This window comes from Pseudopodoces humilis, chromosome 7 (assembly GCF_049639895.1).
Source record: "Pseudopodoces humilis isolate 2021_Gansu_Grassland_sample_001 chromosome 7, ASM4963989v1, whole genome shotgun sequence".
In the NCBI taxonomy this organism is placed as follows: domain Eukaryota; kingdom Metazoa; phylum Chordata; class Aves; order Passeriformes; family Paridae; genus Pseudopodoces; species Pseudopodoces humilis.
Genome location: NC_142206.1, coordinates 56,742,325 through 57,030,682, shown reverse-complemented (window position 1 = coordinate 57,030,682; position 288,358 = coordinate 56,742,325). Strand labels below are relative to the sequence as shown.

Genomic DNA, 288,358 nt, shown 5'->3' with positions numbered 1-288,358 from the left:
TCAGACCATCTCCATGGTTCCTCATTCCTCTGAGGAATGAGGCCAGAGATGGTGGCTGCCTGTGTCCATCTGCTCTCTGAAGAAGCTGTTCACTAAGAATTAGCCACAGGTCACCCATTTGGGTCATTTCTCTGATGTTTTTCCCTCTTTCCATGTCATTGTCCAACAGATCCAAAATTACCATGTCAGGCAGCAATGGCAGACACCAGAACCAAGGAAGGGAGTCCCAATCAACCCAGGAAAACAGAGGCCAGGGGAATGTAAGGTGTGTGGTGAGTGCATCCCATTCCATCAGCAGTTCCTGTCTGCTTGCAAGGCAACCTGTGAACTTGCTGTCCCACTAGGAAACTTACCGAGCGCTTGTAAATTTGAAAAGTTTCCTTCTTATCTTCTTTATTTCCTACAAAATTTTCCACTTTTTTTTTTTTTTTTTTTTTTTTTCTGATTACAATGCAAGTGTAGCTTGAATTTCCCATAGAGGGAAAATGCTTCTGTTGGTCAAACACATCTTAAAAAGACTTTCAATCTGACCCACTGCTCACATGTACTTATTGCTGGGCACTAGGGAAAATCTATCCAGATGTTTCCTGCATATGAGAATTAATACAGCACAGGGTTCATTGTTTTTGCTGGTACAGGATAATAAACCTGTGAAACAGAGCTAATAAAAAGCAGCTTGGGGGTGTTCCTATTTTGAAAGACATTTTAATTAGTGAATGAAAATGTCAAAATGCTGAGTAGAATCTAGAGAGGAAACAAGGCAGAAGAACACCAAAAGCAGCTCCCTCTCAGTGCATTCCTTGTAGGTGAATACTCATGGAAAGTCAGTGTTATCTGTAGTATGTGCCTTAAAACTCTGCATGAATGACAACATATACTGGTTGATAAAGGTAAATATATCAACCCTGCAGGGGCTCAGGGATGGAGGCTGCTGGGGCTGACTGCAGGGAGGGAAGGGACATCAGAGTGAACATCTGAGCTGTGCTTTGGTCATCAGAATAGCCTCACCCTGGAGTGAGCTCTGAGTTAAAATGTTCATTGAGATCCCTGAATGAAGACATGAAAAGGCAGTTTGGTTTTGAGGTCAGGTTTGTAGGTGAAGTGAGTCAGTTCTGCAGCTGACATGAAGTGACAATCCCCAAGGCATTTAAGGGACATTTACCAAACTGAGGTGATGTTTCTGTGCCTTTAAAGGGTGTCTGAATTTTACCTGGGAGGTGAAATTTTGTTTTTAAACCTCTGAGTAGAGCAAGTTGGACTGATCAAAATTTTGTGGAAGAATAAATACAGGTTCCTAAAAATCTTACTGTCAATGAATAGCAGTCTTGGAAAAGAAAGAAAGAGAGACACAAGGGACAAAAAAAAAGATTGTTGAAGCTGGCTTTTCACTATTGAGGAATAATGTCTTTTTTTAAAAAAAGGAAGATGATCTGATCAGGCAAGAGAAAGAAACATCCATCAACTGGGGTGAAAATTTGTTGGTAGTGTGCCTGTGTTTTGATACATCAGTGAAAAGACACCAAATAAACCGAGTATTCTGACACTGAGCTGCTGAACATTGTAAACTCACTAGGCTGAAAACCACTTGAAATCAAGAATTAATGGGGTTGGCAGGAGCCTGTGTCCCCCTTCAGAATGTCTTCCATCAGGCTGCAGCAGAACTGTTCTCCCTGCCACAGCACTGAGGTGGAATGTGAGGTGGAATGTGAGGTGCTGGGTGGGGCAGGAACAATCAGGTATTGCTTTTGCTGACAAAATAACATTGTGGCTTAAATGCCATGAGTAAGGGCCTACCAAGCTTTTGTTCCAAATTCCCCCCAAATACCCACAGCATAACTGATAAAAGGTTTTCCCCATGAAAATAATGGGAAAGTTTGTATTGGTGCTGTCTTGATGTGGGGGAGAAAAGCTGCCACTCCCACTAATGATGGTGGAAATTGTTAGAGGTCATAGTAGTCACTATCACTGTGTTAAATATGAGCATTGATGCTGCTTTTACAGCAATAAATATTAATGTTTGCAATGCCACAGGTTGTGTGGTTAGTGAAATTTAATGTTTAGCATTACCCAAAGGTGAATGAACCCACAGAATCCATAACAATCTAAAGCTTTCTCTTTCTGGTAATTTAGAAAACCAGTCTTGCTCTGCTGCTGTAGCTGTTGGTTTTCAAGGCTTTCATTACCTACAGAGAAATCATGTTTGACACAATGCTGTAGTTATTGAGAACAATAGTTATATCACACAGTGCACCTAATACATCAAACTCCACATTCCCTTGGATGCAGACAAGATAATTTTTTAATCTTTTTCTGAGTCATGCAGGACAGCTACACCATTGTTAGGGACCACCAGAATTACAGCAGACATGACAAAAATAAGAGAATAGCACTTGTTTACATATCAAACAGTATATTTTTTTTTTTTTTTGCAGTAGGTAGGCTATTCTATGACTTTGGCACTGTTGTATCATCTGTTGAAACAGCTGGTACCTACTGTTGGTAGTGACAGGATGCTGTAAAAATAATCCTCTAGTTTTGATCCAATTTTCTCTCATTCCTAAAAGCACTCTCTGTTCTGGAATAAATGTGCTCTGTTTTTGCCATTATTCTCTTGTATGAACCTTGCATAGCAGTAGCTCTGTTTTTAGGAGAGAAGCCCATTTCAAGTTAGATGAGAATATATAAGCCAAACATGATGAGCCTTATTGATGGTGACTTAATTTATGCTGTCATCTCCATAATTCTAATTTCTCTGACTGTCCCTCTCCACCTCTTAGGTGATGGGGGAAGACTGTGAAACACAGCAAAGTATCCTCATCCACGAGGAAATTGCTTTCATCAAAGTGTTAGAGTAAAGCAAGTGAGTCTGCTGCTGGAACTAAAGAAATTCTGTTACCTGTGCCCCAGACTGGAATTCACTCATGGATTAATTGGGGTGAGGGTGGTCACTGGTGGGGTTGGCACACAATCTCAATCAGGTTTAAAGGAGAGTAGGACCATCACTTTTTTCCTTAAAAGATTTGAGTTTCTCATCAAGAAATGCAGTGTGTGTCTAATAAATTACAGATTTATTAAGAATTCCCCTAAGAATACTCAGAATGAGACGAGAATGAATTCATTATTCATTAGCAAAACTGATTGGGTCCGGGAAGTGTTTGCGGCCTGGATTAATGTGCGAGGTGATGGCAGGGTTAATCAGAGCTGCCAAATCACTGCCATGGGGACATCCTCACCTGTCTGCCTGCACCTTTCTGCACTCATCTGGAGGTGCATCCCAGCTGCTCCAGGCTCTTTGCTGATAACTTGTGTTTTAAATGGCCTGCGAGGTGGTTTTCTGCAAAGAGCAAAGCCTCCTTTCTGCTCGGCCGGCCCTGTGCTCCCACAGCCAGAGCCGCCTGACTCTGGGTAATATTCGACAGCTCAGGGCTTTGCTTCGTGTGGCATTTGTAGCAACTCCTCCTTGCTGAAACTTTTGTGCTGCATAAGGCATCTCCCACGGTGCTGGAAGCATCTGTTGTCTGGTTTTAATGATATTTTTCGTTAACACCCCTGTATGCAGCCTTATGCCTGGAGCCCTTCTCTCTGGTCCCTGCTTTCACCATGGCCTGCCTCTTGCTAAAGTGGAATCATCTGCTTGTCAAAGCCACACTGAACACTCTCAGACAGTTTCTGTGAGTTTGCAGCCCCCTTTCAGGTGCCTAGATGGTTACTTCTTGTGACCATATATATCTAGATCTATGTATACATATATATACATTCCACTATAGGTCCAGGGTCCCCTCTCTTTCCTTTTCTGAGTGGAACATTTCTGAGGTATCACCATCTCTATTATATCTTTAATTTGCCACTGCTGGAGGTTTGCCACTTCTATAGAAATGTCCCATTTTCCCCATATAGCAAAAAGTTGTTGTTTTTTTCTTTTTTTTTCAAAAGAAAAGGAGAAAAAGGTTTCAGTTTTCAGGAAGCTTTGAACACTGTCCCCTTGCCCTTTGTTATTTGCCAGTGGAGAGAGATTGTTAGATCATTTTAGCCCAACACTCACTCATTTGGATTTCCAGCCCCTCCATTTCTAGGAATTTGCCATTGCCTTTGGGCAATTTTTCTGTCTTTTTCTGATGTCCTGACTTTCTCCAGGGTTTAATAAAACTTAATATTTTCTCAACTTCTTGGATGCTCTCAACAATCATTTTTACACCACAGGGGTATAATAATAAATTTCAATTCTATTCCAATCATTTAATATCTTTCCAGCAGAAAATGGTTACAGCCTTGTGAGAATGTTTATATGGAGTTGTTAAGTTTATTGAAATCTAATTTGATTCAAAAGTAGAATATCCTTTTGCTGGATATGATTTTCCCATATCCACCCATGTGAACACATAGTGTCTCTCAGGTCTAAATTCTTGACCATTTTTGCATGTGTTTAATTTCACAAATTAATTTCACTGGGACTGTCCCTGTGTAACTTTTGATGAATCAAAGCCTTTCTGATGTTGTGTCCTTCCTTTCATGCAAATCCTCTCTACTACGGGGTCATCCAGAAATGTCTTTAAGGAGAGTCTCTGTTCAAGGTGTGCTGCAGGATGGACACCTGAAGAGAGTCTGTCCTGTGTTCCCTGAGGAGCAGGGGTGGATCTGTTGGTTCTGTGGGGTTCTGTGCTCCTCTGTTAATGCCCAATAATTTGTATGTGTGAGGAGTTCTGCTGCAGGGAACTCCTGCTCAGGGCAGGAAGCTTGAGAGATCAGAGAATCACAGAATGGCACAATGCTTTAGGTTGGGAAGGACCCAGCAGTGCCGACCCCTGCTGAAAAGTTACAATTTCCCATTTTACATGGAAGGGAGATCCCTGCTGTTTTGTGCTTTACTACAGGAGTGACAAGCAAGTTCCCTGAGCACTTGGAGGAAGCTGGTTAAACCCTCCATCCTTGGGAGATGGGAGCATTGTGTGAAAAATCTGACCCATGAGTCTTTGTCATCTTCTGACCTTGGGATAGCTTGATGTAGATTATTTAGGTTGGCTTTCTTCTTTTTTTTTTTTTTTCCTTTTATGAGGGGCGCGCATGATAAGGCAAAGCAGAAGGAAAATGCAAATCCAAACGCAGACCTCCACAATGGGTTTGGAACAAGTGCTGTCTTTGAATTAAAACCAGTGGATTTCTCCTCCTCATGCCTTTGTAAGCTGTGGCTGTGTACACATGCACAGCTACTGCAGCCTCAGAATCAGTTTAGTGAATAGTTTAAAGTGATCCTAAAGTGGATCACTTTAAACTATTATTTTCTGAATTAAATCTGTCATGAATATATGGCATCTTCTGGGGCTGCTTTCAGGCATCCTTCAGCATTAAAACCTTGAAGTTAGCAAGTTTTTTCAAGTGTGCAAGCAATTATCTTTCTTCTTTGGATGCTGTTTAAAGTGGGTGCTTAACTTCTGCAGCATGGGAAGAGTCACATCTCATTAATTTTTAGCCCACTTCTACATTACACACAAAGTAAAAAAAAAAAAGGCCACAGAAAACTGATGAATAACTTATTTTCTCTGAATCCATCCCTTGAGTTTCTGGAGCTGCTCATTTCTGCACCAATGGTAGATATTGAGCTCCTGCTTTCTCTGTAAAAGCAGGATTATGATTATTATGGGGAAATGACAGTTAGCTGATGAATGGGTAACTTTATCAAGATTGTTTTCATCATGCTGCTATGATGAGGACTAATCTGTAATTAGAAAGCTGTGTTGAAGTTTTTAGCCTGGAATCATTCCACATCTTCTTTGACAGGCAGGTTTATTAATGTCTTAATCTGAGTTTTGCATTTGCCCCTTACTAAATCTATACCTTGCTATACTGTACTGAGTATGATCATTTGTCATGTTCTCCTTGTCAGTTAGGAGATGGCTAAATACAGGAGTGTGAATTCAGTAAACTTCAGAACCATGAAAAGGTTAAAATCCTTTATCTCCAATTAGATAGGCTTTGGAATCCCTTCAGAACTTTAGTAACAGGAGATTTATTTATTTGTTTGTTTGTTTGTTTCTTTAAAATTTTAAAAATATCTGAATCTTGATGAATATTATGAAAAAAAAAAAGAAAAAAGGGTTAAAATTTATTTGCTATTGCATATTTTATGTCCTCACCAGCAGTGAAAGATTAAAATGCATTTTTGCATCTAAACTGTCACCATCCCACTAGGACACTTCAAATTTCCTTAGGCAATCGTTTGAGATTCTTTGCAAGATTAGGAAACCAATGCTTTTTCTTGGCTCACATACAAATTTGTTCCTAAAACTTTTCTTTTTTAAAACTATGGCATCTAGAAACTTGTTTTCATAACAGATACTGGACTAGAGCTCCCGTGAAGGCCACAGCAGAATGGGAACCCAAAATTTCTCTCCAATTGCTCTCCACCTTTGGACAGGGGCTCCTGACAATCCTGCTGGGTGGCAGATCCCTCTCCTGCACCTTGCTGCCTTCTAGGGGCTGTGCTGCTCCCTTTCCACTCTCCAACAGTAGATGGGGATGCTCCATTGACAGAACAGATCCTCCCTGCCGCCTCAAAATGTGATGAAGAATTAATTAGACTTCAGACAGAAATGCAAGTCTCCATCCCAAGGACTCTGATGCTTATCAAGCAACATCCCAGATTATCTGAGCTCTGCTCTGTGTGTACTGTGAGGCAGAAACAAGACAATTTAGAAACTGCAGTCTGAAGAATCCCTTGCCTTTTTTTTGTGTGTTTGTTTTTGACTCCTGTTATTGTGCCTGAAGGAATTGTGGTGGATTGTGGCCTCGGCAGCTGACTGCAGGAGCTGGGACGCTGCGCTTTTCCCAGGGAGTGTCACCATACATTTCTCAGTGCCACCTGTCTCACTTGTAGCAGTGATTTCTGCCTTCTTGCTGGATATCCTGGAGGAGGGAGTGACTGGCATCACAGCCCTTTTCCCACTTTAGGCACAATGAACTCCCACTCAGTGTGACAGGCAGAGCTGAGATCGAGATCGCGGGGAGGGGCAGAGTTTAAATGGTCCAAAGTGGTTGGGAATGAGGATGTGGATGTGACTGTGGAGGGTTTTCAGGTTTGTAACTGATGTTCACAGACTAAGCTGAAAAATTTCTTGGGCATGTTTCTGGTGAAGTTGGTGTTGATGCTGACAGGAACCTCTGTGGCTCTGAGGAACACCTTGGGCTTGCAGTAACCAACCTGTTCATCAAGCAGCAATGGGGTCTGATAGACCAGAAATTGTCTTCTGTGTTTGGGTTTGCCCCAGCCCCTGAGCCCTGAATTGCTCTCTTGCTTTTCCCATCCCTGGATCCTGAGCCTCTGCACCAGAACAGCAGCATTTGGACTTTGCTGATACAGAAAGTCATTTATCTTCTTGCGTCTTGCTGTGCAGAGCAATAAGGGTTTCAAGCAGGCAGGGCTTCTGGTTTCTGGAAAATAAGCTAACAAACTCCACTTTGCAAGATTACCATTTCCTCTTACTATTTTTGGAAGTGTTTATTTTAAAACCCCAAAATTAATCTCGGGAATGCCAAGCAGCACTTAAAAAGAGGAGGGGTGATGGGGCCTGGGGAGGAGGGAACTAGAGGCAAGCTTATGTCACTGAGTTTTCTTCATGTAATTGAGTGTGTTCTTTAATCACAAAAAACAGTCATTTGGTTCTGAAATAACTGTCATTGCAGTACACCCTTCTCTCTTCTGATTCCTGCCATTTTTGGCAAACGCTGCATACAGTACAAAGGTCTTTGCAGAGTTATTAATCATGTTTGGCAGCCAGGCTGCACTAATCTACTGTCTGGAAGCAGGGAAAGTACTAACTTGTGTGTTTTGAGATGTAGTGATTAAAGCTCTTTATACCTTTGTTGCTGCAATGAGAACTGCAGGAAAAAAACTGGATGGCCAGGGGAAGAGCAGAGCTGCTCAGCCCTTTCCTCCATCCTGTTAATCTGTGTTGTGCTGGAACCAGAGATGGGTCAAAATGGACACTTTTTCTTGGGATGCAGTTGGTGCAAAGCACTGGGGAAGTGGTGGCTGTGGTGATGTAACACAAATTTCACAGCAGGTGGATGGGAAGGGCAAGATTTTGTACGCCTTGCCTAAGGGACGTGGTGATTTAGGAACTGGGAAGGCGTAGGAACTTTCCTGGCCTGATTCCCATCAGGAATTTTGAAACAAGGTTCCCTGTGGAAGGCAAATAACTTGGTGGTAAAGGGATCAAAGCCTCTTTCTTTCACTCCAGCCCAGTGGCCACATCCTTCATGTCTACATTTGGAATGTGTTGGGCATGGAAAAGTGGGGCCAGTAATTCAGAACTTGGAGCCAGCAGAAGGACACTGAATGTTTGTGCTGTACTCCATCAATCAGGACTCTACAGATTGCAGTTCACGTGCAAATAAAGTCATTCCTTGGCTCTGAATACCTGCAAGTTTCAGCTGTACCTGAAGCTAAAGCACAGACATACATTAACTATTCTGTGTCTGACAAATGGCTCCTTCCTTTGCAGAAGGAGAAGCTAAATGCCAGCTCTGAACAGCCTTGCAGTGTCTCAATTCTGGGTGTAGATTGTTGGTCTAATTCTATGACCAGCATGCAGGGAATAGAAGCCAGATGTGTGTTTGCAAATGGATTGTTAATGGCAGACAGACCTGTGGTGATTTTTCCCTTCATTGATGGCCAGCACATGGATCCTGTGTAGGTGACATAGTGGTACAGGATACCCTTGGACAGGAATAGTATGATCCATCCTTCAGTTTTTTTTATTTTCCTTCACTCCTTTTTTATTCCTATACAGTGCCATACTTCTGTTAGGCACCTCCTGAGCAGGTAGATGTTAAATGAAGTTTTCCTATTGCCAAATAATTGAATTGAAAACTAATGGGGTGTATCCCTTCTCATTCAGTGGGAAAAGTGGTCTAGGTAAAGGTGCTTCTGACTGTTTGGCTTCTTACCAATGGCAAAGAACTTCTGAAGGAGTGTTAGAAGTTACCTTTTGAGACTTTTTAGTACAGTAAGAAATGGAATAGCCAGGAGATTGGATTTCATGGACTTTATATACAATGCCTTTAAACTGTATTAATTTACTGTCCTGAAAGCAAAGCGGAACAGTAACGACTCAGTGATCTGCAGTGGAATCTCAAAAGAGATTAAATTCCCTGTTCTGCTGTACATGATGGCATTGCTTCTTGCATCACACAACACAAAAATTGGTCTGAGGTACCTCTAGAACTTGGTGTAGAACACAGTGAAATTAGTGTGTAAGAGAGGTATAGAGAGGTCCAGTTGTAATCTCAGGAACTGAAAAACCTCTGTAACAGACAATTTTTTTAATGAAAAAGTTTTCAAGTATAAAAAATACTTAATGAAAACAAAAAAATATTTATCAAATCACATTGATTTCCTTTTCCTGCTCAAGATTTCTAAAAGTTTTGGAATCTATTTTGTTGGTATTTCAGATTTTTCTGGGATAGATTTATTATTTCCTTTAGTTTTCTCTATTTTCTGTCCTATGCCTTTGTTCTCCAAGTACTTTTTTTGTTTGTATGTTCCTATACCATTAAACCTGATGGAAAGATCCCATTTTGAGGCAAAACCACATTATTTGCAACTTCTGTATCTCCCTCCCTCTTTCTTTAGAAGCAGTCTAGACTCCACAGATCAGGATGGGAAGACATTCTCTAGTTTTGATAATTTTATTTTATTTTATTTTATTTTATTTTATTTTATTTTATTTTATTTATTTTATTTTATTTTATTTTATTTTATTTATTTTATTTATTTTATTTTACTTTATTTTATTTTATTTTATTTATTTTATTTTATTTATTTTATTTATTTTATTTTACTTTATTTTATTTTATTTTACTTTTATTATTAGTTAATAAAACTTAATTTAATTTAATTTAATTTAATTTACTTTTATTTTATTTTATTTTATTTTATTTTATTTTATTTTATTTTATTTTATTTTACTTCATTTCATTTCATTTCATTTCATTTATTTATTTATTTATTTTTAGCAATAAATTTGTTTTTTCATCTGTGCCTCCCTGTTATCCAGAGTACCATGAGGTGTCACTGGGGATTTTCATGCCAGCCACTAGATTCAGATTTTCAGTTGGCCTTGGATTTATTGCTCTTATTGCCCAGACTGGACACTACCCCAGGGGAAATGATCTCGTGCACCACTGAAAATGCTGAACACACCCAGAGCACCAAGGAGGGCTTGAAGGGCTGCTCGTGGATGCCATCCCACCCTCCATTCCCCAGCACCCCTGGGACACTGGTGTCTCTGTTGGACACAAAATGAGTCACACGGACGCATGTTGAGGTGTGGTGAAAGAAAAAGAGCTCTTTATTTTCTCTTTCAGTATTTATAGGTTTTTGACCACCACCAGGGATTGGATAGTCAGGTTAACACCTTCCCAACCACACTGGCAGTGAGAGATGTCCATCAAAAGGCACATCTTTAATGGAATGTATAAACACCTATGTTTATAGTTACTTTCCTGGGAAAGTGTCTAGAACTTGTAGACAAACAATATTGAGGGCCTGATTCTCAGGGTGACACACTGGGATGCATCAGCAGGGCCACAGTGGTGCTGGCAGCCTGCAGGAGCTGATTCCCAAAGTTTCATTTCTTGGATGGGATAATGCCAGCAGTGCTTTTCCTGTGCTCCTGCAGCTCTGTCTGGGGTCAGCTGTCTCCACAGTCCTGACAGCTTGCTCTGAATTTTAAGATTAAATTGAGGGGGTCATCTCTAAATGCTGAAGTCTGTGTTTCTGTGAATTTTGGTGAAGGAAATATGAGTGTTCACCAATTCTGTTATCATGGAATAGAGGGGAAAGTGAGAGGGATTAAAATGGCTTTCCTATGCCTGACTCTGCACCTTTTCTGGTGATGATCTGCACAACTTTCCAGAAGATTTAGGAATAAAATTATTCTTTGGTTCCCCAAAGTTTGGATGTTTTCCCAGTGGAGTAAATGCTTGTGTCTGAGAGTGAGGAAAAGGGGAAGCAAATTGTTCACAAAGTCCTCAGTAAAGCTCGACCAGCTGAACCTGGAGAGTTCAAGAAAGTATAAGGACCATCTTAACAAGCATCCAAAGTTAAATTTTGTCTTTGTTTCCTTAAACAAACCAGAGGAATTCCAGTGTATTGACAGAAAGCATAGCTAATGCAGACATCTCTCCCTCTTAAGAGAGGGTAAGTTTCATACTAAATTCTGTTTTTTACGGTCCTGAAGTTGTGCTACTAATTCAATATTTTTCACTGCTGCTGCACTTTTGTGACAGTATGTCTTAAACTGCAGTCCTGAGCTGCTAAATTCTTTTAGCCAATATATTTATATTTTCATTTTATAGAGTACTTTTATAACACGCTGAAGCAGCAGTAGCTTCACCTGCCTGAAACTTCTAAACTCAAAAAGATGAAGGTCGTAGCTGGCATTCCCTGATGAGGAGCCTGCTTTGAAGAGAGGTGAAGTGAGATGGGGAGGATTCTTCTCATCATGAATTTCCAAGCCAGGTAGAAGGTACTCAACAGTGAGCTCTTCAGCAGGGAGCTCCACATGGACAAAATTACATGGCTAAAATAACACCATGGAGCCTACTTTCTATCTGGCTTCTTGCTCTGGTAAAAAATCCTACATTTAAGAGGGCAGTAAGTATTTCAGAAGGTCCCTCTGCCAATTTTTTTTCCATGAACACCATCTGAGCCACAGACACATGAGTTTGGAGAGGAGAAAATGGATTTACAAACTGTTGACTGCATGTGCTAAGGGTTTGTGGTGATTAGTTACATCCCCATTTCTGGGAATTGTCTTGTTGCATCCATAACTCGCAGTGGGGTGTGGCTGGGATCTGGATGCTTTGATACCATGGTACTTTGATTAATCAGGAGTGTATCTATTCACACAAAAAGCTGCCACTGTGGCTCTTCTCTTGCTTCCCAGATGTGATGCAGAGGTATTTCATGTCCCTCTCAACCAATTTAGTTGTTGAAATAATAGAATTTACAACTGCTTTTGGTTATTTGAGGTCTACAACTATCTTTGGTCCTAATCCTTTATCTACAAACATTGGCTTTTACATGAAAATCAGATCATTGCCTGAGCAAATAGTGACTGAGAGTCCAAATTCTATTGTTTGCACAAACACCACTTGACATGGAAAGTTTAGAACTGTATAATGTACAAATGAACCTTGTCTCCTTGACTTGAGCAGAAGAAATCAGATTCTGAGAGGCACCACCACGTAGAAAGAGATTTTTAGTTTCTAGTATGACTCACTTTGGTATCCTCCATGATAATCTTTCCTGTCTGCTAAATTAGCACATGGGTGATGTTCATTAAGTCATGGTGTCTCAAAGAATCTGGTACTGGTTTCCAAGAAAAAACTAATTTTAGCTCAGACATTTCTGAACACTTGGAAGAGGTCTCCTGGTTCATCAGGTCTTTCTTACTGTCAGCAGGCAACCAAAATCTGTCTTGGATGAAACTAGAATTTTCCTGCACCTCTGTTCTTACTGGAAGATTTTCCATAAGATCTCTGCTCTTTTTTCCCCCCCCCCCACATTGAATATATCTTTATTGTAATGCAATCACAGAAAAGTATAGCTTCAAGGTGTTGCATCTAATTGTCAGTTTATTTTTCATGTAAATTCCCAGTATTTCAAAGAGTGCAATTAAATATTCTGAGTATCATTTAAAATATTTACAATTCTCTTAGCCAGATAAGACACAATATTTTTAGTTGAAGATATTCCCCAGACATCTGCTTTTTTCTAGCCCATATGGTGGAATGTGTGCCACATCTCATCTGTACGTTATGCCTCACAATTGCTGCCAAAAAGGATTCTAAGTTACTATCTAAAGCAAAGATACTCAGTAATCTGGCAAAAACCCTTTCCAGAGCTCTGTCTTGTGTAATCTCTGAGCAACCAGACACCAGTGTCATATTCTGCCCTTTTTCTGGAATAGTATTGGAATGTGATGGAATCATTAGTGGTCTGCTGGCTTAGTCCAAGTCCAACAAGAGGTTATTCACAGTGCTCCAACTGATCTGTATCAGTTCCACCCAGGACCCTTCATCAATGGATTTTTTTTCCTCTGGTCATGTTAGCATAATCCAAAGGCTGCAGTGAAACTCTCTAAAGAATAAAAACCAGCAAGAAATGTTTACTGTGCCTGTTTTGTTGTTAGAGCTGCAGTCTTCATACTGGATTCAGACTTTCACTGCAATGTTTTGGGGAAGTGAAGTTTGGTTTAGGTTATTCTCCAGTTAAACTGTAATTTATAAACTATATTAAATGTGATTTATAAACTCTATTCTGGTATTTCAGCTAGATTTAAATGGCAGAGAAAAAGAATCTTAAAGGGTAGAAATGGACCTTAAAAACCATCTAGTCCCAACACCCCAGCCATGGGCAGGGGCACCTTTCACCACACCAGTCTGCTCCAAGCCCCATCCAACCCTGGCTTTGGACACTCCCAGGAATGGGGCATCCACAGCTTCTCTGGGCAAGATGTGCCAGGGCCTCATCCCCCTCATGGTAAAAAAATTCTTCCTAATGCTTAACCTAAACTTCTCCTCTTTCATTTTGTGCCCAATACTCCTTATCCTATCACTACAGTTCCTGACAAGAGTCCCTCTCTGGCTTCCCTGCCATCCCCTCAGATACTGGAAGGTGCTGTGAGGTCTCCACACAACCTTCTCTTCTCCAGGCTGAACAGCCCCAGCTTTCTCAGGGAGGGATTTCATAGGGGAGTTGCTCCAAACATCTTATCAAATTTGTGGCCTCCTCTGGACTTGCTCCAACAGTTCCATGTCCTCACGTTGGGGACACCAGAATGTCCCAGCCAGTTCTTTATCCACAATGTAGTCCATCCATCAAATCCATGTCTCTATATATGTATAAATTTGAAATCCTTGTATATGGATTTGACACCAAGAATTAACATGATTAAGATTCTGAAATTTGATTAGAGCCTAATGACATCCCAGGTTCATATCCCAAGTGTTGCTGGGGTTTTGCTCATGCCAGAGGTGGAAGTGTGTAAGAGTGAATGTACATTTCAGCAGGAGCCTAAATTGCTCAAGGCATTGTGCTTTAAGACTTCTGTACTACAAAGTCTGCTCTGCAACAACAGGAGTTCCTGAGACTCTTGTTTGAGCTGTGTCACCTCTCTGTGCTCTCTGAAACGTTTTGAGCAGCTGTGTGGTGTGTGCATCAAATGAGGGGGTTTGACTCTCTATGTTATTATTGCGTTAATCACCCAATACAGGCATCTCGTCGAGTTTAAAATCACTGCTGAAAAAGTTTCTGTACCTGGTGCTCAAAAAGATATCTTCTTATAAGCCTTTTCTTTCTCCTTTCTTAATGATGTCAGCTTCTTCACCACCCCTATGGAGTTAGCTGCAGTTCCTGGACAATTAATGTAGAAAGACACATAGGATATTAGCTCAATAAACCTATTTTTACTGCATTGCTTATCAGCTAGGGCCTACTTAGTTTCATGCATTTATTCTGGAGGCAGAAAATGTTTGCATGCAGTCTTCTTACTGCAAATGATATTTTCCTGATCTGTTGTCTAATCCAAACACGATGTTTGCAGCAGAATTATTGCAGGGAAGAGGAACTTTTAATTTTTAACAAGGTGGGGAATGTATAAGATTCTCTCTATTTTCATGTCCTAATCTTGAAAGAGGTGAAAGGAAAACACCATCAGCCTGCTAAAACCCCTCAAGTTTTTTGCTCACCTTGCCCCTTTCCATTTGAAGAGTTGCTTGTTCCTTTCCCACCACAGGTGTGAAATGATCTTTAACTTTGTCTGAGTCCTGCAAGTAAATCTTGTTGCTGGATCCCCTCAGTTGTTGTCCCTATTACCCATCTGTGACATTTACTTTCTCTTGCTATGATTCTTGTCCCTTCCCACTCTCAGCAGAGGTGGGTGGTGGGGAATAATTGCACCCCTTTTTATTTAGGTTTTGGTGCCTTTCACCAGAATTTTTATAGACCTCTTGATATTCTGAGGACCTGTCTTTGCCTTTCCCAAGTGTATAATTATTCTTGTTATCTTTAATTAATATGTGCACGTAGGTATATCAAATTAATTCCTTCTCTTTCCTCGCCTTATTATAGCTCTGCAATAGGGACAATTTTATTATTCTTTCTCCGATGAAGTTCCTGGGAGTAGTGGTGTATCTCTTACAGGCCAAGAACCATCAACATAAATCTAATTCTGCATCCAAAACTGAGGTCCTTTAGAAGCAGCACATCATCCATCCATCCATCCATCCATCCATCCATCCATCCATCCATCCATCCATCCATCATCCATCATCCATCCATCCATCATCCATCCATCCATCATCCATCCATCCATCCATCATCCATCCATCCATCCATCCATCCATCCATCCATCCATCCATCCATCATCCATCCATCATCCATCCATCCATCCATCATCTATCCATCCATCCATCCATCCATCCATCCATCCATCCATCATCCATCCATCCATCCATCATCCATCATCCATCCATCCATCCATCCATCATCCATCCATCCATCCATCATCCATCCATCCATCCATCATCCATCATCCATCCATCCATCCATCCATCCATCATCCATCATCCATCCATCCATCATCCATCCATCCCTCCATCCATCCATCATCCATCATCCATCCATCCATCATCCATCCATCCCTCCATCCATCCATCCATCCATCATCCATCCATCCATCCATCCATCCATCATCCATCCATCATCCATCCATCCATCCATCCATCCATCATCCATCCATCCATCCATCCATCCATCCATCCATCCATCCATCATCCATCCATCCATCCATCCATCATCCATCCATCCATCCATCATCCATCCATCCATCATCCATCCATCCATCCATCCATCCATCCATCCATCCATCCATCATCCATCCATCCATCCATCTATCCATGCATCATCCATCCCACTCCTTGTTTTCCCATTGGGACATGGTGGAGTGAGGCCCCAATGTGTTTGGGACCTCTCCAATATTGCTTAAGAGAGAGCTTGTGCTGTGAGGAGGGTTTGCTGCTTTTTGGCAGGGTCACCACCCCAGTCAGACTGCCCTGGTCAGCAGGGCTGGATGGCAGGTTGCAATGAGATGCTGTTCCACCAAATGCTGGCAAAGTGAATCAAAGGGAAATATTAACTTTTCAACTCTGTTTTTCTTGCTATGTAAGTTATGCTCACTTAATGTATTCAGAGTATGATTAACCCTATGGTTTTAGAGAACAAACCAGATAAATATGTATCATAAAAGGATGGAATGGCTTGGGTTGAAAGGGACCTCAAAGGCCACTTAATTCCAACTCCTCTGTCTTGGGCAGGGACACCTCCCCCTAGACCAGGCTGTGTATAAATGTATATTAGGCCCTCAAGTCAAGGAGGCATCTGCAGTGCTGTGCTTTAAGGGACAGCCCATGGGATATGGGATGAACTGGAGCATTCTGAGCAGGTCAAACACAACAATAAATTGAAGAAATCAGCGCCCATTAAGAAGCACAAAACAATGCAGACTTAGGGAACGCATGTGTTCGCATTTTTGTGTCCTACTGGCAGACAAAGGAGCTGGACTGCAAAATGTTTCTGTTGTATCTACTTTGTTCCCCTTTACAGTTCTCCACAGGGTGTCAGGGAAGCTGCTGGTGAGAGAGCTCCAGGTGCTGCTGTTGCTGGGAGGGGATTTGTGCTGCAGAGATGCAGGCAGCACTCGCTGGTGGGCACAGGACTGGCCAGAGAGGAGCATCCACAGCTTGGCTAACGAGCACCAACTAAAACATTAAAAACCTGACCCAATGTAACCCAGCATGGGCACAAGGGGTAGAAACCACAGGTGAGGAGCAAAAGGACAAAAGATTTTGAAGTAGCCTCTTATGCAAATAAAGCAAAAGCCTTTCACTTGCCTATGTTAACCTTGAAGAAATTAGCATTTAATTTCTATAATTAGCCTTCCACGTGCTCCAAGGAAGCGAGCTTACACTTACACGCTCATTCCTGTTTCTTTTAAATCTTGAAGGCTTTGCCACTCGGTTGCTAAGGGGAAGCAAAGATTGGAGTCGGAGAGGAACAAAAAGCAGAACTTGCTCCCAGGTGTTGGTGAATCATCAGGGAATGGTGGTTTTTAATAATGTCTAAAGGAAGGCATAGGGGAAGTGTGTGGGCGTAAATTTAGTTTTCCTGAAAGGTGCAGAGCTGACAGAGCAGGGACTGCTGTCCAGTGAGTGCAGAGGACCAGAGGGGACAGGGATGGTGCCATGTACGTGTCCTCCCTGCTGGTCCTGAGCATCAGACCAGCACTTGGTGTTCCTTTGGCAAGTGATGGCCTGAAGGGAGCCGGTTCAGCACAGAGAAGAGAGGTTTTTTTAAGAAAAGAGGTCATGCCATGGAAGCATGAAGTCATAAATCTTAAGAAAATTGATCAAGGGTTTCCATTTCCTTTATTTCAAAACCAGGAAGATACTAGGTGGAGCAGTAAGCTAATGAATAAAAAGATGAGGATTGGAAGGAATTCTCCCACATATGTTGATGATAACTGGGTCTGTGGAATAAACCTAGGGACTTTTTTGCCATGAATTTCCAAAGTTAGTACTGTTTCTTAAGTGTATATTTCAATATTTGCACCATAAATCTGATCCTGAGAGTTGCATTTTTAGTCCTGTGGCTGAAATTCCCCTGTCAGCAATTGATTCAGATGAAATGTTGAATTTCAAATATGTGCAGCAATCCACAGATCAAAGATTGTGCATGAAAACCTTAGCAAACAGCTAAGAAAAAAAATCCTGTACTCTGCTAGTAGGTAGCTGGCAAACAAGAAGAGCTGGGGGGTGGAGAATGTCTGGAGCAGTTTACTATGAAATATCTACTGGGATGTAGTTTGTCATCTGTGGCTGAACATTATAAAGTGCTGCTGCAGCTCTGCCAATAAAATACTGATAGTGGAATTGCTGCCCAGCTGGAGCTCTCTCAGAAAACAGATATAATTATTTAGATTCTGTAGTCTTTGGACATTGTTCATGTCAACAAAGACATCCCACAATTATTAGGTGCCAGGTGATGTATGTAACAGTTCTGTAAGGGGTTCACACCTTCCTGATGTTCCCTCAGCAGTGTCTGCCATGAGCTTGGAATGATTTTATTCCAGATCAGAAGAGCTGAGCTGACTTGAGCCCTTGCCAGGGGTTGGGTGCACCACCTTCCAAGCTGTGTTCAGCCACCATTGCAGCCTCCTGCTCCATGCACTGTGCCACGCAGGCTCTTTTCCTCAGGAAGAGGTTTTCCTTCCATCCACTCAGTCCTTTTTTTGTGGATGCTGGGGCTTGATCCAGCTGGTGGTAGCACCCAACACACATATATTCCTGGGATCCTTCTCTGCACCAGCTTCCCCACAGAAAGGACTGAAGGAAGATGAGAATGGTTAATTAGGAAAATTGGACCTCAGGTGCTACACAAAATCAAATAATCAAGCAAGATAAAGGACAATAGGCAAGTGAGAAGTTTTCAGCATGGTCCTCTCTTTTTAAACATCCCCCCCCAAAAAATTGATATTCTACATTCTACTGACTGTGCCAAACCATCACTTTGAGACAGAAGTGGTATCCTTTCATCTAGAAGGAACTAAAAGAATTAAACAGTAGCCAAATGTCAGCTTGGTTAGTCAATAATATTGCCTCTAACTTTCTCCTGATACTCAAATACTGCAAAACTTTGCAGAGGAGATTATTTTCTGCCCTGTTTGTCTGGGGATTTTGGAGCCTTGTTCCTTCACTTGCACACAGTGGATGACCTTGTCTTTGTCCTTCTGTTCTGCAGCAGATAAACTTCACAGCTTTTAATACCTGTTAGGGTTTTAGTGTGGTGTGCAAGCTTTCCTCTTGTGGTATGACTGCTATAAAAAGTGTCTTCCATTTTGAAATATTCTGTTAGATTAAGGATTTAAAAACAGAAAATCACTTTCTTCTCTTTTTAATGTTTTTTTGGTATGATTTCCTCACACCACCCCTCCTCTCCACTGAGTCAAGACTCCACTGAATATGTTACTAGTATTTCATCTTGGTTCCCTGAACGTTATAACTGAGTGTGATGAAGCTCCAGAAGGTTGTTGATTATTTTTGTTAGTGTCTTGAAGCTCATCAGTGAGCTGCCTGGCTCAGAGCTGGAAATGGAGCCATTCCTTATGAAAACCTTTTAGGAGGGAGAGGTGTAAGAGCAGAGTCATTCCTCCACATTCTAATATCAGAGATGAGAAGCTGTTTGTCTCCCTTGCTCCTGCTTCTAACAGTCCTGCATATTTCAGATAAGTAAGTAATTTAGGACTAGAAATGTTACCTGTTAATTCCATCTGAAGTCAATGAGGTTGACTGAAACTGTATAATCCAGAAAAGCAGGAAGTTACTGGTGTTTGATTATTTTTTTTTTGTTATCCCCTGCAAACAAACACAAAGCTTGATGATTCAGTGCATCTGCAGTTTCAGAGAAATGTATTGGAGATTAGAAAGGGAAAACAACATTATACTGCTATGCAAAGCCTGCAGCGGGCAGGAATATATTCTCACACTTTGTCTGGGACATAAAGAGGTAAAAACTAAGCAATACCTCACCTTGTCACCTTGGATAAATTTGATCTGTTCAAAAACATGGGTAAATTTAACAACAGGAAGGGCTATTTGAAGTTCATTATAATAAAGCTCTCAAAAAAGAAAGAGTTCATAATTAGACATTTTATTCACTTCTGCTTGTGAAGAAATTTTCCTTGAAAATTTAGGAATAGATTATCTAGAGAATGTGACTGGTATTTTCTTGCTTCTTTCTTCCTTTGCCTTTTAAAAGCAGAGCATGTGGGAGTGTAGGAAAAAATACCTTCCAGTTTCTCAGGCATTATTTCCCTCAAGATTATTATGACAATATCCTGGCAGTATTTTTGTATATGTGTATATATGCACCTTGAATTGAAAACACCAACAAAACCAAAACTAAAAACAGAATCTAAAACTCCAGGCACTTGTTAAATCTAAGCTAAATTCCCTGTTGGGCCAGTGTTGGGAAGAGAAACAGTGGAGCACTGCTTGGAGGGCAGCGTGACAGCGAAGTCACTTGGAGCTGTCACCTCCACCTGGGCAGGGCTGAAGAAGGTGTCAGGAATGGGGAGACCAGGGTGCAATGAGTATCTGCCTCTGCTTCATGCTGGGGGAGGGATCTGCCACTAGGAATATTTCCAACATGCCTCTGACAGAACTCTGTGCTTTTAAAAGCTCTGAGAAAGCAGCAGTAACGTGTAGCACAAGCAAGTTGCTGTACACTTGCTGGTTGTGTTCATGCTGTTCTGTCAAAAGGGCCCATCTGTGTCCTAAAAACCAAGATCTCTGGCTGTCTCCTTCATGAATCCTTTGGCATACCCTCCTAGCTGCTTCCCCTGGGAAGTTCAAGATATTCTCAAGACATTCAGAGCATCTAGAAAAGGACACACATGTTTATCTTGGGTTGCAATGCAAGATGGAGCCAAAAGTATGTATATTCTATTACCAGTTGTTAAAACCAGGTGGGGCAGTGTTCTTTATCTCTTTCATGACCCATCCCTCATAACTGGGGGATCTCTTCTGTTAATGGGCCAGCTGTTAAAACCAGGTGGGGCAGTGTTCTTTATCTCTTCCCCACCCATCCTCCCTCCAGGGGGATCTCTCCTGTTCATGGGCCATTGAGTCTCAGTGCAGGACTGATAAAATGACATCATCCCTTTGGGAGATGCTCCACCCAGGGGGAGGAGCCCAGCATTCCTACCTGGATATAATCTGAGACTGGGAACACCACAGGAGCCTTTCTCCACTGGATTCCCAGAGGAAATACCGGACCCATCTACACCACTGGACCTTCAGAGGAAAACTACACCCTTCCACAGGATCACTGCTTCAAGAGAACCACATCTGTCACTGCAGGGGGACTGCAGCCACCTTTGAATGGACAGCTACCAACACCCTGACCAACAGGGTGTCAGGTTGTATCCCAGCTCTGTCAGTGGTGTCTTTTGTACTACTGCATTTTTATTTTAATTTTCCTAGTAAAGAACTGTTATTCCCATTCCCATATCCTTGCCTGAGAGCCCCTCAATTTCAAGATTATAACAACTGTGGGGTGGGGGGTTACATTTTCCATTTCAAGGGAGGTTCCTGCCTTCCTTATAAGGAAGACGGTTTTTCAAACCAAAACAATATTCTATAGCATTTTCTTTCCTTCAGTCTTGTTCTGGTCACAGGCATTGTACCAAACCATGTGTCTTGACCCTTGCTGCCACTGAGTATCACTCTTGCAGGTCTTTTATAAGAACAGCTTCTGACCTCTAAATCACAGCTACAGGCATCACTATTACTATTATTGTGATTATTGTTATTGTTATTATTATTATTATTTTATTGTTGTTATTGTTACTATTTTGTTGTTGTTATTATTTTATTGATATTATTATTATTTTATTTTTGTTGTTGCTATTAATATGGCGACACCACATGCTGAGGCCCCAAGCTGCTTACCTGCAGTGTGGGCACAGGACCTGCTCTTGACTCCTCCATTTTTCATCCCTACTTTTGGAGCTGTGATCTGGGAAGAAGTTCCTGGCAGCCACAAGTCCTGGGCTGAGGGAGTGCAGGGACATTTTGCTGTTGCAGAGCTGCTTCAAGATAGAGGAGAGGGTCCAATTTGTGACCTCCCCAGCCACCATTTTGGGGGATTAGAGTTATTTTTTATTTGGCAGTGCCCAGCTACTGACTGTGAACAAGGAGAATCTTCTTTAAAGGTGTCCTCAGGCAGAAGAGCTCCATAAGGAGGCAGCAGCTGTGAGATTTTGCTGTGGTCTGTAGTGGTCCTGGAGCTAGATTGCGTTAATATGGGTGAATTTACAGTCCTGGACTCCTGTGCAAGGGAGCTGATTGTCTTCCTTAGCTGTGAAAGAGCCCAGAGTAAAGACTTCTGGCAGGGCAGCTCTGAGAAGGAAATATGTAACAGAGAAATGAAAATATTGAGTAGGTGGCTGTTGGGTTGATTGCTAAAAGCTCTGATTTACAGGCTCAGGTGCTTGGCTACAAAAGAGCCTTGGCTCTTTGCCCGTCCCAAGGATAAAAGTGTGGGGTCAGTTTCGCTCGAGCTAAGCTTTTTTAGCCATCTAAGCTATTGCATCTGGCATTAGTGCACTGGCCCATACAGAAAAAGAACTGATTCTCATCCTGCTTTAAAATTCAGATCAATAAAAATTAAACCCCTGCAGTAGTCTTCTTTTTGTTTTCTTTTTACTTAGCTCTACTGGAAGGACTTGAAGGATTAATTTCTCATATGGCTTCTTTCTATTCAGGTGCAAATGAGCAGAACCAGTGACTGCATGTGTTGAGTTCTCTATCTTTTGAAGCTGAAGCAGCAGGATTGGAACTTTTTCTGGAAGCTCTGTGTTGGGACAGTCAGAAGCCTTGTGGTTATCATATGAATGATGAGGAAACTGCTATGTCACCCATGTGGTTACAAGTTTAGGCCAGGCCAAATGCCCAAAATTTGCTCTATTTTGGGCTCCCTCCAAGGTGCAATGAGAAATTTTTTTCGTCCTATCTCCCTGCTTTGATTTCAGTGGTGGATTTGTAAATCTGCAGGACCAGAAGGAGAATTACTGGCTGGCTGTTCTGACCTCCTCCTCAATAAAATTAATAATGTCTCCCAATCAAAACACTTACAAGAACTAAAGTAAACCATTATTTTAAAAAGTAAAACTAAATAATCCCGTCTTCAATTAAAAATTACCTAAAATGGTGAATCCACTGGTTTAAAGCTTGGGAAATGAGTAGTCAGTCCAAAATTTTAATATCCTTGGGATTTAACCAGGTTTTTAAAGCTAGTTTTTACAAGCCTACTTTCAAGGTTTGATAAAAAAAGCCTCACAACTCCCACCACAAAGTTCTGCTAGACTTACTATCTACTTTCAGTCTTCAAAGCGTGCGTGGGTGGTGATTGATGTAGATGTATTGCAGAGTGAATATAATTGTCAAAAATGTTAAAGCTCTTCGAATTCTCTCTTTCTATAGAAAAATGAATCTACTCATTTTCTTTGCCATGAAATGCCGAAGTTGGTATTCAGTTGTCTTGTTTATGGAGACTGAGAATCAACACATGTTGTTTTGTTAAGTTTGGGTCTGATTCCCACAGTAAATGTGTTGTGGTTTGTCCAGAACTGGAATAGTCTTCCTTGCTGAAAACAAATACAGATTCATATCTTGTTCATATATGTAAGATGATTTGTAGGTGCATTACTCACACCTTTTTTAATTTGTATTTTAAATGTAATATCTAGTGCACACTTAAAATATGTAACTGCTAATTCTCCAGGAGAAATCTTTACCCCATTTTTTTTTTTTTCTGTAAGGCTGAAATTTATTGTCATTATTTTCCCTTACACTAAGCAGTTTTTATTCTCTACAAAGCAGTGCTATATGACACATCATTGAGGCATTGCACCGTTTTGTCACCTACTTTTATGGATACTGAGACTTACAGCCCTGTTTGTGGCAGGCACCCACAGACACCTCCCAGGGACATGGTCCATGCCCTGATTGCAAACAGAGCAGACAGAACCAGTGCAGAGTGGAGCAGCTTGTCTGGGATCACAGAGGAGATCAAGAGGAGAGCTGGGAACAGAAGACAGTCATCCTGCCATGCCAGGCCAGGCTGTGTGACTTCTTGTGATCTATAAATCTGAGCCTTTCCAAAAAGTTGAAGAGCACTCTATTAGGAACAAAACTTTGCTAGCAAAGCAGTGAATCAGGTGGTCTCTGACAGTGGCAGCTAAGCAGCACTGTTATGATAGCTAATTATTATCAAAGTGAACAAAACCCCAGTGTAAATTAATATTGTCTTAACTGTTTAAATGCTGACCTTGCAGCAGTGGCCTTGGCAGTTCAGGGTCTGAAAGTATCATTTCCAGAGTTACCTGTAGAGCTGTCTGGCTGCCAGCTGATGATTGTTTTTCTTGCAAACTCTTTTGTGCGCATATACGAAAACATTGTTTGAGAAAATTTGGAACAACACTTTACCAATTTCTCCGTGTATCATAGGAAATATGTCAAGGCACGAAAATAGCTGCTACCAGAGCACTGCACTCATCCCTCCCTGCTTAGCTCAGGCTTGTGTGGGAAGTTAAGCTACAATAACAACAGGCTCCACCTGTGGGTATCACTGCAGCTCCTTTACCTGCAGGGAGGCTGGTGAACTTGGAAGAGCAGCATCTTTTTTGTGCTCTTTGTCTTGACCTGAAGGAATCTGTACAATAAATTAACAAATTGCCACAGCTTCAAAGAGAGAATTTTACCTACCCTGAAATATACCCTTTTTGAGCAAGGTATTTAAATATATACTTTGCTTGAAGCAGGGAGTAACTGAGAGAACCAGTATTTTGTTTTAACACATTATAACTGGATAGAAAATGAAAGATTTTGGTAAATTTGGGGTTCTAGAATCTGAATGGACATTACAAGAGAAAAAACTGGATGTGAGGCAATCCTGTAGATTGCAAATACTGGGAAAAAGAAGTAGCAAAGGCCATAGACTTTTGGGAACAGAAATCACGTAATTGTTAGGTTTGACCTTGTATATTAAGTTGTGAAGGTGAAGGCAAGAGCTAGGCTTCTGAATTTAAATAGACACAATTTCCCCAGAATGAGGGAATTGATGGGCATATATAATTGGATGATGCCACTGCAGGGTCACAGTGGAGGCGGGGAGGTCAGCTTGAAGGTAAGACTGCAGCAGCTAATGGCTCAGCAGAACCTGTTATTTCTGGAAATAAATATTTAGAGGGGCTGGAATGACTCTGTATAATAAAGAAATTATGCATGTAAGCTATGAAAGAAAGCAATGCTTATAAAGATTTTGGGAGGGCTACGTGGAGAGCGGTTAGAGACAGAAAGTGACTTAAAAGAGGGAGGAAAAGAGAAAATTTTACATACAGTCCATAAAATCAGTTAAAAAAAAATAATTTTGTACTCTGGAAATACTGGTCAGAAGGGGTGGTATGTAGATTGGTTACTGCATATTTAAATATTGATTGAAATGTGTTTGTTACAACCATATTTGCTAAGGAGTCTTTGAAACAAAGGGACAGGGAAATCCTGATTTATTTTTTTTCTCACTTATTTGGAGTAGACTGCAAGGATCCTGGGAAAATGATTGTACATTCACATCATGCCATCATCTAAGTACATGGAAAATGCTTTTATAGGATGCTGAAGATTTGCCACCAAACTACAAGGGCTTTACATCACATCTCCAACAATCTCTGTCACTAACAAGGTGCAGTTAAACTTTGGGTTTCTCTGAAGCATCTTGTCTCCTTCTCTTTTCCTTTGTGATTATTTTTTCTTGTGTTTCCTCCTTGATTTTGGTGTTTGCTGCAATGTGGTGTCGTTGGGGGTGCTTCAATTTTAGTTTTGATCAACAAGCTTATGACAATGTCTTTTCCAAAGGAGGGTGTGTCCTCCATGAATATTGTAGTGTTTTGTTGTTTTACTGTACCAAACATTATTTGGGGGTTGTGGGGTGGATTTCAGAAGAACCTTAGATGAGATTTTAATGGTCACCAGAACTTACAGGTTCTTCATGAAATATTTTGTGATGTGATTGTGATTTATTCTTGGAAGGACCTCTGGAAATTCAACTCCCTCCTCTAATTGAGGATGGATTACTTCAGGTTGCTCAGGGCCTTGTCAAATACGGTTCCAAACATCTCCAAGTGTAGAGACTCCAGTTTGGGCAGCTCATTTCAGAGTTTCACTAAACTCACAGAGAAAAGATGTTTTTCTTTTCTTTATCTTCCTTTTTCTTTGTCTTTTTTTTTTTAGGTCTTTTTTTAGGGGTTTTTTTTTAGTTTTTTTTTAGTTTTTTTTAAGAGGTGGTTGTAGTTTATGCACCCAGTCTCTGGCTGGAATTACCATCCTATCCATTTTTTCTTGTCCTATATGCAGCATCAAAAAATATCTGGCATTAAATGCTGCTAGTAACTGAACAAGATGTTTGTGTTTCTGAATATTTTTACAGTGAGTAAAGAGTCCCCCTTGAGGTCACCTGCAATTTCAAGAGTGGAAACACCAAGAAATCTGGTCATGACCAGGCAGTTGTGGCAGTGACAACTTCTCCCTGGTTTATTTCTGTTTCACAGTATTTGGTATCACAGGTAAATTGTGTTATATCTCAAGAACTCTGTCTAGAGAAATGCCAAAACAAAGCAAAGGTAAATTGTATATGGAAACAGGGCCTTCCAAATGCATTTTTACTTCTCCCAGTGGTGGCAGCTGAGACATCAGGAATTTTTTCTATTTCAAGTCCCTCTTAGGCTTGTCAAATAATCCAGTATTTTCTAGATTTAAAGCATTTCAGTTTTAAATCCAAAGTCCTTTTGAGTAAGAGGGTACCTGTGTACAATATCCAGTAGACATTGGTATGTAATTTCAGTGTGCTCTTAAGAGTAAGTTATCAATTAGGCTACCATAATATTCATAACTGCATAATTTAGACCTGTTAAACTCTAAACGCAGAGATTTTTTTTCTTAAAATTGTATTCTAGCTTGTAATTAGTGTCTTGCAACAATGGAAAGATTTTTTTCTTTTCTCACCCTAAAATAAATTTTTTCTTCCAGTCTACTTATAAATAAGTGAAGTTTGATAAAAATGTGGCATTTGCACCCAGTTTCTGGGGAAGACGTGGGACATGAGATACACATTTGGAAAAGTCTCAAGATTGCAGGTGAACAATTACACACAGGGAGATGTTGGAGGGATCTCAAGGCAGAGAAATGGCAGCTGTGTGGGAAATTGTATATATCTGGATGCATTCACTGTGGAATTGACTGCAAAGATAAGAAATTAAGGCAGTCACTCTGTGTTCCTGATGACAGCCATTATCAGCACCCTTCTTTCTCAAGTTGCTGAAGCATTGTATTAGCAAAGCTTTTTTTATTAATTTATTTTCACCATCATTTATTTGATCTGTTCTGGTTTTATTCTTAAGAGGAAACAAAGGAGATGGAATTTCAAAGATTCTTCTGTGGTAAGTGAGGGATGAGGCTGGGATTAAGGAAAGAAACTAGTCAGGACAGTGTCAGGTTTCTCCACTGCTGGTGTGTTTTCCTACTGCCTTCCCCTTGCTTTGCACAGTAGCTCAAGGGAATGCTGGTTTGTTGACTCTGGCTGGTAGGATCCATGTTCAGCTTCAAGTCTTCACTGAGGTTCAGTTATTCTTTTAATGCTCTATAAGCAGAATCTTGAAGCTGAATTTCTTGAGTTTGTTCAGTGTGTTGCACCTGGCAGAAACATCCAAACATAGTCCACTTCAAATAGATTTATCTTCTTGTTGGTTAAAGCCGTACTAATCACAAGATGAGTGTGCCCAGGTGGGTTCAATGCTTTTTGAACCAGTGTGAAATCGGATTTAGAGTCAACAGTTTGCTCTTTAGCCCTTCCACAGCCCTCCTCAGTCACCTGGCTGACAACAAATTTTGTCCTCAAGTTTGCTGTGGGGGAATGACTCCTTCACTGGTGCCCGTGACAGGAATCTTCCAGCTTGTAAAACATTGTGTTTTGCCTCCAGGTGCAGCACTGCACACATCCTCAGGCCTTGAGAGGGGACACTGTTCCTCTCTCAAAGCCTTTCTCTGTGCTGTCCCTTGTGGGGGAGGTTTTAGGGGTTTTAAGCCCCTGAAGGTGAGCAGCACAGCCAGCTGGGGTGGTCTCATCCCGCAGAGCTGTGTTGGGAAGCAGCACTGACCTGCACCAGCTGAGGATGTGACCAAGCTTTTCCAAAGCCTAACCTCGTTAACACAGCAGCAAATGCACTCATTGTGACTAAATCTCCTTCTTCTCAAGTAAACATATGCTGAGGTTTGTGCATTATCACTTTGAAATAAGATTTTCCCAACTTTGCTAATTAGCAGTGTTGCCCAAACAGAGAGAAACATATGGCTCGTGCCATGCTGACTTGAAGCCTTTGGAGTTCCACTGGAGAATAATTAAAGTGATTTTGATTTACTGGCATGATGAAGTACGAGCCACTCTCATTTGGCCTTGTGTCTAGAAGCTCTGAGACAATCAGGCACCTTAGCAGGAGAGCTGTAATAATTAACACGAGCCAGATTGTTATTATTGAGGTAGCTTTGTTGCTGTTAACAATCATTTGTAATTATAAAGAGGCTTTACATAATTCCTGCTAAAATCTCATGTTTACCTGTGGCTGGAACCTCATGGTTAGTTCAACTTATTTTAGACTGAATGCTTGAGAGATTGCAATGTTTTAATTTTACATGAAATCATTATAATGAAAACACTCTCCTGTCAAATGAAATCCTTTCTGGTTTTTTCCTGATAACACCAAGGAACATGCTGTCCAGTGCAGGTTTTGGGAGGTATATATTTATCTCCATGTTTTCTTGCTGTGCATGGAAAGTGCATATTTCTTCACTGAACAAGTGAAAAATTTTAAAACTAAAATTTTGACTAAAATATTCAAAACCAGGTCAACATCTCCCGTGGAAATCAGACAAGAGGAGATGCTGACATACATAAAAACTCAGCTCCTTCCTAGGAAAAAATTAAGGCAGAATTTTTACCAGAATGGATGATTCACTCTGTGCTTCTGATGCTCACCAAGAACTGGAAATAAGTGATCTTATTTGCACATCATTGTAAATTTTACTTCTCAGATGGCTGCTTAACAAAAGGTGTGTCATCTCCTGCAGGTTACTTAATATAAAGACAAATTCCTCTGAATAATTTGAAATTAAACTGTGCAATGTGAGCAGTGGATGTCATAAATGCACACTGCTTATAAATATACACCTCTTAGAAAATGCAGAATAAATAATTGATGCCAAAACCTTTGTTCAGAGGCAAAGGCTGTGAAAACCAAGAAATGGGAAGAGCTTGAGCTTCTTGGCTGGGAGTCTTGCCAGTTAATTTTCCAAATGGGGTTCTCTGGACTCTGTTTAATGCAAGCTTCTAGAGATGCATCTGAAATCTGCATCCGAAATCTGCATCTGAATCTGCACAAGCTGAAACTAAAGGCAAGCCATGGTTTGGCTTGCATTCAGGATGAAATCTCAGGTGCTTGTCAGGCTCTGGTGAAGCTGAACGAGTGAAAGGAGCCAGGTATGTTCATGAACACTTGGTCAGGTACAGTCTGATGGGGACAGCTCCTCTTGAACGCTTCATCCTGCCCTGCAACTGAAATTGCTTTTTTAAAGTTTTGAAATTAAAATAGTTTGACTTTTTCTCCCAGGAAGTGCGTCCAAATTGTGTCATCTGAGCTACAGAACTCGCTTGATGCTATAAATGGGACTTTAGGAGGCTTTTGAAAGTTTGAAAAAACTGACTCTTTAAACTTGATTTCTCTTAATTAATAGTAGAAGGTTTCTTGGCTTTAGATACTGAAACTTCTAAACTGGTGTAAAAATCTTACCTCATAAGTGGAAAACTGATTTTATTTCTGTAAATTACTGAATGTTTAATGTGTCCCTTTTAGAAAACAGATGGAAATATGCACTTTGGGAATGTTCCTCTCTAATGCAGATGAGTGACTTTAATGTAGAACTGTCCTTTTATTTTTGGTGGTAGAGGAAGTATACTCATATCTAAGGTTTTCTTGTTTTATCTTACCAGGGCCAAATTCTGTGTCGGAAAGAGCTCCTTCTGTTTTTCTTGGCCTAACCCACTATGCACAGATGTCACCTCCCTGCTTTTGACCAGACCACAGAAGTCAGGAAAGCAATTTCTTCCCCATCCTTGCTGGCATCCTCAGGAGGCAGGTTCCTTAGGACTCTGATGTAAGACAGAAATGGAAACAGGATTTTGCTGGAGTGGGATGCTTCGTGTTTGAGGAAGTCAAAGTTAATCTGTGCCTGAAGAATCAGGAAAATTTGTATTTTGTATGGGCAGGTGCCAACGCAGCTCCCTGCTCTGGTGGAGGGCACAAAAGAGACTTTGGTGCCTAAGTAATTTATGATTAGTTGAAAACTGTTGTGTTTCATTGCTCACACGTGTTCTCCTCAAGAAGAGACTGTAAAATTGATCTGAGGCCCAAACTAAGAGTGAATCTTTGTCTCTCTCAAAGAGCAAAGCTCTCTTTCAAAAATGTAACACTGTGTGTGACGCAGGAGTTGCCATGGAAAAATACATTGAGCCAATCATTCATGATTTATTTATAGCAATTAGAATGCTCATCCCAAGATCCAATAGTAACTTTGATTTAAAAAAAAAATAAAAATCATCCAGACAAAAGATCGAAGCACGTAAATTGTTGGGAACACTTGTGAGTCTGTATGGTTAATATATTATTTAAAAAATTGACTATGTATGTTCCTGGACAGGGCTTTGAAGTGGAAGTGCTGCTGATATTTGCTTCTATATTTCTGCTGCTAATAATGTTATTGCTGTTGTCCTATACTTACCATCTGTTCAGTGCCTATTTAATGGGAATAGTAAATAGCAGTTCAAAGTGAGATTTTTCTTCTAATCATCTCTTTTGGAAAACATTTGTGTAAAATTGAATGCTTTGGAGAAATCTGTACACCTGTATCTTGCTGGAAACATGGTGCTCAAGATCCTTAGAACTGGATAAACTTGTCTGTGGTGCATTGAATACTACAGGCAGTGAATGCCTCTCTTCTGATTGTTTTAAATTGCATTTAGTGAGAAACCTTTTTTTTTTTTTTTGGATGAACATTAGCTTTACAGTTCATTATTGACTTTTTTTAAGGCAACTGTTGAAGTATTGAAAATTCTGATCTCCCACATGTGGGGGGATCTCAACATCCAAAGCTGTGGGTGCCCCATCCCTGAAAGTGCTCAAGGCCAGCTTGGATGAGGCCCTGAGCAATGTGGTCTATTGGGAGGTGTCCCTGAACCAGGGGTGATCTTTATGGTCCCTTTCAACCAAACCATTTTATGATATCTGCTTTATTTTGGAATAATTATAAAAACCAAACAACCAAAATCACAAGTTTTCAGGTTAAAATATTTCTATTTCTCTAATGACTGTGGACTCTTCAGGGTTTTCTTTTCCTTTTTTCTTTTTCTCCTCCAGGGATATGTCTTATGGATACTTTGACTCTGTTAACAGCCAAGGAACTTCTCTGGTGTTTATTGCCCTTGTCCTTCTATGATTATGTGGCTTGCTGAGTTTCATTTCAATTTGGCAGTTTGTGGGACTGTCAGCTCTCTTTGATGTATGTCTCCCTCAGAGGTTAAATCAATAGTGTTTTTAGCATATCTCTTGCTTTCCATGAGGCCAATGCTGGAGGAATTGTGATTTTTAAGCTCTCGTATTTTGCACTGAAAATGTAACGTTGAGGAGCAAAATCTACCTTAACAAGAATCTGAAAGCAACTATTGCATAGCTGGTTTTAATTGACCTGGAGTCGATACGAGGAGTAAAAAGCCTGAGTTTTCACTGCTGTGGTGCTGGGTGAGGCTTTTCTGATGATACTTGTGGCTGTCTCATTCTTCACCAGTTCCATGAATCAGTGGACCCCTGATGGGAAAGGCTGCCAAGCAGCTGCTGGAGCTCTTGGGCTTGTGCTCCTCATCATCAGTCAGGATTCCTGAGAGGCTCCTTCCCAGGGAACATGCCTTCATCTGCTCCCAGCTGCATCCCTCACGTGTCCTGCTCCTCCTTCCACAGGGCTCCACTGCAGAGGTGTAAGGGAGGAGAGAGTGTGTGGATAAAGGTGTGTGAGGGATGAGAGAAGGGTCAGAAGACAGGCTTGGGCAGGCCTGAGGCTGTCAGGAAGCCCTTCCACAAAAGAGAGGCTGTCAGAACCACGCTGGCCACACCAGCAGAGCAAGACATTGGCTTTGAGGGTCTGATCTGAGCTGCTTGGGGCCACACGATGCACTCAGCTGGGTGAGAATCTCATCCCTCAGCTGCCTCCATGTCCTTCCTTCATCTGGCAAGAGGCCAAATCAGCTGCTCCTGAAGGGGTTTTGCTGTGTCACCTTGCATGCCACAGACTGTCTGGGGGTTTCTCTGGCGTGAGCAATCATTTTGCAGCCTCAGAGAGATTTAAAATAATCTTGGGGTTCTTCTGGAAGCAGCAATAGAGCGCTTTGTTTGCTGAGAGAGCTAAACATCAACAATGCCAAAGCTGAGTAGAAGTTATACCCTGTATCCTGTCTGCAAAACCAAACTCTGAACCTTCACAGAGAAAGAAGCTGATGACCAAGAGATTGCTTTTCCTGCTTTGCTACTGGGAATTACAACTACAGCTGACTGGGAGCTGCCTTTGTCTGCAGGCTGAAAGTGTGGCAAACGCTCTCCCATCTTTATTAGTACAGCTTTCACCTCCAGTACTGTAGAGGAGCACCTGGGGTTGGGATGACATTTTGAGCTGGGATTCATCAGCTTCAGCTGGTAGACATCTGCACTTCAAACTGACTGGTTGTCGAGGCTCCCTTCAAAGCTGATGGAGAGAAATGGATATATTTAAGAAGTGATTTGTTTCATACCATGACTGCCATCCAAAATCAGTCAGACGTATTGAACCTCAGAAATTTCTCCTCCTTCACTGGTGAGAAAGGAGTCTGTACAAATAAATTTGTTTATATTTTGCTCAGTTAAGTCCAAACCTTGCAAGTTGTATTATTTATATACAATATTTCAGTCAAAGCAGGCTAACATCTGACAGTGGATAAGCTGTTCTCTGCTTGTTTCTTTTGTGACAAAATTTGCTGGGCACAGATTCTTGCCCTGAGTGATTTGCCCTTATCCTTTCTAGTGATACAGACACGTGGACATGTGAATATTTGCATGGATCAGCTGGATCACTGCTCAACTCTATTTTCCTGGACAAAAGCTGACAGGTTTTTGTTTCATTTTTTTGCCCTAGAGTGAATATTTTCCAAGGTGTAGCTGTCAGCTTCCTGCTAAAGCTGAAGAAACAAGAAATGTGTTGACCCAGCCATAGGACAGGGCTCACTTGCATGCCCAAAGGCTCTGTCTCCAAATCAGCTCTGAGACTATCTGCAATTCCCATCTCTCCCATTTTTTTTAAGCTCTGGCTTTTTTTTTTTTTTTTTTAATGTGTCTTTCTAGTCATGCATTTTATGTTTAGGTTTAAAACTTCTACAACCAAACATAAATAGCTGGGCTGTGTGTGCCCTCCTGTGAGAGGATGTTCTTGTGCTGTGGGCAGCTGAGGCACATGGACTTTGCAGTGTCACTTTCTTGTCCTGGGGTGGGCACAGCACAGTGCTGCAGCCACCATCTCAGGGGTGGTTGTGCTTCTCTGCTGGTCATGGGCAGAGGAAGAAAAATACAAACTTAAATGATGTTCTTACACTGGTGAAATCAAGAGAGCTCAGATGTTTACTCTGGTGTAAATGGCAGGTTAAACTGACCTGCAGCCACATGGAGCTGGGAGGTGTGTGATGGAGAGGGATTGTTAATGTCCTGGCTGGTTCAGAAAATGCTGCTCAGCACTAGGGATGTACCCAGCCCAAGGGATGCTCTAGTGTCCAGTGAGTGATGGCTGAAGAGCCCTTCTTTCCCTATGTGATAGCAGTCAGACTTGTGCCCTCTGAATCTCCCCTTAACTCATTTCTTCCTTGACTTCAAGGCTTTCCTTAAGGAGGTGATGTAATTCTGTCTGTCCCAAATCAGTTTTTACTGATGGGACCTGGAAAAGGAAAGGAGTTTCTGCCAGTGAAGCCAAATGTCTGCTCAGTAGTGCCCCACTATGTTTTTTTTTCCCACCCCAAATGTGTTCTTTGAAAATTACCGGGCTATGAATGGTGAAAGCACTCTTACTTTTCGTGGGAGGACTGTGCATGTGAAAAGCAAACATTAATATTTTATGAAGGGTTCATCTCCTAATGGCAGGAGGATTTCCAAACCTGAGGCTATCACAGGGGTGCCAGTGTTGATGAGAACTAGCAGATTTATGATCTTCCTCCCCTCACTGGCAAACAGCGAATCATCAGAAATGAAGGCACAAGTCCTGCAAAAGCTGATGTTGGAGGCAGAAATAAAGCTGTTGAGGAGCTGAGCTTTGTATCTGCTGGGAGGTCCCTCTTGAGCTGTGGCTAAACAGGGATGGGCAGATACCAACCTCAGATCCTCCACATGGATCCTGCACATGGAACATGCTCCACAGGATCCCCACATCCTGCACATGGAACACCTCCACAGAATCCTCACATCCTGCACATGGAACACCTCCACAGAATCCTCACATCCTGCACATGGAACACCTCCACAGGATCCTCACATCCTGCACATGGAACACCTCCACAGGATCCTCACATCCTGCACATGGAACACGCTCTTGCTGGCACGCACACCAACAGTTTATGCCCAAATAAACAACGTGATTCTATCTATAATTCTGATATTCTCATAGCAGTTAGGAGACAGTCAGGATAGGCCTAATTTGATACGTTCTTGGAAGTATTACAGCCCCCAGTATTCACCTCTCCTGGCAGAAGTGCAGTGTCTGGCCACTCGCACATTCCTGAGCAGCTGCCAGGAGCTTTGGCAGGGTTCAGCCACCCATTGTGGATGGAGTGATTCATGGCCTCGTGTTGTGAAGTGCTGCTGACTCTGTGCCTGCTGTCTGTCCCGGCTGTGCCAGTCTGCAGACATGGGCACATTTGCTTAGTTCATAATTCTTTGTTACTGAATTTTTTTGCCCAGTGCTGGAGTGACTTTTGACTTTTATTGATGGCACTGTAATCTTTGCTCAGTTACCAGTGTGCAGATTTGGAAACATGCTCTGTTAGATAATTCTCTTCTCACTTGCTTCTCATTGCCTAAAACCATCCCAAATCCTCCTTGGTGTCTGTTCTTAAACATTTCTCCATCAGCAAGTGCCTGATTCCTCCTCTTCTCTTTCTTCAGCTGGAGGCATCTGACTTCATCTCATTCCTCCATCTTTCCAGATTGTAACAAGCCTTGGGTTGAAAGCAAATTTGGGGAAATTTTAGCTGAGCCTGGCCCAAGGTAGAATTAACTTTGGAACATGCAGTGCTGAGGAACCTAGAACAACAGCAATGAATGCCACTTGCCACGTGTCCAGGAGAAGAAACTAAAAGGCTCCAACAAAAGAGCTGTTGCCACAATGTGTGCAATCCTCAAAATCACTGAGGGCAGACCAGTGCACCGCTCAGCTTGATGTTTTCTCAAATTGGCAACTTCTTGCTATTTTTAAACAGTACAAGCATTTCAGGATGGTGTGACCAGTGAGGTTGTCTGTATAAATTAAGATATCAAACAGCTCAAATATTTCTTCTAAGCTCACCTAGGTTTGAGCTAAAGACAAAAAGCTAGAAATAAACCCAGAGGCTTATTTTGTTTATTCAACAGTAGCCCTTGGATCTTGGTTTATGACTCAGATTTCTATTCCATTCCATACAAATCCTCAAGGTTGGCAGGAGTGTTGATCTGCTGGAGGGAGGAAGGCTCTACAAAGGGATCTGGACAGGCTGGATTAATGTAGCAAGGCTGATTGTATGAGACTCAACAAGACCAAGTGCCAGGTCCTGCTTTTGGATCACAACAACCCCAGGTATCACTACAGGCTGCTGGAAGAGTGCTCAGTTTGTGCCAGGAGAGGTTCAGATTGGATATTAGGAAGAATTTCTTCACTGAAAGTGTGTCAAGCACTGGCACAGTCTGCCCAGGGCAGTGGGGGAGTCACCACCCCTGCAAGTATTTAAAATAGTGTAGATGTGGCACTTGGGGACCTGGTTAAACGATGGGCTTGGCAGTGCTGATTCAACTGCTGATGATCTTAAAGTCCTTTTCCTACCTAAATGATTCCAAGATTTTGTGAGAAGATAATCTCCTTTAAAAGAAGAGCCTGTCTCTTTTTAAAACTGTCTGCTGTGTAGGTTATGTATTAAACTTCCTTCTGAGACAGGAGAATAAATATTCCCATGTGCTATTAAAAAAACTCTCAGCATCTGTAGGTCACCCCAAAATCTATCCCAACTCTGGATGTAAAACTGTGCAAGTTTCACTCTTAGAACCTGATGTTTTAAGTAATCTCTAGGCTTGTGAAGAATGCAGAGGAGTAAGTGAAGCTAGTGCAATCTCCATGAGCCACTTCATTTTTTGGTTGGTGAGACAATATCTCTGTTAGGAACCAATATTGACTGGTGGGAATGTGGATGTACACCTGGAGAATCCCTGAGAGCCAAAACTGCAGCAAGTTCACATCACAAACTGTAAATGGCAAGCCTGAGCACAGCTCTCTGCTGGAGCATTAACTCTTCCCCCCAGATGTTTTTTGTGGGGCTGCCAGGCTGTGTCACCAGCTGACGTGTGGAGCAGAAAGGAACAATGCACATCAAACCTCTCCTGCTGCAAACTGGAGAAGGAAATGTGTCTGAAAGTGTAAATTCCTTTGTGTTGCTTTGCTGTGCAGGGAGTGGGGGCAAAGGCTCATTGCCAGCCATGGGCAGGAGCTAAACTCGATGAAGTGGATCCCCTACAGCTGTGACACGACACAAAAAAGAGCATTTCTGCCTCAGATCCTCTGTGGGCTAAGCAAAAATTTGTAAATGTTTGTAAATTCTTGTGGCTGCTTCCTGTAAGCCTCACCAGGTGATGCAGCACAGGGAAAGGAGGGAGAGGCACAAAGTTGTTCTCTGGAAGGCCTTAGGGAGCTTCTCTTTGTGGGAAGGAGTGTGGTGGAGGAGGTGCTGGGGTTTGAAATCATAACCTGACTTCTGTGTAGTTCAGGGCTTTTGATTAATCTGAGAGATAAAAAGGAGAGCAATAATGTGAGTGGTATTGAAACTGAGGATAGATGATTTGGATTTGGTGAGATTGAGAAATTGACCTGCACAAAAACTTTTTGTTTCAGGTTTTTCCTCAAAAAACAGGTATAATAACACTTTTTTTTTTTTTTCCTCGTTCTTGCCCACCTTTCACTTATATTTATTTTAAAAGTTTTAAGTCAAAAATACTTCAAGTATAAAGTTCCACTTAGCATAATGGAACATGCATAGCAGTTGCATTTAATATTGATGCTGCATGTACCAGGACTTCGTTGCTCACTAAACCATTTTATGTTATGTCTCTATAACAGTATAGAAAAATCAATGAACTTCTAATTAAGACTTAAAAAGAAATGTAGGCTAGTATCTTAATCCTAGATCAATTTGCTTTTATTTCATAACAGCATAAAAATTTATCTGCTGGGGCCATTATTAACTACTTCAGCTTTTGGATACCCAGGCACAACATTTTGGAAGAAGAGCAATTAAATGATTTATTTCACATCCATCCTATAAATTCGTAAATAATAATAATATTAAGGGAGAGGACTTAAAATAGTGGGTTTATACTGAAGGAGGGAAAAAAGGCCCTGGATACAAAAGGTGCTTCTTGCATGAAGTTGTATTCTCTGTGGAAATGTAAGTACCACATACTGTTGGCGTGAGGTTTTGCTCAGAAATGTTGTGAATATTTGTGCAGGAACAAACAAACAGCAAAAGAGCACTTTTTTGGACATTTAATTTTCAGAAGAAAAAACCCAGACATATTTAGTGAATATGGACTGGTGACTGACAAAGCTCAGGGCTGGTGTTATTTAGTCTGGGATGTTCTGTTACAGAAACCAAACTACTGCCTCTCCTCCACTGTACCAAGTTCAGCTCTCAAAAACGCAATTAGAAACAATTGCAAAGTGTGGAAATGACACCAATTGTAGAGATGCAAATAACCTTATCAGGCTTAAAAATAGGACACCTAAAACTCCAATCAAAACCTTTACATCCCATTCCTGCCAAGTGTTCCCATGTCTGATTGTTGGACAGAGCTCACCTTGCATAAGGACCTAGAAGTCACAGCCTCTGGTTTCCACCTCTTGCAGATGCTCATTTCTTCCCCAGTCAGAAGAGAGGATATGGGAGGGCATCTAGAGGGAAAACACTATTCAATAAGTTTCTGTACTCAAAGGCATGGTTTTGGAATCCTTCCTCTCTGCTAGTGAAACCTGTGTAATTATTAAAACTGTGGGACTCAAAGTGGTTTGAGATCCTGTACGCCCGTGGCAAATTGACTGAGGGGCTCAAAACTTTTGGAGAGGTGATGTGTGTACACACACTGCCAAGTGGCATCTATTGTGCAAGCTTAATTCTGTTTGGAAATGAGGGCAAGAATGGCAATGGTGACAGAAAGATGTTTTTGCTTCCAAAAGAGATTGAATGAGGTTTAAATTTGAAATAGGAAAATCAAATCACTGCTGGACTAAAGAAGACATTGCTGTCAAAAGCATAAGCTTTGGGACCATATCTAGAGAAAAATTGGCAGTTTTTGTGAATCCCTGGTTTGTGTTAACAAAGCCAGTCTATTACAGCTGGATTGAACTACTTTACAAGATGTGCTTTGTGGATGATAAAAAACTCCTTGAGATCAGAGGAGGAACAGCACAGGATCCTGGTACACTCACAAGGAGACAATGTAAGTGCTGCTGTATTCTCAAATTGGTTTTCTGGCAAGCAAAAAGTAAAATTATTTATTTTATTTTATTAGAATCCTACTGAATTATAAAAATAGTTGTGTGCTGAGTTTAGAGATATAATAGGTTTAAATTTTGCAGGTGAGAAATTTCCTCCCCTCTTGTTATCTGACGCATCTGGTGATAACCTCCAGTTCTGTGCAGTCTGTGTCAGGATGATGAAATCAGATATTGAACTGCCTGGATCTGCTGTTATTGGAACTGACACAATACAGACTCTGAGTAACACAGAGCTCCCATTTGACCTCCAAAGGCAGAGGATCAGATTTAGGAAGGAATACAATGCTCTGCAAAGAGGTCCCTTGAGGGCTTGGGGAGGGGGTGGGATGGATTCACCTATTATGTTTCCATGTTTGAGCATGGGAGGATCTGGCCTTAAGTTCAGCTTTCAAAATCAAAGATTAGAGTTTTAGCAGAAAGCTGCTCAGGATCTGATGTGAACTCACAACAGGCTCTTCGGTTCAGTCATTGCCTTAATGCAGGAATTGTGTAATATTTAAGCCACTTTATATGGTTCACATAATAGCAGCCACCATGTCAATAATGAAGTCCCTCTGGAATCTGCCAGACAAAAATGCTATACTTTTTCTGTAGGCACTTTCTGTGTTATAAATGATGGTTTGTACATCTGAAAAGTAGTTTGAGAGGACTGCTGTCTCCAGCTCTGCTTTAGAGTGCTGGATCCAGAGCTTTTAAAAAAATTATAGCCCACTTTGACCTGACTACACTTCTGGAATGGCCTTTCTGGCGTGCCTCAGCATGGGATTGACAGAAATAAAAATATCCTTTCCACCCTCCCCCTCCCCAGATTTCCAATGCCTCAGACCTGCTGATTGCAGCACAGACTGGACAGCAGACATTTTTAATGTGTTGCTTCTGTGCAAGGTTTTTATTTGAAGTGCAAAGAGCAGACAGCAGCTTACACAGGTACAAAGAGCAGAAGTCTGGCCCAGTTTCTCTACTGTGGTGGGCAGTCACATTTGTGGTTTTTTAACTGGTTCCCAGTGCCAGTCCTGACAGAGCCAGAGGTGTAAAAAGGGTGATTCAGCAAGTGCAGCGAGCTTTGCTTTGCTGTGTGCCCAGAGGGTCCCCTGAGAGTCAGCAGAGGTGGCACCAAGGACATGCCAGGTGTGGCTGGGAGGAGCTGCAGCTCCTGGAGAAAGGCAGAGTTACTCATGGAGAGACAATGCATGGGTGGCTTCAGGACAAGGGAAAGAGCAATGAACCTGGGCACTCCTTGGGGCACCCAGGGATGTGTCAGGCCACAAACCTTGCTCCAGAGTCCTTGGGATACTCTGCATTTCCTTGTTAGCTTTGTGTCTGGAATTGCAGCTTGTCTCCCGTTGGCAGTCGTGTGATCATCACCCCTCGGGCTGCTCGGAGCGCTTTGAAGAGCAGGAGTGGTGCTGCCAGCAGAGGTGCACCACAGACCCTGGGGTTAACACAGCATGACTCCAAGATTTTTCTCCTGCAAGATGGCTCAGTCCTGCCAACCACTCCACTGGAGTGCTGCCTCGTCTCTGTGCACATTACCTGCCCCAGCAGGCAGAGGGGACCGCAGCTTCTTTAGGAGTGTCCCTGGTGGAAGCTCTCCAGCAAACCCTGGGGATGTACGTGCTGCTATCCCAGGAGACCGGGCTGCCCCATTTCTGTAAGCCTCATATAAAAAGCAGATTGCTGAAGGACGTTCCCTCCTCTCGCCACTCTCTGATGCAGAAAAGGGTGGTTTTGTTGAGACTTGAGTATTTCTGAAGGAAGGGGGTGCGTGTGTGTGTGTGGGGAATAAAAAAAGAAACATTAGCGCGTTCTGACGGAGTCGAGTCCCCACTTAACTCAATGGCAGACACCCACCCATTTCACAGGGGTCAAGATTTCAGTATCCTGCATGCGGGGAATCTGTCAGTAATGCTGTCCTTGTTACAGCAGTAGCTGAACTCCTGTTAGCATAGCAGGCTATGGAGAACTGCCAGTTAGCAGCTCTGTCACTTACGCTCCCTTCATGTGAGTGTTTGATTGCTATCTTGGTTAGCCAAGAAGGCTTCGTGTTCCTGGAATGTCCCTGGAGTTATCTTAGTGCTAAAAGAGAATGAGGGAAGAGTCTTTCAAACTGGACAGTTAAAGTCTCACGTCCTTGTCTTGAGTCTCCTTTTACATGAAGATCACCCTTACCTCTGTCACCTCTCCTCTTCCCTCTCCTCTTCAACCCTGTAGGCACAGAGCTGCCCCTGACTCTCATACTGGAATTCAACCCTTTCCAGGCTTGTCTCTGTATTAGGCAGAAATCTTCTGGGCTGTAGTACAGCAGAGGAAAATAAGCATGGGCTGAGAAATTGTTATTGTGACCACTGGGGAAGAAAGAACAAGATGGCAACAACCATTTAACGCTGACTTCATACCCAATGAATTGAAATTCTAGAGCTGTTAAGACTCTCTGTGCACTAAACTTTGCTCAAATAATTTTCTGAATGTGTTTGTTCAAACAAACCTCTACAGAGGATGGTTTTCCCTGTGCACATGTGCTCTTTTATCACTCCACTCTTCAGGGCTTAGTTGGGTTTATTCTTTCTGGGACCTTCTCTTGCTTGGTGCTATACAGACAAAATTCCCCCTCTCAGAATTATCAGTAGGAACTGGATCTAGCTCAAGAACAGTTCATCCTCCAAAAAATCAGAAACTAAAACATTTTTGAAGCACTGCATCCATTGTGGAAGCATTAATTCCTTCAGCAGTGGCTCTCTAACTAATGTCTGCATCCCTGTTGTGGTGGGCTGAGGTTCAGAGCTCTCACTAAAAACAAGATCTCTCACGTTTCTCAAATACCTGATCCTTCCTTCACAGCCTATTTTAAATACAATGCTGATTTCCTTAGACAATTTCCATCTATTTTTCTTACTTTCTGGTCAAGGTCTTGATAAACTTCCAGATAAAGTGATGCATGTTGGGACTCAAAGCTATTTCTTTCCTGCTTACAGGGGTCTCTTAACTAAACTCTTGTGACACTGCAAGCTTGACATGGACTTTATCTTTTCATTCTTCACACCTGTGCAACTTCTGACATGGGTAAAATGTTCCCTACTTTACAGCTTCAGAGTGTTGCCAATAAAAAGGTTGTGATTCAAGCTAGAAATAGCACTTTGAAAACTTGCATTTCTTCAGTTGAAAAGTAATGCTGATTTTGTTTCAAATGCTCTTCTGCTCTATAAATCTGTTTTAAAACCTGGAAAAATGGGAAAAACTTTTCAGACAGTGCTTTTTTAGGTCCTGCATAGGTTGCATTTGTCTTCCATGTTCTTACTTCTGCATTTCCTGTGGTTTTTTTTAATCAACTTTGTATACATAGCAATGCCCCATTGTCACTCAATTTGCCAAATGTGATGTGCAAGTGCTGCAAAGGTTCCTCTCCTCCTCTTGAAGCTCTATCTGGGCTCTAAAGTCACCCTTTCTAGACTCATACAGGCCATTTCCAGTTAAAATCCCTTCCATGTTCCTGCCATTGGGCATCTCTGGCTGTGCCTTGGATCAGGGGAACACTTCAGATTTCCCACATCCTGCCGATGTCTCCACTGTCTGTGTGCATTTGTTGAGGGTTCTCCCTGCTCCTCCTTTGTGATATGCAAATGATGCACAAATGATGGGTGCTGATATCAATGTTTTAACCACAATAGTGTTGAAACTTGGGACCAGGTAGCTTCTCTTCTTATGAAGAAGACACCAATATACACTGATATTTCAGTGGTTGGCTTAATGTGGGGAAGTATGTGAAGAAGAGGTTGTTTCTTGAAATTTCATAACCTTAATCTTACTCACTGGAGGTTAAAATTTGTAACTTAAAACTGGAAAAATATTAGATGAACAAGCTGTTTCTCTCAGGAAAGAGAAGGATTTACAGGGAGAAACAATGAGTTGTTCATAGCCCATTACTTTGCCCCAAAATCTTTAAGAGATAAAGAAAAGCAGAGGCTTAACATTGGTATGACATGGAATACATGGCAAAAGTAAGTCCCTCTTGATGGGCTAATGTCTGGTAAATTAATTAATGTTAGATTGAGTAATTAGAGAACACAATAAGAGAGAATATGAAGTGACAGGTCTGGAATTCAGGCTTTTTTTTCCAAAGGACTAGCTTGTTTAGTGTGGGATCTTTTTAGACTAAATGAAGGATCTAAATGAAGATAATAGACAAGGTATTGTGCAATATTTTTTCATTATAGAATATTGCTGCAATTAAGTAAACATTTTAATATTACTGTGACAGAAACTAATGCACTTATCCTAACCAATTGACTACTCCATATCTGCCTGATTATATGCAAAATACATAGCTAGTAAGTAAACATGAAGATAAAAAGGGGGTTTTAGAGCTGTTTCTGAAGATGATGTAGCATCTTGCCTGCTGCTAATCATGTTTCTAATACAATGGGGTTTAGGCTGGAGTTAGTTTAAACAAATTCTTGTGAGGCTGATTAACTCCGTTTGGTTTATGTGAGCACACTTCTGTAACAGCTTTGGTACTATTTAACAGGCTAGGGGTTATCAGCCTGAGAAATAAGCTAATAGACTGAAGAAATAATTAGATCTTTCTAAGCAGACAGATGGCAGGGTCGTGTCCTTTAATACCAAGAATGCCAACAAGCTTCTCTATTTTTACAATTAGATTGTTTCATCTCATAATTAAAAAAATTTACAAAAACAGACCTAAAACCAATAACTAAAAAACCCTAAACAAAACAGATCCTGGTATAAATCTTGGGTTTTTTCCTCTATAGACAATCTTTACTGCAGCAACATTTTTACCATGATATAAAGCCCAATAAAGCTATTAGCAGCATCCTAAGTACCAAGCCAGGCAGAATACTGGCATGCTGTTAAAAAAAATAAAAATAAAAAAGAAAAAAAAAAAAGAAGAAAATACTTCAGGGTTGTGAAAGCTTCCTTTGAAAGCTAAGCTGTTTAAGCTCGTCACTTTTAGGAACTAGGTCTGGCGTTGGAAGGCAAGGAGGAGAATATGGACTGGTTGAGAAAACGTGCAAACCACTAGAATAGCAGCAGAAAGACATTTGCATTTGTGCTGGATTTGGGTGTGCTGAGTTCATAAGAGGGCATTGGCCGGGAGGAGGCCACAGGAAAGTCCAGGGCATCGCTGCCTGTAGAGGAGGGGACAGGAAGGGTCCTGGACACCTTGATGTAATCAGAGTTGAGTACAAAGTGGGTCAGCATGGCCTAAGCAGTACCAAAGAAGTGTTACCAATTTGTTTATTGGTAATATCTTATCCTTTTAAATAGGATATTGGCCATTTTCTTGCAAGTCACAGAACCACAGAACAGTTTGTGTCAGAAGGGACACCTTAAAGACCTTCTCGTTCCACCCCCCCACCATGGGCAGGGACACTTTTCACTACTCCAGGTTGCTCCAAGCCCCATCCAAGCTGAGATGGGGCATTCATAGCTGCTCTGGGCAACCTCTTCCAGCATCTCACCACCCCCACAGTAAAGAATTTCTTCCTAATCTCTAATCTAAACCTGCCCTCTTTCAGTCTGAAGCCATTCCCCCTCATCCTGTCACTGCTGCCCTTGCCAAAAGTCCCTCTCCAGCTCTCATATTCCCTTTAGGTACTGACAAATGCTCTAGGGTCTCCCCAGAGTCTTCTTTTATCCAGGAAAAAAGATTAAAAAGGGTTCAAAAGTGCTGCATCCCAAAAAGGAGGTTAAAACAGTGTCACTTAATTCACAGAGACTCTTGGTCATTGGATGAAGTTTAGAAGAGAGTAAAAGGCTGCCAATGAGAAAGAAATACGGGAATGTTTAATTCTTCATAGCTGCCATTTATAGCCATAAGAAACAATATTTAGGAGACTTCAAGTTCTTACAGACATGCAATAATGTGATTTGAGATCTTTATGTACCAAACTGCACCTATTTACAGTCTTTGCCATGCTTTGTTCCCTACATAGTAGCAAATTTCTGTTTGTAGAACAGTTTATAAAACCTTTCAATCATTAAAATAATACCCTATGCACCTCAGAAATGTTCTATAATGATTATAAAGAAGAAAAAAAATCTTTACTTTCTTAAAATAACTTGGAGTGTAGAAGAAGGTTTTGAGTTCAGTACTGCAGTCCCTGCTCACTGCCTTACTTTTACAGATTCTGGTATTGACTGGGTATAATGGATTCACTTGGTAATTTATCCAGATAGATTCAAACAGCAGACTGGCTCAAGACTCAGTCTTTTGTTTTACCAGGAATTACACAATTGGATCTCTCAGACTACTTATGAAAGTTATCTTTTTAGTTGCTTTGGTCACTACTGTTTTGTGAAAACATGAGTATACCAATGGATTTAATCTAGTTTATCACAATGCCTTTTTACATACCAGATTTTGGAGTGGAGATCCTAAAATAGAAGTAGCTTTTATTATTAAAGGGCTGTGGGTGACCACAAAGCCTATTCCCTTTCTGGAAAGGTAGCCTTTTTAAGCTTAATTCAGAGTTAATGTAAGGGATGTGATCCTCTGAGGCTGCATCAGGACATCTGAACTAGGTCTGTCTCTCTCTCTACAGGAATCTGCTTTTCTTCACTGACTATGGATGAAGCTTGGGAACCTTCTCCTTGTGCTGACATGAGCCTTTGAATAACTGCTGAAGACTTCATAACTTTTTTCCTCCTAATGAGCTCCATTAGTGCAATTTAAATCTCATTAAGCTAATTGTAGTCTGGTAGAATACACATCTCTGAAAATATGTTTAAAAAACATGAGGGATGTTTAACTCATCATATACGAAGTACTCAATTAATATTTGAGTAAATTTCCCTTGCATTTATGCTTGTATCTGGAGCAGTTGGGCTGAGGGGATTTTCCTCATAAAACATCAGTAAAGTACTGTGAAGTGATTGTCCTTTTCTATCAAATATAGCAGTGTTCTTTCTAGAAAATTAATGCCTTAAAGTGATGGAAAGATGAAACAATGTTCTTGGAATATATTCATTCAGGGGATGGGTCTATATATCCAAGTTTAGCCTTCTGCCAAAATACAAACCAAAGTGTCCTGGCTTCTGGGATCCCTCCCAGATGCATTGACATGAATGTTGCTGCCTACCTGTGAAAGGAGTGCTTTTCATTTCCATAAGATTGAATTTCTTTAAGAGGTATCCCAAAGCAGAGGCACCCCAAATCCCTGCTCAGCCTAGGAAAACCTTGGCTACTGTCTAAGGCTATAAGGCAGAAATAGAAGCGTTGGCTTTCCCATGTTAGAAGCTCTTTGACACATTTGTGTTACTGCAGAAACTTCTCAGATCTTTGTTTCCCCAAAGACACGTCAGGCTCGAGCCTTGAATGAATTCCTGCTGGGAAAGGCTGGATTTGCTCCCTGCAGGCAGCCAGACATGGTGCAGGACCTGTTCCTCACAGCGGGAAGGAAGTGGGGCCCTTGCAGAAATTTTTGCCAGCAATGTGCTGGGTTTGGCAGGGCAGCCCCAGCCAGCCCTGTTGTTCTTGGGGAATGAAGCAAGCTCTCAGGCACTCAGATCTTATTTCATGCAGGTTTTTGTAGGTCAGAGCTCACATGGTTCTGACTGGGAGTGTACTGGGGATGGGTGTTCACAGCCTTCACCTGGTGAGGAACTGGCTTCTTCCTTCACTGCCTTTTTCTTCTGGTGTGTGTCTGTGCTCTGGCCCACAAACAAAAAACCAATGTCCTCTAGACATGGCAGCAGGTGGAGATGAGGTTAACAAAAGACACAGATAAGAATTGGTGGGATTTTTTTCTCATATAAAACCAGAAAGTCTTCAGTTTTTCATGTTGAAGTTATCGCTTCCCCATCCCAGATGACCTGCATTGACACTAAAACCTCTGCAAACACTTATGGGGAACTCAGAAATTAGAAACTTAAGTTCTGTCTTCCTTTCTTTCCTCCGTGTTTTGTAGTCACTTGAATTCCCAGATCTGAATCTTGGTCAATGGTACAAATCCTCCTTGGCCTTGTACTCTGCTGGGTGAGTGAAGTCTGTAATGAATGGAAGTGGCGAGTTATGGGGAAGGTTTTTTGACATCTGAGAAAGAACTGTGAGAGAAGGCTGTACTAATTAGAAAAACTTGTGATTAAAGTAAGTATGGGGTAGGGAATGAGAGAGGAGAGGTTGCTGCAGCAACAAAACCTGTGCTGGTGCTAAATGTGCTGATTATAAGCTTGAACTCTTTGGAGAAAATGGATCCTAACAGCTTATTGCCGACAAAAGGTGGTTCAGATGGAAAATTGAAGTGTAACGTGTTTGGGTATGTGGAAGTGTTGTTAGTTGTGGCTTTCAAAGTGGGAGAGTCACTCTCCATTCTGCTTAGCAATGGGGGAAATTAATGTTAAATTTAGGGGTTGTAATAGGAGTAGAAATTGGAGAGCAATGAAGCTTCCAAAATCAGGATGATAGATTAGTGCAGAGCTTGGTATCAGTTCTTGTAATGGTTGGTAAATTGCCTATGGAAAAGTAGCTGTAAGAGTTGTGTGTTTCCTGTAATGACACAAGAAATGTGCAGCTGCTCTCTGGGTTGTGGGAACACTGGGAAATAGGGGTGGGAGGTGACCCCCACCACCACTGATGTGGCTGGAGACCAGAGAGCAGTAACAGGAAGGTTACTGTCAGCCAAAGCTGTTTTCATTTTTAACACTCCCTCTATTTCAAGAGCAAGGGTTTTGTTGTTGTGATTGTTTATTTAAATCATAAGATGCTTCTTGCATCATATCTTTCCTGAGAGGAAGAGTGAGAATAAACTATTGACAAATTTGGTCAGGTTCTTTGGTGTGGTGCCAGAAAGCATCACAAATGAGCTCCAATAAATTAAAAAAGCAGTGAGGGGAAATATGGAGGGCAAGGAGAAGAAACACTCTGAAAAGAGGGAGGAGAAACATCAAAGCAGTTCTAATCTGGGCAGACTGCAGGGTAACATGACTTTAAGAACTAGTAAAGAGATTAGGCAAATGTTAGGGGATCTTTTTTTGCTCTTTGAGTTTGTTTGCTTTTTTCTTTTCTTCCTATGAGAAGATGTTTCATCTGGAGAAAAATGGTATATTGACAACAGCGAGGCTGGACTTAAGCTCACGAGGTCAGGTCCTCATCAGATTTTCATCTTTCAGTCATAATTCAGAGGAGAAATGAATACAAAAGGAATCTTTGTGAAATGTGTTTGAGAACACACTGAGAAAAACATTGAACTGTGTCTCTTACGATCCAGTCAGGCATATTTTTGAAGCAAGAACATTTCCCCAAGGAGGTAGGAATTGGTATGCAGATCTGCCTGTTGTCTCTTGACTTCCTGGCACTGAACAGATGAGCCTCTGTCCTCATTGCTCTTCCTCTGACCTTACAACTCCTGGGTCATTGGCTAGAAAAGGGATTTTAATTTGTGCGCTCATGTTAAAAGGCAGAAATCAGGATAGACATGTGAGCTGCTAAGAGCAGAAGGCTTCACCCTGAATTTTGATTTCCCTGATGCTCTTTCCTGCAATCCCAGGATACAGATCTGTGTCCAAGAGTGTGGCAGTTTGATCCGTGTCCTCTTGACTTTGGCGATGGTTGGCTTGAAGCATCGCTTATTCAGCGCATCGAAGTGCGAACCCTTGCGCAATGTGTAACTAAGCAGTGTGAATTTTGTATTTTGAACAGTGTTTTTATGCACTTGCAGATCTTGCCATCACGTTCCTGCCCTTTTAGCTTCTGGCCTCAAAATGCTAGGGCTCTGTCTGGTGCAATGTTTGAGTTCAGCTGGAGCATTTCTGAGGCTTTGAAAAATGTGATTTGAGTTCTCTCTCAAATATCTTTAGTCTTTTACTGGTAGAGCTCTAAAGAAAAACATCTTCTGTAAAAGATACCCCACCTTGATTGAAAGAACTCAAATGTAAGAGTGAGTTCTGGCATATTTTACCTTGGACTGTGGTTAAATTTACCATATGTTTTGGTAATTCTTTTAGAAATTCAGCTTCCAGTCTTTGCATCGCATTTTCATCCACTATCAGGCACTCAGCTGTATCTGAAATCTTGCCCCCAGAAGCATAAGAATAGGTGCAGAGTGCCAGTCTCTAAAGCAGACACTACGTAATGTGATAAAACACAATGAACAACCATTTATTAAAAAAAAAAAAGATATGTACATGTGCATCTCACTGCCTTGATTTGAAACTTCCAGGTGATAAAAGGACCTGGCACAATGAGGATGTCATTTTGTTCCTCCATTCCTGGTCTTTATTAATATGAGAATTTGAAAGGCATAAATATGCAATGATTTTTTTTTTCCCCCAGTTATTTTTATATCACAAGGCACGATAAGAAAAGATACTTTAGGTGAGGTATTTTAATAATGGCCCTTTTTCAGTTGTTGATGATTGAAAAACAGCAGCAATAGGTACAAAACCTGTCCATGAGGCAGCTTGTAAATAATTTCTAGGCACAAGCTTGTCAATGCTATATTAAAACATTATTAAAGTTAGGGGAATAAAATCAGCAAGAGTTGTTTATCAGCTTGCTTATGTATCTGGAACAAGTTGAAACAGACTGTTAAAGGGTTTTCACAGCATGTGGGAAAAGGCTACACTTCTTTCTCTGGGTGGATTGTCCTTAGTAGAATTGCTTCAGCAGAGTTGTGCCCCTCTTTTCCTTCTCCTCTTCTTATGTGTCCTTGTCCCAAAAATCACAAGCAGAATGGGGCAGGCTTTCACAAAAAGGAGAAGGCTTTCTGGTGGGACCAGCTTTAAAGCACCATTTTTCTGCAAAGGTTGCTTCTCATCCAAGTAAATATATAAATAAATTTGTTTAGTCATTTGACTGCAATAATCCAGACCATAATGGATGTGAAAAAGAGAAAGCTCAGCTGGAGAGTGAGGAAATATTGGGAAACACAGTTCCATGGTGGTTTGATGAATTTCCTATCCCATGAACAATATTTATTTAGGTTTATAAAGCTATAGCACATTTAATATACCTGAATATGTAAGTCAAGCAATCCAAAGCTGAAGTATGGGAGACAGAAATAATGTGTGATAGAAATTAAATATTTTGATGTTTTCAATATTTTGTTCCCATAAATTGTGCTAAATAATGCTTAAACTGATAGAAAACATAGTTTTCTGTTCACATACGTGTTGTAGTTAGCAAAATCCTGTTTCCCATTATCTTCCTCCCTTTTCCTTTGGAAATCTGGACAGTCAAAAGAATCTGGGAATGCTGCTATAATTAAATAGGGGGTATGTAGAGCCTGGCCTTATCCCCTTGGTCTCTCCCACAAGGAAGGCTCTGGGATGGGATGTGTTTTTATAGAAAAGACAATAGTTATCACCCTGATGACAGAAGATGAGGCACAGTTAGTTGCTCAGAGATGGCTGTAGACAGCTGATGCTCCCTCAGGAGAGATGGACTGATGTCTCTTATGTTATTTGCAAAATCAACAGTGTAATTTATTCTTAATGAGGTTTTTCTGATTGCTTAGCTGAGAACTAAGCCTTTCCTAGTGGGAGGACATAGAATTGATTTGATCAACAGTTTCTTCTGAATCCTGAGGAGAGGAAGAGGGTCAGTGCAGCACAGGCCAAGATGGGCCAGCCTTATGTGAATGAGTGCTTAGACCTTGCACTAAGGGCACAAATGGGAAGGAAATTCTGTTTAAACATATGAAAATACTTTTACTGCAAATATGGTCAAAGAGTGAAACAGATTGCCCACAGGGGTTGTGAAATCTCCATCCTTGGAGCTATACAAAACCTGACTGGGCACAGTCTGTGCAACCTGCTCTCCTTGGCTGTGTTTTGAGCAGGGGGTTTCAACTAGAAACTTCCAGCCCCTGCCATGCTGTGATCAGAAACTCTCCCAGACCAGGAATGGCCAATCTGCTCTGTGTGCTGTTTCCAGTCTAATGCCCTGTGGATAAAGAAAGGTGGAGTGAGCCAAACACAGCATGCACAGATAACCTGCAAAATCATATGTATTAAACAGTTCTTCCTGCTGAATACTCCTTTGTCTGTCCTTTAACTATCACTATTCAACCTTGAGTCCTACTTCCCAGCATCCCAGTGGGCTCCATCCTTTACAATGGCCCACTCCAAAGCCAGGTGAAGTTTCTACATTGTTACCTTCTCATTTTGGCAAACAGGGATTCAGTTCCTAATCTAGCTTTGTTCTCTGCTGGTGGCAAATCTGGATTGTAAAGACGAGGTATTTTCCTCATTAATGACTGAGTCTCATGCTGCTGCCTGGCTATTCTAAGACAGGATCTGATGGAAACTGCTGTTCTGGGTCTCTCTAAAGGAAAAACCTGGGGAAAAACCTCAATTTTGAGGCAGTTGATGGTACTGCTTGGGATACACAAATTAATCACCCTGCAAAGTGATTTGTCTGCAGAAAATACTGCTGTGCTGTGACTCCATGGAGTCTCACTGAGTGTGTGTGTGCACACACTTCCCTGCCAGTCCATCCTCTCTGACTGGCAGCTATTTTTGCAAAGCTGCCTTCTGTTTTGTCTCCTGCTTTCCTGCCTTTGCTCACACACGTCTCTCGCTGATGCCACCCCTCCCTTTCATGGGCAGGGAGCTCTTCCTCCACTTAAAGCTGCTTTGCTTTTCATCCCACTCCACCATCTTCACCATCATGGGCAGTGCCCTGAGAACTTGCCTTTTCATTTTGAAGGACGAATTACCAGTTTATTATTGCCAGACTATTTCTTTTAGTGCATAACCACGTGCCATACATTTTTTTCTTTCCCACAGAAACTTCCCTTGCTGCAGCCTTTGTCTTACAGGCACCTGCAAGCTCTGTATTGATTTGTCTTGCCAGCTCTCCCTGCTCAGTCTGCACGCTGTCAGCTCTCTGGCTCTGTTTACTTCCTGCAGCTTTTCTCTCCTCACATAAAGGTGAAGGCAGATATACCTGTGAGGCCTCTATTGTCAGCAAAAAATGGACTTCCACTGTGGCCAAAAGTATAAATATCTTTCTTGTGATCTCATACAAAGAAATAAATTTAAACAAAGCCCTTTTATCTGTCTGCACCCACAAAAAGTGCGAAAATACTCCGCTAGTGTATTTTCTATAGCTTTATAAATAGACTGTTCCTTTCCTTTCCCTGCTTGCTCAGGGCAGCTGAATGAATACTGTCCAGGGACATTTAGTGCCCTCCACCCCCTCAGTAGACATGGCATTAAAAAGAAAACAAAAAAGATATAAGGGTTTGATGTAAAATGACCATTTGCTTCAAAAGAGCATTGACTGAATAATAGATCAAGCTTCACTTTGGTGCAGTGTTTTTAATAAAGGATGTGCCTTTGCCCACATGTTTCTGCTCTGCATTAACTTGAGAGACTGAAATGTTTGAGTATTCTCTAATTTAATAATCAGTGGTTAATTCTCCTCTGGCCTCTTCTGATCCTTTTACTGGCATGTATTGGCCACTCAGAACATGAAGCTGAGATTTAAATTGAGCTCAATCCTCCAAAGCTTTGATCAGCAGACAAGCTTGGGTTTCTTTGGCAGAAACAGAAAGGTGTTGGCATTCCAATTCCCAGCTAGAGCAAAAGCAGGAGGTGCTCCTGCAATCCCTGCAGTGACACTGTTTTTGGTGACACAGCTGAACTCTGGGGTAGGGCTGACTCAGCCACACTGACGTTTTAACTCCTAGAATGTTTCATACTTTCCAGGGAGTTTGCCAGTGGTTTAAAATAGAGAATTTGGGGTTGTGCATCTTGGATCCCAGTCCCATGCCATCACAGGTGAAGTGGGACTTGTGCCCAGAACTCCTTGCTCTGTGGAGTGCTACTCCTCCTGTCAGTGCACACAGTGCCACTTCATCTTTTTCTCCTGGTTCCTGTCCCATGGAAAACTCCTTCTTCCACCCTCCATGTGAGGCTTGGTGAAATTCTCATGCCTTCATTGCATCCTGACCTCTTCTACTGCCTGACACCATGAGTTGTGCTGCTCCAGGTGCTGTCCCAGCTGAGTTGGATCAATGGCAGCTGACCTCCTCAGGCTGAATGCTGGCACTGGTGGCTGCTCTGAACTGAAATTGTATTTCCATGGGATAATTTCATGCTAAACCTCACTCTGGCCTTGCTGAAAGGGGAAAATAAGACCATTTGTAACCCATCTTGTGTTGATTTGCTGTGTGTTAGCCTTTATCAATATTACCTCAAAGACATTGAGGACATTTGTTTGAACCTCTGTGAGATGGGAAAGGATAATTCCAGATTTCCATCTGGTTAATTAAAATCAATCCCTGCTCTTCTCAGGGAAAAAAAAAAACCAAAACAACAAAACACAAAACACCAAAACCAACTTTTATATTTTTATAGTTTCCTGGTGGCAATCTTCTGTACTTGGTGAGACACAGGTTATTTAGAACCTAAGGTCAGATTTATTTAAGCTCCCAGTTGCTCTCTATGAAAATGCTACAATTTACATGAAGGACAATAAATTCAGGTCCTCACCATCAGCAGAAATAGTTAAACCCCTTTTGCATTCATCCAAATTCAAATTGCTTGCTGATAATCTGAGCAGTAAACTGGGTTTGATAAATTCCCTTCCCCACATTATTTTATCATCGTAATTATTTGCTGTTCTGCTTTGAATCTGAAAATTATCTCATACAGTTATATTTACATATGCAATAAGACTGGGCACATGATTTATTGTCTTGTCAGCAGCAAAATAAAGAAAACAGTTTGTCAGAGATTATCCCTGAATTTTGGGCAGAGCTATAATAAATAAATAAATACCAAGATGATAGATTTTTAGAAGGGATAAATATGAAACAAGTTTGAGGTGCAACACTTTGGCAAGTACACAGCCGTGTCTGAAGGCTGACTCTAAAGTCCTATTCAGATTAGAAATGGAATTCCAATAGGTTTTTCATTTTGAAACATGTGCTGATAAAATATTCCTCTGCAAAAGGAGCACAGCCTTTGAGTCGGAGCATTTGTAACTTAGTCAATAAACCTGTCTAAAAGACACAGTGGATGAAGGTCCATCAATCACATTTTATGATTATGATAGCAATGTGGCAAAAAAGTAATGTACCAAATAAGTGTTGAAATTGATGGCTGTAGCTTTTATAGGTTATAAAGAATAAAAGCTTGGGAGATGTATTTTTAGTATTGTTGGTAAATTACTTTGGGTATTTTGATTGCAAATATTATAAAATTAGATCTAGAGTTATTACCATGCATTTTTATTTCCAAGAATGTGTAAAATATGCTGATTGAGAAGACCACCAACCACATGCAGAATAAAAATCCACACAAGGGCACATTTCTACAAAATTGCCTTAGAGTCTTCTCTTATGGTTTCTACATTTTAAAAATTATTTTTCTACATTTACTGATAACCCAAACTTTTGGTTAAAAATATTTTTAATTAAATCAGTTAAGTATCTGAGAGTCTCATCTGAAATTACCAAGGTAAAAATTAACAAAACAAATTTTACTTGCTTTTCATTTTGAAGCTGACCCATGAACCTCCACAGCACCTTCAAGATTTGGTGACAAATCAGTACACTCTATTTGCTGAACAATAAATAATGCATGAGCAGTCAGCACCCTGACAGAAGTTGAGAAAGACTGTTGCAGAAATGTAACTGTAAAAAAAAGTAAATTAAAACATGGTGGTGGAAAGTGATTTGTGAAATGGAAATGGGTCAACAATGTCAAGTTACCAATTTCTTCTGAATGACTCACCCAGCCATAGTACTTATAGTAGTGTGCAGTCAGCAAGGATTTGGGACAATAACTGTGGATTTCCTTTCTCGCTCACTTTGACCTAAAATTCAAACTATCCCAAGTACTGTTCGGACAGGGTGTATCTTAATACCTCTCCTAAATTTGTCCATCCTCTCTTCAGTCCCCCAAAACCTAGTGGCAGCTCTTCAGGTCAGCACCACCTTTTCTGTTACCTCATGTCCTCAGTTTTCCCTGCCTGAGCAGAACCAGGTTTGATCTGCAGTGGTGCAAGTCTGGTGTGAGGAATTGTGGTTCCCTGCCCCATGAAACAGGCAGTGCCTCTCCTTGCTGGGTTAGAGCTCTGGGTGTGCTCACCCCATGGCCAGCATGTTTCTGAAAATGCCATCAAGCATCAAGTAGGTTGGAAAAGACCTCTGGGATCGTGGAGTCCAAGCTTTGACTGATCAGCAGAGAACAGCACTGAGTGCCACATCCAACACCTGTGGGGATGGGGACCTTGGGCCATGGACCAAAGGAGGTGGTAAAACCACGATGGCAAAAAATCCTCCTCTAGACATGTCTCAAACTGACTTTAGATGGCCTGCTCTGGATAAGCAACAGCCTGGGGATACACCCAGATGCAATCAAATCTCACCTCACCTTTAGGACTGGCAGGAGCCTGGTGCCTGCACAGAGGAAGTTGGAGTTTGGGGTTGGAAGCTGGACTCTGAGGACTCCTGCCTGGAACAGGAAGAACAGACAACACACACAAATCATTAGTGCCCCTGAAGTCATCTGCTGGAGCCTGTACACTGCTCCCAGCCCAGAGCTGCCTGGTGGCTGAGAGGATGAGGAGATCCTGCTGGTGCCACGCTGTGTTCTGCTGAATCAATGTGCCTTCAGCCTTCTGTGGAATACAAACATCCCTGTCTCTCCCAGACCTGTGGGGTGCTGCCCATGGGGGTCTTGGCAGGTCCTGAGGGCCTCTGCCTTTCAGCATGAATGGATGATTCTCAGGTACCTGAAATATGAGATTTTTCTCTCTGCTCCTTCTTCTGCTTAAGGGTCCTTTGATCTTTCAGGCTAGGAAGTCTTACTCTAATAAGCCGAGTTTTCTTTGTTTTGCTGAGGAAACATCAAAGAAGGTAAAGACCTCTTGGACTGTATAAAAAATAACTAGACATGATCCTAACCTGGTATATATGCAATGGCTGATCAGTTTGTCTGGAAGGAATCAACACAGACTCATCACACTTAGAAAAGAGAACAAAAGCAGAGCAGAATTATTGAAAGCAGCAAACCCCAAGCTGTGTATCAGGTGAATCAATTCAAGGGGAGCTGCAGTGAGAAGTTCAGCATGGGGTTTTTTCAAGTCTATCTTTGTGTGCAGGTCGCTGCATTGTAATGTTTTCTCCCAACCTGCAATACTTAAAAAATTACTATAGATTTCTTGTAAATCAGCACTAATAACAGCCCTTGTACTCTTTGCCAGCCTTTTTGCACGGTGCTGGAAGTAATCAACTCTGTGTAAAGGTAATGTTCATGGAATGCAACGTTCCCCTGGGGAATGATTTGTCTTGCCACATTGCCTTGCCCAAACCCTTCAGGTGTATTTTCCTTAGCTCTGATTGCTTTGCAAATAAGGGTATTTGCTTTCACATAGCTAAGTAAATGCTGCTGGGAGTATGAGCCTGGGGTGGTGGTTCATTCAGCTTTTAGTCTGAAAGAGTATTACAGCACCAAGTGAGCTGTTGGAATAAGTCCTTCTGGCCCTTACCTGCTCTGGCAGATGTGGAAAAGGATCAGGGAATATGAACTGTTTGCTCTTTTAGCTTGCTCATGAGGGGAGAGAGGACATGTGTTTAGTTTTGAAATGCCTTTGCTATTGGGCAGAGATATTTGCACCCTGATTCTCTTTAGTGTGCTTCTGGAAGGTATCCTTGGGAGTCATATACCTTCCCTCAGATACATGGACACCTTTCCAGACACAGGAATGGGCAGCAGTGAACTGAACCGAGTACCTGGCAAACATTGCTGTGTAAGGTGTTAATGCTCCGTGGTCTTTGTTTGAGTGGCAGCACCTTGCAGTCATCACTGGAGTTGAGCTTTGCTAAATTCTGCAAAGGAGCAATAGTGGAGTGCTAATTTCCATTTACAGCTGACAAAGCTGAGATCTCTGTCAGATCCAGGTAATTTCTGTGAGGTTGTGAAGCCCATACACAGCTGAACTGTGACTTAGAGATTCCAGAGATTCTACTTCTCTGGACACGAATGAAGGTCTCTCACCATTCTTGTCAGGAGACTTCTAATGCACAGAGCAGAGCTACCACGCTGAAGACTTTCTCCTGGACTACCCACACCTTTTTCCAGGTGTGCATGGTCTTTTTCTGAGGAATATGGAGCACAGGTTTTGTCTGCCACCTCTGTGCTCTGCTCTCCCTGCTTGTGAGCCTAAAGCAGAGCCAAGTCAGTTCCTGGCTGCTCTTCCTCAGTGTGGCCATCAGTGATGCTTGGTGCATGAACAAGGGGAAAACTTGGAGTCTGGTGCTGACTCCCAGAAAAAAAAGTGTTTTCTGTCCCATTTCTGAAGGGATGAAACCTGAGGTCAGTCCTTATACAGGCTTGTGCCCGAATTGAGGATACCCCAGAGCCACTCCCCTCCCCAAACTGTGTGTAATAACAAGTCCTGATAACAGCTTCACTTAGCAAAACTGCAGCTTGTGTTAGCCTGTGTATAACAACCCTTGTCATTACTGGCAATTAATTAAGTCCTGGAGTCTTGCTGTGTATCCTGTGTTTACCAGAATCCCTTACAAATATCCCTCACCTACCTTTTGTCAACGCATGCATTGTGCTCTGAAAGCCCTGTGTAAACTGAGTAAGTTCTGAGGAGATTGGCTCACATTTCAAGGTAAAGAAATATGGGCTCTGCTCTTTAGAGTTAAAGCCTCCAGGGATCTGAAAACTCTTCCCTAGAGTTTACAGAACTTTATTGTTCTATATCCTCAGCATCCATCCTGCACATACAACATTCAGAGACCTGCAAGAATGCCCAGCTCTGCCAGAATATTTGGGCATTGCCTTTCTCTTGGGAAGCTCTGCTTTGCATGACAAAATTAAATGCACCTGGAAACATAAAATGAGAGCCTTGGAAATGGACAACGTGAGTAACAGTTTTGTATTTTTTATATTATCATATTTATATTCATATGTATTTGTATATTCACATATATATATATATGAAAATATATTTTCATTGATATCCAGAAAAGAAAAGGCACTCATTCCCAAAAGCCATTTAAATGCTGCCTGTCAGAAGCTGGAAAAACACCCCTATGCTAATTTAGCAGAGATGAGATGGCTGCCTCCCAAATGCTAAAGGAAAGGACTTTATAAAGTGGAAAAGTTGGGTCCTTAGTAGGAGACACAACTTTCCAGGACTTCTGCTTTGGACATGGTTATAGGTTTTCAGTGAAATGTCTTTGTTTCTCCTCGATACAGGAACTCCACTTGTGGTTTTACCTGGTGTGGGGCTGTACCAGAGAAGGGCAGAGTGGGATTTTCAGCATGGAAATTTGGGGCATCTGTCACCTGAGTAGCAGACACCCTCCACCAAACCAAAACATCACAGCAGACTATTGTTAAAAAGTTCCAGCCCCTGGCAAACTCTTCACAGCAGTGCTGAGGTGTACACCCTGTGTATCTGTCATGTATCTCCTCAGCTGTATCAAAAATTGAGCTGCACCAGCCTCTCTTAGCAGGCATCTGACTCGGTGCACTCTAAAACCAAAACAAGCCTGTAAACCTATTTAACCTTCCCATCTGGGAATGCATTTCATTGAAGATGGCAACTTGATGCTCATTAAAATTAAAGACAGAAAATAATATTAGATAATGCAGTGCTTTTCCCTTGGCAACATAGGGCTGGCACCTCCTTGATGTTCCAGTTTGACCCTTGCTGTGACCCTGTGTTGTTTTGAGAAGATTTAATTTATTTTTACGTTATTTGGGATATTTTCTCTCATTGCATGGCCTTTACCCAGTTTATCTTTCCCCATTCAGATTTTTTTGGGAGGATAGAATATCTAAATAGAAGAGTTCTACAGCTATTTGCCTCTCTTTTAGAGTATAACAATTGTCAGTAGAGAATACTGGACTTGCTGTAAGAAAAAGAAAAAGGAGATGCATCTGTCAAGTTACGAAAAAAATGTTTCTCTCCTGATGAGCATCACTGTGGCTGTTGGGGTCTAAAATAACAACAATAATGCTGATTTTGTAGATATTATATGCTGGTTACAGCTACAGAGGTATCTTCCCTGTGTTGTGTGTGTGAACTTGTTGGATCAGTAGCTACAGGATTTTTCAACCCAGCACAAGTCTGGCTTACCCCAAGTTCTGGAATTGGGCTGATTTCTCTTGAAAACAAAGAACTGGAAATGAAAGGCAGCTTTTAAAATGTTGAATGTGGAAGATAGTGCTTATAAAACTGTAGCCCCAGGACAGGAGCAGTTACAGATTCAGAAAGGCAATATTTCAATATTAATATGTATAGACCTTCTACAGAACATCAGGATTATGATAATGGAGCAAGTGTGTGCTGGGTGTTCAGCTGTCTGAGGTCACTGCTGTTCCAGCAACGCTGCTAATGTACAACATAAAAGAAAGAGGGCTCTGGGTTTTTTTTTTTCTTTGTGGAGAATTGTTGCTAAGCAATTGGGAAAACAGTAAGGCAAAAGATATGAAAGCATAATTCACTTTGTAAACAATAAAGATCTTCACAATTTTGGAAGAAACTGCAGCAATAATGCATAACATCAGAAAGGAGAAGCTCTACACAGCATCAATAGAATATTATTCAGGCTCTTTTTTTTTAAGAGTGCCAGAAGATTGATGTAGAATTGAGTTACCTTCACTGATATCAATCATTTCCCTACCATGGTTCACAGAACCTAAAACCACAATGAAGTTAGAGGGGAATGCACATTCTCACAGTGCAGATATATTTCACCAGTACAACTTTATCATATCAAAACTCACGACAAATTTGCAGGTGGGGAAATTTTCTTCACATTAATATGACTTTGTACAGTTATTGCTTTACAGATGGTGTTGCATAGTTTTGTTTTGTTTTTCAAGAGTGCCAACAAACATCTGTATTGCAGTGGCTTTTGCATATGAATAAGTACAGGAGTCACTGATTTCTCAAAGACAACTGAAAATTTCCTGATCCTGGCAAAGGCAATTCCTTGTTTATCACTTTTCCAAAAGGTGTTGACTCCCTGGTCAGGCATTTCCAGCTCAGCACCTACCTGGGTGTTCTGCAGCATTATTCCCTGTATCAATCCTTGTCTGATCAAACTGATGCCCTTTTGAAATCGATGGAATTAAGTCATTTCACATTGCCCAAGGATCTGCTCTAATGTGGAAATACTTCCTTTTCTGTCAGCTGGTGTTTTCATCTGGCTTGGAGGTGAGTTTGAAGGCTGCAATATACTTTTATCTTTTAAATCAGCTGCTGATGCATTAAGAAAGGGTGGCATAATCTCTTCTCTTATCATCTTTATAAAAAAGATCCAGTCTTTTCTTTGAAACTCCCCAAAACTGGGAGTCCACAACTTCTCAGTGCTCCTGGGTACTTTCTGAGAGATTACTCAAGCCAACTTCATGTGTTTAGCACAGAGATGTGGGAAGATCACACATCTTTCATCTGGGCCTGTGAAATTTTGCACAGAAACTTTATTTCTGCCTGTGGTCACTGTATTTCACTAAAAATTATTCTCCTTCAGAAAATGTAGGGGAAGAAAACCCAACATTCCTTTTTAAGTGTGGATTCTGGCATCCTCACCTGAGCCAGCCCATGCTGTGCTGCTGCCTTTTCTTTTGTCCTGGTTCCTCTGCTGGTTTGCTCAAGCCATGGGGATGGGATGGGATGGGATGGGATGGGATGGGATGGGATGGGATCCATGGGATGGGATCCATGGGATGGGATGGGATGGGATCCATGGGATGGGATGGGATGGGATGGGATGGGATGGGATGGGATCTATGGGATGGGATGGGATGGGATGGGATCTATGGGATGGGATGGGATGGGATGGGATGGGATGGGATGGGATGGGATGGGATGGGATGGGATGGGATGGGATGGGATGGGATGGGATGGGATGGGATGGGATGGGATGGGATGGGATGGGATGGGATCTATGGGATGGGATGGGATGGGATGGGATCTATGGGATGGGATGGGATGGGATGGGATGGGATGGGATGGGATGGGATGGGATGGGATGGGATGGGATGGGATGGGATGGGATGGGATGGGATGGGATGGGATGGGATGGGATGGGATGGGATGGGAAGGGATGGGATGGGATGGGATGGGATCTATGGGATGGGATGGGATGGGATCTATGGGATGGGATGGGATGGGAGGGGATGGGATGGGATGGGATGGGATGGGATGGGATGGGATGGGATGGGATGGGATGGGATGGGATCCATGGGATGGGATGGGATGGGATCCATGGGATGGGATGGGATGGGATGGGATGGGATGGGATGGGATGGGATGGGATGGGATGGGATCCATGGGATGGGATGGGATGGGATGGGATTTTCCAAGCTATGTCCCCTTTGCCTTCACCAGAAGGGAAACCTACAAACATGATTGTAAATCCCAGATGAGCAACAACATTTAATGCTGCCAGGAAAGCAGCATAAATGGGACCTCTGGTGCTAAACCTTTAATTAAAGGTCTGAAATTAAATTCTAACAAGTTGCCTTATGATCCTTTGAAACCAATGGCCCAAATCCAGTTGATTAGAGTGGATCCAGGCTTTCTCCTAAGGTGTTCCTGCTGCACTCACAGCCTCAGAAATGCTCAGGATGTCACAGTGTCTGTTCATTTGGTGAAGAGCCTTCCAACTTCACAAGGAGACAGAACAAAAAAATACTGTGGGGTTTGGCCATCTACAGACAATGTGAATGTTTGTTTTTTTAAGTTTTGGTTTGGGTTTTATATTTTCATTAAACAGCAGCAATTCAGATTTTATTTTCCACACAATTCAGGTAATATAAAGAGTTTGTTTGGTACATAGGTGAACTCATCCATGACAAATTACATGGCAACTATGGAAACACTCTGCTTTAATGGAGTACAAGGTCAGACTGTCTCATACTAAAAATTTAATCATTCCTCTGCTTTTTTTTCACAGGATTTCTTGGGAGGTGGGAAAAAGAGGTTCAGATCAGTAGGACGTGGGAAGACTAAATAGTGGAATTGATTAGACCTAGCTGAATTAATCATTGAGAACAAGTCGCCTCACAAATTTAATTTTTTCTTGTTTTTTGATTGCTTCCTCTTGTGTGAGAGGAAGTGTTCATTTCTGCAAGTATTGATCAAATTATTTACCTGAACATATTCTGGAGCACTCATGTCACTCACAGATGTGTCCTTATGTCCCCTGGGGTCCTTTTATTCCTCTTCAGTGGCTTTGCTGGTGGTGGTTCAAACAGGCCACTCTGCTACAGAATGCCAAAATATTTTCAGGACATGAGACATGGATTCTTCCAGTTTCCACTCAGTCTGACTGCAGGAAGGTTGGATCTGCACTGGGTGTTTGGATTAACCCCCAAATGAAATTTTATATTTGCCTTTGTGGCAACAATTATCTATTTTTTTTTCTACATAAATCTCCTATCCAAGACAGGTTAATCCAGCACTATGAGTGCTCAGAAGAACAAAGATAACTCTTCATGGAATTTATCTTAGATCTATTTGGGGTTTGAGAATTTGATAAGATTTCCAGTTATCTCCCCCCCACCCCCCTTCAGTGTTTTCAGATTGTGAGAAAAGTAGAACCATTCTTTTAAAATTGAGATAATTCATATTCTCTTTTCTTGTGGCTACATTTCCATTCAGAAAATTTCCCTGAAAACCTGTCTTCTACCTTTCTAGCTTTCTTGGTGATTTTCAGCTATTCTTCCTGTAAGATTTGAAGTATTCTGATTCAAGTTCTTCTAAAACTTGACATTTTAAAAGTTTTTTGTTTGTTTTCTGTGGGTTTTTTTTTGTTTTGTTTTGTTTTTTCCTTTTATCAGGTAGGAAAGACTCACACAAACCCAGATGGGACCTCTGGGCTCATCTCACACCACCACAAATCTGCTGACCAAGGCCTGTCATTTTTGGTAGTGCTGAGTGTCCTGCAGCTCTGGGATGTTTTATTGCTTTGCCTGACACTGAATTCTCAGTTTTGTATTAGAACACTTGTGTACAGCTCAGTATTTTGAACAGTCACAGAAAATTCCACTTTCCTTATCAATTATTGCTTGAATTCACTTTCCTCTTCAAGCTGCTCTTGTTCCCACATGGTCCATAGCTCTGCTTTCCTCAAGTTTATGTTATAGTTGTTATTTCTGAGTGCTGCCTGGCTGAAGGTCCTCCCCTGTCATTTATCCAGGCTGGTTTGAACTAGGAATGCACATCCATTTTCATGAGCATCCCCACCTCTCTGTAAGGCCAGAAAACTTGCAAGGATTTGGTTTCTGTTGACTTTTCCATTCAGGGTTGTAGACACAGGCACACCTGAAGCTTTTCTCTCTAAAGCTTCTTTTGCGGGGATGAATGATGCATGCAGGAAAAGGATAACTTAAACCTGGGAAGGAATCTTGGGTTGCCATTCAGATTCCTGTGATTAGACCCTCTGGCCTGTATACTTAGAAGGAGCATGAATCACCCACTTCAAACTTTTCTGTAGCTGAAATCCACTTCCCTGCAGGTTGATTCAATATTGCCACAGCCTTGTCAGCTTCCCCAGGGTGAGATCACCCACCCTTTCTTCAAGGAAAATAAGCTCATATCAAGCACCATTAATAACCTCCCTGTGTGGGGATGCATCCACATCTGCTCCAGTCCCAAACCCAAACCAAAAGTATTTCTGAAGCGCAGTGCAGGCTTGTTCTCCTTCTGCCACCGCCTTTACCTCCATCTCAGCAACCTTCTTCTCCAGGCAGATGGCTCCCACCCCCTCCCAGCTCCCCCTGACACCCTGCCAACACCATGCCCAACACCCCTGTCATCTGCCTCTTGTCTCTAACCCAGATCCCTCAGATATGACAGACTACAGTCTCCTCTTTCTCTCTAAAAAGAAACACTGCACCAGCACGCCAGCACCCAGGAAACCTGGTCAAACAAATGGGGATGGGGATCAGAGAGGGGGTGCAAGGTTTCCCTGTGGAAGTTTTTTGACTTTTCAGCCAATAGAACTGACTTTTTAAGGGTATATCTTTCTTCCTGTTAAAAAAAAAAGAGAAAAGAAAAAAGAAAAGATAAGCAAAAAAAGCAAACACGCCCTCACTTCCTCCTCCCAGTCTGGTTGAAATGCTGCTGAAGCACAACGTGGGGGCTGTAGCTCAACACTTGGTGCAGCCCTTCTCTCACGAGGCTTCCTGACCACCCCCCCAAAGAGCACCTCACCAAGCCTCCTGAATCCCATCTCCATGCTTTCCATAGGAAACCCAGACTGGAGAGATGGAAAGAGCAAGTGCCATTTCAACATCAAGCCACGTGGCATTTTTTTGGCTTAAATCTGATTAATTTTCAGAATACAAATGCTTTGGTTTTCCATTTTCTCTAGTTACTATTACACTGAAATTTCTTTATAAAGCAGAATCCCTCTTTTTGTGGGAAAAAAAGACCCTAACAATAACAAGGTATTTTCATTCCCTCAATTTCTCTTCAAAATGTTTTTATCCACTTTAGTTACAAACTGATTTCTGCAACATGTAAGGTAGCTTTTAAAGTGACTTTTTTTGAGACATCTCTCTACAATCTGCTGGCTCCAAGCTCAATAGGGTTTTTTTTGTCTTTGGTACTCCTGAAGTCCCCTGATCACAGCACCTTGGTTCAGTTTTCCTTGTGTGTTAAACAACGTGGTGTTCTCATCTCCCAGCACTAGACTTGCACACAAACTTTTGCAAATTGTCCCCAGGAGAACTTGGGGAATTTATAATCAGGATCACAATATGATCTTCAATAAAGTGTCCTCATATAAGATTTCACATTTGAAGTTAGACACATCCCTTTCTAGTTCACGGAGCAATTTGTGACTGCTTCTGTCTTTAAACTCATGGCTATAAACCACACTTAATCCATTGCCTCCCACTGGCACATTGGGCTTCCAGTGATCTGTTAGGCAACATTTCATCCCTTCTCTTCATTGATCTCTTGTTTGTTTAATGTGTTTTCCATCCCTCAGTCCTGCAGCAATGTGATTTCTCAATTGTGTTTGGCTTAGTGATACTGCAGAAGTCAGGTTTAAGAAACAATCCTTGTTTTCCTTACTTTTTTAATACCTCAATGCAGAAGCTCTGTCAAGAAAATAGTGCTAGTGCTGCAGAGGCTTCTAAAGTACTTTTAGGGAGCCTCTTCCAGATTTCTCAGTGCTTGATGTATATTTCAGAAGACACAATCCCAAGTAAGGGAGCTAAGAAATCAAGGAAAGGACTGCTATAATTTGTCACCGTGCAATATGCATACATATTGTCACATGATAATATGTGATATTTAATAGATATTTAATACAGATAATAGATATTTATCTCTACCTTGAGAGCATGCCAGTGGATGTAGAGAGCTGTACTCATGCTGCATTCCTTGGTGTTGTGGCATCTGGGGCAGGGGACAGGTGTTCTTTGAGTTTTCATTTTGCCTTCAATTGATGTCCACAGAGTTACCAACAAGAAATGTCAGCTTAGCTTTTCATGGTTGAAACTGTGTTAACAATTGAAAACATCACCAATTCCATTTATAAACTAAACAGAGGCCAGGTTGGACAGGGCTTGGAGGAACATGGTGTGGTTGAAGGTGTCCCTGCCCAGCAGGGTTGGAATTGGTGGTTTTTAAGGTCCCTTCCAACCCAGGCTGTTCTGTGACTCTGGGATTTGAGGTGGCAGACTGGATGAGCTGCTTTCCTCTGAGACACTGAGCTGTTATCAAAGACTCTATAGGGCTGAGAATCCCATCATAAAACTATAAACTTTTATGTTTAAAGGACTTTATGACTGTCAAAAGCAGCTTGGTGTCTTGGGTGACTGTTTATACACTGAAAATTAGTGAGACTTTTGTTCTTTAGAAATTTAGGTAAAAAATCCCCTCCTTTACTACATTTGATGCTAAAGCTGAGATAGACAATATCCCAAAAGTGAGAGGTGAGTCAGGAAGACAACATCATTGTTTCCCCAAAACCAAAATGGTCATCCAGGTTGTGGTTCCCACTTTCTCTAAAAATTACTGAAGCTCTTGTGGAAAGAATTGCATGAAAGGCCTTGATATTTTTGCTTTTTCCTAATTCGCCCAGGAAGCCTTTATAATATGTTACTGATTTTCTGTGTTTTTTACCATCAGTTCTGCTTTTGGTTTCAGCTTGGATAATGTAAATGTCATTGACCTATTTTTAGCCACACAATATTTTTGTTGTTATTATGCAGCAGCCTAGAAATAGCGGTGGGAATTGAGAAGAAATTTTAATTTACAGGACTCTATAAACCTTACCAAGCACAACTGTTTGTATTTTGTATTTCAATTTACTGAAGGCACACAAAGCTGTCCCCTGTAGCTTTTATACAAAAAAAAAATGTCACATTCTTAACATAGATGTAAAATGCAGAAGAAAATACAGAATAATAAATTTGGACCTGTGATCAAGGTCTTTCTTTCCTAAAACTCCTTGTAAAGAGTTAAGTGCTAATGCTATTAGAAAGTGAATAACTAAACACTATCTTCCAGAAACAGCTTTTTCTGGGGTTCTATTTAACCAGCTTTGTTTAGAAAGCTTCAGACTCCATGATGCAGTTTTAATGACATTAAATTTAGCATTCATTTTGCAGGACAAGGAGAGAGCTGCCCCTGTGCAGCAGGGCCCCCAGTTTCCATACAGGCGTGAAACCAATAAAGATTCTGCTCGTGGTACCATGGGTGGTAACCATGGCAGGAAAGGAAAGCAACACCCTGCTTGCCCCCTCGCTGCTAAATAAGTGTTTGGTGGATTAATAACTGCTCCTTTTTTTAAGCAGTTAGGTTAGCATAAAAAAGGAGAAAAATAATCACTTTGTGCTGGCTGGGGCAGCAACCCTGCTGGCTGCCTGGCTGTGACAAACAGCAAGGGTGGGAGAGGGAGCAGACAGAATATTCATTGTTTTCCCATTGAGAAGGAAGAAGGGCAGTCTGAGAGCCAAAATTTGGAATCCATGTAAGCCATGATTGCTGCCTATGATCCCCTTCAGCCCCACCCAAAGGGCCACCCAGCAGCTCTCTGGGGAATTGGTGTATGCAGTTACCCAGCCCAGGTCACTCATTGCAAGAGGGAGCTCTGCCTGCTCTGCTCACCAGCTGGCACATTCCCATGGCCCAAATGTCACCCTCCCTTCACCTGATTTCAAGATGTGACCCTTGGGCATCAAAGACCAGGTGCTGTTGGTTAGGAGGAGAGGAGAGGTGGCATTAGCCAGCCCACTGCTGGAACGTGTTGAGTTCTGGGAGCCATCCTGAAAACAGAAATTTGAAAACTTAGGAAAGAGCTACAGAAATGTCTCTAGCCATGGCACTGTGCCCTGCAGAGACTGAGCTTGAGGGTGAGTTAGATTTCCATCTCTGCAGATGGATGGCCTCTGAGACTGGGGAATGGTCTTCAAACTAATGAAGACAAAATGTGGTCAAAGAAGTGGAACAGGGAACTCAGATGAATTAGCTCTGAAAACAGAGAGCGTGATTTTGATAATAAGGATTATTGAGTACTGAAACTGCTTATAAGGAAATACATAGGAACATCATCATCCTAGACCTGATTAATCAGCCTTCTAAAACATGGGCTAGAACTTCAAAGAAACTGAGTTTGGTGGTGGTTTTGGGGTGGAGGATCTTTGGTCAAGCTGTAAGGTGGTACAAGGCTCTAAGCAATTCTGTGCATTTCCTGACAGGAAACACTTTTTAGGCCACAACATTTTTTTCTTTATGCACTTGGGGTATTTCTCTCTGTCCTGGAATGAATAAAATGCTAGTTTTAATGTTCTGTTGTTTTTCATTTAAAATTGCAACATTTGAGATAGTTTTTTTGTTTTTTTTTCCCTTAGAAAGTTATCCCTTTTCTCTGTTTTTATGGCCTGAAGCTTTTCTCTCCCTTTTTTATTTATCATCTCATATTGCTGTGGTTTGAAGATATACAGCAGTGACACAGGCTGCTGTAGGGTTTTGGTTCTTTGACTGGTTTCTATTTTTAGAGTATTCTTAGTTGCATTGAAAACAGGCAGCAACAACTCTATTGGCCCCAGTATCTGGCACAGTTTTTGTCAGAAGATGCACTGTGAAAAACACATCTTGCCCTATATTTAGGGACTGTGAGGACCACAATCCTCTTGAGGAACATACTCTACCTGCATAAGTAACAGGTCTTGTGGCTGCCCTGATCTGCCCCTGGACAAAGGAGACCAGAATTAACTTGGCTCAGCCTCTCCCCCGAGGCACAGCGCTGTGACCAGCTGCCTTAGCTCACCATGCAGAAAGCCAGGTGAGCTCTGCTGCTGCCCAGCTGGCCACCAGCCACCAGGCACTGGAGCACAGGAGTTCTGCTTGGCAGCCCAGAGCAGCAGCCTGCCTGTTCCTTCTGCCCAAAGTCTGATTAAGGAGTGGAATGTCTCCTCCAAGCGCTGGAACAGCTCCTCATCTCAATGCTCAGAGCAATTAGAGATGACAGAAGAGCCAGGATTAGCTCTTGCTGGCAGAGCAGGGCCTGTCCTTCAGCCTGCCAGAGTCCAGCTGAGCATCCTTCATGCAATCAGCCATGGATTTTTGCCTTCTCTTGGATTCTTCTCTTTGCCAAAGCAAAAAATAAAATGGAGGCCTAATGTTATGCCAAGGTATGGTGGGATCACCTGGGCATTCCCAAAATTCTCACTGGTCAGAATAATTTTTATTATTTTTTTTTTTCTAATCCCTGCTCAGTACCTGGTATAGTGTTTTTTATCAGTTTGTGCCTTAGAGGAATCAGAAATTCCCAGTTCTACCCTTTCCTGCAGCCACCTTCTGTCTAATTCAAACACCCCATAAGAGAAACCTACACTTGGGATAAATAAAAGGAAGTAATTTTGTTAGCAGTTTCCTAAAGAATAAGCTTTGCCTGTGAAAGATTTCTTGAAATTGATTTTCCTGGTATGTGGTTTCCTTTTTTTAACTTGAATTTCCTCTGAGGTTTTGTCTGTATATTTTCCCCTGGATTACCTGAAGTAAGAAACTTTTATCTGAGCTGCATTTGAAGAAGAAACACCAGTATTGAGAAATAAAGATTCTGTCTGAGATTGTAATTTCTACCATTTAAAAAAAATATTACTAATGTTTATTACTAATGTTTGTATCAATGCCCCCCCCAATCTAATAAGAGTGAACAGGGCTAAGTGAAAGAAAACACAGGCTGAGTGGTGGGGTGGGTTTTGAGTAGATTAAAAAGGGTTCTTTTTCCCATTATATGGAAAATATTATCCATGCCAGGCCTTATTTAATGCTGTATAAAACTGCCCTGGGTGAGGGAAGAGTCTGGTACAGGCTGTATCATTTCTCACATTTTCCTGTGACTGCACTTCCCAGTTGTGTTCCCAGGTGTTGCCCAGATCCTGTGGATATTTTGAGCAGTGATTGGCACTGAGCAGATCATGTCCATGCTGCAAGTGCAGGTCCAGGCCCTTTCCTGGTGGCCCTGGACACCCTTGCAGGCAGCAGTCAGGCAGATGAGGTTTTTCTGAGTGAAAAGCCCCAGCCTGCACTCAGACTCTTTCATGCCACGTGGAGACATCAGACACAGCCCAGACAGTGAACTGACAGCTCTGTCCCAAGCAATGTCTGTCTAAAGTCAAATCCACTTAAGTCTGCCAAGAGCCAGCGATGTGCTCAGAATCTGCTCCCAGTGTGTTGTATCCCACTTTATATCCTGGTTTTATCAGCCTTTCCCCACCACAGACCAAGCCCAAGGGTTGAGAAGTACAAGAGTGAACCTCACTGTCTTATTTCCCATCTTGGATCAGGTCTCATGGACCTTTGCCTTGTGACTACCCTTAAATAACTCTGTCTAGCATCTGATTTAAAAATATCTCAAAGTCAAGCTTTGTGCAATATCATCTGTTCAAGGCAACACCCAAACTGAACTGCAACTGTACACTCAGTGCCCCTGTGTTTCTGAGGAGGAGTGAATTTAGTCAGGAATGGAAGGGTTTCTGCAGCTTCTGTAGCTCCTCTATGATAAATGTTTAGCCTGGGATGTGTTCTGAACTTGCAAAAGGCATGAGGCTTCTTTACTTTTGCATCTATTTGCAGTTGTCCTTATTAATTGCTACTTCTGCTTGACCCATGTTAAAATCTAAATGTCTCATGGCAGTGTATTTTTCCCTAACTAAAGGCATAAAAGGAAGTAATTGAAAATAGTTTTGTTGTGATTTTTTAGATTAATTAGAGTGTCCTCTATATATAATATATATAATATATATTATATATATAATATATAATATAATATAATATATAATATAATATATTATATTAGATTTATTATTTATACATTATATAAATATATAAATATATTATATATTTATATATTTATAATATAAATTATATTTATATTTTATATTTATTGTTATATGATATGATGTGATATGATATGATATGATATGATATGATATTATATTATGTTATATTAGATTATATTAGACATTTTTTATATATATAATATATAATATATATAATATATATAATATACATAATATATAATATATAATATATAATATATAATATATAATATATAATATATAATATATAATATATAATATATAATATATAATATATAATATACCCTTCTCTGTATCAGTCCTACATCAGGCCTTAAAATTTTTCCCACTAACCAGTATTTTCCATCTTCACATTCACCTGAATTGCTGTTTTTACCCCTTCTGTTCCTCTCTGTGCATCCCTGGTGACTGAACACAATCCTAATGTCAGTTCCAGGACAGGTTCCACTCTCTCCTGCCTGGCATCCCCTTCCACGTTGAAATACATCACAAAACTCCAGGAGAGACCACTGCTGCTGTGTGTGATGAAACTGGCAGCACCTGGGGTTAGGTATGGCAGTACCTTGGTGATAAATGAATAACTGAGTCAGAAGGGATGTCTGGAGGTCTTCTGGTCCAAAGCAGGCACAGCACCCCAGATGTGCTCTCACAGAATAGAGGGGAAGGATGGCTTCCCTTAACTCAGTGACTACACTTGGCTGTTCTTTTTAAAGATTAACTATAGCCAAGTTTGGCCTTGAGGGAGGCTGCAGTGGAAAGAAACACCAACACTTCTCTCTTCTCCAGAAATCTTCTGTTGCACAGAGCCCCAAGTGGGAGTGATAGCCAGGATGGGGTGTGGGAGCAGCAGCACTGAGGAAGTTTATTTAATGCTTCCTTTGTGTGGGCTGGAGCTGTGGATGCAGCAGAACACCACACAGCAGGGTACAGGTCACATCCTGTGTGTCCTCCCCACGGGCTGCAGCCCTTGGGAGCCCTCACATCCTCGGGGAGATGAGTTTTATACTTCTCTGTGCCAGAAACCCAGAATTTAAATCCAAAAGAGGCTGTCTAATACTTCATTCTAAACCTCTGCCTAACACAGGCCAGAGAATTCCTCCCAGAAATTTCTGCCCTGTGAATTGCATCCCAGCCTCTGTTTCAGCTAGAGCAAACCTCTCAGATACAGAGATTTACTCATGTTTTAACAACACTGTGAGGTGCAGAATTTGCTGCTTCCCTTGATAATATTTTTAATATAAACAAGCCCCTGAGTGGGAGAATAGGCTTGATGCTATTACAGAATAAACTGGAATTTTAAAATATTCTATGAAATATTTCAAAATAGATTTGATAACTATTTGGAGTTTAATCTTACAATTCTCCATCTGGAAAAAGGCATCTTGACATCAGCAGCAGACCTGGCAGGCACTGTAAGGCCATTTCAATTCACTAAGAAATGAACTGCTCCACTATCTTAAGGTTGTTCTGATAGACATTAGCCTTTAAAGTAATGCAAATATATTACTGGAATAAATGCTATTAATTAATAATATTTAATAATTTGATCTCATTTGGTAACATACTGACCCAGCATGCAGATGCCAGTCAGGCAAAAAAAAATAAAAATCAAAACCCAAACCCAAATGACAAAATCTTGATGGATGGTGCTTTTGTCATGAGCACTCATTGCCAGTGCAATTGTTGATAAATCCAAAGCTTTTCTTGTATCATTGACTATCAGCATGAGAGTCCTGCTCTTTCGTGTCAGTAGTTTGTAAAGTGTCATTTGAACATTCCTTTTTTTCCTAAATGCAGCCTGAGATCTGGGTGAGAGCCAGATGAGGGCTGGGCTTGGGGAATACCTGAGCAACCTGATCTAGTGTAAGGCTGGAATGAGGTGTTCTTTAAGGTCCCTTCCAACCCACACCTTTCTGTGATATTTGTGCACCTGGCAGCCATTTGAAGATCGGATGTTCAGCAAACAGTGGTTGCCTCAAAAATTTGAGGAAAACTATGCCCTGGGCAATTTTCTTAAAATTGTTGTTGGTAGACATAATAGGGGTGTCCTGTATTCCTCAGGGTATCCAGCAATCCAATCAATCTTGGATCTCTTTCTGACTCAGGGCTGAAGTTCTGGGCTCTGTGGGGCTGTGGCACAGGGCAGGTGCAAAATCTCAGAAGTGTTTGGACTGTGTAAGCAAACAGAAGAAAAGGGGTAGAAGGAAATGAGGAAATGTCTGTACAAATATGTCACTCAGAGCCAGGGAAACCAGGATAATTGTTCTTGTTGAGAGATTATTAAGATCTCTGTAGTGGAGTCACTGTTGTATTTCATTCCCATGACTGGAGCTTCACCAAAAACTCCTCTGTGTGGTGACTCCAAGCTGTTCCAAGGGAGCAGGGCCAGAGCTGTGTTCCCCTGACAGCAGGGGACTGGCTGCAGCACAGGCAGGATTCCATCCAGGAATGTGATGTTGGTACCTGCAAGGATCTTTCCACTTGAGTTAATTTAATTGTTATAAACTCCTGACCTTTACTTCTGGGAGTTGCTCACACAATTAAGATGTGCCCTACAAGATTGTTAGTGTGATTACAGCTGGAAAGGTTTTGGGTAAAAGAATAGGGTCTGAGATTAAACCAGAAACTCTGCGTTATTTCCTTACAGTTTAAATTGGGGTAATGATGGTGAGTGCACCCCCTCTCCCTTTATTTTTTTGTTCACCATTTTTCAGAAAGTGAAATATTTAAGTGCTTTTCCAGCACAGATAGGTGTAATACCTGGTTACAAAGCACACCCCTGGCAAACCCTCTGTGGAAACACATTTCTGCTCAGTCCCAAGGACAGCACAATCTCTGTTTCACAGTTAAGAGTCTCTAGTGATGGAGATACCAGGGCAAAAGGGTTTTTTATTATGATAGTCCAAAACTGGAATATAGTACCAGAAATAGTTAAAAGCCAAGCCACAAGAGTTTCCCAGAGCCTCTGTGACTCCTGTGAGCCAGCTTTTTTCTCCAGGTTTTCACAGTGTAGTAACCCTCCCCAAAAAATGCTTCTTATGAATGCATTGAAACTATTTTAGGGGGAAACAGATTGATCAAATAAGTGCATTCAAACTTGCCCTTTGCAGTGCCCACTGAGCTGGGGTGACACACAGCTGGCACATCTGCATGGTGAGAGAGGAAAGGCACCAGCTGCAAAACCACTGTAGCTGGATTTGTAAGCTGCAGTGATCTTTGTTCTGATCTTTGCAGCGAGTCTGGTTCAAAGCAAATTTTCCAAAACTTTTTTGTACCCACTCATTTGTGAACCCAGAAGCAATTTTCCACACACAGTAAGAAATTCAATCCCTTCTTCACCCAGGTGAAAGTTGCATCCTCTCCAGCAAAGAGATGCTACCACCAACAGGTATCACCCTGCTACAACATTCCATTGAGTTCAAGCCATTGGAATTATCTGGTTTTACTCCTGCACTGAAAAGTTTATTTTTCTTGGAGCCAGCTCCTTCATGGTTGAAATGGAGCATATTTTTTTTCAAAATATCTTATCTTCATTTACAAATTATAATCTTCACTTACAGATGATATTATACTATACTATAGTGAACCATTCTGCTCCAATGCTGTTATTGCCACCATTCAAAATGTCTTATTCTATATTTGGATTTTGCAGATTTAATCTCCAAGGATTGCTGCATTTGCTGGTTTGAAGCATCCTTTACATGAGGCCTCTGTCCACTCTTCCTGACTCTTTACTTCATTGAAATCACACCTTAATTTTCTCTCTGATAAATAAAATAGCATAAGTGGAAATCAAAAGTTCTATTCCATGAAGGATTATGGCTTGGGATATTTACATTAATTGGGTCAGAGCACAGCTTCAATTAAACCACTGCAAAATGCAGGTAACCTGTTGGAGAAACATTAAACTGCAATGTTTTAATGTGACTCAAACATTTCAGTTGGTGTATTTCTGAGGGAAATTTCATTTAAACATGATTTTTGTATTGAAAATTTCTCTTATGAAAAGATAGCTTCAGATGTGAGATCACGCTGTTGGAAAATTACTGCTTTGCTCGGGCTTCTTCTCTCTTCTTTCAAGATGTATCTTTAAGACAATGCAGTTTCCCAACATCCTTTTAGAAGATTTTCCCTCAATGGCTTTATTATTCCATATGTGAAGACATAAACAGAGTCAATGACAGCCCTTTATAAAAACAAAGACCTTGTAGTAGGTCCTTACATTTTGTTCCACTTAGTTAATTTTCTTGCAACAGCTTCTTTTCCAATAGTTTTCTGTATTTTCTTGGTCAATTACACAAATGAATTGCTGGGGAAGTAATTTGCTGTCTGCTCGTGTCATTGCTATGCATAGTTTGACTTGATTAGACTTGCCATGCCACCTTGCTTCGAGTCTTTCTGCCACTTACTCTGCCAAATGTGATGTTAATCCATCTTTCATAAATGCAGCTCAGTGGTTTCATTGTCAGTGATTTTATTAGCCAACAAACCACCTCACAGCTACTTGTTGCCCTCAGCTTCATCACACAACCCTCTTGGGATCCAAATAACTGCTGCTTCGTGAACAATTCTCATTTCTTTTACAAATTGTAGACATCTGTGTATCCTTGGTCTCTGCATGTTTTCACAAGTGCTTTTCCACCCTTATTGGCACACAGCTGATTGTCAGCACTCCTATAAATCCACAGAAGCTGTTGTGGGTGAGATCCACCCAGCAGGGAACTGCTGAGAATTTGGCCCCAGACAACTTCTCCTCCAAATTTCGTACACCTTCGTTTCTATTAATCTGGCTTTAGGAGTGACTCCATCCTAAAAATGCCCAGGAATGAGCTTATTTTGTGCCTACCTCACTGAAAAGCCTCTCATGCGGATGGAAGAGCCCAGTGGGAATGGGATCCCTTTCGAGGTGTGGATATGAGGGAAGATGGGGCCAATGCACAATTTTGGGAAGCTGAGGTGCAGATCAAGTCACTGGGATCTTCCTGCCAAAGTCCCACTGCCACGTTTGCCTTATACACAGGTGCTTCTCTGGCGTCTTTGGTGGGGAAACTAACATTTCTTTTGATTGTCATGTTTCATTTTTGTATTTGTAACTCAGGACCAGGGTCTGAAGGCTGGGACTGTGCTGCCCTACTTAGTCTGTGATCCTTGTTCCCTGGTGGTTTTCATCCCAGACAGGATTGATGTGTATCTTGTGGGGAAACTCCATCCTTGGGAGATCAGAAGCTTTTGATCTGTAGATGGGAACTGTGAAATGTCTGATCAAAGGGGAAAGTACCTGAGATACTCCAGGTAAAGCCATGTCCATGAGATGAGCTTCAGCCCAAGTGTGTTTTCAGCTCCAGAATATATTTATCTCTCTATTTTTATCCCTAGGGTGAATTTGGCCAGTTTCTAAGTGACAAAAGGCTCCTTCAGCACCATTTCTGGTTTCTTTTGTATGTCTGCTGTTCTGCTGACACATAAAACTCCTCCCTCTTCTTGGGGAGAGCGTCCTAGATTTGAGTCCCCAGAACTGCTGCATTCCCACTGTGTTTTATGTACAATACAGAGGGGAAAAGCTCCAACAGGAGAATTGTGGAAAGGAGTCACAACCAGCCCAGTGCTTGGATGTAAGGACCTTTGCCTAGATTGCAGGTTCTGAGTCTTTACTGATACCTTATGCATGTTAAACTGGCACACTCATATTGAGGAAGAACAATTTTGTGTTTGGGTTGAGCAAAACTTTGAATTCTTCACTAACGTTAATAAATCTTCCATCAAAGTAAGTATACTTCCCTGAGAGGGTTTGGTTTCAGTCAGACAGCAGTTTTTGACAATCATAGTAATTTTATTTCCCTTCCTCAAAAAATCCAGATAAGTTTCCTAATTACATGCCCAACAAAAGATTGCAAAATATGGTTTAAACCCAGTTGTAGCAGTTGTGGTGTGAATCTTCCAAAGATCATCTGTTCATCCAGGTATCAGGATGCATAACCCAGGATATTGCATAAGTATGTAGGCTATTGATGACAAAGAGAGCACAAGATGGTGCCTAAAATAAACAGAAAAATATAGAAAATTATCTGTCAGCGAAATCACCTCCAAGCATGTTTCAGAATTTTCCATGAGGCATCAGGGGGGATCTTTGACCCAAGCTCAAAAAAAATTAGTCTTCCTTTCGTTATGTATCCCAGTCACAGACTGACGCTTTAGGTTCATTTCAGCAGTGTCTGTGCCATCAGAATCCGGTGTGAATTCTCCTGTGACAGCATTAGATCAATCATGTTTTAAAGAATGCAAGTAATTGCATCTACTCCATCTTCTGAGGCAGTCCAAAACTGACACTTTTGGTTCACTGCAACCTGAGTTGCTAACACGGGTTGGAAGGTGAGAGAAAAGTATCACAAAGCTGTATTTTTAATATTCTTATGTAAAACAAGTCCACTTCAAGTAAAAAAAAAAAAAAATCTCAACAAAACTAATATGAGCAAAATGCCTAAAATCAGTTTTTGAAAAATGGGATAAAATGATAAAAGTTGGGCACTTCACTGAACTCAAAGCACTGCTAACACTTATTGAACATACACAGGTTATCATTTTAATGGGTAGGTCAGGGTATTTGAAATACTGGTGTCTGCAATAACCTCTGTGATCAAGGTTTTATGAGGGAATCTTTGCTACAGAGATAGACCTAAATGGAAAGTAGAAAATGCCACTTAGGTCTAATATCTTGGTAAAGGGCTGCTATTTGTGGTCTTTGAGAAAAATTGGTTACAAGCCCAGCAAAAGAGCTTTTACTCATGCTGTAGATGTTCTAAATGGCTATCACATTTTCTGCATCTTTGCTAGACCTGCTTTTCCTTTTCAGAGCCCTCTGTGCAGGCACTGGGATTTCCAGACAAACCAAAGCTAGCCTAGGACCAAAGTGTGCTTTTCATGGCAGTGGCAGACAATCAGTGGAGCACATGTGGAGTATTCTTGTCAGCTGTCTGCTGCTGGCATGTCTTAAAATGAGATTAGGTGTTTTTCAAGATGGAGCTCAACTTCAAATGGGGAAAAGTCCCAGGAAGTTCTCAGGTGCAGGTTAGACAGAAAGTCTGTCTAGATAATTGCAGTATTTTCTCCTGATCTTGCAATCTCAAGATATATTCTACAGCACCTGGCAAGGCTGTGCCACCAGAGAGGAAGGGCAGTGGGAGTTCAGAGATTTTCACTGTGATGAATTTGCATTCAGAGAGATTCCCTCTGGCTTTACTGCTGCTGTCCTGCTGAGAGAAAAGCCCTACACGTTTCTCCCGCTCTTCCCATGTGCCTCAAGGGGCCACCCCTGGCTGGGGAGATTCTCTGAGTGCATCCTGAAGGCTGATGAGGGGGATGTGATGAGAGTCTCTCATCCCCCTCATCCTGAGGGGGATGAGAGACTCTGGAAAAGCTATTCTCTTCCACTCCCTTTCCTTGTATCCAGATGGAGCTTAGACCTGGCATTTTGTTCAGGTGGAAGGAGGGTAAGCATTGAAAGCTGGGATTACATCTCTCCCATTTCTAGTCAGGATGGACCAGTAATATTCTTCCAGATAGAAATGGAGAAACAAAGGGCAGGGAAATGGCACAGGCATTGCACAGGTATTAAACTTATTCCTTCCCACTTTAATGTTTTCGTGAGTCCTTCCCAGGTTTCATCCACAGGTAAAAAAATGAGTATTTGATAGTCACTGGTTGTGTCTGGGCCATGAGTGTAAGCTCTGTGATGAGGCTTGAGGTAATGAGGACACATCAGGACAGTTTTGTCTCTTCTTGTTGCCTTAAGCTATTCAGTCTTCTACAAAGAAATGGGAATCAAAAGGTTTCATTGATTAACTTAATCATCTGGATCTGTTTTTCATGTTCCCTTGATGCTGTGAAATCAAAGCACTGCACCCCTGCCAGGCACTAAAAGGTCAGATTCGAGGGTCATTAAAAGCAGCAGCGTGCTTAATCAGGAGCCCTTGCAGAGCAGCACAAAGACACCCCTCCCTTTCTGTGCACGATTTATTTTTTAATAAAAATGCCCAAGATGGCAGCCTGTGTGACACACTGTGCTGTGCTGGCTGCTCTGCAGCAGGGCCTGGTGCTTTGCATCTCTCTCTGCAGCGTTAATGTCTGTGTGAGCAACCTGGAGCAAGCTCTGCTGCCTTATTGCTCTGAAAGCCCTCCCCAGCCCTGTGGGTCTGACCCACTCTGGGCACAGGGAGCAGTTGCAGGACTCACTATGCAGATAGGAATTTTTAAATGGTGTGTTTTTACTGCCTTCTGGTTTCCTGCACAGACTTCACTGTTGGGTAGCCCAAGGTACAGGAGCTCACTCCCTGGGTCTTTTATGGGCTATCCAGCCTTCATCAGAAGATGCTGCCTGGCTGTTTTGGTTGAGTTGGCTTACTAGCTTCAGACAGCAAGGAGGATGGATGTGGGACTAGATGAACCTTCAGCTGAGTTTCTGTGAGTGCAGAACGCAACAGGGGGAGTTGAAAGCTAAGCTTTTGTCCTGGTTTTTTTCACCCCCAGGAATACCCTTGTGTGAAATTCATCACTCGAGTTAAGCACATTGATAAATGACATGGACCTCACAGCAGCATCTTCTTCAGAGCAGTTTAGAAGGCAGAGTGCCTGCACCAGCTACCCACACATTTTATACAGAAAGGATGTGGCCTTGTGTGTTCACACCCCAAAGAGGAACAACCACCCCGCCCTGCATGGCCTGCTTCCTCTCCTTCATCCTCCCAGATGAGATTCAGTGCCATCTTCAGTCCCCACAGCCACAGTGGCTCAGGGGCTGTGTGCACCTCTCCCTCTCCTCTCTGCAGCTCTGCCAGCTCCCCCTGGAGCTGGAGCTATGAATCCCAGCAGCAGATGTTGGCTTGGCTGCAGCAAGCAGAGTCTCAGTGCTGAGGGACCAGTGTTTTTCAGTCACAGCCCTGACAATACAGGTGTGTACCCAGCTTGATTCCTTCTACTGTGGCAGAAGAGTTGTAATTAGGCAGAGCACCTCAGAGCACAGAGATCAGGCTGTAAAACAGGCAGCGTGCACCAGAGGACAGCGCCTCCTCTGTCTTCCCACCTTTCCCCCTTTGGGATACATGACTATTATGCTAATTATCATAAAAAGGAGAGGCTTTAAAGTGGGAGAGGGGAGGCAGAGGGTGATGACATGTGAACAATACACGAGTGACAGAGGCACCTGCTGTCCTAAAGCATTTTCAAATGTTAAAAACATATAATTGGGGGCAGCTGAAAGTTGAAAGAGGGCATGGGGAGCTTTTAAAACAGAGGGCTGGTGCTTACATGAAGGATTGCCCTTTCATCTCTGTGATCCAGGCAGCCTCCAGGAGCAGTCATATTCAAATGGTGAAGGATTAGGAAAAGAAGTTCCATGTGGTGGACAAAATAAGAATCACATTTGCCCTTTCCTTTCAAGTCGTCCTTTTTCATTCTGAGACTTCACTAAATAAATAAATCTTCACGCTGAGAGCTACCATTTATTGTCTGCATTTCTGACATAAACCTGCCTCTTTCATGCTCTGTTTTCTGAGCCACGGAGACCATTCCAAAACCCTGGGGAAATGCAATTGTGCATCTCATTTCCTACTGGTGAAGGCAAAGGTTTTCAAGCAGATCTGATGACTGTGGGCAACCACTTTGTGAAAAATCCAAAGGGAACCTGCAACTCGGAAAATGCTGAGCCTTCTGAAAGCTGTCTGCTCAGGCAGAATTTGATGGGGGGAGAAAAAAAAAAGTTTGCTTGGTTTTTTTTTCCATTTTTAAGTTTGCAGATGGAGCTCAGCTCTTTGGGAGCAAGGGATGAGTAGCATAGAGATGAGCCAGACATAGGACTGTGGGCTGTGTTGCGACTGTCCCAGATAGATGTGTTGATCCCTTGGCGTGAAGCCTCCTCTGCTGTTCCCATCCCAAACAGCTCTTGATCACAGACTAACAGCTGAGCTGTGGTGCTGGTTATCAAAACACTCAGGCAAGGTTATAGAGGAGCCTGCTTTTTAGCAAAGACTGAATCAGGAGAGTTCATCTCCCTCTAATTAAACCAAAGTTTTCAGATCAGTTGGGTATATTTTACTGATCTTGTTGCACAAACTTATCCCACTTTTGTGGCCCTGAGATAGAAATATTTGAAGATTACTCTGTGTTTGCTATGTGTGCACAAGCTGGTTCAAAGAGCAGTGAAGGCAGAAGCCTCAGATTCCTCTGTCTTTCATTATAAATACCCTACACCAATGAAGTGTCACTGTTTTTAGTGGTGACACATGAAGTGTAGCTGTGGGTACATGGATAAGTATCACAAAATCATAGAATGGTCTGGGTTGGAAGGGGCCTTAAAGATCATCTCATTCCACTCCCCCTGCCATGGGCAGGGACACCTTCCACCACAGCAAGCTGCTCAAAAATCCCTCCAACCTGGCCTTGAACACTTTCTGAGATGGGGCATCCACAGCTTCTCTGGGCATCCTGTGCCAGGGCCCACCACCCTCACAGGGAAGAATTTCTTCCTAAAATCTAATATAATGTCTAAATCTACTCTCTTTGAGTTTGAGGCCATTCCTCTTTGTCCAGTCACTCTGTGCCCTTGTCAAAAGTCCCTCTCCAGTTCTTCTGCAGCCCTTCAGGTGCTGGAAGGTGTTCTAAGGTTTCCCCAGGCTGAACTGCGCCAGGCCCCTGTGTCTTTGTAGGAGAGGTTCCAAATCATGAATGAAATCACATCCTGAGGACACGATGTTCTGTGAGCTTCTGAATGCAGCACAAGAAGGATCTTGCTCTCATCTGAAGGACCAAGGCTGGTTAAACACTTCTGCATTCAAGAATCCTGAAGTGCTGAATGGACTGTGCCAGGATTTGAACTTCTTCTAAAAGTCACTTCACTTCAGGCAAAGTGTTATAACAACACCAGGTGTTTTGCTGTGTGTATCCTGATGTAACTGAAAGAAGGATCTCAGGTTTGCAAACCATAGTAGTTCTGTACCTGCCTCTTGCTTTTTGAGAAGAAACCTATCCTGCCCTGAAATCAACTCCTTGGCACTACTGCTCACAGCATATGAAAATCCTGCAAGGGAAATATTTTGAAAATTTTGCAGCTTGTTGTTGCTAAAATGCTACTCACCATGCTTCTGCCAAGAGTTTGGCTTGGCTTGGCTGTACTTCTCCTTTGTGTGCTGGTCCAGAGCCTGAAAAAGAAATGGGCACCAGGCAACCCAAGTCATCACTTCCCCATGGTCCCAGGGCAGGACAGTCTGGGGACACAGGCCCCTGAAGGCTGGTGGGAGCACAGGCTTGCAGGCTTGTGTGTCATTCTCCAGCCCCATCACCAACTTATCACATTACTGCTGTCATGGAGCCCTCCCTCTCTGCCTGTATTGCCCCATCACAGCAGTGCAGGCAATACAGATTGCATGTGCAGTGGTCTGGACTCAGAATATTTCACTTCAATTGTGGAAAGTGTAACTATTTTCTCCTATTTGAGACATGAAGCTCAAGGCTGCAGAGAGATAACGAGGAGATAACACAAGCTATGTCTGGCTCTAGCAGCCTCTCCTTGGGGAGTGTGTGAGGAGGGTAGCCATGTTCATCTGTCAAGAGAAAGTGATTTTGGAAGGTTTGAAGCCCTTTGGAAATTTTGAAGCCATTAATTTATCTGTGTTTTTCTATATTTTTATTATTATACTGCATTGTTAATATTTCCAATGCGTGGGGTTATTTTCTTGTAAGCCATATTGGTAACGTTTGACAAAATCATTTCAACTGAAGGTGTCTCAGGTGGAAAATTAAAATTTTCTTTGGAATGATATTTTCATTTTGTGAATTGGACCACCCATCCTCGGAACAGGAATGCACATAAAAGCCAGCAGAGCTGTGATGTGACCACAGAAAAGATTTCTTTTAAATCAGCCCTGTTCCATGGCCCAAAGCAACACAAGCTTTATGTGTGCCTGCATGCTTCAGACATGAAGCATCAGCAGGGAACACAAACAGAGCGCTTTGACCTAATGGACATGGAAGATACACATATTCCCTGCAAAAAAAAATCTCCCAGCAGGCTGTGAGATTATAAATTCTGGCCTTTTGAACAACTGTTCATTTGCCCTAGAAACCCTACCCCCCAAAATTAATGCTGCTTTTTAAAGAGCCTTCTTCATGCTGCTGAGACCCTTCCAAAAAGGTGCACACTGGCACTAGCTGGCCCACTTAATGAATATTCATCGTTAATGCATAAACCATAATCTGTATTCAGGCAGCTATTGCTTCCCCCTCTATGGTGGCATCCAAGTAGTTACAGTTAGAGTTTTAAATGTGAAGGTCTGATTAAGAGGGGAGGGGAAGGCAAATTTCACACTTCAATTAACGCTTTTGACTCAGTCCCTCTGGCTGCAGATTGCCACAGCTGCTGATGAGGATGAGAAGCAATCCAGCTTGCCCTGAAGTCTCTGGCTAACAGGAAAGGTCATGGGAAAGCAGCGTTGAGGCATTTGACAAGTTAACACTGCAATTAAAGAGAGTCTAGGAAACAAAACCCTGCTGATGGCTGGCTAGTCAGCGTCATATCTCTGCATGCCGGCTGATACTCAGGACAGCTGCCTATGAAAAGCAAATGAAATCCATCCCTACTGCACAGCCTGCAGCTGGAGTGTGTCTTTCACACCAGGAAGGGCACAGACAGGACTCAGAGCTGCTCAGATGTGTCTGCCCTGACCACGTCCTGGAAATACACCCCTCTACTGAGGGTGGTGTTTGGTGCAGTGCAGCCAGCTCTGCAAGCTCTCCATGAAGGCATTGGGCTGTGTGTTGGTTTCTGCTATCCCCAGGCTCTTTCAGACCCTTTACCTTTACACCCCCTTCTATTTCTACCTATTTTAGCTGTGGTGGCTCAGGGAGGAGATGGAAAGCACAGGAAAGAGGGGATGCTTTAGACACCCCACAGAACTTGCTCCCAGTGCAAGGATCGCCAGAAGATCAGGCTGAAGGACCTGGCTCCTTGCTGGATGGAAGGGAGGGTTGGATATGGAGGCAGAGCGCAGACAGAAGGATGTGTGTGCTGGTAAAGGTCCCATTACCAGCCTCTTGCTTGTTAACCACATCTCTGGTCTCCCCCAAACTTAGTGCTCTGATTTCATGGCATACAGCCCACTTGAGGGGCCAGGCAGCAGGTTGAGCGGTCTCTCTGGACTGGCAAAAGTGACCCCACAGTACTTTTTGACCTTTATACCATGGGGAAGCAGAAAAAGAGGAGGAGCAGCCTGGACATCCTTTCTGTACCTCTCTCCCTTCTCAGGGCTATGTGGGACATGGAGAGCACCCATTTGAGTCCCAGCCCAAATGAATCCAAGCTGGTTTCTCCATGATTCCAGGTGGATGGGATGGAACAACATGCTGTGCTCCTGCCCCAGTGCAGAGTTGTGCATCACAGCCCCTGCATCTTCCTGCTGCCTTCTCCCCTTTCTCTTGGGCAAATGTGTTCGAGACTTCTGTAGAATGCAATGCTCATTTCTGTAACCCTCCTTAGCTAAGGAAACACTATTTTAAGATGTGAAATATATCAGTAAATAAAAAAGAAAAAACAACCTAGAACATCTAAATGTCTTCAAACTGTGCAAAACCTTGAGCACACTGGATGGGAAGTCTTCAATTAAATTCCTCTGTGTGGTTCCTCCAGGGTGCTTCATCTCCACTGCCCCTTCCCTGTCCAGGCATGGGGAATGAGCATGTGCAGGACAGAAGGAACCACAGAAATACCTGTCTGGTCTGCTCTCCACAGTAAAAAAAAGCCTTTCCAAAGGACCTTTTCATAAGGCATTTACCCTCCTAGAAAAGCAGAGAGCTGCACTACAAGTACATAAAGGAAATGCAAACAAACTAAAATTCCTTAGGGGTGTCTCCCTTCACTCTTTCTCAGATACAAATAACTGTAAAAAAATAAAATATTGGAAGGTCTGAGTCTGAGTTATTTATCAAACCTAGAGACCAAACATTTGCACCCCATTCTATCTCTGCAAATTATGTGAGACACCCACTGTCAATCCTGTGATGGGTAAATGGCTTATTTTAACTCTATTTCCTCTCCTTTTCTTCCCTTCTAGTGCTCTCTGAAATGGGTTCCCATTCCCTTGGTTTATTAGATTTGTCTGAATTTGGCTTTGTAACATTTTAAAGTGATGAAGACCCCTCCTGGCTAGTTTTGCAGGCTGATGGACTGTGTGCAGCTCACTGCTGCTGTCCATGAAATATTATTTGATGCCCTGTGAGAAGAGGAGGAGGTTCTTGGCAGACCAAGAGACAACTGGAACAGTGTCCCATAGCAGTGTCTGGAAATAGACCCATTTTATTCCTCTGAATTACATTTGAAATATCTTTACTGAACGTGACAGGTCAGAAAATGAAATATTCATTCTGCAGGAAACTTACAATTTTATTTTCAAACAAGCACTAGAAGTCAAAATTAAATACCAAGTGAAGTTGGGGAATTTTTTTGTTCCTGAAATGTTTAAATGTCTTGATTGAAATGCTTCGTAATGGTAATTTAGAACATTTTGCTCTTATTTCTGCTTGTCACAATGGTAGCTGAAATTATTCTATTGAAACAAAATGATTGAATCTATCATAGTGAAATGTAATTTCTGGTGAAAGAACTGATGAAACTTGATACCTTCCTGCAGCATTTCCCAATTTTGTCAAAAAACCACTTATTGTTGTAAAACTTGACATTTTATTCCACTGTCACCTCTGATGTTTTGTGTAAAAACAGTGCCAATGGACAGAAAGGCAGATTTTGATAACCAGCATGGAGAAACACACCACGAAGATTTAGGTCTCTTTTCCATCTGATTTTCTGTTCAGTTGACCTAAATATTTAATCTCAGAGTTCCCTTGGTCCCTTCATGTGTTTGTTTTAGCATGGGGATGAATGTCTAGCCCATGATGACGGGAAAACCCATCAAGGCTTTGTGATCATCATCTTCCTTCTAACATGAAGTTTCTGCAGCACCTGGCAGGCACCAGACCTGTGATTTTCTCTCTCCATCCTGAGAGATGATGCCCCACTGGGAACCATGTCTGCTAAACTCAACATTTTTTGGCAGTCCCTTGGAGTCTGCCTTTGCACAGCATGTACCTCCTGTCCCACTCAGGATGTGCTCCACTTTTCCTGATGGAGGCTGTGGCTTTGTTTCTCATGGAGCTGAGCTCAGGGGGCTGTAACAGCCAGACAGGGTCGTGTGTAGGGGTGCAGGAGGTGAGAGCTATTAGATGCTGCTTCAAAAAGTGCTCCTCTTGCTTAACCTCCTTCTCATCCGTGCTTTTCCAAGAGCAGCCAATCCTTTGAACCACTTGGGAACCATAAATGTTGGGTTTTTGCATCAGGTAGGCAGAGGGGCACCCTGAGTGCTCACGGGGGCTCTTGGGGAGGAGGATCCTTCCCACAGGGAGCCGTTCACCCGCCCTTGGAGATGTGACAGCTCTCTAACACTAATACTCCTATTACCTCTGACATCTCAGCTTTGCTAGGCAGGAGCATAAAGCCCACAATATTAGCATCCAAGATACGTGTCTATTAATAGCTGCTCACCAGTTCTTAATTATTTTGGCTTATATTGAAGATATGTAGCTGAATTAAAGCAGAGCTACTATCAGAATTTCCAGACTTTTAACCAGGTTTTCCATTGTTGCCTTGTCTTTTTGAGCACAGTGAAATTTTCCTTAGGATGCTGCCTGGACAAAATGCAGGGCACCTAGAGAGAGATAATAAATAACCTGCTAGTCATGCCCCCCCACCCCACTCCCTTCTGCATGATTGAATTTTTCAACACCTAATAACTGTTCCTGCCAGCACAGCATCAACTCTAAATTTCAACACACAGGGGAAAAAAAAAGTAAGTTTAGACAATACTGAAGTGAAGCAACTAAAAGTTGGAATTGAAATCTTTGCACTGAGTACAAAGTCTGACATTTATTCTACTTCTGAAACATCCCAGGCTTCACTTTGGAAGAGCCTATTGTGGATATCTTAATTCAACGTCTGAGGACTTCATGACTTCATTCAGGGCTTTTAAAAAGTCTATTAAATGTTCCAATTGCTTTCTCAGAATTCACAATTGTCCTCTGTGACTGACTGGTTTTTTGTTATTGGGTTTGTTTGGGGTTTTTTTTGCCTCCAGCCTCAGTAATTCAGACATGCTAAGTGCTGGCTGATTTTTTTCAATGCCTTAAAGAGCACTAAAATTTCAGCCAGGTGCTGTAGCTAACTGGCTCAGGCTATGAAAATTCATAGGATTTCCAAAGGACCTGGCTTGTTCCCACTCACGATGCAGCTGTGCCAACAGATTCTAACATTTTTGACAGACATGCAGTGACTGGGGAAGGCAGGTGAGGGAGAGTCACATATCACCAGGGTACAGGATCAGTCAGCTATAGCAACAAAACCAAAAATCAGCAACACTCCATCCAAACTGAAATAGAAAGTAATGTCTTCAAACGTAGACACACTCCTCCAGTGGGAGTCACTTGCCCAGGTTGTCAGGCACCCACGCTTTATGTACCCTACAGGGATATTGTAAAATAACTCCACAGTCATCAAGTATTTGTGCTTTTATAACACTTAATGTTATGCAAACTCTCTGTCAGACCATGCCTCAGAAATGCCTGTACGGCCTCCAACTCTGCTTGTGGCAAAGGAGTATTTTTGCTTTTGTTACACAAGACAGTAGTTAAATTCACCTAAATGTGTCAAATCAGAAATTCTGGATTGAGTTTTCTGCGAGAACTTCTGATCTCTTCGAGAGGTGGTGCAGCAAGTTGGGCTTAGCATGGAGGTTTGATGCGTCATCTACATTAGTGAGGAGGGAAGTGAATAATAAAATGAAATTACTCAGTGAATTTACTGATGGATTTAAACACTGTGGTCAGAAATTGAAAGTGCTGGAAGTGGAAAGGAAGCTCAGGAAATGAGAAAAAGCGTGAAAGGAAAATTTGTCATTTGACCATAGGCATTAACTTTGGGAGAGCCTGGCTAAGGGGCGGCAAGGCAGGCATTCTAATGATGGATTATCAGACACCTCAGGAGAAGTTCATCTCATACACAGCCTCTTCACTCAAGTCTTCAGTGAAATGCATTTCAATTCCTGTCGTTTATCCTTAATAATGCAGCCTTACAGTACCTGAAGTCAGCCTACAAGGAAAATGGAGCTGGCTACAAAAGCATGTAGTGTCAGGACAAGGCTTTGAACTGAGAATCGATTTAGATTAGATATCAAGAAAAGATTCTTTACTGTGAGGGTGGTGAGGCCCTGGCACAGGTTGCTCAGAGGAGCTGTGGCTGCCCTGGAAAAGTTCCAGGCCAGGCTGGATGGACCTTGGAGCAACCTGGTCTGGTGGGAGGTGTCCCTGCCGATGACAAGGGATTGAGAGCAGATGATCTTCGTGTGCCTTCCAGCCCAAACTATTCTGTGATCTGTGTTTGTCTGATAATACAGATGGGTGGGTTCCACAGTGCTGAGCAGGGGAGGCTTGGCTGTCCTTGTGCAGCTGGCAAACATAAAGGAGAGGCACAACTTGTATTGTTCTGAAACCAGAGCACAGATCTTCTGTTTGTGTCTCTGACCATTAGGAACTGATGTTTTCTTTCTCTATTCATGTCTTGGGTGATTGCAAATGAAAACACTAAGAAATAATACCACAACAAATTTACACATTGCTATTACATGGAATTACACAATGAGTCTTTTAAGACAACAAAGATGATCAAAATTAAAGTAGCATTATAAAGTCATCCCATGGCTTTTGGGCTTCCAGTTGCTTTTGTGTATGTCTGGGTTAACTGACCATATGAGAGAATTGGCCTCCAATTTATACTGTTTCAATCAAGATTGAGAACTATTGCAGTAATGCTGCATCCTTGCCTGAGTCTGTAGTGTTTAAAATACAGAGTTTTACTCTGAAATGGACAGCTGTGTTCTGGTGGAGATTTAGCAATTTAACAAAAAAATCTGCACACTTTTGGTTGGTACGTGCTATCTTTGAACAAGAAGATACAAATCCAGGAGCTTTGATCTAGTTTTTATTTGTTGTTAGTCATGCCTTGTTTCATACCCCGATGAAGATAAAATAGGTGGTGTTGACTGCCCACTCTGGCTGTCTCTGTGGACAGTGAACAAATACTCTTCTTCAGTTATCTTTTCCTCAAAATCACAGACATGCAATGGTGGAAAAGCACTTTTTTGGGGGAAAGGGCATCTGTGCTTCTATTGCAAGAATAGAGTTTGCTCAGAAACTGCATTACCTTTGTCTAACAGGACCCTCTCTGCTAGGCTACATTTTGGTGATCTTTCAGAAGGATCTAAATATTAATCACAGACATCATATCAGGGTCCTTGGTTTGGTTGGGCCTCAACCACTTGTTGTGATAGGACATTTGTATTGAGGTAGTGATCAATTCCAGGAATGTACAAAACAGTGACGTGAGTGTAGAGGTGTTCATTCAGACTATAAACTTTGCAGTCCAAATAAATTAGTGACTGTTTAAAGTGGGCTCAGTTTTAGAAAGGTTTTGTGCTACACTATGCAGACATTAAAATGCCTGGATGTAGAGCATAATGATTTAATCACTAAGCTTTAAGATTCTTAGATCCTGGGAATTCATAGCCCTGGGATACACTGATGGAAACTAGGGGTTTTCTAGAGGAAACCATGTGGTGCTGAGGCTCTCACTGATTTTATGCTTGTGGCAAAATAAAAAAAATCTGCAGATATTATTTCACAAGCAACAAGCTCACCCCAACACACACAGAGGTCAGAATCTGCTGGTGAGGGCTGCTGAAGCTTCTTAATTTCTTTTCTCCTGGCCTTTGATTAACAGGCTGTCAAGGCAGCTCTCTGCTTGCAGCCCTGCAGCTCTGGCAGGTGTAAGTGAGACAAATGTTGCTTTGAACGAACTTGACTGGGCCAGTGCAGTCAGTGGTGACCCCAAGGACAGAGTGGATGTGTCACTGTCAGTGTAGGTGCTCAGAGCACTTCAATCCATCAGGCTGGTAGCCTGTATCTAAAGGAAGCAGAAGGCCAAGTAGTGCCTTGCCACAGGATATTTCCCTAGACTGGTGCTCAAATACTGTGTTTCTTGCTCACTCTGTCTTTGAGACTGGCAATCCTTGAAAACACCTGGGATTTGTCACCTAGAATGAGGCAAGCAAGCTCCTTGCTGGCCACAGGGCCAGATGGTTGCAGTGATTTCTGGAGTGCTTTGCAGCTTCTCAGCTTTGGTCGAAATTCTGTGTCATTTTTTTTAAAGAAACAAATAATGGAGTCTGGTCAAACTGGATGTTCTGCTTGCAGGGCACAGCCTGTGCATGCTGCTGTGACTATTTTCCCTTGCATTATTTGGTTTGTCCTTTCCACAGAGCATGGTACCACAGATGAGAAAGGTAGAGGCTGGGGAAAACAAAGGCAGGGAGAGCCCAGCTGGAACAGTGGCTGGTGAGAATGGCCCAGGTGAAAGGAGAGGAAGAAATGGCCTTCAGGATTGCCCAGGGGAAGTTCAGATTAGATATTGGGAAAAAAAATAAAATAAATTCACTGAAAGACTGGTTAGGAATTGGAATAAGTTGCCATGGTGGTGAAGTCACCACCTCTGGAAGTGTTCAAGAGCAATCCAGAGGTTCTTTGGGATATGGTTTAGGGGTGATTAGGCTGACAGCTGGACTAGATGATCTTGAAGGTCTCTTCCAACCTTTACTCTGTGAATCTGTGAATATTCATGTCCTGCCCTTGTGGGTGCTGTGTCATTCAAATATGAAACACAAGCAAATAAAAATGATCAGAATAGAAAGGCAGCACCCTCACTGCCGTGTCTCTTAGGGAAAAAACAAGCAAGGTATTTTTCCATGCAATTTTTATTTTCAGAGACTGAAACTGAATTGCCTGTAAAGTATGTTATATAAACTGGCACTGTAACATTAGCCATTGCTCTAGAGAATCTGCAAGGTGGGAGGTGGTAATCAGGATGAGTGGCAAATAAAATCCTCATAAAAGACTGGGGCTCCTGGAAGACTGGACTTTTTAACTGAGTGGTTAAAATGCTGCTTGAAAGTGCTCTTGTACTAAGGGAAACCTGATGTTGCTAGCATAGCCTGAAGCAACCAATATCTTGATATTTTTTGTCCCTCCTCCTCTTTTTTCAAGCCTTTGTGTTCGTGACACTGTCAGAATAGAATGATTGCAGGAAAGAATAGATATTATGGCACATTTTTTTAACCCTTAGAATCCAGCTTTTAGGATGGTTCAGGTGATCTTCTGGAACTTATAGGTTTATGTATAGCTGTAGTACAATTTCAGCAGCCTGGTAATTTTTCATTTCATTGATGTGACTTGTATGTTTTGCATTCAATGGAAGGTAAATGAAATATAAAAGCACAGGCTTGGAAGAGAGACCCCAGGGCCTTTCCAAGAGCAGGATAGCAAGAACTACTCAAAAAAACCCACAGGCTTATCCTCACACCAAGAAGAATTGAAACCACGTCCCATTTGGGCCTGTTGGAAGTAAGCAAATGCTTTAAATGTATGATAGAACAGAAGAGATTGAGGGAATCACCAATGTTTTTACACTCCTTTGATACCAGAGAACTCGATAAACAGATTTTCCTTGAGATTATGGAAGAGAGAAAAGGCATATGAAGGGGGAAAACCAGAAATGCCTCAAATTCCTGCTTATCTTACCTAGGGGGAAAATTCCCTCCTAGGCCCAAACCTCTTAGAGTGTAAGCCCTGCACACTTCAGAGAATAGAATTTCATTGAGAGCCCCAGAAAATCAGCCTCTCTCTCATGTTGAAATTTGACTGCTCTTTGCTGTCCAGAGAAAGTGGGAAAAAAATACCCACCAACCAGAAATTAAATTATGCAGCAAGATAAGAGAGAAATGTGAAATTTCTTACTGTCTGCTGCATGTACCAGCAGCAGCCCTGAAGTCTGAGGCTTGTATCATGTGGCTAAAAAAAGAAGTCACTGGCTACTGTCTTCCCTTACAAACCTGCCTGGGTGTATAACAGATCATAAAAAATGTTTTATTCTCAGGGAAAATCTAGGATGATGAAAATAGAGCATTAGAGGGGGTGTAAGGCAGAGACATTCTGGTCAGGGTTTCTACAGTGACTCTGAAAATGAGTGCTGGTTTTGCTCTCTAAGACAATCAGGTAATTGTCTTAATTGCTTTTAATTTTGCCAAGACCTTGCCTCCCTCAGTGCATCTGTAGTTATGAAGTTGTTATGCTGCCTGACCGGGCGTGTCTGTCATTTTTAGGCTGTTTTGTGTATTCTTTGTTGAAGAGGAATGGGTCTAGGTAATTTTTCACTTTTTCTACATACCCAAGCAAATTCTCTGCTATTCTTTTTAAAAATAATTAATATAATGCTGGTGATGGTCAATCAGAAGTTCTGAACAAAATCTCTCAAATGGAGTGGAAGCCTTCAAGAAACTGCTTAGAGTCGATTTTAAGTCAAGTATGGGGTTTAAAACATATACTGGCAGCTTTGGCCAACAAATGCTGTTAAAATCCAGTCAGACTCCCTGGAGAGGATGCCTTTCTTTAGCTGCACTGCAAGAAGTGCTTCTTCTTTGTCTCTCATAAACAAAAGAGTGAGGTTAATGTGGAAAACAGCACTGCAGCATGTGTTCCCTGGACGTAGAATTTCACTTTCACACCAGAGCAATAAAACTGCCACAGGGCTTCTCTTTGAGCCAGGTTCTCCCACTCCTCCAGCAGCCACTCCACAGGGAATGGCTTTGTTTTCTCACTGCTGTCCTCTTTTCACCCCTTTGACCAAAAAGCTCCTGCTCCTTTAGCAGCTTCAGGCAGACCAGAGGCTGCACCTGCCCAGCTTCCAGATCCTCAGGCAGCTTGGCAGGTGCTGTATCAGCTGATCCTTGGATCTGGGGACAGGTACCAACAGCCCTCACACTCTTCTGGTCTTCCCATCTGTAACAAACGTGGTTGAAGCCATTTTTGGTGGGCAGCTGTGGCTAAGGGGTCTGTTTTGGGCATCTGAAGTCACAAATGTTTCCTTCCAGTAGGGCGTGTTTTGGGGAAAATGGGGCAAGAAGGGATCAGAGGGCATCCTGTAGAGCCAAGGAACGTGGCAGAGCCTGTGTCTGCAGTATTTCAGTTCTTTCTGTGGCCTCTCCACAGCCCCACAGGTGATTTCTCAGGGCTAAGAGCTCCCTTAACCCCTCTCCCTCCTTGTTTCCCCACAGGAGCCCCTGGTGCTGAGCCCTGTGAAGGGTATCATCCCTTCTGTCAGCTTTGCCTGTAAGAATGGAGGAAAAATGGGAACAAATTTGTGTAGCCCCAGCTGTTCCCATGTCAGAGACTGCAGCTGGCTGAGGACATTCAGTCATTCAGAGCAGCAACTGAACTCATGGAGGGTTAAAAACCTTCAGGACTCTCTTTCCTGCCACCTCCTCACCAGGAGGGTTGTGCAGTTATTCACTTTGTTTAGCAGAGTGAAGCAGCTCCCCACCAAACAGGCTTGTCCTCTGCCCTCCAGCCCTGGGGAGCCTGGATTGTGCTCTGGAGGAGTGTTCAGCTGAGGAGACAGCCCATGGATACTGGGGTGTCCCAGGAAAAAAACCTGCCTTTTGGACATCCCAAGTGTGTATCTGTACACACACCCCAAGTGTGGCTGTAGGGCATGGCCCAAGGAGATGCACTGGATGGTGACCTTAACACACACTGATTTCAAAAATTCAATATCTTATTCTTATTTTTTTTTCCTTCCAGTCCAGAATTAATCCCTGTTAAAATAGTCTGCTTGTTTTAAAAAGAAAAATGCATTTTGTCACCTTATAGAAATTGCTTTGGAAAAGGTCTGAATTAAATTTGGAGGCCTCTGGCCAAATTTGTCGGTGTGTGCCCACCACTGGCAGAGAGCCAAGGCAATATAAAATTCCTGTCCTCCTCATTTTGTGCAAGAGGGCTCAAAAAAGGGCTGATGCTGTACCAGGGACATTCAAACTGCTTTCATCTGAGGAGATCCAGCCTGTCAGTGGTGCTCCTAATCCACTGCTTTTCCTTCTTTCTCCCCTCCTCTCCCTGTACCTTGCTCTGAGCTCTCACCTCCTCCCACTGTCTCACTGGTGTCATAATGCACACTTGGCACCAGGCTGAGTCTCCAAAAGTGGCTGCAAGGCAGCAGGGTGCTGCTGGAGCAGACATTTGCTTGCAAGGTGGATCCATGGAAGGGAAGAGAGCAAATGAATGGTGCAGGAATCAGCCCCATCTCTCCCTCACTTGGAGGTGGATTTCCCTTAACGAAAGATCCAAGTTCTCGGCTAAGATTTTTAAATGTTTTTTTTCCCATTTACATAAGCAGTGGATTAAGTCTCGCCAGTCAATGAATGATTTTGCTGAAGGAAAAAAAGAAGCAGCAGCCAAAATTTGGAAATCATGCTTGGTTACTGGGAAAGGGGTGGCTGGTGAGTGGTTGGAAGGAAAATGAGGGCTCAGGCCTCAGAGGTTCCATACCCAGCTCTGATCAGTTGCTAATGCACGAAAAGTTTCTTACCCTCTTTATGCCTTGGGTTATCATAGTGGTACACAGTGGCACTTGGTTATCTCCAGGGCATTTAGGAGATTTATGAATATGAGGCTTGAAAAGTACATTGCCATCAGACTATGAGGGATATTACTGTCTACAGATGCCAAAAAGCATTTGTAGCCTCAGAACTCCTGGTGAAGGCTGAACACAGAAAATGTTTAGAAATAATAATAATAATGAAAAAGGGAGCTGTTAGATTTTCCCAAACCTGCAAAAAGATATGGTGCAGTTGTTTTTGAAGGCTTTAGCCATAGTTTGGAACAATTTAACCACTGCTAATCTTATCCTTGGAGGATAATTTTTCTGCTGCTGGGGAAAAACAACCATATGCTATTCATTGCTTCTTACATGGCATTTACAACAGAGTCACTGTACACAGAAAAGCAGTGCAAGGTGAGGTGTCAGGAAAACCCAGTTTTCAGCCCTCAGAAGGAGAAGCAGGGGAGCAGCATAAGAGTCTAACATAAGCATTTCTTCATAAGACAAGCTGCTCCCTCAGCAAGCTGGGAGAAAAGTGCTCAAGTCTAAAAAATCTTCAAGTGGAAAATCATCCCTTTAAATACTAGAATTGTAGGCTCTAATTTTAGGATTTTTAGGTTTAAGTGACTGACTGTAGTCATTACAATACTCCATTTTTAGGCACTGCAGGTATTGTGAGTCTGATCCTCTTCTAACACCCTGTTGCTAGGAAAGGCTGCGTTTGATTCCTTTTCAGGCAGTTCAGATGGCAGTGAACAAAGTCAAGCAGGCTTACAAAGCAGAACTTATCTGTGAAACATTCCCCAAGTTGAACTTGTGCTCTCTGTCCCTTTTTTGACTCACAGGAGTGGAGAACAAGCCTGGCTGGGGCTGTGATGGAGGAGTGAAGTGGCAAAGAATAACGTGTGGCTTTGATTGCCGCTGGCTGAGTGCTACAGATGTTGGGGTCTGAGTGTCTGTAGAGTGGCAGGCTGAAAACTGGGAAGAGTTTTTCCTCCAAAGAGAGCAGCAGGATTTACTCACAGGCTTGGGGGCGGGTAGAGGTGTACAGACAAATTCACTGCTGTAGTGGCCCTGCAGTTTGGGAGGACAGGACTGCCCATCCTGTTGGCATCAGTGACACAAGGTTCATGGCATGGGGAAATGCCACAGCACAGTCTGCAAGTCTTCCCACCCTTCCTGATTATTCTTCATTTCTGGAAGACCATCTGAGCTAATGATTCTCTTAGTTTAGATGGACTGCCCAGTGAAAATTTGATGCAGTGTGATGGGAGCAGGCCGAATGAGGGAGCAGGAGATACAGGAGATGGGAGACTTGGTGGTGTGGCCTCAGAAGGCACTGCAGCTGGAAGGTTTTTATTTTGAGACACAACTGAGGTCAGATCCCTTCATGCTGCTGAGGACTCCAATTCCCACGGGGTCCTCCTGAGGGAAGATTCTCCTGTCCAGGTTCAGACAGGCATCCCAGGAAGCCTGGCAGGTAGGATGCATGCTGCATGAGTTAAATAAGCATGGTGGAGCATCTGCTGGCACTAATAACATAAATCAGACTTGAAATTCAGAGTAAAGGGAAAATTTTGACATATTCCTCCTTGTAGGTAGCCACCAGAGACATGGAAATAAAAACACACATGGAAAAGTCAGAAATTTCTTGTTGCTTTAGGCTTATTTTAATTTGTCACTCAGTAGGGAATGTATCAGCCCTTCACTTATCTGATGTAACTATAATTACTACTTCTTCAACTCTGAGTTTTGGGGTTTTTTGTGGTGGCTCTGGAGCTAAGAAACCCAAAAGAATTAATGCACCACCTTCCAGCAAGTTTAGCTATTATTGCTTGATTATGTTATTATTATTAGATATAATATATATTATATTATTATATATAATAAATAATATTATTATTTGCAAGAAGTCCATGTGAAAAAAGGGATCAATCTTCCTAAGAAAGGAGGAAAGAGAGAATTTGAGCAGTTTAGCCAAAGGAAATGGGACACAGAAGTTGAGGATCCTCTGAGCATGGGGAGATGCTGAAGGTTTCAAACAAATGCAGTTGTTTGTTTTCTTCATTGATCATGGTGTGAGGAGCTTGTCCCTGCCCTGTGTGATGGTTGCCTGCAGCTCCTTGTGTGTTGTAGCTCGATCAAGATCCCCTTGTGTTTCAATTTCAGGGGAAATCATTTCTTCCTTGTGTCATGGGAGTGGGGGTTGCTTTGTGCTCTGCAGTTGCAGAACATTTCTGTCTAAGTTACAAAACACTGAGGTTGGCTTTCTACAGAGCAAGGTTCAGGCTTTGTCCCAAACTTTAGAATCAAAGATTACTTGGTGATCATGCAGCCTCCTGCCCTCCTGTGTGTCCCATCACGTTCAGGACAAGCAAGACCTAGTGACACTGATGGAAAGACCTGGATCAAAGTGTCCCTTAGCATCTTGGTCCTCAGATTCATTCATGAGAAAAATTTTGGTGGGAAGCAGTGGTTTGGTGGGCTGGTGCCCAAATCACTGGATTGGGACCACCTGTCCGTGGGTTTTTCCAACAGTAACATCAGAGTCTCAACCCTCACAGCATCTTTACAATAGGAAAGGGTGACTTGGCCTTGATGCAATTCCATTTTCACTGATGATGTTTCACTTTCTGTAATCCTGGAGTGAGAAATGTCTGGTCTGGCTGCTGTGTCCTGCTCTTAAATGTCTCCCTGAGAAGCCTCATCCCTGAGGTGGCAATGTGAGTCTGGAATCAGAAATCAAACAAATCCTTGGCCTACTTTGGGCCTCCAGCTCACTCAAAACCAGGCCTAGGCTTGTAATCTCTCCTGCTGTATCTTCTTGATTTGTAGAAGGATAAACCAGGGAAATGTTTTGTGTGCACTTTCTGTTTATTCCTTGCTAAAGCCTTCCCCAAGTGACCATTCATTTTGAATTTGATGTGTTTGGGCATTTCCAGCACACTCACCATGGTTTCTCTTGTCTGAAACAGGATTTTCAAATTCTTCTACTTCTGCAATGATCTTGTAGAGTAAACACAGGTTTTGTGTCAATTTGGTGCATTAGGCAAAGGGTGCATGATATCCACACTCCTTTCCTTCCTCCAGCAGTGGTCATTCTCTCTTTATCTTAATGTGCTCCCTTCCCAGGCTGCTGGGGGTCTGCAGTTTTGTATCCGGTAATGGATTTGTGCTGTCACTTCAACATGCAGATTTTTCTCTTTTTTATTTCCCTCCACTCATCTACTGATTTTAGTAGTGCTGGGAATCCATCAAAGGAAATTAATTCAGTTTAATACATTCAATGTGTTTGTTAGAAGACCCTTTGTTGAGGTTGAATAATTGGAAATAGCTCATTTTATCACCACTCTCAGGTCCTGGCTCCATCATTTTGAGTCAGATTTGGAGATCTAAAGGTAAGTTGAAGCCAGTAGCTTACTGGACTATATTCCTAATGGAGACAAAGTGTGGTGATAAATTGTGCATAAACCACATCTCAGAATGCTCCTTATTTTGTCTTTGAATTACATAGCTGTCTCCCTAATTGGCTTTGATATTGCTGTGCTCATTTTAGGACTCTTCTGATGAGTGAAAAATTTTCTTTCTTCCACTTCAATATAAATGTACTATCTGTAGTTCTGTTGTTCAAATTTTATTCTGATGCTGTGCAGGACATTAAACCAATTTCATTGCATTAGTTTCTGCCTGTCTGATTTCAGCCCAAATTCTGGGGGCACGAAGCAAATCATTAGTCAGAAGTAAACTGAAGAAATATAAAATATCTATTAAAACACTTTCTGAAAAGTAAATGTCAGGTCCATGAGAGTGTTTTGCCCTCAGCAGGTTCATTGGGCTCATCTCTACTGAGCAGTGGTGAAGTTTGTCCTCACACCAACCACAGATGTAGCTCAGCTGTCAGCATCTGACATGAGGTCCTCACATCCAGGAGAAAACTCAGCTGGATCAGCTCCAGGCCACACACACAGGCATCTGAGCGTCCAAACTTTCTCTCCAAGTTGTTCTTCCACTGCCCTGTTATTCCTGTGCTGCTGGCAACTCCACATCCCAGGAAAGGCAGCAAGTGTTGCCATCCTCACCCCTCCAGCAGCCCCATCCCACAGGAGCCAGCTGGCTCTGGTGCTCTTACAGAGCAAGCTGAGAGGGAATGGAACCCCTTCGAGCAAAGACCTGCAGCTCAGGTTATTTCATCCTTCGACTGTTGGTTGAGGCAACTGCCTTGCTGAGTGGGTCTTTCACCAAACATAAAATTTTGAGGTGCTGGAGGCCCAAACAAAATAGTTCAGTCAAAGAGGTGTTGCCTTTTCTTGTGGACACACAAGGAACCTTCTGGCCACCTCAGAGCACACTCTGATTCAAGGGTTAAGCAGTTCTCAAAAGCAGACAGGCTTGAGCAGAATTTTGCAGTAGTTCTGGGACTCGGGCAGAATTTAGGCTGCCTGGATGTCACCTGCAGGATCTGATCAAGGAGACAAAAGAAGTGTGTTCCCCATCCATCCTCACCGCTTTCAGGATCAAGGGCCTTCTGTTTGGTCTGGGAAGAGTTTGTCTGAAGTCTCACTCCATTTCTGCACACCTAAGGATGGACTCATCATGTGGCAAAAAGATGAAGTATTCAGAAACTAATGTACCAAGTCATAGCAAAACATAGTAATGAAATTATTGTGGTCAAAGAGAGACAGCTGCAGCCAACAACTGCTTAGAAAGTTGTGGTAAAGTCAGAAAATTCCCTTTGTGTCTGGCTGAAAATGGCTATACTGTGGGCTGACCTCATCCTGCTGAGCTCTGCTGACCAGCAGAGAGCAAGGAGTCAGGAAGCCACTGATCTCCTTAGTTTGTTAGGCATCTCTCCTCTCTCATTGCTTTCATCCCCACTTTCTGTGACTTCTATGAAGGGCAGGATGCCTGACTTTTAGTCTGTGGTGTCCACTGCCCTCACTCTTCCCTCTTCTGATTCACTGCAGGATTTAACATTTGCTTTATGCCTTTTAAGGCAACTTGAGTTCCTCATATGGGGAGCAGCCCTATTCTGAACATGAGACTTCCTTGGCTCAGATGTTTTGTGGAAGGAGAGGAGCAGATTTTTGCATGGTTTCTCATTACCTTTACTGTTCTTGCACTGCAGATGTCGTGGCTCATGAAAGGCCTGAAGAAATGATCAGTTGAGTGTTTTTTAGGGACAAATATAGGGACAAACACGTGGTCTTGTGGGTATTAAACGAGGTTAAGGAAACCTGAGATGTGTTTGGAATCCAAGAAGAGGAGCACTGGAAAGCTGAGGAGCAAAGCAGGTACAAAGCAGATTGTCTCCAGAGGAACCAGGAAGAATATGTAATCCTTTTACAAAATAGCAGGTCTGCTACTTTCAAAGTGCTTCACTTTAGAGTGGTGTCCTGGCTTTCAAAAATCCTTTGTAAATTGAATCTGTGCAGATGTGTGCCCTAGGAAAACTCTCAGGAAAACAAACAAATGGCCTTCTGTGCTTTCTGTCCTGTAAATACAGTCAGCCTGCATTTTCCTTCTGAAAATGATGCAGAGTTCGATAGTTCAAATGAATCAGAGTGGCACTCACATTATTTATTTCAGCCCTGTAAGATGAGCTTGACACAAGATATTAATTACTGACATCTGTCTCTGTGTCAAACACATAATCGACACAGAAATCTGATTCTGACAAGTGAAAAGGGAAACCACTATTTGCAAATTTCTCTCAAAAGCTACCTCCTTTCAGGGGTGACTTCTGGATGTCACTTCCAGCTTGTGCTAGTCACAGAATGCAGGGATCTATGGTCCAAAATTCTTGATTATAAGGAGATTTTAGTAAAGGTGTACCTCAGCCCAGAACAATTTGTGGGGAGCAGTATCACCCTGAGGATGGAAGGACTCTTGGCCCACACAGAAGCATGGTGAGAGCCATGGGGCATTTCTGGGAAGGACAAGGATGACAGACACCCCACTGCACTGTCAGGTGTGACAGAACATCACAGCACCCTCTGGTCAATCCATTCTTTCCCAGACCTAATACATGACTCCTTGACATGTCCAATATGATGAATATTGTGCAGGTCACCTCTTGAGCTACAGAGGTGGGAGGCACTTGAGTTAGCTATTTGTTTTAGTTTTCATTTTTGAGCTCCCACGTCAATGTAGAGACAGCCAAGAGATCCTCTGAGTAGCCCCTCACGAGGCACTGCCTTCAGCACACTGGAGCTGTGTGCTGTGCCATCCCAGGCTGATTAATGTGGCTCTTGGGCACACCCAATTCTGAAATTCTAGCAGAGTTTTGCTTGCAGAGGGGGAATTGTGTGGAGCAACACTCGGTTGAGTTTGACCAATGCAGGGAGAACTCTGGGTGTCATTTCCTGCTCTTGGCCTCCAGGAATTGACTGTTTGTGTTGATAGGAAGTTTTGGCAAGAGTTTGATGCAAGAAGTTTTAAGGTTAATGTCTGCAACTGAGTTGCCATATATCCTGAACCCTAATGAACTACCTGTGTGCCTTCCTGATGCCTTTGGGTGGAAAGCCAGAGTACATCTAGTAAATAAATTGCCTTCCACCACTGCCTTCAAGTCTGCTTCCTTGAAATGAGCACAGACATGAAACACAGCTGTGAACCTATGCCACAATCTTTCATTTTAATTTGTGATTTTAACCAAAGAAATAGTCTTCCCAGGGCTTGCTTCATCACAGTTCAAATAGAATAGAATATAGAATATAGAATATTATTCTATATAGACTATAGAATGTAGAATATTAACTATTGCTAGTGCAGTTCCTCAGATTTTTGGCTTGCTGGGAGAGCTGCTTGTAGCTGCTTTGCATTCAGAGCTTGCTCTGTGTTGCTTGGGCTCATTCCACCTCCTCACAGATTCATATTTAAGTGTGGTCATCTCTCAGAAGGAAGGCTAAGTTAACTTGCTGAAAAAGCAAAGAGCTTTCTCTCCACAGAGCGAAATTGCAAGTCTCTTCCAATCTCATTTATGTGGCTGTTACACCAGCGTGGACTCCTGATTTAGGATGCTGGCCTGATTTACAACTCCCCGAGACCAGATTTAGCCCTAAGAGTTTTTCAAATTAATGCAAGTGGAAACATAGCTGGGGACAAAAAAAAAAAAAAAGAAAAAAAAGTAAAGGAAAATGCACTGTAATGGTTGCTAATGAGAGGAATAATTATGGGTAACTGGTGATCCAATACACAACATCACTGAGCTGAAGTAGTGACATTTGGATTTATGTTCAGGCCATTGGGGCACTGCAGCACTTCTCTCATGGGGAAAGGCTGAGGGAGCTGAAAAACTCATCAGGAAAGTGCCAACCCCCTCCTTTTTGGGTTGCCAGCCGGGTGGGAGGAAAGAGAACATGGCACACTCTGGTTCTGAAGATGTTGGCTCCAGCAATACACTGCCTGGCTGACTCTTGCTTTTCATTTTTTATCAAGATCACAGTGCATTGTCACCCAACCCATGAAGTCAGGAGTCCCAAGTTAAGTAAATAAATACATTTTCACGTCTACTTTTAACAAAAAATATCGGCAAATATGCTTTTTTATGGGAACAGATGGTTAGCTCATTTCTGTGTCTGCAGAATGTCTTGTTTTGGTAGGATATGGTCATTATCTCTGTTGTTTTTGTTAAGCTTTTGCTTTCTGTCAGTTTTCACCATTCTCACATCTCGAGTTGCATTGGAACCCAACTGTCTGACTGCAACAAAGTGGCTTCACCAATTATTTTCATAATTTCTTAAAATACTTGAAGCTTTCATTCCAATTTTCAATGAAATAGTGAAACTTCCTGGGCCTGGAAATTGTCATAAGCTTTCATTTTAAAGCAATGGGCCAAGGGACACAATTTGAAGCACAAGATAAATAACTTTCACGCACTGCCTGAGCTGGAAGAAGATAGATTGTGTGTGTTTCCTTCTCTCATCTTTGTCTTGTAGACCATCTTGCTTGATGGACTGCCAAGCAAGGGCTGAAATGTGCTTTAGACATCCTTCAGTGGCCTTGCTTTTCTCCTTCCTGACTGGTGGGATTTAACTCACAATGTTTAGCACACAACTGCACACTCCATTTGGTACAGCTTCAAGAGCACAATAATTAGAGGAATAAATCACCAATATCTGCACAGTGTTTGTGGAAACTAAGATTATAAAGCACTAGAGAACTGCAAACACTGGCAGCTAGAGAGGATGGTGATGGAAGGCAGGCTGTCTCTAAAGTTACCTCCCTAAGGAAGAGAGTTAATTATGATAATTATATCATTATTCTTTCATTTCTTTGGGGACCAAAACTTTGGAAATGGGTCCAAGCTGGGGTATAGGCAGAAAAATCTAGAAATGACCCCAAACTGACAGCTGTGGTGTTCAAGACACCACTTTTCAGAGATGAGAGCATGAAGGATACTTTTCCTAACTCTCTCAAACATAATTATGTCTTGATCTTGAAAATACTCCAGCTTATTTTTCCTGTAGAAAGTAAAGGAGTTTAAAATGTCCAAAAAGTGCTTATGTCTGCAATGTAGAGTTCATTTTTATAATCTTGATGCTCTTGAAGGAGTCACAGCCAGGCCAAATTCAGAGACAGATTCAATATACAACAAACTTGATTTTGATTGCTTGAAAACCTGCAAGCTTGGCTCTCTTGCTGACCATCCTCCCCTTGTCCCAACCATGGCAATACTCAGTATTGGAGAAATTCATATTTGTGGAGGGTGCCTCCAAACAGTTGCTCCACTCAGTGCCACCAAAGAGCTCTCCAGAATGGTATGTGTACAGACACCCAGCTTTGGGGATTTTTTTGGCTTGACATGCATTAAAGAAAAGACAACCTCAGCTACTGAGTAGAGGTAAATTCATTATGGACTGTTGTGGACATTACATATATAACCTTGTTTATGGAAAGGTTCTGCATCTCACTCGTGTTTCTTGAAGGACTTACAGAATCATAGAAACTGAGGATGCTTTAGGTTGGGAGGGGTTTTAAAAGTCATACAGTTCCACTCCCCGTGTCTTGGAGAAGGACATCTACTAGACCAGGTTTCTCAAAGCCCCATCCAACCTGGACTGGAACACTCTCAGGGATGGGGCAGCCACAGCTTTTCTGGACACCCTGTGCCAGGGCCTCACCACCCTCACAGTAAAGATTTTTTCCTAATATCTAATCTAAACCTATTCTCTTTCAGTTTGAAGCCATTCCCCCTTATCCTGTCTCTCCATGTCTCTCTTATAGGCTCCTTTCAGAATATGGAAGACTGTATTTGAGCCTTCTCTTATATCTTCTGCCATGTCTTCTCTTGTATCTTCTTCTGATATCTTCCCTTTTCCAGGCTGAACAATTCCCTCATAGGAGAGCTGCTGCATTCCACTCATCATCTTGATGGCCTCCTCTGGACTTGCTCCAGCATTCTGAAAACCTTCCTGTGCTGGGGATCCCAGAGCTGGATGCAGCACTGCAGGTGCTGAAAACCTTCCTGTGCTGGGGATCCCAGAGCTGGATGCAGCACTGCAGGTGCTGAAAACCTTCCTGTGCTGGGGATCCCAGAGCTGGATGCAGCACTGCAGGTGGGTTCTCAGCAGAGGGTCAGAGGGGCAGAATGCCCTTCCTGGCCCTGCTGCCCACACTGCTGGGGATGCAGCCCAGGATGGGATTTGTGTTCTGGGCTGCAAGGGCACATTGCCAGCCCATCCCCAGCCTCTCCCCCACCACACCTCACAGGAGGACCTGCCTCGGCTCCTTCTGGTTCCAGCCGAGAATGGGAGGTCAGAGCAGGAAGAGTGATAGCTGATAATGCACAACAAATCATAAATGTGATACCTGCAGGGCCTTAGGCAGCCCTCAAGCATGAGGAGTGAATTTCTGCTGGTTTTGGTTGATTACAGTGAATGAGGAGCGTCACTGGCCTGTTGGTACAGATTTAGACTGCCTTGCCAAGGAAAAGCTTGTGTGAAACTGTGTAGTCTCCAAATAAAACACCTCATAAATGAGAACAAGTGTCCAACATTTATATGACCAGGCTGGCTGTTTTCTTTCTGTGACAAATACCAATGCTGAAAGGCAAACAAGAAGCAGAATATATTCGGCTCTCCAAAATTTAGGATAACAGAGTTTCCAAAATATTTAAATTTGGAACCACTCAAATGCTAAAAAGACATCAAAACCAATATAAAATATTTTATAAATATAGTTCAATATGGCTTATTCATTTCACTTTGATTAAAGTGAGAACAAATTTCTTGTGACATTTGCAAAACAAAATGGGACAACCTCAATAAGTCACTTACTTTTATTTTCCTATCTAATAATAGTTCGAAAACAGCATCCAGAGAAGCATTTCACTTGCAGTGAAACTTGCAGAGAAAATTTCTTCTGGCTAAAATATTTCAACCAGCTCTGGGATTGAAAAAATTCTGGATTAACATTTATTTTACAGACAGATCTATTTTCGTGCAGGACCACCTGGCTGGTGGATACCAGGAGACAAAACCAACATATACAAGTCTCAGGGCAAAGGTTTCTGTCACAAAAAAATCAATGTCCCACCAGTACATAAATGGAAAGTGGAAGAGGAGAGATCTTAAGGCCCTGATCATGTGACTATTAGGATTCAGGTCAGGAAAAATGTTGTCAGGGAACAATAATTCACTTTACTTTGGACTAGATAAATGAGGAAATATGGAATCTTGTGTTAGTTTTTAGAGCTGGTATTTCACATGCATGGGAAATGTGAAATTCCCAGTGTCAATCAGGAATGAAGCCGTAGGGCAGAGAAAATCTAAGGCTTAGCCAAAATTTTAAAGGGACTGGTGAAACTGGATTGCTAATGGAATCTCATTTGTGCAAGGGTAATCCAGAAATATCTGTGCCTCTGGTGCCTCTTCAGAACTGGGCATCCAAAAAGTGAGGAACACATCCCCGCTCAGTAAAACTTTGTGTTAGTGATTAATTCCAAACTATTTCTGGAGGAGAAAGTGGGCACCAATACCAAGGTGGAGGCTGACCCCTTCTCTCAGGCAGCCACCAACAGGATGAGAAGAAATGGCCTCAAGCTGTGCAGGGGAGGTTCAGCTTGGACATCAGGAAAAATTTGTTCATGGAAAAGGTTGTTGAGCATTGGAATGGGCTCTGGTGGAGCCACCATCCCTGGAGCTGGTCAAGAAACAGCTGGATGTGGTACCTGGAGTCATGGTTTAGTTGACAAGGTGGTGATCAGTCAAATGTTGGACTCAATGATCTTGGAGGTCTTTTCCAACCTAAATGATTTTATGATCCTGGGGTTCTCTGGGCAAAAGAAATTGTGGATTTGTAAGTAATTTGGCAAGTGTCAACATTGGTTTACAAGAACAAGTAAGCAAAAAAAATATGACCTTTTTATAAGACCTTTTTAGCACTTTCCCATTTTGAGACACCTTTTTCTGAGAACCTTTAATTATTGCCCAGAAATGGACTCTAACAAGATTATTAGCATGGTGTCAAGTGACATCAAGTGGCCATTTGAAGAAATCTTCCCATCAAAGCAGTGGCCTTGGGCTGCCCTGCAGACCCCTGGAGGTGAGACTCACAAAACTTTAATAAAAGCTCAGTACTGACCCATGGAACTGAAATAAAAATGAACATTCATAAATGAACATCCACCCCCTGCAGGTACTTTGTGCAGTCCATCAAGGACCACCCACTCCCCACTGAGCCAAATATTTGGGAAACAAATCCTTAAAACTACCTAGGATTTCTCTACTCCCTTGGACAGCTGTAGCTGTTGGCATCAGCCAATAAATTCCTAAATATATTGAAAAATATCTTGTTCCAATAAACCTCATACTGTAACCTTAACAAATCCACAGTCCTGACCATCAGTGTTTGTTTCAGAAGCATCTGAGGACTTTTGCATGGGAGTGTGGGACAAGGTGGCCCTCAGGGATATTTCCAGCCTCATCCATTCCATAAGCTGTGGTTCTGTTTGGGTACAACAATATTGAAATATTTGTTTTGAAAACACTTATGTGTGTTGGTTTGCCGAATTTTTCCCCCTCAGTATGACCTTATGCTCGTAATGTGGTTTCAATCTGCTAAAGTGTAATTCATTTTTCCTAGTGTAAAAACACTTTCACAAAACTTTCACCTGCTGTAATTCCCAGAGTTGCTGTGTGAAAAGCTTCCACATCCATAATAAACTGCCCAGCTCTGGAGACAGAAACACCAGTGCTTGAAACATTGCTGTCTACACCAGTTCTGAATTCCTTCCAAGTCTGATGTACCCCTAACTAGATTCTGTGCATGTTTTTCATGGAGGTTAGGGCAAAATAAATGTTATAAGTTCATCTCAGTCATTCTCTATGAAGGTTGTTGCTGTCTCAAAGACTCAGAATTCTGGTAACAATTAATTGCAGCAATTTTAAATTTTTTGTCTATTTTTTACAAGCGCTTTAGACTTAATAAACCCAGTAACTAGACTAGTATCATCTCATCCATTTTCCTGGTTTTCCTTGTGATGCTTTGGTGGGATTATGCAGCTTCAGCCTTTTTTTTTTTCAGCTGTTAAGATTCTATTCCTAAGTATGTAACTGCACAGAAGTGAACAGCATCCTGAAAGTGCTGTTAGAAGTTGTGAATTGAAATCACTTATAGCATTTGTTGTATTTGTATTCCTGATTTGTTCATCATGTTTTATTTCAGCCTTTCAACTAAGGCGTGTTGAAATCATTTGAGGTACAAGAGTTAGAAATGAGACATCTCTCTGTCTTTAGAGGTTTGAAGCAAAAACCTAGCTTGACTAGGAAGTAGGAATATTGGCATGTTCTGGCAGCCTTTCTTATGCCACAGTGTTAATTTCTACCAAAGATTCCCTGTGCCACTGGTAATTTAAAAGAAAATAGGTGAGAAATTTCCTGATCCTTTGGGAAAAAATAGTGACAGGGTTTAGTGCTCTGTGGTGATGGGATGTCTTCAGATCCATCTGAGAAATGTCCTTCTGTGTTGTTAGACAAGGTCTTCCATGGGACCTTGCTTGCAGGTCCTGTGAGTGGGACCTGCAAGTGTGAGGGGCAGGAGACAAGCTCTGATGCTCACAGAACACCCCAGGACAGTCTGCTCCCATAATTTCAGTACGATATCATCATATCTCATGGGTGCTTCCATCACCAAGTGATGGCTGAGTCCACCAAGACATGAAGGAACCTGTTTCTTCCTTTGGAACATAGAGATAGCTGTGGCAGCTCTCCAGTTCCTTCTTGTTCCAAAAGGCAGAAACCCTGGAAAGTGGAGTAGCTTTATTTTTAAAACATCAGCAGAAAAGACAGACCTCAATGATATAAGTTTGGTATGTGTAGCTCTGAAGTGAGCAGGCATTTCCAGAGAGAGCCACTGCCCTCCTCCCTAATTTCCAGAAGTTCAGCCAATCTTTGGTAGGAGTCCTGGCTTTGGGAAGAGTAGATTTGCTTTTGGGCAGAAGAAGAAATGTCAGGAGGCAGCTGGAAGAGAGTGATAGCACAGGGTTGCTGTTGAGCAGAATTTCTCTGACTTTTAATTTTGAACTTTGGGTCAATTTTTGATTTGTCTCCTGCTCTGCTCACCCTCTCCCACAGCAATGAAGCAACTTAAAATGCTACTGTAAAAGCAGCAAACTCATCTAGGGAAAGGTTCCCTTTTATACCATGCAAATTCAGACTGTGGGAAGCTTTGGCTCAGTCTCTTTCTCTCATTTTTCAGATCTCAGTTCTTTTATTGCCACTCATCCCACTTCAGCTACTGAATCCAAACTTTACAGAGGTTCAGCAGAGCTTCCTGTCCCAGTGTACTCTCATGTCCATGTGCAATTACATTTGTATCTGTCATTGATCAAAATGACTGATACAAATGGCACTCAAAATGTCACTTTACCATTTTCGCAGTCAGTCTCCTGCGCATTTTCCCTGCCCATTTTTAATTTCTTTCAGACATTTCAGTCTCTCTGAAACCTCTGTTTTAACAGGAGCAGCAGTGCTTTTCCCAACAGGTAAAATTATTTCCATTCCAGGTATTTGCTGAGCAGTTAATGACAATGTCTTATAAATCAAATGACCCAGCACTTTCTGAAAAGCAATGGAAACTTTTCTATTGGTGGGAATGTGTCAGTATTTTAATTAAATGCAAAATAATACTCATTACATCTAACAGTGCAAGTAGAATAGGCTTACCAGTTATCCAAATAAATGAGCAAACAGTCCAAATCCCAAAGCAACAAAATGAAATGGAATTAAGTTGCCTGTGATGGTCTCCCCCCTAAAATAATCATTCCCGGTCACTGTATCGCAGGTGCTTCCATTTTTCAATTTATTTCTTAATTACATTTTCCTTTCAGAGTTTTTTTTTCTCTGACTTCAAATGCCATAATTCATCTATCACTTTTCCTTCCTTTCTAAAAGTTACCTTGGACTCAGCCAGAAATAGAAGAGGGAGAGCAAGCAGGGGCACTGATTGAAATGGAAAATGGCATCACTGTATAAAGGTCCAAAATAAAAAATGTAAGAGTTTCCAAAAGGTAAAGAATTAAAAAACAATAAACAATAAACAAAAACCAAAGAAAAAACAGCCATGAGTACAAAATATGTACAAAATATGAGTACAAAGTACCCTCTGGTTGAGTCAATTTTGTCCTGCGTGTTATTAAACTACTTCCACAGAGGAGACACTGAAGGTCTGGCTTGCGAAGCACAAAGGGGCAGGTGACAAGGCACTGCTGCAAGGGGGATTCAGGCTCCCAGGTGCAGCATTTGGGCACCTCTGGGGAGCTGCAGGCAGGGCATCCACAGACAGGAATTCACTCCTGCCAGTGGAGTCCTGGCATGGCCGTGCTGGGTCACTGCCCTGCGTGGGGACCTCGCTCTCCAGCAGCAGTTCCAGTGTAGTCGAACCACACAGCGATGTCCCACCCTCTCCCAGGATCCTAGGGAATATCTGTGCTGCTAAATGAAAGGCATGGAACCAGCTTAAGTGCTGGGCATCTATTGTCAAAGTTACTTACCTGATAATTCACTTTTCAACTCTGCTATTGACCCATGCAACTCACTTCTAGACAAACTGAGGACAGAAAGGGTGAGCTCTAACAGCAGAGATGTGAGCCAGCTGCTTCCACCTGTGCTTGGTGTCTGAGGCTGTTTCCTTTAGCAGCACAAACATGGCTTAAGCAGCTTTCTGGAGGAATTGGTGTTGATGTTGTATCCCAAAATAATGCTTGCTATTCTTTAGGGTGGAAAGCTACCGGTGAGGCATTGAATTTGGGATCACTGTTTATTCAGAGGCTTCACGAAAAGACATGTGGAATAGATTCTGGAAGCAATAGCGCCTGGACTCTTTGAAGGAAGTGGGAGAACTTCCCATGGCTCCAGGGGCCCCATATCTGACCAGGGCTGCAGAACAGCTCCAGGGACTGGGGCTGTGCATGGTTTTCTAGGAAAGTGTCCACAGGGTTTCTCCACTTCAGCAATAACTTTCTGCACATTGCCTGACTGTGTTCTGGCCAGCTGGAGGAAAGCAGAGTTTTTGAGCACTCCACCATCATGTGTTGCTGCCTTTTCTGTCCTGTTTGCATCCCATAGCCACTGAGCTCTATTGAAATGTATTTTTACTAACAGAATCTGAAAGCCTAATAGGAGTGACTTCTCTGTCTTTATCAGCAAAAAATGCGTGTATAATCTGATATGAAAACTACTAATCCATTAGGACTTGGACATTTCATTAGCATGGAGAGAAGAGCTTTTATTGCCTGCTCAAGCTCATAAACTTGTCTCCAACTGGAAGGAGGTGGCATGTAGTTTGAAATCCTGGAGTTGGGCAGTACATGTGCTCAGCTGCCACGTCAATCTCATTTGCCCCAGGGGGATGCTTGCAGCACTCTACTAAGCCCACGCGTAAAGGTCGCATGAGGAGAGACTGCTCCTTGTCATGCTGCTCTGCAGCAGCAGCTTTGCCTCTGCAGGCACTCTGCTGGGAGCTGAAGTCTTGCCTGGGGAAGTGCTACTTGGACTGGGATAGTTTCTAAGCTGTTGATCACTTAAGCTGTCCCCAAGAGCATGGAAACGGAGAAAGGAAAGGAAAATTAATTTACTGAGAGTCATGGGTGAGAATTTACCTGGGCTTTCCACTCGACAGCATCAATTCCTGCCTTAGAGTGATGAACAGTGTGTAATTCACTGGAGAAAATCTTGTGTCCTTTCTTGCCACTGTCACTCTGTGCTGTCCCAGTCACGCTCTGCTCAGTCACTTCAGCTCTGTTTCACCCTCACCAGTGCTCTGCCTCCCCGTCTTCTCCTTTCCCCTTCCTCTCTTTCTCCTTTCTTCCTCCCTCTGACTTTCCTTCCTCTGCTGACTCTGCATATGCCTGACTGGGTTTTCCTGCTTCACTACCCCTTCTCTTACATGGTTCAATCACATTTCTCCTCCTCCTCCCTTTCTTCAGGCCTAGGAAAGGTTCTGTGCTAGCTCTGCTTCCTAAACTGGAGAGCACAGATTTGAGCCTTGAGGGAGGGCACTTCTTTAAAGTGCTCCTGGAGAGGACAAGGAGGTTCAGGGCTGGCATTACTCCTGGGAAGAAAAGTCCAGTCTACTCTTTCCCCTTCCTGAATCTTGTATTTCATCCAGTGGTAGAAGAGATTATACATAGATTATTACTGTCAGAACCATGGTGTAGAACTACTGTAGGAAAACTAATAAATAGTATGGGGTTTTATAGAGGGTTTTCTGTTGTCCCTCAGCTAACCCTAACTCTGAAGTTGATACTTTATCTTAAGTTTTACCTTTAACTTGTCCTGAGCAATCTCACAGCAGAAGCATGCCAGTGCAGTACAACTCTGTGACCTGATAAAAACCAGTCCTGATCCACAAGTACATGATCCACTAGGAAAAAGGCAAAATCCTCAGTGTATTTCTCTGACCACTTCAGCTGTTACACAATAAGTCTATGCAAATCCAGGGTTATTTCTCACAGCTGGCACAGCCTGGCTTAGACAAATATAAAACTTGCTTTAAGGGAATAGCTCGTAATTGGGTTAGGCACAAGGTTTTAATTAGATTTATGTAAATGCATACAATGCATGGCAGAAATCAATAACCTGGAGAGCTTCTTTGGGCTTATTGTTTAAATCAGCAACACCAAGTTAGCTGAATTGAACAGGATATTTACATATTCCATCCCTCCAAAAATGGTACTTTTTACATGACTGATGGCCTGTTTGAAACATGCTGTGCTGTCCCACGTTTGTGTCCTTTTTCATCTGCCTGGCCACTTGCACTTTGGGTGCTTGCAGGCAGAACCCTGTCATCACAGAAGAAGGTAGGAAGTCTTTTAATCAAGGAAGAATTTGAGATTTAAACTAAAAGTTGTGCTATCCAAACAGTTCATGTTCACCTCTTACACTGATGTGAGGTTATCAGTTGCTGAAGTAAGAGCATTTACCATCCCTGTAAGTGGTAGCAGTGGTAAAGAGGGAAGCCAGGTCTTTTTGTTGTGCTTAGAAATAAAAGTCTGTGAGCTACACATATGTTTCAGAGACAGGGTGTGCTGATTTTCTGTAAAGGACTCGAGAAAAAAATAATTGTTTCATTATTTATTTCAACTGAGAAATTGAAATTTTAAAAAATAATTGCTTTACTATTTACTGATAAAGACTTTTTTGCCTCTATTCATCAACTAAGAGGAAAAAGACAGATAGAAAATGGTATTATCAGCTAATTCTTAAATAGAACAAGTATAAGTGCAGTGTGAAATGGATTTAAAATACACTTAGAGTTCCAAATAGCTACAGATTGCATTTTCTAAGGCAAAAAAAATTGCAGATTTTCTCTTCTTTTGTGCTTTGTTTCCCACCTCAAGTCTTGTTGATGTTACTGTTTTTCCACACCTTAAGGAGCCTTTATTCCCTTAGGAAAATTTACATAAAAAAAAGGGTGAGACCTTTATCACAGCTTGGGTTGAGCTCACTTACAGCCAGTGGAAAACTACCACCATGAAGTGCTTCAAAACCCTTAAACCACCCCTTGACACAGGGAAAACTGGGAGTACCATCAAGTGCAGCTATTCACTCACAAGGTAACTGCAGGGTTAGAGAACTGCAAAGTCCATTTCTGTGAGGTGGTCTTTGACTGATCACCATCTAATCCTCCTGACTCTTCAGCACCTGAGTGGACACAATTTTTCTCTCCTCACTGGGCAAAGTGTGGCTTCAAGCCTTTTTACTGCTGCTCCAGAGCCCCAGTACATTGTCCCTCACCAACTGGGATTATCAGTGTAGTATCATAACCTATTCTGGGGTCTCTGAGGATGTTCAGAGAGTTCTAAGGGAAGTTTCCAAAGTTTCATTGTTTTTCCTTGGAAATCCCAACTAGATCCTTCTGCTTTTCCATCCATAAACCTGAGCTCTTCAGCTCGCCACCTCCAACCTGGTTTTTTGTTCTCTTTTTTCTGTTGTGTCATTCAATCCTGTCTTAAACCCTTCTCCTTAATTCAGATCCCATCTTTCCTCTTCATTCTTTCTCCATCTGTCATTTTGATGGCTCCTCCTCCCAAACTCATCTCCCCCTTTCTTCCCTGCCCCAATTCCTGCCCCACCAGTGCTTCAAGTTTCATGTGCTTTTCATCTCCTTCCCCTCGTCCTTTCTGTCACTCAACTGAGTGCTGCACAGAGAGATTCAGCAGTGATGGAAGAGAACTTCCAGCTGCCCCATGGGCCCAGCTGCACGCAAGAGGCACCACACTCATCAGAGATGTGCAAACATTCTGAGGCAAAAACTGCCACCTTCAGAAGTATCAACAGCCAAAGTCAGACAAAAAAAACAACCCTACTAAGCTGAGCCTTCTAGCTTGGTGGATTTTCACTGCAGCAGGGAAAGGCAGAGCTGTAACCTCAAAGAACACACCTGCGCTAAATCCAAGTGTGCTCATGGTTTCCGTTGAAACCAAGCAAAGCAAAACAAAACAGAAAGGCTTGCCAATATTATTTTAAGACAGAAAAGGAAAATATGTTTCCTCTTCTCTTTAATTCTCATTTAAAAGCTCTCATTTTTTTCCTCAACCTTTTTTACCTAAAAAGAAGCGAGAAAAATAACCCCAAACCATAATAATCAAAACAGAAAGAAAAAGCCCAAGCAACCCCTCCTTACATGAATTCTCAGAGAGGAACAGCTGGGGTCACCTGTCCTGGCTGTGTCTTTTCCCAACCCCCTCTGCACCCCCAACTTCCTTATCAGTGTGGCTGTAGGAAAGGCAGAAAGAGCCTTGGATTTGTGTGAGCCCTGCTCAGCAATAACAAAAACATTTCTGTGTTATCAGCCCCGTGCTCAGCACAAGTCCAAGACACAGCCCCATACCCACTACTGTGAAGAAAATTAACCCTACCCAGCCAAAAGCAGCACACCTCAACATTTGATGCCAACACTGATTTATAACATCATAAAGGTTATGTTTAAATCTGATGAAAGAATAGAAATTGCCATTATTGAGGGCTAACATTTCCATTTTGTCTGCAAAGAAGACAGAGTGAACAGCAGTGGCATGTTTGTTTTAGACAGGGTAAGAAATGCACTGAGACCTAGGAAAACAAGCACTCAATAGAACTAAAATCTTTGGACCAGCTAATTTTTGAGTTCCTATGTTTGCTGCTTACTTCATTTTTTTTTTCCTGCCTTACCTTTTTAATTTTTTTTCTCTTGTTTTTAATCTTATATTGTTCACAGTAGCACTGTAGTTCCAAAAAAAAATAGGGTGGACTGATGAGTCTTTTGAGACCCGTCTCCATGTGAAATTTCTGCTACGTGGATGGTGCTGTAGCCACAAGTATCCATGTAAATATAAAAAAACCCCAATATTTATATCTTTACCCCAATGGTAAAGAAAACTGGCACAGTTCTGTGCTTGAGCATCTTCATCAGACAGGTCCTGAAAATTGCCTTGGTTGATGGGTTGAGAACTGGTGACCAAAGGATGGGTTGCAGGAAGGAAGATTTAAGGTGCCATTTGCACCAGTGCACAGTCTTGTGTTAACCAGGAAAACTGACAGACACTGAGCTGTGCAGGCCAGACTTAAAACATAACATCTCAATTAGACAGATTTAAATCAGGGGTTCCATAGCTAAAACACAAGAAGTCATTTTGACTCTGTAAGGAAGAATCTAATCACAACTCAGCCACAGATGCAAAATTTGCACACGTCAAGAAACATGCAAATACGTCAATAAAGTATTTTACATGAAAACAACAGCCACAAGAATAAACAAAACCAGGAAATTCATTTTAAAAGTGAAATTCTTTCCATTCAGCCTTTGAAAGAGCATGAAAGAAATTCCCTTGCAGAAATTTGAAAGTATGCCCAGGCAAGATATATACAGAAAGAGATCTAAATTTGAGGTAGGAGCGTGCATCTCGTATAAAAATGTTGTGAGGGTTTTTTTGTTTGGTTTTTGGTTGGGTTTGGGGTCTTTTTTTCAGAATAAAATATTCTTCAATGAATTTTTTAAGACTCAGTTTATGCAGGGAAATGCTAATGCTACTGTGTAGAGACAGCTGCTGGGCCAACTCAAATCAAGTTTGGACTGCATCCTATAAAGTCTGTCTGGAGGAAGCATATGCATTTTTGGTGCCTGGATTTGAAAAGCAGTCTCTGAAATAACTTGGTTCAATATTTGGCAGGCAGGGAACAAAGAAGAAAAGCTGAATCTTCAATAAAATCGTCACTCGTATTCACAAGAGTAATATAGACCAAAGTGAGGTGCTTTGAAACTGCACAAAGGAGCAAACAGGAAGATGGAGCAAAAGGCACACAAAACCAGAAGAAAAGATAAGTGAGGGTCAATTTTGTGGCAGAATTGACAGACTGCCTAAATGAAAAAGGAAATCAGTTGCACATGGCAGCCAGGAGCCAATAACAAATGAATGATAAGAACAGGAGACAGCAAAATAAAGAAGATCCTGGGCTAAGAACTTGAAGAAATGGCACAAGGAAATGGTCCTGGACAATATTGCTGACCTATTAAACTGGAGAGTTCTGCTTATTTGCAGTACACAGGGAGCATACAAACTGTATCCTGTCATTGTTAGAAATAAAGCCAAGTGGCTGGTGGCCTGGATCAGCGCTCTTTTTGTAATTAGTTTTGTGGTGAGAAGATAATTTTGTGAGGATGCACAAATCCACCTCCTCTGAGCCCTTGCTGATGCACAGAGATGAGGTGACCAGTCCAGGTGGAGCTGGCCAGAGTGGTGAGCTGTGGTGGCCCTGGAACATGGTGCTGGTAACAGACTGAGCACTTCAAAACTTTCTCAAATAATATCCCTCTCAAATGTCATTGCTTAGCCCTGGCTCAGTGCAGTTGGAGCCGTTCTGACTGTGCAGTAGGGCTGGATTTTTCCATTACATGTCTCATGGAAATCCATAATGCAGAATTTTCAAATTGAACTATTGAGATGCTAAATTAATGGGATGGCAATCTTTTTCTTGTGAAATGCTGCAGAGAAAGGAACCTAGATTTCACTGGTTTCCTTTTTGCTCATTTTTCTATGTTAAGAGTTTGTACAGAAGGAGTCAGGCTCTCTGCAGTCATCTTAACTCCTGACACTGGTCAAGTCATCCTGCAGTTCTCTCAGAAGATGTTTTCTCCTAGGTTATCACAAATCCTGACACTGGCCAAATCCTCCTGGAATACTTTCAGGAATGTTTTCTTCCATGTTATCCCAGGGCCATAGGAAATAGGAGCTGTTGGTAACCCTGTGGCTCATGGCACTTCCCAGGGGATGGTCTGAATTGTGCCTGGTCAGTGATTGCAAAGCACAAAGAGATCAGAAAAGATGGTAGTTGGGGAATAAAATTAAGAGATCCTTGGCCACAAGGAGCCACTCTGATCAACCAGTTTCACCATTTGAATAATGAAAGACTTACTGAGACAGAAATATATTTATGAAGATCAGAGTTCTTTGAGTTGCTTTGGAAATCTGGCCTTGCACAAATTTCAAGTAACATAAATCTTTTAAGTGTCCCACAAAAGTAAATTAAGTTGAATGTGGTTTGAAAGTAAAATCCTTCAATTAATTTCTCCTCATGTAACATGTAAATGTAAATGTTCATGTAACATTTTAAAGCCAGAATGAAATGCTAAACTTCAAAGATCCTTGAAACACTAGGGTGTGAGATAGCCTGACTTCTTCCTTTGGTTTTCTCCCAATGACAAAATCTTTGCAGAATCAACATGACTTTAGTATTCATTCACCCTTTTCTTAAGCTATATTTAGTTACATTCAGGTAATATTTTTTCAGATAAACTCAAACTTACCTGAATCTGTTGATGGACAAAGCTGAGCACACATCTGGGACTGGCATCTCTACTTAGCAAGAGAAAGAATCTACCACTGCTTCTCCCAAGGTTTGGTGCTATAAACTTTAATTATTGCCAGTCATATCAGTGAAGCTGTCTGTGTAGTAAAGTACTTGTAAACGTTCAGAAAAGTGATAGAATCCAGCCCCAGCTCATTACCATGGCTATAGTGAAATGGTAATGGTGGAATAAATTGCCTGGTATCATTATGTATATGCCAGATGCTCTTAATCATTCCACTTCAAGCCTCCTTTGCTAACTGCAATTCTGAGCCTTTTCTGAATCGAAAGGAGTCGGTAAACATGAGTAATTAAAAAGAAATTAAATGGATTTTAGAAGTGAATTGCTGCAGTTCCTGCAACACTAATATAATTAGCACCTCTAAAATCAGTCTGAGCTAGAAGATGTGCTGCTTTATATGGCAGAGAAGATGTTCAATTTGTGGTTTGCACTAAAATCATAGTCACTGTGTTAGTGTGGCTAAACAGCTCAATAGAAACATGCCAGGCTAGTAAGGAGAAACTCATTCTCTCTGCTGATTTATTAAAATAGAAACAGAAAACCATATCTCAGCTGGTGTAAATCACAATATTTCCACTGACTGTTCGATACTGAACTTGCACCAGCTGAGCCTATGGCCCATCCTCCATGTGGACTCATGCAAGCAGAGGTCTGTTGGTATCCCTACCCATAATAAATGATTTTAGGCTCTCTGGCTACAATTCCTCTTTCAAATGAGACAAAGTTCCTGTAGTGAAAGCAGAAGATACCCTACTATCAGTTAATCTTTTCTTTTTTTATTATTATATTGATATTTGAAGTACTTCATTTCTCCATTTTCAGTACTCAGAGGACATGAAGAACAAAAACAGATTGCCACAAGAAAAAAAAAAATAAATTCTGATCTAAAGTTTTCCTCAGATGCTCAAAGACACCTGTGCTTTGTCAGAACTTTGTGAAATACCATAAAAGTTCCATTTATCTGGGAGAATGAAGGTTTTACCAGCAGAGGAAGGTAGGTAAGAATGGCACACCTGTTGCAGGAATCACCCAGGAGATTTATAGTCTGATTTACCAGTCAGATGTGATTTTGTCTATCTGTGTCTTGAAAGTCACCAAGAATGAGCCTAAAATCACCTGTCTGCACAGCTTGTTCTAGCATTGTAACACCTTCCTGATGAAAGGTGTTCCCCTGAACCTCCAAATTGGCAATTTCTGGGGATTTTTCTCTGTTATATTGTCTGCTTCTACTCGATCTGCCTTTGTAACTCCAGATGCAGTAAAATTTCCCAAGATCCCTCTGGACCAAAGCAAAGTGTCAAGAGATTCCCTTTCTGTGTACTTTGTGCTGGCTCCTCCTTGATTTGATCCCAATAAATTCTCTATTTGCACCTAATTACTTTATTCCAAGGGTATTTCCTACAGACAGGGGTGGAAGAAACACTATTTGTGCTCTTAAATGCAGATTTGCTGGAAGCTAGGGCACACAGCTAGTTTGCAGACACAGATACCTGGGCACTCAGAGTACCTTGGCTTCTCCTGCCTCTGGGCTGTGGCACCAAACAGATGGGGATTTGCCTCCTTTCACCAGGCTGCAAGCTGAAAAGTGCAAAGCTGCTCCAGCCATCCATATGTTCAGAAGGATGGAGAAAATGTGAAGGAAAGTTTTGCTGATGAGATGCTTGTCTGCCTCCTTACAAACACAGTGGACCAGATCTTCTGCTGTTCCTGAGCTGGCTTCCACCTCATTGAAGGTATGGAGTTATTCCAGCTGACAGCAGGGCCTGAGCTACAGCACTTTAATGCTTTTTTGCCTTATTTAACTATTAACATTTGTTACAGGATCGTTCATTAGATGAGGCATAAAGTACAAGTATTTTTATTAGGTTTTCATCTCTCCCGTTAGGGGAAGGTTCCACTTTCAAATTAATGTTAGGACTTTAAAGCCTTAGCTATCCCTAATCTTTATGGTTTCATTCAAGATCCTAATATATCATTTGGTTTATCCTGTGAGCTATATATTTGAGGGACTTACTCCAAAGATACAGTATAAGCAGATAGTTTGGTTAAGCTGATTTTTGCAGTTTAAGTGGGTCTAAAGCCCATCATGCCCAGGATTATACTTACACTTGTGGTTAAATTTGACAGAATTTGAGCATTCTTTGTTATTGCAGTGTACAGATGGGAAAGTAGAAGGCACCAAGGTTAGTAGTTTATATGTAAAGTAGAGCTTGAGGAAGCATGTAGACAATTTACATTTTCATTCTTTTGTACATCACTCAGGGAGAAAGTAAATATTTTGGCAGCCTAGATCACATGATAGTGAAACGAGACTTCATTAATTCAGATATTTCAGATTCAGCAACAGCATAAAGCAGGGATTATGAGTGCCCAAGTTGAGCCAGCTGGAAAAAAACTAAATCTAGACCAAGGTCAGGTACATCAAAAATGAAGAAATGGTATAAAATGCATTTAATTTCCTGAGAGCTGTGATAAAATTAAGATAAGAGCCCTGGGAAGAGAGTCTAATTCACCACTCAGCCCTATCAAGCCTTACAGGTTTGCTAGGTGTGTCATAGCTGATTTGAATGGATGATTCCTAAAAAAAAACCCAACCTGCAGAATGTTCTATTTTCGTTCTTTTAAGAGTTCTTGTCTTTCTGAGTACTGCCATTCATAGAACTGAAATATATTTTTGTTCAATATTGCTTGGTGAAAACACTGGTGCTCTTTCTCAGTAACTAGGGACAAAAGCAGCCTTTCACTCCTGCAGCCAGCTGACAGCTCTGTGAAAAGCTGTGCTTTCCCTCCGTGCCATTGCAGACCCCAGCACTGCAGTGGGCTTGGCTCTCTTTAGCATTTGCCCTTCACAGCACAGACTTGCTCCTGGTGGAAAAAGCTGCTCCTCACAAGCCCTGGAGGAGTCCTGAATCACTGAGGCTGGGAAGCATTTCCTTAAGCTTAATTTATTTTGCAGAGGCCAAAAAAAGAGGAAGCAGCACTAGCTAGGGGAGAAAGAGACTGGGAACATCATTGCTTTACACTGCTGTCTCCTCAGCAGTCATTCTGAAACCAGTTTTGTTCCAGAGGGGGAAAACTTGTCATCTTCCTCTGCTTTTTTTCTTTCTCTCTTCAGTCTGTGCCTTCAATAATTTTCTTTGCATGCACATGGGAATATCTGAGTGCACAGGTATATGTCCATGTGTATAGCACACATTTTTATATAAGAGTGTGTGTACATTTTGATTTGGACTGAAATCATGTTGCTGCTTATCTCTCACAGACTTTAGGGCCCTGTTCTAAATAGTAAATATTCATATATATTCACTTCTGCTTGAAAATCACACCCAACATTTTCTTATTAGACCAGATCTAGACTACAGGGGTAAGGAATTTACATTGCTCCCTAACCCAAACCTCTTTTTAATTCCTGACATCACAAAGGTTAGACACACCTGTGAAAGATTCTCTCTGTGTTCTGCCCACTTTTTTGTTCACTCAGGTAACAAAAATCCTCTGGCCTCATCCACAGCCCAGAGTGTAACAGCTGGCTCTGCAGCTCAAGCAACAGCAGTCAAGAGCAGGAGCCCTGACAGCAACCAAAAAGGGGAGGATGGCACAATTCACTGCTCCTGCAGGCCTGAACATTTCCCAGCAATTCAGCAATGGCCAGCTGTGAGTGCTAATTAGAGACACTGCATCACTGACCTGCTGTTCAAAGGGAAGGGAAGGGGGGCTGTTTACCTTTGCTGCCTTCAGTTCTGCTCACCAAGGAGTGACTGCTGCTCCTGGCTTTGCCACGAGCGTTGCACGGCTCCAGCAGCCGTGAGAGGGTACAGCAGGGCAGGAGAGCAATGAGGGCTCAGCAGTGAGCTGAAAATTCAGCTGGACCCTGAGAAAAAAAATCTCTATCACTGTGAAGTTCAGTTGTGCAGAGTCTCCATATCAAAGTCAGATTAAATTTATGTTTAAGCAGGAAAGAAATCCAAGGTGGTTTCAGAGCACCAAGTTTAGCGTCAATCCACGGTGGCCAGCACGGTGAGCACTGCACAGCCAAAATCTGTGAGCCTGTTTCTCCTCAGAGATCCAGGAGGTGCACGGAGCAGTTTGAGGTCAGAACTTCCTCTGAGGTTTGCATGTCATTCCCAAGGGATGGTGAGCATTCATTCACCTTGAAAACCTGTAAATGATGGATCTGGTGGGTTCATAGAGCTGTAGGGTCTAACGCTTGTACAGCTGCCATGTGGCAAGAAATTTTCCATAAAAATGATGATAAAACCACAAAATAATTACTTTCTGTATCCCTCAGCCTAAACTTGGGTTATAAGCTAGGCCTTGTGCTAGATTAAACCCGACCTCTCCTCTGAGTACCTCTGTGTTACCTGCTTGTTCCTGGTGTGCTGCTCTCCTGATAATCAGTTCCTAGTTGCAGCTGTCTGCCACACTTCTCTGAAGCTAACACTTGGCTTCATTCATTTGGGATTTTATTTCTCAGTGTGAAAAGATGTGATTAGATAAAGGAAACACGAACTGATTCTTGTAGCCCTGTACCAGCAGCTTGTTTTGGCTTGACACCAGAGTTTAAACAGAACACACAACTGCAAGCCTGAGGAAGCAAGGCACAGGTCTGAATACTCACAGCACGGGGGGTCACTGAGGTGTTTCTGCAGAAAGAACAATGTGCAGCCCAGGAGATGTGTCCAGCTGGGCAGGCAGCTGGAGTGCACCATCAATTAGCAGAGCCAGCAGTGGTGTGCAACTGGGCGTGTAGAGTGCCTCTGGTGATGGAGAACCTCAGACTGGAAACATGGACTGCAATGTAGGCTGAAATTACTTTCTCAGGATAAGGTTGGAGACTTCCACTGCAAGGGAGGAATTACCAAGACACCTTGGTAACATCCCTAAGGAGAAGTTTCACAAGTATTGAGTCCTTGGTGGTTTTGTAATAAACAACCCAACGAGCTCATCTTCCTTTGGTGGATCCCCAGGTGGATCCCCAGTCACAAGGATGAAGAATTTTCTGATTGCTACAGCAAGAGCAACCTGCACCTCTTAGTAATGCCAGGGTAATGCTGACTTTATGCAGAAAGGATCAGCTGAATGTTGCATGCTGCCTGTGTGGAAAGCAGGTTTTCCTGTGTGCCACATGATAAATGAACCCTGGGATTGCCCAGGACCCTGTAGGTGAGTTTTACCCTGCCCTGGCAGAAGAGGAGGGACTGCACCACCCACCCAGGCTGGAACAGTGCTCTGGCAACATGGCAAACAAGAGCAACTCCACAGAGACATGCAAAACTGCTTCAAGATGGGTTGGAAATAGGAGCTGCAAATGACAAACCAGGGTCTAATCTTGTGAAACATGCAAAGGGAGGAGATATTCACGAAGCAGCAGCACTGAGAAAGCCCTACTGAGCACCCTGTTTAAACCTCAATGAGCTCACTAGAGTTTCAAATTGATAATCTGATTAATAAATGTTCTTGTAGCTAAAACATGGAGCTGAAAGAAGAGAAAGCACGAGTAGCCAGGCTGCTGTAACCAGAGGCTGGGAGCAATGCTGCATTCTGAGGGCCCTGGACCAAAAGTTATCTGCTGGTCACAGTGGGATGCTTTGCCAGATCAAAGCCTCAAAGAGCAGATGGGATTTATCCATGCAAAAGCATGCACCTGCCTCTCTGTGAGGCCTAATTTAAAACAAGAGAGGAGATGTTTGTACAGCATGGCTCATCTGACCTATCTAAATGTTTTATTTTGAGAAAAAGTTTTGTTTAGGGAATTCTGGGACAGGATCATTTTCTTCTCTCTTTCTATGGGTGTTGCACAAATCTTTTGTCTATTACCCTGGGCCTTCAGGTGCTCACATGAGCAGTACATGGAGCACTGCTGGGCTCCAGATGAGCAGGTCAGGGCTGAAGAGCCCTGGCTGGAGCTGGACATGGCCTGAAACAGAAATGGGAGCACAGAGGAGCCTTTTGGGGTGTGCCTTTTGAACCCTAGTTCAGCAGGTCACCAGGACACCAGCACTGGCAGCATGTTGGGCTTGGGCAGTGTCCTCTCTGTGACTCCAGCCCAAAGGCTTGGCATCGATTTTTAAAGTATTTGAGAGCCCTGAAAGGTTCTCTGCACCTTGCTGTTAATGAGATTTCAATGTAAAATAAAAGGAACATTGTCTAACCCAGATTAAACTTGCTCCTGAGTTATTTTTAGCTTGTCTAAACTCTTTCAACCCCTTTGGTAAAACTCATCAAAATTCATCTCTGCTAAAAGGATGTAACTTCAAAGAAGGCATATGCATTAAATGTCAACATGCTTTACTCATTATAAATTACAGTATCATTAAATCTAACATGAGTTAAATGGGAAAGATTTCATTTCACTATCTTTAAAATGAAGGCATTTTAGCATGGCAATAAAATTTTCTTTTTAAAATGTTTTTAAAGTAAAAGGGGGTACAGAAGGTTTATTTTACATCTTCTCATATTTGTATGTAAAAACAAAAGAAAAACGCAACACTTCATTGTTCTGGGGAAGATGTGGCAATAGTAGCTTACTTCTGCTCATTTTACAACCCTCTTTTTGGAGACACTCCTAATTTAAACTGTGGAAACCGAAAACGTTCCTTTAAAACTGGTTGTCATGGTTATAAAATCCCGAAAGAAATTATGTGCGTCTGCATCTGCTGAGGGAAACATTTATGGCATGATTTAGCAGAGGGGGGGGCAAGCAACCACCCACCACAACCCATTTTCAGACTCACTTATTGCATTAGTCAAATTAATTTATCTCCCTCCCCAAAAAGCCACAGAAAGGATTCTCACACGTTTTTCCCCGCCTGCGGTTCATTAGCAAATATCGTATGGCGAGGGGTTAGTTCTGTCAAGTTCTAACAGGTTGGGGGGGTTTTGTTTGTTTGTTTTCTTTAGTTGTCTTTGTTTCAAGCAAGCTTATCTAGAAATATAGAGTGTGCTAGACTGCCAGCATACAGTTGCTGTCACAATTGATGTCTTGGATCTCTTCCATTATTTTTCCTTTCCCTGATGCAGCTGGCCAGAATAAAAAGCCAAGCTGAATGCTGCAGGTCAGGCTGGCCTGAACAAAAGTCTGCATTTCTTCATGGAGCTCAAAAGGATAAAGAGAAGGACAGGAGGAAAAGAAAGCTAAAGATGAAGGAGGAAGAAAAAAAAAAAAAGAGACAGAAAAGGAAAGAATAAAAGAAAAGAGAAATGGGGAAAGGGAAATAGGAAGAGCCATCACCTCACTGAAGGAAAACTAAGTCTTCTGTGAAGCCACTGCACTTTCATATGCTCCCAGGACAAAGTTTCCCAACCTATTGAAACTGTAGGTTTATTAGAAAGGAGTCTATGTTGAGTCAGGCCTCCTCTCTCACAGGGATGCAAAAGTCTGCACATGGCTTAGAAACCACGGTTTGGCACATTTCATTTTTCATTAAGAAAAGCTGACTGCATAGACAATTAAAATATTACACCATGAAAGGCTGAGGTAGCATTTCTTAATCTTTAGGTTGAGTGGTCTCTTGACTGCAGGAAATCTGTGCTGTTCCTGGCCCTGTTGCAAAATGTAAATAGCAGATAAAGATGATGAGGGCATTTTAGATAAACAACACATTTTGTGTTATCAGATTGTGAGCCTCAAACGGAATACAGAGGTTTTCTCTGTATCCACTGATCCAGGGCTTTTCCCATTTAAAATATTCTGCTGAAGAAGGAAGTCCCAAGAATGAAGTGGAACCCTTTTTCTAAGGAAAGTTATTTCCAGTGAATATTTTCTACACTCCTGGTGGAAGCCCTTAATTTATGGCACCTGAATGGAAGAATATATGAAACTGGAGAAGAGGGAAAGCATCAGAGACAGAATTATGCTTTTCCAATCCTCTTGCCTCCTTCTTTTACATCTCAACAAACAAAACCTTGCCATTGTTTTTTAATCCTTTATGTGACTTCTGACTGTTCATGTGCTTCATGATCACAGATTTGGCTTTTCTCTTGTTGCCTGTTAAGTGAGAGAAATGCTTTCCCATGCCTGCACTACCTAACTCCTCACTGATGCTTCCTAATGGCTGGAATAAACCTGAGAGCAGGCAGGCAGCAGAGCTGCATCCATCCAGCTCCCTGCAGCTGTTCCCACTGGTACCTCCTGCCTCACCTGCAGGGCACTGCCAGGCTGTGGAGTAGTGGAGCTGAGGTCTTTGAATGCTACAACACACACATATAAGTATGAAAAACAGATAAATATGCTCAAATTCTCCTCCCATGTTGAATAGTGTCTGCTCTGCCATCCCAGATCTCACACAGTGGTGTGCTTTTCTTTGAGTAGTGTCTATATCACAGAATTTATAATCCTTTAAGTAGATTGCAAGACTGATTAATCCCTCATTTCTGTCTGTCCATCTATTTCTCATCTCAGTTCTTTTCTTTCACATGATTTACTTACCTATCAGGAAATAAATTGATTCAATCTATTTCCTTATCCTGTCCTTTCCTATTTCTCTGCTGATTATTAGGAGACAGACTCAGCACCCCGTGGGAGGGTCACCCTCTGCCCTTTGGGTACCTTTGGAGCAGCAGTCTCACCTGGGATGGATCACACCCTTCTGTTCTCTCCAGGGGCTATTCTCTCCAGCCTGCTTCACTGCAATCAGATTAATCTGGAAGTATGTTATTTTCCTGGAGAAAATGTCACAGGATTACAGTGGGGAGAGATGGAAGAGGTTCATTAAATCTCTCGGTCCATCTTCCTGCCAATCAGTGGCAGTTCCTGGCAGGGCAGACTCCAGCTCTGCTCCAGCAATGTTTCCTAAGTGCCTGGTGATGTGCTGCCAGCCCCTGTCCTTGGCAATGGTCACAGCCAGCACCTTCCCAGGCCAGGAGCACTCAGAGCCACTCCTCCTGTGCTCTGCCCTGCTGCCTGATCACCCTTACTCCTCATGTATTCCCCTCTGTGAGCACCACAAACAGCTCTTGCTAAAGGAGGTGTTGAGTGGCACTAATCCTGGCAGCAGCACTTGTGAAGGAATCCTCCCTGGGACAGATTTGCTGCTCTTTGGGAAGGTCACCTCGATTCCTCTGTCCCATGCTGCCCACACACTTCAAACATTCCACGCTCAGGCTCACAGGACCAGCCTGCTCATGCTTGCAAGTAATGATTTATAAACTGTCTTTGCTGCAACCAAGTGAGTAAGAGGCTTTACTCAGACAGGCCTGGCTAGATGGAAATTACTGACCAGGAGAGGGTCACAGAGTGGCTAGAAAAATAGCTGACACCAGTGGCATCTCTCTCTTTATCCATTTCTGAGTTTTGCATTACAAAAGTTCAGGTGGCTTTTGATGCCTGGCTCAATTTGTGCCCTGAACTGAGCAGTTGTTTTATTTCTATGCAGACAGAGAATTTTCAGTGCTGAAGAACTTGCTTGGTCCATCTTCATTACTTCACTTAAAAAGATGATAATTTTAGCCTCATTCTCTGCCAAATAACAGAACCACAGAATCACAGAATGGTTTGGGCTGGAAGGGACCTTAAAGCTCATTCAGTTCCACCTCCTGCCATGGGCAGGGACACCTCTCACCAGACCAGGCTGGTCCAATCCCCATCCAGCCCAGCCAGTTTAACATCACTGTGGACAATTAGGAAAAAGCTTCTTTAAGAAGGGTGCCTGTAAAGGGTGCACTGAAGTGAGGAAGGAGCTGGACTGAACTAAACCTCTGTCTCTGCTCCTGCCCTGTGTTGGCTTGTACATGTTGTTTATATCTGGATCCTAAATCAGGAGCAGCATGGAGAATAAATCTTCATCCTGGTGTGTTGGATGCTGCTCTCATAGAGGGAATGAGATGTGCACATATTAACTTGCTTCCTGGCTTCCTCAGGGCTTGTTTAGGCAGAAGTTATGGGCACAGGCAAAGCAAAATGGGTGCTTTGTCTGCCCCAGGGCCTCAGCAATTCTGGTGACTGCTGCTGCCTTTTGGAGAGCACCCTCACCACTTGCAAGGTACAGTGCAGACCCTGCCTGGGGGTGGGGAAGGGGTCTGGGATCTGGTGAGGACTCATCCCATGGATAACAACAGAAGCTTCCAGCTTGCTCAAGCACAGCTGCAAGACCACACAAAGCAGTGCTGTCAGACAGTAACAAATCAGCTCCTGCAAATAAACCCATTCTTGCTTCATACCCCATCCTGACAGTTCCCTTTCCAGCGAGGCTCCCAGGGCTGGGATGTACAGCCTTGACACTCCCCCAAATGCCCACTTGGAAGAAGTGCTGTGCTGATGCTGCCAGCTCCCAATCTGGCAAAAGTCAGCCCCAATAACAAAAGAGAAGCAGCAGGAGCAGTGCCTGACACTGTTTTCTCCAGCAGTGGAAATTATGGCCTGTTCTACCAGTGTTTGCCATGAAGGCTTTAGCCTGTTCTCCCTCCTGTGCTGAGCCCAGGGTCTCCTCACCCCAGCTGAGGATGCTGAGAGTAGGCTCAGAGAGTCAAAAAAATTAAAAACTCACCAATGAATATTTTACACCATAAATTGAGGAAGTTTTCTGCACCTGTCCCTACAGATGGCAAAACCTATCTGTGGACAACTAGATTTGGATGCTTTGCCCTCAAACAGAATTAAATCCACTCTGTCTTTCACAGCTTTGATTAATCCACTCTCAGACATCATTCCTGGCAGGGAAAAAACCTGTAGGGTCTGGTCAAAACTACTTGCAAGGGAATAGAAAAAGCTCCACCAATTCCTACACGCTTTGGTTTCTGCACTGAAGGAGCATCAAAGCAACAGTGGTTTCAAGCACAGGTCAGCAATGTTGTTTGTGTTTATGTCAAAAAATCTCTTGTACTTTGGCAGGGAATGCCACTTTTAACCAAGATAATGATGCAAGAAGCAAAGGGAGACATGTCTTAGAAATTATTTAAATTTCCAAGTGAAATGCTTTGCCTGCATCCCACCGTCCTTCAAAATCTTCATTTTGCATCTGAAGTGTAATTTTTTTTGAAGCAAGGTTACCAACTTGCAGCAAATAAAGTGGAAAATTTTATGAACAAAAGGTTATGAGAAAATACTTATTATGTACTTAGATAAAGTATTCCCTCTTCAGCCTGATTTGCTTGGGAGAGGGAATTAGATGCTACACAAATTTTATGGATGAAGTATCTGTGACCAGCTCAGCTTGATTTATTTCCTATTGTATTCAGGCTAACAAGGAGGAGTCAAGAACTGTTCCTATTGTCCTGCAGAGAAGCTCCATTCCAACAATAAATTTATGTATCTCCCTCATTCCCAAACCACCTAAAAATAAGATTACGTTTTGCTCATTAATCTCAACAAATTGTGTTCTGCTTTGGTCGGGAAAACAAGAGCTATCGCTTTTGTGGTGCTCAAGAAAAGTAAGGACACAAACACTCAAGGTCAATAAAATGCACTTTTTATTCTGTATCAATGAAAATATAGCCACATGTAAATAAAGACGTGTGAAAAAAAAAAAAAATCAACATTGATCCTCCCTGAAGAAGTACAGTTCATTGTGCTAAAACCCATTTTCCTTTGGGTTAGAAACAGTTGTCTGCCAATGCTTTAAAGTGACCCACGGTTTTCCTTGTTGAATTTTAGCAAACAGAAAAGTGCAACAAGAAGCTTGCTACAGATAAACCAGTTTCACCCGAGCACACACAGCAGGGACCAAAAGTGACAGGAGAGTCACGATGAACGAACGCGCTCCCACGCCTTCCTCCTGGGCAGCCACACGGGTGGCCAAGGGAGCATCCACTCTGTACAAACTGATGTGTGATTTTCACTAAGGATGCTCCTTCCTTGATGTAATTCCTGATTGTTCTGCAGGTTTCAGATATGGTAGCAGAGGTGCATTCCTTTCGTAGCTGTTCTGTTTCAAACGCTTTATTTTTATTATTTTTTTTTTTTCTCTAGGTTTTTATAAGCTTCCTGCTGTCAAAACACAGTTCTCAATTGCTTTTGTAGAAATAATCCTGAAAGGCAGAGGCATTTAAAATCCTCCCAAATCCTCAGTATATTAACAACAGCAAAAAAGATAGCTGGGCTGTTCAAAAATATTGTCGGGAACATGAATGTCATTTGCATTGGCTAGTGTACAAAGAGCAGCAAGTAGTAACAAAAGAAACATCACCCGAGCAATAACCCTTTCCCCCAATTTCTTCCTTGCAAAAAAGAAAAGAGTTTTCTCAAAATACTTTTCCTCCTCACAGTCCAGTGTCTGTGAATCATACATTCAAAAGCCGCAGTTACTCTGTAGATCGGGTTTTTCCAACATGAGCTTTTAAAACCAGTTGTTTTGCCCAACTTCTCCACGAGGGTTGCACAAACACAATTATACCAGCTGGTGCTTTTTCAGCTAATGGGACACCTTGAAACTTGAACTCAAAGAGTTAGGACCTCAGGGTAAAAAAAAAAGAATAAACATGGATTTAGAGCTCATTATGATTTGAAAGTCCTGATAATGTCAGTGAAAGATTCCCACAAACCAGGGATTAGTCCCTGTTAGGTGCTCAAGGGTGGAGAGAGATACCAGAGCACAAATGTGGGGTGGGGAGTGCTGGGCTGGCAATACAAGGGAAGAAAAAAAATTCACATTGGCATTTCAGTAGAAAAAGAAGTAGAAGGCAGGTTGTGCCGAGGCTGGGTGCTCAGCACAGCCCTGTGGGTACCTTGTGGGGGCAGGCAGGTGTTTTAGGTTCAGCATCTCTGTGCAGGCTTGTACAACAGCTCCTGCTCAGTTTAGTTTGCAGTTGTCATTTTGGGTGAGGGGGGAAGCCTAAGGGAAAAAACCTAGAAAAGCAGTACAGTGTTTTGACTGTAATAAGGTCCCCTGTGATAACAATTCATTAAAATATAATCTCCCCCTGCCACTAATTGTGATTATTCTGTGAGCATTACCAGGATACCTCTGCAGACACCACAGCAAAGCTGAGGGTGCACAGACATGGGCAAGATCATGCCCACCCCTTGTCCCTCTTTCTTCCCAGTATAAATTTCCCAGATTTTTCATTTAGGAGCCTAGGATGACTAGTTGCCTAAATTTGTGGGAACTCATAAGCATATCAAAGGGATGGGGGAGGCAGGGGAGGAAGCCTGAAACCCATGCCAAAGCTCCTGTGTCCTCACAGAGCCAGGACTTCAGCCTTCAAAGCCTGGTCTGGGGTGGGGTTGCACTTCAGGAACCCCAAGAACTGCCCCTTCCCTGCTCTGCTCTGCTCCAGGTGTGGATGGAGAGGAGGAGACACAAACAGGACCCAGAAGCTGAGCACATCTGCCCACAGCTGGATCAGCAATGCTCAGATGGAGGGCTGCATGGCAGGATTCAGTCTCACAGCACCTGGTGCTCAGCCTCTTGTCTTTGTCATCGTCACTCTCTGTGGTAGCAATAATAGCTTTATTTTTAACTGTGCTTCTCCCCAGAGAGAGCTTGCACAGCTTATGTACATATCTGGCTTGTGCAAGGATATTCTAGACTGTCATGAATTTTGAGCAGTTACTTTGGATGGAAATTACTGACAGTTCAGACAGCAAGAATGTGTCTTTTGGATTCAAATATGTGTTAATTAAAAAGTGCCCTTTTCCTGATCGGTTCAGCTGATTTTTATGGCAATTCACCTTGCTGTCCCAGTCTTCAAACACATCCTCTACAATTCTGCATTCAGCATGCAGCATTTAGTAGGGCATGAAATCTTGGACCCATTTGCATTAGGCAAGGGGCCTGAAATTAAAATTCTAGTACCCACAGCTCTCAGTTTTGAGAAAGCTCAGCCCACGCTGGGACTCAGTGTCCTGGTCCCTCTGTGAGAGCTGGGTTAGAGTTAGGGAAATTAATGGAAAGACTTCCACTGACCTCAGAAAGAATATTTACACAAGATGCTCAAACCTTGAAAATATTTACCTCCAAAACAGAGAACACAATTTAGAAGATCTGCTGAGACCACTTTACTGAACCACTCAGTCACTGGCTGGTATTTAAGCAGGACATTAAAAAATCAACTCTTGCTACAATTCTTATTAGCATATTATTTCTTCTGGACACAAATAGCAAAACAGATCATTACCTCATTAAATCTGCTGATGCAACATCATTTAATCAATCTCCCCATTTCTACAATTTGCTAGCCTAATGATCTAGGCAAGAAAACAAGGTAGGAAGGAAGGAGAGAGAAAGAGAAAAGGCATAAACAAACAAATAAGGAAGGAAAACACCACATTTCATCGTGGAAAATATCCTGCATCATATTATGTAGCTTTCAAAACACAAAAATTAACTCAAGATATGCAGCTACACCTGCACATGAAAGCCCAGCCAAGTCTCTACACATCAGAACAGGCAGTAGGTATGTAAGGTTTACGAAGCATATCATGTCCTAATTCATGTGAGAATGGTTGGCAGTACTAATGGGATTTTGTTACATAAACTCTGCTGATAAGACATTGGAGCTTTAAACAGTTAGCAAGAGGTTTTTTTATGGCTGGCATGTTTTCCAGACAAAATATGGTGAACTTCTACCTCTGCTAGCAGCCCCACAGCTCTGCTGGGGTGTCCTGTGCAGATCTCTTAAAGGGCAAATAATCGACAATCAGTGACAAGTAAGGGGGGGAACAAAGCTGCCCTAGGAGAAAAGCTGCAGCACCAGCTTTAGGAGCATCTCTGAATCCCTGTGAAACCAGGGGGAGGCTGACACTGAGGTCAGCTGTGAAATGTGCCCGTGGAAGTGAAATAGTGCCAGCTATTACATTTGAGAAAACATGGTTTGTGTGCACGTTTTCTGGGAAAGCTCATTAGCCAGTTCTACCCTCCACAGAAACGAGCCCCAGCTCCCCTTGTCTGAGAGCAGGGATTTCACTGGGACAGCTGAAAGGTTCATTTACAGACCTGCCTTGCACTTCAACGCTAATGAGCTTTTCCACTGGTGTCGATAAATTCTGCTCGCATGTTCAGCATTCCTTTGGCATGCATTGCCAGATAAATCCTTTATTGTCTTTCTGGTAGCTTGCCCAGTTCCCACCAGGCAGATTTTTAAAACCCAAATCCTGCCTTATTGCTGGCTACTGCCTCTCTCACCCAATAAATTCAATTTACCACTTGATAGAATTAGGCAGCTGGTGGCCCTCAGCCCTTCCTTTAAATCAAAAAGAGATGTGTCTGGGAATCTACAGACCATCAACAGGCAGTAGGAAGAGCTGGGAGGTGCCATTGCATCCTTGCACCCATAATCCTTTTCTAAAAGTCCCACTGTGGGAGGACCCTGCAGAATAAAACCCTTCTGTGACTGATTTCAGGAGAAGGATGTTCACACTGACCCACTGATGACCTCAAAGGGATGAGCTCTGAACATGCACCGAGTGCAATGGGGTTGCTGGTATTCAAAAGCTGGGTATAAACTACTAGTTGAGGAGATATTTCAGCTCTGTAATTTTAAGGTAAAACCTGACTGAGCTTGTTTGTAATGCCAGGACTCCTAATTATACCTAAAATAAAATAATAAAAAAAAAAGAAGCTGTTGCCAAATAGCATTTGATGATTCGAGTGAAGAAGGCAGTAATTAATCCTGCAGGGACAACAGGAGACTAATTAGAAGCAGAGCAGAAATTTTGTTTTCCTTTAGAAAAAAAAAAAAAAAAAAAAAGCCTTTTTCCATGAGAGCTCAGATAAGACACCCAATTTACAAACTGAACTGTGACCTCCAACTAATGGTCCTGGCAGCAGCCTTGGATGCAAGTGAATTCCCAATGATTAGTCAGAAAGTGCTTTTTTTTTCTCCCCTTTTTCTAGGAAATAAAAGTGGTGACAGAGAAAAGAGGTGGAACATGTCATGAAATTCTACTGAAAACAAGTCCAGGACAGGAAAGAGCCCACATATCTTGGCATAGGACACATGGAGAAGCTGAGCAGAGTTCTAGGTTTGCCTGAGGAACTTTTACTATCACTACATGGCACAGGTTCAAATTGCTGCTAGGGGTGAAGTTCACCCAAAGTGTAACTGGAGTAGGAATGGTCACACACATGGCAGAAGCTGGTGTCTCACTCGAGTTCCACTTCTCAAAGGGGCTCATTAAAACCCACAAACACCCCAGTCCCTGCCATTCTGTGGAACACTGTGCTGCTCCAGAGAGTACAAAAGGTCCACAAATAAAATAAAATAAAATAAAATAAAATAAAATAAAATAAAATAAAATAAAATAAAATAAAATAAATTAAAATATAAAAAGATAAAATAAAATACAATAAAATAAAATAAAATAAAATAAAATAAAATAAATTAAAATGTAAAAATATAAAATAAAATATAAAATAAAATTAAATAAATAAAATAAAATATAATATAATAAAATATAAAATATATAAAAAAATAAAAAGTAAAATAAAATAAAATACAATAAAATAAAATATATAAAAAAATAAAATAAAATAAAATATATTAAAATATAAAAAATATAAAATAAAATATAAAATAAAATTAAATAAATAAAAAAAAATATAATATAATAAAATATAAAAAATATAAAATAAAAAGTAAAATAAAATAAAATAAAATAAAATATATAAAAAATAAAATAAAATAAAATATATTAAAATATAAAAAATATAAAATAAAATATAAAATAAAATTAAATAAATAAAATTAAATAAATAAAATAAAATATAATATAATAAAATATAAAAAACATAAAATAAAATATAAAATAAAAAATAAAATAAAATAAAATAAAATAAAATAAAATAAAATAAAATAAAATAAAATAAAATAAAATAAAATAAAATTGAAGGTTTGTTTAATAAAATAATGCCCTGAGAATGGCAAAAGGCTTGCCCTGTTATTCCTGTTTAATTTGGAGACTTGTTGCTAAGCCACAGATTGGAAAGGATTTTGTGAGTAACCCTGTGAGCCATCATAGACCAAGGAGGTTACAGAGTCTGGAAAAACATCTAATAATAGAGCCAAGTGTGAACCTTTGTATGTGCCTAGACAAGTAGGGAATAAGCCTGGGAATGGGGCTTGGGCAGATCCTGGGAATGTGCACAAACCCCATGGGTGTGCCCAGACCCTTTGGACAAGGCCAGGCCCTTTCCTCAGTGGTGTCCACACACTGACTGTGAGAGGAGGACGCAGAATCCAGAGGGATGAGAATCCAGAGGGATGAGAATCCAGAGGGATGAGAATCACCTCCAGATCCAGCCACTAATGGGAAACCTACACATTTCCTACAGCCTTGGATGTGCACATCTGCCAGGGCAGCACTGAAAATCAGCTCAAATGCTATCAAGGTTTTGATGGCATTTTCAGACACTGTAATTACCTTTCACTGGACTGGGGAAGAGGATGGAAGAGGGTGTGGGTGTTGTTGATGTATCCATATCAGCCCACTGCTTCCAGAAACTGCATAGTCACCGAGACATTATTCTCAGTGTTTGGCACCAAGTGTGGATTTTAGCTGATGCTTAATTTATTTATATGCCATAGTTTTAGAATATGCCAGATTTCTCTGCTGTCTGTTTGATGAGTATTGGCTCTCACAGCTGTTATCTTGAAAATTGGCATCATGTTCCTCAGCATGGTATTTAAAACTGAAAACCAGAAAAAAATAGGACATAACTAAGAATCTTCAAATTTTACCTCCTGTTTGTGCTATTAAAATCCACAGAATCACCAAATGATAAAACAGAACTTGGGATTTTCTGGAAACCACTTGGTCCAACCCCCTCTTGTTCATAGCAGGGCCAGCTGCAAACACAGAGTCCATACACTGATGCTACATAATTTAGATACTATATGCCCCTTTCCAACAGGTTTTTGGGACACTGGAAGAGCTTTGGCTCTCCTGAAGCCCACATTTTCCCTTAAGAGCATATATTTGAGTATCCTTTAATGGACTTTCCCTGTCCCACAGCTGTCACCCCTGGAAAAGTCTGCCAGCCTCATCCTGTCCTGGAGCAGTGAGGGCTGAGCCCAACCTAGTACAAAATCCTTTTTATAGGGCTTTTAATTAAGGCTAATTGATGTATTCATGGCAGACTGCCAGACACAGAGCTGGTGCACACCAGTAATCTCAGACTCTGGGCCAAGAAAGCTCGCATCCCCAAGAAGAAAATAACTAAGAAAAGAACTTGTCTGCTTTACAGAAAACAGATAAAAAGGTTTGTGAGAATACTGCTGAAGATTCGTGGTTCCACGTGCCATGCATCGGGGGGCTGATTAACATAATATAAAAAATAAATACAATTTATTCAGCATGGCCTGGTCAAGACCTTTTGGAATGCTTCTGCCACTTGGGTATACAAAATCAATATGTGCCTTCTTGTCCCACTGTGCACTATAAGGTCAATTTTCAGCCTGACTAAATGCACCCTCAGTAAGGATGATTTTAGTTTGTTTGTCACTTGTTAGATATCACAGCACTGATCTTTGCACATATTCTTTATGTCAGTAAGAGCACTCATTGCTTCTCTGCCAGAAGAAATGTGGACTTTTTATCAATTTTAGCTCCATTCAGCAATTTGCTTTAAGAACACATTTCATTTGGAAATGCACCATAGCAAATTAAACAAAATAAAACATGTAGAGATTGTGTTATCCACTTGCACCAAAAAAATTAAGGGAGAGTTATAAAAAATATTCCCAGATGTGGAAATGTATATGGAACAAACTTTTCCTCTTACAGCCTATTAAGAGCAATGTTAACAAAAACCATTCAAACCCTCCTCTGCAGGAAAATGGCATTTGAAAACATATTTTTAAAAAAATAAAACAGGTATCACTTTGACACCACCTCACTTAGGGAAAAATATTAATTTTAATATTTTAATAATTATTTTATTATTAAAATTTTATTTAATATTATTTAATAATAGTATTATTTAATATTTAAGAAACAATCTGTCCAATTCTGACATCCAAAAAGATAGGCCTGGATTTTCTAAATGCTCAAAATCCAAGTAAAAAAGTGTAAATTTCTCACAATACATCCCTCTATGTCCTCACTTGCAAATTCTGCATTAAAACTTTGGCTATTTTTTTATTTTCCCTTCCAGTTCAGGACATCTTTTTCCTCCAAAAGCCTCTAAGCTATTTCATGAGCACATCTGTTTTCTGAGATGTCTGTGGAACGGTCTCAGTTACCTCCAGAACAACTGCTCTTGGCTTTGCAAAGAGAACAACTGCAGCATCCAGTGTTTTCAAACTGTCCTGGGATTCAAAATACTTATTAAAGTCCAACTGATTATCAGATTTAAACTTCACACCTGTGCAACAGCGTTACTCTCTGTGAGGTGGTAAATGAAGACTGAACTTGAGTCTAGCAATGACCCCAAACTCTGGTGCAGCACCGAGCCCCTATAGTTGTGCTACTTCTGCAGAACAGGGAAAAGAAAAATGGACAAAGCTTAAATCTGTCACTTCCAGAATCAGCTCTGCTCTAACCCCCGTGCCCTGGCAAAGACAGAAAAAAAAAGGATTTACAAATACAAATTCAGAAGAACTGAATCCTCACTACAACAATTTTTTTTTTTCAGTAATTATCCTGAAGTGCTGTTCTATCTCTTATATGCAACATTACACACAAAAAGCTATTAAAAGTACTCTAGTTCATTTGCTTTGGAAAGTGTTTTCTGTACACATTTTCTGTACATGTTTTATTTCTATTCCAAAGTCCAGAAAGATAAAATCCACTCGTGTGCAGGTAAAATGCTTTGGACACACAAAGCACAGGGTAGGTGCTAAGGATGCTGTTCCCAGCATCTGGCAGGAACATCTGTACAGGATTTGAGCTCTTACAGGAAAGGAAAGGAAGGGAAAGCATGCAGCTGAGAGCTCCCTTTGCTTGGCGTGTCGCTGCTTCAGCGCTGGCCTGGGTGGAAGTGGCCCTTGGTGTCCTTATTGCACTTACTGACTGCAGGTGGTTGTTTTCAGTCCAGCCTGAGCTACAGGACTGTGACTCACGCTTTTGAAAAGAGAAGGAAAGCCCCAGTCACTCATCACATCATGCACAACGCGAGGGGACGGGAGACGAACTGCTGACAACTCCATGAAACAACACATAACGCTCCCAGCGCGGATTTTGGAGACAAAGTCCTTCAGAATTGCACCTGCCAGAGTCAACCCCACAAACTGGGCCTCCCCTAGCACACAGAGCCTGGGACAGCCCATGCACAGGCTGATGGTGCTGATGGGGCCTGCAGGGCACCCATCACATCACTGCTTTGTACAAGCTGGTTCCACTGAACTTGCAATGGACAGTGCTGGAATATCAGAGTCAAAACAGCACTAGAAATAGACCCCGAGACACTGTATTTATTTCACAAACTTGGTATTTTACACTATTTAGCCACTACACATTTGAACCACTCAAGCTGCACTTGAACTGTAATAGACATTCTGGGCCCGCCCAAATGATTTTCAAGGTCAGACTAATCCTGTTAACACATTCTCTCGTTGTAAAGTGGCACAAAGTTACACCTGACTTGCAAGATAAACCTAAACAGAGATCCCTTTGCATGCCATGCAGTTCTAGCTAGAATTAATATCAGTTATAGAGAAAGAAAAGCAGTCTGTCACAAAGGCAGAGCAATGCCATTAAGGCTAAAGCTTTCTAACAAAGCCAACCCCCCTTATCCTGCTGTCGCTTTTGCAGCATCACTTCATGGCAGGTTCATGAATTCCAGGCATTTTAACAAAGTCTGGCCCCCAGACTGAGCCTGTGTGACTCAGCTATTCACCAGGCAGCCCTGGGCAGTGGCCATGTGTCTGTCTTAACCAGCAGACCAAGTCAGGCAAGAACATTCAACACTTGAAATCTTGGCACTTGAACTGTACCCACAAGGTCTGCGCAGGCTCCTGCAGCAACCCTGCAAGTCCCTAACCCCATAACCCCCCACCATTCTTCCAGAGTCCCAAGGTGGGATTTATCACAGGAATGGCAGGTCCTGTTGCTCTGCAGGTGCAGGTTGCTCTTGCAATCCAAACCATGGCTGCAAGAGTCATGGATTTGCACTTGTGTCAGAACACCAGCAGCAAAATACAGCTGAAAATTTTGACAGAGCAGCTGCAGAGAACTAAAATGAGAGGGTGGCTTGATCACTAGACTTTGGGAAGAGCTCTTACTGTGGGTTTTTGTTCTTCCCTTTTATTTTATTTTATTTTTTTAAGTATCTCTAATTTCCTAAAGGGGCAGAAACAGGACAGAAAAAACTCATCACCCAAAAAGCCTCCATGAGCTGACAAAACAGAAGCAATGACTTCTTTGGCTTCCTTATGAGCTTTTGGAGTTTTATGGGTTTGGATTTCACAGTTGAAGATATGTTCACCCTAAGATGTAGATTCCTAATTGTCACTACTGCAAATGATGGTTTGTTTGGGTTTTAGGGATTTTGTTAGTTTTTCAGGAAGTGATTTAGTTTAGTCTGGTTTTCTAATGTTACAAATTGGATCTAATACTGGTGTGTGTATAGAATGCTCACTGATTATAACCGTGTATTTGATATACCTGATTGACAGCAATCCCTTGTGGTACATACATCTTTTACTCCAGGCACTTTTGAAAGCACAGGATCTTGATACAAGAGGTCATTTAAGCTTTAGGTAGGGGGAATCCTGCTCTGAAGGAGCTACTGTGTCCTGCTGGGCTGGCCTCAAGCCACACCAGTTAACATCTCTGAAGCTGCAATGGCAATTTCTGCTATGCATCTTGTGTACCTGGATTCAAACCAGAGCAAATTGAGAGGCAAAAACAGCCGCCACACTCGGGGGCAGACCCAGGCAGAGTCCAAAACCCCAGCTCCAAACAGATCAGCAAAGCCTGCCCTGCTGCAGCCCTGCAAAGCCAGCAGCTCCAGCCAGGAGGTGAGAGGGGGTCTGAGCATGGCCCAAGGCTGGGAGATGCTGACAGGAGCCAGGTAAGAGGAGGGGCAGAGCCTCTGGCACAGACCTGAGGCACTCAGTACATGTGGGACCTGGCTGTGTGGACACTCCAAGCCTGCTCTTGAAACGTGCCCCCTCCACACGCTGACACCTTCCACGAGCCCAAGGCACGAGCAGCACTCCAGGCAGGGCTCCATCCCCCCAGAACACCCACCACTCTCCACACACACCTTATCATCCAAGCACCTTGGACTAAAGAGAATTACATCCTGACCAGTTACCTTCTCTCTTTCTAAAGGCAGCTGCAGACTGATAAATGTCCTCATGAAAGAGAGTGGAGGGGGATTAACCACAGCCTTTTAACTTCAGGCTTTCAAACCTGCTCACGTGGCTCCCAAGAAGCTGAACTACGAGTGTTCTCTCCCTTGCTCAGACCTCGTGCAAAGTCTTTCTGCCAGGGGCAATAAAGGGGACAGTGAGAGAGCAACCTCAACCTCACAAAAATGAGACATGCTAATGAAGATACTGACAGAACTGGACACCACCACTGAGTGCTGCAAAGAGAATCTACATAATGTTACTCTAACAGTTCAGTAAAAATGGCATCAGTAAAAGGAGGCTTTCAAGAAAGAAGTTAGCCCCAAACACTCAGGGAGTGCAACTGAGAGAGTTTCTGTTAGTTTCATGTTGTTACATAAATCACCATTATTATTATTCTTAGTATTATTATTATTATTTCTTACTTATGATGTTAAAAGAGCAGGAGGATACTTGAAATAAAAGGCTGTGCATGCACAATACCCACACAAATAAATTCCAGTGATCCACCCTAGCACCAGGCACGGTGCCCTCCCCTGCCCACTGAGCTGAGCCCTCCCTTTAGGATGAGTAGGGGAATTCATCACCAAATATACAGTATATTGTCATGGAATGATACCAGGAAACAATACTAACAGGAGTCTGAACGTGTCCTTCACGTCGTATTAATCTACTGTTTAACTCGGCAGAAAAGACAGTGAGGAAATAAAAGCTCAATTCACCCAGCCTGAGATCAAAACTGTCATGGCAATATTGGCAGGTAAGACCCTGATTCTTTAAATAGTACATTGCCTTTGTTAAACAAAAGTCATTCTTTTATTACATAATAGAGATTATAAATAAATGTAAAGTGTGCATGCAGTCAACTGCATATTATACAAGCAATATCTATGTTAATAATTGCTTTCTTTGGCAGGCCAGAATCCAGCTGGACATGCAATATTTACATATCAAAATCCTTGGTGTGTTCAAGTCATATTGGATGCAAGTGAAAATATATATGTATATATATTTACCGTATACACACACATATATATATATATGTATAAAGGTATATATACAACTCTGCATATATACTGTATACATATATACACATAGGTATAGGCTAAAAGTGGATTTCATCTTTTTCAGATTCAGGTGATGCAGGCCTTGAAACACTAAAAATATCCTGACAGGATATCTGGGGAGGGGACTGGGGTGATAAATGAGACTTGGGGGAAGAGAGCTGGGATACGTTCTTTTCAGACAATATTTTTAAAATTTCTGCCACCTGCTTCTCAAGGGCAGCCATCCTGCTGCTTAGCAGCTGGATATCTTCTTTGAGTTCGTGCTTGACTTCCTGCAGCGTGGTTTGTAAGGCCTGCTCAGGAATGGGGTAGAAAGGACACCTAGCATCCGCCTGGATGGGGCTGTGCTCCAGGGGGCTGCGAGTCTCACCAGCTTTATCCAAGCGAAGGTCACTTTTTGTTATTCCACTGTCACAAGAATCTGTTTTCCTCAGTGGGTTTTTATTTACACCGTTCTCCGAGTCATTGGACTTGGGGTCGTCGGACAGCAACCCCATGGACTCAGCCTTGGTGACGTTGTTCCAGTCCTCCTTCTTCTCCTCGTGGGCCCCCATAGTGTTCTTCAGCCGAAGCCAGCCTTTCCCGTTCCCGTTTTTCATCCTCATGGGGCTGTTCACTTTGAGACATTTCTGGTCTCCGTTTCCGTTTGGCTTCAGCTCCATGGCGTCGCGGTTGTTCTGCTTCACGGCCTCGCTGGTCTTCATGTACGCCAGGGTGGTCTGGATGGGCGTGATCTGGGACACGGTGACCACGCTGGTGCCCGTGATGGAGGCCCCGTTCTGCACGCTCCTGCTTTCCACCTGCAGCTGGTTCCGCTCTGGATCAATGTGGGTGGAGCCCTGATTGCGCATCTCCTTCTGCTGCTTGAATTTCTGGAAGAGTTTCCGCACAGGGTGGTCCACAGGGATGCTCAGCGTCACCTCGTTCTTCTGGCGCAGGCGCTCCTCTTCCTCCTTCTTGACATCGCTGATCTTCCTGAAGATGATCTGTGGGGGATAAATCCAGAAGTCAAGACCCAAAGGACATCACATGAAAATATTAATTTGAGATGGATAAACAGCCATTTCTCTCTTAATCCTTATTTCTGATCTTCCTTTCCATCTTAATTTTTTTTTTTAGTGAATTCAAATGGAGCTGATCAAGACACAGCAACCTCAAGATTAACCACTATAGATAGGGTACATACACACACACACTTTCTGAACAGGATGCATTAGAAGTGCCTTTCACCTTTTTTCTTGATGCAGAAGATACTTCTTCTTGAACTAAAAATATCCCAACACCAACAGAAGTAAAGAAACTGAACAAAGAGAAGAAAGCAGTTGACAAAGAACCCAAATACTGAGATGCCAACCTACCCATTACTCACACTCATACCTGCTCTGTCACTATCTTTAGTACAGATCAAAAGGAAACAGTAATTCAGCAGGGACTACACAGCTGCTAAATAAATTCAATGTACACACCCTTCCAGAGGCTGGAAAATCCCAACCTGCTCAATACTTTTTGGTTTTGCTGTTAGGGTTAGGGTATTTTAGGAGTGTTGGAGGGGGCAATTAGGTCCCCCATGGGCCACATGTGCGGCTTCACACACTTTACAGGTGTTTACTACAGAATTAGTATGTCTTATATGTGTAGGTGAACAGGGAGCAGCACGGAGAAGCAGTGTAACAGGGCTGTGTGTGGCTCTAAGACCCAGCAGTATCCACCATCTCATCATGCCATGCCATTTAATGCTATTTCACTCAGCAGCATGTCTCAGGCTGCTACAGAAAAAGGAATTTGAGCCTCGAGCTGGGAGAGGATTCACAGAGCAAAACGTTTTTGTTGATTTTCTGCATGTTACTCATATGATTTTTTTTTTTTATGTTCATCCAGTTTTCTTGAGTGTGGGATTGAGGCAGAGTGGGGAAACTGGTTCTCTGCTTGGTGACACTATGAGAAGCAGCCTATGATTAAACACAAACATGGACTACAAGGGACAGTGTGGCAAGAAAAGGAAAACAAAGCCCTTGAAATATCAACTTGAGTATCCATATTTGAGTATCTATTTCCTTTCAAGTCTCACATCTTCAGAAGTCAGTAGAGAGGTGCCACAATGGCTACAGATCCTTCACTGCATGAATCTGGGATGAGCTGGACTTCAAAGCTTCATTAGAGAGCTTTCAGTGGATATATCCTTGCCTGCTGCTGATAGATGCAGCTGCTTATAATAATTTGGTTAATTTATTAGAAGGCCAGTTAAAAAAACAGAAACAAAACCAAGGGACAACCATGGAAGTTGCTTCCATCTGACTCCTCTGACCTAGATGCAGTGACACATTCCCTCATTTGGAGGCTCCCCTTCATTAGCAGCTGCCCTCATGGAGCTACTCTCTTTCTCTCGGGCCTCTGGGGAGGGCAAACAATGGCAAGAGAAGTTGCCCTTGATTCAAAATTGAGTGATTACATTTAATTGAAGCCATGCTCCCTAAAGGCAGATTTGGAAGGTGGGTTGTGTGTGATGTTTTGTTTGTGCCTCTCTTTCCCCAGCGGGCAGCGCAGCACCTCTGGCAGAAGATGCAATAGTGAAAGCCACCAGCTGCAAGGATGTGTCCCCAAGGTGTGTCTCAGGGGACATGGCTGGTTCCTCTGCTGGTGTCCCTGTGTGGCTGCTCTGCCTTGTGCTGAGCCCCTGAAAAGATCTGTGCTGGGGTTACATCCTCTACCCATTGCTTTAAAAGGTTGTGTAGTGACAGGACAAAGGGGGAGTGGCTTTAAAATGAGAGTAGGTTAGGCTGGACTAGGAAGAAATCCTTCACTGTGAGGGTGCTGAGGCCCTGGCACAGGCTGATCAGAGAAACCGTGTCTGCCCCAACCCTGGCAGTGTTCCAGACCAGGCTGGATGGGGCTCTGGGCAATCTGAGAAAGTGGAAGATGTCCCTGCCCATAGCAGGGTTGGAAATGGATGGTCTTTAAGGTCCCTTCCAACCCAAACCATTCCATGTTTCTGTTTCCCTGGCTTTCTGGCCACAAATCTGTTTCACAGCTTGAGCACCCTGCTCTCCTGCAGCCAGCCTGTGCCTGGCAGCTGCTGTGCAGAGGCAGTGGGGGATGCTGGAAGGGAGGCAGCTGCCAGCAGCCTGGTACAAGCCTGTGGAGCTTCCCTGGCCAGTGTGGCACTGGATGTGCCATTGGGAAAGGCACGAGGCAACTCTGACAGCTTCTGTCTTGCTGCATGTTTATAATAACCAAAATGACAACAACAAAGACCACAGCAGCAGTTTTTGATTCCTCTCCTGAAGCTTGCACTTCGCTGAAAATTACCCTCACCTCCCTTTCTCCCCCAGTCCAATCTTGGTTCTTTTGTCCCTCTTCTAGACTCAGTTCAAACCTCCTCCAGACAGATGTTATCTCCCTGCACAGAATATAATTACCAGTGACTGCTGCTGCTGCTGCTGCTGGGTTTGGCAGAAGAAAAGCCAAAACCTCTCTAATCTGACACCACCTGTACCTCATACTCCTGAAGTGTGTCCTTATGAAACTCAGGAAATGACTGTAAAGCATTTTGCCCCAGGTTTCACTCAGATGGGTCGAGCCCAGTGGCAGGGGGGTCTGAGCCTGAGTGCTGCTGAGGCTCAGAGCAGAGCAAACACTTTGGGAAAAGCTGAAAGGGATGTGTGCCCAAGGTGGGAAATGCCATCAGATACACGCTGCAAAGCTGGTCCGGCGGTGTGAGGCCAAGGACCCGCTGACCACTCACAGCCATGAGCTTTACCCCTACTTTATGCCCATGCAGTGGAGAAGACACACACCCAAAGCCCTGCAGTCACCTCCTCAGAACATGTTCTCTCAGCTTCTTGCAGGACTCAAGCTGACAGACCTCTTCAATGAATTATTTCCTTTTTCTTCTCTTGGGACAGAAAATGCTACAGCCTGGAAATGTTATGGGCAGCTCCTTTGAAGAAGCAGATCTGCCAAATGCTGAATTAGTGCAGAAATGCCCAGGGACTCCAAAGTCCTGGGGTTAGCTGAGAGTCAAGAATTCAGGACTCATCTACCTCAGTGGAGCCCAGCCCTGGGCCTCCTCCCCCCTTGGCTTTCTCATGTAACCTCTATGTGTTCATAGCTGCTTTAGTTTCTTTTTCACTCTGAAATGCGTAACCAAGCAGACTCTCACATCCCAACTGACTCTGTGGGATAATGGCACTTTGGATGGAGACTGAGCTCTTGGTCCTCACTTTCCCACTAAAATACTTCAAGGAATTACTTCAATTACTTCAAGGAAATCAACCCATGGAGAACTTGTCCCTCTTCTTTCCCCTCAACCAAGGAAGATGTACCCCTAGCACAGCAAGAATCCAGTTTTGGTCAGGAGTACTTGAGATCAGTAGAATATGTACAAGTAAAAGAAAAGAATGATCTTGCACATACAAAGTACTGAAAAAAAAAACCCAAGATGTGAATTCTACCACTAACAGAGCAATAGTTATTTTTCATTACCAATTTTTTCCATATTAGGATATTTTTCATGTGGCTGGATTTAATCCACTTCCACAGTGGTTTAAATTAAACCAGAATAGTTAAAATGTGTTTACATTTACAAATGTTTACGTGGAGACTTAATTCTATTAATGTCTAATAACTTCAACCAGCTTTTTTTTTATTATTTTTTATAAATAAGAATAGAAAAACATCTCATGCAATCTGACATCTCTCTGCAGATTAGGAGAGTATTATTTTGAAATCTTAAATTGGATGAACTATTTCACTTGTTCCTGACCCTTTTTAGTGAAGTTATACATAGGCTTGTCCAAATATCTGTCCCAGGAACAGACACAATCTTCCAAAGAGTTAATCAGAAGCTGAATTACTTGTGTATAGAGTTTATCTCAAGGAGTAAAGAGCCACTCTCCTGTCTCACATCATGTTCTAAATTAATTAATGTAACAGACATTAAGTGCAGGACTCCCTTTATGGATCAGATTGTGAAAGACTGTTTCATGTGGAACAAATTTTGTCCCAGGTTCCTGAGTTCTTTTTAGTGCATTTATTTTGGGAAGAAGGGGCAACAGAGATGACATTAATTACTGAGCTGGCAAAGATGAAGCAGAAGTTAACTGATAGCCAGCCATGGGGACTGAAATACTCCAGTTATTTATGAGGCAGGCATGGAGGAGACAACAGCAATTTCAGATTCTCCATCTGATCTTGACCTCAGCCTCCTTTCCCTCCCTTCCATACCAAGAGGTAACTCCTGTGAGTGTGAACTCTGTCCCTTCCAAAGGGGGACCTTCCCAAAGGTGCTGGCAGTGGATGTGTCACTGCTGGAGCAGCTCCTGTGAGGTGTCAGCTCCTATAACCAACCCCAAAACCAAGTGCAGATGAGGGCAACAGCAGTGAGTCAGGAAGCCAGCTCGAGGCTGAGACACACACACTGAATTAATGAGTAAAGCTGTGGCTTTTTCAGGTGCTTTGAAATGCATCCCTTGTCTGCTGTCTTTTTTTGTAGCAGTATTGTGAAAATCATCCCTCCATGACCTTGCTCCATACAGGAGATCTCACAAAGATCCCTTAATAAGTGACTCCAAGGCAGGTGAAGGGATTAAAGAGCTGGTAAAAGTCTTGAAGAATTACAGTAAGTTCATAAAAAGTGGCAGGTGTTTGACCAGAGATCATCCTGTTCTGTGCCTGAACATCCCATGCTGTTGCTAGTGGCACTCAAGGTGTGCCTGCTCCTCTCCACAGAAATCCAGACAGGGACAGCCATGGATCCAGAGGGCCCACAGTTGTCATGGTGATGGATGCAGTGTGTGTGCAGACTGAGGGAGAGAGGGAAGGAGGGAGGGAGAGCCACACAAAGCCATCAAAAAGCAAAGATTTTCACAATGTGAAGACCCTTTCCTGGGGGAATTGGTTTGACTCAGCTCACTGGGCATTTCTGCAGCAGAAACACCACACTTCAATCCCCACAGCTACATCCACTCAGTAACCTCAGGTCACTCTTGTTAAAGCACAGACCAGGCTGGTGTCAGTGTACATCATCTCTCAAAAGTTTGTTTCAGGGGTAATTATCTTGTCTGCATCAATGTCTTGTAGAAGCCCCATCTCCCTTGCATCTGATTGTTCACAACCCTATGTACTTGTCCAGATCCCTGTATTTTTGTTCCTATTTAATACAGCGACATCTTAGAAGGCATCTGAGATCAGTGAGATAAAAATTATAGAATCATTAAGGTTGGAATCAAGATCATCTAGTCTGAACCAGGTTAATAAATTTGCAGAAATATAGGGCTTTTTTTTAACCTGGACCCATCTGACAGTTCTGGTCCAGAGCTGTACTTGAAAACACTGCAGATGGAGCAAGTGGGATGAGCAGACAAAGTTTTGGAGCTTTCCAAATGATGGAGGCAGGACCTCAGGGAAATGCACCCTTCCTTGGACCACGCAGCAGAGCTGGCAGCTGGTTTGCAGTTGGCTGAGACCCACTCAGCAGCTCCTTTATCAGCTTTCAGATCCCACCAGAAGGATTTGGACTGGTCCATCTCTTCCAGGAATGTCTACTTTCCATACAAAAAGGGAATTGGAGTGTTTTCACAAGGTGTGTTGGTCTTGGCATCCTTTTATATAAAGCTTTTTGCCTTTTTTTTTTTTTCTTTTTTGGAAACAGGAGAGCTGCCTTCCCTTGCCTCCTTGGCCTGAAATGACACAAGCTTAGCTGAAGCTGGCAAAAGGATTTTAAAAGTTTTAAGTGGTACAACCAATATCCAATACTGCAATAACACAGATCTCATTTTCTTTGGAAATAATGCTACAAGGCTGTACAACATAAATTTCCGTAAAGACATCTGCAAAAAACACTATTAATTTTCACATCTTGGAGTGCACTGCACAGAAGTAATTTATATTTTTGTCATGCTAATGTGGAAGGTGGATTTGTGTCAGATCCAGGATTTAGACACAGGATACCCCAGCGCAGATGAGTGTGCTATTTCCTGCTCCTGAAAATACATAATACATAAATACATTTCCTGCTCCATAAAATACACCCAATTTCCAGAGCACAGACAGAACAGGGCTCACCTACAAAGCTTCTCTCTGCATCTGAACTCACCCTCCAGGAGCCCTGCACAGCGGAGGGAGGAAGACAAAAGCACTTGGAAGGTGTGAGTCATCTCACCTGCAGCTGAATGTTAAAGCAGGTCAGACAAGCTGTACCCTGAGATGCTGTTTGCCTCTGGTGTCTGTACGGTGCCTGTCCCTTTGTGCAGACATCTTCTGTGGATGGTGGGCATGGAGGATTCAAATCCCTACCTGTGGCAGTGCAAATGTCAGGCTTTGGTGCAGACCGCATAAAAAAGCCTCCTGTAAAGTTTTTCTCTGTGTGGATATCTGCACCCTTCACCTGATGCTATTTTTATTTCCACCCCAGCATGTTGGGGTATTGCCCCACAGCCTCAGGGACCAGCCAGTCCTCAGACAAACATTATTCTTTCAAAAGCTGTAGAGGGAGGACAAGCCAAGACTGCCCAGGAGACCCTGCCAGACTGGTGGCTCTCAGTGAGAGCCTGTGGAAAACCAGATGTTTTTGCCTACATGGAGCAACAGGATGCACCACCAGCAGGGAAAGGAAAGCCACCCCTTCCCCCTTGTTGTCACTACACTTCCCAGGAAAACCTTCCAGCAGGGGAAGGGAGATGCCCTTCCCACAGCCCCTGGGAAAAACCCTTTGCACTTCAAAGCTCATCCCTGATGTTGTAGGATAGATCCTGCTTGGATCACTCCCACCACTGGCACTAAGCACTGCCACACCCAGCAAACCCTTCCCATTCCATTGCTCTGATGGGCTCAGGGGAGGTCTAGGATGCTTCAACCCTCAGTCCTTGAGTCCTGGTCCCCACTAGGAACCTTTAGCTGTCAAAACAGGGCATATCTGGGATCCTCTTTTCTGATATTCTGAAAACTAGGCTAGCCAAGCCCAATTCCTAATGTATAACCCTTGCTCCAAAGCTAAGGTGTTTTTAAAATCTAGGCAGGTCCCAGAGAACACAACTCATTGCTAATACCTGATGCTAAAATTCTATTCAATCTTATTTTTCAGATATTATCTTTGGGAAAAATAAAAAAAAAACCTTACATGATATTAAAAAATATTCCTTTTTTGTTTATGCGAATTAAAATGCAAATTCTAAAAGTTAAACTATGAAAGACAGGGCAGAAATGGATGAATAGGAAATGACCCCACACAAGCCTTTAGGCTGCTTCCATAATTCACTCCTGCAAATCTCCATAAACTCCTAGCTCACTTTATTAATCTGCACTCCATGGATGCAGAGTAGATGTTTTGAAATGATGGCTTTATTGTTGTTCTGTTCTGTACACTCCTCAGATAGCTTCACTTTGATGTGAAATTCAGCCTCAAAAACAAACTGCTCTAACAACTCTTTTAATTGCTCTCCAGTAAATTCCCCTTAATCCTCCTGTCCCAGGAACTGTTTTGTGTTAAAGCATTGCTCCATCTGTGCGTGAGAAAGGAATCGCTGTCCTTGGCTGTGCAGTGAAAATGACTGACTGCTGAGCAATTAGTTAATCTCCAGGATAGGGATGTTTCACTAAACAGTCTTTCATGCTGGATTTTGGAGGAAAAGAAGATTTCTGTAGGTTAGTCTTCTGGCTGCTTGAAAGAAACAGTAAATAATAGCCTTTCTGCAAATTTCCATTGACCCTTACTGCACAGACACGGTAACATGCCACAGCAAAAGCTTCCTACCAAGCACATTTAAATTTTGCTTTGGAGAAACTGTATTCATGTACATTCTTCCTAAGCTACTATAGAATTGACCTGTAAAAGATGTGAAGATTTCCAACCCAAGTAACAGAGTGATGTCAATTCAAGGAAATGACAATTATTTCCTCGATGCTGAAAAAGCCCTTTTAAGGGATATTTAATGGCATTTTATGTGCAAGGAAAAGGTTCATTCTTTTATGATGACCCAATAAAGATCTTTGTCCCCAAGTTGCTCATCTAAAGAAAAATCAGGACATGTAATGAGGGAGAGACCCTTCAGAAAAGCACAACAACAGCCAATAACTGATTTCCAAAGTCCAGAAACTCCATCATCTCTTTACTGCTTGTCCTGTGGTTTAGAAATTTGTTACTGTAGGTCAAATTCTAATCTGGTTCCATTTCATGTTTGCAATCAATTCTCAAAGCACCTGAGTACTCTTGCAGAGAGACATCTGTGCACGCTGGCAGCCAATTAGGCTGATCTGCATTTCTGAAAAAGCATGAATATTAAGTAGAAATTGGTTAAGAGTCTGACCCATCCACTTCATACTTGGTATGGATCTGAAGTCATCCTGATTTCATTTAAAACATGGCTGGATGGAAGAAGAAAGAGGAGAGAAGCAGGCAGAGATCCAAGTCTCATTTGTCACATCCCCAGAGCATCGTGGCCAAACACAGAGAGCACCAGGCTGGGATCCACAGGGATGGATTATCCTGCTGGCCTGACCTTCAGCCAAGTGGGAAGTGCTGTACAAATCACTCTGCCTCTTCATGTCTCCATCTGCCCCTGTGTAAGAGAGGATAATAACACTGCCCTCATTTCCCCAATTAGCTGGAAATCCCTCCGTCACTGCTGACTATTTACAGCTGAGAGGCTGAAACCCATGGCTGACGGCAGAGAGGTCACTGTGCTGGCCTGTTGCCAAAACTGAGGCAGCTCATTAAAAAAACACAGTCACTGAAAAAAAATGCACATAGGTGTTCTCAGGGTTTCAGCTCAAGATCAAGGGCCCAGGGCACTGCTGCCCCAAGATGTTCAGGGCAGTGCACCAGGGATGCACAATGAGTCCTGTCCTCAGCCCCTGAGACATCAATCCCCTGATTGATTAAAGCACTAGCACCACTCTGCAAGGGAGGATCAGTCAGATCACTCAGCTGCTGTGACGGACACTCGTTCTTTAAACGGTGTGATTACATGTTCAGCCAAGTGTGGGCTGAGCTAGGGAGTCAGATTTCCAAAAGAAATGCCAAAACCTTTTCCTCCCTTGGCAAAATTACAGATTTCCACCAACTACAAGAGTGTTATCTGAGAGCAGCTCAGTTTCCTGAATCAGGAGCTCTTCTGTTCCTTCAGTCACTCAGGCCTGAGCACCTCCTGCCCAGAGATGCCTCCATCTTTTCACATCCCAGGGACAAACAACTCAGATTTCCTGAGGCTGCAGGTTCAGCTGTTGTCTCTGAGGTCTGCTGGGAAAGGGATGCTGAAGAAGGGCACTGTGCACCTTTGGAAGTGGGGAGTTTTGCCACTGTTTTTAAATGAGACTGGAATTGGAATTGATTGCTTATTTTTGCTGCTTTTTCACTCACTATTTTCTGTTTTCATTGCTGTAACCAAACAGCAGATGCTTTAGCATGTTGCAGAGCAGACAGATTCAGAATGACTTCCGCAATACTATCCAAGTGAGCAAAATGCATCTTCCCCATACAAAATTACTTTAATCAATAAACCTGAAAAGCTACTTTGTTTATGAATTTATGGTGGGTTTCAATCAGGGTCTGTTGCTGCTTGGCTTTGTTTAGGGTCAGTCTGTTGCAGAGTGAAGTATTAATCTGTGTGGCCTCAGAAGGACTGTGACCATGGTCCAAACACACACAGCCCCTCTTGGGCTCCTGTCACAAGTGGCAGCAAAGAAGCCCAGCTTTAGCCTCCTAATCCCTTTTAAGGACCCTAAATCCTACACTGAACTCAATAAAAAGACTGAACTGGATCAGGGAGCTGAAATAATGCATTGAATCAGAGTCTAATGTGTTTTCTGTATATAACACAGAGTTGGTTAAACACGGGGAAATTGAGCAGAGAACAATTTGAGTATGACTGCTGCAGTGTAACTATTACTGAGCAGTGCCTTGTGGAGACCCCTGTTCCCTCCCACTGGTTAGGTTTATCCACTTTGGGAGTTAAATTCATGCCTTCCTTTACTCCCTAACAACTCCCACATGTAAACAAGTCTAATCTGGACTGGTCATTTGGTGGGTGAGCAAACTACTTGCAGATGTGCTCTTGATGGAGAGTAACACATATTCATCTCGCCTTCCCCTTCCTCTTTTCTTCCTTGCATATTATTAGAGAGCAAAGGGCAAGGGAGATATTTCTCCTCTTTCTTTGTCTGGAATTAAGGTAGAGAGAAGAGCAGATTTCTCTTGACAGGATTTCTTTTTATTTTTTTTTTCCATTTTGCAGATGTTTCTTTCTCCTGCAAGAAGGGAAGCTGAGGGGGAAAGGGGAACCCTGCAGATGGCTAAAAATCCAAGCCCATTAGACCCAAGATCTTTCACTGCATGTGGAAGTGAATCCCAGCAAAGACAGCTTCACCCACCCCAACCAGACCATCTCATGACTTTCAGAGAACCCCACTGGTGTAAAGAGATGGTGGCACGTGGCACCACGACCGCGTTGTCACCACCAATCCTGCCAGAACATCACCATCAGGTACCCCAGGGCTCAGGAGCTGCAGGGAGCTTCCCAGTGCCTCCCAGCCCAGCTGAGGGGTGCTGTGCTCACTGCCAGACAGTGCCCCTTTCCACAGGACAGTTCCCAACTCCATCAGGAAAACTTATATCGATTGGCCGCTGGATCAATACCTGCTATTGGCACTGGCCTAATGAAATGTCAGTCAGCAGCACTGCCAATTGATCCAGGCTCATCTGTGCTGCAGATGAGCTACTGTCTCTGCATTTTACCAGAGATGATTAAAAGAGAAAACAGCCTTAATTTCTCCCAGGATCTCCTAAGGGGGACACGCTCCTGGGCAGGGAGAGGGAAACACAGTTCAAAGCCTCCAGATGACAGCAGGGTGGTTCGAGCTTGGGGCACACTGCAGAAACAGAGAAAAAGTGCCAAAAGACTTCATAAGCTGCTCTTCAGCCTGATTTAACTTGGAGCAGAAAATCAATCATCAATAATAATATGCAGCACTAATCCACCACTCCCCTTTCCCTGTATTGGAGGAAGTTGGATTTACGTAGCTGCCATTTGTGCCAGAGGCCACCAGGGCACAGAGAGGTCATGCATCACTTGCCCAGGGTCACTGAGCTCTTGAGTGGATAAGCTAAGGGGAAGAAACCAAGGTTTCCAACCTAAAGCCCCTGTAGTAGGAAAATCCATACTGCAAAAAGATTAAACATATAAATATATTTTTTAGAAGTAAAAGATTATTAATATAATAACAACCTTTCTTCTCACCACTGGCTGGTGTGTAGAGTTCTGGATTTGAAATAATTGAAAGGGCTCAACTTTAATTGCAGTTAATTGCTGGAATTAAATCCAGACCAGGACAACTTACTGCTGCTCAGGTTTGTGTTGGGAGAGGGGTGAGGAGGGAGGCAGAACTATTTCTGTTTATTTAGTGACAATTTTCAGAAGGTTGTGCTTTTATTCCAGTGAAAAATATCAAAATCTTCATGTTTGGCTTTTGGCCAGCCCTGCTTGTGCAGTGTTCCTGCATATCCCCAGCACAAAGCAACACAGAACACAGGCACAGAGGATTTGCAGGATTCGTGTTTTCTTCTCTGTTTTTGCCTCTTATTGCTTTTTGCCTGAAGACTAAATGGTCTCACTAAATGCCTAAGAGAGTCTCTCCATTTACAAAGTAATACATCAGCAAAAGAATTGCAAATTGTTCCCCAAATGTCCTACTCTCTCCTGTCTGCTTTAAGTGGAAATTTAAATTAATTGGAATCATTATGGCTTTCTTTTTTAACTTAAATATTACTGTACCAGACTATAAAGTGCCTGAAATTTAATCTGAAGTCTTCAGACCAGAAAAAGCATTTTGTAACTGAAAGATTTTTGATTTTTTTCCAGCTATATCCACTGGTCCAATAAAAAATAACACCCATTGCTATCAGCCTTGTTTCTGACGCTGAGAACATTCTAGCTGGCTTTCAGAATCCTTGGTTTTATATGGAATATGCCACCAGCTACTCTGTTCACTTCATCCCTTTCAAGGTTTTGTTAATTTATTGAAAAGCTTTTACAGCAGGATCTTCAATTAAAACAATGCACTTCCATTGCCATGCCATGTAGAACACCATCAGTTTTGTCTGGAACTGGTAAGTCAGGAATGAAAAAATAATTTTAAAAACCCAAGTGGAAGGGACAGCGGGCAGCCTCTGTACCTACAAGAGCCAAGACATCACCACCTTGTATTACAAAACAGGGGGGTAAAACATGCTGCTCAGTCACTGTCAGATATTCCTCATCTGAATCAGGGCTAATAACAGAGACCAATTTAGTGGGGAGAGTCAACTCCAGACTCAAGCTAAGCCAAAAACATTCCAGTATTCCTGACTGGAGCAGTTTTAGACTGGTGGATGGGCAGTCATTTGTTTCTTTCCCATCTGCTTCTAGATCCCAGTCAAAGACCTGACCTATGTCACACCACATAGAAGGGCACCAGGGCTCCTTTTGTCCCACAGCAGTGTCCCCCTGCAGAAAGGCAGGATCCAAGAAGACAGAGAAAGGCTCTTCTCAGTTGTGGCAAGCAGGAGAAAATAGGCAGAAACTGATGCTCAGGAGTTCCACTGAACACGAGGGAAAACTTCTTTCCTATGCAGTGACTGAGCACTGGAACAGGTTGCCCAGAGCGGGTGTGGAGTCTCCCTTGCTGGAGATACTCCAGACCCATCTGGACACAATCTTGTGCTCTGTGCTCTGGGATGGCCCTGCTGGAACAGGGAGGTGGGACCTGATGATCCACTGAGGTCCCTTCCAACCTGAACCACCATGGGATTCTGTCATTCTCTGATTAGGCTGCATTCAGAACTGCTCTCACCTGTCTCTGTTTCCAAGCCCAGCTCACACTGCACTGTGGTTCTGCACTCAGCCAGCCAACCATGGCCAAATTACCTCAGCTATTCCTTTTCCTATACAGCCTTTTGCCATACCAGAGAAGACTGAAGCTGCCTAGAGCAAAGTCAGGACACTTCTGCCAGCACTCACTCCCTTTCTACAGATCTTTGGGACGAAACCTGAGCTCAAATGACCACTTGACCATATCCCAGTGTCTACCTCACCCATGGGATGCCCTGCAAACAAAGCTGGCAGGGAGAATGAGTTGGGGCACTTCAGCAACTCACATCTGTGCTCAGACACAGCACAAAATCCACTGACAGGGTGACCTGGAAATTCTTTCAATTTGAAATCAAGACTTGAAACGGATTAACACCTCTCAAAGACAGACTCAGCCCACTATGCAATAGATGTGAAATAACTCAGTTAAACCACTGGGAAATCCAAATTTGACAGGGAAAGAAGACCAAAAGGTTATTTAAACTTCCATCATCTACTTAATTTAACTATAGAAAGCTTGGTGAAATAACTGTAAAAAGTATCCCAGGGATTCTTCAAGTGAAACACCTCACCCAGCAAGAGCAAAGCTTTTCCCAGTTGGGAGCTCTTGGTTGGCAGTGTGTGATTAAGGAGAGCTGGCTGTTGGAACATGCTGAAATTACCTTTAATATGATGACAGCCACTGCTTCAGTGGGGAGGAACCACTTGGGGAGAAAAAAAAGACCCAAGACACAAGCATGAAAGCATTAAGTATGCTGTCAAGAAGAAATACACCATGAAGAGGATGTGCTACTTTCACCTAAAACTTGTCCCTTTAGCCTTAAGTGGCTGGCATAGCTCTCCACTGAGGGTGCTTCAGCTGAGGAGACTGAAGGAATTACAGTCATTTTAGAGACATCTCTGTAATTGTCAGCAGAGCAGGGGCCTTCTACTTACAGCATAATCAAATCAAATTAATTTTTAAAGACCACATTTAAATGATTTTGCTAATGTTTCCTCGTACTTGAATGTGCATCAGCAAAGAGCTCTTCCTTTGTGGGACAGAGAGTCAAGAGAAATCACCCACAGCCTGGAAAGCCAGGAGGAGAGCTGTCCACCAGCTAGTGAGCTCTCTCTCCACCACAGCACAGAAACACAGCATCAGCCATGTGAAATTCAGTGTGCTGCTCCCTGAAGCCACTTGTGAGAGATGGAGCTGCTGCTGACAGTCCTCTTGTGGACAGCACCATGGGGCTGCCTACGTGACACTCACCCCCAGAGGATTTAGTGTTCTCCCTGTCCCCAGAGGGAGCACTGATGTTTCCCCAGCTCAGGAGATGTGACTGAGGCAAGTGGGGACTCTGCAGAGCCTTGTGTTTATTCCTGAAGGGAATCCATCCACAGGAGGAAGAGCAGAGTTAACTGGTGGGGTTAGGGAGATGGCATGAACAGATGGTGTAGTGAAGAGCCATTTCCTTCCCACTTGCATGCTGACTGCATTAAATCAGTCCCTGGGCTTTCATGGCCATGAGCTAAGGCTGTGCTGGGAAGGGTTTTAACAATCTGACCATATCCTGCTTGTGGGTATCATTCTATTGGGTCTCTACACCTCATCTACACTTGGGGAAAGCTCCTTCCATTTTTCTCATGTGCTTCTTGGTGATCTTCCCTACTATCTGTACCTCAGCCACGGCTCTTTGCTGGCTGTGGATCTCTATAAAGCTCACCAGCACTGTTTTTGTTCCCATCCATGTACTCAGGCACTGACATGGGATGCTCTGTAGGGGCTGAGCCTGCTGTTTTTGCAGCCCTTGCTTATCTCATTGCTCCAGACCTAAACAAATTAGTTTGTAATCCTCAGTATTGCATACTCTGGAAAACCTGGCTTTAAAAATGATCAGAAATTACCTCCTCATGTAAAACTGGAGTCAGTCCCCTCTTCCTCTCTGGGGCTAGAAGAAAACCCTGTACCTGCACAAGTAACAGGTCTTTGCCATCAATAACTTTGATGATTCTGTATTTCCCTATTTGTGGCCATGCTTCACCCTGTTTACCCAGAGTTTGTATTGCCTTCTACCATTCCCTGTGCACACACAATTAATGAAACACTAGCTGGTGCAGGATAAACACTGCTGCAGGGATGTAAAAAGACTCTACACAAAAACTACAGATCTCCACCTCTGTTATTTTCCATCTCAAATTCTGGGTTTGCCTCCCAGAGCTCCTTCTCAGCTCAGAAACGTTGGCTAAAGCATCTCCCTGGGTTTTTATTTATTTATTTTTTTTCTGATGCCAGAAAAAATCCAGCTAATCCCTCCCACACAAGACAGAAGTTCTTCAGTCTCCTTCTCCCAGGAAGGCCTTGTCAGGAGGCTGCCTCTCCTCAGAGGGGTTTGATATCTGCCTCAGATGCTGGGGGATGCCTACAAACGTGCAACTGTGTTGGATGTCAAGACTATGAAGGGGCTCAGAGGGCTGCAGCACCTCACCTATGATGACAGGCAGAGAGAGCTGGGCTTATTCAGCCTGGACAAGGCTCCAGGGAGATGACCTGAGAGCTCCTTCCAGTATCCAAAGGGGCTACAAGAGCGCTGGAGACAGACTTTTGACCAGGGCACGCAGTAATAGGACAAGGGAAAATGGATTTATATTGCCAGAGGGCAGGTTTAGATTCAATTTAAGAAGGGAATCTTCCCTGTGAGGGTGGCCCTGGCACAGGGTGCCCAGAGAAGCTGTGGATGCCCCATCCCTGAGTGTGCAAAGCCTCACTGGATGGGGCTCGGAGCAAACTGCTCTAGTGGAAGGTGTCCCTGCCCATGGCAGCAAGTGTGGAAATGATCTTTGAAGCCAAACAGACCCAAACCATTCTGTGAATCTGTAATTCTACGTTCCACCATGGGGCAGGGCTGATGCAGGGGGCCAGAGCACCTTGCCCTGAAGGAGGCCAAAGGCTAAAGAAGGCTGTTGGGGTTTTGCAAGCCCAGTCTCTGTCCCAGCAGATTCCTTACCATCCCTATTAGCAGCTGTCTGACACGTTGGACTGAATTTGAGCCCAACTGGTCTGGCAGGAAGCTCTTCATGGGACACTAGAAAATTTCTAACAAATGCTTTAAGTTACAGCTGATGGTTCATCAGGCTCAGTCAGGCATCTGTTTGGTACATTAATGCATGGCTGCACTGAGCTTGTAAATTATTATTCATGTACTTTTGTAGAACATCTTGAGGTTGTTGGCTGAGTCCTTCACTAAATGGGAACAGGGACAATTATTCACACATGAAAAACATGCATGATTCAGTTCATCCATTTACATTTCTAGTGCAGCCTTCCTTGGCAGGATGGCCGATACAGCCAGGGAGAAGCATGGTCGTCCATAATTGAGCTACTCTCACCAACAACTGCTCCATTTAAACATGGATTTACCTCAGACACACCATGGAAATTCACTACAGTGGCACAGAGTCAAGGAAGGCAGAATTGGTGAAAATAGTGAGGTCAGACACAGAAATTAATTACAGAGATGACAGGATGCTCTGTTAAGGTCAGGGACATGGACAAGGAAAACGATGTCTGCACACTGAGAGGGAAGTAATGGGCATGAATGGAAAAGTAAATTTAATCATTAAAAAAAGGCTTCATTTCATCTGACCAGTGAGAAATATCCTGATTAGAAATAGCTGTTCTTTGCTGCTGTCATCTGCTGGTTGCTTAGGTCCCCATTTTCACATTTTTAAGGGAGTGTGAAGTGTTTTAGGCTCTCAGAAAAAGCCAGAGCCTGTTCCTGTGGTAACAGGAGTGCTGTTCATAATAAAAAAGAGGACAATGGACTGCTTCCAAAGGGATATGTACTCAGTGAGCACAGAGAGGTAAGTCCCCCTGCTCTGGAGGTACAGTGACTGATGGAAATTGAATATAGGAAACAGTATATAGAACCTTTTTGGCAGCTGAGACAGCTTTGTGAACTACTAATAAAAAATCCGATATTCACCCAGAAGTCAGAGGGGAGGTCCCAAAGTTCAAAATATCAAAAGATCACTGACAGCTTAATTAATGGAGTTAAGAGAATCAGAAGTGTTTATGACGATCACACTGTGCTCCTTTCTTTAACAGTAACCTACAACTAAAAACTATACTACAGTTTTGATATCTTCTGGAAGGGAAACAAATTAAGAGCTAGAGCTGTAACCTCTGAGAAGTAAAAATATGGGAGAAAAAGCAAAATAATAATATATATCCCTTCATAAATGCACAGAATATTTTTAGCTTTCAGTAAGTTGCTCAGAAGTGCAATAATAGGGGACTCAGCTTATTTCAGGTGCTTCCCAGAATGTCCCTGTCCCTCCTGACAGCTGTGCCCACCTCTGGAATATATTTAAGCATCTCCTGAATTTGCTCCTCCTGACTTTCTTTGCATGGGACCTAAACTGAGCCAGCTTGCTAATCACAGCCACTAGCAGACAATTAAAAAAGGCACAGTCAATCAGCCATTATTAAGCTGGAAGTGACAGGCTGGGTTTTATTTTTAACTAAAACTAGTGGGACTCATGCAAACTTTCCCACAAAGTTTCTCTTGCACTTTGTTTACAATTTAGTACTTTCCTACTTGCAATTTAGAAAGCAGCTCCAAAATACCACTGAAAATAAGGTAAATCTAGGATTTGCAGGACTGCAATGATTATTGTGTGCTGAACCAGCACGTTGGGTATTATTGCATCTGTGAAGTGTGAGCTGAAAATTAATAGATTAATGGATTTATGCTTGTACAGAAAAGAAAAGCCTTACACAGGGAGTTTTATTTGGCATAAATATTTAGTTAGTTAGTTAGTTAATTGAGCCTTTTTGTTCAAGTGAAGGCAAAAACCTAATAAATAAAATCAGTGCTGTCTCCACTGCAAAACTGCTGTGAAGTGGTTACTGATCATCTCTAGATGGGTCAAAATGGATCCTATTTTGGGTACAGCCAGACAACTCCCACATGGATGAAAGCTCTGCCTGTGCCTTGTGAAGCCCATGGGGATCCACTGATATGATCCCAATGAACAGGCAAAAGTTCTCTTTCCCCAGCCATGGCCATGGGTACATTTCCACCAGCATTCCTGGTCTGGCAGAAGTAAGGGTTAGGGAATGACAAGTCTGGGGTAGAAGCTCATTTTTTACCTTCAAGTCATACTATGCTGCTGCTAAAATGTCCGGTGTTCAGCTCCAGGAAGCAATGACAGAATTAATCATCTCAGTTTTTTAGCATTTTCCCCTTTTCTTGAAGTTATCAGGTTGAAAAGAAATCATAGATCTACAGAGCAATTAGGCTCAGCAGCCCCTGTAAGAAGAAATCCATTGCTCTGGAATAATTGCTTGGAGGTTTGTGAGATAACACAACACACCTCTGTCCCCACTTCCTGTGCAAATCCTGCCTGCTGGCAAAAACTTTCTTATCTGGAAATCAAAAATGAAATGGCAATGTTCCTTCCCATTGCACCATGCACATTCCCTGCCCTTCCTTTTCAGTGGGAAGAGATTAAAAGCATCAATTTTAATCGATGAGGGGAGGTAAACACAAAATGTTTTTTTTTTTAATATTTACAAGATTAAAAATAGCAAACCTTTGATTTTTTTTTTTAATAGCAGTCATGTCCTGTGCAAGCAATGCTGCCTTGAACTGACATCAACAGACAGCCTGCAGAATGTTTTCTGTGTCAATCAAGGAGAATATCTTAATTATGAGAGCTTTCCAAACAAGAGAATAGTATGAATTCACAGAAAGCACAACAGCAAATAATCATCAATCTGCATCTTCACTCTAACACAGCCAGTCACATTTTTGTCTCCCTATGGACACTGCCCATCCCTGACATTCCTGTTTAATGATCTTTCCACACACAAACAAATCAGCCAGACTGCTCTGCCTGCCTGAGGAAGGGATGCTCCTACCTTGCACTGGGGTAAATCAGCTGAGTGCCTGGAGTATCAGCTGCTGAGTCCCTGTGCAGAAAGCATCACACCAGCACACAGGGATCTTTTTTCTGCAGCCAGACAATGCTGTTCAAAGATCCTTGAATGAGATGTATGCTAAATTGCCTTGCATTTCTCAATGGAGACCAGCAGACAAACAGCATAAAACGACCTTTTGATTTAGATTTAGACAGGGAAGTTACACATACAGGAAAAGAATAAGTCTACCTCTGTAATGTCAAAGGATTATCAGAATTGGGTTCAGTCCTGCTTTTAACATAGCTGGTGATTTGTCTCTTGCTCCTACAGAAGTGTGGTCAGGATGTCTGAGGAAGGTATTTAACTCAGAGATTATATCCAGAAGAGAATATTGGCCTGCTGGTACCCTGGGAGATTACTGTGGCTCTGAAACACTACTAAAGATCATGATGCATCTGCCTGCAGTCTGAAGGCAAAATGTGCTAATCCAGACTGTGCTGTGAATCCAGAGTACTCCAAACCTCCCGGAGAGGAGAGGAGAATCTACAACCATTATCTAATTCAACTGCCTGACCACTTGAAGGCTGATCAAAAGTTACAGCATGATCTTATGGGCAATGTCCAAATTCCTCTTAAACACTGATGGGCTGAGGGTATCAACCATCTCTCTAGGAAGCCTGTTCTGGTTTTTGACCATCCTCTCAGTAAGGAAATGCTTCCTGATTTCCAGTAAACCTTCCCTGGAGCAGCTCTGAACCATTCCCATGCATCCTGCCATTGGATCCCAGGGAGATCAGCTCTCTCCCCTTCCCCTCCTCAAGCAGCTGCAGGGGGAATTGAGGTCACCCCTCAGCCCCTTTTTCTCCAGACCAGACAGGCCCAAAGTGCTCAGCTGCTCCCCACACTCCTTCCAGTCCCTTCACCAGCTTTGTTGCCCTGGATGCATTCAAGAGTTTCACACTTGGCACCAAGTTCTGCACTCAGCCACGAGTGCAGCCAGAGCCAAGCAAAAGAAATCCACTGTGCTCCCCCTGCTCCTCAGGAAGGGGATCCAGAGGTGCAATTGCTCCTCATTTCCCACGGTCAGTAGGACCTGACCAGCGCCCAGAAGAGATGAGTGTACGGGGGATGAAGAAGTGGCAGAAAGGAGAGGGAAAGGAGTGAGGCACAGGGAAAAGAGTCCAGCTCACAGCTACAGAAGTGAGACAGCAAACCCACGCCAGCTCTTGCAGCCTCACTCTGCTCCCACAGCTGTCCCACGCCGTCTGGCAGGGGCTGAACTTGAAGCTGCTGCAGTTCTCCCTTTCTATTTTTATGCTGCTCTTCTACCTAGCAAAGTCACACACAGTCCTCCAAGGACTCACTTCCTTGCTTTAAATGCCTTAAACTCAAATCCCCGTGTCCCTGAAGAGGGGCAAAGACCCAAGGAATTGCTCAGGGGAGCAGGAGATGGGAAGTAAGAGCTGCAGAGAAAACTCTCACCTCAGATCCGTAATTCTCGCTTGGAAGGATCTGTGGGGCTCTCGGTGGCAGAAGGTGGAGGATGGTTTTTGCTGGGCTGTCTGTAACCACACAGCTACAAACACACAGGGAATTGCTGCATTATCTGTACTGATAAATTCCTCACATGGGTTTGGTCCAGATCCCTGAGCAGTTTCTCCAGAAATTTCCAGCCCAGGACCACCAACCAACAATTTGGACAAGTTCACTTTATTTGAAGGCTTGGAGTGGGCTCTTCTCACCCAAGCACATTCAGCAAACAAGTGTAGACACCATCAGAGGTGGTATTAGATATAAATCAGTGGAACAGTCCTTTAGGAAATATTGCAATTGAGTATTAACATATCTGGAGAGAGCGGTGAACATAACATAAAGCTAAACAATAAAAATCTTCCCAAATTTTCCACAATGAAAGTCTTTTCAAGAATAATGGCAGCTGCAAAGTCTGCTAAGATGTGCACAAAATAAAACCAAATAGATTTTTGAGGGTGTAACTTACTTGCTTGGTAACCACACTAAACAGTCACTGAAGATAAACTATAGCTATAGTACTTAATTTTCTGGGACAACGTGTTCATATAAAAGAAAATAAACCCCAGAGAATTAAAGACCAGAGAGGGAGGGAAAAGGCCTGAGACAAGGATGATGCTCTGACCCCTTTCCATGTAAGCAAGTCACTTCCCAGGACTGATGGGGACTGAGGGTGTGAGCACCAGCTGGTGAAGTGCAAACAGCTCTGAACTAAGCTCCTGCAGTTGTGAGTGGCTTAATTCAGACCTCAGAACCTGTGAAAGTCCCCAGGGTCACCAGAACACAAGTGATCTTCAGGGACAAGGGCTGATAGCCAAGTGATGGTCTCTGCCTCTGGCATTGCTTCTGCATCAGGACACTCACTAATACACCATTGAGAGGGTCTGGAAAATGAAAATAGGGATGGTGAATGAACCTTGGGACAACCTTCACTTTCAGGACACGTGAATGCAGAATTCAACTTAAAATAAAGCTTTTCTAAAAACCATGTGACACAGAACTGACAAGTGATTCAGTCAAGAAACCACATGTGATGCATTAAAACCTCAAGCAAGAAGAGGAAGGCAATTTAAAAAGAAATTACTCTAATCTGAAGGAAAAAAGGAAAATAGGACGTGTGTGTTAACACAGTCTGATGGCCTCGCCCGCTAAAAAGCCCCAGAGATTCAGTGTGCTGGAGGTATTAGATAACATCAGCTGCTCACAGTGCTGCCCCTGGCTTTAAGAGCATCACAGGGAAAGGAGCTGAGCCTCCCCGAGTGGGATTTCGCTGCCTTAAAGGCACTCAGCTCTCCTCACATCTCCTTGGCTCGCTCTCAGCACACCTTCCAGGAGCAAACGCTCCAGGGGTCAGACACCAACAATTGTCCTCTTCCCCGGCTGCTCCTGACTCATTCCTTTAACACAGCTCGCTCTGCCCACGGTAGGAAACAGCAGGATGTGACTGTGTGCCTTAAAAGCTGTGGCTGAAATCTTTGACAGGAGAATTCTGTGAAATTCTTTCACAGGAGAATCTTAGCTGTGATTTCAGGAAGGACAAGATTTCATCTGGATTCTTCATTGTGCTGGGCTCGCAGCTCAGCAGAGCTGGTACATTAGCTGCTACAAATGGAAGCAATGATGAGAAAAGGACAAAAACAAACCAGAATGTGGCCGGAGCAGGGGCCTTATAGAGGCAGGGCAGCACTTTTCTAGGACAAACATCCTTGTTCTGGCGCCTGGAAATAAACGCAACGCAGCACAGCACAAGTGCAGGAATGAGAACAAGATGTGAGCATGGACAGTAGCAGGGGATCAAGACCACCAAGACCCTCAAAGCCTTCCAACCCAATTCCAGGAAGGTCTGGAAGAACTGACTGTGCATGATAACTAAATTGCTAAATATAAAAATAACTAAAACTTATCTCCAGGATAGGGAAAACCTGTCTATAAACAGTCACCCCCACAAAGCCTGAGCATGTGTGCACCCCACAACCCTGGACACCCCAGCTGGAACAATGCTGGAGCCAGGACTGGTGATCTCTCTTCCTCACCATTCTTTTGCTTGTTTGCTTGCTTTCTTTCATCTCTCTCTCTCTGCTCCCTTTCACCCCACTCCTTTATCCAAAACCCACTGCTGTGTGCTTACACAAGGACAGCAGGGACTAACTCATAAAAATTCCTATGCCAAGTGTGCAATTTACTAATGAATCTTTGCAACCATTTGCAGATCCTCTGACTTCTGTGGCTCCTTTTGACCCAAGATTTCCACCCTGGGTGCTCACTTCCCTTTGGTGATTGGATGCCACTGAGCCTCCTAAAAATCAGTCATGACTCCCCTCCTCAAGCCAAGCTCCATGGCTCAAGCTTGCAGAGACCCCCCTGAGCTGTGTGAAATCTCGAGAGGCACTTAATGAATTAGATATTATTAATATTCTCTTCCAGCATCAGAAGGCAGTAATTAACTCTTTGAAAACTCATCCCAAACCTTGCTTTATTACTCAATCCTCAGAGGCAGCTATGTAATCTCATTTTGATTTTAAAGAATATATTTTCTGAATAATTCTTTTCCTTGATTTAAAAAAAATAAAAAAAAGTTAAAAGTCCTGTTTCTGCCTTGGAGTGTGCATTAGTGATGCCAGACATGCTGTAAAGATATCAGAGCACAAAACATGATATGCTGCAATACTTTTGCTGAGCAGATGCCTTAAGGAGGTCATTCAACATGCCAGGCTCTAAATGATATTTGGGAGTGAGAAAACATTATTTTCCCACTTCAACAAGACTTTTGCTTCCCTGTCATGTGGAAATAACCTTTTGTACCCAGTGCTATTATTAATTTATTAGCCTTTTTAACGTCTAAATGTTTTACAGTCTATGGACTGCATCAAAGTGCTGGCTGAGGGACACGGCAGCACAAACACATGGTGTGTGCAAGCAAACCCAAGGATTCAAAGAGCAGACCTGGTGCAAGAACACTTCTGCCTATGTATTTTTAACAGTGAGAACAACCATTTTCTCAGGCACAAACCCCCAAGGAGTGTATTTATGTTATAATTAAATGTCAAACCTTATGAGCGATGACTGTGTAGAAAAAGCGCTAAATATAAATTTCTATAGAAATCAATTAAAGGAGACAATGATTTTCTTTCCACTTAGGTTACATGACTCCAGCACAAGCTGCTGCAGCACAGTGCAGCTGTCAGCCCAGCCTCACTGCCTGAACAATTGCTTTCTGTTCACCTGATGGAACGGTCCTGGATGGCACCGATTTTCCTCAGGGATGAACTCGCCGCCAAACGCTTCTGTGATTCCCAGCAGGGAATCACGTATCCTTCTAGCAGATAGGAGGTTTGAAACAATCCCCTGAATGACTTTATGTAACAGGACTTGGACTGTGTCCCTGGTGTTAGATGTAGCATGATCTATTTTGTGCCCAGGAACAAAACACAGAATTTCTGCAAAGCAGGCTCTGGCTCAGCACATCTGACTGCAAGGCCAGGCTGCTTCCAAAGGAGTTATTGACTGAAACTGCAGGAGAGGGGTGGGCTTCATCTGATGTACGTGAGGTATTTAAAAGTTACTGATCATGGACGCTGTGAAATCAAAAGGGGATGGTTTTACCATCCCAGACTGGGCACCAAAGAGGGGCCAGATGATTTCCTCCCAGAGGAACCATCCCTCACAGGCTATGGAGGTGATTGGGATGATGTCTGGACATCACCCCCCAATTTTTAATGAAATGAACTCTACTCTGCATGTCCCACATTGACACAACCCTTCTTTGACTCTTCATCCACTCTCATGTATCGCCCACACATTCCCCCAAACAGCATTTCCTCTCCTTCTGCAAAGCCTAACATTTCTTTAGGAATGCTGTTCCTTCTCACTGGGAGTCACTGTCCCCATGTCAAAGTCCATGTACCTGACACTGAGTTAAACAGCAGGTATCTCTACTGGGAACTTGAGTTCCATGAAACCAATTTTCCTTAAAAAAGGTGTGTGTGAGAGAAGAAATTCTGTGACAACTCAGCCAGGAGGCTACTCCCCATATGCAAGCCAGGACTGCAGAGCTGAGCTCCAGCACACTGCCCTGTCAGGAACAGACATGTCCATGTTTTCCTCAGGAAGCCAGCTGGAGTGACAGGTTCTCAGTTTTAAGAAGGAAAGAATTCATTTAGGTACAATGTATGTGGCATTATCTTGTCCCATGAAATCACCATCAGCAATGCCTGAGCAGAGCTGTCATTGCAGCGCTGTAGCTGGTGAGGGGGCAAGGGGGGGAATGCTGAAGTCAAGGCTTGGAGCACTTCTTATCAACAGAGAAGTGATAAGCTAGAAACCACAAACCAGCTTCCAAGCCCCAAAGCCCTCCTTCAGGTCTGGAGTGGAGTTAACAACCTTCCAGTCAGAGGTAAGCTGACAAGCTGGAACCAAACCTGATTATAACTCAGCTCTTTCAGGCTCCAGAGCAGACAGAGGGGCACTGTAATCCCATTGCATCTGCTTCTTGCCGTGGGTATTTTGTGCCATACTTGGAGTATTAATGAGCACAAGCAATACACAGAAATTGAAACCTCCTCTGAAAGCAGTTCCAGTGGCTAAAGAGAAACTAGACTTGAGAAAGTAAAATTCTAGTTGTGTTGAACTGCTCTTACTGCAGAGGCTGAAATTGTCTTGTGAAATACTGAGGTAGCCTTGGTACAGGTGAGATGCCCGAGGTACAGTTGCAGAAAAATGTGTTTCAGCAGCTAGAGGATCACAGCTAATGCTCAGTAATCTATAAATCATTGTTATGAGATTTCATTATGCAAATGAAATTTATATAACCCTCATCAATCGTAAAAAAAAAAAATCATAAAGATGAAATTTTGCAGCCGCAATGTGGATTAAAGGATCCCTTAACCTGTTTTCAAGATACGTCTTCATAGCTAATTAATTTTTAGATGGAGTGTTCTTTGAAAGAACTAATGGATAGTGAGCATTTCTGATTGATTATAAAATGAGCAGGAGGGTTTAAGAAGTGAGCTGTGAATGTAAATTCACTACCTAGCTTTATTAACCTTGCAATATTAAAATTCTAGACTATGCAACTGCAAGAAACAGGTATTAATACGGTACCTTTGATGAGTGTATTTTATTTATTTAACATCAATAAATTTCTCTTAGTTGGTCTATAACATGGAGATCCATCAGTTTGTCCTCTGAACTGTATCTTAGAGACTTCAACTTCGAGAAATCCAGAATCTGGATTCTATAAAATATAACTTTATATATTTATGCCATGGGGTGGAAAAAGCCCAACAAAATGAAAACCAGCAACTATGAAGAAAAGAAAAAGAAATGCAATTCATATGTCATGCTGCTAGGACTGCTCTCCAGAGCTGCAAATCTACAGGTAACTTTTATTGTGCCATCATTACCAACAGTGACAGCATTTATCAAAAGGCCACTCAATCTGCGATGACCTGAAAACATCGGGAGGAAACGGGGGGTGTTAAACGCTGCAAGCACCTGCAGGACTGTGCAGTCTCCTGGTGAGAGAAAGGGGAAGATAATGAGCTTACCCGCTTCCTCAGATTGCAGGTGAGAGTGAGGTTCCTCGAGAAGGAGTTTGCAAAAGCAGTGTAAAAGTCCAGCACCTTGAGCAAGGCTTCTCGCTTAATTATATGCAAATCGCAGTAGGTCAGAGCCCGAACGTTGGCACAGGCGTGGGCCAGGCTGGTTTCCTTCCAGAAGATATCACCAAACACGTCACCTTTACCTGGAAAACAGCAGGGCAGATTTGTTAAAAGGTACTGCTTAGGCAGAGGTTCCCAGGACACAGATGATTTTTCCACAACCTGCCGTACGCTCCCAATTATCCCAACGCAAGCTCCCAGCCATGAAAACTAACAAGGGGAAAAGTTTTAAAATTAGCTGAGGTACTTGAGCATCCTTAGCAGTAGCCCCAGGTTTTTCAGGTATTTATAGATTGCTCTGTGAAGTGTCACAAAGTGTAAGAGCCAGATTGTAAAGGTCTCCTTGTAGCTGAAGATACAAGTAATGGATTTTTCAAAGGCTACCCAATATAATGAGCACTTAACTAATGTTCAGGTGATTGAGTATCTCAGGTGTCTGTTCTGAAGTGATTTAGGAGTCCTGCTCTTACAAAAACCTTCTGACATCTAGGTTCTTTCATCCTCATTGCTCTACAGTGAGGGGCAGGACCCAACTTCCAGGGTCCAAGGGCCACATTTTAGAGGATGTTTAAACATTCTTAATTCAGTGTCAGTGGTAACATTCCTTCTGGAAAACCCACCAAAAGCCACATTGAGACTTTTAACCTTTAAATAACCACCTCTAAATCTTAAACACATCCAAAAGTATAGTTCTAAACCCAAATTCATCCATTTAAGTAAAGGCTTAGGCTTAAGCCTGTATTTCAGTGTTTGCTGAGCAAGAGAGGGTTTGACACCTGAGACACCTACATGTATAAATACCTTCAACCAGAGGGGAAATTTACACCTGAAGGCTACACTGCACTGGTGGGCAGTGCAGCAGAACAGCTGATTGAGGATTTGGGACTAGCTGTAGTCCAGTGCCACAGACAGAAGAGCTCCATGCACTGGCAGTGCTCTGACTTAGCCCAGATTTCTTTCCTCTGAAAGGAGTCCACATGCCCCACACCTGTGCTAGACACTCAAGCAGGAGAAGAGGATGGACACCAGATTGAAAATCACACTTCTGACCCAACCAGAACCCCAGCATGGGTGCAGATTGGAGATCTGCTTTCAGGTGTGGAACTTCTGGCTGCTGTGAGAAGAGGCAACAGAAAACACATTGAAACATTCCAAAGCTGCCTCTTGCTGCCTGGCCATGGGCTGGGCAAGGACCACGGTGGGTGGTTTGTTGCTGACACCTCAAATCCTGAAGCAGAAACAGGGGTACAAAGGGTATTTTTTTGTTTCAGACCCCCAGAGACTTCCCAGCTCTGTATTTTAGCAGTTATTAAAATGGAACTCAAATCAGTCAGTCAGTGGCTATTGATTTCAGGCACCTCGAGCAGCCCCTTGGTGAAGGTTAGGGATGTTATAATTTTGGCATAAAAAAAGTAATGAATTTTTGTATTTTTTCTTTTAAGAACTTTTAACATTTTGCTCCACTCTATTGTGGAAACACAGACCAGAGGGGTAATCTATCCAACCTTATTACTTTTAGGGGTCAGAGGCCCTATTTCTCTATTTCCATTTTTGCTTTTGGTATTGTATCCAGTAAAACATATCTAACATTTCTCATGCAACATGAAATAAAATGTGCAAGTCCTTATCTGCCCTTCTCTGTTTTTATTTTCTAGCAAATGTCTCTATAATGGAATCATCTCTTAGAAAGGTTATAACTACATCCCATTGAGCAGCTTTTGATTCTACATATTTTTATGTAATTAAAATTAACTATAATACATAACACAGCTGGTATAATTTATAAAACAAGGTGCTTTAAAATGTTTTCCTTAATACAGAGCATTTTCTAGTAACATTGTAATTTACCCAATGTACTGTTTCAAAATTACCTTTTGCAGTTAATTATCCTTGTCTCTACTTAGAGTTCAAACCCCAGTTTACAGACATACTCAACACAGTTACATAATTTATAGAAAACAGTCCATTTCTGAAATGCAGAAAATTGCTTAATGGATTTGCTCTCTGAGGTGGACACAGGACAGAGCTGGGTCGTGCTTTCAGTGCAGAGTGCAGTTAAAAGACAGTGGTTCTACCACTAAAATGTGAGCAAACCACTTGTTCTCTTTTCAAATTTAAGCTAATATGTAGTTAATTTAACCAAGAGGTTGAAAGCAGTGGGTGCTTACCCCAAAACTCAGGACAAATTGTGCGTTACAGAATCTGTACACAAATGGTGGATAAAAGAAACCAATATTCATAAGCCTGGGAAGATCTTGTAGTCTTCAGTGTGGCAGGGAACTGCACTGGTTGGGACTTAAAGGCTGGGATATGATGAACTGAACTTATTCTCTCTTCCATGAGCCATCACTCACTGCATTTGAAGGGTGAAACTCTAAACTCCTCTTACATTGTGGTTTATACTCCTCAGAAAGTACAAAATCCTGGAAGCCTTTAAGGGATGTTGAATTTGACATTTCCCACACACACTTCTGAGCTTGTCTGCTGCTTATAAATGTGATAAGGAATGTACAGAATGAAAACAAAACCTCCCAGATTCTCCACAACAACGTGTCTTTTTTCATAAATACAGAGATTAATGTACTATACTTTATCCCTATTAACTGTAGTTCACTGTGCAGAGAGAGGTAATTATTCACTCAGGACAAGATCAGATGCTTGGAAAAAATTCTTTACTCAGGGGGTGGTGAGGCACTGAACAGGATGCTTGGAGAAGCTGTGGGTGCCCCATCCCTGAAATGCCCAGGGCCAGGCTGGATGGAGCTTTGAGCAACCCGGTCTAGTGGAAGGTGTCTTAACCCATTCTATGATTCTGAGGTTCATTTCACATATTGCAATTAAATAAAAACAAAACTTTCAGTGTTGCAAAACAGGAAATTTAACTGGCTAGGTCTGACACAGCTACCCAGAGACACATACAAGTATTTTTCACTTGCAGGGGATGTTCAGAGCTCCAGGGAAAGTGCTGCTGGGGCTGAGCTGGGAATGCAAAGGTGCTGATGCAGCCTGCATAATTTCCAAAGCTTCTCTCTGGAGATTTATTGAGGCCACAGTACATTCTCTCCCAAATCTGCCCTGTCCTGAGTCCTGAGCACCTCCTGAATGGGAGGGAAACCCTCTGGGAAACCCTCCTGCTCCTGCTCACAATGCCCAGAGCATTGCTGGAAGAAGGAATGCTGTAAATAAGAGTGGGAACTGCTTGCACAGATTTTACACATCACAGAATCATAAAATCCTTTGGGTTGGAAAAGACCTCTAAGACCATCAAGTCCAGCTATTAACCCAGCAATGCCAGCTCCACACTAAAACAACCCCTAAATGCCACATCTATAGAATTATGGAATCATTGGGTTGGAAAGGACCACCAAGATCATAAAAATTCAGATTTTGCAACTGAAAGGAGCATGGACAAGAAGAGGACATGTGAAGGGTGTTGGTGGCAGTCATAATTTTTGCTGAAATAGCTGAACTGCTATAATTCTAAATACTATGTATGCATGCCTGTACATAAAATACACATGCATATTCATGCATATTCACATAATATATCTTTAGGGCCAATCACATGGAATGCAGCTGTATAACAGGTCAGGATACTTCTATGCACGGTTCTATCTTCTATATTCTGATAACCTTGACTAACAGTTTTGGGGGGACAGATGTTCTCTGCAGCCTTACACCATGGACTGACCTGCCAGTCAGGAGTGCATGCCTGGACCTTTCAGGCAGAAAATTTCCTAAGGGTTTTATGGAACCCCCCAGGAGCTTGCTGACAGAATGAAAAAGTGTTTAAACTCAGAAACACTCTTTTTAAACAGCATTTCAGAACCCACATGTGTATTCCTGTAAAGACAAAATTTATCCTCCTTCAGATAGGGACAGAAACTAAGCTAATAAATGTCCTAGCAGACATAAGAGCTTGATGGATTCTTTGGAAGAAAGTTTAGGCAGGCAGTTAAAGAATAAATTCTCGGTGTGAAATGGCACTGAGTAAAAACACATAAAGGGGACTAAGACTTCTTAAGGAGGTGTTTTTCTGCGCAGTCTTAGCTAATAGATCAGCTACCCTTTAACCATTTTAAAACATCTCCAAAGCCTCATCAGTCACTCTAGCATGAGCCAGACATGATGAATGATGTTGGCTTTCCATCAGGATGCACTCAAATCTGAGGTTGCTTATGAAAAGCAAAGGCTGATGTTGTCTGAGGATCAGTAAAACTGTATCACAGAGAGAAAATGTTCGCCCAATCAGCTCAAGTGCCAAATACCACAAAGTGATGACAGCATGCACACAAGTGGAGGTCATAATTACATATATCGGTGTCTATATTCATACAAATTCATATTTCTATGTATCTGCAGTGGAAGTTCCTGCTGCAGGACAGATGTGTCCCAAACTGATGTAGAAACCCAATGAGCAGGGAGTGAATTAGCTCCTGTCACCCAGAGCAGCTCTGTGATGGGCCAGTTCTGCACCTCCTCACCATGGCACACTGGGACTGGTTGCACAGGTTTACAAAATGATGCAATATATTCATGGAATAAAATCCATCTGTGGCTACTAAACACAAAATATTTCCCTCTGGGTGAAATACAGTCCAGTGGAGGGCTGGAAACATTCTGGGGAAGCATCAGAGTTTTTTTACTTCACCTTCCTACTTTCTCCTGCACATCTGCTATTGACCGCTTTTGGAGACAGGCTGCTGGGCTGGTTGGGTTTCTGGGTGTCCCGGTTTGAGACAGATTTGGGAGGAAACAAATTTGGGAAAAATAGGGGATACTGGACCATAAGGTCACCCCAAGACATTTGGCTTAGCTGAAACAGCTGTTTCTGCCTAAAGAGGGTAAAATCCATCGGGTGCACTTCCCATCTGGGACATCACTGCAAGCACAACCAAGATGGGCAGAGATGATACTAAACTGGGAAAGAGGTCTTCTTGTCCCTGCCAATGTTTAATCCTCAACTTCAGTCTTTTTCTGGGGCATCCAGAAGGGCCAGAACTTCCATATCAAAGCTGATCACTGAGCAGCTTATAAATCCACCTGGATGGGACTGCATGTGAAAGGGCAGAACGACAGGAGAAAACAGCATTTCCAGCCTCTGAAGCATTGTCAAAACAGTCAGTAAAGCAGCAATGACAAGAGACTGTGCCAAAACCCAGGTCCATTCTGGCAAAGGTACTTTGCATTATTTAACACCTTCCTCCATCTGCACCTGGAAACACAAAGGAATTGATCTTTCTTACAGCATTCAGGACTGCTGCAAGCAGGGCCCAAAGTCCAGAAATATTTCTCTCCTTATCTCTCTCATTTTTAGTGCAAGTATCATACTGCCTCACGTCCTTCTAGAAGCCCCAGCTCCTGGAGAAAGTTTTTTTCCATTTTGATTTTATACTGAAATAGCCTTCTATCCTTCCTGACTTAGGAAATAAACCTGAAAGCATGACCATTCCTAACACCTTGAAAACTCATAGGGCAAATCAGATTGCTTCAAAATGTTGTTCTGATTTAAAAGAACTGTACCACACAATTTTAAAATAATATTCTTATTCTTGTGCTGGCAAGATTTTCGAGTTTTGGCACTGAAGCATGCAGGTCTAATTCAAAAACATATCAATTCAGAGAAAGGAATCTTTCTGACTCTGGAGGCTGTGAATCAAATCTGTAACACAGTAGCTGGCACTAAATTAAGATTGATGTTTCTTATCATAATTAACCATCATGCAGAGACACAAAAATATATTAAATTTACAAAATAATATGAAAAATTCAGCTTTGTCAGTAAGAACTAATGACACTTTTGAACAAGCATCAGTAGGACTATATCTTACAACGGTACTGCAGATGTCAACCCAGACCTGCAAGATCTGACTGATTCCAAGGCACTTAAGAAGAACTGCACAGTGCAGACCAGAAAATCACACTCATTTTCAGACCAGTAACCCTTCAAGTATTTTGCAAAATATTTTCAGATTCAGCACTTAAAACCAGCCTAAAGTCCATTAATTATTTCAGTTCTGCTAGCTGAAAAAAACCCAACCCTTTCCTCTATGAATCATTTTCCTCTTAGTTAATTTAGAGCTTTAACTCATTGGAACACAGGGGACTTTTCCTATAGATGAAATAGGACACAGCCTGCTCTATAAATTGCTATGAGGTGCATGCTGCTAACCTGGGGAAATGTTCACAATTAGTCTGCCTTGGTTGACTTCACATGGAAAACAACACAAAAGTTCAGTATAAATTAACAAGAGCTAATTTGACACAGGGGCCAATTCTGCCACCTTCATTCCACTTGAGAAGAAACCCAAGCTGCAACCAACCAAATTAAAATCAGGGAATTAGCCACTAATACTGTGAGATGGAACTGGACTGACAGGTTTTCATGTCACAAAATGCATCATGTGCACCATCACTCTTGTCCTGCACAAAACACGTGCCCAGCTGCCCTGGCATGGAAATTCAAAGTGCTGATGCATGGATGCCAAATATCATCTTGCAAATGCCCATGGGTGACAGCTATGGAGCTCCTAGGGCTCCTGCTCATCCAGATGGGAGCTGCTACTTGCTCTTCCTCTAAAGAACTTTTCTCTGTGTGATTTGGTGGGAGACTCAACCTTTTGACCTCCAAACACAAGTAGCATTAAGAGCAGAAAAAGACTCAACCCTATTTTCATCCACCATACCAAACTCAAGAAGACACTTGCTTTACTCCTCTGATCCTGCATCATATGCCCTTCCCAGATAAAAAAATTTGGAAACAATTAATAAATCAGACCTTTAATAAGGTCTGGTTTGTCTAATAACAATCAACAACAGGTTACTCTGGAATTATATGCAGAACATGCTGAGAATTAACATGTAATACATAAAGGCAAATAACTGAATACTCTGGGATCAGGACCCTAAGTGTGGCTGAAACATGAACTATTAAATTTATATTCATTATGACTTGACTGTCATAATGAGTTCACTGAGCAACAACCCCCACCAGGATTTCACTGCTCAATATATTTTTATCGCTGTGCAGCTTGAGCAATATTTTTGATCAATTCCTACAATCAACGTCTGAACGCAGTGGGCCATTATTTTTCTGCTGAAAAAAACCCAACTTCTTTAAATCTTGTTAATCAATATGCCCAGCTTTAGTTACTGCACAGCTCACACAGCCAGCTGTGTCGATAGCAGGAGCCGGAAAGCAAATTTCAGAGCCTCTTAGTTGGCCCTGCCACCAATGTGTAACTCCTCATCAGGAGCAAATTCAGGTTAATTGCAGCAGGGTGAATTATGAGGTGCCCTCTGGTAGCTGATGCCTCTTTTCATTAGCCTGGGGACTCCAAACCCCTGGTCCTCCCTGAGATGCTCTGCTGGTAACACATCCTGTGCAGAGCAGTGGCAGTTAAATTGTTTACTCCTGCTTGAGACGGTGGAAAATTACCGACGTGCCTTCTCAGGGTCACCTCGCTTGCTGGGAAAGTTTGGATAATTAGAGACAAGACTGTTTGCCCTTCTCCATTCTCCTGGCAGCTGCAGATGAGTTGTGTTCAGATGTCTGTGTCTCCTTCTCCCCAGCGTAGCAGCACCCCAGCTCTGCACGTGGAGTGCTCCCTGCTCTCCAGCCAGGACCTGCAAAGGGTGGGACACTGCCCTCCAGAAGAGGAGGTAACTAATGAAGGGAACATAATGGGGCACCTGGATATCTCCATTAATGAGTCCTAAAAACTGCGGTTTGGAGTCATTCTCTTACTGTTAGTGTTTCTGTAATGCTGATTACTGCAGCGGCTGGGCGTTTCATTACCCAAAAATGAGAACAAAATCAAACTGGGGAGAACAAAATGTCACAGTGCTGCAAGTTGCCCTGTCAATCACCAAGCTCCGCCTGATTTCAAGCACAGGAAACACCAAAGCTGGCACTGTTGAGGCAGGAAAAACGCTGCTGAATGAAAGGATGGTTGTTCCATGAAGGTGGAAAAAAAGAAAAGCACCTGGATGGGATGCCAAGTCTCCTGAGAACGCTGTTTCTGCAGGCAGGGAGGATGGATGTGCCAACTCACCGTGGCTGTGAGGCAAGGAAACATGATATGGGAAGGTGGACAAAGGGAGATTGTGGAGTGATTCATGCCAGGACCTGAGAGAGAATGAAGCCCTGCACTTTGGATGGAAGCATGAATGTCAGAGACAGGACTTGATGGTTCTTAACCTGTTTTAATGCCCCTACCTGACTTGCTTTTCTAGTATATTCCACATTTAAAAATACACCACATTTGCAGGTGAGCATGCTTGAAAAAAAACCAAAACACCCCTTCTCCCTCTCTCCTTCTTTAAGCAAGCCAAATACACTTTTGTATTAAACATATAAATGTTTAAATGTATTTTGTAAAAATACATAAAATATTAAATGTATTTTGTATTTTGTATTTGTATTATTTCCTCTGCAAGGAGCAGAGGCTGCAGACAGCATGTCCTGTTCATCCTGCCCTCATAGAGGAAATTAATGAGGACAAGTTTCCAAAGGATACTTATTGCTTTTCCTCTGCTCTAGGTCAATGCTGGGGGTGGAGGAGATGGACAGACTGGCAGCACAATCCTGCAAGTTGACTTTCCCTGGGAAAACCACTGTGGCAGCAGATTCTTGGAGCGTTCAAAGCAGGTACTGAGGTTTTCCCATTAGTCAGTTTTTTTAAACCTGGTCTCCCCCTTAGGCAGATTCACGTTCCTTGTGCTTGAACTTCTCAAAGCAGAGCAGATCAATAAAAATTATGTTTTTCATTGTCTGATCTGCAGTTGCTGTTTCAGGTGCCACAGCTGCCACTAGAAATGTCTTTGCAGCTACATCTGGGAGAGATTTTCTTCCACAAGCGAATTTTTAGGACACAATATCCCATAATTACTCAGTTCACTATTCTGCTAAATAATCTGTCAGAGCATGAAAAAACTCTTCGGTGTGTTCAAGGGCTAGAGGAAGCTAGTTTATCTTGCTTTAAGTTACATTTAAGTTACATTTACACGTTCTGCCAATCCCTGTAGTACATAATGAACACGGCTCTGAGTCATGGAAGAATTGAAGACACTTTTGGTAATTAAAGGTAATTCATTTAACCAGATATGGTTAAAAGTCTCTCTGGTCAAATGGGGATTAACACAGATACTAAATTTAATACACCTGAAAGGCAGAAACAAAAAGTTCTTACTGTCATGTCATTCCAAACACACAGTATTGATTAATAAATGCAAACAAGTATCATTTTGCATGTAATGTATTTAGTGATAGCTCTCAGTTCAGTAAATTACATGTTTATTGGTTTCATTGTAAAAAAACATGTATTTGTTTAAATACTGCTACTTCCTCTTAAGCCTTTTGGTTTTTTTTTTAAATAATTGTAAGCAAATATAAGATATCATCACTGAGATTAATTATAAAAATGAAATGGTCCAGTGAGCTGGAATACAAGGAATAATTTCCCATGGAAATTGTTGATTTAGGAGCTTTCATTGTAGTGACTCCATGTCTGAACATGCAAACAGATTCATTATTACATTAAACCTATTTCAAAACCTTAGTGTTCCCTGGAATACAGAAAGGTGCAGCAGGTATTTCCAAAGAGCATGGATGTGTGTTTTCCTGATCTCATACTCCAGCTGGGAGAATCCAAGTGATACCTGTTCCCTGGGGCATGCAGCCCCATCTTCACACTGCCCAGTCCCACCCCAGTCCCAGGCACACACACATTTTTAGGGAAACATTTCAGGAGCCCTCGGGAACCATCCTTAGAGAGAAGAAGCAGCACAGAGCTTCAGTGGGGTCTGACAGCTGCCCTAGGACCAGGAATCCACTGGATCTGCCCTCAGGGAGTGAAAGCTCCAGCTTAAGAGAAGACAAATATTCATCAGGATATGAGTTCTACAATAACTGGGTTTATTTTAAACAGGCAAGGCAGGCTCTGGGTAGTTTTTCTGCAGAGCCACCAGTTTTTCCTCCACATTGTTCTGCCTCTGAGGAGGATTCCTGCCTCCACACAGGTGCTGACCACTCAGTCCCACCACATACCACACCTTTCCCAATCCCATACAAGCTAACAAGGGTCTGCACTGGGCTCTTTCCCAAAACCAGACAGCACAGTGGAGTGACAAGGTGATTTACCTAAATTACTCGGATTTCTGACTGTGGTTTGACACATGGTGTAACTCCATCCCTTTGCAAAATCAGATCAGACTCTTTATTTTCTGTAAAGCCAGCTCACTACAAGCAAAAATTTTGCCTCCTTGCAGAGACTGTTTTCAGGTGTTATTCTGGGCTAGAACACAGACAAATGAAAATCCCAGTGCGAAGGTTAATGCAGAAATCCTCCTGAGGGAGTAACATAAAACAATGTGCATTTCCGCCAGCAGGCCGTTTAAAAGATGTCATGCACACAGATGCCATTCTCTTCTGCTCAGAGACACTGTAGCTGTGACCAGTGAGCCATACTGGGCAGAAGGAGCACTCCCAATGGCACAGAAGATGAAGGATTTGCTTCTAGAGAAGGATCTCTGGTGACACAGCATCTCCATCTTATGACAGCTGCTGGCCTCCCGCAGTCCCAGCTGATGTTAGGCAAGACTCGTTAATATTCAAACCTCAGCAGAAGGAAAACACACACAAACCACACACACCCCAGCAGAGAGCACAGTACCTAAAATTGCCACCACCTCGTCGTCCTGGATGACTTCCAAGGATCCTGAGACTACAAAGCAGAGAGCATCAACGCTTTCCCCAGCGTGGTAGATGAGGTCCCCCGGGGCACAATGGATGGTCTGGAACTCCACGGCCAGGGCTCGCAGGCAGCCGTCGCTGGCCAGCCGGAAGGCAGGGTGCTCGTTGAAAACTTTCCGGTTCAGGTGCACGCAGATGTCTGCTCTCATGTCCTTTGGGCAGATGGAGAGGACCTGGATAAATGAAAAGATGGGAAAGCAATCAGCTGGGGATGTGACACCAAGGCCACCGGTGTATGAAATAACCGGATGGATGGGTCTGAAGATGTGCCTGGTGAGGGGGGATCTTGAAATCCACCTACCCATCCATCCATCCATCCATCCATCCAACCATCCATCCATCCATCATCCATCCATCCATCCATCCATCATCCATCCATCCATCATCCATCCATCCATCCATCCATCATCCATCCATCCATCCATCCATCATCCATCCATCAATCATCCATCCATCCATCCATCCATCCATCCATCCATCATCCATCCATCATCCATCATCCATCCATCCATCCATCATCCATCCATCCATCCATCCATCCATCATCCATCCATCCATCATCCATCATCCATCCATCCATCCATCCATCATCCATCCATCCATCCATCCATCATCCATCCATCCATCCATCATCCATCCATCCATCCATCCATCCATCCATCCATCCATCCATCCATCCATCCATCCATCCATCCATCATCCATCCATCCATCCATCCATCCATCCATCCATCCATCCATCATCCATCCATCCATCATCCATCCATCATCCATCCATCCATCATCCATCCATCCATCCATCCATCATCCATCCATCCATCCATCCATCCATCCATCCATCTATCCATCATCCATCCATCATCCATCCATCCAGTTTCTGGTGGGATTTTTATCCTGATTTGGGGTAGTCTTTTTCTACCCATCTACTTCTTTCACTTTGGAAGGGTGATGTGGAAGACAGGACTGTTCCACTGCACTCTGCTCACTCCTAACAGTTTTCACACTCATTTTCCAGAATTGCTGGTGGAAAGGCTCTGTCCTGTCTGTGGGTGTCCCTCCAGACCTGGTGCCCAGACTATCTGCCTGCTGCTGTGCTCATTCCCGGCAGGAGCACAGAACAGGCATGCAGAGATGAAGGAGCTCCAGGACATGCAAAGACAGACCATCCTCAACAGAAAAACACCACGTTTTGTACACACTCAGAAAACCCAGCTTTCAGAAGTCTTGATGTAGGTGACCACTTACCAACACGTCCAAACACACCCAGCGCTCAGTTTCAGTGAGATATACAAGGAATTACCTGCCCAGGAGGGTTTACAGACTAGAAAATCTAAAGAGATTGGAGGAAAAACTGGAAGTGTAATGAAACCTCATGAAACGTAAAGGTGAGTGAAGAACTGTCCATTATGAAGACATGTTCATTGTAGATCAATTAAATAAGACCTTCAACTAGTTTCTTACCTTAAATAGCTTTCCCTATTGAAACAGTAACACAAATACACCTGAAGAAAGAAAGAAAATGAAAACCTGTGGGTCTTGTTGGGTTTGTAAACTGTTTAATATGTGTTTAATATTTGCACACTCTCCTAAACACACTAACTTCCTCATAGTCCCAAAATGCAAAGCAGCTAATTGCACTGAGAAACATATAAAGCCTTTTAATGTTTTTCTAGGATAAATGATAGAAAAGAGCATGAGACTAAGAGCACCCTGGAAGTCTCATATCAAGAAGAGTGTAGATCAATATTACTGATTAATTTCTCATCATATGGAATTACTCTGGCAGCTAGCTCTGCAGACAGAGCAGGAGACAGGGACACTGGGTTAATGAGCTGACTATCATGGAATAATAGCAGAGGGAGACTCTGGTAACCCTGACTAAGCTTTGAGGCAAATGGTCAAGTTAATGAACTCAAGCCACAATTTTAATTTATGTTTAATGCAGGAGAGGTGTAAAACAAATTACTGCAAAGCATTCCTAAAGCTCCTAAAGTATAGAGTGTGAAAAGAATAAATAACTTCTACTTTAATAATAATATTTATTCTTTTTCTTATTTAGATAGATCAAAGTTCCTTTGGGATCAAAGACATAGCGAATGTAGAAAGGTGAAATAGAAGTTATTTTCCCATTCTCTGTATTATGACAGTGTGGGGTGAGAAGGGGCTAGTGTACCCATCTGCACCAACCTCTTCTACTCCAAATGTTCCCATCAATCCCATAATACCTGGTGAAATTATAGCCCAGAAGTTCTTGACTTAATGTTTTCAAATGCTACAGCGTATTTGTTCCAATGGACAGCTACTCTCTCTTTTAAAACATGTGTTGTTTCTGAACTGATTTATGATCTTGTTGAGATAAAAGACCTGCAATAATCATAAATCTCTTCCACATGTAAGTGTTCACAGAATATGACCAGGACACCTCTCAATCTTGAAAAAATAAGAGAAATAGAAGATGTTTTTTCTGCCTAACACCACAAAGCACAGGCTCTCATTGGAAACTTCCCCCTGCATGAGGTTTTCTCACTTAAAACCAACTTCCCAGAGCTACTAGATAATTACATTCTATTTTAACAACTTTAACTCAGAGTAAGTCAATTTGGGTTAACGATATTTTTCTGTAACAAAATGTTGTACAGAAAACATTTAAATCCCCTGCATAAGTACATTTTATCATAAAAAATAGTAATAAACACATTTGACAAGGCATATTCTCTGTAAGCCATCATTTGCATTAGTAATAGTATCTTGTGTGAGTCACTGTAGACTATATTCTGTATCACATTTCCATAACTTAGTAGGGGCAAATGTCAATTTTACAAACATCTATTTACCTGAGTCATTCCATTTACCAGCAGAAATACAGGCACACCTTAGTTTCTCATTTAAAAAAAAAATTACTTTCGAGAGTGATTGTTTCACCTCGGCCTTACTTGACAAACAGAAAGTTTGTCTTCATTACAATAAAACAGAAACATGCCATCTTTCTTCATCTCAATACTAACTTAAGCAGAAAAATTCTCCTTTCTTTCCTACCATGATTGATGATTTTTAACATTTTTATCTACTCTTGGGCCTGAATCATGGTTATAAGTTTTTTATCTCCCTTTAATACTTTCAGAAATTTAAGTGCTTTTGACTTAACAAGGCCACGAGCTAGGAATTCTCAAGCATTGCTCTTAAGAAAAATGTCTGTGATCATACATGACTGATTACCAAATTTTAGCTTTTGAGCTTCCAAACTGCAGAAAAAAATTGGTTAAACTGTTGCAGAGGTTGTTCCTGTAAGATTCTGAGATGTTCCAGGACCCTTTGTTTGGAATGTAAAATATTTGCATCTCTGGAGAATAAAAGCCACTTGGATGCAAAGCAGCATACCACATCCTCACAAACATGGGCTTAAATACAGACTATTAAAATTGAACACTCAAAAAATTACTCTTTTTATAGACACAAGCAGCATACCTATCATAACACACTGTAATATGAAGAGACAGAAAAAAAAATCCATTGCACAGAGAAAAGCCAATCTTAGAAAGCATAATTCAGGAATTTTCTGATGTCATGATAAAGTGATTCTCCTAATGACAAATCACTGTACAAAGATATATGGAGATATCCATTATCAATAATATCAGCAGTAAATGAGTAATGATCTAAGAGTTAGCCAGGAAAAAATACGCTTAATTTCAATTCTCTTGCCTGCTACATAGGCATTGAGAACAGAGAATGAAACAGATGACAAGTAAAACAAATATTTAATATTTGAAGATTTGGCAAGGCATTGCTGACTGCTGCAGATAAATGTAGATATAGATAGGGAAAAAAGAGAACGAAGATAAATAATTGCAACATTCAGCTATGTGTTTACTGCATGCTCTTCAAATGAGCACTTCAAATTCAGACTAATATTTGCCTGAAAATGACCCTTTACTGATAATACAAGACTTTGGACATTCTTATTGTGAATTGCTCTCACTGACACTTCAGCATTTTTAAGGCAACATGCAACCAAAGAAATACAAACTAGCAGCACCATGGCTGTCCCTGAGTCCATATTGTGTACAAATGCACACGTGTGGCTGCAAAGAAGAAAATTTTGGTTAAGGGAGAGGATGCCCTGCAATGTTCAGTCAATCTTTTCACTGTGAAGGAAATGCCTACAACCCATCCTGGTAACAGAACCAAAGCTCAGCTGGGACATTGGCTCTGCCCTGTGTGTTTTTTTGGCAGTGCAGCAAAAACCACCAAGACAAATTTCTTAAGAGGAGATTTCCTCGGAGATTCTGTGTCCTTTTGCAGTGAAACAGGCAGCTGGAAAGGCAAGCAGGGTATTCAGGTCGCTGATGGCAGTGCTTTGCTAAGTGAGGGGTTTGGAGCACTCAGAGGGGGCAGCTGCTTGTGCTGCTACAGAATTTGCTCTGTAATAAATCTGCAGCCACAGACTTTGCAGCCAGCTCTCCCCCTACGTGTCCAGGCAGCATGAAAGAACAGAACCTGCTACATATCAGTGCAAAATCAGAGGAGAAAGCTGAATTCTACTCAAAGGAGAATCTTTGCTGGCTGTACCAACTCTGATTTCACCAGCAAAGAGGCAAGGCTCCCTGAAGAGCACACAGGTATCCACAAAGACCTGACCCACTACAAAGCTGAGGGAGGAGAAAGGAAAGCACAGAATAGTACTTATCACCTCCCCTCTTTGCACAGGAAACTGAATCTCCTCAAAGTCAGTGTAAGACAATTGCTGAGCTCTGGCATCACCACCCAGCACCCAGCTGATACAGACCCCAGCACAACTCCCAAAGCAAAGACTCAGCTGCACCATCATCTCCAGATCACCTCATACAGGAAATGCTGACAGTGAGAGATCGACCTGTGGTTGCTGCTAGAGACTGGCAAAGGCAGGAACCAGCTCTGGAAGGCCCACAGGGAATTGGCACAAAACATCTCAAAGTCTTTTCAGCTCGAGATCTGTAGGGGTGGGGAATTAAACTCCCCAGGAGGTCCCATCTGATTTTTTTAACTCTCTCATCCATTTCCTCAGCATGTTCAGGCATTTCAAGATAAGCTTCCTGAATAGCTCAAAGAGCTCTACAGGGAGCAGAGATTATAAAAAATTCAAACAAAAGCACATGAATCAAAACAAAAAACTGCACAGATTAAGAGTGTGTCCAAATAATATATTTTAGGATGGTTTTACAGGTTTAAGTGTTTGTTAAAAAATCTTCCCCAGATGGAAAACACTACAGGATGGCTTAGGAGCTATTACAGAATATGTTAAGACTTGTCAACAAAAAGGCAAAGACCAGGGAATCACAAACATTTCAGCACACAGGATTCCCACATTTTGGGGGTTGTAGGCAGGAAAAGTATTGACTGATAACCAAGCCAAGAGCTTTGACATTCTGTGGTGTAATAACTAGGACTGTTCCCTAAATGAATAACTGTAACAAATACCAGAGATACTAAAAATGCCAGCTTTGAAAATAAAGAAAATAAACTCTTCCAACCTCAAACCCATAAGAGGCCACAGATAGGTATTTTTATTTTGTGGAGAAAGGCCATTCTGGGCTTTTCATATTCAGCAGTCAGAATCAGGGTCACTTCTTATGAAAAAACCCACAATACTCACTAGGCAGCTGAACAAGTTACTCAGATTTTTAGAAAGATTTGGCTCATTTGAGTATGGAATTCTTTATCAGGTCTGGCTAAAAGTGTTACATTTGGCACTGGATGGAGGCCAAAGAGACAAAGGTAAGAAACCAGCTGACTGGCAAATCACAGCATTTTTCTGTTACAATAAATAGAAAATTTTGTAAGGATCTCAAAGATGATGTATGGAGCTGAGCAGTAATTAACCCTGCAGGCATTAGGGTAGTCTTTAATACATCACTGAGTATCTTGGCACTAAGAACTGAATTTCAGCAGCAATGGTGTGCTCTGTTTTAATTGCAGTAAGATCCAAGGTCACTTGGATTTAAATGTTCTGAAATCAAGATCTGAAAATCACATCTAAGTGAGTTTGACTCGTTCTCCTATTACTAATAGATGAGCTGAACCAGTGATTAAAATGGGCAGATTTAGCGGCATCATAACAAATTTAATTTGTTTTTTTAACTAAGCAACCTGTTAGAGACATTAAAAAAATCCCTAGAAATTTTCTGTAGAGTGCATTAAATTCAGTTTTTTCAACACAGATAGAATCTGGCTAAGGGTTTGGAAATCAGGGCAAGATGAGAAGCAGTAACATGTCTTTTAAGGAATCAAGTGGTTAACCAGCACAGGGGCTACTGGTCTGTCTAATGCACTGGAAAGTGGCACACTAATAATGTCCACAGATGACCCCAAGAGTAGATCCCAGGTTGCCTAAAGGTTGCATATTTAAAGGTTTTATTGTTTTCAGTTTTGTTATCATATCTACAACAAGCAAAATTATTGCACAGCCTTCTAATGGAGCAAGAGATAGCACACTATTGGGAAATCTATCCTTTAAAAACATATTTTTGGATAAAACAAGAAAAAGAAACACCAGAAAGAATGTGTCATATATAAAAGAATTTCTCGAGTCACAACAGTTTCTGGCACTTAAGGTCACCTTTGGAAGAACGTAATTGTTCAGTGCACTATTTTATTTTGTGCTTCTTCTGGAGGAGGCTTCATTTTCTCACATGCAGCATTATGTAAAGACTCTCAAGGAAATGAAGAATGAAAACAGATGTGGAGAAGACCTTCCCTGAGATGTGGTCTGGAACTGAGAGCCTCTTTGTCTGCTCCACCCCTTTGGTGGCAGTGCTCAGGAAATCCAGGCCCATCCACTCAGGGACTTATTCCCACAGGAGTTAAGCTCGTGAGCTGCTCCATAGCCCTGGCATCTCCTCAGTCATGACAAGTTCACCATTTATTCTGTATTAATCCCAAGATATTACATCCAAGAGGCAGAGGTAACTGTGAGTACTCTTTCCTGTCCTGCAGAGTACGAACAGGAGGCAAACAATCCATAAAGGGGAAACAGAAAGCCCCACAGGTCCTGCCCACGGATCTGTGGGAAGGACTGTGAGATCTTGAGCATCTCTCCTGCATCCTGCCCTCCAGAGACCCATGGATTCCAGATGTACCTGTTCCTAGCTCAGCTCTGTGAGGTAAGGCACAACTTCCTGTTCACCTCATCCCGATCTGCAAGGAACAACCAAAAACCTCTACAGCCTCTACAGCGAAACAAAAATACTTGTCCAAAGGATTTTTACCTGCCCCTTCCAGCAGGGAACTGTGTGCAGCTGTCACAGCCAATGTCATGGAAGTTCTATTTGGCCATGAAGCTTGGCAGCCTTCTACTCCTGGTCATCCAAAAGGAAATCCAGCCAGCACTTATAGACACCTCAATGTGATGGGACATGGCAGGAATGGCAGCCCGATTCCTCTTTGTTGTCTCAGGGGATCACTAATTATTTCTACAGCTCTTGAAGCTCTTATTAAGAGCAAACATGAATAAGCTGCACTGTCCTCATGTAGATTAATGTTTAATGAAGTTACAACCTGTGTCTGTTTACCATAAAGCCATCTCCTTTATGAAAGCTTAGTGGGCCAGCAGTGAATAATTCTAATACTGTGCTATGTTCCTGTGATTTCTATTTCAGTCAGTGCAATATGGAATTTCTTTCATTATCCCAACTGCCATTGATGTTCAGATTGAAAAGAAGTAAAACGACTTTTTTTCATTCAATCTATGGCTTTTCTGAAGGAAACTACTGTTAAACATGACAGACATTTATTTAATTGCTTTCTGAACAAATTGTAAGCCATACAACAGCACACAGGTCAAGATGAAAAAATCTTTGGGTTTTACTGACATTTCAGAGTGTTATCATTAGATAAGACCTTGAGACATTTGCATGTTAGTTAATGGTTGCTCTGCTTTCCTGGATAATGACCTATTTCTTACAGAACAGCTAATATCTATAAATTTCTAGTTTGCTGCCTGGATGCTTTAATAAAAACTAAGATACTTGAATTCAGTGTGTTTCATATATCAAATTATTACTGCAAAGATTTTTTATAATCTACTTTAAAATGGTCATATACACAGAAAGTACTGCCTCTTTTTTACCTCTCACAAAAAATGCATGAATGCATTTAATGCATAAAGGCTTTTCGGTTTTGCCATGTTTTTAACCCTGCTCGTTATTTGATGACTAACCCCAAAATCTGCATCACTAAACATAAAAAATAAATTTAAAAAAACAAAAAATCCCATTTTGTTTGAGCCACTGTTACACCAGGATAGAAGTGTCCATGTATTACATATCTCATCCCAGCTGTCAGAGCAGGGCTCTCATGTTTAAGTGATTCAAGATTATGGATCAGAGGCCACTTGCTTCCCCTTAGGTAATAATAATAAATATGCTAATGCTTTTAGTGTCATTGTTAATTCCTTGTTTGTGAGCACTCAGAGACAGGGTGAAGCAATGTGGTCTGAAGGCAGGATTTGAAGATGAGTTATTCCCAAGGAGATCAGGGAAGCCAAAATTCTGAGCCTAAAGCACCGTCACTTTTCAGTGTGGGAGACCAAGTCCTCTTCCACATACAAGGAAAACACACAGGTTTTAAATTCTGTTCAGGTCATCTTGCTACACAGTCAGCAAAGACTAGATCTTCACTCAACCTCTTCCACTCTAACTTCTACTTTGCCTTCAGTTCTCATGTAAGGACTCATCAGTCTTGGCCAAGATCTTCTTTGGAACTACACACTGAATGTGTCATTCAGGGATAGATATTTGAGGCAACAAATCAACACATGTGAAGGGGTCGTAATTCTAATCAAGTTTTAAACTTATATTTTGATTTCAAGGAAATTAACTTAAAATCTTTAGTTATCAAAGAAACACATGCTAACTCTTGCTCCATCAACGCTAGGATCATTCAACACCATAGAAATCTACTGTAATACTCATATAAAAAAACCCTCATTTTTTCTTCTTGTTTAAACGTGGGTTTCAAAACAAAGCCATTTCGACATGCTGAGTGGCTGAATGAAAGGTATTACAGATTTGGGGCAAATGATGTTGCAAAACACACTCCAGTGTAACAAAGGAGATCTATTTGGAACAATTTAGGATGTAATAGAGTATATTAGGTTGAAAAACATCCTTGGATGATGAAAACTGTCTGATCTGTCTGATGGAAAGTGAAAAGCTGGAATTCCTCAATAATTATCCTGTGTCATGAGCACATGTGTGTTTTGCAGGATAATAAGAAACTTAATGAAAAGTTAAAAAAATTAAGGGAAATGGGAAATCATATGATGAAAATATATCCTCAGATATATACAGATATAACAGACTGCTCAGAATGTTATTACTGGAGCTTTGAAAATGAAACTGGCAGAAAGGTCAGGTCCAGGCTGTCAGACAAAGCAGTGCAGAGAAGCAATCCAAGACCTGGAACAATAATCCCCTCTTCCAAGCTGGAGCACTGTCTGGACTCAGCAGCTCAGCTGCAGGTGCAGTGGATCCCATTAGCCCCCTTGAGCCCACAAAAATAAATCTGACATGACACTGGGTACCTTGGGGGTCCCTCTGCTCCCATCCTCTTGCTGCTCTAGGTTTGGTGCAGATGGATGCAATTTATGTGCAGAGGGTCCTACAGCAAGGCTTGAAGGGTTAGTGAAGGACCTGAGGCAAGAGAAACCACCCACCCTAAATGACCAGTCTCTAGGACTGCACTGCTGTTTCTATGACTTTTCAGCTGGAATTTACAATCATTTCTCATTTGTTTGGGTGACGTACATCAGAACACCTTCCTGAGTGGAGACAAATGTAAGACTGGCTGCAACACAGCTTTCCAAGCTTTTGCTAAAGCCAAGGTTTTTGCAGCAGAAAGCAAACTGCCTTATCCTTGCCCCCATACAGACACTGGGACGTTCTGTGCAGGCACTACAGGCCACTGGAGCTGTTGCTTTTGCAGACTTGCAGGCTGTAAGGGACACAGAATACCAAAATATCCAAATCAATGCTCAAGTTCTTACGTTTCTCTTGTCTCTGTTTTTCTGTACCATGGGTTTTTCTGGGTGGCTCAAATAGCTGCAACTACTGATGTCCAGATGCAGAGGTTCCTGAAATCCTTACACTGTTTTAAATTTGGTTTGGATCCAGGGCTACGTTAAGGCAAGTCTTCACCAAGGGAAAATTGTTAAAAACCTAAGTCACAGATTTTACAGGTAAATTAATTATCTAGCTAAGCAGCCACTCCATCTTACAGACCAGAGAACAATGCTTGCCATGAGTCAGAGATTATGGCTCTAACTGTGTTTTTATAATCTATAAAAGGGGACATGCGGAAACTATGGTAGGAAATTTCAGTAATTAAAGCAGAGGTTCTCCTAATTAACTGCAAAGCATCATTAAAATCTAATGAAACTGCAGTGGAGTAACACAGGATTCTGGCTTAACTGCAAGGAGATAAATGTGAATGGCAGTTGAATTTTCATGTAGTTTGAAGTTTATACAATAGGACTGAATTAATTTACAGTAGTTTAGAATAGAAAAGCTCACTTCTAACGTGTGAATCAGGATTAGGAAGTTCAGGTATTAGTGTATAAGAAGTTAACATATTAAAGAATGTGGCATACTGAAGCACAAGAATCAAAGAAATAAAGATTTTTGCTATTTAAAGCAGTTGCATTTGTGGTGGTAAACTGAATTTCACAGAAGATGATAAATAAGAGAACTGGTGTTGCATCAGCATGATGTAAGACTAAATTTTTCAGAGGAGAGAATTCATCCTGGTACACCTGAGCAATCTGCATCACTCTCCCATATTTCACCAGAGATTCAAATGAAGAAAGAACTTTAAAGCTCTGCAAGCACATTTCAGGAGTCATCTGTCATCTGTCATGATTCTTCCATAACTCCTCTGGACTCTTGGTCTTGAAGTTCTTAGGAGGGAAATCATGGATTCTGGAGCTTTAATGCCTAATTTAAGCTGACATGTACTAGGCCCACAGGAGCCACAGGAGCATCACTGATGTTTACTGAACAAAAATCTGTCTCTAAAACTGTTTTATCTTGCCTTATGCTCAAGGCATTGCAGGTGGAACCCTTTCCCTCCTCTGACTTCAGCTCTGAAATATCCAAGGCTGGACAGACTCGCTGCACATGCAATGCAGAGAGTTCTTGAGGACAAGTCATGAGGTCACTCCTGAACCTGAATCACTCTCCAAAGATGACCTTAAATCAGCTTTTGAAGAAACCTAAATGATGAGTTCCTTCTGAGGGCTAAAGTCCTGTAGGACTTCCACCCTGGCACAGATGCCAACAGCATCACATTCTCTGCACCTCCCTACCAAAGGCCTGAAGAGCTCAGGGAGATCAATCTCTACTGCCATTAAATCTTATCCTAATTATGCTGATGGATACGCTGACGTCCTGGGCATCAGCAAAAGGTCCAAGCCAATCAAACTCATTTAATTGCAATGCACAGATGCCAATAGTTCTCAGGATAATACAGATGTAGTTTAGACACCAAATTATGTTATTGGGCTAATTTGAAGACCAATTTCCCATTGATTTCAATAGTTAAGTACATTAAAATTATTTACTATTTAGACAAATTAAGACTGGAAAGCAGAAAACATTCACTACAATGAAAAATAAAGGCATACATTCAAAGCAGCAAAACAGTACATTTTTTAAACAACCAGTTTTTTTTCCAAACACAAACAAAATAAAGGCGTAGCATGCAGTTAAGAATTTATTAGCAAATTGTAAGCTGCTATACAGCCCACTTTCTAAGAAAGCACAGAATGGACACCAACTCTTGCTATGTAAAATGTCAGGTACCTTTTCAGTGTCAATTCCTTTAGACATGGACCAGGTTGAGACAATGTAATCCATGACTCTTTCACTAAGGCCTTTTGGGACTTGATATAATTTTAGGAAATCCCTCACGTTGTTCAGCATCTCGTGGTACCGGTTGGTGTTGGCATACATTTGCTGGAAAATGGTGGTGACGTTTCCAAAAATAGTTGCATAAAGAAGAGCTGGAAAACAAAAAATTAAAAATGAAAATAAATATGTATGCTCTAGTAAATGCTAATCATAATTTAAGGATAATGTTAGAGAATTTTATGGTTTACATTCTTACATTAGACATTACAGACTTTTCAAAAAAGAGAAATATTCTGGTCTCTCATAACACCAGTGTGCTGCACTACTTCTGTTTTTGACATTATCAAATACACAGAAATATACATGTCATTTTTAATAATCTTTGCTCAGAGGTACTTTATAGCAGAATTCAGCTATGCATTTCCATATTGCTTTTAAAAAAAACCCAAAAACTGCAGCCTAAAAATGGTAAGAAATAAGCCACTGTGAAAGGAAAAAAATGCCTTCCATCACTCAGTGTATAATTGTCTTCCTTCTACACAACCCATTTCTACCTCATTCCAGAAACATCACTTTGTTTCCCACCAATTTACTGCTGTACATCACCCCTATGAGAGGTGGCATTTTTAAAGAAACACGGTGCTCTCCTAAAACCTATCTAATAGAAGAACTGTACTTCCATTTCACAGTGTTTTTTATATGTCCAGGTAGAACTCCGATGTCAGAGTTCATCACAAACACTGGATCATACCAAACAAGGTCACACAATGTGTAGCACAAATGAACACAAGATTTCTGTTCAAGAAAACACAGCAGAATAACAGTCTGTGTGATGTTGCAAGGGCAGGTTTTTCCCTTGCTTTTCTGATTGCTGCATCATATCTGCAAGATATAAAAAGATTTTCTATACCTCTCGATCCATTCAGACATATATCAACACTTAAGAGTACAAGTATATGGATTACAAAAAAGTTTAGATGGATGAATGCCACATGACTTTTTTATTTCTTTAGCTTTCTCTGCTCTTTTGGACTTCTGAAGCAGGACAAACCTGATGAAATATCACTTCTCTTAAGTGCAACATTCCTCATCCTTCTGAATAGCTGCTGATTTATCATGCACTCATCTCATCAGGTATGTGAGGGCACAAATATCCCTGATGTTAGATGCTACTGCAAATCATTATAAATGTATAGAGAAGCCCTAATTACCCCCAAAATGCTGTCTTCTACAACCTGTAACTACAGTTAGACTGCATCTGCAAATCCAGTGCCTACAACCCAACTGGCCATGCAGACCTACCCAGAGGACACAGGCTGACTGAAAATGTGCCCTGTAAGACTTGAACAAGGAGATTCAAGTCTGAGAGCTGCCAGCTTGGAAACGGCTAAGAATGCCATGGTGAAAACAGCCTGTCTGAAGCAACTGGCACCAATTACCTCCTCTTGGCAGAGAGGATTTGTAGAAAAATATATGGCCAGAGAAGAAATTCTAGTTCCGTGTCTCATAATATAGGGTCCTGGAAAAGTTGTACTTAAAAAAAAGGTTGCTTCAAGAAATTAATAGAATAAATCATTAGATCAAGCACACAAGATCCCTGTAGACACCATCCAGCAATACTTCACTAATCCAGAATCCACCAGGCTGTGGAGTCTGCACAGACAAACTCAGCATTATCTCCCTCTTGGAAACCAAAGCCTTCCTTTAGAACTGGAAATGGTAAAAATGGTCGAGTTCATTCAAAAACTCCACTCATCTCACAGGTTACTGCATGGGGGATCTTTGGCAAAGAGATAAAGGGAACCTACTTTTAGATCTCCACAGCTTTGGAGCTGTGCCTCAAAGGCTCTCCTCACTCGTGGTGCTCCCCCATGCCCACAGCAGAAGCTGCTAAGGGTGGTTTGTAGGTTTTGGGGGAAAGAAGATTTTTCATAATTCCCCTCTCTCTGTAAATCCTCTCCCCATCCCTGTTCTCTACATGATAACTACAAGGGAGGGTCATTTATAAAAAGCTGATCTTTATTGTTTTGCAGGTCTTGGTATGCAACAAAAGTTTGGAGATGCTGACAAGCATTTAATGCTGCTGTCACCTTCCAAGGGTTCAGGCTCTCCATCAATAAATAACCCATATTGTCCATAATTAGCAAGTGAAGATTTCCCAAATAATCTCTATTTAATGAGCAAATACTGAAGTGACAAGTGTGAGTCTTACCCCTCACCTATAGAAAAAACAAAGGCAGATGAGCACTACCAAGGGCATTTCACTTTTGCTGTATTTTATTTATTTCTGGCAGGTGGAATTGGCAGTAAAAAACATTTGCAAAAGGTTCTGAAAGAAAATGAAATGCTCTGCCTCTCCTTACAGTAAAAGTATTTAAACAATGTCTAAAGAAATCTCTAAAGTTATTTATACCCTTTAATAGTTTTAATTTAGTCTCTCAGTTTACAATAAACAGGAAAGATGAGGTTGAAGGTGAAAGGACGCAATTTCATGAATGGACTGCTTAGGTCAAACTGCATTTATTCACCTTCTCTCTAATGACTTGAATTTCTCCAAATATTTCCTGTTATGTTCCTACAAGTCATGCAACACTCATTAACTCAATTGTTCTATGTGTGCAAATCTGGAACAGTCTTCACTAAATTTTATAGAGATAAATTTGATGTAATGATGCAGAAATATTTTTTTTCAGTCCTAAAGGTGAGGTGGTCCAACTGTAATTGTAGTTTCTAGTTTTACTCTTCAGTGTGGAAAATCTACCCAAAATTACAAGAACCCAAGTACTATATATTTTTACATATAAAATCTGTTACTATATTTTTACTTTTATAAAACATTTCTGAATGATTTAGCAATGGTGTTACATAAAAAGAAACTTTCTGAAGAAAAATTACTCAGAGTTACCTAAATAATCCCAAAGCATTTCAGATCTCTTATTATCCTGACTGTATGCTAAATACATCCAGATAGAAACATCTGCCTTAAGGAACTGAAGGCTTAATTGAGAAATCTGATTTTCCTTATGTCCTGCTCTACGCTCGAGTATTATTAATCCAAGCATATACAATGTTCCTCCAAACTGCAGTTGTAAAGAAGATTAGTAAGGGAGTACCAGCCTCTTCTCCCAAATGTCAAGTGACAGGACAAGTGGAAATGGCCTCAAGTTGTGCCAAGAGAGGGTTAGATTGGAAATTAGGGAAAGTTTCTTCACTGAAGGAGTGCCCAGCAGTGGAACAGACTGCCCAGGGCAGGGGTGGAGTCCCCATCCCTGAAGGGATTTAAAAGACGTGCAGATGTGGCACCTGCGGGGGGTTTAGCGCTGGGCAGGGCATTGATGGGTTCATGGTTGGACTCAATGACCATAGAGGTATTTTCCAACTTAAACAATTCTATGAGGCTGTGATCCTGGAAAAATACAGATTTTCATTTCTGCATGTTGAGGCCAGCTGCAACTTCTTCAACTAATTTCTTAAAATGGATTTTTAGATAAATATTAATAAAGTCCTATCATTCAGAAGAGATTTGATAAAACTTCCAATATACATTTCTGTATTGGGTTTGCATGGCCTAATTTTGGTAATGAGAGGGTGGCTTCTGTGTACACAGGGGTGGCTTCTGTCAGAAGCTGCTGGAAGCTTCCTCCACGTCTAGCAGAGCCAACGCCAGGAAGCTCCAGGACAGATGTGCCACTGGCCAAGGCTGGGCCAATTAGAAATGATGGTAACACCTCTGTGATATCATATTTAAGAATAGTAAGGAAAAAAAAGGCATTGTTCAGATGTAACTGCAGCCAGAGAAGAGAAGGGTGGGAATATGTGACAGGAACAGCTCTGCAGACACCAAGGTGGGTGTCTGGCACCCAGACAGAGTCAAACCACTACAATTTACTAAATATAAACAGAGAGAAACCCAAATATCTGATTTACGATTTTAGAAGCTGAGCAGTTTTCTGTTATTTCTTTCCACTTCACCTTAATACATCTGCTCAAACTTCAAAACGTTTGCAGGCACTGTTTGGTGCAACACCAGGCAGTGGCCATTTCCTACGTCAAACAGCCTCACTGAGATGCTGCAGCAGCAAAAAGCTGCCACTTTCTTAACAAAAATAGCTTTCCTCAAATCCACCAACACATTTCAACCAAGTTACTACTTGGGAGAAAATATTCCTCCTAAGCCCCCTCCCCCATCACTGTTTTATAGCACTTCTTTGATGCCAGCCCCAGCCTCCCACCTCTCCCCCTCAGGCACACTCCTGTCTGCCAGCTGTGCCAGTGAAAGCACCAACACAGCCCTGTGGTTTTACAGCTCTTCAAAAGGCTACCCTTAATTCTGAAACCTTGGCCCCACTAAGTATTTTGCTGTTAAAATACTTTCCCCCCATCCCAGCCATGTTTTACATCAGTGTTCCACCACTGTTTTCCCCCATTTACAGGGAGATGCCAATGCCAGAACACACTAACTTTTACATTCCTCTTCCAAAACTATCCAAAGCATTAAAAAAAAAAACAATTTTCCTTCAATTAGTCCTGCAGCCAGATCACTCTATTATCCCATGACACATCATCCAACGTATTTATCCTCCTATAAGCCCCAACAGTGCATTGTCACACCCAATTTGCAGAGGAGAAGCCAATGGGCAAAGGTCTGGATTCAGCAATGAAATTCAGCTCTGAACTCCTCACCAAAACCATCTGACTGCTGAAATCAGGGTGGAGTTGTACACAGTTGTATCTGGTCAAAAGCCCACCATGATTCCAGGTTCCAGTCAGATTGCACCTCCAGCCTGGCCTTGCACTGCCAGGTGTGTCCTGCATTGTCCCTGCAGGGTGGTGGTGGCATTCCTGCATCCCACTCTGCGGTCACAGGAGGTGCACAGCTCCTCCCTGACATCCACCCCTGCTTTCCTGGCCCAGCAGCTTCCTAAAATCCTAAATTAAGAGGCTAGTGATAATAAAGACAGGCCTGTCAAGTTCCTGTTAACATTGATATTTTGCTTGACAAGAACTAAATGATTATGTAAATTGGATGATTATCATCGAATAAACATCAAATAAGCTGTAGGAACTCACACTCGCTGTTCTTTGTCTTGCAGGGGACACTGCACAGAAGAGAGGGACAGCTGCTTTGGAGGTAGTTGGGCTTTTGGCATTCCTTATGCATAAATCCTTATTAAAATGAAGGCTTTCAACTGCACTTGTATGGTTGGTCACTAATTTTTAAATGGTGAACCCAGGAGTTTTGGTTTTTTTTCCATGAGCCCACTCAGCTAATGGAAAATACTTACTTTAAAGCTCCAACGCCTCACCACCGTGCAGATGTCGTGACCTGACCACTTGCACTTTTGCACAGAGCTGCAAGCCAAGACTGGCTGAAATGGTATTGCAAAACACAGTCTTAAAGCTACCAGTGTCCACAGCTGTCAGTGGGTTTGGCTTCCAGTCCTGTGGCAGAGATGGACAAGAGCTGGAGCTGGCTAAGGTTATTCAGCAGCACAGACAACAAAATTCCTCATTTCAACCCCCTGAGGATGAAGAGCCAAGGGCTCCCAGGTCTGATGCTGAGCAGCTCCAAATCAGTTTGCATGCACATTCCCTGCTCAACATCCCCTTCCACAGCCACCTCAGGTTATGAGATTACTTTGTCCCTTCACCTGAGAAACAGTGCCAGCCATCAGAAAGGGAGCCCTGCATAGGCTCAGGGGGTTCCTGTTGGTATTTGGATTGAATTTCCTGCATTTCTTTCCTTTGGAAAGCTTTACAGGTCTTGGGACTGCCAGGGTCTGCTTCCTCCTCGTCACATTAGTCAAGGGTGTTAAGCAACACACAGGAAGGCACAGCCTGAAAAATGGTGGCAATTACACCACAACAGGCAGCAGGGCAAACAGCAGTACTCTGTGCTAACTGAATGGTAAAAGCATCACTTTGATGGAAAAACCCTTATTTTGCAGTGAAAAGGTCTTAATTCTAGAATCTTTCTCTCGAAGAGCTCTGAAGTAAGAGGCTGATTAGGGCTTTTTTACACATTTCATATGCAATGGAAGTTGGGTTTAATGCACCACAGCTTTTGATGGTGACAGTTGGGGCAGGAATATTTAACTTTCCATTTATCAGAACAGTATGACACGAACACAGATAAGAATTAACCAGTGAAATGAGTGAAACCATTTCTTACAATAATGCCTCATCATTCCTGTTTCTTCAGAACCCCCTCACCTCCTTGCCAAATGGCACATCTAGCATTTCACATCCTGCACAAAGTCCTGAGTAAAGGTAATGTTAATTAAAACACAATCACTTCCCTAAAGGAATTACAGAAGGAAAGTAGAGAAGCAGAAGTTAACCAAAGTTCATGAGAATTATGTTCATCATGAATTCCAGCAACTTCCATGCCTCTAGCACACTTTGCTCCATCCTTATTTATCATTTTCTCCATTTTGAATATTATCTCCAGCGTTGCCTCATTTCCATGCAAATCTCTCCAGTGTTTTGGAAAAAGCTGAATTGTGTCTGTCAGACAATCATCCACCTATCACATAAAATCTTTCTCTTTCCTTTCTCCATCAAAGAAACATTCCCAGAGCGCTGTCCTTACTCTTGCTACTGTCCAGAACTAAGACCCAGGGATCAAAACCATCCTGTGCCTTCCTCACTGTGTCAAAACTGTCACCAGTAACAAGCACAGGACACAAAGAGTCTCCAGCACTGCTGCACTGCAGCACAGGAACCAAAGGGATCATCTCAGAAACGAGAAGTTCCCTGAGCAAAGTTGGCAGCTGTCAGTATCCCTGTGTGAAACGACTTTACAGCTCCGTGATGGATTTGAGCCTCGAGGCTTTTTTCTCTTGTTGATATTTTTTTTTTTCTTTCCCCCCTTTAATACTTTTAAAGGAACTTTTTTTTTTTAGTGGGACACCCAGTTCTTGTCACATTAAGATGAACTCAGGATAGCAATGTTGCTGGAGGCAGGATGCCAGAACATCACTCACACACTGAGGAACACCACCTAAATTGCCTGTCTTGTTAAAATATAATGGAAAATTTGTAAACACACCTTCAAAGTACTGCACTGTATGAAAAGATGCTCTCTGCTCCTAGGTTCTTTTTTATTTGCATGGCAGTGCAAAAGTTTGTGCAGTATAAATCTATATGCTGGTGTGGTTTAGATACTCAAATATACACACACATATATAAATATATATATATATGTGTGTGTGTACATACAGATACACAGTGTAAAGGTGAACCTACAATAGCAATGGGCTCAGAATTTCTGCAGCTGCAAATTTTCCTTTGAGTCTTCTAATTTGCTCGTTCTTTCCAGTTCTTTCAAATCCAATTTTGCTTATTCATTTAATTAAATATTCGGTTTTATTGCAGCACAAATAACCAGAATGGATTTGAGGCAATTAAAGGAATTATTCCAGCTATAAAATACAGGCCATGTACAGCCCTGAGAGATGTGGTAAACACACCTGTTACCATAACAGTGAGCATTTATACAATATCTGTCTGAAAATATTAATGAGACAGAGAACAGGTGAAGCAATACTGCTTCTATTCAGTGGAACTCAGCCTGAACTCTGTGTGAAGATGGATTTTTGTGAGTAATTATAGGGTATTTTTAGGAACAAAGTAAAGTATTTAACCCTTAGTATTAAAAGCCTCAAATTTGGAGATGATGTTTCCACCCTATTATTTTCAGAGTAATTCTTCTTCATAAAATGACCACAAAACTGCTTCACTGAATTCAACAATAAAATTTCTTACTCATCTAAGTCATCTACAGAAGCACTTTCCCTCTAATTCTCCATCCAGCAAATTCAGCACTTCTAGACAGAATTTAGCAAATTTTTGCATTCAAAATTTTCCATCTGATGCTGACAGATTAGCTCTGATTAATTTTCTCTTCCCTGACATGTTTGCACTAAAACCAGTGGGGAAAAAAAAAAGTTTGACAAAAAGTTGAAACAATTCACCTCCAGGTTTTATAAAACTAAAATAATTCACAGCAAAACATTTTTTCCACCAGTTTTTTGATTCTAAATATTAGATTTAGAATTTTGATGTAAAAAGTTAGTTTTAACAGCCTAAGAAAAAGTGGAACATTCATTATCTTCACACATACCCTCAGTTTCTATCGCAATGGAATATTTTCCACAAAGCCAAGCCAGGAGTTCCTGGTACACTGCTAGCAATAAGGGCCAATCCAAACTCATTTTTGCCCCATTTCTTAGCACCAGATTTCCATTTTATCAGTACATTTGTGCACATGACTGGTGTGAAGCCTGCCCCCACTCCCACGCTTGGGCAGAGCTCAGGGCTGGACCTCGGCACCTCTCCTCTTTTGCTGGAATAATGCTGGTTTTGTCTAAAAAATTTCACACCAACGTTTTCAGACTTTCAAGGTGAATTAGCTTTACTCTGCTTTGATTATTCACTTTGGGAAGCTGTCCTTCATGGCAATATTGATTTAGCTGTGGCAGATGCTGAGCTGTCACCGAGCCTGACAGCTTCTTCAGAGCTTCCTCTGTGGCTGTCTTGTAAAACAGTCAATAGCCAAGTGAAACCTGACTGTGAAAACAAGCATGTTCCCCACTTTTATACTCCATGAAATCACGTGTCCTGCTCTGTGCTGCATCCTTCTGTGAGGAGGAAAGAAGCTGGCCTCTCAGTTTGGCACTCAGCATTATCAATTAACCCTTGGTGTGCTCAAAGCGTGCCCACCCCTTGCCTGAGATGTTGGTGGGACCACGTTCCTCACAGGTCTGTGGTTTGGCAGTCACCCAGAGCTGCCACAAAACCACTTCTTACCAAGGGGGAAGGGTCCTTGGGGAAGGTGAATGTGCTTAGGAAAGGGTTTTGTTCCCTACACAATGCTGATTTGAATTCCAGCATATTTGGGTGGTTTTTATGTCACTTCAGAGAACACCTATGGTCTTACTAACACTGTGTTTGTCTTTGCAAAGTGACACAAACCACCCTTGTGAAGGGAAAAATGGCAAGCAACACCCTAAAAATGTTTTTGCATTGTTCACCAGAGGATCACAAAGCCAGATGGTAATATATGTCTACATTTTTATTTATTTATTCATGAATTTATATGTAGAACTGGACATCAGCACCCCAAAGGCTATAAAAAGATCTGTTTCCAGGTGAACCAAGCTGTGCAAATACTGTACCATTCACATTATCTCCACTTCTCTCCACCATTCCCACAGCTCTGCACCATCCCCTTCTCCATAATAACAAAAAATATAAAACATTCCTGGAAACATTGCTAGCCATCAAGGTTGTCCTGGCAGAAGGAGTTTGAGAATATTCAAAAGAACAACAAAAGATTGCATACACCCTCAAACTAAGACCGAAAAATAAAGCCTGGTTTTTCATTTTGGCCTCAGTGCATGTATTGTTGAACTCTCCACGACTACGTGAGACTGGAAAAGTATCTTTATTTCCTGGCAGCAGCTCCTGGAGTCTTCTCCTCCCTGTCCAGCTCCTTCTGATCAGCACTTGTTTCTACCTGATTACCTCTCTGTTCTCTTGCTCACTATTCCAGGAAGTAGATGCTGGAATTAGATTTGCTGCATTTCCATTCCTACATTAACACTAATTTCACCAAAGTCAATGAAATTACACTGATGTCTGGAGAGTATCTGAGGAGAATAATTGAGTGCATTTTATCACTTTCCTTCAACTGTTTTGGTGACTGTTTCATGGCATTTTTAAGTGCCCAATTTTGCTAAAATGCACTTATTCTGCTCTTGGATGCTGCAGTGAAGTTGCTCTGTGGAACCATAGAATTCTTGCTGTAAAGCTACAGACAGTGCCTGGGATGGGAACACAGAGATGTGCACAGTGATAAATGTGCACAATAATTGCTCACCCAGCCAAAATCCATGCCCTGACTGCAGCCTCTTCCAGACATTTATGAGAAGAGTTCAAGAAAGAGGATGCAGAGTGCATCCCTGCCCTGGGCCATTCTCTTCAGATTTCTACAGACCCAGAGAGCCCAGGGATTGTACCCGCATCATGTATTAGCCACCGACCATCTCCACCCAGAATATCTAATACCGCTCCACAAATCCATTTTGGGGATTTTTCCTCAGCAAAACATTATTTTTTTGTGCTATTCTGCAAGCCTGGCTGCCCCAGCCTTTACACTGACCACCCTCAGCCACCCTTTCTAGAAAGTGAGTAATTGCTCCTCTCCACCTCCTTCGCACCACTCTTGTTTTTTTAAGCCATCGCCCACTGTGTTTTTCCAGTCGTCATCCCATGCCTCATTCCTGTCACCTTTTAGACACCCTTTTTAATCTTATAGCATCTTGCTGCAGAGCAGTGCAGTGTGGTGCAACAACATTAATTTCAATTGCCTGCCCAGGAATCCTATTTGCCTTTTGTTGACTGGTACTGAATACTGCACCAGTATTTTCAAGGAGTTCTCAGCAGTAAGAGTCAGGTACCATTCCTCAGTGGTAACTGATAATTTAGAAAACATTTCTGTGTGGGTATAGCTACCTATTCATTTGCATGCACTGACACTGAATTTCATCAGTCCTTTTCACAACCACTTCTGTGGTGGGAATGCTGCATCAAAACCAGAAACCCTAATTTCAGGATTCAGCAGACCTGCAGCACAAGGGAGCTTTCTCCTATGCCTCTCCTAAGCTAAGTTTGTCTCCCAAGCTGCATTTAGATACAAGTTAACAATAAAAGTCTGTGAAAAATTTAATTGCTTTAATTTATTTTTTAGGTTTATGTCAGTATCACAGTTTAGGTCACAATAACTGGAAAGATTTTATTGTCTTTCTACTACGAGCAGGACTGACTATCTCCCAGAGCAGGGCAAAGCTGTTCTTGGACGTTACCCAAGAGTGACTAAGCCAACTCTGAAAGTCCAGTGAAAATAAACGAGAGATTTGACAGAACAAAAATACCAAGATTTGACCCAAGAGTTATAACAGTTATGGGATGGGACATCTCTCAAACATTAACTCTTTAGCAGCAGGAGAAGGCATGAATTTCTAAAAGACATGTTCAACCCTCCAGTGTGGCAGCCCCTGTGTGCCATTAACACTGAACATCTTGCTGTCTTTATTCACTCACCAGTGAGACCAGCCATGAATGCAAGAGGTTCATTTAAGTGGCCTTGATGCCTTTGACATATTTGTTCACATGTTAAGAGCTGAGGGAATGACTGCAGGGTCTCTCCCCCCACTTATTTTGCCATCCTCAGTTGTTTCTCAGCTGTTGCAAGGCACTCATAGCTGGTCACATGTGCCACTAATGTAATTTTTTAGGGACAATGACATCTGAAATTACACACAGAATAAGCACTGCACATGGAATGGGGAGTTTGACAGTATATTCACGTTTTTTGCGTGCTACTGAACACCTGCAAGTATCCCTCACGTGGAATTGTCCCACCACCAACTACTTCAGTGAGTAGGAAACTGCTGCAAGCTCTGCAGGATGGAGTCTTCAAACCCCAGGAAAATGATATTCAACAATCCATCTATTAGCACATCTCTTCAGGCCTTCCAGCCTGCTTCTCCCCAAGCCTCTGCAGTATGGAACATTAATTTTATACTGAACTATTAATTGCAGTTGACTTTGCAAAGCTCTTTTCTTTACATTTTTTATTCAGTTTCACAAACCCAATCCCAAAGGAGTTCATCTTATTCCCCACAGTTGTTTGATCAAATTGCAAATATTTCCTTTAATCTTTTCAGGCATTCAGATTTATTAACTACAGAGCAGAGTCTCTTCATCTCCTCTACTGATGGTCTGGGAGAAACAATCTTTCACATATTTCTCATTTTATGCAAGTGCTTATTCCTGCAAGTACATATTAGTAAGCATAACATTAAAACACGTTTAACTAACCTACATAAAAACACTTTGAACCAAATTGGCAAGCTAACCTGCTTTAGTTCTTAATGATATTAATCTGAAGTCATTTTTCCCAAAGGTTGTGGTCTATAATTCACTGAGGTCAATAAAAAGTAGCTGCTGATGTTAGTGAGTTTTAGGGGTGGCAATAAACACATATGAGTGCATTTTCCTTGGAGAAGCTGGATGAGAAATTTCCCAAAGGCAGGAGAAAAGGCCTTTGGGACACAATTTTAATTTTCTTCATGCCTATTCATAGTTAGAATTAGGAATAATAATAATCATCATCACTATTTCACAGTCACTTCACATTTCTCATTAATACATACATTTTACAAAGAAAGGTAAATTATTCAATTTTGTTCCATACTTAAACATTTATGATTAAGTTCCACACTTAATCATTTATGTCAATTGTCCCTGTTCTATTTTTTGTTAGGAAATTCAGAATGAAATATTTTATAAAATTGAGATGTGCACTCATGGTTTAAAAAAATACTATTCCCCACTTCGTTATTTCACTGCTTTTATTCTGTGAAATAGGATAAACTTTAGCAAAAATAAAAAGGCAACACTTTAACCTGAGTCTTATTCTGAATTTGTAACTGTAGAAGACCTTCTAAAGTGAAAGCAGAAGTCTAGTGTCTTATTTTTAATATGTTCTACTTTTCCACCATCCAAATGAAGATTTTAAAAAAATAAAATAAGGTTTCCTCCCATTTTAAAACCTTTCCAGCAGAAAACCAAGGGAAGGATTTTTATTGTTTCATTGTAGTATGAAAAAAAATCTGAAAAGCAGAGTAAAAGAATGAGCAAGAGAAGACTTTTCATTTCCCTTGAAAACAGGGACATATTAATTCAGATATAAAAAAAAACCCTTGTGTATATCAATTATTTTTTCTCAAAATACATAATTTACAGTAGGAATAAATTTTCAACAAAAGTAAGGATTTTCCCAAATACTTTTAACTTTATTTAAGTTTCCACCACAAGTTTTTTTTCAGTATCTCATTAACTCCATTTCTTCCTCCTCTCCACATCTCCCTTCAACCCCTGCTGAATTCTTCCAGAAGTGATAGAGTTTGGGTTTTTTATTTTGTTTAGTAGCTTAGCTGCCTCCCACCTGACATGACTCTAAGCTGTTTTTCTTCATTTTACTCAATGTTGCTCGTAATTATTTAACCTAATTGATAGGATGCCTCCTCTGGGTAGAGGCTGTTGCCATGACACTGCAAGAAATTACTCCATATTTCTCCATTCCTGGATGTTCCTGAAGAATTTATGCAGAACATCTTGCCTTCAGCAGCTCCCTACCTTTGCAAACATCCATAAAAAATAATTAATGAGCTAATCCTGGCAGGCAGATTTCCCTAGGATAATAGGGCTAAAATTGAGGCTTTTTGTAAAGCCTCCTTCTGCTGATACTGACCAAGACTGCACAGCTTTAAACAATCACAGAATTGTTTAGGCTGGAGAAGACCTTTAAGATCAGCAAGTCCAACTCTTCACCCAACACTGCCAAGGCCACCACCAAACCATGTCCCCAAAGTGCCATGTTCACGAGTATTTCAAATCCTACCAGGGATGGAGACTCTGTCACTGTCCTGGGCAGCCTGTGCCAGTGCTTGACAATCCCTTCCAAGAAGAAATTGTGCCTAATACCCAATCTAAACCTCTCCTGGAGCAACTTGATGCTATTTCCTTTTCTCCCATCACTTTTTACCCAGGAGCAGAGCCTAACCCCCATCTGGCTGTATCCTCCTGGAATTGTAGAGTGATGAGATCTTCCCCTGAGCCTCCTTTTCTCCAGGCTAGACACCCCCAGCTGCCTCAGTTGTTTCTCATAAAACTTGTGTTCCAGACCCTTCCCCAGCTCTGTTCCCTTCTCTGCACACACTCCACCCCTTCCATGCCCATCCTGTCGCGAGGGGCCCAAAACTGGGCACAGGATTTGAGGTGTGGCCTCGCCAGTGGCCAGCACAGGGGGCTATCACTGCCCTGCTGTTGCTGGCCACGCTGCTGCTGGATCCCTGCTCCGTGTGACAAGCCAAGGGCACCCAGAGGAAGGCAGCAGTGAGGTGGCACGGGCACATCACCATCAGCACGAGGCAGCTCGTGAGGATATGGTTTGGGAGACAAGCTGGGTGACAGCTGAGTGCTTCTGCAAAGCCCCTCCACCATTCACATCAGTAAAAGGCATGGAGGAACAAACAGCACACAGATGCCCAAGAAGATGGAGCCTAAAGTTTCAGGCAACCTTCCTGTAATTCCAGCAATGCAATTTGAGGCATTTCAGAGCAGACATGAATGGCTCAGGTGCTTTTCAGGGCTCTGCAGCTCTCGAGGAGTTTTACAGCTGCAGAAAAGGGGCCACACTGAGAGCAGTTCCAGCAAAGAGCAAGGGCACAGTAAGGAGCTCCAGATTAATTTGACATCCTGCTCAGAAAAGTGGTCCTTGGTACCAATTCCCCTAAATTTTGGCAACCCCAACCCCTCCTTCCTGGCCCCTATATCACTCCAAACTTTAATCCAAATTATCTCACAACCTCCTGTGACACAGACCTTTCCAACCAGGACACTGATTTGAAAACATGAAGTGAAGCTAAAGCATGTTAATTACACACCAAGCAGCATCCACAATGCTCTACACTCCGTTTTGGCCTGGCTTTGGACAGTGATCACACTGCTGACATTGCAACCCTCTGGGCAATTATGAGTGGTTTAGAGGACCACAGTTTGTATCTAAGGCAGTCTGAAATGCCCAGCATGGACATAGGGTATTTGTCCTTGTGAATGTTTCTAGCAAAACAGAATATTAACTATATTCATTATTTTTACTTCCACACACCACTAGAGCTATGGTTCTGCTCCTCAAAACTATGCTCTCAATACTGCAGAAATTATACAGACTGGGAATAGCCAAGCTTTTCATGGTAAGAAAAAAATCCATTTATTTTCATTTATAAATTATTAAGAAACTTGCTGAGCAAAACCTGCTTTTATTGTTGTTGATGAGGATTCATTTGCAAAGCTAGGATAAAAAGCTAATGAAAACTTAAGGAAGAAGTCAAATAACAAAACTGTATCTGAAGTCCTTGACGTTATCTCCCTTTCACACTTCAGAGGCATAAGGCTATTATGAAATTTCATTTTTTTAAATTACTATTTGGGGCAGATTCACAACAGATTCAAGAACTGATTTATTCAGCTAATATATTTATTCTCTTTTGTGAAAGACATTTCCGAGCGCTGCAACCAAAGTAACAGCAAATTAAAAGTCTCAAAAGCTACAATTTATGGATCATAATTACTAAGAGCCCTCCCATCTCCCGTCTCATTTACACAAAATGAATTTACAGTCCATTTCCAGGTTCCTCCCCTACAAGCAGACAGCCAACAGCAAGTATTTCAAAGAACATAGACTTAGAGGGACTGTGTGGAGGGTGAGAAATGATCCTTTTGACCCTGCACAGGGCCCACAGATAATTTAAGCAAACCTGTGCCTACCCCACAAATCTCCTGCCAAAAGCAGACACAGAGTTATTAATTGCTCCATAATTTGACAAGTAAAAGAAATTAATGTCACCAAGAGTCAGTGTGAAGCACATGTGGCAAAGCACATCTCCTCATGGTCTACTAATTAACAAGTACCATATATATTTTTTTATTTGCCTTTGCCATCTCCCTCAAAAATATGTAGCTATTGATATGGCTCAGGAATGGTCATATTCCAGGAAGCTTTGATTTTGAGTCCAAATGGGAAAGAAAGAATAATTTTTAGATTTAAAAACTGTGGGCAGGTGGGAGTGGGTTATGGTGATAGGAATTAAAATTAAATCAGTTTTGCACTATTTTATATTCCACTAGGTAACATGAGACCAAAAAAAAAAAAACCCTCAAAGCTAAGGATGCTTAATAACAAAATTAATGGGTCAGTTTGTCTCATATGGAATTTATCAGCCCATAATGGAATGAAGGGGACACAGAGTGCTAACAAGCTTTTAAAAGACATTTTGGCAAGATCAGTTAAATGCCTCCCTTTTTGACAAATTCGCTTCTTTTATTGAAATAATATTCTCCCTCAAAGATTTTGACTGGCTTTAATAACCTCCCAGTTTGTTCCCTAGGAAGGGATTTCTGCAATGTTCCCACAGTATTTGCATTCAGGGTGTTCAGACTCATAAGGGCCACATTGGATGTCTTTGTATAAAAAGATAAACTCGTGAGGATGTTCAGGCCAGTTACCATTGTGGTACAGTCCAGCTCTAAACTGCTATGAGCAATTTGAAAGCAACTGTTCATCTAGTATCTTGGTTTTTCTTAATTACTGGAAGAAGAAAACTCTTCTCTTTTTGATCTCATGATCCTCACACAGGCTGAGAGGACATCTGGGAAAGGCTACTGAACACATTTACCATGACTGATCCCCACACAATATTTTTCACTTTCCTTCAGAGAAAAATAAAAAATAGAACTTCTCAGTACCAACTTCTAAAAATACACAGCACAGTCTTTCAGAAGCAAGTCTATTTCTCGCTATGTTTCACCTACTTTATTTCAAATAGGAACTGAATCATTAAAACTCCTCTTTGTTAATATCATGACAGGGGCAGCACACCTGTCCGCAGAGAAGCAGTGCCTTTGTCCTCTGCATGGATCTAAAAGATGACTTAATACTGTACTGTCACTGATGAACTGGAGGCTCTGGGGGCTGCTCACCAGCTCTTTGTATCCAGCAGTTGGTCAGAGAAAAGAACATTACCCAGCACTTTCTTTTCCTAACTAAAAATAATTTTTAACAGGTTCTAAATTTATGGGCTTTACATTTAAATGACAAAAGGACAAGAAGAATCTGCAATAGGTGTAATGTCTTCTATTTAGAGAAGAGTGACAATAGAAGCTCAGGAGGAAAAAAAAGTTACATAAAACTGGAATAAGAAGAATCAAACTCCAGTGATTGCAGCAGTCCTTTCCCTATGAGCTGACAGAACTTCTTTTCAACAGTCCCTTGCTGGGAAGGGAAAGGAAGGGAATGGAAAAGGGTAAAAGATGAGGAAGGAGGACTGAGGTTAGACTGAAAACATGTAATATTTTTTCCTGTTATTGACAGCAATGCTTTAGAATCTTATTACCATCATTACGTGAACTTTTCATGATCCATTCAAAATCAATACAGAAAAGCTGCCACCTATTTTGAGAACCCAAAAAGCATCTGTATCCTGAAGGTTTGACATTATCTGCATTGTTGGAGCTGCTGAATTAACACCACTCTGACAACAAACCTCCAGACTCACTCCTTTACCTCAGGCAACTGCAGGGACCTATCTGGGAGTTGTGTATTGATTTTAGCATCAGCAGAAGTAAAGAGGAAATGAAAGGGAAAAGGCAAAAGGATTTAGGTAGTGCTTTGCATTGCTAGCCAAGCACTATTTTTGACTGAGAAAAGAAATGACAAACTGGGTGATCAAAGATTTTAAGAAGTCAGCTGCACTGGGATGGCAAACACAGGTGCAATCTTCTCCTCTCTGCCTGTATCCCAACAGCCACCTGACCGTGGTTATTTTAAGCTGCACATTTTCAGCTTTTCCTCTCAAGAAATGTACTACAGGTGCTGCTTTTCCCACAAATAGCAGTAAACATGCAGTGAAAGGCATTTGACAAATAAAAGCCTATTACTTATGCAAAAAGTGTACTTTTTTTCTAGAAAAAAAACCACATTATCTTCATTTTCTCCCTTCTTTGTAAGGAGTATAAAATGGCTATAGTGTTTTCAGATGTTTTTTCCATTCCTCGGTAATGTACTCGACTGTTTTTGCAAAAGTTGAAAAATAAAGCCTTCAAAAGTAGGAAGCACTGGCAAAAAAAATACCATCTTGATAATTTGATTTTTTTCAAGAAGCAGGCTTTTTTTCATGTCGTTTAAAATACCAATTTTGGAAGAAGCATTCCATTTAAAAAATTCACTTTTTCTACTAATGCAATTATGTAATTGTATTAAATGCTCTTAGTCACAGAAATATTTTTTAAAAAGAAGCCAGGGTAGGGTACTGCAGGCAAAACTGGTCTGTACACACAGATTTGCTGCGATGCCAGGGTTTTTCAGCATAAACATTCAGGACACAGAATTTCACTTGGATGAGTGCCTTACAAAGTGAAAACTGAATCATTGTTAGGGTCTTTGGACAGCATGGAACAGATCCAGAGTAAAAACAGAAGCAGAAAACAAACTTTAAGAAAATTCTGATGCCTGCATCATTGCGTTGCAATAAGGACTAACCCTGGAATTACTCAGAATCATCAGCTGCTTCTCTTTTTAATCTAAATATCCCCGAGTCACCTTCAATGCTGCTTTTCTGCAGAGACTGAGACTCAGCAGAGACATGGGAGGGACCAGGCAGAAGGACCTGCAATCAGTGAAGGTTGCTGAAAAATCGAGGAGGTGGGAAAGAGTTCTGATAAGTGGCCAGGCTTGGTCATAGATGAGCGAGTTCACCTGGGAGAGGACACGAGGGGAGAACCAGGCAGGAACCCAGGGCAGAAAGAGGAATAAGCTAGAAAGGTGACCTGGAACCTCCAGAGGGTGAATGATGAGGGACTGAAATCCCTCAGCCCACAGATGGTTCCTCAGGGAGATTTTCCTAAGAAAAAGATGACCAGCTCCCCCTCAGGATGCAGGGGAAGGCAGTAGCTCTGCCATGGGGAATCAACCTTGGCTCCTTTCAAAGAGCAACTTCTGACTCCTGCTGCCTTTGTGCAGCTGGGTCTCAGATGGGCAGAGGATCCTGGTAGCCACCCTGCCTTATAAGCTTCTATTCATGGGATTCCCAACACTTAAACACCCACTGTGTTCAACAAGGAATCCACTAAACCTTGGCAAACTCATCTGGCCATTTCCACAGTGTTCTGCCCCGTGCTCCCATACAGGAGGCAGAGAAAAGGCACCTTTCCCTGGGCAGAATTTATAAGGTTTGTAGCTTCAGCCAGTGCTTTGAAGATTTGTCGTGGTGGGGCATTTTTGTAACCTCTGGTGTTCATCCTGCAAAACAAATCCTTGCAGAAGATCCTGTGGATCCAGTTCAGCTGTCCACATTTACTCACCCTTGAAAGTGGGTATTTATTTTTGTCTTTGGATAACACTCCAAAGCTAGTTTCCTTTCACTAATACATCTCTATTAAATTTCTCTGCTAATTAAAGAAGCCAAGGCCATAGCTTAGGAATTGGAAAGTGCTGTAATGGAATTACTACTCCGAGGTGGCTTGAATGTCATCATTTCCTTCTCCAACATAGCAAAATCTTGACAATCACCTTAAAGAGCGACAACAAATGCTGCTGGCTTTTTCAGGGGAAATATCATTATGGATATTAACACCTTCTGTGGTAACAGTAATACAAACATTAAATATAGCAGCCTTAGTGACTGAAATGCCTGTAAAGCATCTGCCACAAGATAAAGCGTAAAGAAAACTGGGCTGAGAATGACCCTGGAAAACTGCAATTAAATTAAATCTCCAGCATAACTAAGCTATGGCTTCCATCAGACTACAAACACAGTCCATTTCAATTCTTCTTCTTATTTAAGAAATTATCTAAGCTACTTTAACATCATCTTATGCAGCATTTGTGGGTTTGTCATAATATCAAAGCTTCTTTTCACTGTAATATTCCTATAGAATAGGAATAGAGTCTTTGCACTGTGTATCCCATGGTCTTAGGGAGGAGGTGAAATGATCCCTCAGCTTTATCCAGTGAACAAGGAATGGGTAAAGAGCCAGGCTGTCGAACATCAGGTCTCTTGTCTTTCACTGCTTCTGCCTTTATCAAATGAAACACAACTAAGAGCAACACTAAAATGCACTGACGCCTGGTTTGGAGGAGTTTTTCTAGGGTTTTTTTGCATTACAGCTCTTCCAATGTATCATCTTCGAAAGTCAATGTAGTGTCAGGTGTTTAATGTTTAAATTGATGAGGCTGTTGAGTGGATACAGAGCTGGTATATAATTTTTTAAAAAGAGGAAGGGAAAAAAGAGAGGTGGAAGAATAAGAGACAAAATCTTCTCTTTAATTAAAAGCAGTGTTATTTAAATAATAATGGTGATGATAATTTGCACTGATGAATTTTACCCCATGTCAGGCAAGTTCACTTCTAAGAAACAGAGTCATCAGGATGAAAAGGAAGGAGAGGATGTTGAGGAACAAATTTGACAATGCATTTCCTCCTCTTTTTTGTTTGATACCCTTGATGAGCATCTTGTCAGCAGTTTTAATATGTAGCTCTAGAGCTGATCAAAAGCTGGGATAAGCAAACGGAGAAGTTGTAAAGTAGTAACCTGTGGGTTTTCCAGCAAAGTGAGAATGAAAAATAAACCAGGATTTGAAAAATGCCTTCCTGCTGTCTGTAGGAATAATTGCTTAGCAGTAGTTAAGCATCAGATCCCAAATTTACTCACATTAACTTTTTTCCCCCTACACCTTCTACAGAAGGCAGAACACAAACCAGAATTCACATGGCCCAGAAAACAAATTACTGCAATGCTGAGCTCAAGGCTATCCTGAAAACCAGCTCTAGGCCGCTGCAAAGCTGTTGTGTGGATGCTGGGAGCCAGGACCATTCCCAGCCTCCTGCCCTTGGAAAATCAACTCTGAATATCAACTGCACAAGGGTGCCACAGGACCTCCACACCTTACTGTGCTTGCCAGCCACTGGACTCATCACAGACAAAGCAAACAACTTCCAAATCCACCTTCCAATACCATTATTATTTCCACAGCGTGACAGACAGAAGGAAAGAAAATAAAGAAAGGGACTGAGCATTCAAAGTTACAAAATGTGAACAGCAGATGGTTTTACATAACTGGCAAAAAGGGAAAAGTAAAAAAAACAAACAAACAAACCTTCATTAAAGGGGATAAAATATTGTAGATTGAGGTCTCATTTTAAAAATTGATGCATCCTGGGAAGCTGAATAGCTCAAAAGGAGAGAAAAGATGGGATGCACAGGCTTTCATCTCTCCATCCTCAGTCTCTGCTCAGTGCTGGCCAGTAAATCCATATTCCATATAATCCATATAATATAATATAATATATACATATATAATATTATATAATCATAATATATTATTTATAATACATTATATTTATTATAGATATAATATTATATAAATATAATATTATAATATTTTAAAATAAAATATAATATTATAATATTTTAACTATGATATAATATAATATAATATAATATAATATAATATAATATAATATAATATAATATAATATAATATAATATAATATAATATAATATAATATAATATAATATAATATAATATAATATAATCCATATAATCCATATTCCTGGCCAGGTTCAAATACTGGCAAAGTACACTCAACCCTTCCTGTTACACTCTGAGTCTCAATATCCAACTCATTTGCAAATCTTCCTAACTCAAATCCTCCCAGAGGACACCACTGCAATAATATGATAATCACATTTACAAGACTCATCATAGGAGTAGTTTAATGCTCATCTAAGCCAACAATGCCCCTGGTAAGGTAACTTGCCACTGCTTGCCTACATTTCCTGCCCTAAATGTCTCACGATAATTTCTGGGATCAGAAATAGCTGGTTGTCCCTTGGAACGTATTTGGGTGCATGCATAAAAGCATTTTCTAATTCTCTTCCCATCATGTCAGCCTCTAATCAGAAACAAGGTAAGAAGGCACTGTGCGAGATTGAAAGATGTGCTTACACAAAACTCCACTCAACCTGGAGCCCTGGAATGGAATTAACAAAGGGATTAAAAACACAGTGTTAAGGAATAAAATTTCTGATGGAATTAGGATCATGAGGTAAAAGAATAAAGTCCTCAAGGAGGAGGAGAAAGTGCCTATAAATTCCTCCCCCTGCATGCTCCAAGCAGAAGATGTTGTCCCTCTCTTTTCCTTTTCCCCCCACTGCATTGTTTTTTTCAGGCCAATAAAAGAACAGACAGACTGAAAGCTCAGAACATTTCAATCTGGCTATGTTGGTTGTTTTACTTATGGAAATTTTAGAATTGAAATGCACTTATTTTATTATAAATAAAATACTGCACTGTCCTTTCCATGAAGGCACTTCCAATGCAAACAAGCCCTTTGCACAGAACAAACATTCCAGTTTCACCCAGGTTTTAACATGAACCCAGGTCACTACTGACATGACAAAATCTGGGCCCTTCTTCCTCCATCAGGTCTGGATGAGGAAAACCACACTTCTCTGCCATTTTTCCCTTGGTCCATCTCTGCCTGTAGTTTTGCTCATCCTCTGCAGAGGTGAAAACTCAAGGATCTGCACAAAACACACAGAAACTAGTTCTGCCAATGAAACCACTGGAAGGAAGAAGCAAACAATCTTTCTCCTTGGTACTCGTATTTCCTGTTTGGTACTTGTATTTCCTTGAAAACAGGAGTCCTTTGTTTCTGAAATAAGATTGCTGCACTCTCTACTAAGTGCTTGATTAATGGACAGCTCTGTAGGTTCTGACTGCAGAAAGCTGGGAGTCTGTCCTTTGTGTAGGAAAAGTGTGCATCAGATTTTCCAGTGAAAAATGGGCAAGATTAAAGCCAAAGCAAACAGAATGACTGCTATGAAATGGGCCCAAAGTGCCTTTTAATATATGTTTAAAATGTCTCCAATATTCTGTACTTAAAGACTTTGACAACATAATTCTGTGAAAAAGCTTATTTATCCTGCATAAAGAACACAGTGCTCACCTCCCAGAGGAAAGAAAATACTTATGGCTGTTGCTGTGATAAATGTTCCAGACAGCAGCAGAATCCTCTCTCCTTTACTAGCACAAAGAAACACGGGAGCAAACCTCACATCCCAGTTCATTTATGTAGTTAGGGTTGGAAAAGTGGAAGAAAAATTACTGAACATAATTAATTTTAACCTTTTCTAATTTCATCATGATTCATGTTCAAAAATATTTTCATTAACTAATCCATACAATACTAAGCTACATACTTAGACTAATTAGATTATAGAAATGGTTCTAAATCAGGAAGGTTTAATTAGCAGCAATTATTTCCCATGTGTCATGGAGTTACTTTACCTTTAAGAAAGTTTAAGTTGCTGGGAACTGCCTGGAGTCTTTTCTCCTGACCAATTATCGGTCATTGCTGAGAATTGACAGCAGTTTAGGCCATTGAAAAGTGGGATCAACTTGTGAACCCTACCTTAAAGTGTAAAACCAGAGCTCTCTTGGTTCTCTTTGTTTCCTGGCTGGGAAGGGTGGCAGAGCTCCAGGCTTCCCGCTCCCTGCCCAGGCCATGCGGCCGGGCGGGGACCGGGCTGGGCCCAGCGTCTCCCGGCCGGGGGATGCGGGCCCTGTGGAGGGGGTTTTCTCCGGGCTCTGGCCGGGCCGGGCCGAGCCGATCTCTGGCTCGGCTGCAGGTTTTTTGCTGTAACTAAATTCACTAGAAACTGCTGAGTGAAGAAAGAGAGAGGCTCTAGACCTGCAGCGGGCTGGGCGCGGCACCTACACTCTCCAGAGCAGCCATGAGGAACTTTCCATCGCAGACGGCTCCAGCTCCTGCACCGGCCGAGGCCACAGAACTACCTACAACAGCCTGGGCAAGATTTTAACTCTTTCATTACCCAGATGAGACTTGCGGATTAATCTTTTTATCCAGAGAGAGAAAAAGAGAGTGATCAACGTGAAAAGAGACTTTATAAACTACCAGTGACAGGAAAGAAAAGAAGCTTCAGAAAAGGTAGAGAATTAAGAAGATGCTTTAATTAAGCTGAAATATCTTTCTGTTAAAACTATGGAAATGGACAATAAGGTCTTGAAAACACTCCTTTAATTCATGACAGTATATAGGGAGGAATAGAGTGTTCAAAGTGTAAATTTTGAGTAAAAAGTAGAGTAATTATGGTACAGTGAAGTGCTGGAAGATTTGAAGCCTTGAGAGGCAATGAGAAAACTGTTTTCTAGTGAAGCTCACAGAAACAGATGAAGAAGACTTTTTGCCTTTGAATAACTTATCCTTAAAAATGCCATCCCTAGACTCATGGCCCATACACACTTCAGAGTGATGTGAAAATGGGAGGAGTGGGCTCTAATAACAGCAGCTCTGGGCAGCTAACATTAGGGCAATGGAAAACTATAACAAAAATAGTTTTTCTTGTGAGAAACTCCATAAATTAACAGGAAGAAACTTCTGTTTCTCTATAAAGACTGGTGAAAAGACTGTAGCAAGAATTGGGACTGTTTTAACCATCAAAGTTCCAAAGTTTTTGTCTCTTCTGTCATGTGAACAAGGGAATAGTGGGTAGACAGGGGATGAAAAGGTTTTTCTGGAAGTTTATTCTGGTGGTCTTATTATTGTAGTTTGTCAATAAACTTTCTTTTTTTTCCTTTTAAGTTTTATGCCTGTTTTGCTCTTGTTCTAATCCATATCTCACAGCAAGAAATAAGTAATTTTCTTAGTTACTGGTTTAAAACCACGACACCATGCTATTTCCACAACATGATAAGATCACATGGATTATTTCATAACAAAACAACAAAAAAAGGTTTTTTTCTCACAATTCCATATTCTACTGTGATGCACAACACAGGCTTCACTCTCTGCCTATACAAACAGATCAGCCATAAAAAATAACTGAGTTGACAGATACTCACTTTTACATCTTGACATCACAAATACAACCTGACTAGTAAAGCCAGCTTGGTGAGAGGAGAGAGGAGAGGAGAGATGAGAGAGAAGAGAGAGGAGAGAGATGAGACAAGATGGGGACTGAGGACTCCCCTGTTTTATTGAAAGGATGTCCTGTAAATCAGCCTCCAAGATAACAAACTCCATGCTCTAACTTGTCACAAAAAAGTGAGCTGAAATTATGATCACGTTGCATAGCCAAGCCCACGGATCTTGTAGGTGTCCCCTCATTGTCAAAACAACAGGGATAACATGGAAATCAGAATTTTGCCCTGAGACAACAGAGATGGCCTGATCCAAATTATAGCCAAACAAAACTCCATGGCTACTTGCATAGTTGTGCCACAGCACAACAGCAATTTGGGGAGAAACATTAGGAAAAAATTTAATTACCATCTTCACAGAAACCATTTCAAGAAAAACAGTATGTGAGGATAGAGTCTCCGAGGATAACAACAGAATAATTGACAAAATATCTCAATCTGATCTATGAGACACCTAGACTGCTTAAATGGAATTGAGTAAAGTCCATTGTTTAATACTGGGTTCTGAAATGAACAAGTAGAATCAAAACTTAAGAAATGGATTTGTCAAAAATTCAATTTGTCCTCATACTGTGATACTCTCAACCAAATCTTCTGAGTAGGATATTAATTTTCTTGATATTTTTATTTAGGTGTCTTGAATGTGAAGTGACTATAAAACAAAGGAAGGATGATATTGCAAATATTTGCTGATCGCCAAATTTCATTTGGGGCAGGAAATGGAAGTAAGGCAATATTATGTCTCACAAAAGTATATTCAGCATTGGGGTTTTTTTTTAATTAAAAAATAAGAAAGTTAAACTGTCATCTGCAGACTGAACACTGCATTTTCCAGCTGAGACAGTTTCACCTCCCACTCTAAACTTCCTTCCTCCCTTTCGTCAGACTAATCTGTTTTGGTCTGATATTTTCCAACGTCAAGGTGGATGTTCCCAGGAAATTTGAGGGAAAATTATTTTGTCTGGTTTTCATCTGTTGTAGCTCTGCATGGAAGCTTCTGACTTTTTCATTAATTTTTGGTAGTATGTCTAAGAGTAACAGCAGCTATTAGCACACACCTCAAATTCAATGCAATTATTGATCACATTAGGATAAAATGCACATAAAAACTTTGAAAGTATCTTTCTAATATGAAAAGCACTCAAAAACAACATTCGTTCATCTACAGAAAACTGGATTTATTGTGGGTATTTTAACCTCAATCCAAAATGTCTCAGACACAAACAGATTGAAAGAACAAAAACACAAGAAAATCCAATGCAAAAATGCAAAGCAATACAAAAATGAAAACCAGTGAGACTGTGAATTGCTTTCCTGTTCTTTATGAAACAAAAAAAGAAGTGTCTAATATTAATTTACTCTTAAGGCTTAGCACTCCAGGACCTCCTGCTCAGAGGTCAGGGGCTCTGAGTGGTAGCTTGATGGCTTATCTTAACCTTGCTATTATCTCACATTTCCTTTTTGTGACTAATATTTCTATGTCGTTATGGAGAGCAAAAGGAGAGTGAGGAGCAGATCCTAAACCAGTTTGAAATGTTCTATGTGGATTGCAGTGGAAAAGGCTTACAGAAAACAGGAACGTGATGTTAAAGCCAAGGTGTTTCTGACAGTGAATGGGACATAAAACTCCCCAAAGCTGTGTCAGTGTTTTTAATATTTGCATGTTACGTGTTATCCTATACAACTCCCATTTCCAGTATCTATTAAGGGGACTTTTGTATATTTATAGCAGATACTTGTTGGGGTTTTGCAATGTCAGCCAGGTATTTCTTGCCATTCTACTAAATAATATTAGCTCTGCCTTAAACACGTTACTTTATCAATTTTAAAAGATCAGGATGTATCAGACCATTGCCTTTATGCCTACATATGTTCATCACATTTGTCTGAGAAGCATGAGACAGGGACTAATTTCAGCACAAATCTGCAGTGTTCCCGTATACCCTGGCTATATTAATCCTGGAACTATTTACCATGGAACACACTGCTCCTGGTAGAAAGAATTGCCTCCAACCCTCCTTCTTAGGCTGCATCCACTGAAGCAAAACAATGTATGTATTTTATTATTTTTTAAATTAGGATGAACTACAAGGTTCATCTGATTTATTCCCACAAATGCTACAGCCCAGGCCCACGTGAATTCTTGGCTATCATGGAATATCCTGACTGCAGACAATTAGACTGCAGAGCAGTGCACAGTATCCTACATTTACCTCTGCCTTCACCTCAGCTTTTAAGCTGTAGATTGGCAACGATTAAATGTCTCCTGCACTCTTTGAATTTAACCCAAGGTCTGAACCAGTTATGTGGAGTCAGCTACAGAAATTCAGACTAATTCAGTGCAGTCAGACTTTTTTTTTTTTTTCCCTTTTAATTCCTGGAATACTGTACTTTGTTTTTCTTCATTCCCTGTAACTCAGAATATGGTTTGGTAGGCACTTTACAAAAACATGTGGAGTTCCTGCCCCCAACCATTTAACATTTAAACCAACAAATCAGGCATGGGATTAGAGAGGAATTAAGCACCACAATATTTATCAAACACCAAAGTTCACGATTCTACCTAATGTCAGATCTGGAAATGAAACAAAAAAGTTTCACTTTCCTAGATGAAAGCCTCAACCTTTAGACATCTCTACCCCAAAGCTCTTGTTTCTATATTAAATTCTTACAATTAAAAGCAGCCACAGCTGAGTCCTTCTCTTTTTCAGGCGCACATGAAAACACATCTGTCACCAACCTCCATGTGCTGCCATTACACCTGACCATGCATTGCTGCTGCAATTACAACCTGACAGACCATAAACCCATGAGAAAGTCTGATTAATTCTGGCATTCTCATTGTAGTAACACAAAAACCATTAAAGATATCATGCCACTGCAGAGATGTCTGTGTCATATTGACACAATGATCTGCCTTGATCCACAGCAGAAATTTGGTTAGAAACAGTAGAGCAGCACACAAAGGAAGAAAGGGATAAATGCCTTTTGCAGAGATAAAGAACAGAGGACTCTGTTCCCTTTGAATTGATAATATTTCAGCAAACATCCTCTTTGTTGCCTTCTCAGCTGGCTGAAAATGGATTAGAAGGTGAGCATGCATAACTTCTCGATGGCCCATTATTTCTTATTATCATCCAGATGGAGCGTGGCTATTAGAGCACCACTAAAAACTCTAATGAACTGCAGTGTTGTAGACTCCTAATTCTTCAACAGCCTGTTTGTGCATCAATAATAGACTGTAAAAACAACAACAACCTGACTAATTAGGCTGGATCAAATCTGCTCAGCTCAGTTTCCTGTCCCTCCTGTCCTGGGTGTTCATGTGGGTGTTCAGTACTGGTGCAGCTTCCATTTCCTTTTCCCTTTCAAAGCCTCTAATCACCCCGTGTAATACTGCAAACATTTAGAAACATTTGTTTAAATGCTTATAAGAAGCATTGAAACAAGAGCACACCCATGTTTAAACCATATGAATAATTTTCTCGCTATTTTGTCTGTAATGCAGGGGAGTTTAAATCTCAGTTGTCCCTAAGACAGGAAGAAGTGGGAGGGCCCCAACATTTATCATTAAGTCTTCTGTTTGGCAAAACACTTAGGATTTAATTCATTAATACTTTCTGCTATTCTGGGCTTGTTTGGGTTTTTAACAGGGTAAACAGAAACTCGTTCTGAGCTTGTGCTTTCATTTGCTTTGCTCCCTTAGCAGTTGGTGGAACATAAAAAAAGAGCTGCAGTGCTGGGCCCCACTCAGAAGCTTAGGGAAAAAATACTTTCTTCATAAAAGTCCAAAGCAGCCTGTGTGATCTACGAAGTGAAATTGTAACCCTGCTCCAAAGCTCATCAATGCACACACAACATACAGTGCATCTGTTGCAACCCTGGAAAACATTAAGGAACTTCAGCCAATGAAGATTTATTATTTTGAAATAGAGTAATGTTTCAGATGAATCTCTCCAATTCTGTCATTTTACATCCCATTTAACAGCCAGTGCCACCCCTTGACTTCCCAGAGGAGACAGAAAGTGAAGCATGTGATGGGGCTCAGCACAGCATCACTGCCATGGAATCACATTCTCAGCCTGGGACCTCACTGGACAGGGCTCTGCTAAAATCACCTCATGCACAGGGCAAGGGAGGGCTGGCCAAGAACCTCCATGCCACAGGTTTTTCAGGGATCTCACACACTTGTCTTCCTCTCCTCTCCTCTCCTCCCTCATTCACCCTAGACAAGATTACTAGATCCTTCTTGCATGACCAATCCTCACCCACACAAAATTATTTCAGACTCAAAGCAATTAAATAGTTTCTGATACAGCACTGATGCCAGCAGCTTTATTTTGAACTTCCTTCTTACATTATTGACTTGATTTTTTTCTTTCCCCTTTCAAGGGCTAATGTAGAAAGATTGTGTTTGATTAACTAGAAAGTTACATTTCCTTTAGGTAAGGTGAATTATCACTTTCAGCAGGAAAAGCATGCATTCATGAAACTCAGTAGGTAACCTTCTTTATGCCTCAATCTCCTATTCAAAAATAAGGGAGTGGAAGCAGGCATCTATTTTGTGCTTTGAAATGTTCCTGGTTGAGGAGGAAGAAGGACAAATGAAGCTTGTCCTTTCACTGTATACAGGAATGATGGTTTGTTCCCATGTCTTTACCAATCAGGTGTCATTCAAACATATTGAAAAAAATATAATTTCCATACATGGGACCTCATTGAAATGGATGCTGAGGTTTTTACAATACACCTTCATGGATTTTAGGTATGAGCCCTAGTGACCTTCAAATGGGATTTACCCCCCTAATTCCCTCTTGCCAAAATTTGGAAGATCCACCAATATGCCTGAAATGTCAGAAAGGTTCCCTTCATCATGGTTTGTAGCCAGAGAACACTTAAAGGTAAGTTCTCACTAAGCAACAATGAGGTCAGTGGAACTATTCCAGTGCTTAAAAACACTGTTTTAAAAAGTTTAAAGTTTCCAGTTCAGGAAGCACTGAAGGACTGGGTAAAATTAATTAAAAAAATGTACAGGAGTTCCTCACACCTCATTCTGCCCTCCTAGCCTTTAACTTAACATCATTTAATCACATGTGAGGTAAGAGAGATGAGACCTAAGGGATGCAACACCCATTCAAAGGGTGACAGTGTTTGCCTGTGTGACCCTGATGCTGAGTTCAGGTTGTTCCACCTTGCCAACACAACGTAGCAATCACAATTTTTCTGTAGCTGCCACCATTACTCTTGGAATGTACACAAAAAAACCCACAAATTTTGTAGGGCCATGGATATGACGGCTCCTCCCAGTGTTCCAGCTTCAGGAAAAATCCAGTTTAAGGGGCTTTTATCACAGAACTGAGCATCTTCCACTGAGGAAAATCTGACCCAACTCTCCCAACAGTGACACCATTCCTACAGAGCTGGGCTTTTCCTGCAGAGGAATGCAGCCTCCACTCCATCTCCCATGGTCACATCACCATGCAGAAATCAGCAGCAGATATTTATAAACCCTTTTCCATCAACTTCATCCTATTTCAATTCTGACTGCACAATGTAGCTTTGAAATGTGCTTTAATTTTCATGAGACACTACAGAAGAAATTAAATATTCTGCTCTATTAGAAAATCCTTCATGTTGTTAAGCAACAAAAATGTAGACAAAGTAAGATAAAATCTTACTAATCTTTCAGCTTTTTAAAAGTATCTTTTTTCTATCTGCTGGTCTTCTTCCTTTAACCCATTAGCTTAGTTTCCCCTGGAAGAAAAGAGAGAAATGGCTGAAAGTAAGAAAACAGTTCCCAAATTTATCTTTTCTCTTTTTTTCTTAACCTTTAAGGAAAATTTACTTCCATCCTTCTACTGTACTTCCAGTATGTTATACCAAAAGATGAAGCATTTAAAAAAATACAAACTTTAAAGAAATAAAGACAAAGAGGGAAAAAATGGGGGAGGGGGAGGAAACAAAATTTCTTATATAATTTTTTTTCTTTCTTCAGTGTAAATCTTTATTAATGAAAAAGTCATTATGAAAACCCAGAGGCAAGAACCTTTAGCTCAGAATTATATTTCAGTTACAAGAATTCTTAAGGCCAAAAAAAGTTAAAACCTGGACTGGAATTAATCAGTAGATGTTTAGGGGTGATCTACCACCCAGAGAAAGTGACCTTTGCTAGCTTGGCTTTGCTAAGACATAACAGGGATTTGTAGCTGTACCTTATTCTCCCTCCAGCATCAGAGATTTGTAGGCTTGGGAGGACTCAGAGGGAATGCAATCCTGAGGGAGGTGCAAGGATACCTGTGACAATGCTCATCAATGATCTGGAGTCTACCAAATCTGATGCTGGCTCTGCCCATGATCTGCAAAATTTTGCTGAAAAATTTTGGTGGACTGGTGTTGGAAATCCCTGTTTCCAGCATCAGTCTGTTGTTCCCTCCTAAGTGACCTGTCTGCCCTCCAGAAAACACAGAAGATCAATATATTTTTCCCCTTTCAAGCACACTCTTTCCATGGTAGAAGTCAATCTTCGTGTTCCCCTTAAGCTTCCATCAGTTTAAACCAAAGTCAGTTCTTCCAACTGTTCCCTTGAGATCCTGCCTTGTAACACACTTTTATGACCTCCTCTCCCTCCAGCTGGTCTAGAGCTTCCTTAAAGTGCTGCATCTAAAATGAAAGGAAAAAAGTGACTACCCAGTCCTAGTCCCAGCAGAATAAATACCTTTTCGGCCTGTTTGTAGAACTGCTGCTGATACTTTCCAGAGCAAAATTTACAGATTTCACCTCATTGTTACATTCAGTCTGCAGTCACCTATCTCTTTCCTACTCCAATATCCTCCAAAATCCTCTCCAGCCTGGCAGCAGCAGACACAGTTATTCCATAGACTGTGCTTATGCATTTGATTTGGCCTCTTTGCATGTGCTGCACTGCATTTCCCTCCCTTGACATTCACCTTGCTGACTTGGGAACGCCTTTCCAATTTATTGGGATCATTATGGATTCTGATGCTGTCATCTAAACTGCTTGCAACCCTTCCCATAACTCTCCCAATGTGCTCTCTCTGTTCTGTCACTCATCTCTGCTAATGAAAGTGTTGAACAGAATCACACACAGGGCAAAAATCTGACTGGCAATTCCCTCCAAGTTTGACAGCAAAGCCCTTGATTTTATTTTGAGAGATTGTTCAATCAGTTATCGCCAACTTTGTTATGGCTGTGTTGACATCATCTTTCACTCATTCTCTGTGAGGCCACTGAGTAAAAAAAAACTGTCAGAAGACTTCTAAAAAGTTCAGATATATTGTATCTACTCAATTCTTTTTATTCTCTAGGCAGTTATCTTGTCAAAGAGAGAAATCAGATTAATTTGCCATGAACTCATCTTGACAAATCCACACTGGCTGCCGGCCAGTGGAAGAAAACTAGTCTTAATCATTCATGACCAAAATATTCCTACTGAAACGCAACTGGATTTGACTCAGCACTCCGGGGGATGCACAGCAGGTACCCAGGGAAGAGATGCCAATTTGGATGCTCTCCTGTCCTTCCTCCAGCATGGAAGGGAAAGGGGTGAAGCTCTTTAAGGAAGAACCTGCAGTCATACGCCCACACAGAGCATTCTTCCACCAGAGGAACATTTTTCTCCCAAAGTTCTTGCAGAAAAAGCCACAGGAAAGATGAACGAGGATGAGAGACAGGCAGGCTGAGTCCTCAGTGCTCTCAGAATGTTCAGGAGGAACATGACATTGTGCTACTTCAGACCCACAGAAAGGAAGCGACGAGAAACCAAGAACTGCCATCTGTCACCTTTCATCCAATTACCTGATATCCCCAAGTACCACCAAACGTGTTACAGCACCACAGGCTGTACTGTGATCATGAAACCTCACAGACACTGGGGCTTTTTATAGATTTCACAAAAACAACACAAAACTCCCATCTCTGTCAGTGTCTCTGGATGTGCGACGATGTCACAGGGGTTTTCAGTTCTGAAAGTCAACCTAACAAAATTTAAGCATGAAAATCTCTTGCTGGACATGAAAATAGTATTTTAAGGCCTGATTCAGTGCTATGATTCAAATTTTCTACAACAGGACACTTGTTAAAACAGCTTGTCTCCTTGCTGAACTGTCCATCCTCACTTCCACTCCAGCTGATAAAACACAGCAGTTATCTGCAAGCAAAACTGGGCCAATATTAATGAGATTTCACAGAAAATACCTGGTTTTCCCACTGAAAGCAGGGCCCAGTGAGGAGCACATCTCCAGTGATACCAGGCAGGACTTACCTGTTTCCTGGCCTGACTTACTTGGGTAACTCTCCCTTTTAAATGCCAAAGACACAGAGGTATTATCTCCTGGATACACAAAATTAACCAAGGATCTCTGTGCGGACACAGACCCAGATCACTCACTTGGCTCTCTGAAACTTCAGAACAGGCAAACACAAAGGATCTCCTGAGCCCCTTCCATCCAAGCAGTGTGATACCTTGGGGGTTATCTTTTATGTCAGATTTGTTTATCCCTCTAGCACAAAATGCTATAAAACTGAGCCTTGTTGTGTTCTTAGCCAGTCAGATATTTTTGCTGATCTAGCTGGGCTAATTAAAACTTTCTGCTTCCTGAGAGATAGAGTTGTTGTGAGTAATCCAGGACTACCTGATAATCCCTCTGGGACCATCTCAGCTGATTGCTTGCACTCTGTGTGTGAGCATAAAGGTTCATTTTCAACATTTACCTATCATTTATTCAATAACAATTTTCAGTTGTTTTAAATAATATAGCTCAACAGCATGAAATAACATTTCCTTCTTCATTGTTACCTCTCCCACTCACTGTCCTATCTCTCTTGATACCATAATTTCCTTTAAACACATCAAGCCAATGACAATAAAAGTAAACCTTATATAAACACATGCTAGCTATAACCTTGACAAAAAAAGGAATCCCATAAAGCTTCCCAAGGAGGCTGTTTTATAGTTTTAAAGCTCTTTATATAAAGACACATGTTTTTGCTATAAACTAGAACCTGAATCTCTAAAAATCTCCTGCTCAGACAGAATTACAGCAAAACAAAGCACATATGGCCACAATCTGCTGGATACAACCAGGTGCTGGAGCATGTCCTGAGAGGGGAAACTGAGCTGGGGAAGGGTCTGGAGCACAAATCTGATGAGGAGGAGCTGAGGGACCTGGGTGTGTTTACCCTGGAGAAAAGAAGGCTGGGAGGTGGTAGTATCCTCTCCCAGGTAGCAAGCAGCAGGACAAGAGGAAATGGTCTGAAGTTGCACCAGGGGAGGTTTAGATTGGATATTAGGAACAATTTCTTCATACAAACAGTGTCAAGCACCAAAACAGGCTGCCCAGGCAGTGGTGGAGTCACCATCCCCAGGGATATTTAAAAGATGTGCAGATGTGGTACTTGAGGACATGGTTTAGTGGTGGGCTTGGCAGTGGTGGGGTAATGGTTCGGCTCAATGACGTTACAAGACTTTTCCAATTTAAACAATCATTTTACAATCTCACTCTTACACTGAAGTTCCATTAAAAAGGGGATGATGCTACATCTTTTGCTGCCTAAGAATAATTTAGGTTTTTTTACTGTAGGCCACTGAGATGTGATTACTCTCTTAAGGCTTTTCCAAGCAGCTGCTCAGAGAATAGTGAGATTGCCAAATTCGACTGCTGCACTGACATCAATAACCTGGCTTAAAATACTTCACCTGACCCACCTGTGAGACATAAGTAAGATTAGTAACAACTAAAAGATAGCAGAGAAAGATCCTGATATCCTTTATTTGTAGAGCTAATAGCACTTGGGCTATGGTTCAGCAATCCACAAGTGTCCAAATGCCTTTTCAATGGCACTCAAGAGGGGAAATTTTCACTTGCAAGGCAACTTCTGTGCCACTTTCTTCTTTTTGCTGTAATGGGTAAGTGTGAATGAACAGTTTTACTCTCTCCTGATTTGGATGTTGAAGAATTTATCACCTTTCTCATTCCTTGATGATTACATGTGTTTGTAGCAGAACAGGTTGCACAGTGAAATTGTGGATATCCCACTCCTGGAAGTGTTCAAGGCCAGGGATGGGACCCTGAGGAACCTGGTAGAAGGTGTCCCTGCCCATGCCAGGAGTTTGCAACCAGATGATCTTTAAGGTCCTTTCCAACCCAAATCATTTTATCATTTTGTGATTCTAAGAAACAATTAAGAGCTTGCTAGCAGGGCTGTGTAATTGTTGGAAGAGACATTCCCCTCACTGGCCCCCATTTTAAGAAACTTTAAGAGCAGCACAAAAAGTGGCACAAGTCCTCTGCTGCTGAAGAGACCAACAAACCCTTCTGCAGCTCCTTGATGCAGAGCCACGTCTCTCCCACATCCCAGACCTCTGCAGGAACAGAAACTGCCCTTCCACAGGACTCTTGTCAGTTCTTGCCCACCCTTAGGGGCAGAGCTGGGTTTCAACCACGGCTAAACACTCAAGCCTGTGAATTCCTACAGATGCAAAACCTTCTCATATTAGTATCTGTTGCTGGGAAAAATACGATTTAATCTACATTGCTGGCAGTGATTTTTGCTGGAAGGTGCCATCTCACACACATACACTTTCCTCAGGATCAAAAATTAAATCCTATGGGCTCTTGGGATTGCTTGTCTGGGCGCCTGCCAGACAAGCGCTTTCCCACAATGATACGCTGTTGTGTCAGCGCGTGGGCTTAGCCACTGCTTAACAAATTTGCTATATAAACTTCCATGATTCACCCAAACAGCGTTTAAGTGGCTAACTACCATACATTGGCAGGGAACTGACGAATGCTGCCCGAACAATGAAAGAACCCACTTAAATAATGAATTAGGCTTGACAGATCAATGGAGACGTGACTGACAGCCCCTGGCACCCCACCTCACTACTCGGAAAGAGCTGAGCAGCAGCAAGGGGGGTGCTGCCATGAGCAATCAGCAGCTTTTCAGCATTGTTTGCCAAATACAGGAGTATTTAGGGCCAAAGGTGACTCAGATGAGAGCATCTCACTGGTTTTAAAAAGGAAAGAACAGGTCCTATTCTCTCTAATAAAATTAGAAGGAGGGCAGAACGTCTATGTGTTTAGCATAGGTAACTAAGATATCAGTGATATCTATATTTGTGTGGCAAGCAGACACCTGGTGAAGTATGTCCCAGCCCATGGCAGGGGGGTTGGTACTGGATGATCTTTCAGGTCCCTTCCAACCCAAAGTATTCTGTGATTCTGGGATATCAAGAGGAACCCACCCACACTCTCTTTCATCATCTCTCCCCTGAACAATAATAACTTAGGGTCAAAGTGACAGCAATTACATCTGTGTCCTTTTCAAAGCTGAAAATCATGAACCTGGGTATTTTAGAGGAAAACAAGAAGCTAGCATTTTGAGCCATTAAACTAGAAACTCTTGGAAAGAGCAGTCTAGAAATTACTCCCATTTTCCAGAGAAGGTATCCTGTACAATCACTACAACAAATTCTTCTGCTCATATGCAAAACCAGTGTGAATTGCCATGCCTGTTCTATAATTTAAAACCAGTCACTGAAAAATATCATCTCACCCACAACCATCTCCCCATAAAACTGGAATAAATAGAAGCCAAAGTAATTATGTACATAGATAAAAGTATTTCCCTAAAGGAAGAACAACAAAGCACCCTTTGCTCAGCAGTTCTGGGGACCAATGGATAACTAAGAGATTCTTCTGGCTTTTCCACAGCCTGAGAAACAGTAAATTATTAAATGTTCATTGACACTCCTGCCTTCAGTATCTTGTTCTGACCTTCCCTTGCTGCACAGATCATCAGAGTATTTCAGTGACCGGTTGAATACACTGGATTTCCCCAATGCCAGGTCCACTCAGCTGGGCAAATATTATCCTGTATTTATGGGGCCAGACTGATGCTGCAATCTGCTCTGTGCCATACAGAGCCATTTCACTCATACAAACCCATTACTCCAGGCTACACCAGATGCATGAAATGTGTCAGAGATCCTCTGAGCACCAGGCTGGGTGTTGTGCTTTAACCTGGCAGGCAGCTAAAACTGCCCCAGCCACCTCTCCCCCATTGGAATAGGGGAAATAATCACCAAAAAAAGGCAAAACTCAGATAGGCACAGCTTCACAGGACAGAAAAGGGAAGTGGAAAAAAATATAATAATGATAAAAGAATACAAAAAACGAGTAATGCATAATGCTTTTGCTCACTACCTGCTGCCCAGTCACCCTCCAGCCCCCCCAGTTTTGTTGTTCAGCATGATGCCATATGGTGTGCAATGTCCCTTTGGCCAGTTTGGGTCAGCTGTCCCAGCTGTGTCCCCTCATGGCTCCCTGTGTCCCCCAGGCTCCTTGCTGGAACGAGGAGCTGAAAAGTCCTTGACTTCACACGAGCACTGCTCAGCAACAGCAAAAACCTCAGTGTTTTATCAACATTATTCTTATTCTAAATCCAACACACGGCACTGTACCAGCTACTGGGAAGAAAATTAACTCTATCCCTGCCTAAACAAGGGCTTTGGGAAGCTGGCTGCTGTTCTCACAGTGGAAGTACAGGAAGGAGGAAAGCATATGGCTGTACTCTTGTTGTTTAAACATTCACACTTGCTCCTTCAAAAAACCCCATCTCTCCTGAATTTGTCAAGCTGTTTCACCCAACCACACTCTGCCACCTTCCCCAAAATGCTTTTTCCCTTTTATTTTCTGCTTGCTAAAGGCCTGTCTGTGCTGAGTTGCAAAATAGTGAAGTTTCTTCCTGTTCTCTTTCTTGATTTTTTTTTTTTTTGTGAAAGACACAAATCCAGCCAGTTTTGCACCTGCAGTTCTGGCTGTGCTGCAGACAGAAGTACAGCTGTGGACAGAAGCAGAGCAACACACAGCAGCACAGGCTGGGATTTTGTTTGGAGGCTCTGAGCTGACAGAAGATAATGGGAGTTTTAAAATAAAGGTCCTTCCTGAATGATAAACGACCCCTGGTGCGTTCAAAGGATCTGACAGACCTACCTATTTGTTCTGCTCTGCACAGAGAGGGGATAAAATGACCTAGATCAACACAAAAGACGCTACAAAAATCAGATTTTCAATGCATATTCAGCAACTCTAGGCAGCAGGCACACAATAGGTATTTAAACAATAACCCTTGTAAAAACCTTGCTGCCTTGTCATAGGATGCTTTGTTTGCTATTTTTAGCTTTTCAAGTGTCGAGAAGCAACAGAAAACAATATTGCTGAACAGCACTGGACACCAAGATAAAACAACTGAGGCAAAAAAGAAATCTGAAGCAAGCTCCACAAGACGAGGTTAAGTTATTCAAAGCTCTTTCATGCAAGACAGGTGATGTATTTCAGCTTAAATATCCCACTCGATCTGTTCTCAGTGAACAAGCAAGTGACAAGCTGCCAATCCAGCTGAAAAGCTCCCCATCCATCAGGACTCCTCCCGCCCCTGCCCCGCACCGAGCACTGCTTTGTCAGCACCTACAGAATCTGAATCTGCCTATTTTTAACAAGAACACCATCCTGCAATCCTGCCCACCAGAAGGATTTGCAAATCTCTCCAAATACTCCTCCCAGGTCCTGATAACTTTGCCAGCACGAATAGGAAACTTGGGGCTTTCAGAACAAGCCACAGCTCGCTGACAAGGCAGGGAAGATTTCCTTTCCTATCTGCAGTTTGCATGAGTAGGCAGCTGGGATTGTGATGAATTACTATCTCTGATTCCAGTGCTAAGTTTAAAACATTTATTTGGCATAGTCTGTTAGGAAAAAAATCCACAGCCAATATCAGCTATTGGTATTAGCAAATTTCTTCAGGAGAACTACCAAAGGTATTTCACAGCCTCTCTGTGCTTATAACAGGAGTGTGCTTGTGGACTAGACATATTTATTGACTGAACTGTAATTGAATTTTACTGGATGTTTATCTCAAAACACTGTTTCAAAAGAGAAACTAAAACATCTTGGTTTGAAAATAACTCAGTTACACCTTTTCATGAGGCCAAATCCTTCTCCTGAGCTCAGTGGACACTGAATGCCTGGGAAATTGCATTTTCCATCTACTATTTGTTGTACCTTCCTGTTTCATTTTGGAGCTCAGAGTGCCAGGCTTTCAGCAGCCGGCTCTGCTGAAAATCTCTGTCTCTAAAATCCTGCAGGTCTGATCTCTGCACAAATATTGCAAATATGGAATGACCAGTGCCTGCTCCTAAGCTGGTTTATTTTCTAACCAGTGGAAAAAGATCAATCAAGGTTTGGATTTCAGTCAGGACCGCTCATCATTGATGTGAATGGATTAGAAATCTTTGAACATGCACTGGTGTCATAAAAGATTCGCTATTTGATGACAATTGAGCATTTTTACTTATAAATTTTACTTGTAAATAAACCAAACAGTATTTTTTCCTGTCTGCAGCCTTCCTGCCTGCCACAGTGCTCTTCACCCCACTTGCAAGAGAAAGTAGACTTATTTTGGTGTTATTATTTTGATGCAATAAGCAATAAGCAATAGTCCTTTTGCCACACTTCTTAGATTCAGATTCTACTTTTAACTTTGTCTAAAAGCCTATAATCCTACACAGTTTCCCAACTGCTAAGCTCACAGATGCCACTTATAAATTTGATGTGAACATTTAGTAATTTTGTAGGTAGCACTTATGGAAATTATTTGCCAGTGCCACATACACAGGCTGTTGTCTGTGTCAACTTTGATCCTGCTACTTGTATTCCCCATCTTAATAAGAGTTTCAGAGAAGAAAAGGCAAGGAAACAACCCACCTAGAACAGACACAAAGCAGGTTACAATCTCCCTTTTCTTTTCACCTGCTGAGGCCATGCATGTATTTTGTTGTTGTTGTTGTTATAATCATAAATAGTAATAGTAGCATTCATTATGTTTTTATGGGTCTCATTACACCCTAAGTCATTTACCACTTAGTTTTGTCTGTCAAATCTCCCTCAACAGGACAACAGAAGTCCCCACCAAAAAAAACAAAACAAAACAAAACAAAACAAAAAAACCAACAACAAAAAACCAAAACGCCAGAACAAAACAAGGGAAGCAAATATAAAAATGTGTAAAAAATGTTCTGTATCCTCTTTATTCTCCAAATCCCCAGGTTCTGTAAATAACACAAATCAGTGCCAACAAATAGCATATCAGCTCCTATGGGCTTTTGATGACCTATCTGCAATAGCTCAATAATTCTCTGGCTTGGAGATTTGCATTTTATGGACCTGGAAATGTTTTGCAATACATCAACCCATCATGTAAAGATGGTGTTCTGCAGAAATTTCATTGCAACATGCTGCAAGAGTCCTAAAATTACAAGCTCTTTCTTTAAAAAGCATTTTAAAATCTCCAAACAAATGTCTTTAATCTTCTAAAGACCCAGAAAGACTGTGGCAAGAAAACTTCCTTGTTATAGTTCAGTATTTCTCAGAGATGAGCTCGAAGTGTTAGCTGAGATAATTATCAGAGAGATTATGTAGATCTTATTATCAAAAGGCTTTGTTTGCTCTCTAGTTACATAATTGCTTAGTGTTTGCATGGTGCTCAGAAAATAGAAAGCACCAGAGAAATACCAAGAGTTATTGATTTAACAGAAAAATAATTCTCCCAAATGGTATTAACTTTTTAAGTTGTCTCTACTATATTTTGAAGATTTCTGGTTATCTGTAGAGCCCCTCAGCGATGTAACTTTGGCAGCACATGAAATGAGACTTGTGCCTTACCACTCCTGACTTTGGACTATTTCAGCAGAGCTGTGAAACAGCAGGAAGCAGAAAAAAAGGTGAAATACATTGTGTCATTGTTTCCTTCACTTCTAGCCTTGCTGGTGACAATGACCAGCACATTCAGAAGACAAAATCAGGATTTATATCTCAAAGCAGTGCCATAAAGTAAACAATCGATTTATGGAATCGCTAAATGTTTCAAGAATTGGATAAAACCACATCAAACAAAGATTCCAGGCTCGTGTAAGTTTTTAAGCAAAACCCAGACAACCTGAATTCAAATACACCTTGTAACTTTTAACCAAATTCCAGCAAAGACCTTACAAACATGATAAAAGGCATCTATAAAGTGTAAAGATGAGGCCCAAGTATAAACTTGCCATTGGGCAAACTTACGTACCCAGACCACTTAGCCTTGAAAGCAATTTAAAAGATACAGCAACTACATAATTTCAATACCTGTTTTCAAGAATTCCAAGTTCATTTCATGATTATTTACAGGTACTGCAGGGTTGTGGTTTTTTTTAGGATGTCAAGAAAGCTTAAAGCAAGTTCACTTTACAAGCATGGCACTGGCCACAGAACTTCCCTTAAACACGAGAAAATCGGATTTTACTTACAGCCAACCATCATCATGGCCACCGAAAAAATCTTCTCCCCATCAGTGGTTGGTGCTATGTTCCCAAATCCTATGGTTGTAAGGCTTGTCATGGTAAAGTAGAGAGAGGATATGTACAAGGAGTCTTTGCTGGGCCCTCCTTCCCACTGCCCCGAGCCCGTGGTGTTGTAGCGATATGGGGTCCCGATGCTCAGGGCCAGCTGGTAGAGCCAGCTGTCTGTCTTGATGGTGTTGGTCAGCTCATCTATGACCTCGTAGTCCCCAATGCTGTACCAGATGCAGGCCAGCCAGTGGGCCACCAGCCCAAACACACACACCAACAGCACCAGCACAGCAGCACCGTATTCCAGGTAATGGTCCAGCTTCCTGGCCACCCGGCCCAGCCGTAGAAGGCGCACCACTTTTAAGGAGCTGAAGAGGCTACTGATTCCCTGGAAAAGAATAAAAATCATTATTTGATCTGAAATATCCTGCTGGTTAGCACAGAAGGCTGTACAGCAATTCCTGCATCTGCTTAAAATCTTTCAGTGTAATTTTTCAGGCCTCAGATAACAGAAGATCAAACTCTCCTCCCCCTCCAGTGCTTTTGTCCTCGTCAGGCTAAATTGAGTTTGGCACTCACTAGGTGGATAAATTACTTTGTTCAAACTCAGTCTTTCAAAGCAACAGAAGGGTTCTGTAGAATCCAAAGCGGAAACAGCAAGTTTATTACAAAAATGAGTGGTTCAATGCTTCACCAGTCTGAAGTAAATTGGAGACTCTGCTTTGACCTCAAGAAGATAAAAGGAGGTGGAAGAGGAGTCACAGATGGAATACACCAACCCTGTGGAGTCCTCCTGAAGTTTCCCAGAGAAGAGCATTCTATTAAATCCAAGCAGAGGATTGTTATTCTGACCAAAACGGGGGCACACCTGCTTCAACAACCCTCAACATTAAGAGATGCTCGAGAGAAACATCAGAACGTAATCGCGGTGGGAAACTCAGAGTAATCTACCTATTGCTACTTTCATCCACCAAACAGGAGCTGAGTAACTTCCTCTAGTACAACACTCTCCACCTCTTACTATCCTTCAAACATAACTCTGGATATTTTGTAGCTTACAAGAAGTTTCACTGACTGAACATGGAATTAAACAAGTTCCATAACACCTCCCTGAGCAAGGGAAATACAGACCACAAGGGATGTGCCTTTGCATAAAGGGTTAATTTCCTTTCCAGTCAACAGACATTGCAGATATTTTCCTAAAGTAAGTGTTGGTGCAGTATTAGGGATTTTTTTCCTGTCACACAAGATAGACAACATACAAATAAATGGAAATACAAATATTTAGGGAATAAGAGCACAAGGACCATTGGAAAGTTAATAGAAACATCTGAGAGGGGATAAGAAATGTGTATGTCCTTCTCGATGCACAAATGTTTTGGGAGTCTAGAGATGCTGAAAGAGAAAAAAAAATATGCTTTTGATCTACTGCAATCCCATGATATAACTAACTTGTGCATTAAAATAATTAGTGGCTCAAAATAGAAGGTTTGTAAAGGAAAGTTTGTAATATAAAACATTCAGAAGCTGAAGACATTTAATTTAAAGTAGAAATTAAGACATAGAAAGCAATGAGGCAAACATTCCTAGTTACTGTGCCAAGATTAAATTGCCCTTTTCTATGCATCATTATCAAATCAGTCTAGTCAAAACACTGGCTAATTATATTATCAAACAGTAAAAGACTGGAGTTTCTGGAGTTTTCCATATCAGAAAAACATTTATCTCTTTTGCACCTCTGTTTCTTCTTCTTTTGCACCTTCTTTCCCTTTTCCCAACATTTCAAGGGTAACATACATCTGATATTGCTAGATGTAATCTGTTTGGCACACTTCTTGTATGCTTTCCAAATCCTGTTGGAATGTGTTTCAGATCCCCAAATCCTTAATAAATTGAAGCTCTGTATTTGCATTCAAGCTCTCATGATGACTAATACCACAGAGGGAAGTGGAATTTTCCCATTTTGATTTCTGCATTTTGCATTTACACAAGACAGCAATGTAGTTTATCATCCTTATTTCCATCTAAATGTATATCTACTTATTTGCTTTAGGATATATGACTGGGAGACACTCTGAGCAGCCAACTTTTCCAATAAACTGGGAAGTCCCTTCCAATATTCCTGACACAATGGACTGTGGCCAATGAACACAGAAACAATATCTACATTAAAGAAAAAAGAAAAGAGAGAACTTCAGAGTAGTTTAATAGTTATTCTGCAGCATGTTTCAGTGAGTGAACCTTGATTTTGAAAGTTTACAACTTTCTAAAGAAAACAGCAGGTGTTTTCCTTGTAAGTCCAAATGCTGTTGCATCAAGCAGAGATGCATTATTTCTGTTTTAATGAAAGAGCCACCATTCATTTCCAGGATTAAGGCTAAGGAAGCAGTTAGAGACCTGGAATTTAAACTTGGGGGTCCATTTTTTACACCCTGTAGTTTAAATTTGTCCCACTGGCACAGCTTACACTGCACTTTTTACTGCACAAACAACCCTTGAACAGAAGAGTTTACAGTGTGACCTCTGTCCCCCACCCACACTTCATCTTCTCTAAATTACATGGACAATTTAGCAGTCATACAAATAATACAAAAGTACAGCATTTATTTCAAAGTCTGGGAGAAAGTTTGTGTTGTTATTTTTTTTTCCTAAGCACAGGTAACAACCACATCTCCTACATATAAAACAAAGAGAAATATTTCATTTTAGCTGACATTGAAATCTACTATCTCCAAGGAGTAATTAATTTAAATAAGTTTCACTGTAAATCTTAAAGCCAGCTCAGTTTGACCCCTTAAGGCCAAAAAATCAAGAGATATATTGAACATTCACATTTCACCTCTGATCTTCCAAAACAGAAAGACAATACTGGAAGCTTCAAAAGCCTCTTCCATAAAGCACTATATAGGAAACAGCAACTAAACAAATGCTAAATGAATATGCGATATATCACATATAGAATATAGCACACATATATTTTATATATATATATGTATATGTATCAATCACATATGCACTAAGTACTGGTTGGGTCAAGCTGGTGCCTTCATACTTATAAAATTGCCAACAATTAATGCACAACTGTTAAAATGCAATGCTCTGCCTCAGATTCAGCAACAATGTCTTTGATAGAAGTTATGTGAAAGACTAACTGCCTTGAATTACGTTTGGGCAATTAAGAAATTCAGTTTTCTAAACTCAATTGACTGCAGGCTGCCTTTAATTTCATTTTTCTTTTAACTGTATTTATGCTCTTTAATGAATACTTTGGAAACTCTCCTACTCCAGAATGAGCATCTGCTCTGACAGAAGAAACTTCAGCACTCAAGGAACAGAGAGGTGATTAGAAATTGTGAATGGGGCATGTAATCCAGTTTGGTACTGGCATTGTGTAAATTAAGCACATGTTGGATACTGGGGATCCAACCTTCTGGGAGGAGCATTTGTGACTCCATTGCCATTTCAACTGGGCCAACTGTCTGTACCAGCTGCTGGGCTGTGTTCTCTAACTGAGAATATCTCCTTATGTTATCAACCATCCAACCCAGCCCCTTGGGGTCTTGGCTGATGTATTTTATCATGTCCTAATCAGATGAGGACACTCAGCTTGCTCATCATCAATCATCTCAACTGCAGAAATCTTTACACTGAAAAGCCACCTACGCCAAAGCTGCATTTTGGGTGTCAAGTTTGGAACCAAATTTCCATCTGACACAGACCATCAATTTAACTATTACAAATGTGAGTCACAGGAGTCCTTCCCAGGGACTTCTAAGGCCATTGGATCAGGAGAAGACATAAGCAGTAGCTCTGAACCAGCCATTTTTGTACCACCATTTCAATTCAGGAGACAGCTGAAGCCATACAAAGGCTGTATACGCTGTCAAATTTATCTAGAAAGATATTTTTGGGGGATGGATGTTTAACTTTGGGATTAAATTAGACATTCATGATTAAACAAAGCCCAAGTTGCTTGACACAAGCACCTTGCAAAGTCTGTGTTCTCAAATTCTCTTGATGCACTAAGAAGGGAAATTAAATTTGATAGCAGAGGCACAACTGACAACAGCACTCAGTCTGACATGCAGAGGGACCAAGCTTTCCTTTTAAACTACCTGACTCTTGCCATTTCAGACCCTAGATGTTACCACACTGTCAAACTGCCATCTTCCAGGACAAAGAAAGTGTCTAAGCTGTGTGTCTGCATCCAGCTGAACTTTTCCAGCCACAGGACTGAGACAGATGTTTCCAGAAATTGCCATGCATGCAGTGGGAACAGATCTCTGCACCTCCAGCAAGAACAGGGAGCAAAGTTCTCCTGCACTTCCTGAATCCCTGATAAGCCAGTCAATAGGAAGGATGAAGCTGATAAAGTTGTGTTATACAGGGGTCAAGAGCCAAACATGCAAGAGGATGAAAGGAACATCGTCACACCAAAGGAAAATTAAGGTTAACACGGGCAGGAAATCATCTGAGTCCACAATGACTCTACCTAAAACCTCCTAAACCAGGAAGAAAGAGTGGAGTCTGTTCTACACTAAAGGAGCAGCAGAATAGCAGATCTGCATGTTTGTAAAATCTGAAAAAGAATAGCTGGTTACTTGCTAACCAAATTAATCTTTTCTGAAGTTGGAAATTATTGCATAAATGTTTTTTTAAAAAGTAAAATAAAAACAAAAACAGCCATTAGTTTCAACCATTGAAATATACAAAATTCTGCTTAAACCTCGAAATTAAATCCCAGTATGCTGAAATGGTAAATCATGCATAACTTTTTCTTTCTACTCGGGAACAATCTGGTTTTAACTCTAGGCACTTTTTCAATTAGATTTCACTCCATGATTTTTTATGTATTTGTTGTTAGCTGTGGGTACACACGCAACAGCAACAACACAAAGAAACAAAATACGCATTTTAAATGTGTTCTAAAGCTGAAATATTCCAAGCTTTGAAAATGGGGATCGGTACTGCATCATTAAATGGAAAACACTGTTTTGGGAAAGGTCAGAGGAAAAAAAAGAAAAACTTTTCACTCATTTTTAATGTTCAGCACACGGTGGTTTTGAAGAATTCATGGAGTGGCCAAGAACCAAGAGCTATGAAATGTTGGTAGGGCATGCTGCCACTGCAGTCAAAGGGCGATTGCACCATACACAGATATTAAACTAAATTTAAGCTAGTATCTTTATGCTGGACACAAGCAATTACAGCAAAACTGCCATGAAAGTGATCAAATCCTCAGAGGAACCTGCAGCCAGGGCTCACCTCTGTGCAAGAGCAAAATGGGTTTGTGTGGCTCCAGGCACCCTCCTGGATCCCACAGAAAGCATTCCCACTGCAAGCTGATGGCCAACTGCTATTTATTACCAGGTCCTCCGCCCCTCTGCCACCACTGTCCACCCCACAGCGGCCAGGGAGGCAGGGGAGGTAGATTAGCTTGCCAGAGGAGACCCTAAAAACGAGGCTCTTTCCCTTTGTTGAGATGACAGTCGCAGCTTTATTTCTTGGGATCTTTCGGGGTGAAGTTGCAGAAGGGAAAGAGGAAGAGGTATCAATAAGCACTCCTTTTTCAGGACAGGGGAAAGGGGTGTGGGGGAATTTACACAACCAATAAGGGGAACTGGGGAGAACAAGATAAGGGAAAGAACTTACAAGTCTACATTTTCGGGGGTACATTTTTTGGGTCATACCATTTTTCCTAACTGCATTACAACAGCCAACCACCCTGTCCGTGCGGACAGCCCATCCTTCCTCCCTGCAGATGACGATGGGGCATGTCAGGGGAGAAGCTCACCCCATCCATCTCCAACAGCCAGGGAGGGGGGATGAATCACCTCCCTCCCCTCCCTGAGCACACAGGAGCTGAGGGTTATCACTTGCACAGCTTCCGTGAGGAGAAATCAAACCCGTCCTTAGAAACCCTGAGAGCTGGATGTGCACAGCAACCCGAGCTGTATTGTGGTATCACAGAAACAGACACTGCCTCCCAATGTGAGGCTCAGCCTGCTCCAGATGAGCTTGGGGAATAAAGGCTACTAATAACAGGAGGCTGAGATGCTCTGCAGATGCAACAGCATCTTATTTCTTCATTCAACAGGCAATTACTTCACATAACGTGCTGCTACACTGCCCTCGGCTCTTGCAGGGTTTTGCAGAAGTCCCCATTGGCTTGAAGGAAGGAATTGAATCAGTTAATAAAAAAGTGAGCAATCACAAAGTAAACTGGACTGGGGTTCTTGCTCTTGAAAGGGCAAGAGCTGGTAAATTATATATATTGAACTAAAGACAATAATAAATGAAGACAGGTGGACTATGAGAGGTAGAAGAGTCAGTACTTACATCAACAGGTACAAAGGGTTGTAACTCAAAGAAGAGGAAAAACTTGTAAAGCTGGGCATCAGTTATAAATGAGTAAACAATCACCCAGAGGAGGAAAACAGAAACAGAGAACTGACAATATACAAGAAATAAAAAATTGATCAACAGAAAACTACAACTTAAGAGAGAAAGTAGAGACAAAGGAAGAATTGCCAAATGCTAGGTTGAACTTTTCCTTGCAAAGAATACTAAAATACCCAAAGATCCTTCAAATTCAAAATTGAAAAAATAAGAACAAAACAAAACAAAAAAAAAAAACAAAATTGAAAAAATAAGAACAAAACAAAACAAAAAAAAAAACAAAAAAACAACTGAAGTGATCAAACTGCAATGAAGTAAAAATAATCCAGGCTTGGGCTAAAAATTAAATTAATCCTGAGCATTAGTTTCCAAAAATGATGTTGATATTTCCCAGAAAATCTAATGCATCAAGAAGGAAATAAACAGATACATTACCTGAACAAATGATAAGGGAAAGAATAATTAGAAACTTTGAGATAAATCAAAATGCAATCAGTGGAGCAGTAGGTTAGCTAAGCTTAGGTTAGCTGGGATCTATCCAAGGTTTCCTGATAGCTTTCTCTGATAATACAGCCCATTTTCTGAACAAAAGAAATGTGGTATTTCAGTAACTTAAGTGGGGAAATTATTATCAAACATAGGGAAAACAGGGAAAACCGGGACACCAGGGTGACTGAAGAACTTGTGGACAGGGTGGAAAAATGGAAATCATAAAAAGGGAATCTAGCAGGGGTGACAAGTGATGACTCCCAGTGATTTTGCTGGTTTCTTAGTGACAAAAACAGAAATAGTATATGGTCACAGAATCTGCTAATGGCACCTTTGGAACACACTGTCAGGTACAGAGAATAACCGTGTGGGAATGAAGGAAAACGGGATAAAGCTTGACAATACAGAGTCCCAAGGCATCCATTACACACAAATTAACAAAAAAGTCTACAACTACAAGAATCTTTAACTGAAGATTACTGAGAAAGAGAAATATTTGGATATAGGGATTAATCCCACATACCCATCCCACATGAGTCAGAGCAAGCAGTGAACTGCACTCACAGAAAAGGTTAATCCAGCTCCAGGACACATCAGCTGAGTGTTTCCACCACCAACAGGAAAAGCCAAACCCCAGTTGCAAAGTGAAGATGAATTCTCCACCTGGAGTAATCTGTAAAGCTCTGCCCTAAAGAGATGTATTTGAACTTCACTTCCTGCAGAGGGAGGCACTTGGGTCAGCCACAAAAATGTTCATAAAATTTCCTAAATGAGGTGTCTAGACAAGATCAGTTTGCTTAAACTAAGGGAAGGAAAATTGGCATGTTTATGCAGGGGAGAGATGACTTTTCTTTCCAAGCACATCGAGGAGATAAACATGAGGGAGGGAAAAGAAAGATTTAACCAAGGAGGTTGGCACAGGGCGGAATGCACAGACTGCAAATTAAGAGAGATTTATTAAGACATCGTGAGGAAAGGTGGATTTTGACCTTTTTAGGTCAAAAAGTTTATAAGTTTGAAGTTTTATAAGTTTGAGGTTTATAGGAGGGGTGATACGATGAACCTGCTCACCAAACCTGGTGATTCAGAGACTCAAAAGGGGCCCATGACTTTTACATGGGGTTTTTTTTCTGCTTTTGCTTTTATCCTTTGAAAAATCAAAGTGAGGCAAATACAGTCTCAAGGGGGTACATATTTCACCCCAGCCTAAACTAGACCACAGAGGAGTTTGCATCTGAGCTAGTAACACTGATGTCACTAAATTCAAAGGTGAGAAACAGAAGTTTTAGGGCAGAATGACTCCTCAGACCTGCTCTGGAGGAGCCACGCCCCAAATGTGCCTGTACCTCCTTGTGCACAATGCCTGGTTTCATGTTTGATCAGGTGAATCCCATGCTTAGCACATTTTGAGATACAGTCCAAATACTTTATTTAAAGATGTGTGGGAAAAATTTTCCATTCCTTTCTCTCACCAGAAGTAATAACAAAAAAAAAAAAACCCAAAACCGAAAACAATCACCCAAATAAATCATGTAGCTGATTCAGTGTAGTTTAGTACTGAGGCAGTGAAAGAGGCAGGATTTGTGTAAACCTTGGGCAATCTCCACCAAACAGTTGTTACATGATGACACACAATGTAAGAGAAAACAAAGTGCCTACAGATTTTGGGAATGACTGAAATGGTGAGCCGTGCCAACGTGAGCAGTTGAGCCTGCAGCCACACAACCAAAAAAGTCCTATTCTATGCAGGAGGAGGTAAAGAGCGTTTGAAATGCAACCAGGAAATCATTCCCAAAAGAAATTTTCAAGCTTAGCTACTTAAATAGAGCTTAGCTCTAAAATCCCTGGTTAGCTCCTTAATGCTGCTTTACTGGAGTTAATGTTAAAATAAATCTCCCAACATGTATCAGAAATCTTTATTTCCCAGTAAACAATTAATACACTAAAGTTGCATAGTTAGAAATCAAAATGAGTGAATGACAAAAATAAAACAGCAACATTTCTGATTTATCCCCACTTTAAGAGCAGAATTTAGAGTTGTATTCAATTATGTAGATACACATGAGTGAAGGGGTTTGCTTCTTCTGCACCAGCTGTCTAGATCCCAGGTCCAGATACAAGCAGAGCCCAATTGATACTTGACCCTGCACCACTGGAAGCAATGGGAGTAGTGACTTCAGTGAGCAAAAATTTGAGTCCTTACAGCAAAATGTGAGCAAGTAGGTTTCCTCATGCATTTTTGGAAAGTACCCTTAAATTTATTGCTTGGGATTTATCTTCTGGTTTTTTACCAGGGTGATGGGAAAAGTCTCCTTTTTTTTCTTTATTTTGCCTCTAACACAAATGTCAATAAGCTGTAACATTATAAATAAACTCCCAGTGAACTGTTTATGGCACAACTATACAGTGCAGCACATCTCAAACAGTAAATAACTGAGGTTATAAAGAGAAGGGTGATTTCAAAATATTTCTTCTAGATGCAAGTTAAGGGAGATATGGCATCTTGCACTATTTATTTGTTAGTGCATCAGTGTGCCCAAAAATAGGGAAAAAAGACAGTATCACGAAATATGGTAATTTTCACTCATGTAGGGAAGGTGGGTAGAGGACCAAATGGGAATTTGTGCTACTACCATCATCATCACTTCAGTGAGCATCTGATCAGATTATTTCATGTCCTCATCTCCTTTGTAAGCCTTCCCCTCCTTTGTGAGCAAAAGGGATCACACAGGACTCCAAGCTTCCCTTGAAGGTGCTCCACAATCAATTTCCTCTGCTGGACTCTGCGTCAGCTTATACGGTTCTGACTGAAGATTTGCTGTAAATGGCTTGTACCCAACATCTGCTTCCCAGTAATATATACATCACATTAAAAAGAAAAAAAAAAAAATTAAAAAAAGAAAGAAAAGGCAAAAAAAAAGAGAGAACTGGGACGTATAATTACAGTTCAGTATGCCATTACCCACATCAGAGAAGTGGATGAGGCTATCAGGTCACCCACCACCCCCTGCACTGGCTCTGGCTCTGCTCCTTCCTGTCAGAAGTTGCCCCTCCCATCATGGAGACATTCAGGTGTCCCCACAGGGAAACCTGCAGACATATCCCAGACCTTGTATAGCATTAAAGTAGCTGATTGATTAATTAATTAAGAAAAAAAAATAAATCTGATTAATTAAACAGTGGCAGAACTTTAATAAAACCTTAGAATAAAACCCAGAGAGAGGAGGTGCAGTTCTGCAAGTCAGTGCAATGGGGTGATAGAGCTGAGCAAGTGAAAGAGGTGAAAATGGTTGAAAATCTACAAAATGTATGCCTACAGTGGATACATTTATCACTTAATACCATACCCATGCCACTGTATTATTCTATTGTGGGTTTTCACATACTACAACAGAATCACAGCATTCTTCATATTTAATTGTCTTCTGAGTGCATAACAAGGGGGGAAATGCCAGGTCCCATGGTTAGTGCTTCTGTTGTGACTTGCTAGGAATTTGCATCATAGTTTAACACTTGGTTGCAGCCAGGATTTAGTTCTGGGAATTATTTTCTCATGTCAGCCACCTAGATTTAAAAAAGGTAGCTAGCCATAGACTGTACTTCGGAGCCAAAGTCACACTCTTGAAACACACCAATTTATCTTCACCTTGCATACACCACTCAGCCTGACTGGTGCCCAAAACCCCTGCTTCAAATACCTCCCACAAAGGGAATGTTTGCAGTAAAGCACTGCAGGTGTGAACACAGCTATACCAGCTTAATCAGCTTCCATTTGCTTTCAATTTACAGACATGGCAATTTTAGTTCCTATTAATTGCAGCGATACAAAGAAGTTTCTGACAGTGCTGAAATAGATCGATAATAGTAATTAAAAGAAAATTACAATTACAAGGAGTCCATGCTTTAATATGCCCTGCACAGATCACTAAATTTTAAAGGCCACTGAGTCACGTAGTCTTACATTATTAAACAACAGGCACAGAACTTTGGTTTAGGTCATTTAAATTTCTCTGCTTTCACTTCCAGCCATCGGCTTGCGAAAATTAATTTCTGCAGAAAGGATGATCTTTTATAAACTCATCTGAAAACCATCTGGATACCACCCTGACTTCGTGTCCCTTCCTTCACACTACGTGACATGGCATTTCAGCACCATGTTTCTGGCAGAGAGGAGATCCAGCTCCTCGGTTTTATTTCATGACAAATTCAGAAATTCATGAATCTCAGTTAAAATTCCCAGGGAAAAAAAAAACATATTTTCAAAATAGTAAGAGGTTTTTTTAGCTGAATTTAACCCTAATTTGTGGAAGCATTTCCCATTTGGCCAAAAGCTTGTCCATCCATCTAGTTTGGGGAATATTTACTCAAAACACTTATTTGCAGAGGCTCAAATACGTGTGAAGACAAGAGCCAAACACCTGCCCAACATTTTGGTGTCTTGGGATGTAAATTGATGTATTTGGTCCCAAAGGGAGATTTTAGCATGGTTTGACCACACCTGATCAGCATCCTTGGGCACCTGAAAATTTGCTGACAATTTCATCACATTATGAGTCTGATAATTGTGACTTGTATGGAAGAAATGGTTACAAACAACTTTTTGGTAGCCCAGACTGAGAGAGGTCAGATATTTATCTCTCAAATAGGCAGAACACATATAAAGGCTAAGGCTTGAGGTTACATAATTCTCCAGCTTCAAAAGCAGGGAGCCACGATTTTATAATTTTTATAAACTGGTGCATACAGCAGTGGAAGAGTTGTTACATACAGCTCATTACTCAGGAAAAAGAAAATCAGAAGCACTGCAAAGCAACTCGTAACTCCAAGACAAAAATCCAATTTTCAGTCACTACACACTACACATCCTAATACCTGCAGGAACTTCATGGGACCAAAATCTTTGGGTCCAAACACCAAATTGCCCATTAATCCAAAATTTTGTGTCTTTTCTTTTTTGCATAATGTTAAAGAAGAGACAAGAAGACACTTTTAGACTAAATCTGAGGTTTCAGAGAATTCTTACACTAAAAAAAAAAAAAAATGAGCCAAGTTTCAGAGACTCTGAGCACACACATTCTGTTCTGGTTTGATCCTTGAAAACTCCCTGGATTCCCCAGTATGTACCATGCTGCTCCCCATCACACTTCTGTATAGGAAAGGTTTTCTCTATGGTTTTGGCTTAGCCAGAATGTATTTCAGTGCAGGATATGCTGCCCAATTAGAAAAGATGTCATGTATTTTTCTGATTTTCTGGGACTTCCATCCTAGCAAGTTTCCAAAATTAAATATCCCACTAAGGATTCCACTTTCCTCTCCATCAGTTCGTTTTTCTCCAGCCTATCTTACCTTGTTTTCCTACCCTATCAATACCACTTAGCCACTTAATTCCTCATCCATCACATCAACTTAGATCACTCTGTGCTCTGCAGAGTGTCTCTATTATGTTCCCTTTCCTCTCCCTCTCACACATCCCAATCCCCCTGAGCAGACTCCAGCAGCCTGGCTCTGTAACTCCAGGATTGGAAACCTACACCTCTAATTCTGCCTCAAATCATCTTAATCCCCCCCAGTTCTCAATTTGTGTGTCATAATCCTCTCCATCAAGAGAGGATTCCTTCTACCATCCTTCAACCAAGGCTCTACATGTACTCAACAATAAAATAACTTTGATTTGCAGTCATATTTGCCTCAGGTGGGAACTCCAGCCTTCACCTAATGCTGTCTGTGAGGGAAGTGACACCGTTCCTACTCAGACCAAGACTGGCTGCATTTGAAGAACTACAACCTTTGGTAAAAAAACCACACATTTCCTTTTTTCAACCTTTTTTTTTTTTTAATCTTTTAATTCATCTCCTTAATTTTGGCATTATAAATAGCACTCTAGGGCTTAAAGCATCTTAATTTACTTCAAGCACCTCTATCACATAGAGCAGTCTACATATACAACAAAGAGACAAAATCCCAAACCTCCTTGGCCATATCCTTCTTCATGAGTGAGAGATCTGCCCATAGGGAGGAAAATAAACCCCCTCCAATGGTATTCCCTCTTCTCATCCAGCTCCTTAACAACTTGGAAAAAATCATCTGATGATTTATGTGGGACAACAAGGGTCAGATGTGGGAAAAACAAGGGAAATTTGGAGTCACCTTTCACTCAGCTGGCTTTTAGGGCTGTTCCCTCTGATTTGGGCCCATCCCTCTCCACCATACCAAGAACTCAAAGAACACCAGGACCTGTACCCAAGGTCTTTACTGCTAAGCTCATTTTCTGCTGCTTTAACTGAAATGACACAATCATCAACTTTAACACTTTTTTCCAACACCCAGGGCCAAGACAGAGTTAAAACCTAGCAGAATCAAGAGCTTAAAGAACTCTTCTCTCTCCCACTTGCCTTAAGAAGGAAACCCCCCCTTTCTAATCAGAACCGTGGCTTTTAACCAGAGTATCTCTCACAAATTAAGATTTTATATTTACTTATTCTTTACCTATAAACAGTGTTTGAACACCCTGCTGCTGGGGGCCAAAAAGTTAAATCCCAGACAAGAAGCACCAGTTAAAATAAATGTTAAAAACCAAATGAAGATAAAGAGCATTAATAACTGCAACCACCCAGAACACACTGACCAGCTCAAAAGACTTAAATGTCACAAATGAAGACATATCACAAAAAAATAAAAATATCTCCCCTGAAGGACAGGGAAAAGAGAAAATGTAGACCCAGGGAGGAAAGGCTGACTGTCTACATACCTGTTTTCAAAATCACTTCAATTCTTTTCAGACACTAGGGAAAGCTGGACTTGGAGGAGAGGGAAATCAAGTAAATATAAACCAGTACCTGCTGAAGGCTCCAGAGCCATAACAGAGCACTTCGTGACAAGGGAATCTTACTGTTGGCTCCTTTATTAAAAAGGAGTTAATGTTTAATTTGTTTGAAAGTAAATGACAGCTGCTCTAGGATCACTGGAGTTCATGATACCTTGCTACTGTTATTACTTTTTGATTAAAGTTTGTCACTTTAGGTGTGTCTCAGTTACAATGTGCTGTGTCAAGATTCTCTTCCCTGTCACAAATATTGCAGATGGTTTATTTCCCATGTACATGTTAGAGAAAGAGGTTAACCTCATCCTTTAAATCTGTCCTGCTTGGGCACAGAAATTTTCTGTTTGTTTTACATACTAAAGCACAAAAATCTGGAGATAATGCTGCATTTCTTATGAAAATCAGGTTCCTCTGAGTCTGAAACTGGTTATCTTAAAAAGATGTATTACATTTACAACTTTGCTAATATCACCTTAAACAGTCTGACTGTACAACCTGGTTTCAGATGGGCAGCACTCATGGGATCTTGAATTTAAGCTGCAAGTATTATCACTTCTGTCATATTTGCTATAAATAAAATGGAACAATGTCAAAAGATGCTACTCAGCACACAGACTCAGGGATGGAATCTTAAAGGAGCTCTACAAAATTTGCAGCAAAGCCTGCATTTAAAAAAAAAAGAATGTAGGTTTTATATAGTGAGGATATATAAGTACAGAATTGAGAATTAAAAAACAAACAAACAACCTCACTAAACAGTGTTCTAAGAAAAAAGTCTTAAAATGTTAAAAAATTAACAGAGGCTTTTTAATCTGTTTATGGCCCTGAAGACAAAAAGCTCTGGAGAAAAATTAAAACAAGTCCTAAAACCATTACAGTTCCATTTTAATAATGAATTTCTGTACACTGACTCGGGCATGCACTATTTGTTGTAGTTATTGCTTGTTTTCTTTATTAGCTTAGGCCAGAAGCTTGATTGCATAAATGTTAACACACTTAGCAGTTAAAAAGCTTTAATTCAGTATCCATCTACAATATTTATGTTTTCTCTCCTCAAACAGTTTCTCAAATTTTAGATGTAGTTGAAAAATTGTACCAAAAAAAAATGGAAATAGATCTCCCTCTCAATCAAGCATTTAAAATGGCATTAAAAAAAAAAAGATTACAGCCTGGTTCAAAAGATAGTCCTAGGGTTGGATTTAAAAATACATTTATTCAGAGCCATTTCCTACTTTCATATAAGTGGCAAATTTGTCACCAGCTTCAGCCAGAGCAAATACAGAACTGTAATCGAGCCCTGCAATGGGTTAGAGCTGCCCAAAGACTGAGCTGAGAAGGAAGGCTGTGACTGGGGACATCCCAACTGGCCCAGCCCACTTCGACAGGGACTTGCACCCGTGCTTTTGGATGACATTCAAGCCATTCTAAAACCCCTGTCTCTAAAATAAACATCCACACATGGTACTGGAACCCTAAGACACCTCTCCACCAACACAGGAATGTCTTGTTGGTAAATCCCAGCAGCTCAAGGCCACCCCGCTGTATTTGCACAGAGCATGAGCTGCCTCACTGGGAACAAGCTTCTAAATTAATCCTTAATTAAAATAATCCTTTGGAGACACACTACAGGCACTCACCTCATCCACATTCTCAAAGGCATTGATGATGTCATATGGTAAACAGGACAGAAGATCAATCACAAACCACGTCTTCAGGTAGTTCATCCGTATGAGCTTGGGATCAGATATAACCTCTCCCCCGGGGCCAACAAAGGTCGTGTGAAAGTTCAAAACAATGTCAACCAGAAAAATAACGTCCACAACGCTGTCCAGCACGAGCCAGGCAATGTTGTTCTGCTTTGTCTTGAAGGACACGTTATATGGAACCATGATTGCTGTGTAGAAGGTTAGAATTAAGATGACCCAGTCCCAGGTGGTCTTGAAAGCACAATAGTGGAGTATAATGTGTGGTGGAGTCTTTGGAGCTTCTTGTTTGTACTGAGGAAGAATATCAGATCCCAGCTGGAGAACCTGTAAGAGGCAGAGAGGCAAAGGTTACTGTTTTCAGTGAATAGGATCCAATGAGGGTCCTACAGATTCCCGTGAGGAGCAGCAGAGACGGGACCGTGCTTGTTGGACATTGCAAGGCAACCCACAGGTTCTAAATAATCTGATTTATTTAGGATGTGTGGAGGCAGCTCTCAATCAATGAATGGCAGCAGCACAGCATCTGAGGATATTCCTGCAAAAGGGAGGTCTCTGCAGATGAGGGGAACCCAGGCCAACAGCAGGGGAAGAGAGGCTCCATAAAGAGGTTTTGGGTACAGCCACACCAGCTTATGCTTTGCACACAGAATCATAGAATAGTCTAAATTGGAAGGGAACTAAAAGACAATCTAAGGACAATCTATCTCTGACCCTCCCGGCATGGGCAGGGAATTTTCCACTAGGTCAGGCTGCTCCAAGCCCTATACAACCTGGCCTTGAATGCTTTCAGGGACGAGGCAGCCACAGCTTCTCTGGCAACCTGTTCCAGTGCCTCAGCACCCTCACAGTGAGGAGTTTCTTCCTAACACATAACCTAAACATGAACACTCATTCAGATTTTCAATAGTTACAAGACTAATTCCTTGTGCCTGACCTCTTTTGTAAATCGCTGCTGAGCCAGAGCAACACCCTATCAAAGGTGAAACACCCTAGCCTTGCTGGCTGACCACCTAAAATGAGGCATCATGTGCACAACTTTTGTCCTAAAACCCTGCTAATATCACACTTCCTTCATCTTTTCTTCAAAAAGTTGTTGCTCCCACAAGCTCAATATCACTAGTAGGTTCTCCTTTATTTCCTGTAATTACTCCTCTTTTTTTTTTTTGCACAGGACTATAATCTCCTGCATGCTCACTGTTGTAAAATTGTGGAACTGGAAACACTGCAAAAACCAAGCTAAATTCACTTAAGGCATTCTCAGCTAATCTAATTACCTCTTATCTCAGTCCAACACAAGAAACAAAGGCACAAAGGAACGCACACGTGACAATTTATTGCACTGACAAATGAAAGATCCATTTGGGGATCCATCTGGGGATCTGAAGTCTGTATGGGATAAAATAAATAATTACAGCAACTCTAAAACTCATTTCAGCCCTACACCTGCCCCATACTAGGGCTGATGCACCATATTTCCAGCCTCAGATGTGTAAAACTGATCAAACACAGAATGATTCCTCAATGGAGAGGAGTAAATGGCTCTGAAATAACTGTATAATAACTAAGAATATGAACTCAAGTACTATAGATAGGGATTTTCCATTAATTCTTTGCAGTCTTGTCTTTTAAGAGAAAGCTGTTACTGAGATCCGACAGTAAAAGTCTGGCTCTGCTGAAAATCTGCTCTCCAGGAATCACCAAGGGACAACAGAAGCCTCCCTCATTCTGTGATGGGGGATGTGGCTTCCCAAGATGACAAATCTGGGCCAATGCCAGGCTGAAGGGAAGCAAACCTACTTCTGCCTACCTGATCCCACCCTCCCTAAGCCCATATTTAGCAATCACTGTCTGTAAGGAAAGTCAGTTGAGCTGACACAAGACAAATCTAACTTGTTACATTAATTAGCCATTTCTTTCCCACAGGGTCAGTAGAATTGCACAAATTTAGGCCATGGCCAGAAAAGCACTGGACCCACTACACAGGCAGCAGTGAGAGAGCAGCAGAGACCTCCAGGAGCCCGTGGCTGCTCCCTTTGCCAGCAGCCTCGTGCCACACCAGCTCCAGTCTAACACAGAGCCCTCTGTGGGGTGGGGTGGTCCCAGTGGCACTTGTCAGAGACAACCACAGATGCCAAAACCCCTGGTGAGACCTACAAAAACATCAAACCCCAGGTGTCCCTCCCCCAGCACCCAGGACAGGCTCACTATCAGCACTTCTATACTCCTAAAACCACTGCAGCACACTGAACTCGCTGGTGGATCCATGGGGTTTTCCCTGGAATTAAAGCAGTGATCAACACAATCATTTTATCACAGCAGCCTTGTGAAAATTTCTTTCAAAGTGAAAATTTTCACCTGCACTTAACACATCATTTTGGCTTTGCCTCATAATTTGTTATCTCCAGATATCTCTTTGGACACATCAGTGTCCTACACTTCACTGATAAATCAGCACTGGGACTTCTTTCCCTGGTTTCTTCAGGCCTGTTTGTTCCCTGGCTTGTTCACTGGGGCAGGAGCTGGAAACATCCTCACTAGAGCTGGAAAAATAAGCTACTCAGGGCTCAAGGAGAATGCTATTAACATATGCTTGATAATTCCCTGTGCCTCTGGTGGTGGAGTGCTTGGGAGCTCCCATGATACTATAAAAGCATAATTATTATTCTTAACATAATATCATGCTGAGTTTGACATGGTGAGTGGGTGGCAGGTGGCTGTGGAGACCACTGAACTATAATGATTATTTCTTTCAAGCTGCATGGATTTTTAATTTTAAATCACCAAAAAATACACAATACAATATCTTATTAGGCAGCTGCGTTTACCACAGACTGTCTGAATTATTCCTGTGTACAGCTAATGAAAATGACTGCTAACTGTTAAGTCTGATAAGGTGAGCAGCACATTCTGCAAGGGATGAGCTATGAAGGCAATGTTCCTGCTCAGACACAGAAATATGGAAAATGGGGCCTGTACAGCGATGGTGAACCTCCCCTCACTCTGCCTTCCTCACAGCACTTTGCCTGCAAAGCACTTTCCAGCCATAAACTACTTTTAACAGAGGATTTTTCACACTCTCTAAGCAACTACTCCTGAGTACAACCTCATCCCCCCTATTCCTGAGCACACCTATGCCCTGCTGTGACCTAATGCTATTTCTTTTTCCTCTAGCCATAGTGGTCCTGGTGAACAATTTCCTCCCTCATTCCATGCAGCTGATTTGGACTCTTTTGAATATTGTTACCATATCTTTTCCTTCTCCAGATTAAACGAAGAATGGATATAACTGGATTTACAGGACACTGAAACGTCATGAATTTGAAAAGCATGAGGTGTCAGTAACCCAGCATTTATCCAAGCTATTGGTATAGGATCATGCAAGGGAAAACACCACACTGCCAACACCTGAAAACTGTGCGTTTCCATTCTGAGCATTTGCGTTTTTTACTATCAAAGTTCACTAAAACCAGAAAGATAATGAAAACAAAAAAATAAACCCCAAAATCCAAACATTTAAAGCCGCTATCAATTCTACAGGATAAGTTCTCTGGCACAAGTGCTATCTTTTTCAGGAGCTCGTATATTTTGACCCTGTATTTTTGACCCATTTATTTTTCATTACCAGTGGACATGAAGATGAAAGCAGAACCTGTTTCATCAGTTAACCTGAAGGTATTCACTTGTTGCACCACCTGCACTGGTAAGATGTTTGCAACCTGCCGAAGAGTTAATTTCATCAGCTCTGAAGATAAAAGTGATGAGGGAAATATTGTAGGAATGGCTGTGCAAGAAAGTCAAGATCAGGGTATACATGCAGTCCCTGGGGACACAGACAGCAATGCTGCCAAAGAGGTTTCTCAAACTGTCCCATTTTCCTGGGAGAGGGACTCAAGGACATCAACCCTGGTTCCCTGTCACTGTGAGCACAGCAGAGGAGCACACTGTGCACCCCGAGTTAAGGAAGAAGCAGGAAGCTGAGGACTGTGTGCACAGAAATAGGGTCATTTCAGTAAAAGTGCCCTACAGAGCGTGCTTTTATAACCTGTCCTAAAAACGTGGGGCTTGCCACGTGCTGCAGCTTTAGGACGGGTAGAGGCGAGGCTGAAAAAATCAGTCGGGAAATATTTTCCTCTAAGAATATCCTTTACCAGTGGGAATTAGGGTGGGTTTTCTTCCCCCTCCTGCCCTCAGAAGAGAGCAGGCTGGTGTCCACCCCACCTACCTCGGCCAAGCGGGAGTGTTTGTGCACCACCTCAGCCTTGTTCATGGGCGTCAGCTGCTGCAGGACGCTCCGGCTGTTGGTCAGCGCCCGCGTCAGCCGGGCGAACTTGGTCCAGCCTGCAGGAAAAGAAGGAAACCGTGTCAGAAATCGTGTCAGAACTACTCAGGCCTCACCCAGTGCTAGTAAATGTCCTTTCTGCTCGAAGATATGCAGTCTCAGTCCTCAGTGGTTTCTCTAAATTGGTGCACAGAGCAGTTTCAGGCTCCGGGCTTAAAGACCTTGCAAAAGAGGAAAAAAATACAGCTCCTTCAAGGCAACACAGGTAAATGTGAAAGGAATCAAAACTCCTTCTTCTGCCTTCTGGAGACATTGTGTTGGAGGGATGACATCCTGTTTTCAGCCTGCTGGGGACATTCTCTGCTGCTGAAATCTAATTCTAAGCCACGGAAGTTCATGGAAAGGCTTCCCAAGTCTGCAAATCCTGCTGAGGGAAAATCCTTCCCAGCTACAGAAAGGCTCCTACTGATTCAGGACCACTGGAGCAGCCCCAGAAGCCTGATCCTTAAGTCTTTACTGGTTTTCGCCCCACCTAAACTTCAGGGACAAAAATTAACTGGAAAAACCTTTTTAAAAAGACTGCACCAGCAGCAATGCTTCAAACTAAAAAAAATAAAAATAAAAATATATCATTAAGCATTTAAAGTCTGATTAAGAACTCGATTTTAAATGGCATTAAGAAATACATTTAGCTATGATACTAATGATAAACAGCTGCTTTAATTGTAGCCTGGGACCCACACACTGAGCTGCCCCTGAGGAACATTTTCCTGCAGCACCCGGCAAGGAGATGTTTGTCCCTGACAGCAGCACCAGCCCAGGACCATGTCAGCAAGTCATTCCTGCTGGAAAAACACCCCAGTGTTTGTGATGGTGTGGATGCATCAGTGGATGGGGTAGATGGGTGCAGCAAAGAAAACACCAGGATTTTCAGCAGTGTAGCAGCTCAGTATTGAGCAGGAAAATTGAAAATCCGAGTATCTTTAGTTAGGAAATATATTCCCAAGGACACAGAAGGAGATGCTGAACAGGTATAATGTCATTTTTTTTACCAGAGAGTTGTGGGTAAAATATCAAGTTATGGACAGGAAAAGGGTTCAGGGGAAGGTTTAATTTTCATTTAATTTGCTGAGTAGGTGAAAATTAGGGAAGATACTCATATCTGAGAAAGGAAACATAACATTTCTATGTTAGAATCATCACAGAATCACAGAATGGTTTGGGTTGGAAGGGACCTTGAAGATCATCTCATTCCAACCTCCTACCATAGACAGGGACACCTTCCACAGAGCAGGTTGATCCAAGCCCCATCCAACCTGGCCCTGAACACTCCCAGGGATGGGGCAGCCACAGCTGCTCTGGGCACCCTGTTCCAGAGATAGGCTTATTTTTAAATGCCTTTTGCTGCTGGGAGTCAGGGACTTGGAGTGTTAAGGGAAGCCCTGAGGGAGGAGAAATTTAAAACAGGGAATAGAAAAGACAATAAAACTTCGAGGAAAAAAAAAATTATGTACAAACTTGGCTATGCCATTTGCCAGGTACATAACACATTCACACAAATGTAAATCCATTGTTCATCATTTATCAGAACAGCTTAAAATATCATGACACACCACCAGCACTGCACAAACATTTGTGTCTGGCTATTTATACATGACCTCAAAAATGCACATAAAAAATTCACTGGGAAAAGGTAAAAAATAGAAGCATTTTATTAACTTTTCAAATGTAAACTTTAAATGTGAGCTTTGGATACATCTCATGCTTCTGGAGCTTACAGAGATATTCAATTAGGAATATGCACTTTCTCTTTTAAACAAGGTCAAAGCAGACTACAGTGATCTATGAACTATAAATTTCTAGAAAAAAAATTCTTGCGTTTTTCCTAATTGTCTATAAAACTGCAGGAAGGAGACAACTTTAAGACAAGTCAGAACTGTTCTTTATCTTTCTAAACCAGCAATTTCAAAGACCAAGTGAGCCTGGTAACAGCATTGTGACAGCTCTGCCCCAGCATTTCTAGTAATTGCTGGAGGCCATGTTGCACCCAGGTGATTTATTTGGGGTAACTGCAAACACACAGCAAGAACCAGGGAAAAAGAGAGAGCAGCTCTCATCCAGGAAGGTGTTCACCCACTTCCAGACCTGGGCAGGTACTCACACACTCATGTACACAGTCATGGTCCTTTCCCCTGGGAAATCATATCCCTGTGGTCCATAAGGACAAACATGGGGCAGTCCCCAATCTTTATTTTGTCATCCTGCCTCACAGCTGAGACGAGAGTGACGGAAGAGCGCTCAGCAAAAGCAAAACCAGCACAGACAAACTGCTGGATACAGCCCCAGTCACTCTCACTTGCCACATCTCAGTGCTGCCAGCCACTCCAGCTCCTGACAGGAGCCCCAGATGTCCAGCAGGGAGAAGTGCAAAGCCCTGTACCTAAGGAGGTACAACCCCCTGCACCAACACATACTGCGAAGTGGATTGGCAGAAAATTGTTTTGGTATTCCCAGAGTTGAGCATGTCCATGGTGGAAATCCTTGGCTGAGTGAGGCACAGAACTACCAGCAGGTCCAGGAAGGTGATCCCTCCCATCTCCTCCTCACTGCTGAGCTCTGCTCCTGCAGTTCTGTGTCCAGTTAGAGGAGGATTTGGAGAAGAGTCAGAGGCTGGCAATGACAGGAGATGGCTTCATGTACTTTCTAGAAATCCTTTGTCATGGTGCTTTGCAGGCTGAGAGATCCCACTCATAAAAGTACAGGGTTTAAAATGTCTCTTATAAAAGCAGAACTGGTAAGAAATCTGTTGTCACTGTTTTAGGGAAGAAAAGCATCCATCCTGCATTAACCACAAATGCAGAACTCCTGGGGAAGTTAGGGAGGATGGAGCAGTAAACTCCACACCAAATAACAGCAAACCTTCTGCTGTAAAAATAAAAAGAAAGGAAAAACTACAATTTTTTTTTTTAAAAATCCTTCTTTACCACCATGTGAGATCATCAATGTCATGTGAAAGAAAGAAGCCACACATTTTAGCATTCAAGGTTACCACTCTGCTCTGACTTCTTTTCACAAGACAAACCATTTCATCCTGTCCTTTCTCCACCAAGACCAAAGCTTTGCTTTGCACCAGAGCAGACCTTCTGCAAAACCCTTCCAGCCCCATTTAGAGGCTTCACATTTTCACATTTCTTTCAGCCCTGTGAAGCCCATGATTCTGCACACTGGAAGCACAGAATGCACTAACATGACTTTTCTCTCCAATTCATCACCAAGTCCAGCATTATTTTACCTGCTCCAATCTATCCATCTGTAATAGTGTGAAAAAAAGCACCAGGTCCTTTTGTTTCCTATTTACAACCCAAGAGAATTAAAAACACAGTAACAGCAAGATGCTGGGTTATGAGTGGGAAGGTGAAAATGTATACAGGCTGCCTCGTGTCTGAAATAATCTGCACAGGGTACATTTCTCTCTTTCTTGACCTTGTTGTAGCCTAGACAAGTTCAGAATTATATTTAAAACCAATGTGTATGTTTAAATAGACCACAGAAAATTTGCATAGCTGCCTACTGCTGTCAATGTTTCTTCAAATGATTCTCTCCTTTCTTTTCCTCTATAGACAGACACTTGAAAGGAATGGTAATTCTATCACAAGAATTAGTGACCGCCTGTCCTCACAGATATTTTCAGTCTGGAAGGAGTAAACGAGATGCACAAATAGCAGGTGCAAGAGGGGCAAACACAAAAATGCACTCGTGAGAAAATGCAACACTTCTGATGCTCTCTTCAGCTCAGCTGGATTGTATCTTTCTTCCTCAGCACTGCCTGAAAAATGGCACCCTGAACTTGCACCATTGCACTCAGATCCTTGGGGAAAAAAAGCATCATCATCAGATCACACCCCAGATCAGGCCAGCAGCTGCTTCTCCATACATGCAGTTAAACTGGGTGTTCCACACAAAGACATGAACCACCTCAAATGGAAAATTCTGGAATAGCATATAAATAAAATCATTGTTTCCCTTGGTTCTCTTTAATTACTTTCTTATCCAGAGAAAAAATAAGAAGTATTTGTTCCCCTTCTTTAAAAAAAAAACAAAACCCTCATGATTCGCATTCATTTTCAGGATCCAAAACAATGATCTCTTAAACAGGAACCTAGCAAAATATTTGCCTGTTTCTATCCATTATTCAAAGTGAATTACTGCATTCTCAGTAAACTGGAGGTTTCACAGTTACAAGAACAGGACATGAAGAAGCCAGGCATGCTGACATGGGCTAAACTAGTTTGCCTTGGCCCAGCTGGAATGCTGCCCTTCCAAGCAGGCAACTTCCTTCTCCCTCCGTGCATTTTAGACACAGTTAAATATTTTACTGTTTTATTTTCCACTGTTCTCCTTGTCTCTTGCCCTAAACAGGACTGCCAACTTGACAGCCCTCTGACTGTGGGTCTAGCTGAGACAGAGATGACTTTGTGACATCCTTCACACAGCAGCTGAGCCAAAGGTTTCTCTGAAGAGAAATAAAACCAGGAATACTAAATTAATTTAATGAAAGATATTTTTTTTCTAAATTTTAGATGCTGTGACCCTGGTTGAAGCTGTTGATCTTGTGACAGGATGCCTGGGGGAGTGCAAAAGCACGGTGGGGAGGTAGGCAACAGCCAAGTGAGGCAGACAGAGCACCCAAACACTCCTCAGAGGAGTAAAAGCTTTCCAGAAGGGTCTGAGGAGCTCATTTAGCCACTCAGAGGTGTATGAATGTATAGATTCAAACACCACTAGAGAAACTATGTGGTGCCTGAGGGGAAAATGGCATTTGAAGGTTAGAACTCGATTATTTTGTCCCTCTACCACCAGAAAGTGGAGGGACAAACTATCCCACTCACTACAGCTTGTCTTTCCATCAGCTGCTCTTCCAACAAGAGCAGTATTATGCCCACACATCTTCCCCCTGAGATCCCAAATCCATCATTCTGTGTTACACTGGGCAGCTGGGATGGGCACAGCTCTGTGGCAGCTGCTGGTCACAAACCTCCCCTCCACTGCTGCACTTGCTGCTTTCCCTGCCTGCAGAATCCTTTCCAGACTCATTTAGAGACTTCACATTTTCACATTTCTGCCAGCTGCACCCTTGCACTGCCACAGGGACCTTGTTCTGCCCTTCTGGTCACCAACCTCCTTCCCAACAACACGCCCTGCAGGTGGATCCAGCACACAAACACCCCTCCTCATCTCTGCTGCCTTCCCTGGTAAGGGGAAACACCAGCCAGTCCCAAGATGTTGTTGCAGTGTGTGGCAGAGCATAAAAAGAACCAGAAAGTCCAAAGAAAGTGCAGCAAGGGAGTCTTCCCCAAGCAGAAGCGATGCTGGAATGGATGAGACAGAATCATTGAATCGTTTAGGTTGGAAAAGACATCTAAGACTCTTTCTTAAAGGTTATGTGGAGACAAAACCTTGGAAACAGAAGGATTTCCAAGCTCACAAAGCTCACAAAACAGCAAACATTTTCAAATATAACTAAATGAAAGCAATTAAACCTTTAGAACTCTCACCATAATTTAATTAGGAGTTGAAAATTTGCATTTGTGTACTGTTCCAAATGCAGATCTAACCACACAGCTAGCAGCCACACTCAAAAAAAATATTCGGTTCATAAACTATATTATGTTATTTTAAAACTAAATTCATACATGAGAGTTTATGAAGAGTTTAAAATGTCAAGGTGAAATGTTAATGCCCTTTATGATGCACTTGCTCTGAAAAACCTAGCCATGACTCGTTCCCCTATAGAAGCATTAGTGTAGCTCTACTGGGTTGCAATTAACCTTTTTGTCAGGGTTTGTCTGGTCTTAAATAATGATGACTTTTAAATCAGCATAGCAGGGAGCTATCCCCTACCTTAGACTGCAGGGAATACACTTGGGTTAGGAATTATATTCTGTGGGAAAAAAAACAATTGCAGAGGACAATTCTGGCAGTGCTTGTGTTGATTCCTGCCTGAGGGAGCACAGGGAGCAGATCCCAGCCATGGAAAGATTGTTCTGATCTCACTGTGAGGCATGAAACAGTTAACATGCAGAATGTTTAAATAATATTATAATTTATGTCTTACCCACAAGAGCAAAGAGATAGCACTGCTCAGAGTTAGGAAGTGTGGAATTCAGTTGGTAACATGGATCATCCTTTGGCATAAAGAGTTAGCATGTATAAATCCCAACTATTTCCAGACTTTTTGGCTGGCTGTTTGCTCTTTACTGCAGGCAAAGTACGTCTGAAAGAGTTCACTGTCTCTTTGGAAAATTTAATAATCCCAGTATTGGGTTTTTAGAGAGAGAGAGGAATAAACAGGATTCCTGAATAAACAGATTAATAGTCAAACAATGTTCAATCATTCCCATGGTGCAATAAAAATATTTCTGGACTTAGAGTCTATTAAAATGAAATTCAAAATATCGGGATAAATTTTTGAAATTGAAACTCTGCGTGTTCCACTGTCTGATATTGCATTGCACTCCTGGAATAATTTTTACATCCAACCTCCCTTCTTGCTCAGTGTTGTCTTCCCAGTTACCATCCACCCACTGCAACTGCTGAGGAGCTCAGTATGGATGAAGAACTAATGGGTAATCTTGGGCATATCATTTTACCTCTCTGAGCTTCAGTTTCTGCTCCTTAAAATGAAGATAATGCTAATTACCTAATTTGCAAGCCATTTTGAGATCTGCTGATAAGAAGAGCTAAGATTTATATAACTCTAGACTACACTAGGCATACATTTTAAAATTACAATATATTTTTTAATTTAATTCTCAAATAGCCTTAAATGTACAGTGCCCAACTTCTTGCATTTCACTTTTCTGCAAATAAGGCTAAACTTTATACACAGACACAGGGCCACTGGGGAATTACTTCCCATAAGTGTATAAAAACAGGTGCAAATTCTGGGAAGAAGAAGGGGAAAAAAGGAAAATACTAATTACTGTAAATGTCAGTCAACTGGCTTTTAGGGGTTAGTCAGATAGCAAAGTGCTCATCCCCTCACCTCATCCTGGTTCTGTATTTGAATCACGCCAGAGACACAGAGTGGCCAAAGCCTCTTGCACAGCAATCTTCACCAAATTGACCCTTGTGTGACACTCTCAACGAGATATTCAGACCACACAGTTCAGTAAATTACAGGTTCAATGGGTGAAGAGCTTGTTACTTGGCAAGTATCAAACAAGGAGCAGTGGAAAATAGTAAAAATTTATTAGTGGGAGCCTTCTGGACACCAGTGGCCAGGCATCCTGTTCAGTGCTTGTCTCCAGGGTTTGAAAGTCCTTCTAAAATGCCTGATGGAAGTGTCAAATGACAGGAGGATTAGAGAAATGCTAAAAAGCACTGAGGACAGTCAAACAGGATGAGGTGCTTGGTAACTGGGCACGTGCCATTAAAACATGTTTTAAATGGGGAACAGTCATCCAGAGAAGCAATGGAAATTGTAACTGCAGCACGGGAGGGGAAAATGTCCCAAGCAAAGAACAGTTCTGAAAAGGATCCAAAGGTCTTGGTAGATGAGCAATTCAGCATGTAATTGGCTTTGGCAAAAAGTCACCTGCTCCTTGGATGCATGACAGTAAGAACTGGGCTTGGAGGCTAAGCAATGGGCAATGATGAGGAATTAGCTGGAAACCCACCTGGCCACAATAATTGCTGCAGAAACTCACCGGGGACCTGGGAGGCTGAAATCCACGCCACCACAGCTTCATCCCTACTGCTGCCAATGAGCTGGATTAAAAGGCAGCTAAAACATCCATGTATCTGCCATCACCAGACCTCCAAATTCAGTCTAGACAGAGGTTTAAGGAGCTGAACTCATTTACTTTATCAAATGAAGGCACAGTGATGAGCTGATTATATGTGTAAATGCCTTAGTGGGGCTTTCTTAATACAGTGGGAAAAAAAAAAGACATAAGAAGATGCCACTGCAAGAAGCTGAAGCCAGGCTTATTTGACACTTCTTTAATGCCAAAAGTGTAATGGAGAAGCACAAAAAATATTAAGTAATGTAGTGGATGCTCAGCCTCTTCTAAATCAATACTGGCTGCCTCCCTGGAGGGAACGGTTTAGTTACACACAAGTTCATGGGTTCAACAGAGGAGCAACTTTGTGAAGTGAAATGCCCTGTGTTACACAGATCAGACTTTTAAACTGCACTACATTTATACTTATTATTTTAGCTTTGGCTGATGAGTGCTTAGTTTTCTACATACAAAGTGTATCCGTCTACAAACAGCTGCTGCTTCAAAGATCCACTTCCAGTTTAATTCAGTCTCTCACAGGGTTAAATTTGATTTCAATGGGAATTCATTTTCATTGCACATTAAACTTCCAGAAATTTGCAGACAGTTAATGTGCATTGGTGAGTTGCTGATGGAGCCCACAAAGGGCTCCAAGGGCTGTATCAGATTCAGAAAAAAAGTAATTCATTTCTGTGAAAGAAACTAAACAACCCTGGATATGGAAATTCCCTCTTCTTCATCACAGTGGGTCTCCAGCAGCAGTAAGGCAAAAAAGGATACAGAGGGGGAAGAGGGAATGAAAATAAGGATTGGTGCATCAGTCCTAAAAGTGAGGAAACAACTCTCTCTGTGACTATTCAGCCTGTGCAGTGTCTGCAGAAAGTGCCAGCAGCACGTCACTGAAGACATATCAGGGATGAGTAACAGGAAAAAAGCAACCTTGGAAGGTCTTCCAGGCTACTGGCAAGCTGTGCCTGTCCCAAATGGCTATCTAAAACAGTATTTTATCTAAATATTATCTAACTGTCTAAGTACCAAGAGACATTACCTCTCTGCATCATTGCACTGAGTTGTCTGCTCTTGACACTGAAAACCCACCTGGTGTCCTGGAAAATGCCCATTCTTTTGTCATCCCCCCTGCCCCACAAAGGTCCTTTCTCCCAGCCCAGGAATCCCTGGATGCTGCACCCTGGACCAGGGGAGAATGGAGAAATGGAGGAGATCCTGCTGCCTGGAAAGGAGGGAAACTGCAGATCACAGCAAAAGGAAGCAGCATGAGAACAAGTGGGTCTCTATTGTGACCCTTGTTATTACAGCCACAGAAAAGTGCAATAAAAACATGTTAAGGATATCCAAATTTTAACCTATTAAATTACTGTGATGGATTACTGTCAAGGTGATGTACTCAACAGGGTACACTGTGCTTCAGCTAAAGGTAGAAACCTTATTTTCATGCTCTAATCCCTCCACCCACTTCTTCTATTATCACCAGGATTGATACCCCCTCAAGGAAAAAAAAGTTCCCATGTGCAACTAGTTATATATGCTTAATAACTTGCACTTATTAAAGATAAAAAAGGATCAGAATTATAGGCTTAGCAAGGATTAGCAAGCCATAAGTGCATATTTCTGCAACTACTACACTTTTTATAGCCCTGTCACACTCTGAGATAGAGTTGTATCATTATATAGAGTTATATAACTATAAAGAGTTATATCACTGGAAGCATTACAGCATTGTCCCAGACAGACTTGATTATCAGAGTCTGGCTCTATCAAGTGAAAAGGAAAAAAAAGTGGGGGGAGGAAAAAAAGCAATTTCAGGATCCTGCTGTGCCATTTCCTGATCCCTTCTGTTAACAGCACACTGTCCTGAATTGTAGGGGCCTCGTTAACACAACTTTGCATCCTGATTCAACATCCCATCATTATTCACTAGAACTTCCCCATCACTCCAGACATGACAAACCTGATATTTCACTCCATGGGCACTCCAGATAACCAGTGAGAATCCTAGCAAAAAAAAAAATTCTAAGTTTACCCTGAGGCCACGGATTTTTTCACAGATGGTAACAAAAGGAATAAAAACATTGCACAACTAGGTGAAACTCCATTATTAACCAAAAATGCTGCTTTGGGTTGTTTTTTTTTTCCTATACTTAAATTTTCTGCTCAATAGAATCTACAGCACTCCTGGCTTCAAATGGTGTTAACATTTTAAGTGGCCCCATTCACCCTTCTAATAGTTAGGGCCCAGAAAAATGGCTTCATTTTTTTCCTGACAAATAAACAGACAATTATTACTACTGTGTGTCTTTGGAGGAATTGAAAATCTTCAGATGTTTTTAAAAGGCCATTGGGTAAAGATAGAATAAAAGCTCAGCAAGCTGATAAAAGCATCCAACTGTGACCCGACAATGGTACAAACATTAAAAAAAAGAAAGATTCTTTGGGTTTTATTCACTTAAAAAAATACATAATAGGATCTTTCATATGCTTGTATTGGCCTTCCACCTCTGCTGAGCACAGCCTCGAGCCAGGACACCTGGGGATCTGGCCCTCTGCCACCACAGGTGGGACCTGCTGCTTGCCACTGAATCCACATCAGACAAATACTCCTATTAGCAAAGAGGAGCAGGAGAAGGAAAGGAGAGATCAGACAAACACAGCACAGCTCCTCCAGCAGAAAACAAGGCACTGGTCCAGTGACACCAAGTGCAGCCATCACCTCCTGCCTCACCAAGAACTCTCACACCTCTTCTTCTTCCACACTGCCCCCATCCACAGCTCATCAGCCACTGGCTCTGGAGCTGGGGCACTGTAAACCAAAAAACCAAACCAAAAACCAAACCAATGGAGGATGCTCCCTCTGTCCTCCAGACCTCCACAGCTGCCAGTGGCACCTTCACCCAGGAGAGAACACATCAACCAGCAGTTGATCCTTCCCTTCCATTACCATTTCTGCTGCTTCCGCTAGAGAGTTTTGACACTTTTGACTGGTTAGACACTTTTTAAAGTAATTTTCCATTTACAAGGAATGGCTTTACAGCACTTTTTGGTCACTGTTACATTGCCATACATCACAGGTCTCCCACGCATCACCCAGCAATAATAGATTGGAGCACGAGTAACAAGAAAACAAGTCAGTCCAATCTTTAGTGTTGACTGCCTGCACCCTCTCAGAAAACAAGGGGTTTGATCTCTGTCACTGTATTTTATGAGAGAAAGGTAGCTTGTAAATATCCCTTTTCTCCAGTCTTGCTTACAGTCCAGTAAGTTTCAACATCTTTCTGGCCTGCAGCAAATTCACAGCCTCTTGGGTAAGCCTGGGAAAAATTTTCATTACTTTTACTCCCTCTGGCAAGCAAAGCTCACTCCTCCTCCTCCATTCTTCCTCCTCCTCCTCCTCCTCCTTTCAGCATTAACAGAGCAAGTGGTGAGGACACAGGTAAGCGGGGACACACACCATCTGTCACAGTGTCCCAGACCTCTGTGACTCCCTCTGCTCACACAGGGCTGTCCCTGTGAAATCAGCTGCATTTTTTGAACTCAACAAGCACGTTTTTAAGCCCACATCAGGGGGAAAAAAATCCCACCTCCCCCTGGCAATGTGCTTTGTAATAAGACAACTGTTTCATTTGTCTGTCCTGTTTTCACAAACCCAACAAGCTGCTCCACACTTTGGGGCAGATCTGCACCCTCAGCACCACTCCCTGTCCCCCAAACCTGCTGCTCCCTGGCAAGCTCTCCACAAGATGCCAACCCCAAAGCAAGCAGATCTGTCCACCCAGCCAGGTATTTCCAGGAGTGGGGACACACAGACACTCTGCAGTGTAGGTACAACCAGTGGCATGATTTAAGTACCTCACAGAAGTGTGATTTACTGAAGCTTCACAACAAAGCAACACACCTTTGAACAGTGCAGAACGATTTGGTATGGAGAGATTATTGCATAATGGCATCAATATTTTATTCCTGCTGAATTTTTTATCTCAGATTTACTGCTCCCATAAGTAACACACAGTAACTCATCTGCACCATAGTTACTTATGTATTATGTATGGCATGGTCCTGGCAGAATTTCTTAAGAAATATCCTTCTTTCAAAAAGGAAAAAAAAAATAAAATAGCCCTTTCAATGGCAAATCCCAGCACTCAACAGTAGTGTTTTATGGAAACCCTTCATTCCACAAGACTTTAAAAATTCTCCACTAGATTTTAACGTATATGTTTACCAATCTCATAGTTCAAAAAGAAAGTGGCCTGGCAGCTTCTAAGCGTGCTGTAATGTTATCTGCAGGAACAATGAATTATGTATCTCTCATAGCACCATGTCTGACACAAAAACACAACAATCCCAGTGCTGTGGGTTCCCAGAGACCCACACAGCTGAGACACACAGGGTAATGCAACAGTGCTGCTTTCCCACCCCTGTAGTAAAATGCTGCAAATATTTGAATGTTTTCCTCACATCAAGGATGCAAAAGACAAGCCTTAATTTATACAAGTGCAGAAGAAAAATCGGGTCAGTGGTTTGTAATGATGAGGTTTGTTGGAGGCACAGATCGATGCTCTCCAATCAAAGCACCCTCAGCAGATTCTTAAGGCTCCAATTCTATGCTTTAAAGGCACTTGGGAAATGTGGCTGCACTGCCTCTGTGATGTTCTGTTTGAGTTTTGGGGGTTTTGGAGTATGACTTTGACAGAAGTAAGGGCTCTTTAGACATAGAGCCAAACCTCTCTGGCTGCTGAGGGCAGTATTTTGTGATGTCCATCACCAATACCTGGCACTTTAACTAATGGTGCCCTTCAGTGCAGAGCAGCAGCACACAAGTCATGCATTTCACTGCTATTGCTCTTTCCCTTAGGAACATCTATTCCTGGTCTGGATGCCACATGGGCTCTGCTCCTCCTGAGCCACAAGATGGGGAGGGGAAGAGCTCAGCCCCTGGAGCACATCCCTGCCTCCCCAGGGAAGGCAGCAGAGTTTGAATCTCCCAGGCTGAGAATCCAAAGGAGGCAACATTCATCATTCCTGCATTTGAGAGCCACCTTCAGTATGTTTTCTCTGTCCTGCTGCAGCCCAACACTTCTCAGTGCAACAAGTCCTGCGGGAAGTGGGGCAGAGCTGGGAAAAAGAGGGGATTTAGGAGCTGGTTCCATGTGAAATATATCTTGGTTTCCCTAGAAAGCAGGAAATAGGAAACCTTACAAGAGGATCCTTGCAGAGACTGGCTTTTTCCTTGATGAGCTCACACTATATATTACATACACTGCAGCAAGGAGCCAGTCCTATGCCTTCAGATACCTACAAAGTCCTTTTAATTAACTGGCATTTACCCTAAAAAACTCGGATTATTTCCAGACAGAACTCCACATTATAGAGCTGAAAGTGAAATAAAGAACATTTGCAGGTTGCTAGTTAAATTGTAGAGGCAATAAAGTTTATGATGGCTGAGAAGGTATTCCTATATCAGGATCTTATAATTTTATGGATAATACTCTTTAGACAAAAAAAAAAAGTCATATTTAGTGTTAGCTCAGAGGGGAGCCTTTCATTTTAAGTCTGCCTTTATGAACTGAGTTTTCAGTTATCCAAACACTTGTAATAAGTGCTATCTAGATATTGAGAAATTACTTTAAATGCTGCTTGCATTCAAATGATACCAACTTTATCCTAAAGAAGATGGCTTAGAGCATACCAGCTCCAAGTGAGATATCAAGCCTTCTTCAAGTGTGAAGGGAAAAACATAGCAAAAAATTAATCATCAGGAGGCAACTTCCAGGAGACGTGGATAATGTCCTTCTTTATGTGAGCGTGCATTGTTTCACCCAAAGCAATACACATGTAAACCTGACACAAGACGTGTTTTGGAACTGAAGCAGAGGATGATGCTGCCAGATCCTCTCTGTACCTTTCCCCACCAGTTTCTCCTGCAAGGCTGCAGGCCTGGCCATGAGCTGTTCAGTGACAAGAGCATTCCAACAAAATCCTGCCCTGCAGCTGTTAATTAATGAGCACGATGCCCACTGCCACGCAGTCATCACTCCTGAGCAATAATCAAGGATTCAAGCAGGCTGCTTCCATCACCTTTCACCTCCAAGAGGGAGAAAAGGAAGAAACATCAGCATCTCATCACAAGGAGCTGGAATTATTTTTTTCCTGAAATGATGACACCTGTCCCATAACAGAAAGATCTCCCAAAACAGCACAGCATTCAAACTACTCAAAACAGTGTAATTTTTTAGAAAGTGCCAGCTGTAGTGATGAAGAACTGAATTGCAGGGAAAAAGGAAGGCTTGTGACTCTAGAAAAACACTGGTAGGGAATTTCCACTCATGATGATTTATCCTTTTTGGGTTTTTTAAAATAATTTAGGAGAGTGGCATTGAAACTTTGACAGGTCACAAAACATTTCCTCACTTCAAGACACAGATCATAGACATGACACATCCCTGTGACAGGTCTGAGCTCAAGCATTTACTTCTATCATTCACAAAAAATAATAATATATTTCATGTTTACCTTTTGTTGAATCATCTTCAATTGGTTGTTTGAACAAAGTGATATCCTTAAAAGTGCACAAGAACAAAACCACTTTTTCGTGCTCATTTCTTATAGGCGCAATTTGCATGTAGAACCAAACTGGGGTTCCTGGAGCAGAGAAAAAAGTGACATTGGAATGTGGTGTAGCACAAACTACCCCCAACCCATAACATTTACACAGTATTAAACACACATGTAGTTTAGGTGTGTATTTCTCAGTATTTCTGCATCTTCCAGAGTTTTTAATTTTACTTCCTCCAAGGAAATCAACATATTCCCATTTTTAAAGCTTCATTAATCTAGCTAGATGATAAACAGAGACAGAAGGCTATACAAAAATTCATTCTGAAATAAAATACATTATTCTTCCCTCTTGTTCTTGTTTGTTCCCAGCATGTCACACTTACTTAGGTCTGAAAGGTAGAAAGGTGAGAAAAAACACGTGGATGGCATTTTTGATTCTCTCTTTACATAACATGGAGCTATCAAATCCAAAAATTATGGACTATACTGTGAATTGCTCCAAATTTTATATGACTACATTATTTAAGAGGACCTGAGTTGGGCTCTCAATGTCCTATCAGGACAAATCAGATTTGATTTCTTTTTTATGCTTCAGGGCACACCTCCACCTCCTCACTGCCCTGCCCAGTGCAGCACTCTCCCAGCACAATTATCTCTACTTAACTCCTGAAATGAAACCAAGTGTTTTTCAAATCCTACCACCCATCAAATAAACAGCCAAAAACTGCCCTTGGCTTTGGAGTGGTCAGCTTGGCTTTTGGTAAATCCCCCCTGTTTGCAGAGGGCTCCTGCAGGTGCTCAGGAGCTGAAGCTGGTTTCCCAGGCTGACACACACGTGGCAGTCCCCTACACAGATCATGCAGGTGTGCTCCACAAGGGGTGGAATCCTAGAACACTTGGAGCAATTTTCTTAGAAACACCCTGTTCCCCTGCAGGGCTGTGAATGTCAGATGTTCTCCATCCAGCAAAGCTCCGTGTCCCTCCCTCCCAAATGAGCACCTACACACACTGCACCACAAATGCCTTCACAGCCAGCTAATTACCTCTGGGATTTGATGTGCTTTCAGCCAGTTGACAGAATGGCTTTTCTCCTGAGCTGCCTGAGAGCTGACACATTGACACAAGCCTCTTGGCCACTGTTATCACACAGGGGCACTGCTGGCCCCCTCAAATCTCCTCTGATGCACCAGGTCCGGGAGCTGTGCCAGATCTGCAGCACAGATCGCAGAGGGCAGAGAAAACCATTTGGGCTAGGACTACTGTGGGGAAGGCTAAAACCCACAAGGGCTTATTGAAATTCAACCAGGTTTAAACCAGTAACTCTCTACTAGTAAACTGGAGAAGTGGGAGAGATGTGGGACCGCTTTTTTGTGATAATTCCAAAGCCATTATGCTGATTACTTGGTTATCTTAATTCCCAGTTGCTAACCCAAGACAAAAGACTTTTCATAACTACTAAAACAGAGTGCTGCAGCTTTCTGGAGAAGTATCTTGCACTTACACCTGGGAATCTATTGGTACCCTTTGAGATGAAAGCGAGTAGGCAAAACACCCTTTACAAGGGTGCTGACAAAAATCAGACAGAGGCAAGGTAGCTACTGCTGTAGAAGCAATAAAATTAAAAAAAAGCAGGTAAAGAGGTTTCCTGAGTATTACCATATATATATACACATATATAGAGAGAGGCATGCATGTACATATATATATACATACATATATATACATATATATATATGTATGTGTGCATATATATATGTGTGTGTGTGTGTGTGTATGTATAAACAGGCATGCCTAATGTGGTTGGTGAATAGTTGTGTGGGCAGAGGTAAGGACTATATAATAAGGGAATTCTGCAGCAAAGCAGAAGAGAGTTGTAACAAGCTTTCAAGTCTTGAAGCTGGAACCTGCAAGCTGGGTTAGAACACCAAGGGGGGGTGAGGAGGCAGCAGTCAAACAGATGCTGCAGAGAACATCTTAAAGATCATCTCTAACACAGCAGGGAAGGATGGGAAAACAACCCGAAAAACTCAAAATCTTCCTCTGCCAAAAGCAAAAGGGAATGGGTAAAAGAGAAAAAAAAAAAAACCAAACAAACAACCAAACAACCCACTTTGTGCCACATTATCAAAAATACATAGCACACCTGGACCTACAGTTTGAAAATGTGGGTGGGAGGGTGCTCTGAAGGCACTGCAAGCCTCATGTAGGTGATAAACACAAGCCCTTCCACAGAGTAACCACCTTCACTCTGCAGAAGTACATTCATACCAACAGATAACTAATCTTAATTTCCTTCTCTGCTCCAATTTTCAGCCTGGAGGATAAGCAGGAGTGTCTTAAAAGACCATCTTCCACAAGGCTCAGAGAATGGCAAAAGGAATCAAACCCTGAGCACACCACACCAGCTGCTGAGCTGGAGCCAAGAGGTGAGCCTGTCAGCATTCTGGGTTCTGGGCTTTGGGTGATGGAGAAGAAAGCTGACAACAGATGTTATGGATGAGAAGTGACTCAAGCCCAGAGAGGAATATTGAGTAATTTTCCATAAAGCCCTTCTGTAATCCTGCAAAACTTATGGAAAGTGTCGGCTTGGAGATCTGGGCAAAGGTGAAGATTTTATTAAGGCAGCTGCAGCTCAATAAATCTCTGCAGCATCATCAAGCTCCAGCAGACAACCCACAACCCAAAGCAAAAAGTGTCTGCCTTGTTACAGCAAAGTCATCAAGAGAAGACTTTCCTCTCTTTATACATAAATAAAATAGAAAGGAATTTAATTCAGGCCCATTCTAGAGCAAGAGCTGCTCCAGCGTTTACTAAGAGAAGCCAGAGTTGGGTAGAGCACCGAGTCTCTGGGATCTACTTTGGAAATGACATGGACACAGGGCATGGCAGTGCTGGGCACCACCACCAGCAAAGATACCCAACCTGAGACTGTCCCAGGAAATTCCACTGATGTGAGGGGGCATCCAGATGACCTGCACAGGAAACGGGAAGAGAAGCAGAAAATCTGTGGAACAGACACATCCATATGTGGCTTAGGAACCAAAAAGAGGTCCTTTGGAGGGCTCCCCTGGGCACCTGCAGGAACAGCTGGACTTCAGAGCTGCTCTGGCTTCTCTCTTTAATTAACATGTTGGCTAAAATGCCTTGATGCAGGCAGAACTGGAGAATTCTACAGTTTTCCTGCTATTACAATTTCCTGCTACTTTATTGCCCACACAGGAAGGTTTAGTCTAAAAAGGGAAAACAGAGGTAAAGCATAAGAGGAGGTGTCCAGGATGCTCCCTTCAATGTCATGGCAGGTTTAGGTGAGTTTGCAGTGAAATGGGGCAGTCAGGCACAGGGAGCTCTTTCCTGAGGCACAACATTCCCTTCCCTCAGCCACAGCATGCAGGGAAAAGCTCTGGTAATCCCATGCCAGCATCAAAGCCCACCCAGGGGAGGCACAGCCTCAGATTCTGGGCTCCAGGCGGGTGGACCAGGGGGAAAGATGCCCAGGCCCACAGCACCTACACCCAGTACAGGGCACTGAAGGCCAAACTGGAGAACATCTCCATCAGGATTGGTCTTGGACTGCTCTTGGCCACCAACCCAGTCAGCTGGACTAATTCTGTGCAGAGTAGAGGAAACAGCTTTTCTAGAGCTCATTTAATCTGAGTTTTGGCTTTCTATGTTGGGAAGATGGTCTGTGCTAGTGAAGGAGGCCGTCCATTTCCACTGACAACAGCAGGAATTGCAACCACCAGCTCAGCAGACCTGCCCACCATGCACAGGTCCAGCGTGAGGCCCCACAACAGCATGGGGCTGTGCTCAGAATGAGCCCTAAGGTCGACAAGCCAGCACTGCCCAGACAGAAAATGTGACTGGAATGGCTCGTGGTTAAGACAAAATGAAGAAAATCTCTGGTTCTGGCAACTTCCTGCAAACCCAGTGCCAAGAAAGAAGGAACACAGGCCCTGAATCTCACTAAGCTGTTGAAGTCCCTGGTTTTCTCACTAATCCCTGGGCTATGTGCCAGGCCTAGTACTCTCCCCAGAGCTTGTACGTGTTGGTTTACACACCACGGAGCATCTCGACACCGCCGGGAGCAGCCACTCACGGCAACCAGGGCCTGGGTTCTCACTTGTGGAGACATGGGGGAGTTTCCTGAGGGATGTGGGGGAACCTCATTCAGCATTTCCTTTCACTAAACCCAGTCGGTTTCCCTTCAGGGAAACAATCCTCAAAACTAAATATATTTTTGAAAGAAGGAGTCAGACTAGAGAACAGCAGGGAACAACTACTATTCTTGGCAATCTGAATGCTTGGCCTGAAAAGAGAGCTCTCTTCCTGAGCTGTGGCAACCAAAATACCTGCTTCTTCTCCAAATCTTGCCCCAAATTTACTCATATGTCAAAATGAAAATTTCTTCTCAGCCTATTACATGCTTTAAATATGCTTTATCACTCCCAGCACCACACACAAATATATACTTACTGTTCTTCTTGTAGAGGAGAATTTCGAAGCAGTTTGACTCATAGTTGTCGAAAGTCTGTCTGACTTTTTCAATGGTCTTCTTGTCTGTCAGCTCACCATACATAAAACTGAAAAAAAGAAATTGTCTTTTTTTTCTAGACAAGCAACAACATTGTTACAGTCACCTTTAACAGCAAAAATATTGAAGATGCTAGGAGCTGTCATTTACCAAGGTTTAATTATGATTTATACTCCATTTAAATATTTAGTGTGTCACAAGGACACCTACAATAGCGAGTAACCATGACCACTTTCTTACTGTAAACGACTGCAAATAAATCCAACATAATGCTTCATTAAGTGCTTTACTGAGAATATCTTTAAGGATATATGGTTAGAAAAAAGAGCTGAAGGCTTATGAAGCCATCATCACCACAGCTGCAGGCCATGGCAGTATTGCTGTCAAAACAGAGAAAATTGATCAAAACCTCTAAAATCTCACAAATTTTGCTCAATCCTCCTGAAAATCCTTCTGGAGGAGGGATGTAAGCTACTACAGGTAAAGCCTGTTTGCTGAACCGATGCCTGCAAATCTAATCTTGTCAAGATGCATCTGGGACAATAAGATAATTGGAATTCTTTTACTAAATACCAATACAAATAGAGGACGGATTTAAACAGTGAGGGCTGCAATGTGTAGCTATGTCTACACTGCTACCAAACAACCAAATTCATCCTCATTTTCCTTACTGTAAACTGCATTTCTTTAATAGTTCAGTGGAAAATACTAAAAAGTTTTTGGAGACTCATCCCTCTCCAGGCTGAGAATATGAAAATGTGATTTTAATTCTGCTATTTCTTGCCACTTAACCATCTCATCTTTGCATTCTTTTCCAGGTCAGACCTCCAGCTGGTGTAAGCAAACCCAACCCCCTGACCTTACTTTTGACAGCCTTTGTAAGGAAACAGCCAGGCTTTTATTGTCATTCTCCCCTGGATTAAAAATAAGTGAAGGCTGCTCTGTGCAAATTCCCAATTACAGAACTGAAAGAAAATGGAACATCAGATAAAAGCTTTCAGACTCTTGGATGAATATATTTTTAATTGATCAGACTTTATTTTTTTCCCCCCGTTCTCTTCTTTCACAAATAGTTTAGCTTCAGCTGAAACCTCCAACAGAAAATACTGTGAATATGAAAGGGAAAAGCTATCAGTGCCTCTGTGGTTTCAGTGCAGCTTCTCTTATTGATCAACAGACCTCCAAAGGTTCAATAAACATTTATTTTATGCCTACTGCTCTGAAAGAAACAATAAAACAACACAGTGGTTAGAGGCTCGGCAAGCATCAAAGTACTCAATGAAGGCCAGACCATCAATCTTTTCTCTTCACAGCCAGCCCAGGGAAGCAGTGGAGCTGCTCCCACAACAAGCTGCTGCCTGGTCTGGGTGATGGAGGCATCAGAGTGGCTGCAACATCTCAGCATCACTACAGCTGCCTCTTCACTGGTAACACAGGCACAGACATTGATTAGACTGGATATTAGGAAAAACAGCACTGAAAGGGTGGTCAGGCACTGGAACAGGCTGCCCAGGAATGCTGTGGAATTGCCACTCCTGGAAGTGTCCAGAAAACACGAGGATGTGGCACTTGGGAACGTGGCTTCGTGGTGAAGGTGGCAGTGCTGGGGTAGTGGCTGGTCTCCATGATCTCAGAGGTCTTTCCCACCCCAAATGGTTCTGTGACTCTATAAATGGCATGGCAAGACTGTCACCTTTGGGACAGCAAAGGAGATGCCCCTACAGCAGCTGACAGCAGGAAATGGTTTTAGCCAGGCACGAGGCTTCATTAATGTCCTGATTATCATTAACATGCACAGCTGTCTCGAGGACACGCAGAACACAGCCTACTGCTGGTTTTCAAACCACCTATATAACCTTTCATACATTTATACATGAGATAACAACAAAAAGTTTGATTTTTTAATTTTTTTTTAATCCATGCCTTTTTTTAATTCTCTCTTTTGTTTTCTTGAGACTTAAAACAATGTTTCTCATAGTCCTGCAAGAAAAAATAGCAAGAATTTGTCGAAGTGCTTGATTTTACATGACTTAGAGAAAGCTGTCGTTAATTAGTGTTAAAATGACAAATCCTACTTGATGATGGGAGATGGACGATACCAGTAAGTGCTTCAGAAGATGATCAATCAACTTTATGTTTTAAATTACAAGCAGCTTATTGTTGCAGTAAACCTGTAATGCTCAAATCTCATATTATATTCACACATAAAGAGACATTTTAAAGGCTTCTGGAACAATAAAAACATTTTTCAGAAGGCAATTTTTAACAGCACCAAAGGAACCTCAGAGCCTTTCACTGCATGAGTTATATAAGATTTTTGCTTATCACAAGTTTAATTTAATTTAGTCTGTCCTATTTTGTACATATGGAGGGACTCCTATTTCTTTAGTCAATCACTCTGTATTTTTCTGCCTTTTCTTTCTTTTTTTTTTGTCATTTAGTGCTTGTCAAATGCCTTGAGTGTAAACTATACAAGGCATAAATATCAAAACCACTCTGCTACTGGGAATTTTACTACACAGAAAACACACTTATCAAAGAGAAGCAAGACTTGCTGAAATACACAGAAGGAGGCACAATCTTAGACATTTTCTCCACCTTTAAAACAGACCAGTTGTCATTCAGGACACCTGGGCTCCCACCTCCCTCTTAAAGCATCTCTTGGCACAGAAAAGCCTCAGCTGAAGTTTCACATTGTGCTCTTCTGTCCTTTGCCCGGATGCAGAGCAGCAGCATCAGGGCAGGTCTGGGTTTGCAGGGCAGTAGCAGCTGTTTAAGAGGAATTATCCAGGACAGAGGAAAAGTGAAGCACAGAAGGCATCTAACCCTACACCACATTTACACCTCTCTGCATCCAAAAGCAGCCAGGGCATCAATTACAAGAGCCAAACACCCGCCCAGAAGGAGCAGCAAGTACAGATACACATCAATAGATTCAAAACTCTGCAAGGTGAAGGGCAGACATCAATTCTGAGGTGCAGCTCATGGGTCCCACAGGCATCCTCAGTGGGGCTTCTTTGCACAGCTTTGGCACAGCAGGGACACACAAAAATCAGGCCACAGGGGTGCCATCCCAGCACCAAATCCAACCTTTTTCAAATCCAGCTGTACCCACCACACATAATCCCATTTCTTTGAGCACAGTGGGAATTTTGCCATTAGCTTCACTAGAGCCAAGATTTCCCTTGCAGACTGTTTTTTAATCCCACCTGTCAGGGCAGTAAATCAAAACAAGGCGGAGCAGAGATGCTGAGCAAATGTTCCAGTGGGAACAGTGGCTGTGAAAATCTCATGTGCAAGGAAAGGCATCAAAGCAAAGCCTGGAGTGAATGCCAGGTGTCAAATGCCAGGGTAGGTCCATTAAAGGATGCCTGCTCTTCCAAAGGCGTGATGAAATCACAGAGCTTAGCTGATAAGCAGCAATGTTTAGAAAACACTGATATAACTTGTGACAATAAACGGCATTTCAGTGTTTTACAGCTGTCCTTTCAATGTGCTCATGAAGACACACATGGTCACATCTGTGGACAACTGGGCAGGAAATCAGTGATTTTCCTGGATGCTGGCTGACCTACTGATACACCTCCAGGCAGGGCTTTATTTTGGTTAAATGGAGGTTAGAGGCATCTCAGTCATGCATGCCCTGTTCCTCCTGGCACAGCAGATGAAAAGTTCTTCCACCTAAAAATCCTAATTTTAGCACTCACTTATACCAATTATTTGATGTATCAGCCCAAGCTACACATGCAATTCTGAGTGCCACGTGAGCTCAGAAGAACACATATCAACTCCCATCACCCAATATAGCCTGACTTCCATGTACAATCTGCTTTTTATATAATGCCTGTGAAACTAAGGAGACTGGCACTCATACTGGGGGATTTCTAAGTGATTTTCCTGCCAGTGGGCATATTGTTTTTGATTAAAAAGATGAGAGAAGTGCAAAACCAAAGGAATAACCAGCCTGTCACAGGAGTAACTCATTGTCTGAGCTGGAATAAAAATCCTTCACACCTCCAGTGCCTTCAGTTGATCCACCCCTCCCTGTGATCTCTATCAGAGAAGATCACCTGAGACTTAAAATCACAGAACCACAGAATTATTTAGGTTGGGAAAGACCTTTAAGATCATCGAATCCAACTGCTAACCCAACACTGACAAATCCATCACTAAACCATGTCCATGAGTGCCACACCTACAGGGCATGTGAACAGTCCCAGTGTAGGGGATGGGAAAAGAGAATATAGTGAATTCTCACTGGACTACCAGGAGAAAAGTATGGCTGGAAGATGATTTTGAGACACTTACAGCCGGAAGCAAATTGACCAAACTTTGCAATATTTTTAAATTGTCCTTTATCACACTCATGATCAGGAATAAAACCAACTTGAATCAGGGGCTAGATTTATATCATTTGTATCTGTATATTTAATTTGGTTGGATTTTTGACATTCAAAAGCAGATCCTTCCAAAACCTTCAATTAGGAGGAAGCACCACAGCACTCTTAGCCCAAAGCACTTGTCTTAGAGCAGTAAAACAAACTCTGCATGTAAAGCAAATTTTATAAATAATGTAACATAATCTGGGCAGAACATAGAAAAACTGGACTGGGAGTCTGACTCAGAAAATACTGTAAATAATAGCCCCAGATATAAAAAAAAAACCCTTCAATGACATTCTGCTGAGTAGTCTAAAGCAGGCACCATTGGCCTTTAAGACCCATCATCTCCATATCTGTCATCAGAGAGCAGCTCCAGCTGCTCTGGAAGGCTGCATGTTCCATGTTACCTATGCTGCAAATCTGTCCAGCTCTCACTTCATCCGAAATCTGTCCAGCTCTCACAGATCTGGAATGTCTCCTAACAAGTTAGAAACGTCACTCTGCACATGGGACTCCCTGAATGGTTTGGGTTGGAAGGGGCCTTACAGATCATCTCTTTCCATGGGCAGGGACACCTTTCACCAGATCAGTTTGCTCAAAGCCCCATCCAACCTGTCCAAGAGCCAGACACAACAGTGTTGGTCATGCTTTGAGTGTAGAGAGGACTCCCCTCAAAATCCAGAGGTGGGTGTCCAGAATGAAGATGAAAGAAAAAAAAAAATCTTTGCTACCAATTCCATTTTCCACAGTAATTCCTCCTCAATTTGTACAATTCACCTCAATGAGCTGTTTGAATGTGCTCAAAACAGAATTCTTATAAATGGTAACAGGAGATTATCATGTTCACAATAAGCAGCCAGATGGAACAAATCTTTTGGTTCCCTCAATATTTGAAGCACATGCACACCATTATCAGACAGGTAACGCAAAACTTTCCCTCCCTCAAAAATTTCCTACAATCCCATTCTGTATTTGTAATTATTTTAGTGTGCACAGGCTATGAAAGCACTGACTCACAGCAAACACAGACAATTCAATATAGAGGATGGCAGAGAGCTAAGGGGAAAGTGTGTATGTATCTCCAGAGCAGCTGTGAGCAGGCTGTTTTGTTCAGCCCCACAGAGTGTATTGACTCTGTTTCTACTGTATGAATGAATATTTCATTCCAACACCACGTGCCCATCTCCTGCCTCTCGCCCCTAGAGGAAATTTGGCTGCACAGAGCAATCCTAGATCTTGCTTCCTCCTCATCCCTGCAGATGAGAGCAGGGACCACACACCAGCATGTGTTGGTTTCTGGAGGAAGCAGTGACTGCCATCCAGGGACAGGCTCACTGCCCACCCTGCTCCTGCCAGCTGCAGCATCACACCCCAGTGCATGGCAGCAGCATCTCCCAGAGATTATCACTGTAGATCACAGAATCATCACAGAATGGTTTGGGTTTAAAGAGACCTTAAAGATCCAAACCCCCTGCCATGGGCAGGGACACCTTCCATCAGTCCAGCTTGCTCCAAGCTCTGTCCAGCCTGGCCTTGAACACTTCCAGATATTCCATCCTCTGTCCCCAGTGCCTGGAATCGGCCACTCCCTGAAGGCAGAAAGGGAAAACCTACACAAACTCGTATCTCAGCCCTCCCTTCTTGCCTCTGTCCCTCGCTTGCTTAGCTCACACACACATTCCACACAGCAGGGAGCCAGTGCTTCCCCAAAAAACAACTCTTTCTAAAGGATGCAGCAGGCATGGCTCATCCAGCCACAAATCACAGCTGCTCGCTCCTGAAAGACCACCAATAAAAGAGAAAAGCCATAAAGCTGCAATGCTTAGAGTAAATATATCAGCAGCCTAATTACTCTCTTGGGAATAAAGATGCACTTTGTGCATTACTGGGCTCTGTGTATGTTTAATAATAGGGGCCAGCGTGGGCTACAGAAGAGCTCACTGCCTCTTGGCATGGTAACAGCAGAACTCAGAACAATCTAGCAAAAGTGCCTTTGAATTATATTACTTAAAACCCCTCTCTCTTTACTGGATCATTAGCTAGAGTACATTCTCACCAATACTAGCCAGGATAAATTTCAAGGTGCTTTACCATGTTCCGTACAAGTCACCGGTTTCATTTAAAGCCTGTTTTAAGACTTCAACATCCGCAAAACAATGTCTTTCTTACCTCAGCCCTTTCTCCCAAAACCTCACCGTTCTTCCCACAGATTAAAAGTTTTCAGGTGCACCAAGTGACAGCAAAAAGGCAACGGGCATACCTGCAAGTGCTACTCTTCTGCATGACGTCAGCTCGGTGGTATCCAGAGAGTTTACAAAATCCGTCATTACTATAAACTACGGGCCAGTCCACAATCTGGGCGTTTCCCAACAAAAAACTGGATTCTGAAAGGACAAAGAGCAAAAGAAAGAAAGGGCTGTTGTCAGTGGCAAAGTACAATGAAATCCTCCTCGTGTTACACAGCAGATGCAGAGTTATCCGTGACAGTAACTTCTGCCTTGACATTTCAGAGGGAAATCCAAATGGACATCTGAAAAGAATTTGTGATCAAACAGGATAGCTCCTGGTAATGCAAGTAGCTTCCTACACCACAAAACACCAATATAAGCCCCAATGCTTTAACAATTTAGACAGCATTCATTTATTCACAACATCTGGGTAAGATAGCATGCTCTATTTTTATTTTATACATATCTTGAAAGCAACATTAAACTAATGTGCAAACTGAGTTTTAAATGCTGAATTGTATGCCTGCCCAAAGCTGATAATGATTCTCTTGCTTGAGAGAAGTAATTTTTATTTCCTGGCAGGTCTGAGTCTGTTTTGCAGGACACAGCCAGAATCCCTGGGATGAGGGACAGAGTGCCAGGTGATGCTGGGGAAAGCAGATGTTTTAATATTGTAGTCCATGGTAATCTTCAGTGTTTTCTTTATTTTTATGGTTAGTTTTCAATTTCATTCTGACTACAGCTATGGAACTATATGGTCCCATTCACTGGTGCTAAAAAGCTATTAAAATGTAACTATTAACAATCATTGCTGCTTAAAAATTATAGGAAATGTTCCTTTCAGCAGTTCTTGTGGTGGGAAAAAAAGACTATTTTTACAAATTTTCCTCATAATAGCCAAAGAATGGTTATGACAACAACAGACATTTAGTCAGGTGTGCATATGGATTTTAACATAAAAGTGGCACTGAGTTTGCATTCGCTGCACATGCCCTACTCAGAGTGTTTATAACTGTGACTGGATTGTACATTCTGCAAATACTATTCTATTGAATATGGAACATGTACTTAAAAAAATAGCATTTGTATCTTTTTTCTTTATAAGCATGAATTTAGAAAAAAAAATAATCTGGAGATTATTGGATTTTCAAAAAAGCGGATTTTAAAATATTTTAAAAGCCAACCAATGGGAGAAACAGAAGCCTAGATTTTGTGAAATCTAACACTTTTACACTCAAGGCATTTATTCGGACCCACCACAAATATTCTTTAAGCCTAAATGTCAACTTTAAAAATTTGCTTTCCTGCCCACAGGAAGATGCCCTCGCTACAAACAGCAGGAGACATGGATTAAAGCCTGAGCATTACATAAAATATCCCTGGATTCCACCAGCCCCTTTCTGCTGGGACTCAGCCCAGCTCAGGGGACATCCTAAACCTCTGGGGACCAAAGGTCCCACTCTACTGGTGTTCCCCCCACACCTGCACCTCCACTGATGCCCAGAGATTTTTTAGCTTTTTATATATTTTCATATATTTGTAGCCTTGTAGATTTTGAATAGTTGTGTACTTCCTAGTGCTTTCCCTGCCCTTTCTCATAATAAGATAACCCCTCTTCTAACACTTTCTTGAAATTCTGTTTAATCTTATACTTAAGGAGGGAATTTCTGATAATGATATTTTGTTTTCGACCAGAACTTAACAGATATAACAAGAAAACAGGACAAAGAAGCCCCGGGACCAGCTCCAAAAGGCTGACCCAAGGGTGGCTTACTGGGGTAACTGATTTCCTACTGAATGTACTGGCTAGGTATACTAATTAATTAACCTTATAAAAATTGTGAAAATCCTTTTTCATGTGTGCACAGAGCCATATTTGTGCACCTGAAAACTTCCATTAAGGAGTTGCTATTTATCTTACCACTTTAACACTGTTGCAAGGTTTTTTCCTTTTGTCATTAGGCAGCAGCACCCCCAGTCTGGTAAGGGGGAGACGCCCCCAACTCCCCAAATCTGGGCTCTCCCCATGGCTGCCACCCCATCACCACCACACTCCAAAAGCTGGAGATGCTGGGTGCACCAGCAGCTCTGAATTTCCCATCCCACAGGGAAACAACCCAAGGCTGCAGGTTAAATTTGGAAAGATTGTCTTTATAGAACCATCTCTAGCCAAAATTCTGCTCACACATCTCGTCACAAAGAGCACAGCCTGGCAGTGATTCACTCAGGGATGCTCTGCACATCCCTGAGCTCCCCAGAGGCCACAGTCCAAAAGCAGAAAACCCTCCTGCACAGCCTCCCCATCCAGAACTCCGCTGCATATTCCCACCACATCACTGCTTCAGGACACACAGCACACAGCACAAGATACATGCTGCAGCCAGGTAAATAGCATTTAATGGTTGTCTTCTATGGATTTTATCATTTTCTGCACCTGAGGCTCTCAAAATATTTTATAAGGCATTCACTAAATTGATAAAATCCACAAGAAACTTGGGAGGGGACAAAACGTAAAACCAAGCTATTGACAAACTGTCGTAGGTTTGTTTTTCTTTTAAATACCATAAAATTTGAGGTAAAAAAGACACTAGAAACATCTTGGTAGATATTAGTATTTTTCATTTTTAAGGTTAGATCAGATCTGTAATATTCACATTAGAAACTTGACCAGATATTAGAAGGTGTTTTCTTTTGTCCCCTTGAATTTTCCTTCGCTTAATTATTTTTTACCCTTGTCTCCTAAGCAAGCAAAGCTCATTCATCCATGCTCAGCACAGGAATATGAATCACAGAACCTTTTAGGTTGGAAAAGACCTCCAAAATGATTGAGCCCAACTGCAAACCCAGCACTGCCAATCCACTACCAATATCTGTGTGTGTACCAATAAATACCAATGTGTGTGTGTGTGTGTGTCCAATTCCAGCTGAAGAAAAATCTTGAATCAATGTTTGCCTCTTGTTAGAGACCAATAAATCCAACTGCAGGTACAAAGCCACAGGAATCCACGTTTCATTAATGCAGTGCTCACTGAGCAACTTGATAAAATTGAAGGAAGAACAGGTCAGTGTCTGACCCCTTCAGTTTTATTGGGTACCCAAATCTCAGTATTCACAGAACTCTCTGTATTTAACCTGCCTTATATTTTATCAGGAGTCGTTATTTTCTTCAACCAAGACACAATTAATTCTTCCCTATTTCTACAGTTACAAATCCTAACTCCAGGCAGATTTAATTCTACACAAGCCAGTCCATACCCAGCTGTAAAAATCTAAACTGTGTACTGAATGACAGGACACTTTAAAAGAACCTCTCTGTTTCTGACCATAATTTTATAAAATATGATTTTCTATTATCACCACTAACTACTCATTGCAAGTCCATTTCTGCAGTTCTCTCCAATGAAGATGGATCCACAGCCACTTCTGGACTAAATCCACCTGCATGCCTGACTTTTGTACTCCTATATACAGTTCAGATTCATGATTTCCTGGCTTAGAAAAGTCATCACAGTTGTGTCTTTGATTATGATTTCTATGAGTCTGTGCAAGTTCTACTCTGTCCAATTTCCAGCCTTAACCAGGTGTAAGAAACAAGGGCTGGAAAAAACTTCATTTTATCTCCATCTCCAGTTGCCACAGGGCAGCCAAGAATGGAGGTGTTCAGACTCCCTTCATGGGAGAGGCAGCCTCTCCTTCCCTGCTCAAGTCTACAACAGGTAAAAGGGGTGTTTTGTGCCTTCTTCAGAAGAAAAAGAAAAGGAGCCAACAAAAGGTCTGTAAATAGCAGGGTGATGGACATGGAAAGGACACCAGCACCGGGATCTCCATATTCCTGTCAGATCCAATACACAAGAACTATATTCTGCAAGCAAGTCTTTTGAAAGAATATGTTCTATTGGAGGTACTCTCAATAACAAGTGCTTCTTAAGAGAATTTAGTCACTAATAACTGGGCATCACTGAATCCACCCACTACACCTACACTGAAACACGTGAATTTACTTTAATTATGTCACAACTTCCCTGAAAGATCACAACAGGGATTGCCAAGGATAGCCAAAGTTATGAAGGGCAGGGCACAAATGCAGCTGACATCAAGGTGCTGTAAACTAAAACTTGTGCAATATCCGTGCTGTGGCCCAGAAATGAAAATCTCCCCTCCCAATCTCATGAGTATTTTCCTACAGGGACTTTCCCCAGTGGTCAGTGAGACGCTGGTCACTGCTGAAACGCTGGTCAACTCTGACAGACTCTGGTCTGATCCAGCATGCGGTGAAACTCCAGGAAACTGGGATCCAGGTGACCATGGTGTGATATCTTGTACTCTGAAAACACTTACATGCAGCTAATTTCACAACTCACATGATGACTATCCCGAAATCTCTGGTGGTGTGCTCATCCTTCTCGGGTTTCTTCAATGCACTGAAACTACACACCCACTTCCCATTTCCTTACACATAAAACATCAATTTTCATTATTTCTAAGCTTGTCTTGATGTCATTGCCTCCACCAACCATCTTCTCCACCCTCTCCCCTTTCTGATGCACTGTAGGGACCCCAAATCACAGCCCCATAGGTTGTGCATGCTCCTTGACTGGACACCTCTGAACACCAGTGTCTGTCTGAAAGGAAAGCAGGGTCTGCCAGCAGACTCCTCTGTTCTCAGAGTAGCCAGATCCCTCTCAGAAAGGCAGCAGGCTTTTTATTAGCCAACATAACTCTCCTGTTTTCAAGGTTTAATGCTGATGGCAAGGGAACAGGGTATTAGAGGCATACAGTCAGCAAAACTTCAGGTTGGAAAAAACAACTGAGGAAAACAGCTTTTTAAAAGGCACTGCATTTGCTGTTGCCACACTTGTATTTTGTAAAAAGGCTCTTTTGTATAAAGGCAGCCTATGCTGTAGAGCAGAAGCCTTTAATCTTACTCTATCTTGCAGCAGCTAGCACTCAACATGGTGCTGAGCCTCGTGTTTGTTATTAAAACAAAATAAAAAGACCACAGTGTACAAGCAATTTCTTTAACTAACAAAATGCCTAAAGCAGCGTAAAATTCATGTTATGTAATGACAGGAGAGCAAGAACAGCTAAATCATTCCAGGAGATATGCTTAACCAAGTGAGAAACATTGTCTCTAATCATTTTTTCTCAAGTATGCTTGGGTACCACTTGCAACCAAAATTGTTTAAATCACCGTTTTTGAGAATTCCCTCTCTTCTCAAGGAAACTGGCAACTGACCTTTTTAGAAAGGTCATCACTGAAAAGATGTTCTAAAGAAAATAAAGTAGTAGCAGAACACAAACAACAATAATGATTATAATAACAAAAAGAAGCAGCATTTCCATCTAGGAACAAATTCCTACCTCTATCAGTTTTACACAGAGCTGTCCTTCAGAACTACCACCCTTCCACCGCACAGCAAAGGCAGCTCAGACCTCATGGGGGCTGGGAAATATCTGGAATTTGCCTTTTTTTTTGCTAAAATAAAAGCCCCAAAACACTTCAACTGCTGTCAGTGGAGTCTCCTCAAAACTACACAGGGCCAGCATATTGCTGCAGTCTTGTTCAGAGCTTCTTGGAAAACTGCTGGTGCTCCTCTGTGGGTGTATTTGGGAAGGGTGTACTAAGAAACTTCTCTTTTTTAATTTTCTTGGCTTTCCTGAGCGAGTCTTGGCCCTGACAATAGCCAGTGTTGTCTGTGGTGACTCCAAACATGTCCTCAAGATGTGTTGTGTGCCCACGGAATACAGAGGAAGATCCTAAGCCCTCTTGGAGGGCACAGCCCTCTGAAATCTGCCTCAACAGGCACCAACATCCCTCCAGCTCTGGGGCTGGCTGCAGACAAATCTCTGTTCTCGAAGCAGCAACCTCCGCTTTGTGCTCCTGTCTGTAAACCCACAGTGCTGTTTTCTAACAAGGCTATCATTTCCCCAGTGTCTTTAAAGCATGCAAAACATCAGTGTCATCCAATTTACCCAGTACATTAAGTGTTACTTTCCTGAAAAAAAAAATCTCTCAAAGGACTGACTCTTTACGTCACCTTTCTGTTCCAGTGTTGTCTTTATTTAATACTTATAGTATGAAGATGCAGTGAGGGCTAAACCCAGAGCAAGGTGTCATCACACTATGCTGAAATTATCTACTTCCTGCCCCAAAAACCTGCTCCTCAAATAAAACAGAAGAGGAATAATCCAGCACTGGCTGAAATGTTAAATCCACATGTAAGCCACTCAGCTGGGAACACAGCAGCTTTCAGCAATTTAGCAAGCAAGCTCAAGAAGAAAAATTAGAGCCTTCCTGAAATTTGCCACCTTGAAACTTATAAAATTAACTGCAATCATTTGGAATGTGGAAGCCCACAAATAGCCCCTGCCTTTACTGTGACACATCACTGACCCCAGGCAGAGCTCTGAGGCAAGAAGGACATGAGAGCATCTCTATGAATTACCTGAAAAATTACATTTCATACAATTCTGATCACAGTTTCTCCCCCACACATCCATTTCTCCTAGAATTAAACTAACCCTCACCTATCCCAGTTACCATCTAAATGCCACTGCTGAATCTGCTCTCTATTAAAATTACGCAGAACACAACATAGATGTACTGAGACTAAATTTAAACTGGAGCATGCTGTAGCTCTCACTCAAGGCACACGGGCACCCTCAGGGAGAACCAGAATCCAGACTTCCAGCTTTATACCAGTCAGAGTGCTGCCTTCACATTGCCAGAGGAGAAAACTGTGGGAACAGGAGCTCTTCAGACATGGGGCTCCTCTTGCAAACACTGAGCCCGCAGTGAGTCCTGGCTGCAGTTCCACAGAGCCTGGCTGCTTCTCAAAAAAACCCTGTTTGGGCAGAAAACCAGCTGCATCCCCTGTGCCCTCCTCTCTGTGCCAGTGGCTGAAGCAAAGCTTTCAACAGGACTGACCCCAGAGCCCCTCCTGGCTGTGGAGTCAGGCCCCAGACACTTGGGATAGCCAGGGTTCAGCAGCTACAATAGCCAGTCCCCTGAGCGTGCTGGTTAAACAAGTATTGTCCTTTTTTAATCTGAAAAGCAGATTATTAGAGTACCAACTCCGAAATCTTCTATTATTTAATGTTATCAAATCAGAAAATCCTATTTTCTTCAGCTATCCAAGAGAGGAACTTAAAATCCCAGTTCACCACCAGACAACACCCTGCAAAACAGGCTAATTAAATGTATTTCCACTTCCTGACATTATTCTTCGGCTGTGTACTCCTTCCAGCTGCAATAAAAAACCTGAATGTTTCCATGAAAAATGGAAAAAAAAAATAATCAATTTAATTTTTTTTCTTCTCTCCGGTTTCAACATTAACCTGGGAATGCAGCAACTCTTGCAGTGACCTCTTGTGGCAAGCGCTCAAATTTCCCCCAAAAAGAGAGGATGGATACCTCTCCCACCAAGCACAGAACGGAAGAAAAAAAATAAGAAGAACATTAAATATAATAATAAAAAAGGGAAGGGAAGGGAAGGGAAGGGAAGGGAAGGGAAGGGAAGGGAAGGGAAGGGAAGGGAAGGGAAGGGAAGGGAAGGGAAGGGAAGGGAAGGGAAGGGAAGGGAAGGGAAGGGAAGGGAAGGGAAGGGAAGGGAAGGGAAGGGAAGGGAAGGGAAGGGAAGGGAAGGGAAGGGAAGGGAAGGGAAGGGAAGGGAAGGGAAGGGAAGGGAAGGGAAGGGAAGGGAAGGGAAGGGAAGGGAAGGGAAGGGAAGGGAAGGGAAGGGAAGGGAAGGGAAGGGAAGGGAAGGGAAGGGAAGGGAAGGGAAGGGAAGGGAAGGGAAGGGAAGGGAAGGGAAGGGAAGGAAGGGAAGGGAAGGGAAGGGAAGGGAAGGGAAGGGAAGGGAAGGAAGGGAAGGGAAGGGAAGGGAAGGGAAGGGAAGGGAAGGGAAGGGAAGGGAAGGGAAGGGAAGGGAAGGGAAGGGAAGGGAAGGGACACAATTGAAAATAAGACCACAAAGCAGCTGATCTCAAGGAAATCCAGCTTTTCCTTTTGCTAACCACATGGCATTCTTTAAGTTTCTATATTAATACAATGGCACAGGGCTTCCATAACTATTTTTTAAAGTAAAAATAAATATTTTAGACCATGCAGAACTCCCCCAATTTCAGCAGCAGTCAGAGATGCTTAATCCATCTGCGCTCAGCGAGCCCACTTGAAAAGCAAGGAAAACAGGGCGTCTGCAACAGCAAACCCCTCACATATGTCATCTAGTAATGCTTGTCAGTGTAAAAATCCACTTTGCATTGATTTACGTGTCAGCAAGCGCCGTCAGAAGCTGCAGAAGGAACCCTGTGCCTTCGATTGCCAAAGAAAACCCTAATGACATGAGAGCCTTGGTTATCCCGTCATTAACTTCTGAGCTGAACTGGAGGATGGAAACTTTCACCCCACGGTGCTTCCTGCTTTTATGCAGGGATTTAGGGAACTGCTGAGCTCTGCATTTTTCTCAGAGGATCCCAAGTGACAGACATGCACTAAACTTGAAGCACTTTGCTTTAAAGAACTTTCTGTCTGCAGCATGTGTAATTTAATTGGTGCCAGATGAAAATGCAGTTTGTTAAAACAAATGTAGAGGGGAGAAGTCCACGTGTATTATGTCCCACATCTCTGCCTTGAAGACAGGAACCCTACACGAGCTAGTAACAACAGAAGAGACATGAGACATTTATTTTATCTGTAATACCAGTGGAATAAAAATTTTAAAAGTGTCTCACTGCTACAGATGAGACACTTTTTTCCATCCCCTTTCCATACAACCTGCCTTGACAAAAATCACCTGTGAACAGGGCTAATCCTTTCACCCATCACTCACAGGGACCCAGCAGGGTGTAAAGGTCTGCGTGAAGGAACTGCTTTTTAGGAACTTGGCATAAAGCTGAAAAAGGCCAGGAATTAAATGCTAACTTCATTAAAACTCGTGCTGAAATTCCCATGTAAACCTTAGAGCCAAGATTTCATCCCAGTGACAAAATACAGTTTTTCACTAAATTCATCCCCTCTCCCAAACTGTTAGCAGTCTTTATTGCAAATTGCTGCCCAGCCCCAGAGTCACCCTTACCACAAATTCATGTTCTACCATAAAAGCAAATTATGCCATTAATATATACTTAATTTCCTGCTGATAGAATTTGTGAAGGCGAGACAGACTTGCATGGCTCAACTCACAGGATGACTCTGCCTGTGGGACTGGTCCATAAATCCCAGTCCTGATCTAGACACTTGCCCAATTCTGTACTCTCTGCACTTTCACAGTGCTGAGCACAGGTCAGTATCAGTAGCAGCTCTGAATGCACTGAAGAAGTGAACAATAATATCAGTAATAACGAGCACAGCCTGCTGAGAACATCTTGGGAGAGAACATTGCCCTTAGGATGGTCCTTATTAAACGTCCCAAATACTAATGGCACTAAAAGGCAGTCACCTTAACGTGATTTAGCCCAGTGCTCTTACAAAACACCTTTCAGCTCAGCAAAACACCTGGTGCTCTTAAGATCTAGGGCACAGCCAAGGCTGTAGCGAGATCGTATCAATCTTTGTGAGCCTCAGATAAGCCTCAATGTATTTCCACTGTGCTTTAAAAGAAGGAAGAAAAAAAAAAAAGATTGCAGAGAGTGCACTAAGATTACCCTGAAGACAGGTCTGCTTGTCCCTTTTACAAACCACAGCAGCCCTAAGGACAGACCCCGCTGCTCCCCATGGGCTTTGGGTCTCCTTAGGTGGAGCTCAGCTTTGGTGAGGGCAAAGACCCTGCAAAGCAGAGGCTGCCATGCACCACTCCGTGCTTTGGGAAGCACCTGCAGCCTGTGATGCTGCCCAAACACCAAAGTTCAACGCTGACCTAAAACACTTCACAAGCTCCAAGGTGTAAAGTGGTCTCCGAAAGAGACGTTCCCCAGGTGAGGTGACACCGTGGGACCTCTCCATCGCTTTGACAGCTGCTCCATCCTTCCCAAACACACTGGCATGTAGAGGGGCATCCAGCAGGGCAGCCCAGCTCTCCCACTCTCCAACACAGAGGGCAAAAAGCCACGGTCACCCCGTTTCACGGCCAGCCCGGTCACAGCCACCCCGTTCCTTTCTGCGCAGCTCCTTGGTGCTTCGCTCATGGCTGCACACTGAGTGCTTCTCCCACAGTTTTAACCTGATGAGCAGCCAAAGCTGAGGTAAAAAGGAAGGGTTCACAACACTCCTAAAGTGCCAAAAAAATGCTGAAAATTCAATATATGATTGCTTTTAGACACCACACCAAACCTGCACACCCTGTTCCCGCTACACCCGTTCCCAGTCCTGACTTTCCACGTTTTAAAATTGTTACAATTTTGTCTATAAATTTTGTTATTAGGATCCATCTCTGGTAACTCTGAGTAATTTTTCTCCATCAACACTTCATTTTGAAGCCATTGCTTCTGTTTCACCTGAAGAAGAGTCTATCTGCTGAAATACCTGCCTGATTTTTTTCCAGCAGTACCCATACCCTAATAGGAGTTATTACCTGTATCTACAACCCTTCTCTTGGTTGTTAAGAAAAGATTTATGATCAAGAAGTGCAATGGGATTGCATAAACAGGACAAATCTCAAAGGAGAATGTTCCTGAACAAGGAACGGTGACAGAAAGGCTTTTTTGGGGGGGAATGCTGAAGAAGTATTTTAAAAAACAATCATCGGTCTTTTCTTCATCCCATTCCGCAAAATGTCAATGAAAAATCCCTTGGAACTTGATGAATCCAAGTCTAAAAACAAACCCAGCAGACACTCAGCAGACCAAATCCTTGTCTTCTACAGAGCACTAGCAGGAAATACTTGAACCAGATTTGCTCCACCGTATGCAATTAAGTTTGGATTAAACAGTACTGGATCCACTGAAAATTACTATCTATAAAGGATAAATAAGGCTATGTCCTGGATGACAAAAATAAGAACTAAATCATGTTTCAGCTCACAACACTGCCAACTTACATGAGTTAAATACAAATTCCCAATCTACTTCCCTCTTTGTGTCCAACAGGGAAGATTTACCTCTCTAGCTAGCACCATGCTTAGACATCATCAGTGGCACAGAAAAAGCAGAAAGAATGACCAGATCAGCATGATTTATGGTCCTAAATTAGACCAGGTTTAAAACTGGTGGGGATACATGCTTTTAAAGTATAATGTTCGAAAGCCTTCTGAGCTTTTCCAATTTCTGGTGTCTCAAAGCTTTACTGAGCTTTCACCAGGGAGGAGGATGTGTGATTTAATTAGAGCACGATACAAAACCAAGGCATTCCCAAACCACGCTCTCAGCCCTGCTGCTGACATGCTGCATGACCTAGGGAAATCAGCTGTGATGCCCCAAACCCCCATTTACGCCACAGTTTGATGAACGGGTTGAGAAAGCCTCTCTGTGTCCTCTTCCACAAGGAGCCCTGAAGTGTAATTAAATTCCACCCAACACTCCGAAATTGTCAGAGGGAAGGTGCTATATAAACGCCTATTAATTATGCCTGCATTTAATATTCTGGGAAATAAATGCACTATTGAGGGAAACCAGCTCTTGGAGATGGTGCAGCTACAGGGCTTGACAGGGAGTGAGTGCCGAGCACAGAACTGACAGAGGCAACACAAGAGGGAGGAAGTCCCCCAAAAACGGCTCAATGCAAAGCTGGCATTTTAACACACAACATTTTAAAACAAATTCCAACTCCTCATTCCACTCCTGCTCATGAGGAAAGTCCATGAATTCCCAATTCACTACCTGCCATCAAAAGCCACTCCAAGCCAGCACACCGGACCACACAGGTGTGACTGTGAGGTACATCCAGCACTGGTGCAATATGGAAAGGTGGAAAGGAACATTTTTCAGCATAACTTCACCACCCATTGGTGTCTTGATTAATATAAATGTGGTAACTCTTCTCAGTGCTCTGCTCTGCTCAGCTTTCCCACTCCCGTCCCCAGGTGTACGCTGGCACAGTGCTGCTTCTTCATGGCAGTGTCACCCTAAGCTTGGGCTGACCAAGGAGTTATCTTTCAGCAAACCCAAAGCAGAGCTCTCCTACATTTGTGCAAACACTCAGTAGATACGTGCCAGTGCAAAAACTACATTAAAAAATGAATGTAACTAGCACAGGACTTGCCTAAAGCATCATCTACATCAGCACACCCAAAGAGACGGAGCTGCAAACACATCGTAACTTTAATGGAGCTGTGTACAGTGCTCCTGATCGGTGCTTTGCACTAGAAAGGGTGAAATTAACTCCAGCAGCAAGGAATAACTGGATGCCACACAGTCCTGAACTAGCCCTGTAAATATTCACCTAACTCAGGAGCCGTAAATGACCAGCTGCAGACAGTTCTTTACCCATCTGCTCAGCCACAGGATTACCATCATCCAAACCACAGTCACTCCCTCGCCGCTTTCCCGGCACCTTCGCCACAGACTTTAAAGTGTCACAAAATTGCAAAAAACTTTGAACCCCCTGAATGGAAATAGTTGCAAGTCCTAATTATCACAAAACTAAAGAACAAGGAAAAGGGAAAAAAAAAAATAAAAAAATAAAAAAGACCCGATGAGCGGAGAGGATGACAATTTATTGTCTCATTAAAGAGAAAAAGGTTCAAATCGGCGGTAGCAATTGCGATGTGAGAAGTGCGGGGAGACAGGGTAAGGACCGCGAGGGGATGCTCCGGCGGGGACTGGCGGATCCCGTTCCTTGAAGGCACCGCTTTGGCACGGACCCACCAGCGCAGCGGCGCCGGGGCGAGAAGCCGGAGGGACGGATGGACGGGCGGATGGACGGATGGACGCGCGACGGGGGGAATCTCTCACCGCTGGAGCGCCGGACGATGTTCTCCAGGAAGGTGTTCTGCGGTGCCACCAGCCCTCTCTTGCCCCCCGGCATCCTGCAGCGCCGGGCTCGGGGGCCGGGGGTGCGCGGCGGCGGCGGCGGCGGGGGGGTGCCGGCGGCGGCGGCGGCGGCGGCGGCAGCGCCCGGTGCCCGTGAGTCGCGCAGGGGCGGCCGCGGCCGCCCATGGTAGTGGCGCCCCCGCGGCGGCTGCAGCGCGGTCTGGGGCCGCACCGCGCTCCGCGCAGCCAGCGCCGCGCCCGCCCCCCCTGCGCCTGCGCGCCCGCCCCGCCGGGCCGGGGGACGCCAGGGGATGGGGGGGCACGGCGGGCACCCGAGAGGATGGGGAGGATGCGGGGCGGCACGGCGAGGAGTCACCGAGCATCCCCCGAGCATCCCCCGCTTCGCCGATACCCTGCGAAGTTCTGCCCTGAGCGAAACTCAGGCAAAACCCTCATGGGTTTTGCATCCGTGCGTTGTTTTGTTTGTGGTTGTTCTTTGGGGGTTTGGGGTTGTTTGGGTTTTTTTCGTTCCCCCCCCCCCTCCCAACCTCAGCGGTTGGGTTTGAGGGAAAACACTCGGGAATGCTTTTGCCCGCAAAAGATAAACGCAAAGTGCAGCTTTGTAACGTGTTAAATGCCACTAGCCTCGCCTGAAGCCATCAAGACATTTCTTGGAGGATTTCCCCCTCTCTCCGTG

General features: G+C 42.1%; 1 protein-coding gene across 1 annotated transcript; it reads right to left on the bottom strand.

Annotated features, from left to right (window-relative positions):
• Positions 1-139,059: 139,059 nt before the first annotated feature.
• On the bottom strand, positions 139,060-287,716 carry KCNH5 (potassium voltage-gated channel subfamily H member 5). Its single transcript, XM_005520053.2, has 11 exons — positions 287,644-287,716; positions 274,848-274,971; positions 268,148-268,254; positions 263,630-263,758; positions 249,264-249,379; positions 244,973-245,365; positions 229,586-230,015; positions 188,541-188,740; positions 176,628-176,880; positions 165,841-166,037; positions 139,060-140,007 (listed from the first exon to the last, which is right to left on the bottom strand). The coding sequence occupies exons 1-11, from the start codon at positions 287,714-287,716 to the stop codon at positions 139,060-139,062; spliced, it is 2,970 nt and encodes a 989-aa protein (XP_005520110.1).
• Positions 287,717-288,358: the final 642 nt, after the last annotated feature.

Excerpts from the sequence above, each read along its gene's own strand:
- KCNH5 (XM_005520053.2), bottom strand. The coding sequence starts at position 287,716 with ATGCCGGGGGGCAAGAGAGGGCTGGTGGCACCGCAGAACACCTTCCTG. Across the intron at positions 268,255-274,847 it reads CAGAAGAGTAGCACTTGCAG|TTTTATGTATGGTGAGCTGA; the intron begins GTATGCCCGTTG and ends TCTTTTTTTCAG. Across the intron at positions 230,016-244,972 it reads CCTTTGAGAATGTGGATGAG|GGAATCAGTAGCCTCTTCAG; the intron begins GTGAGTGCCTGT and ends ATTCTTTTCCAG.